General features: G+C 45.5%; 1 long non-coding RNA gene and 1 pseudogene across 1 annotated transcript in view; one reads left to right on the forward strand and one right to left on the reverse strand.

The window, feature by feature from the left end:
* The window catches only part of LOC142767430 (uncharacterized), a 167,993-nt gene extending 147,645 nt beyond the window's left edge, over window positions 1–20,348 (forward strand). The window contains exon 2 of the long non-coding RNA XR_012884874.1: window positions 19,375–20,348. This is a non-coding gene — a long non-coding RNA (uncharacterized LOC142767430). The remainder of the gene's footprint in view (window positions 1–19,374) is intronic.
* A 19,027-nt stretch (window positions 20,349–39,375) lies between these two features.
* On the reverse strand, window positions 39,376–185,046 carry LOC142767753 (glutamate receptor ionotropic, NMDA 2B-like; annotated as a pseudogene).
* Window positions 185,047–288,358: the final 103,312 nt, after the last annotated feature.

Here is a 288,358-nt window from a genome sequence, read left to right on the forward strand (position 1 = left end):
CGCTAGAGTGCCTCGAGCGTGCAGCGGAGGCGAACGCACGCATAAAGTCACATCACACGTAAGACATGAGCGCTATCTGGCAGTTATCTTGGAAAATGAAGTGCGTGGCGTGTTCCCTTTCTGAGGCGATAAGGTGTAGAATGCAAGCTGACGGGCAGGTGCCACCACCATGTCATCTTCGAAAACCGTCGGAAACACTTGCCTTTTTGTGCAACGTTACAGGGTCAAACGCTATGGTCCTTAGAATTACTTATGTATGCCTTTTCTAGCAAGAGGCACTCACACGGAACATTGACGTGTTGTTAAGGTGCCTCAGATATGCACAATAGTTGTTTTTAATTGACAATCACAAAAATATGAATGCTAAATCTTGAGCAATGTTGGTGGGGGCTGCGAATGGGGTTGGCCGTTTGGAGTATAGTTTGGTGCCGTTAAGGGTATCGTTAAGGGCGAACAAACGGACCAATGTACAGACAGACAGACAGACAGACAGACAGACAGACAGACAGACAGACAGACAGACAGACAGACAGACAGACAGACCAAAATATTTGTGTCGAAGGTCGGCAAGAAAGACTATTGTCTTTCAAAAAGAGAAGCGTACGTCAGGGGATTGGTCTCTTTTCATGTCATCATCATCAGCCTGACTACACCCACTGCAGATGAAAAGCCACTCCGATGATTCGCCGATGAACGGGCTTTTGTACTGTCTGCTGCCACGTTATACCAGAGAACTTTTCATTCTTGTCGACACACCTAACTTTCTGTATACTCTGCTTCGGTTTGCCTTTTCTCGGTATCCAGTCAGTTACCCTCAATGGCCAGCGGTTGTCCTGCCTGGGTGCTTCGTTCCCAGCCCATGTTCATTTCTTCTCCTTGATTTGAACTATGATATCCTTAACCTTGGTTTGTTCCTTGAGCCACTTTGCTCTCTTCTTGTCTCTGAAGGTTACACCCATCATTTTTTTTTCCATTAATAGCTGCGTCATCTTCGACTCAGGCCGAACCCTCTTTGTAAGCCTGGCAAGATTCAGCTGCTAGGTAAGGACTGGCAAGATTCTGCTGGTATATATATACCCTCTTCTTGAGGGTTAGTGGTAAATTACCATTTACGATTTAAAAACTCTTGCCTTTTGTGAGCTACCCCATCCTTATTTATATAATTTCTCTCCCATCATTCGGCTCCGCGGCTACTACCTGTCCTAAAGAGACACACTCCTTTACAACTTCCCGCGTCTCTCCACCTATTACAAAGTTGTGCTGATGGCCCAGACTATTATACAATACATCAGTTTTGTGGATATTGATTTTCACGCCTATATTTCTTCTTTACACGTCCAGTTCAGTAATCATGAGCTGTAATTCTTCCCTTGCGTTAGTCATCTAGGAATGTCATCTGTGAATCGCAGTTTACTAAGCTAGCCTCCATAAACTTTTATGCCTAGCTCTTCCCACTATAGGGTTCTTCCCACTATAGAGAGATCGTGTCTCCCTGCCTTAGATCCTTCTTTATTGTGATTTTGTGGCTTTATTTATGAAGAACTGTGGTGGCCGTCGGTTTACTGTAGGTTTCTTCCGGTGTGTTCATGTAGAGTTCGTTGATGGCCTGATTCTTAGTGCCTGCATAACTGCTGAAGTTTAATCTTAGTCAAACACCTTCTCGTATTATAGGAAATCTATCTATAGGGGTTGGTTGTAGTCCGCAAATTTTTCTACTATTTGATTGATAGTATGATTGTGGTATATTGTGGAATAAACTGTACGAAAATCTGCTTGGTTCTTTGGTTCATAGAACTCTAATGTCGTCCTCATTCTATTAATAATTACTTTGTAAATATTTGTAGAGAACAGACAATAAGCTAATTTGCATGTAGTTTTTAAGTCCTTGACATCTCCTCTCTTATGAATTCAAATGATGTTGGCATTGTACTTAGATTCTGGTACCCTTCCCGTCAAGAGACACTTTGTATATAAGTTGGCCAGTTTTTCAAACACAATTGCTATACCATCTCTCAGCAGGTCTATAGTTATCTTATTCTTACCAGTGGCTTTGCCTCTTTGCATTTTTTCTAGATTTTTCTTTACTTCCTCTGTCTTTACTCGTAGGTCGTCTAATTGCTCTTTGCTATTACGATACCATCCTGGTTGTTTCGGCTTTTGTACTCCGCCACCGTAACTATCTTGTCCATGTTGGTTATGACATTGCCTTCCTTGTACCTGAATGCATAAATCTGGTTTTCGTCTTTGTACGAGTTTACCTTCGCAGCTTTTAGGATTCTGCTGCTTTTTACAGCCTGCTCAATTCTCTCCAAGTTGTACCTTCAGGTGTCGGTTACCTTGCGTCAATTGATTACCTTCAAGAGCTCCACTAGCTCTATATAGTCGGCTGCATTTTAGGCTTTCCTGGTTTGTCGTCTATTAATGACATTTCTCGTCTCCTATGATAGTTTGCCAGTGTCTTGTCTAGTTGCTGTACCCCCGACTTTTATTGCACATTTTGAATGATAGTAGTAAGATTGTCGTTCATCAACTTCAATTAACTAGTTTAGAGCCTCGAATCTATTCCGAAATGAAACTCTGAATTTCTGTACTTTGCCTCTCACCGCTAGCTCAATAGTTAAATTCTTCCTTATCACTTTCTGCATTTCTTTTTAAAATCTAGGTGAACACGACCTCTTACCATTCTATACTCACTGCATCGGCTCTGGCAATCTACTTCTACACTCGGTACAATGCCTAGGTGTGGAAACACAATGAAATCAATTACAGTTTTAGTTTCGCCATTGGGACTTCTTCACGTCCACTTATGGTTAGCCCGTTTTCTGAAGAAGGTTCTCAAGATCAGTAACTATTAAGTTCTGCGAACTCTACTAATAACTCCCCTCTGGCTTTAGTAAACCGGATGCCATACTCCTCCACTGCATGAGCTCTGGCCTGTTTATTGCCTACCTTGTCGTTAAAGTACACCAGCAGCATAGTTTACTGTGTCTTTACCTAATTAAAGACTGACTCTTCATCTTCATGGAAGCATTCAACCGAATTATCATCAAGACTCGATGTAAGCGTACAGGCCTGTACCACCTTCACCTTGTACCTTTTGTTCAATCTCCTATATGACCACAGCAAACAACCTTAGAGGTAATTTATGGCAAATGTTTTCTTCGATATCCGTTTTCCCATGAAAACGTTTCTGTAACTTTATTTTCACTTCTTCTCACGGACCACTTATGCTAAACACGCGTGGCGTACTGATAACGCACTTTGTCTGATCGTCCTCAAAAATGCATAAATAATTCGGAAGCCGCGACAAATGGAGAGAAGGGAATGTGTGAAAGAGAAGGTTAATTACGTAAAAAGAAAAGGTGATCATCACTGTACATACTGAAATAAATCTCAGTGAGTAAGTGCAAAGGTTACAACCACCAGCAGGCCAAATTGATAATGAGTGGTCAAATATATTTAAAATGGGAAAACACGTGCCGTGAAAGGGTTTTTCTCAGGTGCTTTTGTAGAGCTAAATAGGCATTCTTTACTTAAATGGCCTATTTTTTTCTGCGATATTTAACAATGCATAACGTCACAGTTGTGCACTCAACGATGTCTTGGGGACAGTTTCTGGTTCAGTTCGCTTTCTATACAATAAAAGTCAGTCAATACTAGCTCAGTTTTACGCCTGATTTTCTCAATAAATTATGACCTTAATGAGCGCGCTGCCTTTGTTTAGTGCTAAGCTCGCTGCATACGTATTAGTCATAAATGCATATTTTAAGTAATTTAAGTAAGCCTAACTTTACTTAATCAAGCGTTTCCACGACGCTGTTTTTTTTCACTTTTACTTTATCACATTCAGAGCTTCTTTTGTCTGTCTACAGTAAGAATATTTTTACTCAATCAGGTAAAGATAGGAGCATGAAAAGAACAAATGTTACCTAGAACGTAAAGTGAACGACATGTTAAATAAGCTAATTAATCACCTTAATGCAGTAGCAGTTTAGTTCGCCTTGGTGCCGGGTACAGCGCAGATAATATTAAAAAATCAATTGACCAATGACATCAGGGTAACTTCATCGATGACGTGAGTGGATAGGTTTCGTTTCACCTGTGCTCTGTTTAGCATTACACTTTAGGAACATGCAAGCATCTCTAAATGTTCCCCCCGTGATGGTCTAGTGGCTAAGATACTGAGATGCTGGCCCGCCAGTCGCGGGATTGAAGCCCGGCTGCGGCTGCTGCATTTTTGATGCAGTTTAAAATGCTATAGGATCGTGTGCTCAGATTTGGGTGCATGTTACAGAACCCCAGGTGGTCGAAATCACCGGAACCCTTCACTACGGCGTCTCTTGTAACATATGGTGGTTTTAGAATGGTAAAACTCACTTATAAAACAATCTCATGAATGTTATTTGTTTATCTTTGGATTGCGGCATATGACTCAACTCTCATTAACGCGAAACTTGAACTTTCTTTCTGTGGAGATTACTTTGCTCCATTTGAAGAGTCGTGCGAAGCAGGTATCTTTAAAAGGAGGGTGAACTGCTTTCTTTACAGAAAGTTATACGTGGGTCCAATCAATACCGAAAAAAAAAGAGTTACAAAACCCTTTTCTCTCCTCAGTGTCTGGCTAAGGAGACTGCACATCCTTCTGTCGGCAGTCCGGTATGCCCTGGAAGCGTCGCCTTTATACAGTCGTGAAAGTGGGTGCAGGATTTATATATTTGACAAGAAAAAAAACAACACTTCCATGACACGCAAGAAAGCCTTCACAGGAAGGGGCTCGAGAATGTGTACAGAGAGCACGACACTGTTATAGAGCGAATGTACTCAGGCTTGAGCAGCTGTTTTTTTTTTTCAGTAATGGAAGGCGATGCGAAAACTAGGTCACTGGACCCGGACACCCGGGCACTCGCTAATAGCGTGCTTTATTTCACTGTCCGAATTATTGCTTCCAGACATACTGGAATGACTGGAATGCAGGCTCATTACGTACGACGATGGCGTTCACGCCAGATCTCTCTGGTTAGAAACTGAGTGGTTCCAGAAGAGTCCCCGCGTCTTGCCCATCTTTCCCGCTGAAGCTGATCTCTCTCACCACCTGACTATCTTTTATGACCTTACCATATCCTCATTCCTAGGCTGACGCGAGATTGCTGGTGGACTTCATTTTCCATTGAGCGCCCAATTTTACTACGGTCGTCTCCCTCTCATTGTTCTTCTTGGTCTTAGGGCCTTTAACGAACAAGACTTCGCTGATATCATCTTGTTACTCTAGGCATGATAAAAAACACATCCTACAAGATGCCTTACGCGCCCAGAAGGTTAATTTGTTTTTTTTCATTTGAACACTATGCAGATTTTTGTGTTCCTGATGTATCAGAGTTTGCCTCAGACCAAATCATAAAGCTAAATTATTTTAGGTTGGGCAACAGCAGCTCTGCATCCTCTTTCTATATATCTAGGCAGCAAACGAAACCCAAAAACATCGTAAGCTTGGGTCTGCGGTATAGGCTAGGCATTTTAACTGAAGTTCAACAAACCAGGATCTGCATATTTTTTGGGGGGCACATGTACTGTGCGCTAGAGTCTATCTGATGTCCTCATGGCTTGTGCAATTAGGAAGTGGTGCATGGTACAAAACAAAGCAAGAATGAACACAATATAAATAAACGAGAGAATAACTGGTGTGCTGCTCAGTCGTGTTTTAGTTGCTTTGTCTGGCTGCAGCCGCTGCTTCATGGACCCATTATGACTACGTCTTGGCGTTTTCAGATATTATTATTATTATTTTTATTATTATTTTTATATTGAGCTTGTTCTGCGGAGTTCTAATTTTGGGAGAAAAAATTTGGCTTTTATAGTAGTTTATTTCTCAATATTTTCCAGTTCCCTGAAATTCGGTGCTTGATTTTGCACTATTAGCTCTTACATTGCGTTACTATGACTGTTATGTCTAAAGAAAAGACGTTGCATTGTTGCTTATATGCTGATTGCTTCATCCTTCCAGCTTGTTTTTACTTACTGTTTGTTTACTCAGTTATTAAAACGGCTGATATATGTACTATTGTAAATTCACTGACCTGCACTTTCGGGAGGAGGGAGTGATGAAGAGTAGGAATTAGTCAAGCTGCTTATGAACTTTTTCTCCTGCTTTCCTCACCTTCTTGATGTAAAAAAAGGACGCGTAATTATTTTTTATTATTTTTGATGCATCGAAATGCTACATGAAATGATATCTGTATACAATAACTTGCGAAGAATCAACGCTCATTTTGAGTCTCATTTGGTCATGCAGTGACTCCGTAACATTTTCGCTTCAAATTGCACCATCTTCGAACAAGAGAAGTTGTCTACAATGATGTCACCATATGAAATTACATAATGTGGCGTCTTAGTGACATCTAGATAGTTAAATGATGGCGCCCTGTATTTCGACAACCTATGACGTCATGGTGACATCATGGGGACGCCATCACATGACAGCTCTTTGCATCACTCGTGTTGAGGCCACCGAAACTGGAAATCACTTTCCACGTTTTAACAGGCATCTAAGGCTTTCGCTTAAATAAGAAATCCTTGTACAGGAGATATGGTGCTCGTGTATACGCTCTCATGGGGTACTTGCTAACATCACGAAGATAAATCATCTTGCAGGAACGTCGGCTCCGGTCACATTCCCCATAAAATACTTCATTTCCTTTCACTTTGCCTCCCCGGTGGCTGTGCACTAAGTTTGTTTCCAGGAGTCACCACCAACCCGGCAAGAGCGAAGTGCAGCATGGTTTGAACAAGCGAAAAACGCCTCTTACGGAAAATAAGAAGGTCTGTATCGATGCCAGTAAAATGAAGCGCAAAGCTTCCCGCTGTAAGAAGAGAACATTTGTCCATGCTTTGAGAACGAGAACGCTGAAATTCTAGTGCGCTGTTGTTGGGACCCATGCCCGAAGGCTTCATGCAGTGGTTTCGGCTTACGCAAGGTTCGCCGAAACAGGACGTCATAGAGGCTTTGATCTAGGGACCACCAAAAGGAATCAAACAGGGAGAGGCAGTCCCTTCCTTTTCTTTGTTTAATGGCTAGTTCTTATTACATGTACACAAGCTCGACGCGGTTATAGGATGAGTAAAAAAAAAATGAAAATAAACGTGTGGCAATAAAAGACACGAATGTTTTGTCAGCCTTTGTGCGTTTTCATTCTTCAACTGTATTCTTCGTTAATGATTTGAGCAAGCATGCGCTATCAAAATATCTTTGCTCGTTCTTAACAGTGTCATATAGAGCTAATCCTGTGATGATCATTTTGAAATAGCACCATTCCCACGCAATAATATTACTTTTTTGAAAAAATACCAACAAAGTGTACCTGCTGGCACAACCGTATACGAGTGCACGGCAAACACTTTATCATCGTCCCTTTCACAGTTTTTCTCTCTCTTAGTTAACCTGCTAATCAACTTCGATCCTAATATGGTCACCGTGAGCAGTCTAACACCCGCATGTTCCTCGAATTTAACGCTTTTCGTGCTGAACAGGCATCTTGGCGAAAAAATTTACACCTGCTAAAGTAATCAACGAATACTGGAGAATATAACATTCAATCACACGTGCTAACGTAATATTTAAAATTATGACGACCATGGAAAGCCCTATTTTACGCTGTTCAGACTATGGCACGGAGCAGCCACAAAAAAACTCAATCCTGTCAATTCAGTCATAAATGACACCATCTCCCGCTAACGGGAACGATCTGTGGATGCGAAGCAGCCGGCGCTAACTCTTACAGTGGTGGTGACGTCGGTAATGGCGTTGCGTAGGAAAGAAACCTGATGAGGCCCAAAGAACGCAGTGTCGAACTGGTGTTTCCTATTGAAACATGCCAAACACTGCTAATAGGCAATTAGAGACAGACTACACTGATTGGACGTATACAGACCCACAGTCCACTTTTAGTTAACGCACAAACGGTGAGAATTTATTGATCAAAACAACGCACAGCAAAAATCTCCCAAGGCCACTGCTTTCGATGTCAAGAGCAAATAATTTTTATGAAATCGCCAGTGGTGTATTATATATATATATATATATATATATATATATATATATATATATATATATATATATATATATACGCTTTTCTTATATATATATAAGGAAAGCAGTGTATACCTAAGGTCTCGTTTTTCCGTGTTTTGACACAATATTATTGGCCCCGCCGTGGTGGTCTAGTGGCTAAGGTACTCGGCTGCTAACCCGCAGGGCGCGGGTTCGAATCCCGGCTGCGGCGGTTGCATTTTCGATGGAGGCGGAATTGTTGTAGGCCCATGTGCTCAGATTTGGGTGCACGTTAAAGAAACCCAGGTAGTCTAAATTACCAGAGCTCTCCACTACGGCGTCTCTCATAATCATATAGTGGTTTTGGGACGTTAAACCCCACATGTCAAATCACAATATTATTGAGAACTTGGACCGGGTTAACTGGCAAAACATGGGAGAGGCCTTTGTCCTGCAGTGGACGTAGTCAGGCTGATGATGATAATAATGATGAATGAGATCTTACAGACAATAATACCAAGGAATGTATAGGGGAAGCTATTAGAACCAACGTAAGTTATATAAGAAGAAAGAAAATTGGCTAAAAAATAACTTGCCATGAGCAGGAATCGCACCTACGACTTTCGAATAACCCGTTCGATGCTCGAAAGCCATATGACAGCCACTATTCTCAACGTCATACCCATTTGTTGAAAAATGACCTTACTCGGGAACTTTCATCCGTGTAATGATTTGATGTGGACATGTTGTGACATAACTGGGACTAGAGCTTAATAGGTTTACACCAAAAAACGTACCACTTACAAGTGTATTATTATGCATGCATATAGCCTGAACGCGTATGGGTCGTGCACTCCGAACACACACACAAACACACACACGCACGTTTGCCCAGAAACTGATGCAAAAGTCGCACAAGAGAAAACGGCACCTTAGAGGGAAGGCGATCACACACCGCTTACGTCGTAATAGCTCCCAGAACGCCAAAACTAATGAGTCGGGCCAACTGCTGGCCGGGAAAGACGAGCGCACTTTGCGTGTAACTGATACCAAAACATCCGGCACATTGTTAACGCATCAACTCAGTGCAGACAAGGAAAAAATAGGTAACACACACAAAAAAAGAATCGAACAGGAAGAGATTCAAGATGGCGTGGAACGTTTGAACTGCTTAGGGATAAAGGAAGCTTTGAGTGAGCATTGCGGGTGTTGTTTGCGATGGAAACATGGGAATGGGACATCGGACGTCGGTTGACAAGGCAAGCCGGAAGTGACTGTTTTCAGTCTGGGATGAAAAGAACCTCGAAAGGAAAAGATACGAAAAAGTTCGTATGCATGTTGTTGTAAAACATATGATGGGGGGGGAGGGGGCGGGTTACTGAACTAGTACGGGGTTGCCTTCTACACACTCTCACAAAGTGCATGTATTATAATGTCGTATTGCTATAGCGCAGCGTATACGAGCATGAAAGAAAGAGTCAAGAGCAAAGAGATTGAGAACAAGAGCATTAGTGCTCACCATGTTAGCTCTGATTCCCTTTCTTTTCCTTTTGCCTCTGTCCTTCGTGCTCAAACTGAGAAGCTCCATAGAAATATGACTTTATAACGTACCATTTTACCAGATATGCAGTACCTAACTGCGTTCAATAAAGCCGGAGCTCCGGTAATTATTGCCCCACCTCTACATATAACGATAGTCAGGAGATAGTTTACGTTTTCTGGCAACTAATATTTATTTATGTATTTATGTATTTATTTGTTTTATTCCACTCCTCGACACTTGCTCAGTTCATTGCTACTCGCGCAGGTTTTTTAGAGCGAACGGGTGGGATAGTGGTACCGACCCTCTACACTCTCAATCAGGTCGTGCTTAAGATGCTGAATATAGCCAGGAAACCACACATTCTTCGTGTGGTGTCCTGAATGTAGCCTGAATCAAACCAGGACCTGACTTGGAGTGCACGGAAGCAAATCTTTTGGAGCCTGGCTTCACAGCTAATAGGCCCGGAAAGCCACGCGAGTTCTCATGTGTTTTTGGAAAACAGCAACAGAATTGAACGATATCCCGTGCTACCTAACGTAGTGCGCGGGCGTATTGAAATGCGCGAAAAATGAAAAAAAAGTTGGCCCTGTATATGCATGTTCCACTGCAAATGTCGTCGAAAGACGACAGTCTTGCGTGTGGAGAAAGTGAACAAAACGTTTATTTAATGTTCTGCGCGAGAAAATCACGGAATTTTATTGTGGAAGCGCTGCGTTAGAGAGTCTCGATCCGTGCAGCGAAGGTGAACGAGTGTATCAAGGCACGTTAGACACGAGCACTATCTCGCAGTTATCTTCGAAAACGAAGGAAGGTGTGTGAGCCCACAAAGATGCGCACCTGTCTCGGAGGCGATAAGAAGAAGAACGCAAAGAGACGGGCAGGTGCCACCACCGTGTCGTCTTAGCAAAGCGTTGCCTTTTTGAGCGTCGCGTTGCACGGTCAGCGCAACGTGATAAACGGTATGGTCCTTAGAATTACTTGTGTGTGCCTACTCTAGTGTAAAGACACACATACAAATTATATACGTGTTGTTATGGTGCCTCAGATATGCGCAATAATTGCTTTTTGATTGACAATCGCACAAGTATGAACGCTTAACCTTGAGCAATATTGATGGGCGCTGCGGATGGGGTTGGCCGTTAGAGGTATCGTTTGGTGCCGTTAGGGGTACCGTTACCACGGACAAACAGACCAATGTACAGACAGACAGACAGAAAGCCCGACAGACCGATCTTTTGGCGTCGAAGGTCTCCAAGGAAGACTATCGTCTGTAAAACTGTGATGGTGGTTTGCGATGAAGGTGAAATAAATGAAGCGGTCCACAGTCTTATTAATTTACGCGACCATCAAAATTCCACCACTACAATGAGGATTGAACTCGTGTTTTTCAGTTTCCCAGCACGGCACCATATCCACTGCACCACAGTGCCGCCGAGGCAGCAGCTCTTTACATGTCACACATTTAATTTCATAGCTCAGTTTCCAATTGCTAACCCCAATTAACGGTGCGCGAGTTTTATCGAACCATTACAACTAAATCATGACATGGAAGACTTGCTTGCGGCTCTGCAATGTGCCTTCAATGCTATAAGAAATAAGCTGCAATGAACTAAGATATAATAATTTTCTTTATAGGTTGGTTTCAATTGTTTTAGAAGCGTGAGTCTTACGAAGATTATATATGTGAAACTATAAAAATGGCATTACTGTTGCAAAGAAAAAAAAAACCTGCCGCGCCGTTGTAAAAGGAGACTGCCGAGTATAGCGACTGACGGTAAACCCACTAGTTGTGTCGTTCTTTGGCAGTTTAACGCCATGGGTGCAAAGAAATAGAGAATAACGCACGCAGATAGAACATGCTAGTATCGCCCCTAGGCTGCCATGACAGTCATGACTGATGCTTGCGTCATTTATTGCAATCTTTCTCATTTTGGGGTGCGAAGCTCCTTAAGCCGTGGGTCGTGCGTTCGCGATGTAATTACTAGTAGCAGTAGTAGTAGTTGTACGTATAGCAACCTCCGCGGCCGGACTAGAGAAGCGGCACGTGCGCACTCTTTCGTATTGAGGAGGAAACCCGCGCGCGTTAATCATAGATAAGAAGACAGTTCTTTCTGATGAAATAACCTACAGAGACGAGTATTGGTGACTTAATCTTCAATATAATTTGGCTTGAATTTGATGCTTCCTAAAAAATACTGGTTACAGAAGGACGCACTTTGAGCACTATCTGACCAGGAAAAGACGCAACGATAAACTCGGTGGGCGTAACCTCCTTGGTTTTAGCAAGGTTTAGCGAGGGTAGGGCCACAGTGCCATGAACTAGCGGCGGTCACAGGTGGGGACTAGACACGAAGCACAGGCAGTTGGAGAGTGCGCGCATGCTGCTTCTCTAGTCCGGCCGTGCCACCTCTCGTTTAGTCCTTGGAATGTCCGCTGGATGGCAGTACATCTAAACATTGAATACATGATGAAAAAATGCATGTGAGATGGCGGTACTTGGAGTGTTCACTAAATGAACGGACGGATAGACAGACGCACAGACTGACTGGTGGACGGACTAATGGACGCACGGACGGTCGCACAGACGGACGCGCGGACGGTCACATAGATGGACGCAGAGACCGATGGAAGCAAGAACGAACTAATGGATGCTCCGCCCCACGCATCATGATGCAATCAGTGGATATGCTGTGATCTTTTTTTTTTTTCTTATTTTCGGTCGGGTTCATGAGCTTACATTATTTACGATGAGCAATTTATATGAATTGCTCTTAAAACAAAAGTAACAAGGAAGATTAACACGGGACAAGCTGAAAATTATTTGCCCAAAAAGAAATGAACAAGAATGGTGCCATTGTCGCCCGGATGGGGTCGTTTCGAGAAGAAAGGCGATAACTGCGTCGGGGTGTTACGATTGAAACATATATCTTTGTGAAGAGCTGAAGAAAACAAAAACATGTTCAATGCGTTGAATCTCAAAAAAGAAAGTAAAGTGGGTCTTGAATGTTGTGTGAAAACGAGACAATCAAAGCGGGCGTTGTTTGGGGACCCGGGTGCGAGATGAAATGGCGATATGAATACAAAAGAATTGAAGTGCCCCTTGGAAGGCTACTTTCGTTCCCTTTCAGCCGGATTTCCGTTGTAAACAATGAAAACAGAGCCTACGTGAAGGTGGAAGCGTATAAGTCAGGCTTTAAAACGTAGATATCTGTGTAACCCATGCACAGAAAGTTTTCGCAGCACGCTATTGGTTTCCATAAACACTACAAAGATATAGGAAGTGACATATTTCAACACACTGAACAAACTCACTAGTTCAGAAAGGATGTTACGAAAAAAAATTTTATCCTGCAAACTTCCATGTCATGATAGTGTTTTAAAGGTGCTTGTGCCTACATTTTACAAAAGATGGTGCGCATTTTCTTGTCTAATATGCTTACACTCACATTTCACGGTATGATGTCATAATGATTCTGGTTTAATTTATTGCACACGGGTACCGATGTCCTCCTAAGATCCCTCACCTGCCTGCTATCAACCCCGTTGAAGAACGTTTGATAGCTCCACGTCTGCCATTTATGACCGTGAGGCGTTTCAGTCATGGTAGCGGCCAGAACGGCATAAAGAGGCACGCGGTTAACGTGCCAACCGACGTGGCCAAGGCTGTGTAGTTCCTGCCCGGCAACGCCGCCACTGACGTACACATCAAGCGCTACTCTTTAACAAGCCTTCCTACGGGAAAGGTCTCGTCAAGAAACGCCACTTGCACCTCCTAGCAAGCTCGTCTAAGATCCTTTACATTGCGGATATGACGGTGATATATTTTTTTTTTTGGTACTAAACTTCCTCGACTTTCTTTTGTTCTTTCCGTTCAACCAACAGTACTTACCTTGTTTCAGTACTGTAAAATAAAAACAAATGTGGAGTGAATAGGTTCCGGAGAGCAACTCAAAAGCAGCGCGATAAGAGCCCATTCCAAAGTGCGCTCGTCACCGCACTGCCATTCCCTACCCGATGCTTCCTTCCTACACTTGGCGAGTCGCTCTGCCGCGCAAGACCACTTCTTTCCATTACAATTCTTTCAAGTGCTGTGTTCTTTTCAGTTACCTCTTTTCCGTGACTCCCACGAAACGTTGTTGGTCTTTACTGGCATGACCCCGAGGAAAGGCCAACGACTTTCGTTTTATTTCTTCGATCAGTCCTTTTCTTTTTATCGGCGATTTCGCTCAGAAAACGATGTCATCGGTTATTGTTGTGTCCGTGCTCTTTCTTGGCCACGGGGCCGCTGGCGTGTTGGCGTCGTAGGAAACCACTAAGGTCCTTGCCCTTTCGGTTCTTCCTTTGCCTTCCTCGTGCTACCACGCGAAGAGACATGACCAGAAAAAAAGAAAGATACAAAACGGGTTAAGGACAGGAGAAAACTGCGCAGGAACTTCTGATCCCTTTTGGCCGTGGCGGCCTCGTGTGCGCGAAGCAAATTGGGCTGGCGGCGTTGAGTGCTTTCTCCTCCCTTGGCCTTCAAGCACGTGTCTTTTCCTACCTTCCTCTCTTTACCTCCTCTCCTTATTCCTCCGCGAAGAGACCATCAGGCAAGAGCATAAACGAAAGAGCACTTTGCTTGAACCAATTGTCTATTTATGCTGCCCCAACAGCTTTTCGCTCTGTGGAGTCCTTAGAGAGTTGCTAGAGTGGAACTATGGGCTTGTTTGGGCTTCCTGGCTGAATGCGTGTCAGTACCTGTGTGCCTGCTTTGGGCTTACACTGATACTTGTGTGTTTCGCTCTCTCGACCATCTTCCGATTAAGAGACTGCACACTCGTTTCGTATACTTGTTCTCCCCCCCCCCCATGTCCCTTCTGACACATGATTCTTCATTTCCTCCATAACTTCTCGGCACAATAGCAGATAAAACAAAATATCTTACAACCACTGTTTGAGGTATTGACAGCGTTGAGGGATAGGCCTGTTTAGCTGCGGTACCTATCTTCACCACGTCGTCGACGGCACCATTTCGTTTTCTAAATAGTATGAGAAAAATTTCTTATAGTGTTACGCGCAAAACTATTTTCTCTTGCTAGAAAGATGGCGCACGAACTGAAAGTAGCGTACTGTGACAAAAGTGGCTTTATGGTTGCTCAAATAATAAGCCCTTACCATAGCGTGTTCGATTGTACTTGCGTGCCTGCTGCTACATTTGTTTGTTCTGTGTTTTTTTATCTTTTACCAATTACATTTCATGCACTGTTTCGAAACCTGTTTATGCCCCGTTCGCGTTCGAAACTCGGCCCTTAAACTGTAATAAATTATATATATTGACACAGTTAATTGTGTCCGGGTTCCGCAGCAGTGCTTAAAAGTGCTTTTAGAAGTACGTAAATTTATATTACATAGAAATAGTCTTTTATACCTCCCAAAACGTCAGAAGAGACTATTGGTGTGCGCGTCGTGTGACATCAGTGTCAATACGAACTATAGAAAATGACATCATCCCGTGATGAACTCTCCTTGAACGACAGTAACAGTGTACAAAAGGTGGTGGAGCAATTCACTTCGATGTCTCCGCTGAAACAAGCGAAGCATTCCCTCGACTGTTATTCCCCCTTTTGTCTTGCGCTCCGCTGGGCACTGCTTTCCTCCGCTGGGCCCGCTGGCCCGCTCAGCCGCATAGCTATAATAATCGCTTCATTACAAGAAGCTCGGAATCCGTTCATGCTTGACTCTCCTGGTTAGGAGAGCATTAGCTCTACTTAGTTTACAGAGAGTTGTATATTTTGTTTGCATTTGTAAACGCTTGAGCCTAGCATCACAAAAAGGTCACAGCTTTGCCGCAAAGGCGAAGCCATAAACGCGTTAGCAACAAATTGGAAGGTCACTCGCAGAATGGAAAGCCGACTGAAACGTGCTCCGCGTTTCTCACGCACAAATGACGCACGAAACGTACTCACAGGTACAGATGCGCGCGAATGGAAGTCCGAGTTGTTACTTCACTGTGTCTAAAAAGCGCGCGTTTTCGGCAAACGTAGATTTCAATGATTGCAGAGACCTTCGTGCCCACGGTAACAACAGCGAAATTGTTCCAGAAAAAGCCCGAAGCCAGCGAAGACGCACGCTACTCCCCGCGAGATAAGGGCGCGCATCTGTGCTCTGTTCGAAGCATGGCAAAGTACGCGCGGGAGATGAGAGCGCGTGGCGCCATGCGATATGGCGACACGTGCTCATTGCGCCATCTTGCTGGTAATGCTGAAAACACGGTAATTCCACCCGAACCCCGTCAGCAAAAGTAATTGGTAAATATAAATAGCTTGCCGTTTCATTGTTGAAGGACGTGTTCTTCGGTAGCTGAGCGGTTAACACCTCGCATTGACGAGGCAGAGGTACCACGTTCGATTCAAATATATATATATATATATATATATATATATATATATATATATATATATATATATATATATATATATATATATATATATATAATATATATATATATATATATACATATATATATATTGTGTGTGTGTGCGTGTGTATACGTGTACAATTACGGCGAGTGCCAGCCGAGAGTATCCAATAAAAACGCCAGGGTAGGACAGTCACTGCGAAAGCTAGAAGAGCAGCTTTTCAGAGCCTTTTCTAAGAACTCATTGAGTAACTGCTGGAAGCACACTTCTTTGATGCCCACTGCAGCATTATTATTAATTTTGTTTTTGTTAGTAGGCCGGCATTTGCTGTACTATTTTTCGTCATCCTTGTGTCTCTTCATAGAACGCTTCTGCTTTCGGCTCCGAGCATTGTTATCAAGTTTTTCGCTTTTTACGGGAGACGCTGCTCCCTGCCCCAAGGCGACGGACGCGGAGTCATCCACTGGTCCGCCCAGCCAGAGGTCTGCTATGGCGAGCTCCTCGGTAAATCAGCGCGCCTGGCCCAGAACCAGTGAGGCCAACGGTGATAGTCACTGCATCATGGCTGTGGACGTGGAGCCTTCTGCGGCTCTGTCCGACCATAGACCACCTTTGGCAAGCTCGTCGCGGAAACGAAGCACCTGTTCGAGCACCAGCGAGGACACGGAACTGTACTCGGCCACTGGCGACGACTCGTCGGATGACGACTTCGAGACCGTGAGAAGCAGGAAGGCCAAAAGAAGAAGTACCAAGTCGTCTTCACCAGCAGGGACATTAACGTCTCATTCAAAAGGAGAATGCTGGCCGCACACCATCCTCTTCATGCCCGAGGACTCCACCATCAGCCTTCGAGCAGTAAACAGGCAAGCTCTCTCTATGTACTTTGAGGGGGTAGCACCAAACGACATTAAGGATATCCGGGTGAACACGCGGAAGAATATTCTAGCTGTGGACACAATGACTGCCAGCGCCATAGACAAGCTTCGCAGAGTATCAGATTTGGGAGGCATCAAAGTTCGACCGGTTATTCCAATGGACGGTGCCTGCACGGCGGGAGTAATCTACGACATTGATTTGGCCATAGCAAATTCGGACCTCCCAACTCTCATAAAACCAGCGAACGAAGGAGTTCTCATCGCGAATGTACTTCGCCTCGGAAACACCCGATGTGTAAAGATAATGTTCAAAGGAGATTCCATTCCGTCGCATGTCAAAGTGGGACACTTCCGACATCCTGTTCGACCATTTGTCCCTAAACCACTCCAGTGCCATAACTGCATGAAAATTGGTCACATCAAGAGTGTATGTACAAACACCACAGTATGCCCCCGATGCGCTGAGCCGCACACTGCAGACGCATGTCGGGCAACAAGTCTGAAGTGCAGAAACTGTGATGGTCCGCATGATGCTGCATCCAAGGAATGCCCTCGGATTAAGAAGGAAATCGCCATTATCAAACAAATGGTTAGGGACAATTCAACCCACAGAGAGGCTGCTGAAAGGGTACGGCGGCGACGTAGTCGCCGACGGAGGCGTGTAGGACAGAGTGTTTCGCATAACCCATTTCCTCCGAGCACGAGAGAAGTAGTAAACACGAAGCGAAATGAAGTGGAGAAGCTCACAGCTGCGGATGAGTGGCCTACGCTTCCGCGTACGCAGCCGGCAAAGGAGCCTCCTGCGAGGCCTCGCCGCCCTACACCTTCCACCGAGTCTACTTCCGTTGAGGATGTGTCAAGGGTCGATCGACAGATCATCCCGATGTTACGATCCCTCGTCGCTGTCATGGCAGACATACTAAGAAGCCTGGGAACTCCAACCGCTCGAAGCGGGTTACAGGTGTTGGACGCGCTGAGCCCAGTCCTCGCCTCCCTCGCGTAGAGTCATGGCAGGAGATCAACAATCGTTCCGCAAAGACGTCAGAGAAGCATCAGTCATCCAGTGGAACGCAAGAGGACTTAGATCACGGATTTCCGATTTTCGTCAGTACGTGTTTTCTAACCGTTTCCCAATCATCGTAATATGTGAACCGAAATTATCAAACCCGATCAGGCTATCCGGCTACGAATCAATCCCGTCCAAAACCCGAAACGAAAGCAGCAAGGTCATTGTGTATATTCGTCGGGAGCTTACCTACATCATTCAACCTGTGTCGCCTCATGATGAGAACCAATATATTTGCCTGACTGTGAAGCAGAAAACCCTCACCTTCACATTAATAGGTGTCTACTTATCTCCCTCAGCCCGTTTTGATTGCCAAAGACTGGATGACATTCTTTCGAGCGTCCCGGATCCGTGGATAATTATAGGGGACTTCAACGCCCACCACCCAATCTGGGGAAGTTCAAAAGTCAATACCACGGGCCGGAGGCTGGCTTCATTTGTATCGACTCATGAACTGTCTCTACTTAATGATGGGAGCCCTACATTTCTGCGAGGATTAACGTACAGCAGCTGTTTGGACTTGACGTTCGTGTCACGTCGCTTCGCCACAAGCGTTAAGTGGTTTTTAGACATCGAGACACATGGTAGCGATCACATCCCCAGTTATCTCACCATCGAAGGCTTTGCTAGAGACCACCCGCCGAAAACCGTACGGAGGATCGATCTTTCAGCATTCACAACCAACATTGAACACGCTTGTGAAAAAGGCTTAACCTCTGGCATTGAGCAAGCGATCAAACAAGCAGCGCAGAGTGCGATGCGCACGCTGGCATATTCTTCAAGGCCCTCAGAAACGGACATGGAGTTAGAGCGACTCCGTGCGATTCGTCGGCGTGCGGAGCGTAGATATCGACGCACAAAATCCATTCAAGATCTACGGATGGCCAGGCGCATGCAAAAGAAGATCCAGCGTCGTATAGACAAACTGGAGTTTCAACGGTGGGCGAAATTTTGCGCGAGTCTAGACCCTCGCAAACCGCTTTCTCAAATATGGCGAACCGTGCGAGGCCTACGCATATTTCCTCAACAACGTTTTCCGTTTAAAGCCTTGGCCCTTTTCCAAAATAGAAGGGATATCGAGGTAGCGGAAGACTTTTGTAGGAAGATTGCGGGCCCGCCAAATTGCACAGAAGCCCTTACTGCTGATTACACGCCACATTCACTGGACCCGCACCTGGACCTGCCTTTTTCAATGGAAGAACTGAATATGGCTCTTGCTTCATGCAATCGATCGTCATCGCCTGGGCCGGATGGCATATCATACCGCCTATTATGCAATCTCGGTGATCGAGCACGAAGTGCTTTGCTGGAAGTATTCAATGAGTCTTGGAGAGATGGAACGGTCCCCAGAGAGTGGAAAACAAGCCGGTTGGTTGCACTTCTCAAACCTGGAAAATCGCCTCTAGAGCTGACATCATACCGCCCAATAGCGCTGGCTAGTTGCGTAGGGAAGCTGATGGAGCGAATGATCCTTGCCAGACTCGAGTGGTTCCTAGAACGCCATAGAATATATCCAGACGCCATGGCCGGTTTTCGTCGTCTTCGGAGCTCCATTGACAATGTCATTGACCTGGTGACCTACGTACAACACCAGAAAATGAGCAGACGGTTATCTGTCGCACTATTTTTAGATGTCAAAGGAGCATATGACAATGTTTCTCATGAAGCCATACTTGACGCCCTCGAGTCAGTTGGTTTGGGTGGGCGAGTGTACCGCTGGATCCAATGCTACCTACAAATGAGATCATTGTTTATGCAAACTGATGATGGGCCGACTTCTGAACATTATACACACCGTGGTGTTCCTCAAGGTGGTGTATTGAGCCCCACACTGTTCAACCTGGTTCTGATCGGTCTCGTTGAACGCATACCAGATTCCGTGCAGATATCTCTCTATGCAGATGATATTTGTGCCTGGACATCAGGTGTAACACGTCCTCAGGTACGTGCGAGACTCCAGAAAGCAGCGAATTCAATATCGGCGTACCTTAGAGAACAAGGCCTCGAGATTTCTCCTGAGAAATCGGCGCTGGTCGCGTTCACGCGGAAGGCAATGACGTCATTTCCCATCACCATCGATGGACACAGTGTCTGCTACGCCAGGACCCACAGGTTTTTGGGGGTCACGATCGATCGAAATCTCTGCTGGAGTCCCCATGTGGCCACTCTAAAGAAGCGCCTAACGGCCATCGCACAACTTTTCAAGTTCCTCGGAGGCAAAACGTGGGGCACATCAGTGCACGCGATGTTGCATTTGTACAAAACGCTGTTTCTGGGGTACCTGCGGTATAGCTTGCCGGTTCTGACGAACGCTTGCAAAAGCAGTATACGCACAATAGAAAACGCCCAGGGCCAGGCACTCAGAGTTTGTCTTGGATTACCACGCTGTACATCAACAGCGGAAACCATCGCAATCGCCAAAGATCATCCGGCCACAGTGCACATTACTTTGGAGGTGGTTAGAGCTCATATTAGACACCTTGCTCGCGCCCCTGCCCACCACCTAGCTTCGCTTCCAGAAGATCGACCGAGTGCCTCCTTCTGTAAGAGAGTATTGACTTTCCGTGAGTGCCTTCCAACAGTCTACACGCCTCCGGAACGGATACTAACACCTCCTTGGTGCTTGGACCGACCAAAACTGCGCTTGACAGTGCCGGGGATTCGCAAGAAGGCGGAGCTCTCGGCGCCAGCTTTAAAGCAGATGATTCTACTCATGCTACACGAAGAATACAAAGATCATGTCAAACTTTACACGGATGGCTCGACAACTGTTGGAGGATCTGCAGGAGCTGTGATCTTCCCAGCAAGAGCCGAAACCATCCAGTTCAGAACGTCACACAAGACGACATCGACAGCCGTGGAGCTCGCGGCACTCCGCAGCGCACTCCGCAGGATTGACAAAGAGACACCACAAAAATGGAGCATTTTTACTGATTCGAAACCAGCTCTCCAATGTCTACACAATGCTCTACGTCGTGGACCTCAAGACCAATTGGCGCTCGAAATACGACAACTGTACCATCACCTAATAGACGAAGGACATGACATATCTTTTCAGTGGTTACCAGGCCATTGCGGCATCATCGGTAACGAACATGCCGACAATGCAGCTAAGAATGCTCACGAAAATGGAGTGATGGAACCTATTCCACTATCAAGAAGCGACGCAGCAGCAAAGATTAATACGCTTGCGCAGGATGTCGCAAGGTCTATGCGGAATACGCCCGGTTTTCTCCACACCCGTCTTCACCGCCTGGACCCATGCCTACGACTTACTATTCCATCTGGCCTACCCCGATCCGAGACGACCCTTCTCTGCCGTATGTGGCTTGGGGTGTCTTTCACGAACGCTTTTGCCTGCCGCATCGGAATGAGAGACAGCGCTACATGCGACCATTGCGACAATGACGAAACAATTGAACATATTTTATGTCAGTGCCCCCAGTACAGCTCTCAGCGACAGTCCCTCTCAGCAGTGTTTGCTCGCCTCGACGACCAGCCATTTTCTGAGCAGTCAATCTTGGAATGTCGGAAAGATCGAGCCTCACGCCAGAAAGCAACGAAGGCGCTGATGAAGTTTCTGCGAGCGACCCGCCTCGTTGAACGATTGTGACACTACTGTGTGCGAGTGTGTGTGTGTGTGTTTGTGCTTCTCTTCCTCCCTTTCTCCTTTTTTTTTTCCCCTTACCCCTTCCCCAGTGCAGGGTAGCAAACCGGATATGTTTTCTGGTTAACCTCCCTGCCTTTCCGCATTAAATTTTCTCTCTCTCTCTCTCTCTCTTCGTCATCCTTCAGAGAAGCGGGGTGTCAGTTAAGCATGTACATGCAAGGAACTTTGTGCCAATTGTTCATGCAGTATAGCTGGCGACGATGAGGAGTTATGCCTGAAGTGGGTATGCACCACAGTTGATAGGTAATCAAGAGCAAGCTTTTGTGATGGGTTGGAGTATTGAACGACCCACTCGTTACGCTATTCACATTGTAGGACGACTGGTTCTTCGTTGGCTGCTCCAAAATCTTTATAGGTCGTATATTAGCGCAATTCCTTTCCCGAAATCAAGCTTGTCTAAGGTGAATTTGCCAACAAGTCCCGAGCAACGGAGTGGCTCAGTGGTGTAATACGGGCCTGGCACGCAGCAGACCCAGGCTCTCGCCCCACTATGTCATGTGGTTACGGGCACCGGCAGCGGACAACGACGGCGCTGCGCGTTACCCGATTCCTGATCTCACAACAGCTGTCGCTTTAAAACGCCAAGTCTGCGCTGAACGCGCCGCACAGTCACAGCGAAAGAATGAAGAGCGACGTTTCAGAGCGTTTTCAAAACACTGTTTGGGATGCTATGCACGCTGTTGGGTACCCACTACGCCATAAATAATAATAATTTATGTGTAGTAGGTCAGCATTTACTATGTTTTCTTTCGTCATTTTTTGGAGAAACGGGGTATCCAGTACGCATTTGTTAGGAATTTCGTGCAATTTCTTTATGCAGTGGCTGATTACGATGAAGAAATATGCCTGAAGTTGGTATACGCCACAGTTATTAGGGGATCGAGAGCAAGTTTACTAATATGTTCGAGCAATGGACGACCTACTCGTTACGCAATTCGCACTGTGTGACGCCTAGCTGTTTCTTTGATGATCCAAAACGCTTCATTAATCATGTAAACGAGCTTCCTTTCCCGATATCAAGCCTGGCCAAGGCCAGTTTAGATAGGAGTTTCGAACACTGGTGTGGCTGAGTGGTACACAGAATACTGGGCTAGCACGCAGCAGACCAAGGTTGGAATCGCATGGTGTCAATAAAGTTTTTTTTTTATTTACAAGGTTTTATTTCGTTTCATACTAGTTACGGACAAGAGTGGTGGTGGTGGCGGCGGCGGCGGCGGCGAACAACTACGGCACCGCGCGTGACTAGTGTTGTGATCTCATAACAGCTTTCGCTGTAAAAGAGTGCGCACACAGAAGCAAACGCCAGTTCTCAGGCACTCGTACTTTAAGGAAAGAAATGGCTCGAGATACTGCGTTTCTACTTATGCTTGTTCGTACAACAGTGTTGAAAAAAATAGCGTACGATAAAAATACCGCGAGATGAACAGCGACAAGAGAAGAGAACGCCTGCATTGGGTGTCATCGTCTAGTGTCGCTGTTTCGCATGCGCTATTTTTGTCGAGCAGATTCGTTAAACACAGCCGCTACTCCTGCAGTGAAGTGACAGATTTCGTTTTGGAGCTTTGGAGCAGTCAAAGTGTTTCGCGACTACTAAATATAACCTAGCAAAAGAACCAGTACTGAGAATCGGAGCAGGATAGCGGTTCAGAAAGGGATGTGCATGAGGTCCGCTCTTACTGTCGCGATCTGCTGCGAAGGCGAAACACAAACGTCCTCCAATTTTTCTAGGTGCTACAGAAATGGTACAAATTCTCATTTCAAATCTGAAATAAGTATATTTCCTTTACAGGCTTTTAGTTGTAATGTTGTCAGGATTCACCACTAGCTCGATGATCAAAACAAACCGCAAATCGCACCCATTGTAGCGAAATGGTGTCAGGGCAGCATTGGACGGTCTTAAGTGGAAAATGGACATCTCGAAACGCGGTTAGAATCCTATTCTTCGCGAAACAATTATCGTACGGGAAAATGTTCCCAGAATTATAGTTACCCTTTAGTGCACATGAGTGCACTACAGCAGAGAGTATTTTATTTAAAGCACGTAGCTTGGACGTGACGGAAGGCAAGCAGACGATTTGTGATTCAGTCGGCATACAAGCACGAAGAGTGTTAGTGCTGCTGAATGTCCCTGCAAATGACGATTGATAGATATGTGGGTTTTAACGTCCCAAAACCACTATATGATTATGAGAGACGCCGTAGTGGAGGGCTCCGGAAATTCAGACCACCTGGGGTTCTTTAACGTGCACCCAAATCTGAGCACACGGGCCTACAACATTTCTGCCTCCATCGGAAATGCAGCCGCCGCAGCCGGGGTTCGAACCCGCGCCCTGCGGGTGAGCATCCGAGTACCTTAGCTACTAGACCACTGCGGTGGGGCTCCCTGCAAATGAATCAATCAATCAATAAGTTCAGTCATTCATACACGCGATAGATTGAAATAAGTAATCGGTGCAAGAAAAATAATTGCTGCTTTAGTGCAGGCTGACTGAGCCCCTGCAACCCCAATTCAGCTACGGTGCAACCACATTTGAAGGGCGGAGCTCCATAGGGCTAAGCCAGTCCCTTGTATATAGTACCCTGTCCATTCACGTGACACGATATGGATATTCATGTCCGTATGAATGTCCAAATGTATGCACATGTGACCCATATGGACACCCACACAAATAGGAATATCTATATGAATATTAATATGGACATTCACATACGTAGATACCCATACACATAAGGGTATCCATAATACTACATGAGTATTCATATGGATACCCACATAGGTATCCATATGATTATTCATATGGACCCCTCAACAACACCACATGCCCATTGTGATTAATCAACAATTTTGTATATACTGCAAACACTTGTTGTCACGTCTTGGCATGATCGAAGTGGGCATTGTACAGGAGATAACAACCTCCCAGAGCTTCGCCTACTCGTCATCATTCACTTCAAAAATACGCTGCAATTTTTTTTTCTCTATTTTTTCGCTAATTTACAGCTTGTAATTTCATTGAGCCATCTCGCAGCACGTATTTGTGATGGTGGACGTATTTGTGACGTAGTTTTACTTCTTTAATCATTAATTCACTCCACACATGAGTCGATTGTGTTACAAATTCGATACAAGGTGGAAAAGTTATCTGCCATTGCGGTCTAAAACGGCGATATCAGATATCGTCAGGAATTTAGGCTGTCCATATGAATGTCTCGCTGCTCTGTTCCATCAAAGTCTCATTTTAGTACATGCAAAAGGTACGGGACGGTCTTCTTATTATCTCGTACTTCTACAAAGCATACACTGAATACAAACGTCCAGCCCTAAGACGGGAATCAACGAATACGTGCCACTGATATACACGGGTAATGGGCTGAATTATCCACTTTGGCTGATAGCGCCCCTTACGTTCCCTGCATCAGCGCATTTACACTTAGAAGGAGCTAATTTGAAATGCAGCCCCAGACATTCATTAGTAAAGGAGAAAGAAACGGTGTTAATGGCAATTTCATGAAGAAGGATTGGTGACGTCGGAAAGTAGGTCATGGTTCTTATTATATTTACGGAAACATAGCCTTGTCAGGAAGCTAGGAAAGGAGGTGATATGCCCTATATTTATACCTATTCATCTGAATTCATTCTATCACTCGTCACAGAAACTGAACGAAATGATTTGTCTACGTTGGGTGATTAATAAAACTCCCGTAACGACTAAACACGTAGGTAGCGTAGGTGCAGCTACTTTTGTTGTTACTTCGCTTGAGAAAATGTGGTACTGTGGGAAAAGTGTGAAATATACTCTAGCCGTGGAATCTCCATTAGATGTAATTATGAACACTAAAATCCGTCAATTTAGGAGATATAACTTGCGGACAGATGCGCTACAAAAGAACTGTGTGATTCAGCATGTCCGTCAATTTTTTTTCTTTACTAGTTTCAGACCTTGCGCGTTTGTTTGTAAACGTGCTTATTTGTATCTGGTGACCGTGGGCCTGTACAATGAAAAAAATAACAATTACCCTCCATGTAAAAAATGCTGACGTCACTGATTTCAACCATTTCACGACTTCACTCGCTCGACTGAAAATCCGGGCAGCAAGCGACTAGCCAAAGCAGTCTCTTGCAAACAATGCGACCGTTTGCGATCGGTCGCTAAACGACAACTTGGTCGCGTGACCGGTGCTAGCCGTCGGTGTGAACCAGCCTTTACAATCGCATTCGTCGCCATGTGTTGAAGCCACGCCAAGCAACACTCTTTCAAGTGCCAGCTGCAAGGACAAACGGAACGGCTGTCAACGGCAGTCACAAGACGTCACTAACGCCGTCACCGCTACGAGGGGAGGAGGGTAGTGGTTTATATAGGAGAAAAGTGATCCCCACAACTGTATGCAGCTAAGTGCGATACCTCAGCTGTAGCTCACGAAGATATGGGATCGGGAGGGATTGAAAGGAATAGAGGGACCACTAAAAATTAAGAACCAAGAGTATTGGCACACAGTCGAAGGAGTTCGAGGACTGGGCATCACTTGGCGAGAGCTTCACGGCGTCAGGAGATGGCGGACGGCGGGCCGATCAGTGAGAGCTACGCTGGCGTCGGAGATCGCGGGGGCACAATCGTTCAGCACGGAATCCAGCAAGCGAGTCGCCTCACCGTTACTTTAATGTCGCCTCTCCGGTGAAAACATAGATTTGCGCGATTCAAAGCTCACTTTTGTCTAAATGTATTTGTAGTTTCATTATTTCATTTCCCGTTTTGTTGTGTCTTTCTGTATTTTATTTCCTTCACATCTCTGATATCACCCTTTTTATAATTGTTGAGAATCTTCTCGCTAAAGTCTTTTTCACACAAAACAACGCTACTAATTTCACTATAGATAATTGGCAAAAGTAACCTAACGTCCTCATATTCACATAGAATGCCGTGTTAAGCAACGTCACATTTTTTGATCACCAAAACGGCTGATTGGCGCTACAAAGTGAGGAGCTTGCCAACTCAATTTAGTGATGCAAGGCACCCTAGTTGTCGACGAAGCTTTCTCGATCTTGAGGACAAGCCTTGCAATCAAAACATAGAAAATAATAAATGTAGCAATAAAAACACAATTATCAGCGGCTGATTGCACAGGATCCGACAAGTTTCAACACTGTACTCTTTTGCCAGACATATTGATGAAAGGCGATTAGGCTTAGCGACATGCTTTTGACTCATTAGAGCGTAACGACCCATGAAGCTGCGATCACGCAATCAAATAATGACGCTAATGACGCCGTTTATCGTTGCTGTCGTAATCAGTAAATGTGAAGTCAATGCACCGCTAATTTGCCAAGCAGAGTATGTTATTTATGAGGCCACTCCATCCTTCACTGTTAGCGCTCGAGTGGTTAAACGACGAAGTAGCCATTGCTCATTACTTGATGGCTCAATTAGGAGACTGCGAGTTTATGAAGACAAACGTGTTCAAGAGACGCATAGCGCTGCAAACTCGCAGTTATACACGAGTCCCGAAATACTTCTGTACTGCTCATTGAAAGCCTGCGTTTCGCTAAGGGACAGCATCAAACACCGCACTGTGACACAGCATGTCACCGTAATGCAGCGCTGCCTAGCTAGAATATTGACGCTATAGTTGCGGACAATATTGCTTGGCAACGAATGAAAAGGTACGTGGTCGGAGCTTCAGAACTTGTAGCCCTGCGCAAAGCAACCCGGTTTGGAGCGCTTCCTGTACCACTGTGGGAAGTGGTGGCCGCGCGCCATCAAAGTTTTATACCGACGCGGACGCGCAGCTATATAAGCGTTCGAGGTACACGAAGAAGGCGGGACTTTCTCATGCACCCACAAACGCAATGTGACAACACTTAAAGTTAAATAAATAAAGCTATCTCACAGGGGTGCACCGCGTCCTGTCGCAAATAGTTTCGTGTAGAAAATTAAGGAGCACTGTCAAAAAAAAATTGCCCGCAGCTTCCCTCGGGGGAACACTGAGGAGGATGCGGAGCATATAATTGGTTAACGGGGTGTTAAAGTGCGACTTACTTGGGTCGATGGCTAAATTGGTTAACGTGGTTGTGAAATAAGGTGTTAAATTGCGACTTACTTGGGTCGCTGGCTAAATTGGTTAACGTGGTTGTAGGAGGGGTGTTAAATGAGTGAACACGTACGACACGTATCCCGTTTTCGAAAGTCCGGGTCCTCTTGTTGACGCTTACGTTTCAAAGCGGCCGAATCCGGTGCTGCTGCTCAACGCTGACGTCTCTCAGCGGCTTCACGTTCTCTAAGTTGAGCATCTTCCGCTCGACGCCGACGTTTACGTTCGGCGTCGCGAGCTCTTCTCCGCGCTGCCTTGTCTTCGGACGACGACTTGGTTGCGGTTCCGCCAACACTTTGGCCGGCGCTGGTCGAAGGGACGTCGATCATTGCGACCTCGGACGTCGACGCGCCGTACAAACCAACCGACGAGCGGCAACTTAGCGAGCGAGCACCGACCTTGAGTATATATACAGCGCGACGGCGCATGCACTGTCAGCTGTCGAATGTTCGAGAAGGGGGAGAAGCGCAACGGCACATGCGCGCGCGTCAGCTGCCGATGTTCTCGAAGCGTGACGGCGCATGCGCACTACATTATACAGCTAGCGAATGTTCGTGAAGAGGAGAAGCGCACGCGGTTTGTAGAGGAGGAAGGGTGCACAGATGGTGGAGGAGTGAAGCGCGCGCGGTGTGTAGAGGAGGAAGGGATGCACAGATGGTGGAAGAAGGAGGAGGAAGCTTGCGGACGGCGCCGCACTACAAGCCTCGAGTATTAGATGCTCCGCATCTAAAAAAAATAGGCAGCATATCCACGGAGTGAATGATGCAGAGTGGAGCGAAGCATTTGTCCATTCATACGTTCTTGCTTCCGTCCGTCCATGCGTCCGTCTGTGTGACAGATGGACGTGCCTCTGTTCATGCGTCCGCCCGTCCATCTGTGCGTGCGTCCCTGCATCCGCCCCTGCGTCCGTCCATGCGTTCATTCGTCAATGCAGCCATCCGTGCGTCCTTCCATGCATCCGTCTGTGTGTCCATTCGTCTATATATAAAACACTCCAAGTACCACCAACTCGCATCTTTTCATCATGTATTCCCCATATAAAAGCACCACCATCCAACGGACATTCCAAGGACTCAACGAGAGGTGGCACACGCACTTTCTTACGGCTCGCGCTTCGTGTCTACTTCCCACCTTTGACCACCTCGAGATCAAAATATATACTAGTTCACTGTATTCATGGCGGTGCGGCCCAACGCTCGCTAAACCTTTCTAAAACCAAGGAGGTTACACCCAGTGAGTATAACGTAGCAACTCTTTCTTGTCAGATAGTGCTCAATATACATGTGAAAGGCTGCTAATGGCTGCATGTCAAATTGCCACACGCAGAACCCCTCCGCTTGGACGCAGCCAATCGGAACGCCATGTGGTTGTGGCGCTGGTGTATTTTTGGACAAAACAGCGCCACGCGACTGCGTTGCGTTCAGAAAAGTCCGAGATACCCTCCCTCTTCGATGACGCTGGCACGCAAGTGAGCTGTGCGGTCTAAATAAGTACTAGCATTCGCTGCCTGACTGCTTTGAAAAGTCCTCTTGACAGATTGACGGCGCCACCTTCGGTGAAGGTAAGCCTTTACTCTTCTTCGTGAACAGCCCTACCAACCCCTTGTACCTTAAATTTATATATTTGCGAATAAATGCGAACAGCTTAGGACTCTTCAATAGAAGTGTAGGCAAGACTATAATAAATGCGATCTTGTTCATGAACAATTTAATGAACACAACGATGAATTATAGCAACGGAGTAGACACATAAGACTGCAACATTGGCGTTATAATACGGTGCACAAATCGTTTCCTGCTGGTCATGAAACACGTACGTAAAAAGCACAAAGTGCCTCAAGTGTAGCGTTTCTTTGCATGATGGAGGGCTGGTATGGAGCAAGAAGGTTTTCAAAAATTGCTGGAGTGGAAAATATTGCCCATGAGGGAAGCCGCGCGAATCGTTTGATAGCGGCTGTGGCAGCCTTCTTACTAGATGCATGATGAACTGTTGGCGTTCGGTGATTGAGAAGGAGCGTTTTCCTCGCACGCCCAACGAGTTTAACGTGGCAACATTTTCGGGTCAGATAGTGCTCAAACTGCGCCCTTGTATTACCAGTGTTTTTAATAAGCCTTGAATTCAAGAGAAATTTTATTGGAGATTAAGCACCGGTTCTGGTCTCCATGATTTATTTTTTCGGAAACAACTACACTCTAATTCATAATTACGTTGTTTTGAGACTAACAAATGAAAGCCGCTTGATTTCTGAGTAGGCACCACCAGAAAATAGCATGTTTCTGAGATTCTTGGAGGGCAAAAGCCGGCTTCACTACTGCTGACAAAGCATTACGGGAGCTTCCACTCGAGCCATTTTTGTTAAACCTCCTTGGTATGAAGGCGTCCTACAAAGGCGACGCTGGTAGCGTTCAAGACTCTAGGAAGGTCACGAGTTACCAGGTGTGATCGTATTTTTCAAACTAGCCTTCTTTGAGGCGACATCAATGTTTCTGTCCGAGAATCCACAAGAACGTTCGGTAGCATAGGGTTAAATTTGTTGGTTTGAATCGGAGGCTGCAACAGCGGCCAGCGGGTCGCAGGCTGCTCGTAGACGTTCCAACAGTGGCCCGCGGCTTCACAAGTAATGACAGATAGATGCAAAAGAGGACTTTGGGTATCCATCCATCCATCCATCCATCCATCCATCCATCCATCCATCCATCCATCCATCCATCCGTCCGTCCGTCCGTCCGTCCGTCCGTCCGTCCGTCCGTCCGTCCGTCCGTCCGTCCGTCCATCCATCCATCCATCCATCCATCCATCCATCCATCCATCCATCCATCCATCCATCCATCCATCCATCCATCGGGTCAGATAGTGCTCAAACTGCGCCCTTGTGTTACTAGTGTTTTTAATAAGCCTTGAATTCAAGAGAAATTTTATTGGAGAATAAGCACCGGTTCTGGTCTCCATGATTTATTTTTTCGGAAACAACTAAACTCTAATTCATAATTACGTTGTTTTGAGACTAACAAATGAAAGCCGCTTGATTTCTGAGTAGGCACCACCAGAAAATAGCATGTTTCTGAGATTCTTGGAGGGCAAAAGCCGGCTTCACTACTGCTGACAAAGCATTACGGGAGCTTCCACTCGAGCCATTTTTGTTAAACCTCCTTGGTATGAAGGCGTCCTACAAAGGCGACGCTGGTAGCGTTCAAGACTCTAGGAAGGTCACGAGTTACCAGGTGTGATCGTATTTTTCAAACTGGCCTTCTTTGAGGCGACATCAATGTTTCTGTCCGAGAATCCACAAGAACGTTCGGTAGCATAGGATTAAATTTGTTGGTTTGAATTGGAGGCTGCAACAGCGGCCAGCGGGTCGCAGGCTGCTCGTAGACGTTCCAACAGTGGCCCGCGGCTTCACAAGTAATGACAGATAGATGCAAAAGAGGACTTTGGGCATCCATCCATCCATCCATCCATCCATCCATCGATCCATCCATCCATCCATCCATCCATCCATCCATCCATCCATCCATCCATCCATCCATCCATCCATCCATCCATCCATCCATCCATCCATCCATCCATCCATCCATCCAGCTAGCTATCTATCTATCTATCTCTCCATCTACGTCTGGGTGCTCTGCTGGTCGGATCCTTAACTTTACAAATATAAACGTATTCACGAGGGGGTGGGGCATTAGTGTAAACGCACACAATTAGCAGGTCATTACAACAACTGACAGATATCGTTGACGCGTACGTCATGCAATACTTTCCTTCAGTCACATGTTCCTATACCCGCATACCATGGCGCACGGAGTGCGCACATAAGCCACAACTGGGCTATAGCGCAGTCTATCTAAGCAGAATATTCACGCGGAAGTGACAAAGCCAAGCGATTCTACTCCTGTGTTTAGTCCTCCTGGTCTCCTTTGTGAGCTATAGGTGACGTCGTTTGGTGCAAAAAGCGTTCGGAGATCAGTGGGGGATGATCAATACATCTACTGAAAAGCAAGACATGGCTCTTGCTTTCAAGTCATGCAAGGCCTACGGATAACGAATCCAGTGAAGGTTTTTCTTTCTTTCTTTTTTTGATACGACGCGCAGTTCTTCGCAGTACTCTGTGCGAAAAAGTGCTTGTCCGCATGCAAGCGCCATACTTCACAAGTAAACCTATCAATAAATCTCAGAGCGCTGCCTCTCTGTGATTGCCTGGACTAAACGAGTCACACGAATGCCTAATACACGAGAAAGAAATGTTTCTGAATTTCGTACGTACTGCGGACGTGACCCACATTTCTTCTTTCACTGAAGGTCATTAGTGCAAGGGTCCGTATGTGACTGTCATTAGCTCCTCAAGGTCGCACACTCCTGCTTGTAGCTGTGGTCCCGCCAGCTACAACGCCACACCAGAACATGACCCCCTATTCACCATCAGTGCAAGCAACACCCGTTCCCTTTTGGCCGCCATGGCGAAACACCATACCTTGCCGGATACATGGTGCAAAAGAAAACCCGCGTCAGCCGAAGGCAGGAAGAAAGAAATCGAGCACAAAATTTCCAGACAGCACCGCTGAATTCACTGAGACTAGCTTTGTTGATGCCGTTGGATAGATAAGGCCGTCTCGCTCCCACCGTCATGTGACTTCCTATGCTACGTTCGCGAAACCTGCGCTGGTAAACACACATTCATAGGGGCCACCACCCGCATGTGAAGTCATGAGTAGATACTTGATTAGAGCGGCGCACTGTGTGCGGTACATATGTGGAAGCCAGCCAAGCAGCGTCGCGATGTTCAAGAAGCCTGATTGATTGATTGATATGTGGGGTTTAACGTCCCAAAACCACCATATGATTATGAGAGACGCCGTAGTGGAAGAATCCGGAAATTTTGACCACCTTGGGTTCTTTAACGTGCTTCAAGAAGCCTGTAGCACTCCGGAATACAGAATATTATTCCATTTGCTTCATGTGATCACGTTTGGCACTACTGCCGTTGCCCATGCGGGGAGGCCTGACCGATTTTCAAATGGGGCAATCAGGGAGGACTCGTATGGGAGAGTATTCTGCATGCCGTGGTGGTGCACCCAAACAGGCTAACTACGTCAATATTCTAAAATACGTCAATCTGAGAATGCAGTTACAGTGAAAGGAGACAAAACCGCTGTACCATGATGCACACAAAAAATATCTGTTGTGTAGCTTGTAGTTCAGCTGAGCCTATCGCAACGACCGCGCTTTCAAAACGTCTACTATCAAGATAAACTGAGATCAATTCGCTGACACCAATTCTTTCGAAGTGGTATGTGCGACCGCATGCTAAAACAGCGATAACGACGCGAAGGAACGTTTGCGCGAAACATTTCGAAGTGGCTCGACAAAATATGTCGTCCCTGGGTGCCGATGCTTGCAAGAAAAAACTACATATTAAAAATCAGATTGATTCACTGTACTCTACAATATTTGGAGCACTGCTGAAAGTGTTGTGCTTATAACGATGCGACACACAGCGCTTGTAATTTAAATTCCCATCTTCGTCCGTTTTTTGCCCGCGACAATTTACAGAATCCGCTCATACATGTTAAAGTTCGTATGGTTGACGGACAAAAGCTAACGGCAGTAGTAAAGCAGCCTCAACGTTTTCTTTTATGCCTATATGCGACCCGACTGAATTTTCAATGCCTGCCTTAGGAAGACTTTTCCCTCGTCTCCACGTCGCTACTAAACGGGTTCACTTTGCTAACGCAGTACGGCTGCTGCACCATAATAGGCTGCGATCCCATTCTCCTTGTGAACGGCACAGAGTATTGGTTTTTGTTTTTTACGGTAGAGCATTTTCCTGTGTTGTGCAGTTGAAACAGGAAGCCATCATGAAACGACAGGCGCTCTCATGAATGTGATGGTTATTATACCTCAACTATGGCTCCTACTAAATCAGGGGGGTTGGCCAACAAGTGGTTATATGAGTTATTGGGCCTTGCAAGTATTACATAATCCTAAGAAAAAGGGGAAAGAACCTACTTAAAACAGAAAGAGTACAGTGGCCTTTTACACCCTCGTCCTCTTTTTTGTCTCTCTCTTCCCTCCCAGAAGACATGTGCTGATTTGACCGACGTGCAATGAAAAAAAAAAAAACAGGTGAAAAATGAGCACACACAGAGACAAGTAAAGCGACAGAAAAGAGGATAAAGAGGGAAGTAAAGAGAAATTGAAGAACAAAATACAGCAAAAACGAATCGACAGAGAGAAACAGAAAAACAAAAATGGTATATATAAAAAGTATCGGTGTTTTTCAGGACGACATACTCGCACAAAATTTAATGAAATCTTTGGGGCGTGCCTCAGCTTCGTCTTTACGGGCAGATCGCAATAACATAAGGGGCCGCAAGCTCGAAAAACTTCTTTATTAGTATTCAGGCTTCTTTTTTTGGCAAATACCTCCACCACGCGCCAAAAAAAAAGATCTGTGCGCGTAACAGAAGACATTTGAAATTAGCGTAGAGAATCTAGTGCGAACACAGTTGTAAAGTGTCATAAATACTCTGATTCTACCTTTTGAGAATGAGTGAATGACCCGTTACGGCTCCATAAGGCAACATGCCATCCTATGCAATTGATTACTCCACTGATCATTTTACTGCTGATGATGAATAAACATGTGTGAGTACTTACCTTGTAATGGGTTCACCTTTTAAGCGATCTTTTGTTGTTCAATTCACGCGTTTTGGCACATGGCGTCGTATCACATTTCCACTACCCAACATTACATAAGAGAAGGAGACTATTCCCACTACATGGTATTCAAAAGTGTTGTTTTTTTTTCTTCTGTTTTTTTAGAAAGACGTTTCAAGCAACGGCACGTCTCTGTGGCCAAGCAGCTGCTTTGCATGTCGAAGGCCTAAGTTCGATGTTTCAATATTTTCCATTATAGATTTTTCTCCTAGGGAAAACGCCTATTTGCCGCACGCAGAGCATGACACCGACGGTGATGCTGATGCTAGAATTACAGCAAAGCTAGCTTTTTCGTGCCATTACGTTATTAACTATATCATGTGTCTGCATGACTGCGTGTGTTTTACCTGTACACGTGACCATTGTATATACAATAGTGAAGACACTAGTAAATAAAACAATTCACTCCATACGTACTCTCAGGTTGTTTTTGTCTCACTTTTATTTCGTCCTCCAAACATCAACACAGTTCATACGGGCAGTATGCAGCTCTAGACACGAACAAGCCGTCAGCAGTCGCATCTAAACGTGGCCGCCATTATTAACGCCGAGGGCGTGACCTATGGGCTACAAGCCACAAACATCAACAACAAATCTCGTAAACATTTTTTTTTACATATCCTTTATCACACTTTAATGTGTCCTCCTGCGCATGTACAGCGTAACATATAATTACTGATGTTTATATGCGTGTTACATGTAAACGTAAGACACATGATATGTACACAATAGATTTCTCTCGGATTGCAATGACAATGTGTGAACATATTCGGTGACATGCTAAGAACAAACATAAACTCTACTCACCCAACGCCGCTGCGCCTCTACTTCAACTTTGTAAGAAAGCCAGGCGAAGGTGGTGTGCCTTCGAAGCATAACTATTTTCTTCAGACAGCGAATTGTTAAAAATAAACACAATGTCACTCCATTATCAAATATTGTGTTAGGCTTTTTGCCGTTATCAAAATATCTCGTACACATTGCCATAGCGTTTAGGTTTCTGGCCGATAACCAACGATACAAACTTGATTTTTCCATCAAGATGGAAAAATCAATTAACCTAAGCGATCGAGGTCACAAGATGGATCGAACATAATTTGATGGTGCCTCTATACACATTATGTCTGGACTTCAAAGCGATTAATGAGAGTGGAATTGATGCTTTTCTCTTAGATTGTAACCGACTATTGTTATTTTTTTGAGCCTGTCTTTCTCTTCATCTGTGCCGTTTATTAGACAAGACTAAGCAGTAGATTGCTAATCTTGTCGTGTCAGAATATCAGGAAGTGCCGCGAAGTGTCACTTTTTAGAGTCATTTTGTATTTGGAGTTGTCTTCACGGCAAATTTATCTGGCAAGTTAGCAACGACCCACGACGAAAGGTAGCACAACATTTAACGGAGCACGAATACCGAGCGGACAAACCACTGACGGACAGTAGAAGCGCAAACTGCTAGGATTGTTGTTGAGACATGTGCGTTTTTGAAGAGTGAGAGCTTGATGATGAAAATACATGCTATACTTGTCTAGCTTTCGTGAGTGTACCATCATCGTCAAGTGTTCGCCTTTCAAATTCGCACACTCAAGTTCAAACTTCTGGCTGGTTGTTTTTGTATCCGTCCTTAAAGTGGTTACAGGTAGATAAACGACCATCGGAAAAACGCACTAACCACTAGTGGGCAGCCACAATTGGTTTGTTCATTGTGTATTAGTTCTTCGTTAAAATTTACGCTACCCACATTGCTGGAATGGCCACCTACGGACACGCGGGCTCATTGTTTATGCAACGCCAATATCTTCGTAACTGGCATATCTTCGCGCGTTATGTGCTTCGAATTTCGGATGGGAGTTTTTTATTTATTAACGTATACATTCTTTCCAGCTACGTTTTACTCTTCGAATTGTGATGCTTTTGTGCGCTATGAAAAATGTAACCGGACGAGTGGCCGTGCTCCTAATGTCTTTCTGACCCTAATCAGGCTGAAGAATCTGCGCTGTGTTGCAGCGACAATTTATACATTAATAACACGACTAAATCGACTAATCTTCATGTTCCTTGACGAGTTTTGCAGTAATTCAGATAATTTGTCAGCCCTCTAAACATTATTGTTTGGCTCACGAATAATATCGTAGTATTATTAGGCTTTGTGTACTCTTATGTAAGTTAACCTCAAACAAAAGCAGACTTAAAATTAGAGCACTTTTTTTGTCCGATATACTTCTGTAATAATAGGCGAAGCTCCTTAAAGACATTCGCGGGGCGTCATTGCCATTTCGCTTCATTTTAGGCTGCAATACGCAAGAAATTATTCAATAGAATACTGTCGATGAGCATTGCATTCAGCCGGATACAGCAATCACAGAAAAAACTGTCTCCTGTGCAATTTGTTTCTCATGAAGCAACTCTTATAGCAATGTATGAAAGTGAACCGATGCGATTCTGAAACCAACCTCGATTTTTTTTCTAAAATTGAGCATGCTAATAGGTACCTAACTTGTCAAGGCCACTAATTACGATAGTAGTCTATACATACTTGGTTCGGTGCTGTTTTCAGCGTTTATTTCTCTATTTAAGTAACTCTATCTCTGTGTTCTTGAAAATTGAAGGTAGTTAGGCATTATGCGGAAAGAGCTGTAAACAATTTTCAAGAAACCATGACATGTCAAAAGACATTCAGTTATGACGAAACATCACTTTTTTTGTGAATAAAGCACCCGTTAAAAGAGGATAACGTCTTATTTTTTACACTACCCCTACACTTTTTCGAGCATGCACAAAACGTATTTTTAGCAACAACACCAAATAACGGTTATTCGCGGAACACTGATATATTTCTTGGCTCTTGTTTAAATAATAATAATTTACTGAGTGATGTATGATAAGCTCTAGCCATTTAATTCTACGTCAATGCTTATACGCGCGCAGTTTGAGCAGTCACAAGCACCAGCCTACGTTCATGATTTCACTTGAAACAGTTTACCATACGATACCTGCTGGTGAGCGGTATCCGCCGTCTCCCAGTTGTAGATGGCGTCATACTTTCTTTCAAACGTGTAAACTATAACTGCCTCTCCATAACAACGTGAATATTGTCTGTGCTCTTCATTCACCAGCGCCTTCTAACGGTATTCCTACCTACACCGAAAATATTACGGATAACAGTTTAACGATAATGTAAAGGTTATAGTGCGACAGTATCTTGACCACTCGAGCCGTAAAACTAACGTCTCTCCATGCGAAAACACGCGGAAAAAAATATTCATCAATTAATGGTATTCCGGAGCAGTTTTCTGCGTTACTTCATTGACCCCGTAGCAAGAGGTTCAGTTCCGTCACTTTCACTAATATTTTATCTCTTTGGTATTTCTAGCAACAGTCAACATAATTAAAATGTAACATTACACATGAATAAATTATGAGCCCAGGTACTCGCGTCTCGTATCTGCTAATAGAAAAAACTGCCTTGGCCCTTCAAAATAAACCCCTAAATTATGTTCTTATCCCTTCGAACCACCTCAACCGGAGTTTATTTTTTTCGTCCTGAATGCTTACGTCACCCGGAAACACCACTGGAGTATCTCAACGTGTACTTTGAAGGCATCACTGTTGGCGAAATTCGTGAACACACCAAAGCTGTCACGGTAAGTACAATAGTGAGCAGCCGCCAGCACACCAAGGCATGCGAACGCACGGTTTCAATCCTTCAGCCAAGACCAAAAGGTTTAAGATTCGGTAACTCGTTGCTCTCGTCATTACCCACACCTGCAGCGCATGAAGTATCATAAAAAATGTAATCTCCATCATGCATGCTGATCGAATCACTGACCAGGAGAACAACACTGAATAAAGTTGCAGTGAGGGCTGCCGTTAGATAGAGCTGAAAATGAGGCGAAACTCCAGCTAAAAGCAGCCAAAGTTGTCATAGAGTTTGATTTACCGCAAAACTTGTAACGAAATAGAAAAACAAAAGCAGTGTTACGCATAGACTTGTTAGTGTTCAACAGTACATGAGATCTTGAATAAGCAAAAACGCAGTGTAATGAGCACAATATCGTCCCTATGGCTCGGCCCTCAAGCCACAGGTGAATTAAAAATAAGTTAATAAGTTAGTATACTTTTGGGGCGTCCGCACAGGGTTTGTCAAACTTAGATAGAATTCCTGCAAAAGTAATTGTAGGTTAACAAGTCAGCAGGAAGATTAAACAATAAGTTTTTCTTTCTTGAAGCCGTGTACTGAGATTGGTTGGTGCAAACTTTTAGTAATAACAGTCAAGATTCATGCAGCGAAATTCGGTAGAAAATGAGAAGTTCGATTTCCTCTTGCTGCCGATACTTCTTGACGCGATGCGTTCCAGCATTTTTAATTTTCGTCAGCACTGCGTTGTATAGCCACACACGTTCTTACAAACGCGCATACCTCTGTCGTCTGAGATCGAGGGACGCCCTTGAGTGTTCCTCGATGCACACTATAGCTCGCTGGAGGCGACACATGCCAACACGACAGAAAAGCTTGCCAATACTGCTTATTCTTTACACTTGGTCTTTATTTTGTCTTCGAATATTATGTCAAAATTTCCAGTAAATGCGTCAAATACAAGTTAATAGTAGCCAGAAAGTAGCCATATGGCACCAACCTGAAACTTTTGTAGCCAGATATTGCCGGAAAGTAGCGAATTTGACGCAAAGTATCCAGCAACGGCAACCCTGACTACAGAGTTCAAGCGTCTGCTTCAATAAGAATAAACGCACACAACAGCAACTTATATTAAAATTTTTGTCAATATTACACGATGCAAATTTATTTGGGCATTTTGCGAATATATGCCATTTTTTTTAACTTTTCTGAAGCAAGCTTTCGCACGTAACAGCCGATCCCGCAGTAGTACTCACTCAGCGTTATTAAACTGATCTTGACTGCATAATGCTATGAAACTATTTTCTTTTCGTGAAAAATGCGCAATTATCTTCTGAACTGACGACCAACAAATCTCTGTACACTGTTTTCAATCATGGATGCTTACATTTGTGGGTAATCGAAGGCAGTGTAACGAATTCCCAGTCACTTGACCACGTGGTCTTTTCCCATTTTAGACACACCGAAACAAAACACTGGTCGTACTCCTCACCAGCTAACTACCATCAACGGCATGACGAACGTAACAGGTGCGACAGCTCATGGTGGCGCTGGTGTCGCATCGTGAGGCGATGACAATGGTTTGCGGTGGCAGCCGCCAGAGGTCGTCGATTACCATGCCGCATCGCTACTGATGCAGCGACACTCGTGTGTATGTGGGCGTGTGTTCTTCCACTGCCAGTTCGTCTGTCTCTACGCAAATATAGATGGTTGTTGGAAAGCGGGGCCCCGTGTCACGAGTTTCTTGAGCGACATCATAAAACGGTCTCTTTCTCGGTGATCTCCCGCTGGATGAGGGCCACGGGTCCGCCCCTCGAATCCGAGGGTGTCACCCGGTTGTTGGTCCCTTCCCGAGACCGCAGGAGCTCTTGCACTGTCGATGGTGGCCTGCGTCGCCAAGCACGGGCACATACGAATATGTCGGCACGTTGATTCACTGAATGGTTTCACATATGCACTATTGCGATGAAAAAATTAAAGCATATCAACGAAGTGAATGATGACGAGTGGCCGCAGCTTCTGGGGATCATTAAGCCCCGCACATTGCCCACTCGGTCATGCAAAGACATGAAAACACGGGGGTAAAGTATCATCATCATCAGCCTGACTACGTTCACTGCAGGACAACGGCCTCTCCCATGTTCCCCCAGTTAACCCGGTCCTGTGCTTGCTATCGCCAATTTATACGCGCAAACTTCTTAATCTCATCTGCCCACCTAACCTTCTGTCTCCCCCTAACCCGCTTGCCTTCTTTGGGAATCCAGTTAGTTACCCTTAACGACCAGCGGTTATCCTGTCTACGCGCTACATGCCCGGCCCATGTCCATTTATTCTTCTTGATATCAGCTATGATATCCTAAACCCCCGTTTTTTCCTAAATCCACCCTGCTCTCTTCTTGTCTCTTAAGGTTACACCTATCATTTTTCTTTCCATTGCTCGCTGCGTCGTCCTCAATTTAAGCTGAACCCTCTTTGTAAGTCTCCAGGTTTCTGCTCCGTAGCTAAGTACCGGCAAGATAAAGCTGTTATATACCTTCCTCTTGAGGCATAGTGGCAATCTACCTGTCCTAATTTGAGAGTGCTTGCCAAATGTGCTCTACCCCATCCTTATTCTTCTAGTTACTTCAAACTCGTGGTTGGGCTCCGCGGTTATTACCTGCCCTAAGTAGACATAGTCTTTTACAACTTGAAGTGCACTATTACCTATCTCGAAGCGCTGCTCTTTTTCGAGGTTGTTGTACATTACTTTCGTTTTCTGCAGATTTATTTTAAGACCCACCTTTCAGCTCTCCTTGTCTAACTCCGTAATCATGAGTTGCAATTCGTCCCCTTAGTTACTCAGCAATGCAATGTCATCGGCAAAGCGCAGGTTACTAAGGTACTCTCTATTAACTCTTATCCTTGACTGTTCCCATTCTAGGCTTCTGAAAACCTCCTGTAAGCAGGCGGTAAATAGCATTGGGGAGATTGTGTCCCCCTTCCTTACACCCTTCTTGATTACTATTCTGTTGCTTTCTTTATGAAGCACTATGGTAGCAGTTGATCCCCGGTAGATTTCTTCCAGGATGTTTATATATACTTCATCGACACCCTGATTCCACAGTGTCTGCATGATGGCTGATATTTCTAGTGAATCAAACGCCTTCTCGTAATCTATATCTAATTATAGTGGTTGGTTATATTCTGAGCATTTCTCTATTACGTGATTGATAGTATGAATGTGGTTGATTGTTGAGTAGCCTGTTTGAAATCCTGCTTGTTCGTTTGGTTGATTGAATTGTAATGCTTTCTTTACTCTGTTAGCAATTACCTTTGTAAATAGCTTGTTTACTACAGAGAGCAAGCTAATCGGCCTGTAATTCTTCAAGTCCTTGTCTTCTCCTTTCTTATGTATTAGGATGATGTTAGCGTTCTTCCAAGACTCTGGTACTCTTTCCGTCAGGAGACACCTTATAAACTATATGCAAAGTTTATTATTCTGAATGTGTATATGGTATTGAGAGGTCCATATGGATATGCATACGGCATACATACTGATACTACATGAGTGTCCATATTGATATGGATATTCATAGGGTGTCACGCCGAGGGACGTGGGACATGGCTCAACCATAAGGAGCTTCCCCCTAACAAAATGCGAACAGCGGTAAGCACCGCATTTGGCGCAGCGCAACTCCCCCGTGCAGTGGCTGTCGCTTGGCGACTATGTAATTCCAAACGGTGTCACCACGGTGCTAGAACTTTCTAATGGCTGGCGCTATCGCACTGTGCGTGCGTATTATCTGTGAGTCATTCATGGCATTCGGATAGTGCAGGCAGTATGGTAGCGCCAGCCGTTCCAGGATTCTACCGCTTTAGTGGCACCGGCTGAAAGTACATACCTAGTCACAGGCACGTCCCAGATGGACAGTTCCGGAGGCCACGCGTTCCGCTTCATCGCACTGTTACAGTGCTCGGTAATTGAAACGTGACTCTCGGAGCGCAATGCTGCTGGCGGTGAGGGTAACAGTAAATTAGAAGTGTGGCAGCTTGGGCTAGTTGGTATGACATGACGATAGTTAGAGCGTGAGAACAGAACGACGACACAGACAAGAAGTGTCCTTCGTGTCCTTCTTGTCAGTGTCGTCATTCTGTTCTCGTGCTATAACTATCGTCTTGGTAACAGTAAAGACGAGAGGACTCGGTACACATGGTGACTGCAGTTGGTCGAGAGTGATTCAGTCTGTAGTTCTCATTGGAGCCAGTGGAGCGCTGCCTGCCATCACTTCAAAGCTCTGCGTTCCCGTGCCTCACCACTTGCAGCGGCTGGAGATGGCACGAGCACGATACGAAGTTTCGCAGCGCTACGCCATGGTCATAGAGAACTACAGAATGTTGACCTATGGCCTCCGAGATGGCGCACCGGGTCGCAATATCGGAGGGCATGGTTCACCAAATGCAGTCGCCCACGCTCTCGTGCCCGCTCTAGCTCTCAATATTATAGAATCATGCTTCCAGTAACACGTTGCAACTGCCACTACTGTAACTCGAAAAGCACTGGTGAGGTAATTAAATGTCAGTAGAAATAATTGATGGTGTAATAAATTGACTGTCAATTTGGGTAATGTGAAGGAGAGTGCAGCTGATATCTAATGCCTTCACGTTTGATTCTCAATTATTTCATGCTTTCTTCCATGCGATTCGCATTTGATTCACCCTAAGCATTTTATTATCGCTTCCAATCGTTTGACGCACTCTCACAATGTTAATTCGCTTCAATAAACATCTATACCAATATTATATTGGATTTCACGTGCCCTAATTCACAAATGAATATGAAGTGTGGCGTAGTAGAGAGCTCTGAAAATTTCGTCCATCTGATCTTCAAAACGTGCACCAACATCGCACAAAACACGGCCCTCAACCGTTTTCCTTCCATCAAAATGCGACTGACGTGGCTGGCATCGAGACCACGACCTTGGGGTGAGTATTCGAGTACAATAACCACTACACCACCATGATAGACTTAAAAAACTTCAATGTCAATTGAGTGAGATACTTACTAACACGGCATATGCAGGTTTCGGCCCCATATGACTGTTATGACTATTTGTGAGGTGGCCACCCACACGGAATTCAGCTTATGACAGAAGTTTTTGCTTTATCTTTGTACATCTAATCACTTTGCTAGGCAAATGCAAACTATGTTGACTACAAAGGGCTGCTGGGCTTTCAAAAAATGTTTAAAATTTGCCGTCACGAGTGTCATCTGTCGTTTAGCCACTTTGCAGTTCAGCCAGTTTGCAGTGTTCGCTATGCGGTGGCCATTCTAGTACCAGAGCTCTTTCAAAAAGGGACACCTTATTACAAGAGGACGAGCCTTGCTCAACTGTTTACAATTTATTTTCACTGTGTTTTTTAAAGAACACTATGAAAACTCAAATCAGTATCAGTCCTTTAAGTCATTTAAAAATTTAAAAGAAAAATCGGTTTACAAATGCTGTTCTACTGAACTATACATCGTTCTCCCCACATACACATTACATCGCTTGCCTTCTTGCTCTATAAGACGTGTCTGCTTCAAGAGGAAAATGTGGGTGGCCCTGACCGTAAAACTCCTTTATTCAAAGAACCCAAACATGGCAAACCTGCCATTATAGTATGTGCTTTTAAGATAATAATAATAATAATAATAATAATAATAATAATAATAATAATAATAATAATAATAATATTAATAATAATAATAATAATAATAATAATAATAATAATAATAATAATAATAATAATAATAATAATAATAATAATAATAATAATAATAATAATAATAACAGGTATTACTATTATTATTATTATTATTTATATTTACTATTATTATTTGGGGTTTGACGTCCAAAAAAACTAAGATTTGATTATGAGAGACGCCGTAGTAGAAATCTTCAGAAATTTCGCCAACCTGGGTTTTTAACGTGCAGTTAAATTTTATTCCACTAGTCTAAACATTTTAGCCTCTATAGATAATTTAGCCACCGCAGCCAGGATTCGATCCCGCGACCATCGGCTTAGCAGTCAAGGGCCCTAACCACAGACCACTGCAGCAGTGCTCTGCAATAACCAGGTCTCTAGTGGTTGATAATTAGGGCAGTGAAATCAGTATTATCCTGACAAAGCACGAGCTTGGGTACATCTCAACAGTAAAACAAATACAGTGTCGAAGACAAATCCACGCATGGTACTCCCTACAAAGCCCAGTGTGTGTACCTTTATTCGTGCATCAATCTCACTGTTTCAATGCATTGCAGAAAACAAAACAGCATTCACAACTTTCGGCATGAATCCACTCGCCTGCGTATTCCGAGCTGTGCCTCCAACTGGCTGACCCGCATGCGAGCCAGGTCCAGTTCGTGGCGGACCTTCCACAGCTGAGTGTCGCATACGGGGTCCCTGCAGCGGTGTCGCATTCGAGCCTCGTACATGGCGTCGCGGAAGCTCAGCGACTTTCCCATACTCTGCATTTCAAGATACGGCAAAAAAAGAAGAAAAGATGAATAATCAGCCAATACAGCTTCGCTTCTAGCACAAACAAGGACTTAAAACAAGAAGTCTGTCGGCCGCTTGGAACTCGTGGACCTCTCGTTATTGGCTCGGACTGTGCATGAATATCTCTCATTTTTTAGCAAGTGCCATTGGAAACTGTGCAGACGTGACTGGCCTTAACAATTTGCTACCTGTGGCACTGCATCAAGCCGTGCTATGTTAAATATAAACGAAACTAAAGCTTTTTATTATAATTTCAATAACTAGACTTTCAGATTTCTGTCAATCTGAAGGCCGGTATCAATATTTTTTTCGTAGCCTGAAGACAATTTTATTCAAAAAAGGACCTACGTTTGATATATGCGACCATCTTTACTTAATTTGGCAATATTAGCCTGCACTGCACTGCAACCTTTTCCACCATCCTGGCGCATCAGAGACTCAATTTCTTGACTTTGCTCTGCTAGCAGAGGTGAGTTTTAGACATCGGCATATAATTATCACTACAGAAATATGCGATTGTAAATGAGGAAATAAACAATAGATAAGTGAGTGTATTAGGGTATTCCGGTTGCTTTACAACGCATGCATGTATGTCCACTTTATAGGTGACTATGTCGTCAGAACTTCCCATTCTCTTGTTACAGGCAACGTCTACACAGATTCAAGGCTGTCTCCGAGCATGTGTTAAAACAACATTCCATCATTAAAAGCACTCAAGCAGCACACGTTGTATCCTCATAGACAAGTGCAAGCCGAACGTATGGAGTACGTCTCCGGCGAACTCACCAGAGAGATGAGGGCCAGCCATCGACCCGAGGGACCCCGGCTTTCGAGGCCACCCGGGCGCGGAGGTATCAAAAGTATAGGTGCTCCAGCAGTAGCAGTAGCAAGGTGAGCAACACTCCACAGCCCAGCAAGAGAAATGCACTCATGAACTGGTTCACGTCCAGAGGGTTGCTCGCGTTGCGTTTAGCCTTGTCCGGCTTGCAGGCGCCCTGAAGCCAGAACCTCTGGAGGCGCTCCAGGTCTCCGCGTTCTCTAGGGTAAAGTAAAAGGGAAAAAGTTTTTTATTTAGGAGCCAGGTGGACCTTAGGTACAACCTCTCGCTAGCAACACTTCACTGAGAGAGGAAAAAAGGGGGGAAAAAGAAGGAGGAGGGCAGATGGCAATAGCTACAGAGAGGTGATGCGAAGTTTCCTCAAGGCCTATTTAACAAAAAGGCGCACGTAGTGCTTTGTTATAATGGCAACAAAGGCTTCGCGACATCTGATAGTCCGGGGATGTAACAAGAAAGCATATCGTCATAATTGTTCATTTAGGGTTTACTGACAGTGATTTCGGTAGAAATACTTTTGACCGAAATACGGCAGAAGGTAGACACCCGACGACCCAGTTTTATCTGAGCCTTCAAAGAATTCGTGCTAAGAAGACGTGATATCTGTAATACGTTTACCCAACTTTACGTAATATTCGCATTAGAGCCAAAGAACGCACCTGCGGTTGCGTTAATTTATTGATTGATTATCAGGTAAGTTGATAGATTATTTATCAATGAATTGCTTTGTTCAACTAATTACATTTTCGATTGCTTTTAGTGTAGGTACAGTTTCGGCCATATGTTGCCAGCAGAGCGCTTCAAAGTACCCCTCCATTCCTAACTGCTACTGCCACGATCAGCGTCCAATGCGCAGATCATGCTGGCCATTTTATCAACTATGCTCAAGGATGCTCTCACAGTCAGTTGCTACTTTTTTTCCCCAGAGTCAGCTCCTACTTGCACACGCCATAGCCTTAAAGTTCATGACTCAGTTGGGCTGGCACACGAGGGAGTTTGTACGCATGTACTATTATAAAAACGGTGCTATTAAAAGGCACGAAAATACTGGAACCACTCAGATGTTAGCACTGTGGCAGTCTTTTTGCGCCTTCGCATGATTGCGGGCAATAACTCGTTTGCGCAGGAATGATGGGTGCACTGCAGCTGCATCTACGTACGCGGGCCGGTGCTGGCCAAATCAGACAGAAAATTTTCGCCGCTTTTGTTATGTGTACCTGGCTTTTCACCACTGGCTCCCTCTCTCCTGGAAATTGAGGGCACAGCCTTTATATAGAGTGCTGCACTGAACCAATCCCTTAACTCCTTCATAGCTCCTATCATAGTGCATAGTTTTCAGACTGTGGACGAATTACCTGGGCTGCCATGTACGACCAGTAGCGATAACTACCTAGGCTACCTGGGCTGCCATGTTAACTACCTGGGCTGCCATGTCCGACCGGTAGCGATACTCACCGATGCTACCTACCGACGCTACCTTCACGTCACGTCATTTACGTAACAATAAGCCCACGACTCACCGGTATTCGATCATCTGTCGGTTGAACATCTGCAGGTACTTGGACTTTTTGGGGAGCGCGAATCCGTATCCCGTCATGGCGTACCACGAGCCCACAGTGAGCAGGCGGCACACGTCGTCCTGACCGACCAGGTAGTCCAGCACAGTGGCGTCGTACACGAAGGCATCCAGCTCTCCGCGTTTGACGGCCCGGATGCCTTCGAGGACCGTGGACCGGTTGAATTGCCGCATGTACGAGTACATCTTGGGCTTGTTCTGCTTAAGCACGGCCTCCGTGTTTCCGTGTGGTATGGTCCCGAAGCGGAACGGAGGCTCCACCTGCTGAGGGTTTTGCAGCTGGACAAGATACGAGAGGAAAATTACTTGGCAGACATGTACCATTGGTTCATTTCGACAGCATTTTATGGACGCCTAAAGCGTACTTATGAAATATGTCACAATATACAGAAAAGTTGCGTGTACCTTGTGGTTCCTGATGTGTTCTACCTTTCTAATTAGCACAAAGTTGTTCGGAACAATAAGCTCAAAAGGAAAAAAATGCAGATATGATCAAATGATGAAGTAAATGCAAGAGTTCTGTCACAGAGTTGCTCATAACAGTCAGCTCGAAACGAAAAATTTGCAGATATGATATAGGGGTGAGGTAAATGAAAAAGTTTGGAAAGCAACAGCGGCCGGGGAAGTGCAGTCGATCTTTTATTTACATTATGTCTGTTGCACTCCATTTCGTTGAACCGTTTCCAAAGAAATTTCTCACTGCCTCGATAAATTACCTCACAGAATCAATCGTTAGTTGCAATACTGCTGAAGCATTTTTAACCATAGTTTGAGCCGTTGATTTATGTTCATGGCTGACTTTTTATCTCTGTTTACAATCGTTCAAGAGCTGTACTGCGAGCTAAAATAAGCCGAGATGGCAATAAAAGACTGCTCTCTTGAGTACACCCTGATGGGAGTTTTATATAATCTGCACAGGCGGAGCGAAAAACTTTCTCCCCTGAATAACGGCGCTTCTGGATGGACTGAGGGAAGTATTTACTTAGGTCCATTGGAGAGCGTTTTCAGGCAAGTAAGGCACGTAATTTTTCAGGCAAGTACATTACTTTAGTGCCATACTTGCTTTTTCAGGCAAGTATGACACTAAACATGAAAGCCCTTCAAAGTCCTACCAATGATTGTTTATTAATTTGGAAACTAAGCACCCAAAAGTTAATACACGTAGACAAACGTGCACACAGGTATAGTTCTCTAGACATACAACGTTCTCACAGTATGATTACACTGGAGAAATAAGTAATTAGCACAAATAAACAAAATACAAAGTGACGACAATAATAATACTCTTTATTCTGGCATGTGTAAAAAACAGTTCTGCTGGTATGCGCGTATGTGCCAGAGGTGATTGACACTTAGTATCTGCCCAGGAACGACGAGAACGCATATGGGCAATTTTAACACGTTTGCGCTAAGAGATGCCCAACACCAGGGCCGTCGACACGACAAATGCAATGAATAAATGTCAGGGTTCCAGCTGGAATTGAACGCAAGCATTTTACCCCAGAGCTACACTAGGTCTCAGAACTACTTTTCAAGAAGACGCTAATCTTCGTGAAACGTCAATAGTGGTTGCAGTGCTGTATGCCCAATTTTATGAATAATACATATGTACTCCTGTGATACAGGCGTCACGTCGGGTTAACGTCAAATTTGGTTAGTGTCCATGCGCTGAAGTTGATTTATGTAGCAGTGTCCAGGGCCAACATCTTCGCGAGCGCTTCATATCAGCTTCCGTTGTTGCTAACACGCATGTTTCACTTGACATCATTGCGCAAATGCAAACAACTGGTTATATAAACATCTGCAACTCTTGAACATATGTCTGTGCGTGCAAAATTTGTACATATATTTAGCGTCGTTTCATGACGTGCTTCTCAATAAAAAAATTTCAACACGGTCACCTTTCCTCCGCATGGTTCGCATAACGTCGACTTCCAGGTAATAGGATCTGCCGAATTTTCAAAAAATAATATACAGATCTGCTTCTCGTTGATAACTCAACAATAGAAGGAAGACTGTTCCATATACGCACAAGGCGGAATAGACAAGACAATGCCATAAAAGTATCTGCAGTATTATAACAGCTACACTGACAACTGCACATCACTCGCGCTTTTTTTTTCTTTACAAAAATACTAATACGTTGTGTTCATGTACAAATGTGCCTCGCATCACCCACCAGCATGTGCAAGGCTGGCTCCATAAATTTGCACACCCTTATTTGTTTCAGTGTATCTAATATACAAAGCATTTCGTCACATTTCTCACGGTGCTCGAGCACTTCTCTGAACGTCGTCACGTTTTCAACTTAACAGACGTTCACTTATCGTTCCTGGGGCTCAGTATTTTGTATATCGACACGTGATCTTCGTAGGCATGTGTGTTTAGAAAAAGTGGTAAATGCTTTCGAGTACATTGTACTCTACAATGGGAGAGGTGAAAGCCGTCCCAGAGATTTACACAGGACAAGAGCAGTGTGTGTTCAAAAAAAGTGGGTAACGATTTAGAGTACTAGGTATTCTACGATGGGAGAGCATGGAATCGTCCCTGATACTATACCGAACATTCACCCATTCCCAATGGAGCCGCACTGAGGCAATCTTTAGCGCATTGCTTGCACCGCACGAACGCAGTTTGATCGCCATGTGTGCATAGGCAACAAACCTTGACCACCCATGTAGTTCTGGTGGGACGCTTACTTTTTGAGTAATTAAACAAAAAACATTCAATGGGTGCATATAAACTTTCCACGGCCTGATAGACACCCCTGTTTACAACCATATTTTACTTTAGACCCACCTTAAAGGGGCCCTCCAACACTATTGAAGCACGTGTTTTTTATTTGTGGTTGGCGTAGACTTATAGTTAGAGGTAATTTTAGCATTGGTCTAAGGCCAGATATTGTATGATTCAGTATATTTAACGCAATAAAGTCACTACAACGATGCCGACCACAACACCACGTAGTGGCCCTTGTCAGAACTATGCGGTCGGAGATGAAGTCGGAAGGTTGCCGCCATATGAATGGATAAATGTAACGTTTGAAGCTATCATGGTGTAAAATCAAAACTGAGGTTACTAATCTGTTTCATCTTTCGTCTCTGGGCTTTTTCATCGAACCCTGAACAGACGCGGCCACAACAAAAAGCATCACAGCGACTACAAACAACGACAGAGACGCTGGCTGCCATTTCGCCACTGGATTTTTGGCTTGCCCGGGTTAAACTTCTAATACACTGTACCCGGTTGGTGGGATATCCATACGATAGACGTCTCTCTCTTTCTTCCCTCTTCTTGCTTTTGGGAGTTCTCTAGCTGTCTCTTTCCACACGTGCGCTGTTAAAGGGTTACAGTGCACTATTGTTGCGCGTCGGGCAGATCACCGAACAACGCGCAAAGGGTCAACAGTACTTTGCTGTACTGGTCGTTCCACAAGTTCCTTTCTCAGAATAAGAGGAGGGAGTGACTCGGAATAATAAAAAAAAAACAGCTGAAAATACCTCGCTTCGACACAGTAGCTCCCGCTTACGTTCCGGCAAGCCAGGCATCAGGCACGAGTTCAACATAGCTTAAAAAAACAAGAATGGAGTGGGAGCATCCCCTATGTAGACACATCGAGCACATTTCATTGGGGCAGTCTTCCGACGTCATGGGCGAGTGAAATGTGGTCAAATGACCCCACAAAATCGAGTTGAGGGTCGAATTTCTTTTTTCTTGTAATTAAAATTTTTAAGTCGAATAACTTAACACTGCGTGCCTTTATCACTGACGTTTTTTGCTGCATTGGTCTGTCTGTACTTCACTCTACATAACCCACGAATAAAAAACGGTGAGTTAATTAGTGTCGAAGAGCCCCTTTAAGTTCAACGTTTTTCTTTTTTTTTTTCATTTGCGAATTTCAATTTTCAGCTGGCATCAGTCGCGTGGGCAGAATTCGCAATCGCAGTACTGTGCGTGAGTCTGTAGAATGCACCGAATTCTATACAAAGCACGAACGGCCGTAAATGAACGCCTCAGCGTCACACATTCGGCAACGTTGACGGAAAACCGCAACATCGCCATACATAGCGAAACTAGATCTTGGACCATATCTACTTGTTCTACACCTGTCTCAGATGAAAAGGCTGTCCCGCACCCACGAAAAATTGTGGTGGACAATCTCCTCGAAGGGAATCTTCATGGAATGCGAAGGAGCAGTGGTTCGCACGACATTGACCCGGTTGCAACGGGCGTCGACGCGGGTGCTGGAAGAACAGTTTGCAGCGAACTAGGTGTAGCGTTTACTCGAGTAAACGAGTCTTTGAATTGTGAAAGCACGGGAAAGGGGTTGGGTTTCATGTAAGTCTAATTGCAGATAAACGAGCCGAAAGACTTTCTACTTGAGATGCGGTTGAGCGCTGCGGGCGGTGGAGAGGGTGAAGCGAGAAATAAGTATGTTGCGAGCGAGCGGAGGAGGCGGCCGATGCGGGCGCTGCAGCGAGCGTGCTGCGGGATAGAGAGAGAGTGACGTCAGCGCGTACCTGCCAGCGAAGCGTGTGGAAGGAGCGTGACGTCAACGCGCAGCTGAGGCGTGACGTGCTCGGACAGCTCCAACAGCTGCGGCGAGGGGAACGCGCTGCGTTCGTACGGACGCACGTTCTTACGGCGTTACACACGTGAGTCAAAGAGCTGCTTTGCAGCCGAAAACATTGTGACTGCGTCCTTAACTTTTATGCGTTACACAGGCCAGTGACTCCTTTAAAACTGATTCATAGCAAAGGCAATGGCTAAACAGACACGGGCACGCATACCCGTACGCACGCACGTCTTTGCCGAAATTTTTTTACACTCCCTTGCGGATTTTGTAACCACGTGAGCACACGCCTTTCGGTGAGTATGACAAGGCAATGTCGTTTATATACTCAGTCACTTATCAATGGGAGCATAATGGCATGTGCCGTATAACGGAGTAAGCGTTATAAAGAAGTAAATGCTTCAGGGGTGGCAGTTTTTTGGACTGGATAGTTTATGCAATTTTTATCTTGACCAATTCTTTCTTACAGTGTGTTTGAGCCTGTAGTTTGTTTCAATGATTGAAATGAAGTGCATGGCTCAGCAGTTATTTCCTGTAAGCATTGTGAATATTAAGCAGCAACAGGAATATAAATTGTGTACACTCACACCAACAACTTATCAAGTTATCAAAGCGCTGGGTGATATAGCATCCCGTAGATGGTGCAAAGTTTGTTGCGGATTATGCTTATCTTGCAGAGAAGGCAGATGAAAAACAATCCTATGATACCTTACTCCTTCAACAGAAACACTTGAACGGCTAAGTCCTTCATTAGCTATTATTTATTGTAGTTCAAGGAATTATCCTGCTCTAGAATAGACGTTTTCACCATTGACTTTGATAACATGGAACGATAAATGTGACTTACCCGGTGGTCCTCGATGCCGATGAGGTTGTAGTACTCCTCTCGGGTTATCATGAATGGGGCCAGGTTGGCCGTGTAGATGGCCAGGAAGACGACGGCGAACATGGCCCACACGTTGGACATGAAGCGGGCAGTGTACCCGCGCGGGCAGTCCACGTTCACCGCCGCCCCGAACAGGATGGCCCACACCAGCCAGTAGGTGCGGAACAGTGAGAACCGATGCTCTTCGGATCGCCGACTATTAGGTTCAAGGCAAATTTTGGACCCGTGTCCAACGAAAGGTTTTAAAAAGGGCGCAGTAAGAGCACTGAATGTTTTAGGGGCGAAGCTCCCTATGCCATGGGTCGTGCGTCCGTGATGTATATAGTAATAGTATAGTCGTCGTAGTAGTAGTAGTAGTCGGGGGCACCTCTCGTTTACTTTTCGAAATGTCCGCTGAGTGGCGGTACTTCAATATGGTGAATATATGATGAAAAGATGCCAGATGGCGTTACTCGCAGTGTTCACTAGATGGATGGACGGACGAACGAACAGAGAGACAAGGAGACGTACGGATGGATGGACGCACGGATGGATGGACAGACATGCACGGACGAACGGACGCACAAATGAATGCACGGAGGAATGCACGGATGCATGGACAGACGAAATGACGTGCGGACGGACGGACGCACAAGCAGACGCACGAACAGCCGGCCGCATGCACGGATGCACGGACGGATGGTCGCATGGACGTACTGACGGACGCTTCGTCTAACTCATTATAATTCAGTCTGTGGACACGCTGTGATTTTTCTCTTGAACACAGTGGTCGATATTAGTGCATTCTGGCTTTTTTTGTTTTTTAACGTGACAGCAAATGTGTATACGAGTGTTGACTGTACGCAACGGCTACTTTACTGTTTGTTAACACGACTGTACATGGACATACGTGTATGTGATTGCTGAATGAGTTCTTTTTATAGTCATGTACCTATTGATATGCTAAACTGTATATTAGACGCGCTGTGCACGTGTCAAGATTGGAGACCTGGACCCTACGTGCTCTGTGTTGGACATCTACAAAGGATAAGGAGTAGCCGGTGCCAATTTGTGGCCTATCATCTCCTTATATCACGTCCATAAAAAAGGATCATTGATACATACATTTCGAAAGATAATTCTTGTGGCAAGGTCGAAGAACCCCTCTACCGACAACGCTACATTGCATACGCTTCCTAACAAATCAGATTCAGTGTAAGGGTTTTTTTACTATTTCAATGATTGTGAAATGTTCTAATGATATTGCTCATAATCATATGGTGATTTTGGGACATTAAAACAATCAACAGTACATTTAAATATCGCTTAACAAAATTCACCTAATTTTATTTGGCAGTAAAGAGAACTCGACCCACATGTTCAACACTTACCTTGACAAAGCATACAATGTGTACATTCAAATAATAACTTGGCCGAAGGTTTTCGGTTGGAATTTTCATGAATTAATTTGAAACTGCGTTTTAATTCACAATTCAAATCAATGTAGTCAACAAATTGTGTAGGCAATAAACCCACATAAACTCAATCTTATATTACATCATTGTCCGGGTATCATTACGTCAACCATTGGTTTCTCACATAGACAGTATTTCTCACATGTTTTCTTTTCCTTCTATTGCACGGTGAGTTTTATTTATTTTTTGATGCCCCTGTATGTGACGCATTACGATAAAAAACATAAACAGTTTTGCAGTAGTTCTACGCTATCAGCCCCTTTCTAACGTTCTATGTGGGCTTTAGAATGCTCAACACGTCCGCGGACCCTTCTCAGCGGCACGCCAGATAAATTCCGGAGTACGCCTTCCCGCTGCTACTAACCCCCTTCCTTTTTCACCCCCTTTCTTCATCCCAACTAGAGAGGCTTGGGTGGAGTAGCTTCTCGGATGCTCGACCTTGGATGCTCAATGTTCCTTGGTGATGCGCGCTCGAGCAGCGGCCAACTCCATTGGCCTCCCGGAATGGGGTCTTGCCACTCAATCATGCAATATGCCGCAACTCTCTGGTACATTTTCTGCGATAAAATGCTTCTACGACCACCACCACCGCCTTCCCGCTGCTGTTAGTTAGTCTTTTGTGATTAGATTAGAACACACTATACCATTACACAGTTGTTGCATTTAGATTAAAAGCACTTAACCATGACTTGTCTCACCTCTGGGAGGAGTGATCCGCATGTCGTAGCAGGAGGGGCTCATCCACTCGAAGACAAAGATGGAGAACGCGGCCACTTGGATGCTCACCAGCAGAATGAGCAGCCACGATACCGTGTCGAATGGTTCTACAGAGGAAAATATCACGAACAAAAAAAAAAAACAGTGCGATATTTGGTGGACTGCTATTGATACTGCGACCGATATACCTATAGCACCTAGAGCTGCTACAAAACATCCTGGCAAGCTCTGCTTATAGCACGCAATCAGTTCACACATCAATCCAGCAGTTGTGCTTAAGGGCAGGAAACTTCTTAAATGCCCCTTTAAGTACCTAAACGATAATACTACTGATGAATTCTTTCATTTTTTATACAGACACATACGCTTACTTTGTTAATACTCATACATCTTGTCGACGTATGGAGCCTTCCTCCAATGAGTAATAGTGTGATTCAAATCACCAAACATACCGCTTGGTTTCTATTCTTTCATTTTTTATACAGATACATACGCTTACTTTGTTAATACTCATACATCTTGTCGACGTATGGAGCCTTCCTCCAATGAGTAATAGTGTGATTCAAATCACCAAACATACCGCTTGGTTTCTACCGGGGCACTGGTTAATCTACAATTTTGAATCTGGTTTAAATTACCGTTTGCATGAATGTAACAACCTTTGACGTGCTTTCACTTAACTTACCTTCCGTCCAATGCCCACGTCAAAGCTTTGCGTGTTTGGCTCACAACGTATGTACATGTTGCTAAGTCATGTCACTCAAAACTGAGTATCGCCTTCGAGATAACATTCTTTCTAAGAAATAGGTTTACTTTATAAATTGAATTTTTTTAAAGGTAAATGCGTCTTTCTTTCTTAAAAACATTAAACTTGGTAGCGAACTCCGCAAAGAGGGTCTCTATAGTAGAGAGAGAATCTTTTGAGATTTGGTGAATGCTTTCTTGATTTTTTATCGCTTGACATGCCAAGAAACAAGAGTCCTCACCGAGAAAGGCCTTAGGTGAGATGATGCCAGTCCGCTTTGCTACCACGATGGCGATTCCAGTCTCGAGGAATGGCACCGTAAAGTCAACCGCCATTTGACGGTCAGAGTTGATCTTGATGGAAGTGACCAGAATGTCAACCTGTCCCTCGAGGAGCTCTGCTATTAATCCATTCCACGTACCATTCTGCCAAGCAAAATAAAATGGGAATTCTCGCTGATAACAACCTAATGAATATTACTGCTTGATTCAGCAGCATATGTTAATTGTTAAAACCAGATTAGGCTAAAAGTTCCAAAGGTTGCCAACTTCGGTCATACATTTTTACATGGCACGTCCTCCTTGTATATTCAATGCGATAGTTTAGCTTCATGAGGATGAGTTAGTGCGCCAGTTGGTTTCGCCACTTTGAAGCCTAGGAACGCACACAGATGCAATACCGGCCGGCTAAATTGTTTCCAAGATCCAAAACTTGCCAACCAAGCCATCCTCACGAACTACATTTCCGCGTCTTTGGGCTCTTTCTATTGTAAAATAAACTAGCAGTTGTAGTTCACCGCAGTGCATTGAACTTCATTCTTTTATTGCCGACTACGTGTGTTCTGACCCCTAAATAGTCTTCAATTTCTACGATATAATTCTGGGGTGACTGTAGCATATGAAGTTTTTATTAGTCAACAACTAATACGCAACATTGCAATGCATTAGAGTCGTAATGATTGTAGCCTACCAATGTCAGGTTCCAGCCTTAACAATTTCAAATTGGTTACTCTGAATAATGTTAACAAAAATGACGTGTACAGTTGGCTCTTCTGCGAATATGAACCAACTAGTGCAAAAGTACATCTTGCCAAGTTTACAAGACACACTGCTGAAAACTGGCCAATGAGAAAGGTACAAATTTTGCCCTCTCTATTTCTCTCCCACTCACTCACTTACTTACTCACTCACTCACTTACTTACTCACTCACTCACTCACTCACTCACTCTCACTATGGCGCTGCTCTATATGAGTCGATTCTGATCTTGAATACAAGCTTTTTAAGCTGGATGTCGAAAGCAATGAAATCGAACTCACGTCCTTCACACCCCAATATGCCATCTTCCACACGGTGTATGTCATACGTAAAACCCAAATCCTGGGCGAACTTTTGCAGGAGGTCTATGCAGAATCCAAGGCAGCATTTGTAGAATGTGGAGTTTTTGCGAGTAGCCGTATCGTTGATTCTGGACACATGGACGAGCCACATTGAAAGAAATCAATAAGTTGATTAAAATTCTCGAAAGTTATGTTAAGGGGACAAAATTAGAAACATCTTGTAGTTGAGAATATGGTTCCTAACATTAAGTAAATCAAGCCAGAGGATACAGATAACGCACACTGAGAAACCCAGTGGCACAAGCACACTTGCACCCTTGTACATTTGCTGTACAACTGTGGCGTGTACGTCACTTGAATAGGTAAGTTTTCTAATAGGACACAGTTAAAATTATTCAAAGCTAGCTAACTGATGAAACTTGCAACTTAGAAACATCTTGTTTCGTTATTAAACATAGGAAGCGTCCTCAATCACATGTGATGCATGAGATACGACAAAACTTCAGAAGCTTGGGGCGATCAGTTTCATCGAATCAGCTTCATCAGTTTCACCTCTTATATAGTTTTGAATGGCAAAATGCTTTCAGTGACACACATGCCAAATATGGTCGTACAAAGCCATTGAATATTATGTATATTGTGTTACTGTGATAACACCTGTATATTGTGCATAATGAACATTCATTTTACCTTTCAGATCTCAAATATCCAGGGAATCAATATGAACAGTGACGAACTATTTAGAAAATGCACTTAACTACTTAAAAATACTTTGTATCAAACAATCAAGCGAGCAATAGTACCAACAAAGGGCACATATGCACAACAAATGAACATCTCGAAGCATGTGCTTCACAACAGTGGATGAAATTGCAGCCACAAACACGAAAGCGTTTCACGCACAATGCTCATCGACCTGGTGGAAATTATTTGACTGAAATGAAAACCACGCTGCAGACCAGCGACGAGGAAGAGCACTTCACTCAAGGAGTGTGCCAGTTCCGTTGAAAGTTTTAAGCAGGAAACATGTTTAAGCCAGCTGTGAACACTTTGGTTCGAACAGTGTCTAAAATCACAATTATCATCACAAGGCAGCGCGCGTTCTCTTCGTTATTTTTACAGTGAAGCCGTCTAAGTTGCCGGTAACTTGTGTTGTGTCGTGCAGAGCTCCTCAGGTGGGCATGCGCCAAAGGAATCGGGCATAGTCTACTGCCGAGTAGAGCAGTTGCGAGCGCTAAACGAGAACTCTGCTCGGCGACGATGCAGAGCTCGTGAAGCATGACGAAGAGAAATAGAGAACAAATGAAATATAGGGAGAGGGGAAATATAAAGAGAGAGAGAGTGAGACACAAAGAGACAAAGAAAAAACACAAGAGAAAGAAATAGAAAGAAAACGCGGAAAAGAAAAAAAAGCGTTGGGACATCCCGCGTACGGTGGCAATGAACGATATGCGAAGCATGCATGAAGAAGTTTGCGATGTCGCACCTCCGAAATGAGCATAACAGTGAAAAAATGTGTGAAAATATTTTACAAAGTATCTTTCTGTGCCCACGGGACTTCTCAATATTTTAACGGCGCACGGGACGGCTTATGCTCTTCTATAGTAGATAGAGTACCTCGTGCTCTAAGTCGTTAATTACTTTTTCTAAACACACAAAGTGGCGTACTAAAAAAAAAACATGTCAATGTGAAAACTGGTTGTTCATCTTTGCATTACGATTCCACAACTAACATGTGCGCTGCAAACACCAGAGGTGGTAGGCTCACATGTTGTTCTTGTATTGCTTCATGATTCTGGTTACGCGAAGTGTAATGCTGAAGCGTAGGCTGTTTTTATTTTTCATGAGGAAGGTGTTGCGAGTTGGGTTAGGTTAATAGATGAGTAGTCATGTGCTCACCATGTACCCTAGCAGAAAGGTACACTACACTGGTAACTACAATAAGTAAATTAAGGACTGACACATTTAATGTTTATAAAGATTAGATAGGCACAACTGCAACCATACTTTCAATCGCATTGGCCTTACGCCTGCATAGTGTCATCTCTTTAAAAGCGAGTTCAAGACCTGGCATGGGTATGTCGTGCAATACTTGACTGCCAAGCACAGCGCTCAGGTTCAATTTCTGCTGAAACCCACATTTTTAAAATTTTTGTATTTCCCGGGCCTAAGCTGCAAATATCATTTTGTTAACATTCTCACATTTAAGTAACTCAAGTACGTTCTCGGAGATATACACTTGCTATCACATGTGGCACGCACTTGCGGACCTTGGGCCGGTGGTATACGGCGATGTGCCACAAGTTTTAACGACGAACGCGACAGAATTTTCCCGTTGTCTATAGCCTGACTATGATCTTCACACCCTGTTATTTTCCCATAATAATTTTGGCCGTCACCATGTTTAGGAGGCGACCATGAGAGCACCCAGGCGTAGGCGGCTCGACAGACAGACAGACAGACAGACAGACAGACAGACAGACAGACAGACAGACAGACAGACAGACAGACAGACAGACAGACAGACAGACAGACAGACAGACAGACAGACAGACAGACAGACAGACAGACAGACAGACAGACAGACAGACAGACAGACAGACAGACAGACAGATAGATAGATAGATAGATAGATAGATAGATAGATAGATAGATAGATAGATAGATAGATAGATAGATAGATAGATAGATAGATAGATAGATAGATAGATAGATAGATAGATAGATAGATAGATAGATAGATAGATAGATAGATAGATAGATAGATAGATAGATAGATAGATAAAACGTTCAAAGTGTTTGCAGTATGGCATGAAATAATTTCCATTTACAATGTCGAAGCTTGCAATAAGTTGCGCGATGTGTGAAACAAGGAGGCTGAATTAGTATAAAGTCGAACCATACAGCAAATAACTAAAACAACCTAACAAGTAGCCAGAGCTCAGAACGACTTAGACAAAGTGTAGAAAAAAGCGTAGCTTAGACCCTAGCAGCAACCTAGAAGCAACATAGCATCACCGAGCTAAAAAGCTGGCAACTGCATAGTAACAACCAGACATATCACCTAGCTAAAGCTAAAATCTTCCGAAAGAAACCGACGTATCCACGGCATAGCAGCGACCTAGCAACAATTTTCAAACAAGCCGACATAACCTGTCCAAATTCAAGCAACAACCTCGAACCAACCTGTAAACCACCTAGCATCACCTAGTTAAAGCCCGAAGACATCCTAGATTAATCTAGAAGCAATCCACATTACGTAGCTAAAACATAGCAACGACCTACAAGCAACCTTATTAAATAATTGTGTAGCTTCGCTGTTTCAAGCCTCGTGAGACATACTGAAACATTTGCCATTCGGATCGGGTTTAATAGGATGCAATATTAAAACAAGTAAGAGCAATTGACTATGCTTATTCTTTGTACAGGCGTGGCGTCAAAAAAGAAAAGAGAGTACATCTTTATGATATATTATAGCAGCGGGAACGGTTCAGTATGAATGAGGAATCCGGATGTCGTATAGAAGAAGCTAAACAACGTCTTATAGAAAAGTAAAGCATTGGTATGCATTAGCGAGCTTTGGCGGCGTAACGCAAACTTCGTTTGAAATTATGACTTGAATGGATAGCTTCGTCAACGATATTAGAAAAATAAATGAGATATCCGTTGCTGGTTAAACAAACGGGACGGCTGCACCTAAATAACGGAAACGCAATCGAGAACGTTGCAAAACTGTGTGGGTTTCATGCTTCATAGAAACGCTATATATATATATGGATAAAAACCAAGATAGCCAATAAATAATAGCGTCGAGGAAACTAATGTAGAATCGCCAAGATGTGAACGTTATACGAATACTCTTTGCAGTGAACGTTGTCAAAAGGCGTAGAATTTATGAAGTGGGCGGAAGACGTAAGGGGGCTTGTTTACTAGAACAGGAAACGAAGATCTAATCCGCAAGGTTAGCAATTTCTATATTACTACCTGAATGGAGTAGGCTAATGCAAGTATAGAACGCAAAGAAAATAGGTGACTGGACACAGCCAACGGCCGAAAAGAACCACCTTCAAGATACAGCTAATCACCGCGAAAACTAGCGTTATGGCCACACCATTAGCTCTAAGTGACCAAACAAGTCCAATGCTATAACCACGTTTACTTATTTTGTCATAGGCCGAATAGGGCATCTCTTCCCTGCGGTCGTGTTCACTTTGCTTGCCTCCGCCGCGACGCGGAAAAAACGCGGTGTGCCGTAATGGGTCTTTGCTTTACTGAAGATGAAATATGTCTCTCGTTTCGAGACCATCTTGGCGCTACGTTGCCATGACGTAGTTTGTAGAAGGGAGTACAAAAAAAACATAATTTGCCAGAACCCAACTTAGGATCATTGGTTTAATGCCACGGCCGACGATCACTGACAGCCACAGATGGGGCACCGCGTAGCTGCGCTATTCTGTTGGAGCAGCAAAAGTTCGCTCAACTCCTTGAGCTCCCTTCGCTGTCGGGGTTCTTCGTGTGGAATTGCTGCGGTACGCTTGCAGCGTTCACTTAGTCTGTTGCAGCATAACCTCTAAGGAAGGCACTGAAGGAGGGGACGTTATTCTGATGATGTCATGAATTGATAACGTGCAGTAACATACTCAAAGTGCTCCGTGTAGAGTTTTGCTGAGCCCACTGTGGTTTAGTGGCTCTGGCGCAATGCAGCTGTACTTCAATCTTCTGGATCGGATTCTGGCCACGGCGACCGCATTTTCGATTAAGAGAAAAATGTTCGTGGCCTGGTGCATTTAGGTGCAGGTGAAAGCGCCCCAAGAGGTCGAAATTTGCGCAGCCGTGCACAAAGGCATCTCCGATAATCATATCCTAGTTATGGTGAATTAAATCACATAAATAACTATTGCGACGCGTAGCTTTTAATTCAAAATATTCAATACAAAATAAAGGTAATGCTAATTTATTTTGGCATGTCTCGTTTCCAGCATTATTTTGTTTTCACAATTCACAAAATCTCGCTAAGATATATGATAGTCATAAGGCAGAAAAAGCATACCACCATTGGGTACACTTTTTTTCCTCCCCACCTACAAACGCAAGAAACCACGGCGGCACACAAATACTCAAAATTGTGTTTTGGAATACATATATGTGCACTAGAACCCTATATAAGATACAGATATTGGGATTGATGTTTCTTAGAAGTTATACGGGATATTTCTGAAATACTTTTTTCAGAAACAACAAGAAAATCATTGCAGAATGCAAATACACGAACACAAGTGCCGCATTGCGTTTATTGTTTTGCGGGAATGCTGCTGCTTGGCTAAATTATTCATTATGTGGATCATAGTATTGTGGTGTGGTTAATATTTCACCGCATGAAAACTTAGAAGTGAAGCTAGAATCCCCAATGATTACCAGTTAATTATTATTGTACACTTATTCTGGACAAAAGTATTGTGTTGCTGCGATATTTGTTGCATTAAATGCGCTCTGCAACAGCAGCTTCTCAAATAGGATGTCATTCACTGCGTATTCAGTTGGAAGATTACGTGTGCTCTGGAGCACTCTTGAGCGCTCCAGAGCACACGTTGTTGGTTCCATTTGAGAGCTCAGACTACCTTCAGTTTGTCCTTTGAGAGCGCCAAATTCTGATTCAGAGCACTTCCAACCGGTCTGACTTCGAAATGAGAACGCGGTGCGATCTGGCCGGGAGGAAGGGTCACGTGACACAAGCAAACGGCGTGAGTTTCGTAAGGGGACACCACTGGACGCGTTATATTTTGTGCACTTGTGCTGTTCTGCTGTTTGTGGCGTTCTTGGGCGAGTATGTGGCGAGTTCACGTCTACGTGGCCATAAATCTACCATGTCAAAAAGAAGGCAGCTAGTGAAGGAGGAAACGTCAATGCTGTTGTTACAGACGCTCGCTGACGAATGCCTTAAAGCTATCGAAGCCCGGATGATGACAACGAACATCACCAGATTTATGTGCAGGGCTCAGAAGACTATCGTTGCGTGCAGACATGTCGGAGATGGCTGCTTAACAGATCCGCGCCACTTGCTAATGCAGCCAAGAAATATTTACCCGGTGTCTTCCCGCACTGGTTGCCCAGTGGCGCTACGGATGCACTGCTCCGAGATTAAAGATGTATTCGGTTGGTAGGCTGCCTCTCGCGCTCGGATTGCGAGCGGATTCAACATCTGGAGACACCGAACGAGAGGACCGGAGCGGTCAACCGAATACGCCTATAGGAAACATCACTCTAAACTGGAGCCGCGAAATGACTTGCAGCCCTAAAACAGATTAGAGGTATAGTACCTGCCTTCAAAGATCTGCAGGGACTTTACCTGCTGCGGTGGTCTAGTGGCTAAGGTACTCGGCTGCTGACCCGCCGCTCGCGGGATCGAATCCCGGCTGCGGCGGCTGCATTTTCGATGCAGGCGGAAATGCTGAGGCCCGTGTGCTCAGATTTGAGTTCACGTTAAAGAACACCAGGTGGTCGAAATTGTCGGAGCCCTCCACTACGGCGTCTTTCATAATGACATGGTGGTTTTGGGACGTTAAACACCATATATCAATCAATCAATCTACAGGGACTTTAGTCGAGAAAGCATGGTAGTACTGCCTGCGATTCTGCCGTTATGGTGCCGGGCGTTGGGAGAAGTTTTCGCCACAACCTCCGAGTCCACGACTAGCGCGGTGCATTTGCTTGGCATAGCCCAAAAAACTTGCATTCCGCCTTAGAAACACGTGCGATAATTTCCGACAAAAACAAAGTAACAAGACACCCTATTCGGCAAGGTGTCACAACAGAATCGATATATTATAAAAGTATTTCAGTACTGAGATGCAAATACACTTTTTTTTTCAAATATATGCCGACACAGAAATACGGATACCTAAAAGTATCTCCGAGATATTATTGCGATACTCTTGTATCGCAATATTGCTTAACTTGGTAAAACCAAAAAGGGACATTATCTTGAGTCGCATCAACAGCCATATGGTAAAAACAAAAAAAAAAAAACAAGCAAATCCTTAGCAAATTGGCCCACTCGTTGAACACGTTCCCGGTATAAAAGTCTGCGATTGGCCTATCGTCGACGAAGCTGACATGCATGTGATGGCGTGCTCCCTCGATATTATGTCACTACGACGTAATATTGACGTCAAAACATTTGACAATCTCTAATGCAATACAGCCCCGCCGCGGTGGTCCAGTGGCCAAGGTACTCGGCTGCTGACCCGCAGGTCGCGGGATCGAATCCCGGCTGCGGTGGCTGCATTTACGATGCAGGCGGAAGTGTTGTAGGCCCGTGTACTCAGATTTGGGTGCACGTTAACGAACCCCAGGTGGTCGAAATTTCCGGAGCCCTCCACTACAGCATCTCTCATAATCATATGGTGGTTTTGGGACGTTAAGCCCACCATATATATCAATTATTCAATCAATCAAACACTCATTCAATGATGGCCAACAATAGCTGCACCCAGGCAAATAGCTGCACCCTCGGTTATGTCATACTGAAGAGATTTGTTTACTCGCGTAGTAAGCAGCAAAAAAAGGAAGCTTGCTCTCCGCCACGTAGGGCTTCAAACAATGAGCATGGATGATTTTGGGAACTAATTTGGTTTCTCCTAAATTGTTTCCGTGCCATGCCTAGGTGATGCCGGTTTCAGGTCGCTTCTAGGTTGTATCTAGGCTTTGTGTAAATGATGCCAGGTTGTCACTATGCTGAGTCTCACCGTAGGAAGGTCCGACTTACACCATAGAGAGTCACAGACACGACCCAGTTTTCCAAACTGCGGAGAAAGAAACTCACCCTGAAACCAAGCCTTTGCAACGGTATTTTCTTCTTTTTGTTTTCTTATGTGATTCTTGAAGAGAAAATGCCAAAAAAATGAGCCCGTAACTGTCTGCATCAGAGTGCGACACCTCGAAAGTAGCTCACGAGGGATGGGGGTAAGGAGGAATTAAAAGGGTACGATTAAAGGGTAAAGAGATATAGAGGGGAAGGAGAGAACGAGGCGCAGGGACAGCGAACGACAGAAAACGACGGAAGTGAAAAGGGGATGGGAAAGACGGACACGGTCGCAGGAGTGCGAGGACGGGGCGCCACTCGGCGAGAGCTCTTGTCGGCGGCAGGAGATGGCGTAGGGCGAACCAGTCAGCCAGAGCTGCGCTGTTGTCGGACATCGCGGGGTCACAACCGGTTGGCACGAAATCCAGAGTGCGAGTCCCACACCGGTAAGAAGACTACGGACATGCACTTGTTGGTGTAGGCCTTCCATCACTTAGGGATCTTCTCGCTGCCGCAATTGCCTTTTCCGTTCTCCACTATTCTACCACAGTACCTACTCGGGGTCCTTAGGCTACCATTTCTTCGTAGCCGTTTCTTGGACTAACTACAGCCTTCTTCACCTTCGCTGGGCAGGTGGTGAGGAGGAGGTCTTACGCAATTTTCGCGGCACGTAACCGCTAAGATGATGGAAGTTTTCTGCGATCGACTTCCGAGAAACCGTGCTTTGCAACTTGCATATTAAAAAAAATGAACGCTCATAGCTCGCAGAACTTGCACAATCTATATGCCGTCCTTTACAAATGTGTTGAGATTTATAGGAATTTATTCCAGAATCCTTATTGGTGAAACGAAAGCAACAGTACGTAAAGTTCACGGCACCGTACACAACGACAGCCAGAAAATTATTTTCTAGTTTCCAGCGTGTTTCACGTCGCTCTTCATCTCGTGAAACAAAGCTCGGCAGAAAGAGCTCGCCTTTTGTGAGAAACCGCTGAAAGCATTAAAACGACGCGCAATGACAGTTACCGAAAGAGCTTCCTCGGAGGAGAACTAAAGTTCATGAATATTTCATGAGAGCGCACGGAAAGGACAAAGTGTTGGGCGAGAGCATCGCTCCGCGATCAGGGGATCTAAAGACCGCGACAGACGACTGCTGTTGGCCCGCCTCTTTGGGCGGTCTGGCATTCCGTTTTCGGATCGCTTTTGAATGAGTACTTGAACCTTTTATAGATAAATCCGCCACCAGGAAAGTCATGCAGCATTAAAGTATCCGAATCGTTGTTAAAGCCAACGCCGTTATTAGTTGATTGCTTTGTTGTGTAATAATTTTTAGCCGCATCGCTATTATGACGGACACCACTGCTGTGATTGCACTACGCTGACAGACCCCATCACCGTAATCCCGAGTAAACTTTGGTACTGCTGAACTAGCTTTGGCAGTGCTGAACAACAGTGGTGAAACATAGTATAGTTCTAATTATAAAATATTCTTGGACAATGTTTGGTTGCACAAAAAAGCGCTGACTCACCCTTGCAACATGGCCTCTGGCACGACACGGCACTTGACGGCCCGCCCACTCTCGCATTCACCCGTCTCGTTGTCCGGTTGACCGATGTTCAGGAATGGACGCTCCACCATGAACGTTACCTGTGACATCATTGTCCTGACGATGACAGCAGCTTCTCTGGTTTTAACCACGCTTACCTTTAAAGTTATAAAAGCTGTAACTTTTCCAACTATAAAATAATAAATGCGCGCGCATCTGCGACATATTGCAGTTGGTCTCTAAGCAGATTGCGCCTCTTCATGTAGAGAGTCATCATATAACTGTATAGACTCGTTATTAATAATTATTTTTATAGTTCTGCCAGAAGTTTACTAATAGAATCGAGTTTTCAGCACACGTCACAATGTTTCAACCTCCTCGCTTTAATTTGTGCTAAAATAAAATGCCAGGCCTGCGCTGAACGCGCAGAACAGCCACAGCGAGAACTATGAAAGAGCGGCCTTTCAGAGTTTTTTTATAAACACTCTTTGCGATGCTAAAAGCACACTGCTGGGTACCTACTACGCCATAAATTATCATAAATGTTGTGTAGTTGGGCAGCATTCAGTTTTCTATCTTTCGTCTTTCTATGGAGAAGCGTGGTATCTGCTACACACTTGTTAGGAATTTTGAGCAATTTTTTATGCAGCGGCTGACGACAATCCAGAAACATGCCTGAAGTGGGTACGCGCCACAGTTAATAGGTGGTCAAGAAGAAGTTTTCTAATGGGTTGGAGCATTGGACAACCCGCTCGTTACGCGATTCCGCATTGTGTGACGCCTGGTTGTTCCTTTGGTGTTCTAAAATGCTTTACTACTCATATAAACGCGATTCTTTTCCTCGACATCAAGCCTGCCCAAGGCAAGTTTAGAAACGAGTTCTAAGCACTGGCGTGTCGCAGTGGTAGAATAACGGGCTGGCACACAGCGTGCCCGGGTTTAAATCTCATTGTGTGAATGATGACTTATCCTTACTGAGGTTTTTTTTTGTTTGATGCTGATTTCGGACACCGGCGGCAGCGGCGGACCACTACGGCGCCGCGCGCGAGCCGTGTTCTGATCTCATAACTGCTTTCGCAGTAAAAACTCAAATGAATAAGTAACAAGAGAGTTCGCGTTGTTCGGTAAGTCTTGCCGCTGGACGAGTTGATTTACAATTGGAGGTAAACTGGCGTGCGCAAATAAAAAGGAGGACGCAGAAAAGATGGAACAGGGACAAGCGCTTGTCCCTATCCCGTTTGATTTCTGCGAGCTTGTCTTCATTTGCGCGCACCAATTTACTTTCAATTCATCTGCTTCACTATAGAGACCTGCATAAAATAAACGGAGAGCTTTATATTTAAACTACTCTTTCGGTTTATCTTAACAAATATTGATATTTCGATTTTTTCCAAAGCGAAGATTGTAACCCGCATATCCAAAACAATATAACGAAAACATTCGAAATTATTCAGTATACCTTAAAAAAATATGTTGGTAAATTTGCAGCCACTGTTTTTGCTCACGTGGTGTCTCCTCTTTTATAAAATCAAAACTTCATCCACTTGAGCAGCGATAACACCAAATTATTTACTGCAAAACCTTCTCTACTCTCTGCGCCGATTTTTCTTTCTAGTCATGATGCATGCTTCGTTCCGATGCAACAGAAGGTTGGACACGCAAAAAAACAAAAATTGTGACGTTTTATCACGTGCTTGAACACTCGGTCAGTCTATTGTTCTATTGTGCTGGGAAATACAGTAATCATCAGCAGAACACACGACCGGGTGAGCCGCAGTTATTGTGAAAATGTCAGGAACTTTTCTAAACGTTTGATCCCTTCTACATCAGATGTCAAACATGAAGTCCGGACTTCGTTCATAAAGAACTATTACGCCAAGTTCTAACTGGTATTTCAGGGTTGTAAGTCAATATCTCCTTGGGTTTCAATGCTCTGCGATAACTCAACGAGAAAAAAGTTGAAGTTTTCATATGGTAACCAACCTAAAGCAAGCCTTAAAACCATTCGTAACAATTTGCAATCTAAAACCTACTACAAGAACACGCACACACGTTTTACTGGCGTCAGGTTACAGCAACGAGTTCACTTAAACAACGTGAAACGCGAAACTGGGGCGCTTAACTACGAAAGTTAAATATTCGCTTCATAACCAAAAGCCCATCCGCAATTAATAGATAACAAAAATACACAGCATCGTACAAAAGAACGGCAAATAACCTCGCGACACATTTAAGTTTTCGAAGTTTCTTCCCAGATAAATGCATTTCGACTGACAAAGCTGTCGCTTATCTGTGTATTTCGAAATTGTCGACTTCACCGAAAAACGACAAGACTGAAATGCCTTGCAATTCAACGAACAAAAAAACATTTCGACACTTCTTTTGACTTCTCCAGCTTGTTTCACATTCCTACTTTTTTCTATTATTTTGTATATATGAACCAGTACGTGTGCCACTGTGAAACTCGATTTACAGCAACGGCCCTAACAAATCGCATCCAGCCGGCTTTCGGCAGCATCTGACCATCTTCAATTTTTTTTACATTTTCAAGAAAGAAACTCAGAATCCGGACATACTTTGAGATTAAATTTCTCTGGAACCCCTTTCGGCGGGACCAGTTCTTCTCCAGGCCAAACGATGTCTTTGATGTCGATACCCTTTTGCGTCCAGCCTCCGATCTGTGGGCAGTGAAGACTCGTTTATCCGTTTTGAGAAACGAACAACAACAACAACAACAACAACAACAACAACAACAAAGACAACCAAAACAACATAGAAGACCTCACGACGTTCAATTTTACTTTCTCCGTGTTCTTGGTCGCAAACTGCTTTCAAAGTTGTAAACACTTAAAACGTTCATGAAGCGTAACGGTAATATAATTTGATCTGGCACAGTGTAACAATAATATAATTTGATCTGGCGCGTCAGTTCTGCAAGGGCAGCCATAAAGGAAATGCAACTGTAAAAATATTGAAGAACACGTAACGAATCAGCACTTAAACGAAAACACTTAAAAAAAGTATTGATTGGATTTATGTCAGAATGCATTGTCGTTAGCCACACACAATATACAGGCATCTCTTACTTTATTTCCCCACTGTGTTTGGTTTTACGTTGTTCAATGACGTGCAACATCCCGTTTCTAATAAATGGCAATATGCAGCTCACTGTTGGCAATAGTAGAACCGCAAAATGCTAACGAATTGTAATAAACACCCAAGCGTAAGCTTTAGAGTTACCATTCTGTCACACTCTATATGGCAGTATTTTTTTAGATGTTTGCAATGATTCGTTCATCATTTTACTTTCTCTATTTCATTGAATGCACTGCTGCCATATTGCATGGAACCACTTTCCCAATTAACTGGGCATTCTAATCTCAAGTGAAGACTATTTGAAACGCTGTACGCATTTTAATCTTTTGTTATAACAAATCTGAGGTTTTCTCTGGTGTGTAAAAACCATATGAGGACGCATTCAGTAAGGACATGCAATGAGCCGCAGATTTCCAAAATTAACGTTAACTTTTATGGTGAATTATCTTGGTGGCTTTAAACTCAACTGAATTTGAGAAGCTTTGCACAAAATTTAGGGTGCATAAACAGTACCATCCGTCCCCAGCAAGAAGTGCCAATCACAACTTCTGTGCACACATCGGTAGCGATAAATGTTGCGTAATAAAGCCAATAGCCGAAACAAAACTAGCCGATAGCATTGTTTTTGCATGAAACATTTTCCCCGCCTATATTATCTAACATATCATGCAAAAATTGTAGGACCCATGAGCTTCTCCTTTAGGAGTTGAATAAGATAGCGATATTCACGCGCACGCACGCACGCACACGCTGGTTTGCCTTCCTTTTCATTTTTCGTTTGCGGTGAAGACCTGAAGGGTGCCGCAAGAAAAAGGCCTAGTGCAGATGCCTTCCAGCTTTTATTTTTACTTGCATCTACTGAAACGGGTTGTTGAACAAGCAGAAGTTGCCTCGGTGAAGGAGAGCTTTATTTAGCGCAAGGGCTAACTGAACGCAAGCCTGCGATCACAGCAAGTCTTCTTCCTTTTCTATACTCGAGCTCCATGCCCACTGCCCTCATTACAATCACCCCCGGCCGATGAGGGAGCCATCCTGGCGACCTAAGGACAGGTGTACACAGAAGGGTCGTGGTATGGCTTGAGCCGAGAGATGTGTACGATTTCTTTTCCCCGACGGCGCTTGTCCGGAGATGCATCCAGCGGCTCGACAAAGTAGTTGACAGGGGATGTTTGGCGTACAACTCGATAAGGGCCATGGTACCTGGACGAAAGCTTGTGGGAGAGTCCTGGAGGAGTAGAAGGAATCCATAACCACACCAGTGAGTTCGGAGTAAAGCTCATATGCGTGGTTGACGCGTCGTGGCGATGTTTTTGGCGCGTCTGGTCATGTGACGTGAACGCATGAGCAAGCTTCCGACATTCTTCAGCGTGTGCTGCTGCTCGAGAAACGGTAGTCATCTCTGAAGGGTCCGGTCGATAAGGAAGAATGGTATCTATCCATTGTTGATGATGGCTCGCGTCCATAAAAGAGGAAGAAAGGCGAAAATCCAGTGGTGCTTTGCGTTGCAGTGTTGTAAGAATATGTCACAAAAGGGAGTATGCTATCCCAATTTGACTGGTCAGATGAAGCGTACTTGGCCAGCATATCCCCAAGTGTAGGATTAAAACGCTCTGTCATCCCATTAGTTTGCGGGTGATAGGCTGTGGCAGTGCGGTGTATGATGCGACACTCGCTCAACAACGCTTTGATGGCATCGGAGAGAAAAACGCGGCCGCGGTTGCTCAGTAACTTCCGAGGTGCTCCATGCCTTAAAACCAGGTTTTGCAGTATAAAACATGCAACGTCTTTTGCGGTAGCAGAAGGTAACGCAGCTGTTTCAGCGTACCGCGTTAGGTGGTCGATAGCGACAATGACCCAGCGGTTGCTACACAAAGTGTAGGGAAGCGGACCGTAAAGGTCGATTCCGACACGATCGAAAGCTCGTGCTGGACATGACAACGGCTGCAAGAGACCTGTGGCACGTTGAGTGGGCATTTTGCGTCGCTGGCACGTAAGTCAAGACCTTACGTAACGGCGAACGAAACGGTACATACCGCGCCAGTAGTACCGCATCTGCAAGCAGGTGTATGTTTTTAACACACCAGCGTGGCCACATTGCGGATCATCGTGGAACGTGGCACAGATGTCAGAGTGCAGATGTCAGGGGATGACGAGCAACCACTTACGGCCGATCGAGCTGTAGTTTCGGCGATAAAGCAGGTTATCCCGAATAGCGAAGTGTCCTGCTTGACGGCGAAGCGTCCTGGAAACTGGAGCGGGCGTCCGGTTTGAGAGAAAGTCCAAAAGAGAAGAAATCCAAGCGTCTTTGCGTTGCTCGAAAGGCATGTCCGAAATGCTGATGACCAAGGCAGCACTAGTGGAGATAGGCGAGCCGACAGGCTCTGAAGCCAATGGCGAACGTGACAGGGCATCGGCGTCGGAATGCTTCCGGCCAGAACGGTAGATAACACGGATATCGAACTCCTGTAACCGCAATGCCCAACGAACGAGCCGACCATTAGGATCTTTTAGTGAAGATAACCAGCAAAGCGCATGGTGGTCTGTTACAATATCAAACGGACGTCCATATAAATAAGGCCGAAATTTTCCATTTGCCCAAATAATGGCGAGGCACTTCTTTTCAGTTACACTGTAATTCTTCTCGGCTTCACTGAGGATGCAGCTGGCATAGGCAACGACGTACTCGTCAAAGCCCTCCTTGCGTTGGGCCAGTATGGCCCCTAGCCCGACACCACTAGCGTCCGTATGAAGCGCCGTTGGAGCAGACGGATCGAAATGTCGGAGTATGGGAGGCGTGGTGAGGAGCCGTCGGAGTTCCTGAAATGCATCATCACACGCCTGCGACCACGCTGACAAATCAGAACTTCCGGCAAGAAGATTGGTCAAGGGGGCGATAATGGAGGCGAAATTGTGGACGTAGCGGCGGAAGTAAGAACATAGGCCGATGAAGCTTCGAAGCTCTTTGATGGTGGTCGGCTTTGGGAACGCCGTGACTGCATTAAGTTTCGTAGGGTCCGGGAGAATGCCGTCCTTAGAAACCACATGTTCGAGAATTACAAGCTAGCGAGCGCCAAAGTGGCATTTCTTCAAGTTAAGTTGATGTCTCGCCGTGGAAAGGCACGTAAAAACTTGCTCGAGGCGGCTGAGGTGGGTCGCGAAATTGCTTGAAAATACCACAATGTCATCCAAATAACAGAGGCACGTTTTCTATTTCAGACCTCGCAAGACGGTATCCATCATCCTTTCGAAAGTGGCAGGTGCATTGCAGAGGCCAAAGGGCATAACGGTGAATTCATATAGTCCATCCGGTGTTACAAAGGCTGTCTTCGGGCGGTCACCCTCTGCCATGGGCACCTGCCAGTAGCCGGAGCGTAAATCTATCGAAGAATAGAACTCTGCTCCTTGTAGGCAGTCCAAAGCGTCATCGATGCGCGGCAGAGGGTATACGTCTTTGCGCGTTATCTTGTTGAGTCGGCGGTAGTCAACGCGGAACTGGATGGATCCGTCTTTTTTCTTGACGAGAACAACCGGTGAAGCCCAGGGACTGTTGGAGGGCTCGATGATGCCACGTTTCAACATGTTCGTCGATGACACGGCGTTCAGCAGATGACACACGGTACGGACACTGCCTCAGCGGGGCTTGTTGACCGGTGTCAATATGGTGAACGACCACAGAGGTTCGGCCTAAGCCTGACTGGTCACGATCGAATGAAGAACGAAAGCGGAGAAGAAGATTTATAATCTCTTGGCGCTGAGTTGGTGCGAGCTCAGAGTCGATGGCATCCGAGAATACGTCCAGAGCATCATTAGGCGCGTTGGTAGGAGTGACAGCACAAATTGGGAGCGAAACCGTTGAATCGGGTATAGTAGCCGGAAGAATGCACTCGCAAGGTTCGTAGCTTCCCAGGCATTCTCCACGTAGAAGGGATGACGGACTGTCCGAGGGATTGCACACATAAATGGCAGCGTGACCATTGCGAAAAATGACCACGGCAAACGGAAGCATGATATTTCGACGGCACGCAGATGGGACTAATGGCATAAACAACACAGGCGATTTCGGAGGGGAGGCACGCGACACCGAGACAACAACAGCTGAGAAAGGCGCCATGTCAACGTCAGAAGCAGCAAACACTCTACACGAAGCACCATCGTCGGGGTCATAGCATGGCACAGATAACGCGAGTTCGGAACGAGCACAGTCGACCAAAGCAGAATTTTACGAAAGAAAGTCCCACCCAAGGATAACGTCATGCGAAGAACGGAATAAAACTACACATGTGACGACGTGCATCGCACCTTGAATGACGACTCGTGCAGTGCACAAAGCTGAAGGCTGAATATGATGGGACGTAGCTGTCTGCAAAGATAGGTCGGTAAGTTGCGTGGTCACTTTCTTCAAGTTTCGGCACAGTTTCTCGCTAACTACAGATACGGCAGCTCTAGTGTCAACAAGTCCGCGCACCTTAATGCCATCAATATAGAGTTCGATTTCGTTCGGGGGACAGCAGTTAGGTCTTGAAATTTTCGCTGCCAATGCAGTTCTTGCCTCCGGAACTGCGCCCGTCAGTTTTCCCCTCGCGGTGGGCTGTTGCGACGTAACATCGGAGAAATAGATCGACGACGAGGAGAAGGTGAACGCCTTGAGCCGGATGGTCGGCGACCGGGACGTACGTCTAGAGGTGGATCGGCAGGAACGGGATATCGCGGCTGAGTGGGCATGGTGGGCATGTAATGTGAGGCCCCTGCAATGTCGTGAGAAGTGACGAGCTACGTGGCCTGAGATGCCACATGAAAAACAGATCGGCCGATTATCTGGAGTGCGCCATTGGCTGACGATAGGGGCACTGTTCGCTGAATAAGGTACCGTAAATGGTCGTGCAGGCGGCGGCGTCATATAAACGTTCTGACCTGTTTCATATACAGCCGGAGACGGGACGGTCAGCGAGCGGGCAGGTGGCGTCGACGAATAAACGTGGCGAGTAGCTTCGTAGATTGACGGAGACGCTGGCGCACGTGGCCGAGCAACTGCGGCTTCATACGTTAGTGGTGCGGTAACAGTTGGTGGAGCCTGAGCTGGCGGCAATGCTTCGGCAACTTGCGATTGAATAACCTGGCGAAGCGAAGGCGACAAGGGTGCCATCGGCTCGGTAGTTCTTGTGATTATAGATAGCTGCCGGGCGACCTCCTCGCGTATGAATTGCTTTATGACTGGCATCAACGCAGAGTGGTCGGCGGTGTCATAGCGATAGTCCAGGGATGAGATGTCCGCGGTGTCTTGAGCAGCCAGCGTGTAGAAGCGCGCTGCCTACGCAGCTCATCATAGCTTTGGCAGAGCTGAATCACCTCGGCGACCGTCTGGGGACTCTTCGCAGCCAGCATTTGGAATGCACCGTTGTCGATTCCTTTCATGATGTTCTTGATCTTGCCTGCCTCGTCCAGAGTCGAATCGACGAGCTTGCAGAGAAATAGCACATCTTCGATGTAGCTCGTGAAAGTTTCATCTGCTCTCTGTACTCTGCCCCGCAAGCGCTGTTCAGCACGAAGGCGGCGGACAGCAGGACGGCCAAAGACTTCCGCGAGGGTTTTTGCCAATTCCGACCAGGTACTAAAATCACTTTGATGATTTCTGTAGTATAGTTTGGCCACGTCGGTCAGGTAAAAACTCACATTCGTGAGCTTATCGGCTGCGTTCCACTTATTGACGGCGCTCACCAGTTCATACTCGGCAATCCAGTTGTCTACATCTTGGTCCTCTGTGCCACCAAATATGGGGGGGTCGCACTGCTGGAGAGCGCCAGCGCAGAAGACAGGCACAGGTGCGAGATCTGGAGTAGCAGCATGAGATGGCCCCGGATCAGTCATTGTAGGAAATCGTTGGAGTGTGCGGCTGCGAAGTTCCAGGGTGAGGATCAGATGTACCCAGCACTTCCACCACTTGAAACGGGTTGTTGAACAAGCAGGAGTTGCCTCGTCGAAGGAGAGCTTTATTTAGCGCAAGGGCTAACTGAACGCAAGCCTGCGATCACAGCAAGTCTTCTTCCTTTTCTATACTCGAGCTCCATGCCCACTGCCCTCGTTACACTACCTTGAATTTCAGCTAACTGCTAACGGGGCTTTTTTTTTTCTCACAGTTACAGATGCCCCCACCACCACGAACCACATACACTGGAATTTCTAAGAAACAAGCCCTTTAGTTTATCGGGTTGAAAGACAACAATGTCAAGCAAGTACTCACTCTGCCCCAATAACCTTTGTTGAGATTGAGGATGTCCAGCTCGACGTACTTCAGGGTACCGTCAGGCAGGAACTCGATGTTAGGACTACTCTTGGTCTCGATCGACACGTTACGCAGGTAGCTGTAATATTTCCACATTACCCATATAAATGTACCTGTTATTTTACGATACCGTTTACTTTCACGAAGTCGATTACTCTATATTAGAGTCTGCTTAACGGATCACTGAAACAAAAATTTTGCACCTTCTTCTTTTTGATATAGGTAGCCTATGACCCAGTTGTCACGGCTGGAAACTTCGTTTGCCCGAGTGCTTGACACATATTTATTTATATTGAAACTCTTCAAGAGCGCCCAGTCAGAGTTTCAGTTTCAAAGACCACTGAACTAGGCAGGAACCGCTCCGGTAGCAAGGTAACCACAACTGGCCATGTGACTACGCAAAACCATGACGTCAAGACGCATGCGAGAGCGTGTGTGAATGGGTGCCGCAATGGCAGCCAGCATACGCTAAGTCGTAGGCACGGATGAAATCGCAAGTAGTGCAAACGTAAGGCACATGCCAGACACCAGTCCACACAAACTCGTGACGTAGGTTTGTTTACAGAGCCCCCGCGTTGATGTCGACCTCGCGCAGCGCTACGCTATTCACTAAGTCGCAGGCGGCATGCACTTTAAAATTGATTTGAAATACTTTCTAGGCTATACATGCCCTTTGTATCTCGTAGATTTTGCGTATGTCTCTAGATAAATCCATCTCGCCGATTATCTCGCCTTCGTAAATTTGTGCCACTGCTCCTTTAAGTGGAAGGCACACTTCCAGAACCTTTTATTACAGGTCAAGTATAAGTTCGCGGATGTAGGAGTTTATAGTAAAGCAGTTATGACAATTCAAATTTGCAGGCTCTCGACGAATTTTTTTTACTAGAAGCACGTAGAGATTATTATTGCCCGAGAAATTTATACCCACAAACTCTGCGCGTTTGATGTGAAACCTAACACATGGCCTCCATAATCTTTCACGTCACTGATCTTCATACAATCAATGATGTTATGCCGAGCGTCAGTGATAGTTCTCATTATCTAGCTTTTTGTGTGCGATACCAGCAACGATCATTCTTTTTCTGTACCAGTATAAATATTTATAAATATTATAACTCGAGAGAAATAGAAAAATATACCGAGAAGACAGGGAGGTTAACCAGGGTAAATTCACGTTTTGCTATCCTGTGCTTAAGAAAGAGAAATATGTTTGTAAAAGATTAAAAGAGATGACGACGAGTTTGTGATAATATTAAAAGAATTCTATAAATTATACAGCGCTTTCTCTAAGGCTAGTTGACTGATTCTTTAGGAAAAATAGATATGAGGCAGAAAAGGTGCAGACGAAGTGAATTAGGCACTCACTGAAAAACACAACAATGCTACTTTCTTCTTGAAATATTTCAATTTTTCATACGCAAAGCTTTATTGAAGTGTCCTTTCAATAGACCAACCTGAAATTATAGGTGTTTAAAGCGTTCAGTTACGCTGGATAGGGATTACCCATGTATTGTTATTGAAGTAGCGCAAGTTCATTAGTATCAAGCTTTTGAACAGTAAAGGGACGAGCAACCACTTGAACGTAGTCTCCGTCATGGGTCCTTCGCATTTCAGCAGCGGGCAAAAGTTTCTACATGAAAGGAAAAAAATGAACCAGCCTAAACCAGCCAGTGAGACCACACAAGGCAAATGCTCTGTAATCACGACATCTACAAAATACGAAACAACTAAAACAGCTCATGGCTTTCGATAGCGTTTGTGTATTACCGGCTTACTGGAAAAGATTACCGCAGTGACAACTTTGACAACGACTTCTGACGATGCGGAGTTTCAACCTATACAGGCATAAAAATATCAATACGACAGTAACTTAAGCATTTCGTACTCAAGTACTGGTCTATATAGGGCTGCTCATTAAAGTAAATGTTAGCCAGGAGAGTACCTGATGCTTCCCATCAAAAAGAACAAAAACACACGAAGCGATAAATTTCAGATTCATTGTAGTTGCACAAAATCTCCTGAGAGGTCGTTACCAGCGGTTCCACTGCCACGCACGGCTCTGAAAACTGGGTAATCTCTAAACCGTAACTACGGTAAGAAGCTTACGGACGAATTACTCCTCTATGCGGAAGTTCCTGCGAGCGGACGCATCTGTCGTGCACGTGAGTCAAGCGTGCTGTTTTAGTAATGCTCCACTGACCGGAAGAACGTGTCCCCCTGCTCCCAGTGTGCCCTTCCGGGTTCGTAGCAGCGCAGTCCGGGAGCGAGGGTGACGTTGACGTTGGCCGGCTCGTTGACGAAGAGCTCGAGCCCGTGTCCGAGGACGAGCACAGCACGCTCTATTTCGTCGTGCAGCTTGGCCAACGACGTGTTGTAATGAATGCCTGGGCAGGGAATAAAATAAGGAGAAGCTTTTTATGCATGCCCCGCAGTGATTTACAAATAATGGTCTATCCCGCGCCATTAAAGGGACACTAAGGAGGCCAAAACAATTTCGCACGTATTGGTAAAGTACAGCTTCAAAATTAAAAAAAAAAACCTCTCACCATGACACGATGCTTGGTGAGTTAAAAAACGTACAAAAAGGAAATGCGGTAGGGCACGCCCACAACACCATCACGTCATAGATTTTGAAGGCATCTACTGGGTCCTACGTCAATAGCCGATAAAAATGAAGTAGATTGTCATTCGTGGTTGCCATAGATATATCACACAACGTTTGAGAAAATTTCATCGAGCGCATGTCGCCAAAGTACGCAAATTATAGTTTGAAAATTTGACGTCACGGGATGCGATTTTGGCGCTAAATTTCAAATTGAAACTTAAAACTTAATTTTTTTCTCTAGTAATCACCTTATTATGATGGAACTTCCAGCATTACAGATCTCAGAGTACATACGGTCAATCTAAACTAAGTCTGTTCTCTGAAAATGCTTTTTTAAAGGCAAGCTCATGAGGTTGAACTTCGGTAAAACGCCAAAGTAGAAAGAACCAGCACCGTTGCGGACAATTTCATAATATTTTTGATGTTTCTTGCAGCGGGAGCTCTTAAATACGTGAAAGAAATGTTCGTCTGACTGCGCTAACGTGAGCGCAGTCAGACGGAGTGTGCTCATGAAAATGAACCACTTCATCTTTCGCACCCTTAATCCAGCCGGGCCGCATTCCGACTATGTCATATTTCGTACCGTTGGTGGAGCCGGGAAACTTTCCGACAGGAGGTTCTCACCGCTCACTAATTTGAACTGCGAGAGTGCTACACATTTGAGTACCCGAGGCTCAAGTAAGTACATAGATCGTGAAAGTTCTGCGGCTGCATTAGAATATCTTCTATGACGACAAACTGCCGAAAACGAATGTGAAGAGGCGTCTCGTATATTATACCGTGGCTTCCGTGACTAACTACGCGTGCACGCCGTAAGTGAAGGGTACGCTCTAACAATGCTGCTTTAGCGTAAGACGCGTCATGGGGAAGACGCCGTCATGCCAAAGATGCCATTTGCTCAATCTTTCAAGAATCTTCATGGCCTAGCTGCTGTTTTTGCCCCGAGAAATGCTAGTCGTATTCAATTCGGTGAACTCGCATCTGTTTTCTAATTAGGCAAGGATCAAACTATTAATAACAACTCCGAAGGTTTTATCTTAAAAAAATGCTTTAGCTTCCGTTTAGAGGTGCATGTATTCAGGCCTTTCATTTGTTACATCGTTGCTCTCGGACGAAAACCTTCAATGCATCGTAAAACACGAAAGTTGACCGTCGGTGGTCGCGTTAACGTGAGTAATTAAAACAATTATCAACACGCGTTCACGTCATCATGACTGCAATGAAGTCACATGATATTAACACATGACATCATCTATTTGCCAAAGGTAGGCCGATCTCGAGAGCAGTGCGAAATCAAGTAAATTGCGAAAAGGTTGCAGTGCCTCCAATGCGGGAAGCAACGCCAGAAAACGTTAGGCGCAGAAGTCTCATGAAGTGGGAGAGAGGAGATCAATACATCGACTGTCATCACGTGATTCTAATTTGTCGCTATCTCAGTCATTTATTCGCCGTTGCGGTGAAACCAATTTTTTTGTGCAGAGTTGCAAACGACAAAGAGGTTAAGCGTATATATGATGCAGTCTTGAAGGATCAGAAGTCGTTTTAATTGAAATGTCGATGGAGCTTACACTCAGGCATCGACCGACCTTTGGCTGGCTTGTTGGCTAGCTGACTACTCAAGATGTCACCTCATGGGCATGTGGTTTCAGACATATATTTGGTCTTTGGACCGGAGATGTAGATAGGGCTCATATTCTGACAAGGCACTTTTCTTCGACAGGTGAATATTGATTTCACTGGTTGAGCCCTGGCTTAGGATGCTTAAGAGACACGTCGACACAAATAATCACCTAGGCTGGTTACTGTGGTTTTGTTTTCATGTTTACAGTCGTAATTCTTGCTGTCTAATATCTGAGAAGCCGTTTTGGCTGCACAAACATACCAAAAGGATAAATATCGAATACCATTGGTATTTATACACGCACAAAAATCAACCTAGGCGAAACAGACTTTCACCTTGATCACTGATGGATCTTGAACCTGATGCGAAGGAAAAGCGCTCGAAATTAATCTACTTCTGGCTCCATTTTTCAATGTTCTGGTTCTGTATTAATAATGGTGCCTTCATAAAGAGCAAACGCGACAACTAATTTCACCGATACTTGCTCAACGTCTTAAGCAAAAAGCTTCTCATGCTTCACAGCAGTTATTGACACCTGAACGCAGAGTTTTTTATGCGATCTTGAAGTTGGACGGAGGGCAGCTGCGGCCGCCGATATTCACTTTTTTGGTAGGGTCCTGGTGTAGCGAAATTAAAAGCTGTCGGTCAATCATTATTCAAATTTCTAGCTTCAAACGAAAATTCGGCCATTGCTTTGTTTCTATATCTATCTGGCAGATGGTTCCCAAACCCATTGCTTCGCTAAGGTATCATCATTATAGTGCATCATCTGACGTTTTCAGGTGTATCTATGAACGAAGACGTACTCCAGTTAGTACCTTTTCTTTTAACTACCTTGCCCATTGGCCTGAGCCTATAGCTTCCTACACGCAATGACTCGAGAACACTTCATGCAACACCACAAAAGGGAACGCAAACAGCAAATAATAGGAATACAAAAATTGATGTACATTAGCCAACCCCTTTGCACCAGTGGTGGGCCAAAGTATAAATTAAAAAAAGGAAGCCAAACAAGTACTTGTGCTGCCATGCACCTTAGTGTTATCCCATCAAATGATCGTAATAAAGAGTTTCGCGAGAATTTCATTTGGTTAGCAGACGCTAATTTATTTTTGAACCTAACAGCAGCTCTGGTTAACGGTATGCTTCATCTGTGTAGACTTACAAAACTTTTACGATTCAAGAAACTGTTCTCTGGTGTTATAACCTATAATATTTATTGGAGAATGACGTCCCGTGTCCACGACATGAATATGAGAGACGCCGTAGTGAAATGCTCCGGAAACACCGACCCCTTGGGTTTCTTTACCATGCGCCTAAATCTGAGTGCACGGGCCTCAATCATTCTCGCTTCCCTTGAAAAGGTGGCCGCCATGGCTGGGACTCGGTACAGTAAGCCTGCGGAACTGATGACGGCTAGACTTCAGCATTACTTCAGCCTATGTCCGTTCGCCCTCGTAGTCACGTCTACTCAAACATGATTGAACGAACTAGCATCTGAGGACACCAGCCTGTCATTCATTAAAGGCGTGAGTTACAGGTGGATGGCTTTGACCAACCCACCCCCCAAAATTACTCTGGTGAAAAGTTCTTGACAAAAATATGTCTGAGCTATCTCTGCCATAAAAAAATGTCATCAGTGTATTGCAACTACTGATAACTTGTATTTTAAAACGTCTAGATCAAAGTGTACGAAGCAGAGCACCGAGCGTTGTTAACAGCTAAATATACGCTAATAACATCATGAGCCGACTCATGCAGACTCAATCAGACTCAGATCAAGCCGAGAGTTGAGTGAGTCCAAGTGAGCAGTAAAGATAAATAGCACTTCACGAATGAGGCTAATCCAGCGTATTAATCATATCACATCGGGATGTAGAGCCCATCATACTCAGTGATATTAAATATGAATCAGACACCGTGCGTGCATATTAGGTCATCCACAATTACTTCTGCAACGCACAAAGAATACGCACGCTTAGAGGAACGCGGAACAGCATGCCCGAAGGGCAAAGCCGAGGGGGGCAGCATGCACCGCCTGCCGTCGCCAGAGGCAAGCCGCGCAGGCCATGTTTACTCTCAGGACAGTCGCTAGGAAGCTCTTCTAGCTCGCATTATCGCATCTGTTTTCATTAACGCGCCTACCGATAGTTTGCCGGGAAGACGACAGTCGGACAAAGGTAAACCGAAGCAAGACGATCGCGGTTCCCAGAGTTATCGGCAGTTTTTGGCTTTCCGTCGCTGTCACCACACATAAGACGAATGCGCTCTACACGCCGCCGTATACAAGATCGATATCCGCATTTGCCGGAACTCGGCTACTACAAATGCTCGGCAGCTACTGCGTCGTCGTCAAGGGCAACCCTCAAGTTTCTCACGCTTTCTCACAGCTTCGTCTACCAGGAAGGGGCAGTGCTGGTTCAATCCGCGTTTATTTGGGCCATGTGATCCCCTTTCATATTCTACAGTAAGGGCACTTCAAATGACTCGAATATTGTCCCCACCATCCGGCAGTGAGGGCGACATTCCACAGTTGGTGAGAACGATAATCCACAGTCATGCTTTCAGGTCCTTAAAGCATGGTTGGTTGAACGCTGAGTGTTGAGAAGAGCAACCAAAAAAGAAAATACACAATGCTGCCAGCTGCAAAATGAAAGCAATGAAAGTGACCGCGAAAAAAATTGAGAAAGAAATGCTAGTATTCCATTAGCAAATGCGGCGTCCACTGCAGCTAGAGAAGTTACCTTCTAGCCTTCTATGGCTATCACGCAAGTCTTGCAATGAGTGCACAACATGTACAAAACTGACGATACTTTGTACAAAGCTGTGAGTTACATCTTGATCTACCCTCTATAGCAATAGCCGCACACAGGTGACCTGTTCCTGTAGATTACAGGTGGCAGCGTACAGCCCGATTCCGGCAGCGATTCAACGTGTACTGGACGACCGTATTTAAAACGGCCGTATTGTACTTCGCCATCTCACTGGCGAAAGTGAACAAGTCACTGCCACGCTGAAGTCCTTGAGTGATCTGCGATACTACCAACGGCAAATGGCGGACACAAGGAGCTCGTAGTTAGAATGCAAGAGGGTGTATGAGGTTGTGATTTAAACTGTCGTGCCACGGAGTAACGTATGGGAGGTTCAAATACCTGGACGCACGTTATATATTGTTACGCACAAGGAGGACCAGGACGTATACTGCTGAAGGGGGCCGTTTATTTTGGTCGCGAAGAGAAGCGCCGGAGCGGCCAACAGGTCGATGATCGCAGTGTCGTCGTCTTCTTTCTTCCTCCAGCTTGCGGCAGCCAGCATGTTCACCCATCTTCGTTTTCTTCCAAGGCATGCGTAACATTCCTCCCCTCGCAGACGAAGCCCGCCGGGCGAGGTAACCGATTCACCTTGGTGTGTACAGCTTCAGTCGAGCGACATGGACTGCTTGGGTATTAGCGGCTCTTCTACCACTTCTCGTGAGGTGAGCTATTGTGTATGTGACTTCCGTGATTTTGTCGAGAACTACAAACGGTTCGTCGTATGTGGCCAAGAACTTTTGGCATAACCCGCGTCTTCGTACCGGAGTCCACAGCCACACTAAGTTGCCTCGATGGTAAGTTACAGGCCGGTGGCGGACGTTATAGCGTACCTTCGATTTTTCCTGTGATGCCAAAGTGCGTAGACGAGCAATACGACGCGCCTCTTCTGCGAGGCAGAGGATTTCGGTGACTGAGAGGTTCTCGTGCGCCGAGAATGGCAAAACTGTGTCGAGTGTGTGGCGTGGCGGTCGTGTGTACATCAAGAAAAAGGGGCTATAGCCTGTTGTCTCGTGCTTAGCGGTGTTGAACGCGTACGTTATAAATGGTAGCACGTCATCCCAGTTCTTGTGGTCGGATGCCACATACATAGAGAGCATGTTTACAATTGTTCGGTTGGTGTGCTCTGTGAGCCTATTTGTTTGCGGATGGTATGGCGACGAGTGACGAAGGCGGGACTCACTCAATCGAAGCAGCTCTTCTACTATATCTGCCGTAAATTGTCGCCCACGATCACTGATGATCACGTGAGGTGGGCCATGTCGGAGGATAACGTGCTGCAGCAGGAACACAGAGACGTCGCTGGCAGTTGCGGTTGGTATGGCCGCAGTCTCGCAGTAGCGCGTGAGGTAATCGACACATACAATTATCCAGCGATTGCCCTTAGCCGACTTTGGAAAAGGGCCCATGAAGTCAATGCCCACCTGTTGGAAAGGTGTGCTTGGAGGTGGCAAGGGCTGTAGAAGACCAGCCGGAGCAGTAGGCGGGCGTTTGTGGCGTTGACAATGTGTGCAGCTGGCCACATACGCCTCGACTGACTGTCGCATTCCTGGCCAATAAAAGCGTTCCTTAGCACGGTAAAGCGTCCGCGCAGAACCTAAATGTCCGGACGTAGGATCGTCGTGCATAGCATCTAAAATCGCTGTCCGAAGGGTTTCTGGCACTACCAGGAGGAAACTTGCGCCAGTGCTGGAAACGTTCTTCATATATAGGAGTCCGTTGCGTACACAGAAATGGCATGCCGTAGGAGCTGTGCAAAGCGATGATAGCCTGGTGTCCTCTCACTGTTCATCTTTGAAAGTACTGAGGTCGGCAAACTTTGGTGGCACAGAAGCTACGAGGTGATCGAGGTCATCGGCGTCACACTCTGTAGTGCTCAGTGGCATGCGCGAAAGGCAATCTGCGTCGGCGTGTCGTCGACCACTTTTGTACGAGACTATGAAGTTATACTCTTGGAGCCGAAGGGCCCAGCGCGCTAGACGGCCGCAAGGATCCCGAAGGTTGACGAGCCAACAAAATGAGTGGTGGTCGGTGACGACTGTAAAAGGGCGTCCGTATAAGTAAGACCGAAACCGCTGAATCGCAAATACTACCGCGAGGCATTCTTGTTCTGTGACAGTGTAATTCTGCTCGGGCCTACTCAAGAAGCGACTTGCGTATGCAATCACGTGCTCGCGGTTACCATAGCGTTGAACTAGGACGGCACCAATTTCTATGCCGCTGGCATCTGTGTGCAGTTCGGTTGGAGTTGATGGGTTGAAGTGTTGAAGAACAGGCCGCGACATCAGGAGGAACTTCAATTGACGAAAAGAGGAGTCCCACTCCGGAGTCCGCTCGAAGGGAGTATTCTTCCGTAGCAAACATGTCAGCGGATACGCGACCTCGGCCAATTTAGGTATAAAGCGGCGAAAATAGGAGCAAAGCACCAAAAAACTGCGGAGCTCCTTCACAGAGCGCGGCACATTGAATGTTTCAACGGCTGCTGCCTTCTGGGGATTTGGACGGATGCCCTCCTGATCGACTAGGTGCCCGAGAACAAGGGTTTGTCGGTCTCCGAAGTGGCATTTATTTGAGTTAAGAACAAGGCCAGCGTTTCTTATGCAAGTCAGTACAGTATTCAGACGTGAATTGTGTTCGCTGAAGGTGTGGCCAAAGATGACGACGTCGTCGAGATAGCACATGCAAATGCTCCACTTCAAGCCACGAAGAACAGCGTTCATAAATCGCTCGAACGTCGCCGGCGCGTTGCGCAGTCCAAATGGCATCACGTTGAATTCAAAAAGGCCGTCAGGGGTTACAAAGGCTGTCTTTTTTTTTATCATCAGGATGCATGGGAATTTGCCAGTAGCCCGATCTTAAGTCTACAGAGGAAAAGTAAGAGGCCGAATGCAGACAGTCTATGGCATCATCAATACGTGGAAGTGGGCACACGTCTTTTTTTGTTACAGCATTCAATCGGCGATAATCGACGCAAAATCTCCAGGATCCGTCTTTCTTTTTAACGAGAATTACTGGAGCTGCCCATGGACTTACCGACTCTTGAATGATACCGTTTTCAATCATTTCGTTCACCTGCTCATTAATAATCTGCCGCTCGGATGGCGAAACACGGTATGGCTTTTGTCTAATCGGATTGGCCAAACCCGTGTTGATAGTGTGACATGTCCGAGAAGCAGGGATTAGGGGCACTTTGTCTTTCTGCGCAAAGTCGAATGCAGAGACGTGCTTCGAAAGTACATTGACCAATGTTCGGCGTTCACTTGTGCTCAGCGACTTATTCACTATTGACAGAAGAGCCGTTTGAAAGTTACTACGATGCTCTTCCGGCGCATCTCTAAGCTCGGTCACCAGTAAGGCCTCGTGTTGTCCACTGACGACGGCAAACTTTAGACCATCTGGTAACATCACGGGTTCTGTAGAGCAATTGACAGTCCATAAACCAGCGCGTCCACGTCTGATCGACACCACACAATGTGGGATCAACACATTCTTTTTCATGCAGTTGGTGTACACTGGTTCAACGTTGGCATCAAAGTTGGTGGAATAGCTGTCGCTGCAACCAACAGGTACATGAACGGTTGATAACGATGGTATGATAGTGTCGCCACAGACACACAATGCCGTCTCACCATCCACAGGGTTTTCCAAGAGTGCTGGCGGAACGTGATCACTCAAGACTATTGTCCCTGTGCGGCAGTCGACAGTCGCACCACACTCCCTCAAAAAGTCCATACCCAAAATATCATCATGTGTCGCCTGTGGAATAATCACGAACTCCGTTGGGATAACGCGGCCTCCGAGAAATACATCAGCTTTACACACACCAACAGGATGCAGTGCCTCACCACTCACTCCGCAAAACTTCGCAGCTTGATTTCACCTAAATAAAACCTTCCGCCCCAAGGTATCTTTAAAACACGCCCTCATGACCGAAATGGTTGCCCCCGTATCCACCAAAGCCATCACAGGCACACCGTCAACAAAAACACGTACTTTGTTCTTGAGCATCAACCCAGGAGGTATTTCTGGTATTAGCACGTCTCCGGCGACCTCACCTCCATCGGCCGCGCTTGCTAGTTTTCCTGTGGCAAAGGAGACGTGTTGCGACGCCGTGGTGAAGGAGAACGGGGAACACGAGGCGGTGGAGGCGTCAAGCTCCTGTCAGATGTAGGTGAGTGGTTCCGGAAGCTGCGTGTCCAGTAGTCGTCGCGAGGCAGCAGGTGTGTTACCTTAGGGTCGTCGTACAGTCGATCAGACGATCGTGTGAAGTGTTGTGGTGGGCCATAGTACGTTGCTCGCGGGTCATCGCGAAGTCATTCGGAAGGCCGTGCAAAGTGTGGTGAGTAGCCATACCATGGGGCTACACGTCGACGGTTGCAAAATTGCGAAATATGTCCTGGTACACCACAGGAGTAGCAAACCGTGAGAGATCGAAACTCTCTTTGTTCGTCGATGAATTGAACATCGTCTTCCCTGGCGTAGTGGGTCGGTTAGTTCCGTATATCATAGGGATAGACCGGGCATCGCGAAGAAGGCGGACGCTGGGGGCATCGGTCATGGCGAAGAGCTGGCAAGCGCGGTGCTCTCCTTGGCTGTGGGGGTGCGCTGTACTCAACAGCTGCTGCACTAACCATCGATTGCCAAGGGGTCGTAGAAGGCGGCGGCGCAGTCACAGCCTCACGTGGCACATATACCGAACGTTGGTCGTTTACAGAATGGTGATCAACTGCTGAATGCGTCTGTTCTCTATAGAGAAAAAGTTCTTCGCGAACAATCTCTCGAATCGTCGAGGACAGGTGTGGGCAGGTGCTCGTGTCGATGCTGGCAACCGTTGTATCATTTGTGAGCCGGCCGAACTTTGGAGAAATCCTGCGCATTTTCAGCTGTTCGAAAGTTCGGCAATGCCGAATCACGTCGGACACCTAGCTCAGGTGCTCTTTTCCGATGAGAAAATATTTACATCTTCGGCTATGCCTTTCAGCAAATGCCCTACTTTGTCGTCTTCTGACATCTGATCACTGATCACCATGCAGAGCTTCAGCACATCCTCTATATACGTGGTACATGTCTCACCTGGAAGCTGCGTGCGTTGAGACAATGTCTGCTCTGCCCGCTTCCTTTTGACGCTCGAGTCGCCGAAACACGCTTTCAGCTCTGCAACAAAAACGTCCCACGTCGTCAGTGTGTCCTCGTGGTTTTCGTACCACACAAGCGCAGTATCCGTAAGGCAAAAGACCGCATTGCTGAGCTGAGCGGCGGCATCCCAGCCGTTGGACTTGCTGACTCGCTTGTACTGGACGAGCCACGCGTCGACATCCTCTCCCAATTTTCCTCCAAAGGTTGGCGGGACTCGGTAGTAGGGCACGGAACCCATTGGAGTTGGTTTTGAAGCGTTAGATGGCTGATCTTGGGCCATTACGATCGGCGCAGGCTGGAGTCCGGCAAGGCGGCGGCTGCGGCGTAGTACAGGTAGTGAAGCTCCCGTCGTTGGGCTTGTCTTACCCAGCACGCTTCTACCAATCTGTTACGCACAAGGAGGACCAGGACGTATACTGCTGAAGGGGGCCGTTTATTTTGGTCGCAAAGAGAAGCGCCGGAGCGGCCAACAGGTCGATGATCGCAGTGTCGTCGTCTTCTTTCTTCCTCCAGCTTGGGGCAGCCAGCATGTTCACCCATCTTCGTTTTCTTCCAAGGCATGCGTAACAATATTATTTCACGATTATTTCTTTCGCGTAATAGAAAAAACATGAAAAAAACATGGTTGATCCCTCCGTCAACAATCGGTGTAACAATAAGTAAAACGTCTCTTTATAAAAAAAGTTCAGTGCTTACTGTATGTACATTTGTATGTGATTCTTAAAAAGAAAAGAAGAGAAAAGTGAGCCCCGTAACTGTCTGCATCTGAGTACGACACCTCAACAGTAGCTCGCGAGGGGTGGGGGTAAATGGGGGATTAAAAGGATAGGATTAAAAGGCAAAGAGATAGAGAGGATGGAGTGAGGCGCAGGGACAGCGAACGACAGAGAACGACGGAAGTAAAGAGGAGATAGGAAAGATGGACACGGTCGCAGGAGTCCGAGGGCAGGGCACCACTCGGCGAGAGCTCTTGTCGGCATCAGGACGAGGAATGTGGCCCGTACGTTATGGGAACACGGGGTACCCCACAGGGAGCAGTGTTATCACCGCTCCTTTTCAACATTGCTATGATGCGCCTTCCAAGCGAATTGGCTAGGGTGGAAGGCACACAACACGCAGTATATGCCGATGATAATACAATCTGGACCACTGAAGGGAGCCTTGGTGAAATGCAGGAATGCCTTCAGCAGGCCACGTCCATAGTCGAGGCGTATGCCAACGATTGTGGACTCCAATGTGCTCCAAACAAATCAGAGCTTCTGCACGTTAGAGCGAAGCCAAGAGATAAGTCAGCCATACACATCTCCCTGTCTGGGGTTCCCATCAGAGAGGTGGAGGAGCTCCGGATTCTGGATCTGTTCATTCACCACAGACTCAGACCGGACTCCACTATAGCGAAACTCAAGAGAATAGGCGAACAGGTAGGGCGCATGATCCACCGCGTTTCCAACAAGCGGGGTGGTCTGCGGGGCAGGGACGCGCTTCGGCTCGCCCATGCTTTCATGACTAGCCGGATCCTCTGCGCCGTCCCATACCTTCGCACTAACAAGCAAGAAGACGAAAGAATAGGTGCCATCATTCGTAAGGCTACTAAACGAGCTCTGGATCTCCCGGTGGCCACTTCCAACGCCAAACTGAGGGCGTTAGGTGTGCTCAACTCCTACCAGGAGTTGCGGGAGGCCCACCTTATGAATCAATATACACGGCTCGTGCCGCGAATCAATATACGCGGCTCCCGGGCGCCGCCTGCTCAACCGCTTACATATACAGCACACTTGCACTGCAGAGGAGGCGGAGCGTATTCCGGAACTGTGGCGGCATATGCTCTCGGTCTCTCCACTCCCCAGTAACATGGATAAGCACACGCACGAAAGCAGAAGACAGGCGCGGGCTCGGACGCTTGAGAGGCAACACGGCTCCCGACCTGGTGTATTCTACGTAGATATAGCAGGGCCTTCGCCCACGGGATTTTACACGGCCTGTGTAGTTCACCGGGAAAAGCATGTCAATGGGCTCTCGTTCCGAGCACAAAATCCAGAGCGCGCTGAGCAAGTCGCGATAGCGCTTGCTGCTGGGGACCCCAACTCGAAAGTTATCATCACGGACTCCCGGAAAGCATGTGCTCATTACTTGGTAGGAGAGATATCCCCCCTAGCCAGCCAAATTCTAAAACGGGCTCTCGCTGATCCAGCACCGAAACGCATCGTATGGGCTCCTGGCCATCAGGGCTTACGAGGTAATGAGGCCGCTGACGCGGCCGCCCGAGCGCTTACCCACCGGGCTCCTCACCTTGGCTGTTATGACGAGGCCAATACACCGCTGCCGCGGTTCAAAGAAATTCTGACCTAGTATCGCGACACTCACCGCTTTTACCCGGCTCCTGCAAAGGGGCTGAGTAAGGCGGAAGAGCGAACTCTAAAGCCTGTTTCACATGCGAGCGATTTTGCTCCAAGAGCGGGGCGGCAGCCGCCGCGGGAGGCTAAAACAGGGTTTTACCGCGGCGACTAGACACCCTTGTGAAATTCGCCCGAGTTGGAAAAATTCGCTAGCGGCACAAGCGGCAGAGCGACCAGTGATGTCGTTTGACACGTGATGACGGGGGTGGAGTCGAGAAGTTGACGCGCGCGCTGCGAGGAACTGGTTCCACAGAACAACTCGCTCCGACTGAGTAGCAGACGACATCCGTCCCCTCCCCGGCTCACAAATGTTTCGCACTGCTTTCAACAAGTCGCTGATAGAAGTGTTGAAACGATCTCTTCTTTCGAACGTCAAAATGAAGGATTTCCGCAAGAACCATAAGAAGAGCATTCTTTGGGAAGAAATTGCCGAGCTCGCATACTTCCATAAAGTAAACGTCGCGGCTTGAACTGGCCATGTTCACTGGTGAGGTCGGAGTGCAGCTGTTTTGCTTTCGTTGCTCTCGACGATGCTTTCGCCGTAGTGACAATCGCGTGCGGTGCCTTCTTTTATTTCGATAACATTACTATAACATTATTTTTATTTCAATAACATTATTATGTCGCAGGAATAGTTGCTGGTTTAACAAATGATGACATTTGGTGTAGTGGTGCATAGATGAAAGGCTTCACACGAACGAGAGAGCAAGGACGGCTTCTACGGTAGTGGACTTGAGAAATAGCATTCCACGCAGGTGACTGAAAAGGAATTTCGGGATGTGACTCAACAAAGAAGGGGCGCGAAGCTTGCTGTCATGGTTCGGGGAAATAAGGCACTCATCAGGGGCCTTTATTTTTGTTCTCCCCTTCAACAACACCTTGAATTCTCACTAAAACCCTGGCTGACTTGTCCGCGTCCTCTGCGACGCTTTTCTCGCAATGAGCAATTGCACCGCAGAGCACTCAAGTTTGCACGCTGTCGTCAGGTCCTGCCACACTGACCAGCTTCTCTCCGTGACATTCAGTGCAGGAATGGGTGGCTGGCTAGGCGAAAATAGATGTTCGGCCGCGAGCACAACATACACTGCGTAGATAACGAAGAACAGCCGTTGATTTCAGGCACCAGGGCAGCAACTCATGCCTAGAAACATGCATCTAAATTACACGGTCGAATGCTACCAATTGAATGTCACTATGTCCCGACGGCAAAGGTGTGTTGTGTGAAATGATGTGATACTTCGGCTTTCCTGCTCACCACCGCAGCACTTATGGACGCAAATGCAAGCTAAAGCAAGAATGGCTGCGTAGTCCCTTACAGCAGCCAAAGAACCGGGACAATGAGCGTATCACGTATATTATGCTACCTGCCGTTGATGAAACTCTTCATCCTGGAGTGCCTTACTGAATTAGTGAAAAATCTAAGCGGCTTACTCTCTAGGGTGGAAGCATACGAATCCGAGCGCCAGAACATAACATATGTAGACCATTCAGAAAATCCCAATGAAGGCTGTGTTTGCATGAGCCACAGGGTGACCACAAACACTGCCGAAGCTTACTACTTAAAGTTTTTATAAAGACCCTTGTTTTGAGTCGAGGGAACAGGTACAAAAATTTAGGTATAAAATTTTCGAGCTGTGTATAATGGGCTGACAGAAACCTCGTTCAGTGTCCCAATGTTAAATCACTGAAAGCAAAAGCAGTGAATTGGAGAAACATGGGAAGTGCTGCGCAAAACGCGCTCGCAGTTATTAAGCATTCACCTAGCTGGAACAGCTGTGTAAAAAAACCATACAAGCAAACTCTTTTTTTTTTGCTTCTCCATGGTCAGTTATATCAGTTATATGAGCGCGCAACAAGAATCATACGTGAAAAAGCCAGGACAAAACAAAAAGCAACTACAAACGTTGCTTATTTGTTGGAAGATACTTCTTAAAACTAGTTCAGTTTACAGACGCGTAAAAGTCGAGCGGCTATTGATGATGAACCTCGTAGCACAGGGGCGCCAAATGAAGGACACTTGGAGGAGATCACGGCTTTCAGATACCACTGAAAACAGTGGTTGACCGGCGCCTTCCGCGGACAACACTGCCCGCTAGAGCGGCGGGCGTAGCACAACAGCAGCGGTAGCAGCGGCGCATGTGAAACGAACGCGCGTCCGCGCGTCCTCCCGCCGCTCATCGCCGCGACCGCCGCCGCTCGTTCGCTCGCATGTGAAACAGGCTTAAGGCGCCTGCAGACAGGTACTCTACTCTGTCCTGCAATCCTAAAACATTTCGATGCGAACACAAATGGGCGGTGCCCACACTGTGGCGAGGCGTGTGATATCTTCCACATGGTATGGGCATGTCCGAAAAATCCCCACCTACCCCCTTCCCCTACCCCTTCCCGAGAGTCATGGGAGACTGCCCTCCTCAACTGCTGATCACTAGAGTCTCAACGGGCTCTGGTGAGACGGGCGCGAGTAGGGGCCTCGTCATGCGGTGTCCCGGACTAAGGACGCCGACCCTGTAGCGGGGTCATGCTTTGACCCCGTACCTCTCTCTTTTATAATAAATGTTTTTCATCATCATCATCATCAGAAGATGGCGTAGGGCGAGCCAGTCAGCCAGAGCTGCGCTGTTGTCGGAGATCGCGGGGGCACAACCAGTTGGCACGAAATCCAGAGAGCGAGTCGTGCATTAGTATAAAAGAGCTTATGCAATGGATGCTCGTGTTCGACAGCTAAAGCACCGTTTTTCGCGAATACATCCACGTTGACGCTCAGTAGAGCTGTAGCAGTTAAAAGTGAAAGCAGAACCAAAGAAAGCGGTGTGATAGCCAGAGGAGCACGCCTGATTGCACGCCAGGTAGGCAGTTAGACAACTTTATTGATTACTTCGACTAGGGCCGCCTACTTGCATCGTGTTAGAGCTATTGAACTTCACTGCTTGATTAGAGAAAAAAATCAACGCGCGTCATGTCTTCTCTGTTTGTCGGCAACAACTTTTCGCGTAGCGAGCGTAAGCGGGAAACGGTATAAGGAAACGCGGCAATACTTACAGGAGAAGCGGACGCATTGCTCAATGCTTCATTTTCGGTATGGATGGATGCTATGAGCCACGCAGACGGACTCGCTCGCTGGATTTCGTGCCGACCGGTTGGGCCCCCGCGATCTCCGTCGAGAGCGAAGCTCTGGCCGATTGGCTCGCCCTATGCAAGCTCCTGACGACCACAAGAGCTCTCGCTGAGTGGTGCCCCGTCCTCGGTCTTCAGCGACCGTGTCCATCTTTTCTATTTTCCCCTCGCCTCTGGGTGTCGCTCTCTCTGCACTACGCTCTTTCCTTCCTCCTATCTCTACTTCTATAACGTTTAATCTTATCCTTTCAATCTCTCCTTACCCCCCCCCCTCCCTTGTGAGCTACTGTTGAGGTGTCGCACATGATGCAGACAGTTACGGGGCTCACTTTTATCTTCTTTTGTTTCTTTCAAGAATCACTTACTTACACGCAGACTTTATGGTAAGGTTTTCCCCTGGCAGGGTGATGAGGCCACGGTGTAAGAAAAATTTAGGCATTGGTCCCTCCCCCTCTCCCACCTCGCAACGCAGGCAGCTCTAACCAACGCTCGCTCCCTTCTCTCTCTTCCCTAGGCATCTCTCCGCGCGTCGTTTAAATGCCCATTGCTCATGGGCCCTCGCCTTCTGTCCACCTCTCGTCTGATATCTCGCCTTGCAACGCCGAAGCAGGCAGTATCTGCTAGCGGATTTCTGAATTGAAAACACCGACTTGAAAGTAATGCCGGCCGGAGATTTGTCCTGCGCGTTATTGAACAATAATAAAATCGCAGCGTGCGAGTTAACAGCGGCATACAGTTTCCTAAATATACACTGGGAGAAACTCTGGCGATAGTGTCTGTGGGAGCTGCAGCACATGGTGCTTCAGGGAGCGTAGGAATGATGGCTAGTACACAGATTTGTCTAATCTTCGCACTTCTGGTTCCATGTATGTTCTTGTGATTTGGGGATGCTTTCTCACAAAACGAAAATCAGAAAATGTTCAGTTGTTGTGCTTCACCACCTTATTCTTTGAAGCTTAGCTTTTCAAATCAGGTCACGAAGTTCAAAAGGGCTCGTTTTTTTCCCTCGAAAAAAAAAAAGAACCAGAAACACAGCAATAAACAATGCCACAAATGCGAATCGCCGCCCGCAAGTAAGAACACTAGGCAAATCGGTGTACAACCCATCATTCCCACGGTCGCTGAACGATCGCAGAGCCAGAACCCCTCTAGTTCATTTGAGGAAACTCTATTGACTGCGGGTCTCTGTGTCCAATCAGAGCCTTCCATTTCTTATTGCCCATTAGCCGCAGTCGGAGGAAACACCGGTTCATCACTGCCTGCCCTGCGCCTTCCCAGGTTTATCTTCTGCGCAACGCCGCGGTGAACACTCATTAACACCACCACCTGTGTCAGCATTAGCGTCCGCTGCTTCGTATGTATACACATGGTTCTCTTTAGACATACATAGTTTTCTAAAATTAACAAGAGGGGACTCTGGTACTTCGATTGTTCAGCGATTATGGTAATTATGGGTTGCACACGGATTTACCTAGCCTTCGTACTTGCAGGGGGCGAATCGTACTTGTGGCTTCGTTTATAGCTGTGTTTCGGTTTCGTTGCGAAGGAAAAAAAAAACGAAATCTTTCGAACTTGGTGACACGATTTGAAATGGTAAGCTTAAAAGTATGAGTTGGTGAAGCGGAACCGCTGAAAGTTTGCTGGTCATAGAGTTACCCTGTATTTGTTTCGTGAGAAAACAGCTTCAAGCCGCACGAACGCACATGGAGCCAGATGTACGAAGATTAGACAAATATGTGTGATTAGACAAATATGTATCATTCCCATGCTCACTGCAGCTTAAAACCTCCTTGGCTGAAGCGCCGTGCGTTGGAGCTCCTATAGACACCGACGCCAGAGTTCCCTGTAGTGTATATTTAGGAAACTCTATACCTTTACCAGGAAATGGTGTAATTTCTAAATGCGAAACATGTGATACACCTTTTCATAGGAAGGAAAAAAAAACACTGCCATGCTGGGCTGTGCGCCGGACTACAAAGGCTAAGGGCGCAGCGTTTCCAGTGCATTTTCGAGGGGACGCGCCAATTTGCACAGCCCAAGGAGGGCTATGGCGGCGCCCAGGGAGGTGTTTATGAAAAGGTGAATAGTCGCACCTACTTGAACATCTAGCCTTGTAGGTGGCATCGGCACCCCCACTGCGCAAGCTCCCACTGCGCATGCTCGTGCCTCGTACCGCATGCTCGCGTCACGCACCAACTGTCGCTACCCCTCTTTCCCTCTCTCGCCTCGCAAGGCCGACGCAAGCAGCGCCTGGTAGTGAAAACCAACTGCTCGCGCTGCCCAACCGTTCACTGGTTCGCACATCACCGTCCCACCACTCGTTGAATGCAACGCTTCTTCATGCAATAAATAGGAGTAATAAAGGCAAAAAAAATGGCAGCATATCCACGGAGTGAATGATGGAGAGTGGGGCGAAGAATTTGTCCGTCCATTCGTTCTTGGTTCCGTCCGTCCATGCGTCCATCAGTGTGACCGTCCATGCGTCCATCAGCCCGTCCATGCGTGCGTCTGTTCGTGCGTCCGTCCCTGCATTCGTCCATGCAGCCGCTCCTGCGTCCGTTCATGCGTCCATCTATGCATCTGTCTATGTGTCCGTTCGTCCATCTATTCAACACTCCAAGTACCACCATCTCGCATCTTTTCATCATATATTCCCCATGTATAAGCACCGCCATCCAGCGGACATTCCAAGGACTAAACGAGAGGTGGCACACGCACACTTTCTTACGGCTTGCGCTTCGGGTCCACTTCCAACCTTTAACCACCTGGAGGTCATGGTATATACTAGTTCACTGTATTCATGGCACTGCGGCAGAACGCTCGCTAAACCTTTCGAAAACCAAGGAAGTTACGCCCAGCGAGTATGACGTAGCAAACTTTTTCAGTCAGATAGTGCTCAATGTACATGCCAATGGTTGCTAATGGGAAATGAGAGGCGGAGAATTCGGCTTTTACTTTCTTACGGCTTGCGCTTCGTATCTATTTCCCATTTTTAACCACCTCGAGTTCATTCATGGTATATACAAGTTCATTGTATTCATGGCCCTGCGGCTCAACGCTCACTAAACCTTTCTAAAGCTAAGGAGGTTACACCCAGCGAGTATAACGTAGCAACCCTTTCTTGTCAGATAGTGCTCCATGTACATGCCAATGGCTGCTAATGGTGATCGCAGCCTGCGCGTTAACTAAAAGCCGAATGCTCCTTTCTCTCATTCCCCATTAGCAGCCATTGACATGTACATTGAGCACTATTATTTATTGTTCAACAACGCACAGAAGAAGTCTCTCGCCGGCACCACCTTGGAGGTCAAAATGTTATACTTCTTACATACTACGGGGGACGAACGGGTGCCGCTATAAGGAGCTTCGCCCCTAATAACAATTAAGCATTCCCAAACCATGCCCGATTACGCAACATTCACGCGGTAACTCCCCTCCCCCCTGCGACGCACTTACTCTAGTTCTCCCGTCAGAAAATGCGGGGGCCTTTTTATTGTTTGGTTTTCTTTAGGCATTTTGTGCGCGTGGGTTTCAAACACTTGCGCACTTTTCAATGACTGTTAACAAAGCTTCAATTTTATTTATAATCTGTCATTTCTTGTTCTCTGCTCCATGTATACCTTCTTTTATTCCCGAGGGAAGAAGCCTTGTTGAAAGTTCCAAGTTGCCAAACGTTACACCTAGAACACATTCACGTTCGCTCTTTTATATGAGTACGACAGCTCACTCACCTAGCAGGCCTGCTGGGTACTCTGGTGGCGCCACCCCCGGGTGTGCTCCGATGACGGATTGGGTGACAATCCAGACGTAGTTCTTTCCCGTCATTCCTAGCTGTGAGGCGGCGGCGAAAAGCTCCCGCGAGTCGTCCTTGCTGGCGAAGAGGAGGATCACGCGGGCTTCCCCGGCAGCGACTGGTTCGAGCTGCCGGCGAAACTCTTGGCGAGTACGGCCACGGAATGTGCGAACCTCCAGGACTGAATACCTGCATGGTCGAAAGGTAAACAGAGATCGTAGTGTTTGATCATGTGCAGTGATAGTAACATAATATCTTTCGTTCGAGTACAAGTGCAATTTCTTTATTAAAATAAGGAATAAAAAAGAAAACTGATTAAGTGACGAACATTGAGTAAAGTTTAATCACATTTAATAAATACAGAAAACTGCACTTCTGCTGATGCCTGAGAGCCTATACTTATTATTTTATATGTTTCATTATTTTGCTAATCGAAATCACATAGAAGCAGAATGTTGGTATATCGTTAAGTGGAACAAAGATAGATTTGACCACTTAACAAACAACTGTTAGAGCACTGAAGCAATCGAGTGGACTCTGCCGCCACCATAGAGTTTCCCTGTATGACACACTATGAATGCCACAGACGCCGCTGGTCCCTTTTAGTGTTTGATGGGTCATCTAAAGCTATCGGCTTGTCACAAAACGCTTACGTATACATTGACAACTTGAGTACACTTTCTGTTCATTCAGTAAGTATAACTTCTTTTTAGACCAACAGATAATCGCAATGTACGACATACCTTGCCCTGAGACTGCTGCTCTCCAACTGCCGATCCCGGACTGCGCGGACAAAGTCCTCGTGTCCTCCGAGATTTGTGGTGATGACGGCAAACTGGAACCACGAGTAGCGCTCCAGGATGGCGAAGATGGCCGCCACTTGGTGAACAACAGATGGCGCCAGCTGCAAGACTCGCGCCTGGGACGCCCTCTGTCGCCACGCGGCAGAGACAGAAACACGGGAGGAGGAGGAAGAATATGCGCGGCTGTGAGATGTAGTGAGTTGGGATGAAGCAAATTACGTTACTATGGTTTTTAATGACAGTGCTTGTTTCAGCATTGTTTATTAAAGTAATTGAGCTGTATTTGACATATCATAAAGCAGTTTCATTCCGACGGCTCGTCGGAGAGCAAGACCCATGTGTTCATGCAATCTATCACTTTATTTAAATTCCCATGTTCGTGCATTATTCTTAGGAAAACTTGTCTTTTTCAAGCATGCAGACTCATGAAATACGAGTTGATCAGAGCCAGGAGTAATATTTCATTTATTTTAAAAGCGTCCAAGATCTGACCGCAATTCAATTTAGGTAGAGTGTGGTTCAACTCAGTGCTACATTCAACCACCTTCAATGAGAAACGCAAATTTGTGATATCCAATTTGGCCATCAAACTTCCACACTGTTGTTGGTTTTCGGAAGCCGTTCTGGTGAAATGGAGATATAGAGACAGAGAAATTACTGTTGTTCTTAGCGTTCAGACCTTGATGTCAACATTTGTTGCTACAGAGATTATACCATGAGTGTTCAATAGACACTCCATACGTGATTTTATTATTTAGTCTGCGGAATTCGGAAACAATCTTTACATCCAGGAGTGAAACAATGTTCATACTATCAGCCTCTCATCAGTAATCACCAGAATGGGACACTGAGAGACTTCATGAGATGCACACTTTGGTCATGCCAGCTACATGCATTGCAATATCTTCGACATATCTGTTACGTTTTGCTTTGCGCTCATGCATCGACACCCACTCAGTCTCCTTCGTGCTTCGTACCGAACGGTCAAGAAAGTTACGGCCCGAGCCGCATTATGATGTAGCCAAGACAAGCCCCGTACGAAGCCAGGCGTAACGCATGTAGTACCTGCGTCTGGACGGAGGCGAGCCAAGCCAGAATTCATGATCAGCAGCAGCGGCGGCAGTCCATAGCGGGTAGCATGAAAAACAGCTCACTTAAGCCACAAGCAAGGCAAGCCCACTTAGCAGCATCGCGTGCAGTCGCGGCTACGGCTACGACTACGCAAAAAAAAGCAGGCCCACTATGTGTTTCTTAAGCCATGGCGACAACCCGCACCCAAAAATGAGCGAAGCAGGCATAGCTTTTAGTTGATTCGGTTTTGACGAAACGTCCAGGAAAATGCTCTCTAGATGTTTAATATAAAGCGCTGTTAAAAAACTTCAGTTTGTGAGCTCATATTTTATACTTTACGTTTTTGCGTCTTACAGTATCCTTCGATGGTGGTGACGAAGCTGATCGTGACAACTTGCGGAACTTGGTGAAACAACAATACCAATGCAAAAACTGTTAGTCACATAGGTGTGGTCATCAAAACAAAATAAGTAGAGTACTATGACCTACTTATGAGCTAACGGGCATTGCTTTACGCCGACATTAAAATTTAAAACGTCTATGGTTCGCTGAAATATTCACTTTGTGATCCAGGGGTTTCGTTCTCGATGAGCAGGTGTTGCAGCCGTTTTTCCCCTCACAAACAATCTTCAGTAACCCATCAAAACGTAAGTCACGGTTTGTAAACAAAGTGCCCCAGCTGTCTTTATAGCCAGAATTTAAAATAAGCCGACACACAAAACGACGACTTTACCAAATGCATGTTGCTGACCAATGCCAGGAGCGAGTCGGACTATTGTTTGTGTTCCGATTAGTTGTTTATTAAGGTACTTTAACTAACGTTCGAAGGAAGAAAGATGGGTGAATAATTGTAATGAGAAAGTTTAGATCGGTTCGCAAAACTTACAATTACAGTTTCAAACGTTATATCTGTTCTTTGTTATTGTTTATCTGATAACTACCCATGCCCACAAGATACAAAAAAGTGCGTGGCAACACTGGGGCTCTTCACACGCGACCGAGTTTTCAGGAAAAGAGCGTCTACGCCGTGCGCTTTTTGAAGCGTCAACAGTGTTATTACAAAAAAAGCCCATTTATTTATTCATTGGTTAATACTTCTTATTAAAAAAACAGAAAGCACAAACAGTCAAAGGGGCCTTCCATTTGTACTGGTACAAAAAGGTGTAATAAATAGCACGAAAACAACGTAAAAACAATTCTCTTAATAGTGGTAAAAAAATGACAGCATATCCACGGATTGAATGATGGAGAGTGGGGCGAAGCATTCATCCATCCATCCGTATAGGTGCACACCTATACGCGTGCCGTGATTCTGGTGCTTCCTAACGTTCCGCGTACGAATTATACGCTTCTCTCGCAACGATTCATGACAGCGATAAGCAGTCGCAGCAAGTTTCGCTTTTCTGGCCGATAGCGAAACGTGTTCATTAAAAAGCTACCACAATCATCGCGGCCTTGTCGAGACATCACAACCGGGCAAATGCTATCGTCGTTCGCACGAGGAACTTTAGGAAGCACGAGAGTCATCGTGCGCACTGACCCGCAGGTTGGCTTGTAGTGTGCGAAGTTCTTGCACTTCGTGGAATTTGTGGTTAGCAAAAAAACACCGGAAATTAACACATATAAAGCTTCAATTCGTTTAACCGGACGTTTCGCAAACCGATAAAAAAACTGTCTCATCAGAATTTATGGCCCACTATTGTTGCTTAAAAAGTCATAAATGTAACCTAACTAGGCAATCAATCAAAACACAAAATATAGTCTGACCCTCTGCAGGTAACAGTCAGCAACGTGCATTTCATCGCTTCGTCATTGCGTGTGTCGGCATATATCTTAAATCTCTGGCTAAAGATGACTAGGGCACCCTGCGCAGTCAAACTAAAATTCTCGAAAGAAGGCTTACGCAAAAGTACTGTACCGTTGACCACGGAAAGGTAGTAGTACGGTGTCTCAATCAGCTACCACAAAGTTCGGCTTACTCGATTGAAATCTCAATAACAATAACAAAACTATTCCTATCTACTATCAAGGGCCCGCCTGACTGTCCAGACGTGGGAGTGGCCCACTGCGCGTTGAGTAGTGCGCCACAGGACTTACAATAATGTTTTGCATCCAGCCATCCATCCCACACAGCCTGAGTATGGGCTGGCGTCACGAAAAATAGAAAGAAAGCAAAGAAACTTCCGCGGGTTCGCATCATGTGAATAAGGACGGGTTATGCGCATTATTTCCGAAAATCATAGGGTCCGCTACTTGACCTGTTGGATTTTTTGGCAATTTATAGTTCGACAAAGAATGAAGCTACTAGCACCGAAGTGAAGCAAAGTGAACTGAACAATCATACATCAACCATATTTTCGGCATATTGTAACAGTGCTTTAACATAGAGATTTCCGGCACATTTTTTGTGTGTTTGCATAAAAAAAACCCTTCGGGGAAAGTGCAGGGCATTGTTGGTCAGTTTGTAGCGGAAATTCATTCAACAAAAAACCCCTTGAAATTCCACAAGTGTTTGTAACATACTACGGCTGGCCGCTAAGGGAAGCCTCCCTTTCAGTTTCCTCTTAGGTCAACGTTTATACGTGGTGCACGAACAGGAAAAGAAATTCTGTATTCGTAAAAGTATGCCTAATTATTTGCGCCTGGGGCTTTTACGGGAAAGGCTACAAAAATTGTTCACTTATAGTACTTCTATACATGACCCCTCTATCCTGCAACAGTAGCCCGGACTCTATTTGTTGCATGCTTCAAAAACATAAACGATCTGAGAATGTTTTCCGTGTTTTCAAGAAGAACAGAAAACACGTAACAAATCCAAAACACCGCAAACTATCCCTCCCCCTTGTTTACAAGTATTTGTGCTCTGAATTCTTATCATAAGAGTCTCACTGGTAAAAGGGGTGAGAGGACGAGGCTACTGCGGTGAAACTGGTTCCCTTATTGGAAAGCGCTGCGCCACGACGGGTATGTTCGCATGAACAATGGACTCGCCCGACTGCTCCCCACGGAATGTTCCTAAATAATAATTACCAACTTCCCGGGCGCCCGTCCCGAACTCCTGCCGAGAGAAATTGATACTCCGTCGGGGTTTTCTCAGGCCCCGCTAACTCCACCATTAGCGAGGCCGCCGAGCGCCATCTAACGGTTTTCAGTAACGACAACACTGGGGCTGTTCACACGAGACCGAGTTTTCAGGAAAAGAGCGTCAGCGCCGTGCGCTTTTCGAAGCGTCAGCACTGGTGTTCCAACAATAGCACATTTAATTATTCATTGTTTAATACTTCTTACCATTAAAACAGAAAGTACAAACAGTCAGTGGGCCCCCTTTTGTACTGGTACAAACAAGTGTAATAAATATTGTGAAAAAAAGAACGTAAAAACAATTCTCCAAATAGTGGTAAAACTATATAGGAAGAGGCTTCAGCTTCACATGCAAGGATGGAACGTCATAGCTCATTGCCTTCCGAATAGAAAGACTTGTTTGAGTTGTCAGTGCGTGCCTCGACCGTGCCGTAGGGAAACGAACGACCAAGAGCGTAACATTGGCCGTTTCAAGCTATACCAAATTCCTACTGCAAGTACAATCGTTGAATGCCCACGACGCCACATTTCGTCATTTTCGTAATAGGCTAATGTCTCCCTCCCTCCGCGGCTGTAAGACAACACGTGAACCGGCGCATCTGCTGACTATGGTGATGGTCTTGCAGCTGATGATGAGTAAATGAGAGTATCATAATAGGTGGGACATTTACAAAGTGTGAATGGCTCGCGACAACGCTCACATGTTTTGACGGCTGGAACAATTTCTACGCTGCCGCAGTGCGGTATTACATGATTTGGGTAGGCTTCTTCAACTACGTGATAAACATTATTTTTTTTACGAAGCAGTTTCAAGCAGTACAACAACTCTGAGGTAGAACACCTGCTTACCATGCAGATGACATTGCTTTGATTTTTCGTCAAACAGAATGTTTTATTATGTATTTTATTTGAAAGTTTTGGTGTTTTAGCTACGTTCAAGAGGACTATCTTTTGGTACCTTTAGCACCCAACATTTAATAATACGTGAGCTGTATACCAGCAAAGTAGGCCACTTACTCGGGCTCTAAAGGCACACACAAGAATTTTTCACTTTTCTTCCTTCCACTGAATAATCAATAAATCTAACGTATTCTTATCCAAATGCTTGAAGCGCACGCATTCCCGACAACTCTTTCACACCTCTTCTTAAATTCTTTTTATAGGAACTGCGTTTAATGCCAAGCCTAAGTGGTCGACCCCACCAATCTTGAATCTCCACCAACTATACTGAATTTAACCTAAACTTGCTGTGCAAACAGACAAGACAAACAGGGGAGTCATGATACACCGACTAAGCTCCATCCTGACTGCCTTCTTTCTTATTTTTTTTACCTCGTGCAGCGATACTGGTTTGTATGAACCGAGCAGTACGCAAAGAAGTATTCCTGAAACTTGGTTAAACATGGTAAATACCATCATCTGATACGCACAATTATACACTTATACTGTTGCACTCGTAATTATTGTGATTTTCTTGGCATGCTCACTTAAAACACCACTGTGCATGTTCCACAGACACAATATGCAACATGCCGATAACCGAGCACGATCCAGGCAAAACCAACAATGCCATGCTCTCTAAAATTAGTACATAGTTCACACAGCGTCTGTCTTTTAAAGAGTATTTGTGTATTTACAACTGAATGAAGCGTCTCGTCATACTTTAACTGTGGTGTTTCTTTAAGTTAAGCAATTCATTCTGTTTTGTAACATTAGTTTTAATTCGTGTTTCTTTATTTTACTACAGTAATCAGCCAAAACCTATCACTACAATGGATGATACAGTCAGCTGTCTTTAGGTATTTAAGCACTAACACCTTTTTTAGTTGTCCGATGCGCATGGTGTCACCAACTAGTACAATAATTGTTTTTCTCATCGAAGTAAAATGTAAGTTGCCCTAAATCTTTCGAGAGAGTCTCAGTAGTGTTATTTGTCACTATCATCCGCCAGCGGAGCTATGAGCGTCACCTCTATCATAGATCCTGCGCGAATTTGCGCAAATTTATCCTGTAAGAAATAGAAAGAGTATGTTTCATTGTTTTTCTGCATTCTATTCACGTTAAAGCACGCCAAACTGTGAATCAGCAAAACAAGCAGAAGGAATTAGGATACGACGTGTCTAGATAAAATAATACACCTGATGCACTTTTGCGGCAACATTGCTGACCATTGGTTTGTATCCGTAACTTCTTAAGTGAAATAATTATTGTTTTAGGGGAAAAGTTAGCTTCTAAAGCCGTGGGTCTGTCCATCCCTTGTATGTATGTATGTATGTATGTATGTATGTATGTATGTATGTATGTATGTATGTATGTATGTATGTATGTATGTATGTATGTATGTATGTATGTATGTATGTATGTATGTATGTATGTATGTATGTATGTATGTATGTATGTATGTATGTATGTATGTATGTATGTATGTATGTATGTATGCATGTATGCATGTATGTATGCATGCATGTATGCATGTATGTATGTATGTATGTATGTATGTATGCATGTATGTATGTATGTATGCATGTATGTATGCACGTGACCGCCTATAGTACCACCTTCGCCCAACTGCCCACTACTTCATCCTGGCAAACATCCCACTACGGCCCATCACCGATCCACCAGTTCACCGACCATGAAGCAAATACTATTGAGAGGTTGCCAATATGAAATGCAAGAGTACCATAAAGCAAATACTGTTGAGAAGTAGCGAATACGAAATGTACTTATATCCAGGTGTGCGTAAAAGAACCATAGATTGTCCCACTGTGTCGATCTCTTGTTTGTACGTGACCGCCTATTGTTCAACCTTTGCAAACTGCCCCCTACTTCGTACTTGTAAACACTTCACTACGCTCCATCGCTCAACCACCACTTCACCGACCATAAATCCGTTATAATGAAGCGAGAACGGAAGCGACGTAGAGCTACCACTTAGAAATAATAAAATTTCTTTTATAAATATGTACAGTGTTTGTCACGTCTTCGATGATGTAGTGGGCGCAATCGCAGATGGTTCATGGTTTATCGATGAAATCCTCCAACGTTTCACCCCACCCATCATCATTCACCTCGTGGATATGCATTGATTTTTTAGCCTTAATCACGCGTGGAAGCGATGCCATGAAAGGTTTACATATATCTAATCTTGAGCTTCCTTCTATGGAACAAAAATATCTGTAAACACGTCCACGCGCTTTTCACAAACTAAACCTGGCACCGAAGTCATCCATTTTCGTCTCTGGGCAAAATTTGTTCTCCTTGCAAATATGGAAGCTAATACCGATGTTCCACCATGAAGTCCAGCAACCCAGGGTAAATCCGTCCATTTATGCCACAAGTTCACCTTTTCCAATCCAAGTTTGGGACATCTGGTTCACTCTATATCTAGTCAAGTGCTAAAGATCAAAGAAGTCATGTGAATCAGGTTAGTTAAAAAAATCCCAGCTTCTTCTTTCACAATCGGTCGCAAAATCGCCACAGCGGGCGCTCGCAAGCACTTAGTGAAGACACTACGCCGAACCATTCATTCTACCGTCTACTGAGAGCCTGCGTGCATGCCGAGTCGTAAAGCCGTAGCCGAGCATACTAGGAAGCCACTGTGCGCAAGCTTCCAGCGTGAGAGACAGACATACCTGGTCCAGAGCAATGTTGTCGGCGTTCCAGGCAATGACTGGAACGCCAAGATAACCCAACAGTTGGAGCACGTACTGCACAGAGGCCGCATTGCTTCCGAACACAGCCGAGTTGGTCAAGTACAGCACCGCCACAACATCATCCGGAAGCAGGTCTTCGCACAACAGCCGTAAACTATCTCTACGGCAAAAAGAAAAAAACGAAAAAAAACGTGATACGCTTAATATAAAGAGAGCTCTGGAGATCATAAGTGTTCTTTGTCAAGTTCCTTTTACCTTCTGGGCATTATACGATGAATAGGCATTATCTAATTGAAGTATTTATTATTTTCACACTAGCAGGGATGTCGTATTAGACAATGTAGAATTTCCATATGTTGTTCAATTCCTTAATGACGGCACTTTAACCCTATCACAGAGACTGTAACAGCTCTAAGCCAACTGTCGTCAATGTGAGGCGAATCCGACAATATCCGGAAAAGTACCCCATCAATGCTTAAACGTGACAAACTAACAAGACTAAAAGATAGGGCTACTAGCAAGTTTTCTCATCGCGCGAACATACAAAAAAATAACAGAGCAGGCAGAAAGAGTGTTCACATCCAACTATCTTTATTTTGCCGAGTGGCAAAGTATTTGTGTTAAAAAAGACGATAAAGTTACGAAGATAAGAGACAAGCCAGCCATCGAGGGCTCGTAACACGTGCTTTGACTACTGATACATCATTTCGCTTGTGTTTTAACTTTATGTTTTTTATTGTCCTTTAAAACAAATCAATTTTAACACTCAAGTTAGTTGGTAGTCGGGCCTCCTTCTCTCTTCCTTGTCCTTTTTTCCTATGTTCACGCGCTAAAATAACTTGCCGGTGTGAAATATTCAGACTCTCGTCTCTCTCGCGCCAGTTTTAACAGTCCCGTGTGCTAAGATTTGGGTGCACGTTAAAGAACACCAGGTGGTCCGAATTTCCGGAGCCCTCCACTACGGCATCTCTCATAATCATATGGTGGTTTTGGGACGTTAAACCCCACATATCAATCAATCAATCAATCAATCAGTTTTAACAGTCACCTATAATAGAAGAGGATGGGGATGGAGAGAGGGGATGCATCTTGTATGCTGGCGCATACTGGCACTAGTTGACACATGTTAATGCTCCTCAGTGCTGCATAAATTATGACTGGAATCCTCAAGAACTGAATTACTCTGAACACCATGTTGGCTAATCACTGTCAGCAGCTTTTTTTATGCCCGCTGTAGGACGACCTTACCTCACAACGATCTCTTCTTTAAGCTCCGCATGTGGGAACACAGTCGATTTCATTCTCACAGACTTTTTCATTTCACCACGCCACCTCCCTGTCTGCGGGCCTTGACTGCACATTGCACCCCTTTGCTAGCCATTCTGTTGATACGACTGAGAGTTAGTGTTCTACTCTTCGCATCAATTGCACCCCCACCCCGTCCACTTTTTCGCTTAACGAAAACAAGTATATCAGACACGACTATTTTTTTTTCAGCCAGGCTGATCTCTACGCATCTTTCTCTTTCACATCATATGGTATCATTTCTGCTCCTTTGGCAAAAATGCCATCTGCCCCCCCCCCCCCCCTCCCAGCCCCCATTATTTATTTCCAGTAGTTGATATCTCCACTGCATCCGCACACACTTGCCCGCGGACAGCACTCACTTGGGCGTAGGTTGAAGCGGCATGCGGACGGCCTTGGCTTGCACCGAGAAGAGCTGCATGAAACGCAGTCCCCCGCGGCCGCCACGGGTCATGGAGGTGACTCCGTCGCGCAGCTTCTGTTGGTACTTGCGCTGCTGGCTGAGCAGCGAGGTGTCCGGAAAGATGGCGCCAAATGTGAGGTTCTGCGAATAGAAAACGTCATTTCTTTTATTGCTCTTTCTGCTAATCCTCCCGATTTAAGTGACACCACTTGGTCGTGCAGTTCACTATCGACGTGACACCAGGCGAGGCCGAAACATTAGAAAAAATGGATAAATAATATATGGTAGAGACGTCGGTGACGTCAAATGACGACGCCATCACATGGCATTGTCAGTTCCTACAAGGTGGGCTGGTCTCGGAGGCCCTGCAAAACCACGTGAGGTGCAGAGCACTTTCAGAGAGACACGGAGGTGTGAATAAGTTGCAATTACGATCGCATGACAAAGAAAAAAAGAAAAGGGGCAATCGCCGTCGAAACGTTTTAGGAGAATGCCTAAGAGGCCATTCGACCGTCTACCTGGGATTAATCAGAAGCAGTGGCGTCCGAAATTTGCAAGCTATTATCTATTAGCTGAGTCGTAATAGGCGGAGCCTGAGTTAGCAGCGTTCTCGAATGCGTTTATGGTCCCACCTTTTCAATCCACCCTCTTCACTTCGGGCAACAGAAACTCCTAGAGACACTTACTTGTATAGCACGACAGTGGGCAGTTCTATAGCCTAGAGAAGCAGCTGGTGCAACGACACAGCGTCAAACTCTTGTTAGACCCTTTCTATAAGAAGCTAAAAGAGTTACAACGTCAGTGAAGGCAAAATCGTGTGTCCCTGCGAAAACACAGGCATTCGGTCTTGATGTCGAAATACAAAAGGCTTCTCGGTGAATCGATCATGCCATTTCGGCGTCCAAGTGCATGTTCGAAAAGAAGGAATATACAGACTACTCGAAAGAAAAAAGATGGAAGAAAGCTCAATGAGGCTAAAGCGAGTTTGATTTCTCGCCTAGACGACACTTCGAACACGTCACGCCTTTTACATTGCTTTTGATAAAAAAGAAAAACAGGACTTTAAAAGTGTATCTCTGAAGGTGGCACTGCGAATGCTTCCCCTCTGCTATCATTCACCCTTCGCTTTCCTTTTCAAGACGTCATGTGTTTTCGCGTAGACGTTTACACAAAAACAGGCAACCACCCATCCATCCAACACCCTCTCCTCACATGCACACAAACACGCATACGTCTTCCAATGCACACAGAAGATCAAGTAGGGGACAGTCGGCCTTGTTAAGAACAACACCGCTCTTTTTAGAAGAAAAAGCGCATCATTCGTCTTGCTTTTGCACGTTTGCTTTCGAATCACACACCTCTCGAAAAAAAAAGTCTTACAATCTTCTATCTAGTGTGTTCGTGTATGAAAAGCAGTGATGCCTTCCACTACCACTCCCAAAGAGATTCTCCTTCTGAACCTTAGTGGTGTCACCTTCACGACCACCAATAAAAAGAAAAGTATAGAAAGAAACGTGTTTTTTATTTTGCTACGGGTTGGCGCTTTCCGCATTTCCGATTCCTGACACTCCTGCCTCCTCTTCTTACAACGCTTTTCTGTACAAGCAGCACCACACGCGCGAAATTCATTGCTCTCCGTACGGCTCGCTTTCTCTTCGGGAAACAAATGAAGCTGCGTCCGTCGCATCCTTTCAATGAATCGCGATGAACACAGAATGAAAGCAAGGAAGAAAAAAAAAGGGTGAATCAAGCACGGGCTTCAAGGAGAGAGTAAATTAGGAAATTGTGCTATTCCCGCTACACCTTCTGGTCTCTCTTTCATCTTGAAATTTTGTGTGGTTCTAACTTCCTTTTTATTTCATTCTGTGGCCACAAAAAAAATACAGTTTTAGAGCGAAAGTCCAGTTGCTTAAGCTGATTCTTTATTATTTCTCTCGAAAGCTCACTTCTCTATCAGGAACGAGGCTTTATAAAGCAGGGTTTGCGAACATTTTCCGTTTGGTTCATCTAAACTAGGGCGGAAACGCAAGCGTTTGTTTTCATATTACTCGTCCTACTTCCGTACGCGTTCTGAAGAGGAGCCGTGATCTAAAAGTCTGAGAATAAACCGGTTAGCACATAATTCATGCTGAGAAATCTCGCTTATGAGGGCACTTTGTCAAATTTAAAGCATATCTTGACATTTTACCACAAAGCATAATTCGCCTTTTTTGTTTTTTCAGTTGTCCTAAAGTCACCGCTTTGTTTTTCGATATGAGAAACAGCTTTTTCGAACCGCATAAAGTACAGACGCCGGAAGCAGGAACTAGAAGTCATTTAAGAGCATGTAAAAAAGTAGGCTGAGCATACCACCGGAAGTAAACAAGTACTTTTTTCCCACTTTCCTCTAATATTTTTTTCATTTGGTCATATTTAGGTTATAAATTGGGCAACAGACAGGGCACGTTTCGCAGAGTGAAGTGTGCGTGAAAGAGATTGTCTTCAATTCGATTCCACCTCATTCAAACCCCTTTAGTTCTATAAAAATGACAAAAATTCCCCCAAAAGAAGTAATTGTTTCATTAAGCGGGGATTCCTTTACAATCATCGAACTGCGTGAGTGACAGTTTCGGATTTTCTCGTATATAAATCAGTGGATCGTTCCCACTCTCACCCACTGCCACAAGTTACTGTACATATAGAGTGCAACAGGGCCTCCTTCATCTAGATGCAGCGGTCCTGTCCCGCTTCATTCCTCACAAAGCCCACCGACAGCTTATGATACGACGACACGTCTACACGTCTATCACGCCCCTGCAAAGCCGAGACTACTCCTAATGCAACCAATGCACAAACAACACTCGCAATCTGACATTCACGTATGAAAAGAATCACCGCACGCAACGTTGACACATAAACCCTGCTGAACATTTACAGATGGCTCACAAAGACACTCCCGCCAAATGATAAAGTGTTAGTTGTTCTCTTGTACCCCAAGTGGGACCATCTTTTTCTCGTAGCTTGGGCGTCACTCTTCGACGCCAACCCACCCACGGAACAACCCACACACGTACGCACAGAAACAAGCTTCTCGCTCTCCGAACAAGTCGTAAGAGGTAGCCGGCGAATTCCCCCCGGAAACGCTCCTAGATGCCGGCCACCGAAGATGGGACAAGCGCATCAACATCCGTTAGAACGACCACCAGGCTGGGAGGCGGGACGTGGCGAGGCATTCGACCGTGAACGCTGACGCCGTGTCTGCCCGAACGACTGTGTCCACGCTCGCGTAAAGTAACCGATACACCACCGTAAGGGAACACACAAGCTGTGTCTGCAACCAAAACGCAGTGGCACGGAAGAATGGGGCACCATCTGCTGAAGACGTCGTGAGGCGGCGATGCGGAAGACAGCGTTCGAACCATTGACTTGACGAAGCGCTCCAACCTCGTTGTGGCAAGACTCGACTACAAGGACAACAACAAAGAACGATAGATAAAGATTCACGCCGACCGGCCCATGGGGAAAAGAAGGTAAATGCCTCCGTCCGACGTCTGGTCACTTAGCAAGGCTGGCGGAATATTCAAGACAGTATCTCTCTTTCTGTTATTTTTTTGTTTCTTTTTCTCCTGTTACCCGCCCTTCTTGGTGATGTGCGCAAATAGCACAGGGGAAAACGATAGCGACACCGCCTGTGTCCACACTCACGCTTATACACGCTCGATGTGCAACCGTATCGTCGCTGGATGAGTGTTTATCACCACCGCTTTCGCTGCATTTAGCTAATGTACTTGATGCACCTTGTTACGACTACTTCTTTTGTTACGTCATTGAGAATTTATTTTCTTCTTTCTTGCCCCTCGTTCTTACCTTGCTATTTAGTATTCCCTTTCTTACAGCAACGGGAACTTGGAGGTTTATTCCAATATGACACCTCCTATTCTCATCTTTCGTTTGTCTCAGTTCTATCTATCTATCTATCTATCTATCTATCTATCTATCTATCTATCTATCTATCTAATGTTTAACAGTTCTTATTGCGCTGCAGCATAATGAGTCAGTCCTAACTATACAAGGCCAGTTCACCACGCTCCTTTACAGCAAGTAAAACTAAACAATATTCAAAGAAGCGGTTGTCGGGGGGGCCAACGTTTCGGACAGGTTTTTTTAGCTTTGTTCAAGTTACTGTCGTGAAGAAGAGAAGACAACATCTAGAAGCATTGCCGTCAGCGACTGCCCGCTGATAATGTATCTTTCGACTGTTCAAGCCAGCGCTTTTTCTTAAACTTTAGCTTTGAGTGAAACTGTGGAATATGATGTGAAAGAATGCTAAAGACTTAAGGTCATGAGACTTGCTTACACCACCAAGAACTCGCAAAGTGGATTTCCCATAATTTATAATAACGTCTTCGTGTGCCGCGACGAGTGCAGAGGCCATTCAGGATGCCGTATGAACACAGCTCCTGATGCTGTCTTTGGTGGAGCGCTTGGCCAGTTTGCACGTTCGTGGCCCCTGAGACAGATCACGTACTGCGCCTCGCTAATTTATGCCGGAAGGTGGAAAGGAGATGAAAAATTGCCCGCAGCTTCCCTCGGGGGAACACTGAGGAGGATGCGGACCATATAATTGGTTAACGGGGTGTTAAAGTGCGACTTACTTGGGTCGATGGCTACATTGGTTAACGTGGTTGTGAAATGGGGTGTTAAATTGCGACTTACTTGGGTCGATGGCTAAATTGGTTAACGTGGTTGTAGGAGGGGGTGTTAAATGAGTGAACACGTACACACGTATGCGAAAGGGCGGCGCTGGTCGAAGGGACGTCGATCATTGTGTTTGTGGATTCGTTGGAATTCATTTCACCGCGACCTTGGACGTCGACGCGCCGTACAAACCAACCGACGAGCGGCAACTGAGCGAGCGAGCGCCGACCTTGAGTATATATACAGCACGACGGCGCATGCACTGTCAGCTGTTGAATGTTCTCGAAGCGCGACGACACATGCGCGTCCACTGGAGAATCAGGAGAATTGTAGATGTCGAACGCGGTGTGTAGAGGAGGAAGGGTGCACAGATGGTGGAGGAGTGAAGCGCGCGCGGTGTGTAGAGGAGGAAGGGATGCACAGATGGTGGAAGAGTGGGCGACGGCGCGACGGCGCATGCGCGCGCGTCAGCTGTCGAATGTTCGAGAAGCGGTGCGGACGGCGCGGACGGCGCACTACAAGGCGCGAGTATAAGATGCTCCGCATCTAAAAAATTTAGAGGAGCGGAGTCCTACAAAACAGCGCGGTACAACATAGGAAGGCCGTATTTTTTCATTAGTGCCAAACCATTTCGAAGCGAGTGTTTGCTCATGGGACGCATAGCACGATGTGTTATCCGGCAGTGCGCTGCTTCTCTGTTAAAAAGAAAACACTCACTAAACAGAGCGAGCGCAATAATCGATAAAGGCAGATAACGAGGTGCACCGAGAAAGCGAGTCGGGAAGCGACACGAGTACACGAGTAGTAACTGAGAAATCGAGACAAAGCCGATATAAATGCCAGCCTGGTGCGGCATGCACATCGCTTTTTTTTAAGTGTCTCCGGAGAACAGGACTGCACAGTGAATTACCTAGCGAATGCGTTTGCGCGTGATTTGATGCGTATTCATTAAGAGAAAGTTAATAAGATTATAATAAAAGCAGAGAGGTTATTCAGGGGCTCAGCCCCGTGGGATGCCCTACGCGGGGAAGTGGGAAAGAAACTTACAGAGGAGGAGAGAAACGTCGCTGTTTGAGCCGACGTGACAGTTTCACGTTTGACATCCCAAACAACGAATCAGACCGGTGTCTGAGAAAAAAAAAGTCACAGCTTTGCCGGAAAGGCAAAGCAATGAACGCAATAGCAACAAGTTGAAAGGTCATGCGCAGAATGGAAAGCAGATGAAAACATGCCCCGCGGTCTTCACGCACAAATGACGCACAAAACGTACTCACAGGTACGGATGCACGGTAATAAGCGTCTCATTTGTTACTTCGCTGTGCCTGAAAAGCGCGCACTTTTCGCAAAGGAACACTGCAATGTTTGCAGTGACCTTTGTGCACCTGGCAACTACAGCAGATTCGTTCCAGGTAAAGCCCGAGGCCAGCCAAGGCGTACGACCTTCCCCTCTTCTCCGCCGCGAGATAAGGGCGCGTGAGGGAACGTCGCTCCCCTTCTCTAGGCCTGGCAAAGTACGCGTAGGAGATTAGAGCGGGCGCCGCCGCGCGATGTGGCGACGCGCGCTCATTGCGCCATCATGCTTGTAATGCTGAAAAGACAACCCCCCCCCCCCTCCCTTGAGATGCTCGTGAGCAGCAGTAAGTGGTAGATATAAGTAGCTCTCCGTTTGAACAGCGAAGTTTGTGCTCCGGGTGGTTCAGTGGTTGACGCCTCGCTTTTACTATGCAGAGGTCCCACGTTCAATTCCACGCGCTCTAATGTTTTTCCTGGATTTTTTTTTTCTTTCTTGTGTTTTCATATAGAGATACGTATACGGTGCATGACGCCGACGCCAACGCAGGCGGCAAAATCCAGCCGAGAGTGTCCATATAATTGCTATCACAATGAAAAATGTAACAGCGCTTTCATTGCCTTATGGAAGAAGCCTCGTGGACTCCATCCCATCTCGACAGTGAAATCGCTTCCGTTCCCTTAATGTAGAACTGCGCTGATGTTAAGCCACTCCTTCGCGTATGACGGGCCATAACCCAAAATGCGTTCAATAATTTCATCGATGGCACACTCCTTGCCCTCGGTGTTGTCGGCCATCTTGACTATAAAAAAAGTATGCCATGGTGAAGGCTGCGCCCATACGCAGATGACACAACACTGTTCCTTCTTCTTGCGAAAGGCCAGGGAATAGCCGTAGTCGTAGAGATAGGCCGCGAGAATACAGTCTATCATGTGTGAACTGTGACTATTGCCCCATTTGTGGTGTCAAGATCAGTGCCAATCAGGTGCAGGCATACAGCATAAAAACGCGATAGGAGAGTGTGTTATAGCAAGTACGATACTGGAAGGATATGGGGAGTTACAGTTATCTGGACCCCAAGGTTGTTTCGACGTGCCACATGCAGGGGCATGTTTCTTTCTTTTCGTTCGTTATTTAAAGGATTACTGACACAATTCTGAAATATGTTCAGATCATAGCTTTAAGTAAAAGAAGTCACAGCTTTGCCGCAAAGGTGAAGCAATAAACGCGATATCAACGTATTGGAAGGTCACGCGCAGAATAGCAAGTAGATTGAAACATGCCCCACGATTCTCACGCACAAATAACGCGCGAAACGTACTCACACGTACAGATGAATGCTAATAAGCGTCTCAGTTGTTGCTTTGCTGTGTCTGAAAAGCGCGCTCTTTTCGCCAACGGACACTGTGCAACGATTGCAGTGACCTTTGTGCGCCCGGTAGCTACAACACAATCGTTCCGGCGAAACCCAAATGCTAGCGGAAATGTACGATCCTCCCCACTGCAAGACAAGGGTGCGCTCAAGCGTTCATGTCCTTATTCTCTACGCGGGGCAAAGTAAGCGTGGGAGATGAGCGCGCGCCGCCGCGTCGTGACTATGTGATGATGTGCGCTCATTGCGCCATCTTGCTGGTAATGCTGAAAACACGATAGCTGCCCCCTCACCCCTAGATACCCGGCCCCAGAGGTAAGTGGTAGATACAAATAGCTTGCCATTTGAACGGTCAGGGGCGTGCTCTTCCGTAACTCAGTGGCTAACGGCTCGCACTCACGTTTCGGTGACGGCAAGTTCGATTCCGCGAACTGGAGTTTCATAAATAGAGACACATATACACATACGGTGAGCGACGCCGACGCCGGCGGCAAAATCCAGCCGAGAGTGTTCATATAATTGTCTCGCTATTATATATGGGTGTTGAGAGCCCTAAAAAGAGTGCCGTGGTGGTCGGCAAGTCACTGAGTATATATTTATAGCCACTACATTAAAACAACAACTTCAGTGTCGGCATCAAAAGGGTGACCTAGCAGTGACATGTTAAAGGAGCGTCTCAGTTGTTGCTTTGCTGTGTCGGAAAAGCGCGCTCTCTTGGCGCTTCACAGACACACGGGAAGACTGTAACTCGAGACATTTTAGCGACAAACTGGTTTATGTCAGGCGCACGTTGTTGACGTAAATACTCACGTGAGAATTAGAGTCGAGGGGTCCTGACAACAATTTCTGCGATTTATGCTGCACGCAGGACGAAAATTTCTTAAACTCAATGCGCTGTGTTGACTTGTCGTGATAAAGTCCACTGCGGTGGTGCTGGATTTCCAATGCTGAGCGGCAAACTTTAAAATCAAAGTAAAAAAAAATAGCCAGTTCCCACGCACCTTGGGAATTGACGTTATGGGAAGCATGCGGAGGGAACGTGACCATGTAATTTTTTTCTTGAAGGACACGTTAATAAATGACGCGAAATATGTGTACGAATGTTGCACCCACAGACATATGTTGAACAGTAGAAGATGTTTATAAGAGCAGTTCTTTGCAATTGCGCACGGATTCCAACATAAATATGAGTAGTAGCAACACCAGAAGCGATAAGCTGATATGAAGCACTCGTGCTCGCGAGGATGGTAGCCCTGCACACTGCTACATAAATCAAGTTGAGTGGATGGCAGCTAACTATAATTGACGTGAGGACAGTATCATAAGGTTACATATGTAATGTTTATAAAATTAAATAGCCAGCATTGCATCCACAATTCACGTTGCTTAACATCAGGGTTTATTTGAAAAGTAGTTATTCCGAGACCTGGCGTGGCTTCATGGTAGAATACTCGGTTTGCCATACAGAATGCTGGGGTTTGATTCCCGCTGGGACCCTTACATTTATTCATTGCATCCATCAGGTCGAGGCTGCAGATGTCAGCTTTTTCTAAACGCTTTCACGTTGATATTACCCATGTGTGTTCTCGCTGTTCCTGCGTAGATACTGCGTTGTTCACCTGTGGCACGTAGCCGCATGTACACCAGTAGCGTATACCCAACTGCGGGTATGTGCCACTGCCTGGCGGAAAGTGTTTGAGGACGTACCCGACAGGATTGTGATAATGTTCATGCGCTGACTAGCGCGTCATGTTCGTCAAACCATCTTACCTCTCATACTAATTTTGGTTCACGCCAAGTTGAGGAAGTGACTATGAAGGCGCACACACTTTAGTGGCTAGATTGCTAGATAGGTAAATAGATAGATAGATATATTGCGCCGAGCAGTTCAGTATTTCCAATCGGTAAAAAAGAAATTACAGCATATCCACTAGGTGAATGATGACGAGTGGGGCGAAGCTGAAGCACGGCCGGACAGACACGTGGACGGACGCACTGAAGCACGGAAGCACGGGTGGACCAACGTAAGCTTCCCCCCACTCATGGTCATTCGCTCCGTGCATATGCAGTGACACCATTTTTATCGACATGCAATGCAATGCAACCGGCTACTACTACGACTACGACGACATGGATGTACGACCCATAGGTGTAATAACTTCACCCCAAAAAACTTGCCTGCTGCACAAAACTCGCCGATGCCTGCGTCGCGGCCGGTAGCAGCAGCGTCGTCTGCAAAAGCAGCGCAGACGACAGCACGGTGAAGAGCGCCGCCGCCCGCAGGGCGGCAGCACGCATCCCGCCGTCTCGTACACCTCCGCGTCCAGGGCACTGCGACACAGACAGGCAATTTGCATTTCTAACGAGTAAGGGTAGCACGTTGGTTATGCGGATTTCACGCTCTCATTATGATACTAATTACAAAAAAAGATGACACCTTATCCCGCTATAACGAAGGAACCCGAGCTACAGACGTGACCAATTACGCGTTAACAAAGCCTCGTGTTGTGAAACATGCCTATGTTCTGCTCGAATACAAAGTCACCTCCCCATTCTACGGTTCGTTTAAGGTGCCCCCACCCCCTTGCATTTCAGACAGCGACAACTTTTAACTGGCTACGAAATGTTGGTCTTGTTTGCTTGTCCTTGTTGTCACATGCTTACTTCACAAAGTCGCATTTCACTTTCATGCAAAAATAACGTAGTTGCTACTTATTCCTTGATGTCGCCGTCACACGATTCCCTCAAGAGGCTCCAAAGTAGTTGAATCTCCTGCCTTGCGCCAAAGCCATGGGTCTGTGTACCCAGTGGAACAGCTGTTATGCGACCACACGTTCTCGTTATGAGACTGTAACAAATTCGTACTGCTTTCAGGAGCGACCATTACATCATCACGAGCTTATTCACCTTTGGTGATGAGCAGTATGCACTTACACACTCGTGTGGTCTAGTCTCTTGAGTAGCTCATTTTAACTCTCACATAGCCACCTTCCAGTGTCGTGCGACCGTAGCATCGTCATGCTCGCTCCTGATGCAAGAGTTACCTGTTCACAGGGTTTTCCCAAGTGGTCAGGAAGCGTCCCTATCTGGCCATCTGGAAGCAACAAGCCACGTGCCAAGTGTCACGTGACCCCGGTGACAAAACACCTGTGACGTTGCACCATGTTGACGCCTCGCCACGTTGTTCTAAGGTAACATACGAGGTCGTATGCGCGTTTTACTATGGTCACGCCTGGCCACGTTGTCTCTAGGTCACATACGGGGTCACGTGACGGGTGTCACGTGACTTTGTATGTGACCACGGGACAACGTGGCCACGACGCATTCCGTGTGACCACGTTAATATCACACATGGCGGCGAAGAACGCATGCTGCTGTCTACTTTGTCCCTCCCCCATAGTGTGCGCTGCTTCCATAATAGTAGCATGTTTGAGTAATTAGGCGGCTGATGAGGGCTGTTTTGTTACTCGCTTTGTGGCACACAGTCTTTATATGCGCGAGTAAAGGCAGGTCGCAGTAAGCAACGTAGAACAGTCACTAAATGTATGGCAAAAACATACCGTCTCGAAACAAATACCACTGTTATCCGCTCAAATAGGAAAATAGTAAGAATAACGAAACGTCGTTAAGGAAATGTCGTCTGATATCCAGCTGCCGAAAACGAAATCATCATGCACGGGTCATTAGGCACTTTTCCGCCCTTACCCACCGTGATATGTAGCACTAGTTAACGCAACTTTTCAAACTCTGGTCGCCCTTCGAGCGCTCAATAAACGATCCTGTTAGGATCATTCATGTCGTCTTGAACACGCTGTGTTACTCCGCTTTTGAAGAAGAAAAATTGCTAAAAGAAAACCCGCCCCTGCATATTACTTGTAATCGCTCCTCTCTGCTGTACTAGCTTTATATGTTTTAAATAGAGGCGTACCAGACACTCGATCCGACGCCCTTTATTACGCTGCAATAAAAGAACTGCCCCAATTGCGGCACGATAACGGTTGCACGCCGAACAACACCACCACCACAAATTGCAAGTAGCCCCTTCTTTCTTCTAATGAATCTACGCTGGAATCCTATTCGCTGAGTATTTCTACCCTCGACTTGAGTTTTAGCGTGTGTTTCGGAATACAGCGCTCCATTAACGAAGCATCCGCTCGTTAAACCGTGTCACGTACGCAACAAACTCCCAAATACACCAGACAAATGAGAGGAAGAAAAAGTGAGACGTTCAAGTAGTATGTTGTTGCAGGCTATCTGCATAATTTGCCAAAGTGGATCGTTCGATTCGCCAATTATGCGTCTTCCATCAATACCCGCTAGTTAGACATAATGGTTCCTCATATTTCTCAAACAGTAGCGCCCATGCTCGCGTGGCATTAGAAATCAGTATTCATCTACTCTGAAATTCATTCTGCCCTTCCTCTAGTTCATTTTGACGTTTACAGCATGTGCACATATACAAAAAAAACATTCAGGGGAAAGGTGGAAATTAATCTGCGCCCACCTCTCTCTCTCTTTGGCTCGTTCCTTTCATGTACCATAAACGTCAAATTAGATTACGAGCACGCCGAATTTTATGAGCTTTCAATATTTCCTTTCATGATTTTCGTAACTCACTTTCCCCTCGCATTCGTTAGCCATTGACTCTGTGCTATCTCATCTTCCCGGAAAATCACTAAGCGATCACTGTCAAAAGAAGGCAGCCCTTACTCTGTGTTGATAATATTTATTTTTATTCACTCGTTATATTTTCCTTCTTCTTTGTTTCAGTACCAGAAAGTACAAATGCGGTTGGTGTCATCCATTAATACGTGCTGAAACAGAGGACGGTTTTCTTTTTCATTTTTAAGGCTTTTCTTTTGTGTGTGTGTTGACCTGTGAAGCGAATATATCCAATAAGCTGTCAGTGCCTAGGGTGAGAGTGGCAACGGCCCCTCTTGGGTCGAGTATGCACGGCCGTTCCGTAAACACAAAGGAGAATTAGTTTCTAAGGGTGTTCTCTCCCCACCCCTACCCCGAGTCATCCATCTTCTTCCGGAACGGAGGCCAAGGCAGGACTCGGGAATGCCAGTCTTCCATAAATGCCACCATATTTCTCACCCTTCTCTCCCCATTCTCAAGTATGAGGAAGCAAAAGCCGCCGTTACAGCCTTTCGACCTATAACCGAACAAAAAGAATAGCCCCATCGTGAAATGCAACCACCTACAAACGTGGCGACCAAATATCATCAAACAGTCGCGGTCATAAAGCGAGCATCCGCTCATTGCCTGGCACCCTGGAGCGCTGATGGCGACGGAAATTGGGAGAATAGGGATATAGAAAGAAGGAGAGAGTAAGAATGAAGGCAGAGAGGGAGATGTAGGTCTTGTGGTGTGTGGGGGAGGGGGAGGAGGGGCTGGCGTCTGCACAAACGCTACACGGCTACAACGAAGACGGCGCTCTCTCAAAGAAGAGATGACTCAAGCGATGCGAAAGTGAGAAAGAGGTTGCTCCTGTCGCAGCCAGATCGAGCGGGAGGCATATAGAGAGGGAGAGAGTCGGAGAGGAAGAAAAAGAGAGACGGCGCCGAGTTTTATGATGGCAATCGGAGCACGCGCAGCGTCTTGCTGTAGGCGCTGCCGGCCTTTACCGCTAGGGCTCACCCCTGCTCCTCCCTAAGGCATTCGTCGCTTCCTCAACTGGCTTCCCGATTGAGTGCTCCTTCCTTGCCCCGACTCACGAATCGGCTCTCAGGACCCAGCTATACCTAACTCTGCCTCATTTCTCACTTCAGCTATGCGTTTTCTCGGTCGTCGGACTTTTCCATTTTCAGTCGTCTTGCTCTTATTTTGAGTTCGTGGAGTCTTCATGATGGCAACCTGAAAGCATTTCTCATTTTTACCCAATTCCTAAGTGTGCTCAAATATTCAACGCTGTTGCGATTGAAGAGCCAGATATGGTCATGAGCACGCGATCACCATTAGCGCAGCACGACAGAGGAAGAAAGCCGCGAGAAGAGCACTGCGAGGTGAGTGTTCTTAAGAACATCATAAACGCGGAGGTAAAAGAAAAAAATGATAGGGAATAGTAATAATATTTATATAATCGTAAATTATTAATAATTAATAAAAATAAAAATAAAGTTATTGAATAATAAATGAAGGATGTTTGCCGAAATTAAAGCGTAATTCACTTCATCAACTTCCCTCTCCCGTACAGATGAACAGAAAGGCACAAAAAATACCGTTTGATGCATATGTACAAGAATGGCGTGCAATTAATGTCACAACAAAAATAAATGATACAGATACATACATATCAGCATATATACAAAATGGCTTACATAAAGAGGCATTCATAGAAATAAAAACCAAAACAGAATAAAATTGACAGCTGTTAGAGGATGTGAGTAGTTGAGGAATGGTATTGGTTTGTTTGAGAGAGAAATTTATGTTTTTTCCGAATAAAAGAAGCCTAAACATTCGAAAACAAAGTAGAAGAAAAATGACAACATATCCACGGGGTGAATTATGGTGCGTAAAGCGAAGCTGGCTCCGCACGCTACTGCCGTGCCGCTTCGATCTCCCGTTCTCGTACGGGGGGACTTTGTCGGCGCCGCCACACAACTTCAGGGCACGCTTCTGCATCGCGCGCTCGCACATCGGGGTTCTGTCTTCGAGCGCGAGCAGCCGCCGCCTTGCGCGTACATACATTTTATCGGCAAACAGTGAATCATCCGCTGGCCGCATCCATCCGTCCTCTGTCTGTCTGTCTGTCTGTCTGTCTGTCTGTCTGCCTGTCTGTCTGTCTGTCTGTCTGTCTGTCTGTCTGTCTGTCTGTATGTTTGACACACGGACGGACGGACAGATGGATGTATGGACGGACGCAAGCACGAACGGATGGACGCACGGATAGACAAATGGATGGACACGTGGACGGACGGACACACCGATGGACGCACAGATGGACGCACGAGTGGACGAAGGAACGGGCGCATGGACGAACGCAGGAACGGAGGGACGGACGCACAGATGGGGGCACAAATGGAAGCACGAGAGGGCGGACGGGTGGACGCATGAACGGATGCACGAATGAACTGCCGCATGGACGGACGGACGGATGAATGGAAGCAAAAACGAACGAACGGCCGGAAGTGCGGACGGAATGACGGTGGTGGTGGTAGGCGGTGGTAAAAAACATTTATTTCAGAAAAAGTCTACTAGAGAGTGCCGACGTGGCCCATCGGCGTGCTAGAGTGGCGACACCTTATTCCGGGATGCCAGTGGAGCTGGAAGCTGCCTGTGCGCGCTCCACCAAGGAGCGTTGTGCAGCCAAGGTAGAGCAGCCGAGCAGGTGCTCCTCCCAAGCCTCTCTAGTTGGGATAGGAAAAGGGGGTGAGAAAGGGACGGAATTAACTGGGCACGATGCTACGACGTGATACGTGTCGGCGAGGAGATGACAGGTCGAGCAGGTGCCATTGATTTCCGGCAAAAAGTGTCTGATGACCGCCGGACTGAAAAAGGTGTTCGTCTGCAGGCGGCGTAGCAGTCGTTCGTCCGTTTTCTCCAAACCGCGTGCGGGGTCCGGGTAGCGCCGGCGCGAAGCCCGGTAATAAGCCAAAATTTCGCGAAAGCGCGTCAGGTTGGTATTGCCAGATTCCGTCTCGGGACATGGAAGGGCAACAGCCCGGAAAGGAGAAGCGCGGGCAGCGGCATTTGCCGCCTCGTTGCCGGGCAGGCCCGAGTGGCCTGGGGTCCAGACTATACGAATGGGATGAGGGTTAAAGCGCCAAGAGGCTGCCTGTAGTAGGCTAGCCGCCAGCGGGGCAATGGAACGCTGAAGGTACTGAGACCAGGCCGAGCGCGAGTCCGTCAGGATGGTGCGTGAGGCAGGGTGAGAGGCGGCCAGAGCTACGGCAACCTCTTCAGCGTGCGTTACTGTGTCTGCTCGAAAGGAGAGGCCATCGACGTGTTTGCCCTCTGTAATCACGGCAGCCGTGAAGTGACCCGAAGGGGAGAGACCCAAAACGTCCACGTAGAAAACACCAGGACGATCGGAGTGTCGCGTATGAAGGGCCGCGGCGCGTGCTAGTCTACGGCCAGAATGGAGGTCGGGGTTCATATTACGGGGTAGAGGTTCCACCCATAGCTTTTGACGCCAGAGCTCTGGTACCGGCTGCAGAGGGTCTTGGTCAGATATCGGGTTAAGGCCAAGTCTGTGTAGAAGACGGCGCCCTGAAGGTGTCTGCGACAGTCGATTGATTTGGTTAACGCGATGAGGTTCGCGCATCTCGGCAAAAGTGTTGTGTACCCCCAGAGCCGCGAATCGGCTGTTGGAAGTTGCAATAGGTAGGTCCAGAGCGCGTTTGTATACTGAACGAAGAAGGACGTCCAGCTGGTGCTCGTGTCGACGACGCAGGCGAAGGTAAGGCAAGGCGTAGAGGACGCGACTGGTCACAAACGCGTGGGCCAATCGGAGGGACTGAGACCTGCGGAGGCCACCGCGTTTGGTGGAAACTCGCCGTATCATGCGGCTCACCTGTTTGCTGGTGCGTCTGAGGCCTGCTATTGTGCCCTTTGGATCCAAGGACGATGTGAGGTGAAGGCCAACAACCCGAATATATTGCACTGACAGGACGGGCCCGGACGGAAGAAGAATTTGAGGCGGCGGTAGCGGAGAGACTGAAAGAAGAGCCGATTTAGCTGGAGAGCACTCCAGGCCGCATGAACCAGCGTAGGTGTCCACCAGAAGGGCAGCCTTTTGCAAGCGTTCTTTGATTTGCGCTAAGGAGCCGGTGTTGGTCCAGATTGTGATATCGTCCGCATATAGTGCGTGTTGTATCCCCTCGACCTCGCTTAGAAGAGAGGGAGGTTCATCATCGCCAGGTTAAAAAGCAGAGGAGACAGGACTGCCCCTTGAGGTGTACCCCGCGTGCCTAATAAGTACCGGCCGTGTTCGGTAGAATTAAGGCGAATGAAGGCGGTGCGATGTGATAGAAAGGCGCGAATCTAGTTGAAAGTCTTCTGCCCGCAGTTTGTAGTAGGCAAGTTAGTGAGTATAGTGCTGTGTTTGACGTTGTCGAACGCCCCGCGGAGATCGAGAGCGAGCACGGCTTTATCGTTATGGCGCAGAGTAGTCGGCTCTATGATATCGTCTTGAAGCTGGAGCAGGACGTCCTGCGCCGACAGATGCGGGCGAAAGCCAAACATCGTGTCGGCAAAGGTCCTCCTGACCTCCAAGTAGGCGGAAAGGCGTTCGCGAACCATGGTTTCCATGAGTTTGCCTGCGTAAGACGTAAGTGAGATGGGTCTCAGTGTCTCAATACTAACGGACTTTGCCGATTTGGGAATGAATGTCACGACCGATGTGGTCCATTCCGTTGGAAGCGGAGAGCCGGCCCATATCGAATTTATAAGGTGGAGTAGCGAGAGGTGTGCTTGGTCGGGAAGATTTATCAGGAGCGATACTGTGATTCCGTCGCGTCCAGGGGCCGTGCCCCGTCGCATTTTCGTTAGTGCAAATTGTAAATCGGAAAGCGTGTATGGGGCGTCGAGGTCGGTGTTAGGGGCGCCGGAATACGTATATGCTGTGCCTGCGGGATCAATTGTGCGGCAGATGTAGCGGTCACAAAATTCTCGCGCGAGTTCATCCGTAGTGCCCTGGAAGGCATGCAGAGCACGGTGGAGCTGGCGTTGCGTTTCTCCCCTGGTGGTGTAGGGATCGAGAAGGCTTCTAAAGAGTCGCCACGCACTCTTAGAGCTCATCTGGTTTGCAGCCTTCAAACAGGTGTCTGCCCATTTAGCATCGGAAAGTCGTGCAGAGTATGCGGCCGCCTCTGCAGTGAGCGCCTCAATGCGAGCGCGAAGTTTCCGATTAAGTTTGTTGCGTTTACAGCGCCTTACGAGCCCGCGGCGAGCGTGCCAAAGATGTAGGAGGTGTGGATCGATTGCAAGAGTCATATTAGAGGTTCAAAGGGTGCGAGTGTTCGCTTGTTTCATATGGAGGGCGTATGATGCCCACGCTGCATATTCGGTCGAGGAGAGGACGGTGGGGAATGGTTGCATTCTGAACTGAGTCCAATCAGTGAGACGGGCTTGGCTACAGTGTTGGCGCATTTTCTGCCGTGGTGTGAACGAAATTCGGAGTAAAAAGTGATCGCTGCCTAGGGTTTCGCCTAAATTTTCCCATGTAGCATCGCGGATGTGACAGGTGAGGGAGAGGTCGGGGCATGTGTCTCGCGTGACCGAGTTGCCGGAACGTGTGGGTTGTGCCGGATCGGTAAGAAGCGTCAGGCTCAGCGAGGAAATGAGCTCCTTGAGCTCTCTGCCCCGGGCCTTCTCGTAGTGGTAACCCCAGTGAGGGCTGGGGTCATTAAAGTCCCCGACAATCACCAGTGGTTGTCGGGCCGCTATACGCAGCGCCCGATGGAAGAGATGCGCAAATGAAGCCCTCGCAAGGCGAGGGGGACAGTACACGTTTAAGATATGTATTGATGGTTGGCCCCTCCGCTGAGACAGCACTGATATCATGCAGTAGTCGTAAGATCCAGATCGAGGTCAATCTGTATCGCCGTGTAAGCTTTATGCACGAGGAGGCATGTGGTGGTGCTGCCTACATAGGAGCAGTATCCAGAAAGGGATGGAGCCGGGCAAGATTCTTGGAGCGCCAATACGGCCGGCTGAGAGCCAAGTGAGCTGAAGAAAAGGGAAAGATGTGAACGCTTTCGCCTGTTCCCGAAGCCACCAGGGTTCCACTGTATGGTCTCGAATTTAGACGCGTTTGAACGGGACGTACGATTGGTAGCCATCGTGGCTCTCGTAGGTTTTATATTTGGTCCTCCATGTCCCGTTCGGAATCCTCAGAGGCAGGGAGGGGCATGGAGGCTGGATTGCCCGACGGCGGGGTGGTGGTAGCCACCTTACGACGACACCGTGGAGCTGTACCCTCACTGCTCACCGAGCAGGAGCGGGAACGCGATGCCTTGGGTTGAAACTGGGTGACTGCCCAGGCTTTAATAGCCTGGGTAACCTCTACTACCATGCGTTGGACCGAGAAGCTGGTGAGGAGGTGATTATTCGAAGCTTCGACGCGCGTGAGGCGTTCCTCTATGCGCGGGGCGCGCTCTTCGCTAGGGAGAGTTTGGTTAGCGGGCAAGAGAACCTGAGGTGCCCCAGGAGCCTCAAGAGCTTCTGGAGTAGATGCGGCACCGGTTCCGAGTGCTGGAGTACACATGGCTGCTTGAACCATCGGCTTAATGGAAGTGGACTTAGCGCGAGGACTAAGCTTGGACGTAGCTGGCGTAGCCGCCTGGACAGAGGATGCAATATCGGATGGCCTTGCAGTACACTGTTGTTGGGGTTGAAGTCGCTTATTTAAATGTTCGAGTTGTTTAGTTAAAAGAGAATTTTGCTTTTGAAGTGCCGCAACTTGTGTGCGAAGGGCCGCAAGTTCGGGAGAAGGAGGATCGACAGAAGGGGGTGAGAGAGGCTTAGAAGCAGCATGCCTTGCCCAACTGCTCACCTGAGGTACCGCCGCTGGTGCTTCGAGCGGTAGGAATGCCTGAGTGTCGGCGTGGAGTGGTGGAGCCGAATTATGCAGGTTGGTGCCGCTGTCTGGCTGTGACGAACATGAGGTGGTCCCTCGAGGAGATGTTGAGGGCTGCTTGCGTTTCTGATATTTTCGATATTTTGACGTGCAGCCACTGGTCCCAGTCTCATGGGCGCCGTGGCAATGGAGGCACTTGGGGTGGCAGTCGTGGGTATTGAGACCTGCAGGTGCGGGGGTTCCACATTTGGCACACTGGGTTGGAGCGAGGTGAGGACACTGAGGTGGTCGATGACCGATGGTACCGCACTTGGTGCAAACAGGGACCGTTTTCTTGTAGGCGCGGATATACGTCGCCACGCAGTGGTAGAAGAGGAAGCGGGGTAACTTAGTGCCCTAGAAAGTCACCACTGCCGTCGCGGAATGTCCGAGTTTTCGGACCGCGAGAATAGTACCTCGAGGCCAATGCAGTTCTGACTTTATCTTCTCCGGGCTTTCAGCAGGGTTTATGTTGATGACGCCCTTGCATGTATCCCCTGGTGCCTTGGCGTGGCCCCGAACGGCAGCTGCTGATCCCGCACTTGCAGCTGGAAGTCCCCGAGGAGTCGCTGTAGGAGTCGCAATGCCGTAGAACCACCTTACCATCGGTTTTTACTAATCAACAGCCTGACAGAGATTTGGGGCTCATCTGTGTCAAGTTTTAGTTACAAAATAAACTACTTCACGTAGCTCTTTGCGAAGCACGATATGCCGGGATAAAAACAAGAACAAAGTAACAATGAAGCTTTTACAGAGCCTCCGGGAGAGGCTAATCGAAATGTAGCTGTTGTCAAAAACCAAGCAAAACACAAGCAAATATGTAGTTGGTACTAAAGCAACACCGTGATCATTATTAGAGTATAGAGTGCGCCATTGAAGTGCTACTCGAGCTATACATCTGAGCTGCTATAAACTCGTAAAAATGTATTAGACAGGGCAGGTTGCGTTCCTAATTGAATGAGAGATTCCAGTACTGGAGTGCATTCCCAAACGCAATTCATTGCTAGATGACATCGAAGAATCCTGGCCAAGAACAGCTCTGAAGATATTTTTTCGTCTCATGATTTCTTTTTTATAATGCCTCATGACGCCTTGAACAAACATTCCGGACCTTCTAACCAAAGATGACACGCAAGAAAAATTGGATGGCCGTTTTAGGAAGTGCACAAACAATGTGAAATGACAGCGAAGCGAAGATATACTGACTATGACTGGCTGACCAGTCACTGTAGAAGATAACGCAACCTTGAAACACTTTAAGTCGGTGACAGTCTAAGAATGAATATAGTGTCCACCCACGAGGCCCCATATCTCTCATTTTTAGTGTTTCCTCCCTGTTCCTACATCACGCTGCAGAAACACCGTAACGCAATGAAGCATTGCAAAACACACCGAGCCGCTGGCTCGTTGGTGCCCGTCAAAGGCGGCACAATTCCAAACTTTCAACTGCATCGAACGACGATGGACGAGAATGATGCTGTGTACGTGTGAACAAGAGTTGAATTTTTATAGGTACATCTTTGCCATGATCTCATAGCAAAGGGCCTTACTAGTTGAACGGCGTAACACTCACAGACAGGCCTAAGGTCGCTTTCTTATTCTGAGCTTGTCAACGACTATAGCGCCACTCACACGTAGTGGGTTGACTGCAAGAGCGGCTCTCAATCTGGAGGAAAAAAAAAGAAGATCGCATGCTTCTTTTCCGCTCGAGAGCCAGCCATACTGACGCATCGTCCTAGAGCTAGCTATTCGGTGGTTTATTACTCCCCACCTCACTCGTGGTTCATCGTGACAATAGTAACACTAAAAACAACCTGCATGTGCTATTCAGCACCGAAATTTATAAGTGTCTACGTAAACATATGTATGTCTCTTTCCCAGTTAAGGCTCAGGTTCTCTTAGTGCATCAAAGACAGGAACATTTGAATGATGCTTGATTTCGTTCAAGTGCACAATGACCAATATTCACTTTCAAAAGGCGACCGAATAAAGCAGACATGTACGCTACCAGATCTCAACTAGCGAAACAAGTTGAACAACTGCAAGCATGTCTCACAAAGAAAAATATGCTTGCAAGCGTCATCATTATCATCGCCATAATGATCATCACCATTTGTTGAATTTTCGGTAGTTCAAATAATAAATTAATCTGATCACGTTCGCACTGCACATTTATGAAAATACAGTAAAAAAATAGGAAAAAAAAAATTTTCGTTCGAAAATTCTTGAACATATATGTGGTTTTTGCAGTGTAGTACCCGTTACCAGAAAGAACCAACTAAATATGTTACTCGTTACTCCAACAAAAAAGCGACGCGTTACCTACAAAAAAAAGGTAACGCGTTACCGTTACCCTTACCGAAAGAAAAGTAACGCATACTTCTGCCGTTACTGCACAATCATAAACTTTAACCAATGTGTCGTTGTTGCAGGTACTCGCAATCAGCATTTTTTATGTGTCAAATATACGTTTGAAGTAAAACTTCTAACCCCCTAAAAAGAATTATATATTTATTATGCTCATCTAACGAGTAATGTTTTTACAACTGTACCAAACCTTAGTAATGTTATAGTGGCGTAAAGTTGCTTGCTATGTGTGATGGCTTGTGACTCTGTGGCACATGAAGGAGCATTTTTTCTCAATGGGACAATAAACACAATATCACACTCAATAGTCTACGCTGGCAGAAAGGAAACTAACACTGAACTCTCAAGAAATTTACAGTAGTCGGCTTTTTCCCGTTATCGTAAATTTTTTTACGATACCTACAGTGCAGATCGTCGAAATCGGTACTAATAGTCTTTGGGCACTGATTTTGCCCATCACACGCCAGTCGCGGGAACCTGCAATGGCGCTTTTTTTTTTACTGGAAGGGGTGAGGGGGTGCACGGTTGCGACACCAGATGTCCTTTGGTCCACTCCTGTCGTCTCGTTTAGGCCACCAAAACTTATGGCGAGTGTCTCATTGATGCCGGCGCGTATGCGCGGACGACTTACACAGAAAAGGCCTATACTTACGGTGCACTGAGGAGAGGTTTTATGGCTTAGGCACGGAAAAAAAGATCAGTGCTTCAACTTTTCTTGATAGATAGATAGATAGATAGATAGATAGATAGATAGATAGATAGATAGATAGATAGATAGATAGATAGATAGATAGATAGATAGATAGATAGATAGATAGATAGATAGATAGATAGATAGATAGATAGATAGATAGATAGATAGATAGATAGATAGATAGATACACTCAAAGTCACCGAAGTTCGCTAAGAAATGCTTCGCACTTAAAAACGATTCCTCCCTCACTTTTCTAGTCAAAGCCTTTAAGCGGACAGCTGTCCGACGCTGCGGCAAACAATCCATTTAGGGGCCTCAGAAAATTCTGCCTAGAAGATGAAACGTAACCAGTAACGTAACACCGCATGTTAGTCAAAACTTGTAACCCGCTGCAGTTCTAGAACTGTAGCAAGTACCTTACTAAGGTACCAAAAAAAGTAATGCGTTACCGGTAACGACGTTACATGTAACGCGTTACCGCCAAAACTCGGGTTTTGTGATCAAAACTGCAAATGCACATGCGGCAAACAAATCATGTAGAGTAAATAATGAAATAAATCGTGGTTAATTCGCTCTAACAAGCGTCACTTTCTAACCACTAACTCCGAGGCACCAGAACAATGGCATTAATGTTCTTTTGATCGAGCAACGTCCTTCACGTAGCCGAAGAAATAGCAAGAAAGTGTCGCTAGATTTTCGAACACTTTTTGGAAGTTACTGAAGGTATTTCCGCGCATAATTGATACACCCGCCAAAGTTAGAGATCGGCGAGTATGAAAAGTGGTGTCGGGAACCACATAAATCAGTCCAGCACTTATCGTGGCACACGTATGCTTGCACCAGCGAAAGTATAACGCGCGGTTTCTTCCACGCAGTACTTGCGCTGCATCATTTCGTATCCCTTATCACACGTTGTACCCTCGCGGTGATATCACGTCTGCAGTACTACAGTTCTGTGACCCAAATATCGATCGCCAGTACTGCAGCCGCAGCGCTCCGCCCTCTTCAATTGCTGCGCCAGTCTTCGCAGCGATTTATTTATAGCAGTTGTTGCATTTTCATATCTACCCGAAAATTACGTTTATCTACCATATACCAGTGGCGTGTTCGTGCAGGCACGTATACAGTGTATCGCCGCATTTTCGTACACTTTTCATAAGCGTACCAGCATTCATAAATCACAGCACAGCGGACGTGTGGTTCAGGTCTATTCTTGTTACCATTTTTATGCATACGTATTGCTAGACACTTTTTTTTTGTCTGAGCACCAAACTGGAATGCGAGCATCGGGCACCGGAGTGCAAGCGGCAATTCCCAGAAAGTGCCCGTAACTTGTCTGTTCTGCCTTGAGGTATGGGCTTGCGGTCTGAAGCCCGGCGTGAAAAACGTTCAGTGCGCCGACTGATGCAATCGACTGCCCGTGAAAAACCACGTCCCGTGAATGGAGAACGTGGCCGCTCTATCCAACACTGAGTAAGATGTAAGAAAGTGTCCTCGGTGACAGAAACTGACGACTCTGGGAAGGAAAGCAGGTGAAATACTTAGCCCTAAAGCTTTGCGTTTCAATCCGTGAGTACTGTACGTTGAACAATATACACGCTGAGTGAGTGGCTACATTACGCTGTTATTCAGCGGTTTGAACGCATGTATTACTATTTTTTCGCCGAAAGGTATTTGACGGCGTATAGTTGTCCGGCCGACGCAACCACCCATTATGGAGCGCGTTTTCTTCGGCCTAGACTGCGCACACTCAGCGCCAACGAAACACCGGGATCGTATACTTTCTCTCATATATATTTTCACGTAACGATGCACCTAGGAAAATTGTGGCACCCTCGTGGTTTAGTAAGACAAGCGGGATTCACGCAAAGTAACGTATTTGTCTAATATTTCTTTTTTTTATGTGAGTAGCTTTTATGAGAGCTATGTATTATTCACCAGCTTCCTTATTCACAAAAGTGAATGCCATATTTCGGTGCAAAGGAAGGAAATGAGACCTGGCGTTTGACTGATTGACGGAAATTGCCGCACTTCGAAAACGAAGTATTCTGAGTTTGGGGAAACGTCACGGGCAATCGAGGAGTTAATCAGTGGCAGACAAGAACAGGAACTGATGTGAGAGTTTTCTGGGTGATGAATACAGTTTTGCATACGCGAATAATGATTGCCAATGTTTTAACTCTCATAACTGCGATTAGAAGCGACGTGGAGGCTGCAAGAAATTTTTGTAGCCTAGTGTTTCTGTGCGCGCGCCTAAAGCTACCCAGACCGGCCTCAAGCACTTTGCCTCCTTGGAATTTGGCCGCTGTGGCAAGCAGATTGGTATCACATTCGTTAGCTGAAGGTTTAAACACGAAACTACCAAACAACTATGATTTTTCTTCTCTATACGCAGATTCGCCATGGCCAGCAAGCAACAATGGGTGGCGTGAGGAAATAAATAGTGAGGCGAGCAGTTTTAAAGAAGATCACCGCACTTCCATAAAAGTGAATCATGGCGAGTGGCGAAGTATACCCGGTATCGTATACCGGTACGTCATCGCATACGTCACCCGAGCGTTGTCACTGCGAATGTAAAGTGGGTGACAAAGTGCGTATAGATGAAAGTGTATTTGCTTGGTTCGTCTTTAAAGCTCCTTTACTTTCACCGTCTGGTTATAATTCCTATATCACCTTGAGTTCTGGCCCCGCCGCGGTGGTCTAGTGGCTAAGGTATTCGGCTGCTGACCCAAAGGTCGCAGGATCGAATCACGGCTGCGGCGGCTGTATTTCCGATGGAGGCGGAAACGTTGTAGGCCCGTGTGCTCAGATTTTAGTGCACGTTAAAGAACCCCAGGTGGTCGAATTTTCCGGAGCCCTTCACTACGGCGTCTCTCATAATCATATGGTGGTTTCGGGACGTTGAACCCCACATATCAATGAACCTTGAGTTCTGGATTCCGTTTTCCATTCATCATTGCTGTCTGGTGTTTCTGAAAAGAAGAGCCAATAGTTATTCAAGAGGATGCACTCAAAAGTTAGCAGAGACTATGTCTTTGCAAGGTGCTCGGGTGGTCTGAGACAGACCTTAGTGTCTTATACTCTTTGATGTTGCGTTTCCTCTGTCGCATTTTTTTTAGTAATTTCTCTCTCTCTTTGCAACATTTCTTTTTAACGTCTTTTATTCCCCTCACCCCTTTCCCAAGCACAGGGTAGCCAGCCGGTATACGAACTGGCTAACCTCCTCGTCTTTCCGCTTAAATTTTCTTCCTCCTCCTCCTCGAATAGTAGTGGGTTTTTCGCAGTCATAAAAAGTGGTATAGAGTGTATCGAGGCATCATATTCTGCATAATCCAGTTACTGCTCAGGACGTCTACGTTGGAGTCACTGACTATAGTATAGAGGGTTCGTTTTTGTAGGTGCTTCGTATTGCTTTGTCACAGTTATGACTGATGTTCGTCTATTGTAAGCTCATGGGCTTCGACTGTATTAACCGTTTTCTGTATACCGTGACAGCACACTGTGAGAGTACACGACAAAGTTTCGCTCTATCTTCACCCTTAAAAACGAAAAACCCTCGGTGGATCTCTCCTTCAGGTGCTTTGGTACAACACTAAAGTAAAACGTGTTCTTACTAAAGTGTTTTAATGTTTACCCATACATCCATACAAGACAACTTGCGCAGTGTCTACTGATATACGGCAGTGTGGCCCCATTTGACACGGAAGCACGGACATTTACGCTTGTTGCATCCGCGCTACCACAAAACAAACACTTGTGGTAGTTGCAGTATAGTCACCGATAAGAGCGTAATCAGTGAAAGTGGTGTTGCTGCCAGAAAAGCGTCGCTGGCTGGACGCAGAACTTTAGCTAAGGCCACCATCCCGCAACGTGTTAAAGAACAGACGGATGAACGCTTTGCCGCACTCATCATCAATAACCCAGTGGATATGCCATGAAAACAACTAACGCCATCTAGCATTTTAACATGCATGAATGCTATCAGAGAGACTGAGGCTTGCGCTAAGCTCGCCACTTCACGTTCGTGTTAAGAAGTTCAGAGAATATCACTTACCGTATTTCAAACGCGTCGTAGGGTATGGACGTGTAACCACGACAGTGTTAGAGAATATAACCGCGAAGCAGTGGTCTGGATGCCTTATTTCACTTTACCAATGCGACAATTTTCCGCCGAAATAAGGGCATCGTGACATTGAAGTGCATAAACCTAAAAGGTGCGTTTCCATCATCTGCGGAGTTTAAGACCATGGAGCAGTGAATAGCGTATCCGGCAGTGGTTCTTGCGGACCGGGTGCAGTGGGTTCGACTCCAGTTGAAGGGCGCATTTTTTTTGCCTGCCGATTGTGCGCATTTCGTCGGTGTTCTTTCCGGGACGGAAATACGTCCCTGACGTCTTGGCGGAACCCGGCATGAAACACTTTCGTCTTAAAATAAACAAAAACAAAAGAGTCAATAAGTGACCTTCTGGACAGTAGTCACTTTTGCGTACGCAGTTCATACCCTTTTTCAAGCCTGCAGCTTTCCATACAGTTTTCCTGTAAAGCTGCAGCAACAACGCTTTCTTCTCAGTCATGTGCAAATAATACGCACTGATAGAGCTTGCGGCGGGTCGGCTAAAGAAATGTTTTGCCACAGCGCGAACTGGCGACGATGATAACTCCGATGATTTATGCTCATTCGCATAACGATGAAATGCCGCCGTGTCAGCCACTTACAGCCACGAAATGCTTAGAAGAGTTGTTTTTTTCCACTGAGATGTTAGAGGATCGTAAGTACAGCACTCGAAACAGCTTCTCCGGTTCAGTTGCCGTGGTACCTCTACAGCTTTGACGCGCCATTGAGCATCGCAATCTTGATTAGCAGAAATTCCCTTTCGAATATACGGCGTCGGTCTACAGTGCAGTTATGAACTGCTAATATGAGACACACGTAGTGCATTGTTTGGGCTTTGTGGTGCATTCGAAGCGGAGTGCAGAAACAGCTCGTGTACGAAGGAGTGCGCACTGAAAAGGAAGGGGGGGGGGGGCTAGATGGGGTCGCACAGTCCGCCCCATACATTAGCAAGATAAGGATAGAGTCGCTGCGACGAACCTTCAACCCACTTCCCTTGAGGGGAAAGCCTGCACACGTTTATGCTCGTGTACATACATTTAAATCCACGTTTAAAGAAATCCAACATGATTATCGTTGCGCTGTAGCCCTCGCAGTCTATGACATGTCCCGTAATTATATAGTGGCCTTAGTGCTTTTGCCAAGAACACCTAGAATTTACAGTTCTCGTTTTAAAATTTATAGCATGCAGACTCCGGATGTAGCAAAAGCTTCTCTAAACGTGTGTTCTACCACGAAGTATTAACGTGAAATCCCCAAAAGTTTCACTAAAGCCCAAAATCAACCGTTGGCTTCAGCGGCTTTGGCTACAACACGAGTGACGCAAAAAGATCATCATCGTGTCATCACGTCTACTAAGGGCATCATGACGTCATTAAATGAGGGGTGACGCACGTTAACACGTCATTACTTGAAATCGTCATTTCTTCAAACGCGCACCGATCCCGAAGACACGGCATAATTTCGATAGCATGCCGAAAGCGTATAGGGGGAGGGGGGCTGAGTATGTCATCAATACAATCAACCAAGAAGAGGGGATAGATGGCTTGCGCCATTAAGTCGCCTAATGCGAATGCATCAGAGTCAGTGGCTTATCAAGTTCTCAAGTGCAGCGTGCTTTCTCAAATCAAGGCATTGTTAGGCATTTCAAGCCAAATAATTTATGTTAGTTCGCTGTAAGTGCGCTTATAGGTCATACGTCAGCGATCTGCGCCTCTTCATTGCAACGCTGGTGGGCCGCGACGCGCAAACGCTTTACCCATTCGCATTAACGCATAACTCAACAACATATAGGGAGCGTAACACGAAATACGAGTGACGTCATTGCGAAAAACGTTGGCAACCATACAAGCTCTGCGAAGACAGTCGGCACAGCTAAACAGCTATCGCAAATGCAGAGTGCGAAATCAGACATACGGATGAATGGCTAATGCACCAGGAGCAAATGTGCTGAAAAGTAAATAGAGAAGTAGCGAATACGAATCCATTTCGCTCCTGACATTTTCGCTGTGCGAGGCTGAAAGAACTGTCTACGCAGTTTCGCCTGGGGAAGCGGAAGCAAACGCGACTTCGCAAACGACATCGCCCTCGTAATTTGTTCTTCGCATCGTGCCTCTCGTCGGATTTCTCCATCACATGTCCTCAAGCTTGAATGAAGCAAGATGTTGGGATGATGTGGGTGGCGAAATGACACAGCAGCCTTTAATCTTAGCCACCCGTCTGCGCTCGTCTGCACATGCATGTTCGGTGAACTCAAATGGGTCTCGCTTTTTTTTTGTTCTCTGTAGATGATTTCGTTAGTACGAAAGCAATAAATCTGTCAGTCCAAAGCTGAGGCTGCGGGGAAAGGTACCCGAACTCCAGCAAAGAGCGTCCTTTAGATTGATCAAGCCAGAGTTAAAGAAACCTCATTACGACCTCAATATAAAAAAATAAAAAGGAGGGCGCGTGTGTGGCATTCGTTTTATGGCTGATTCAACGCGAAAATTGCTCGAGCTACGCAAGTGTTTCAAACCCTTCGCAGCTTTTCCTACCCCTTCAAGCAATTACTACTTAAATCACCCAATTTCTTCTACTCGGCTGCCAACGACTCCTCGATCCATGCTGTGCTGCGGAGGCTGTAGAACTTTTGTTGGAAAGTCAAGGAAGACAGCGCGCTGCACGGCTGATGTAGAAGGAAGAAGCTTCACGTGACAGGTAGGCAACTAATATATCTGTCAGGCTTCAGTCTCACCAAATTCAGGCAGGCAAGCATGCGCGGTAAGGAAGATGCCGGAACGCGTGTATGTCCCAAATATCATTCTTCATAGAGAAAGATTATTTGCCTAACTCTATGTACCCTGCTGACAGGTACGAGTTCCCGTTTTGCCTTACTGCAAACATCTCATACAAGAAAAACTGTGCGGCTACTTCACCCGTTTGACACATGTCGATTGCTAATTAGAAGAGTCGCTTTGTATTGACACAACTATATATATTTCACGGGCTCGGGACCAGGTGCAATGAGGAAGCTAGAGCCTTCTAAATTTTCTCAGGACACGCACATAATTTGCATGAAACTGCTATACTCATTTCGGCTTTCTAGTACCTTCATAAAGAGCACTGCATATTTACAGAGTGAATGATAATGAGTGGGGCGAAGCGTGCGTCAATCTGTCTGTCTGTCTGTCTGTCTGTCTGTCTGTCTGTCTGTCTGTCTGTCTGTCTGTCTGTCTGTCTGTCTGTCTGTCCGTCCGTCCGTCCGTCCGTCCGTCCGTCCGTCCGTCTGTCTATGGCTATGCTGTGCTGGCTATGCCGGAGGGATGGACGGCTGTAGACCATGAGGAGCTTCGCCACTAAAAAAGGTAGTCATATGATGTGAGAAGGTGTTGGTGAACAACTTTATACGAACCAGCGAATGGACAGTTTGCAATAATCTGCGAGACAACTTTCCTGTAAGACTTGTTTTCCAACAAAAAAACACTCGTTCACAGACTGCTTTTTTCGCTCATTGTGCAGCGAAGGCACGCGAGCACGCGAGTACAAGAAAATGTCACCTCTTCAAATTCCAGCGATGGAACGCGAGCACGCGAGTACAACACAATGAGCGAGAAAAGCAGTCGGTGAACGACAGTTTTTGGTTGGAAAACAGACCTTACATGAAAGCCGCCTTGCAGATTATTGGAAACTGTTCAGTGAGGCATGAGCCTATGCCGCGCCAAGCGAGGCAGCGAGACCCTTTCTCCCAGCCACCTTCCTTGCCCGCTGGATGGTCCATATTTGATCTTCCCGATCTGATCTCATCAGCGCGGCTGTCCTCGGCACCACAAGCTGTTCTCAAAGGCACTTAGTCTTGCAACCAATAAGGAAGCACGGCTCTGTATCATTCGGGACGGGGGTGGGAGGGGGTGGAATAGGGAGCGCAAAATAATGAAACTGAAAAGAGAAGCCACTTTCTCGATAGATGAGCAACCTCATCACCAGGCGCGAGGCCACCGCGCCTCTGTTTTAATCAGATCAGCCGCCGGGAGCCCGGTGGCACAGAAAATGGGATCCAGTGCTTCCCGCTGTGTTCAGAGATTCTTTGTTCTTGTATACGAAAAGGGCAAAGCGGTTCAAAAGAGTGCGAGAAAATAAACGCCTTCACAAACTCTTGTCTCTCATTCTTCTTCACACCCTCTCCAATCAGAATAAGAAACAGCCGAAATCCGTCTTTCACGTAGCTTCTTCTCCCTCTGCAGTGTTGACAACTGGAAACCCACTCCCACGGTTTGCCTCCGGAAAGCTTGATCGATATAGTAAGTGCCACCTTGCGTGATTTTTGGTCTTCGTAGTATCATGCTAATGATTAAATCTCATGGCTGACTAGGACTGACGTATTGATGCACGGGAGGCTTCCAGTAAGGGTGGCCTTTACTATAGCACTCATATGAACGTGAAACTGGCCGAACTTGTCTATGGGCGTTGCACGTTTGTACCGCCTATTCAAGTGAGACAAGCAGCTGCACGCTACGTTATGAAACATGCCAGAGGTTACATTCGCAACACTTCTGTCGCCTCCTGCCAGCCGGTCTTCGCCACAGTGACACGGGCACTCGTGACCACTGGATACATTGAAACTGATTACTCAAGATATTGGTCAGTTCATATTGAACACCGGCCTATCGGCGCACATGTAATACCCATATACACAAAAAATTATACCTCAAGAGTCGCGATTTTAAAAAATGCTGATAGAGACCTTTCACAACCGCCCCGTTGTTTCTATCTATCTATCTATTTATCTATCTATCTATCTATCTATCTATCTATCTATCTATCTATCTATCTATCTATCTATCTATCTATCTATCTATCTATCTATCTATCTATCTATCTATCTATCTATCTATCTATCTATCTATCTATCTATCTCATTTTGGACTACAGCTAACACTTGCTCTAATCTGTGTGACGTGGTGCAGGTTCAGTGCGAGAAAGAAACAAAGCAAAAATAAAAGGTACACGAAGCAACCAAGTTGTGCAGGGTTTGCTACACAGCATTGGGTGGGCGATAAGAGGGCAGAAAAAGTATTGTGAATTAGGAAAGGAAAACGTGTATGATACAATTCTACCCAGAGTTGTCTGAATGTTTTAAAAATGCAGTAAACAAGGATGTATTACCTGCAACGTTGAACGTAGGTAGCCAGCAGCGATGATATCCAGTCAGCAGAACTCAAATCGCCGCCGCTTTCGTGTTATATGCATCGTACCAGGATACTGGAGTTGAAGAAAAAAAAAATAGAAAAGATGTAACTACAAAAGGGATGTTATAGCGCTCATGCAGGAAGTACTAAGAACGTTGGTGATACTGAACAGGCCTAATTACGAGCTGAAAACTCCTAAGTGTATTTCATATATGTGATGCATGCTCTGTGATCGCCAGGAACTCCACCATTAGCAGCCTAAGCAATATTTATAGGGCCTTGTCAACTACACAGCACTTACACGAAATATAATACTATCTGATGTATAGTGTCCAGAAATCACCCACTTATACGATCTTTTCATTGACCTGCTTATGAGAACATAAAATGAACTTTGCGGGCTGTCTTACACGACTTTTGTATGCGAAAAATAGTTGTCCCAAATGGAATAACTACTACAAGATACTTCCTCGCAGTAGCCTGTATTGATGTAGAGCAAGAGTTTTACTCGATACAAAATCCAGCAAACGACATTGTGCATGCGTTCGAGCCTATTATATTCAGCCAACACTAACGCCCTCCTCTTTTTCCTCGCATGCGTGCAATCATAGCAACTGACACGCGCTGGGTCGGTTTCTCCTCATCTTCTGCGCACCCTTCGCCACGAGCCCGCGCGCACGCTCGCCTCTGGACCAGAGGTCCTGTAACCTGACTGCGCCCCAGCGAAACTGAGAGACGTGAAGACGTCGACGTCGTGGCGGTGCTTGCCACGCAGAACACCAATGCGGCATGCTTTCCGCGTTAGTTGGTTTTACCGCTCGACGAGCCCCACCACGGTGGTCTAGTGGCTAAGGTGGCTAAGGCTGCTCTCCCGCAGGTCGCGGGATCGAATCCCGGCTGCGGCGGCTGCATTTCCGATGGAGGCGGAAATGTTGTAGGCGCATGCGCTCAGATTTCAGTGCACGTTAAAGAACCCCAGGTGGTTGATATTTCTGGAGCCCTCCACTACGGTGTCTCTCATAACGATATGGTGGTGTTGGGACGTCAAACCCCCCCATATCAAAGCAATTACCGCTCGACGACATGCTTCGTTCAATGGCTTTGCACCCCGGCATTTTTCGGAAACAGCGAAGCTGTTAGTCGAGGCTTCCCCGTCCGTTGGCGTAGCGCTGGTTATGGGGCTTTGCGGCGCGGCGAGAGAGTGGGACTCGGTAGGAGAGGAAGTGCGGCGCCATTTCAGGCGGGGTGAGGGCGGGGCTCGGTGGAGAGGCCCAACCAATGAGAGGCACGTTGATGTGGGTAAGAACGAAGCTTACGAAGAGCGAGCATCAGCTTCAGTGTTTTGAATGTTTTCGCGAAGTGGAGCTTGTGAACACTTTTTTTTTTCTAATAACTGCCAGGGTTGCGCATGTGCTCGCGCGTATAATTTTACTGCTTGTTAGAAGGTTCAGGCGTTATGATAAATAAATCAACAAAACTGGTTGTCATAGGAGTCTATATGAAGCGAGTGTGTTTAGTATGTTCAGTGCATACTGCAGCAGGACAGACTGTTAAGCGGCTGCCCTTCTCTACCGCATCTTTTTGTTTGTCTTTATTTGCAATAACTGGGCCTGGTTGACAAAACAGTATATTAGGAATTATCAATTTCGAATATTCAGTATTATAAATATGTTTATTCAGAATACGAGATCATGCTTTTCTCTCTTCAGCTCTTTTTCTTTGTGGTTCACGTCTTTTACACAGGTAATGTGGAAGTATCAAGTTGGTATACTGGCACTATAGCTTGAGAGACTAGCGCGAGTTGTTGCGACAAGATGAGCTCTCGTAAGGTTCCCTGAACGTGTCACGTTACTCTGTGAAAGCGATGATGGGTCATCCCGGTATTTTTCTATGACGTCATCATGACGTAATAGTCCAACAAAGTTTGTGATGCGATAATGAAATCATCCCACGACATAGTCAGTTGGTGGAAGGCGGGGAGACCATGGTGTGTTTGCAAAATGACCAGGTGCGCGAAGCTTAAGCGGGGGTAGCGTATGAATACGATGGACTGAGCATAAGAAGACAGCCCTCTTATTGAGTCAGCATAAGGGGCCACGCAACTTGGCTACGATTCCTGTTCGAGGTCTTCTCGGTACACGTTCACATCAAACTTACCACAACAATAATCGGCGGAGACAGCAACCAATCAAATGCCAGTGACCCCACAGCGAGTGCCTCGGGCAAGAACGCGTGTTCAGAAGCGAAGCATTCATTAGACCGCACGTGTCTTACCTTTTCTAATCTGCAGCTGGATGCACGTACATCCGGATAACCATGTCATATAAACAGCGACCACTTTATTTAGATTTTTTTTTTCTTCGAGCACGAACTTTCGGAAAAGCTGATACATCACTCACAACCAAAGACGACAACACCGACACCAAAATAATTGCGAAACGAGCGCTTTGACGCTATGCAAGTATATTGTAGGCTAGTTTTTTCTCTTATTGACCATAGATAGATAATGTTGTAGGCCCGTGTGCTCAGATTTGGGTGCACGTTAGAGAACCCCAGGTGGTCTAAATTTCCGGAGCCCTCCACTACGGCGTCTTTCATAATCATATGGTGGTTTTGGGACGTTAAACCCCACAAATCAATCAATCAACAATAGATAGATAGATAGATAGATGGATAGATAAATAGATAGAGAGATAGATAGATAAATAGATAGATAGGTAGATAGATAGATAGATAGATAGATAGATAGACAGATAGATAGATAGATAGATAGATAGATAGATAGATAGATAGATAGATAGATAGATAGATAGATAGATAGATAGATAGATAGATAGATAGATAGATAGATAGATAGATAGATAGATAGATAGATAGATAGATAGATAGATAGATAAGCAGCTGGGCAGACAGTGATTTGGCTTTGCTAAGGTTATATGTTATACTGTTATAAAGGAGTAGCATTGGTTAAATATTCTGCAAATAACGAAAATATAGAAAAGCCAGCAATAACCCATGACAGAAACAAACGTCCCACAATTCTCAAGTCGAGCGCTCTTCCGGTCAGTTGCGTACATACATAGTCCACTACCATGATAGCTTGCGGTTCCTTCAGTGAACTCTCTATCTGAGACAGAGCTTGCGTCAGGCTTGCATCTTCCACAGCCTTCGTCTTAGATTCTGATGCTGTTAGTTGCAACGAACTGGTAGAAACATGCCCACTGCTATACCCTCCTTGCATACACCATATTCTGTCTGCTCCTTTATTTCTTTTGTAGACGTCGCGATCCCTGGCGCAGTCAGCGCAAAGTGGCAATACGAGGGAATACAGTCTGTAGCGCCTTTAGGACCGAGTACGCAGCACGAACCACTAGGGACCGCAGCCGTCTTTTTATGTATAAGCGACGCATCGTCTCCAGCTTTCCTCGCTTCGTGTAACTCGCCCCATGTCCTATAAAGAGTGGCCCGACCAACGTTGCGAGACGTGTCGCACCCTCTTCGCCGACGCGAAGCAACAGTGCAGTAACAAAGGCACAAAGAAAACATAGCGAGGCAAGTGCGCAGTATCACCAGCAAACATCACGCCTCAGATAAATCGCGACACGGCCTCAAAGGGGCACCCAAGGTCTTCACGCAGTGTCTGAATCTATCTGTCCTTTTTTCACTCTTTCTCTCCACGTCTCTCCCAACCAGCCTTCCCTTCAGTTTTCCTTTATAATTTGTCCCTCTGCATTCATTCATTTTTTATACCAGTCTCTCAGGATCTCTCTCTTTCTCTCTGTCTCCGTTGTATTTTGTACTTAGCTATCTCTGTCTGTCTGTCTAGTTTTATACACTCTTCTCCGATTACGCCATTCACTCTCTCTGTTTTTTTTCCCTCTACATTTATATACCTACATCTGTCCATAATGCTGTTTCTATGTCTCGTGCTATAATTTCCCTTCTTTTCTTAACTCTTCAGCTCTATGTCACTGTCCTTTTATCTACACTGAGTTTCTTTCCTCTCTGTCTTGATGTATCTTCTCATCTCTGCCACCATTTCCCAGTTTTTAATTTTTTCGGTTTTTATATACCTATCAATATATTTAAAAAAAGCGTAAACTTTGGGTATCCACTCGAGGCGACGTTTGGACAAGTAGAGTTGTTTTTCTCATGGCTCAGTTAACCAAGTGGCAGTCAGGTACAGCCTTGAAGAAGAGAAGTCCACTTTACAAAATGGCGGTGTGAAAACACACACAGCCTGTTCATGAATTTTTATCGCGTTTCCATACTACCAATCATAGAGTTTTTGGATCCCGCAATTTGGGTTGATTTCTCTTTCTTTCTATCAAGGCATATCTCTACTTCTCACTCCTTTCTCTCATTACCCTTTTTCCTTTCTCTCTCCATTTATCTCTCTAGGTTTCTTTATTCAATATTCATATGCTTTCCTCCCTCTCACTCGATCTCTTCATCTCTGTATCTGACTATTTTTCTTCCTCTAGTCGCCAGGTCATCCCTCTGCATGCCTCTCCTTTCCCTCTGTAGAGCCACCACTTTCCAAAATGAATAGATTCCGTTCACTTGTGTCGATGCCTGTATCGTTCATCTTTCCCCTCCTTGTTCTGTTAAAAACCCTTGCTATTCTTCGATTTGTGTTGTTGCTAATGGCTTTTCGTGTATAGGAAAAAATGGAGGGGAGACTCAGGAGAGTAGGGAACGCTTCGCATCTTAGGTGTTTACGTCTCTTGAAACTCATGCAGCTTTTTTTGTGCGCATTCTTTAGCTATGAAGCTCGCCATCGACACCATGTGAATACCTTTCCATGTCGCTTGTGGTGAAAAATGTGATTACGGTAATGCAGACGAAATCTAGAGCTTGATTGCTAACGAGTTTACAATCATTAACCCCGTTCTTCAGCAGTAATTTGAGCAAGGTAGTGTGGATACCTACCAAATCACTCGGAGGCACATCTTCAATGCCATTAACAATGAGAAAATAAGGCATGATTCAGCATTTTTCTGCATAGTCGTAACTTCCTAGATTTATTTTATCTCAACCCCTAGAAATGTTAGCAGCTAAAACGAAGGCATGTTGTTAATTAACATGCAGTGTATGATCTATATGATTGATTGATTGATTGATTGATTAATTGATTGATTGATTGATTGATTGATTGAGTTAGTGAGTGAGTGAACACGTTTGAGGAGGTATTTTCATTCTGGGGAAGACAGTGCTGCCTCCTAGTGGCTGTGTTAAAGGTGTGAGTTGCGATAGGCTTGCGTAAGGCTATGCGACAAGAATCACGGCTGTGTATTTCTCGCACATGAACACACTGTGCGGTTGATCACGTGGCGATGGTTTAAATGGGGATGCGAAAATGTTTAACATCCGAAGACCATCATGACAAGGACCCACTGAACGATCTGCCATAAATTGGATTTTAATATTTTTGGATCTCGCGTGTCCTCCCCAGAAAGTCCTTCGAGCTTTGCTACAGTAACTAAAGGTCAATGGACCGAAATAAGTCACTGTAGGCCGGCGTTCATTTGTCCTGGGTAATGGAACCAACCAAACAACTATTTCTTTCTGTTTCTCTTGTTAACGACACCTTCTCCGGAGCAGGAGCGTAGTTGATGAAGGAGCCTGCAGCGTGCCTTGACAACGCTGCTCCATTATGATTCGTTGTGTGAAGTTTCAAGACACTATCCTCCTTGTCTTCTATTCGACTATTTCCCACTATGACCCTTACGACACCAATGCAGTGCGAAGACAATGTATTGGTGTTGGGAAGAGGGGCAATTTCCCAGGATGAATTTCTATGCGTGGGGGTCCGTAAAGACGGTTCTTTCTGCAACCTTTGAGGCGCAGCGTCGCCGAGTGTGTGAATGAAATGTAAAAAAGAGCGGGAAGGAGATATTGAGTCCGCTCAATTAACCTGCACCAATCGGATCTGGTTTCGGATTGTGCACGAGAAGTTTAGAAATTCTTCAGCGCAAGTTCAGCAATGCAGGCGCGTCGCAACACCCGAAACGAATGACGAGGAGCCGACAAGATGCAGGCCTTATTTTCGTTCGCTTAATTTACAACGCTCAACCAATACTAACCGATGGCAAACTGCACGTGTGGGCAGTTTATGAGGTGCAAACATGTTGGCAAAACATATCGCGTTAGTAGAGCCGGCTACGGCTCCTGCGCCTAAGAGCAGCGTCGTCTGCTCAAGAAGCACGCGCGGCTGCACCAAGCCGGCACCGTCAGCGCAGGTGGTGCAAGTGAATCGTGACAACGCTGCACCTCTCCTGCACCTTTGTAAACGATCGGCATGGTTCAGCGGTCATCATTGCTGCCCCGCTGAAAAGTATGGCAAAACGCAGCATTCCGTGAACTGGTTTCTTTGTTGCAAACGAATCGAACGGTTCCGCTACTTTTTTGAGGTGGCTACTCCCCACGATAGCCATCCATGGGTCGAGGTATTCGCCTTGTCTTCAGAAAATCTCGTGGATGAGAGATGATCACTCGGAATATTTAAAAAAGATTGTGCTGCTATTTTTTTATAATTCTTGCAAACATTTAAAAAGCCTGGAGGCAGCATGGGAGCAGCAGCTCCAAGCGAGCATTTAGGCGGTCCCGGGCCAGGGCCTTTCATTCGCCAGATTTTAAATGAAGTTATTTCATTAATTTTGTCCTTCTCCTGTTGGAGCTTCAGCTAGAACATGTAGATGAAAAATGCCTCATGGCAGAAAGAGTTGCGCCGGAATGTTCACTCACCATTGCTAGCTGCCGAGCTAATATAAGTTGCAAGGTCTAAGCCTTCGGGGAGAGAAACGTTCAGCGCATCCATTTTTTTTTTTTTAGACTAGAGGACATTGAAGCGCACACACCGATAAGAGCTGATGGCGGAAAAGGGGTGACAGCGAGAAAATACTAAGCTGCAGAAAACGCTACGTGTAGAACACAGCGGCAGTTTTGAGAGCCCAGAGGTGGTGAAACTCTCCTGGGGGCCAACATAGAAGGACAATTGGTTTTCCTCGTCTTATCATCGTCACCACTTCGCTGGCCTACTCTCCCCGAAGCCATTTTTTTTAAGCCGTCGAAAGCCCGCTGGGAAACCCGGAGGAAAAAAAAGGCTAATAAAGGAAGACGGCTTTAGATTGGCTGCACTTTCGCTTTGGACAAGAGTAAAGTAAAACTGAAGGAAGATGGTGCGGAGCGCTTTTGCGAAGCCCTCTTACGCTTCGCACCGCATCAAAAGAAGCCGACGAAATGCGTGGGGAGCCCTTGCTGTGCGTATGGCATGTTTTTTTGCGTTTTTTATCTACGTGCATCATTTGTGTATAGATATGGAAGCACAGCTTTCCAGTCTCTCTTGTTTCTTTTCTAATTCTTCAAAAATGTTTACAGTGTGCGCCTTCACTTCATGTAAACATATACGTGGTAATTTTTGGTGACGTAGTGCTTTACGCTTGGACAGTCAACTCTATTTCAATTTTTTTCTTTTTAATCTTGAATACTTTATGCAAGCACGTGGACATTTCGTCACACTCAGTACTACATTTCGCGCTTATTTATTTAAATAATTCATTTTTTTTAACTTTGAGTAGTTGATAGCAGATGAAGAAGAAGAAGGAGCAGGAATTCAGCTATACCCAATTAAACAGGTGGGCACTTGCACATAATAGATTCATGTATGCAATACGCTTATGATGATGTTTTCGACACTTGCATCATGCTTTACATATGGTTTCACACCTGTTGAGCAATATCACATGTCATTAGCAAAGCCCTTAAGAGTGAGTGTTTCATGTATTTTCTTGTGTCTGTATGCTATTATTAAAAAAAAACGGTTAGGGTTGCTTAGTCTAACGCTAAAAACGACTGTGAGACGTGAGTCGTCTTCTCTTCCGTCTCAGTGGATGCATTGATCATTCCTTTCCTATAGACTTCATCGCCTTACGCGGTTTTCTATAGCCTCCATAATAGGAGACGTTGCAAGCTGTCTGCAGCCAACCTGGCTTAGCACTACCTCTCAGATCAACCCAACAGGCGACGATGTGAAGCGTTTTGAAGTCATATAATGCTGTCACAATACATGGTGTCACAGTGCCGTCATGACGATGTCATGTCGACTTCACAAATTCTGGCGTAGCGCTGCGTCCTAATGATGCCATATGGTGACGACACCACTTGATTTTTCGGCACCATTCGCGTTTACGCCGACAGCTCGAGGCGCCGACAGCCCAGAGGGTCCACTTCCACGTTTGATGGGGCACGTAAGTCTTCCTTCTAGCAATGTGACCTTGTTCCGTCTTGGGAGGAATGGCAACTAACTGCACATACATCTTCAGGCACACCGAGCTGTGGCATTTTTTTTTTGTTCACCACAAACAATAGTATAAGTTAAGTGGGCTGACACAACCCTCTGATCATTTTTGGAGACTAAGATGCGGATCTGTCGAAGCCAGACTGGATGACTGAATTCCTGGTAGAGCCAGTACACAGTGGGATGATAGCGGACAACGAGAGACCACTCCTCAGAGACATAGCAGACAAAATAGTAGGGCAAAGGACATATGAGACATGGAAGAAAAAGGAGGCACAGTGCGCAGGCGCAGCACAGTGTGCCTGCGAGAAATTCGTCCGCACCCAAGGTGCTCACTACGATGTTCCCTTTCCAAGTGATTTGCAGCGCATACCCATGTGCAACCCTGAGTGATGCGCTAAAGCTGTCAGGTTATCTACATTAACAGAATGTAGTGGCTCACCAATGTTTTTCGTACGGAGCACTTCAAGTGGGCAACAGTCATATGCTCTCGGCGTCGCTTGTAGTAACGCGTGAAAACTGGGTATAGCATAGCCAGTTGCAGCATTGAGCGCGTGCCTGCGCCAAAAAACAGTATTCCTCCTCTTGTATTCAGAAAACATTGAAGATGATAATAACTGCAGAAGTTACTATTGTGCATGGTTAGCAGAAAGCAACAAGGAGTAGAAACAGAAAGAAAAAAAGATAGATTCGGGAATATAAGTAGATAGGAATGGCAAAAAAAATGGGAACGAGACAATGGTAATAAAAAAAAGAAAAGAAAAAAAGCAGAACAAATGAAGAGAAACAAAGAACGAGCCCTGCTCTCCACTTCCATCGCACTATAAGAATGACTATAGGGTGAAAAAAGCTCTATTTTTTTTGTTGCGATAGCATTATATGGACAGCCTCAGCGTGTTTTTGCCGTCATCGTCACCATTGTGGGAGCGCGAGCCCAGTCATATCCCGAACAAAGTCCAAGTCGATAAGATTCCCCAGCGCATCGTACGTTCCACGCGCAGGTAGTTAGCTGGCCAGCGGGACAACGAACACGGTTGAAGCGAAGATCAAACAAGCCGATCCATCTCCGCCGCTCGAAGGACGCATGTGATAAGGTACCCCCCCCCCCCCTTCTCGTGTTAAATTCCCCATTGAATGCTCATGCACCTTTAAACACCCGAACGTCTTTAACGAGAGTAGGCTTCTCGAGTAGCAATTGCGAACTTTGATAATAGCGACCTTAAACACTATACCCTTTTACGTGCTGCGCTCTGAAGGCGAAGATACTGCGGCTGTATTGCCTTACACCACCATTTCACAGAGTTGTGGGAAATCTAAAAGAGTTGCCACGGAATTCATTGCTTTACCTTTGCAATGAAGCTCACTCTTTTGTTTAATATTAGAGCGACAGCCTCTGATAACTTATCGAACATGAAAATCGACCACCAGCTTCAATGCGATTCATGCAAGAACGTGATCCAATACTGACGTCACCCTGGAGGTCATGATGACATGAGAAATTGCTAGAATGTGTCACGTCACATTATGCCGCTATCACGTGACATCGTCTTTTGATGAAAGGCAGCCGGATCACTGCGGCAGTGCAAGATCAAAAGATGTGCAGCGTGGTTTCAATGAATCCGTTCCGTGAGGCACTGCATCACCACGTTAGGGTGCTGAACAATCTCAGAGGAAGAGCAGGGATCGATACACAGACGAAGACAAACGCGACGTCATTTTTCTTCCTCTTGGACGACTACATAAAAGACCCTGTGAGTTTTTGCTTCATTTCGCTGTGTACGCTAAGGAAGGAATAGTGCTGGGTACCAACAATAATCGCTAAGATCTACGGTGTCGGGATTGCAATAAAAAATACAACTGATGGCATCGTTCAACAAATGACCCCCCCCCCCCTTCATTTCCAATATTGAAAAAAAAAGGAGTACAGAAAATAATTGCAAGTCCTGACCTGGAGAGAAAGGATCTTGTTGATTCCGAGACAAAAGCCAAGATTGCTACAAGGTAATAGCTGGGCGAACTCGAGTGCACAACAATCATCGACCATGCTTGCTCCGCACAATTATCGGAAGGAAGCGAGATGCGACGTGGATAAAAGGAATATCGATCCACGCTCTCCTTTTTACAACCGGCCGGTGAACCCCTTGCACGGCAGCAACACTAAAAAAAAGAAAAAGAAAGATAAATGTAAATGAAGAGATTCGTCTCTGAATGCCTAACGCGGAAATGGAAAAAAAAAGCAATGTTGTTTCGTCAAGCGTCCACAATGTGAGAAAATTTGGCACTTTACATGATTTCAGCCGTGAGAGACAGTTTTGTGCTGCTGTGTTGTGGTTGCGCATAGAGCCACTTTTTTCGGGCGCCGATCATTAATACTGCAAGGTGAAAAAAGAAAAAAAATGAAACGAATGCAGTCAAGAAAAGATTCCGGAGCCCTTTCCTTCATCGAAAAGGTTTACATTTTTTCTTTGTTTTTTTCTTTTTTGCTTTCTTTCTATTCTTAATTTTTTCTTCTCTTCTTTATTTTATTGTTTTTATTTATTTATTTTTATTGCATTGCGCGATGCTCCCACCGAACCATTTCTTTCCTCTATGCTGGGAAATCAACATTCAATCCCTTGCTACAGGCAACAACAACGGACATTGATTGAGGCAACAAAAAAATGTCGAAACATCAAATTACAAGTCACCTCTGTAAATTACCCGATTGCGATACCAGAAACCGCCATGGATGCCGGATAAGCTTCCGACTGAGAGATCATTCATTATCGGCAAACGGTGCACCTCCGTGAGCCCAGCAACGTCCCCACAAGAACGATGTGCTGTACAAACTGTCTGCAAGGGTGTTAGTTCCACGGTCAGGCATTATGCGTGTAGTCTCAACAAGTTTTCGTGTCAAGTAAAAATAAACAAGAAAACATTTTTTAATGCCGAAACTAGAATGTAAGACAAAACACGACGAATTCATAGTGATCAAATAATGAAAATGTAAACTAATACTGGTTAATGAATAAATTAAGAAATATGCCCTATATGATATCACTTGAAAACATAAATGGAAACACCTGACACACCTATCGCACCACAGCTCGAAGCTCAGGGGATCTGAATAGAAAGAAAGGCGGGGCTTTCAAAAGTGTCGGAACCAGCGCGTTCGGCTGACCACTTCTTCTCGCGTGAAATGATCGGTTCTTTCCTTCGTGCCTGCGTTTAAAAATAGCTCGGAGGTAGACACGACCAAACTACCGACGATCTTCTTAGGCGTACCGTGGGCCTCGTTTTTCTTTCAGCGCTGCTGCTTTCTACATACATCCATATTTAACTTTTTGTTGTTGTTGTTGTTCTCTCACGGCAATGCTGTTCCGGTCAGCGCTTGCATTTTTACGTTTCCACGTACCTATATACGTTGCTTACCCTTTCATTTTCCATAGGGCTCCAAACGCTATCCGTCAAGACTTTCTATCTTCTTTAAGCTGTTTGTGTGAATTTGGCATGCCGACCGATTCTAGACTTCTTTTGAAATACTTAACGCTGTTTACACCGCATAGTGGGCTATACTATCAGCCCTGCTTGTAAGTGTTGCTTGCGAACGTAAGGGCGCGATGAATTTGAATTTCATAAAAGCCTGTCACGAACACTTTACAAACGTAGTGCAGACAGACATTGGCGTCTATTATTCGGGTGCCTCTCAAAGCAGCTGTTTCATGAGGCTGCTTACTGCTTTTATATTTTGTAACCGTATTCACTGCTATTGGGGCACGTAATACAACAGTGTGAGCGATACAGCGCCAGCTCTCTGTGGTAGTGTTGTGCCGTGCGTTTTTTTCCTCAGTTTTTTAAGCTGTCTATATAATCGGCTGTTCGTTACTCCGTGTACACCTGACTACCATACATACATACATACATACATACATACATACATACATACATACATACATACATACATACATACATACATACATACATACATACATACATACATACATACATACATACATACATACATACATACATAAACATACATACATACATACATACATACATACATACATACATACATACATACATACATACATACATACATACATAAACATACATACTTACTTACATACATACATAAACATACATACATACATACATACATACATACATACATACATACATACATACATACATACATACATACATACATACATACATACTTTTATCACACGTGTTCTTCTCTTGACGTACCGCAAACCTTCATATTACAGATTTTGGACCCAGATAGTAGTCATGGATATAAGTAGTGATATCCTGTTCCCAAGAGACAAGAAGAGAGCAGAGTGGATTAGGGAACAAACGGGGGTTAAGGATATCATAGCTGAAACCAAGAAGAAGAAATGGACATGGGCCGGGCATGTAGCGCGTAGACAGGATAACCGCTGGTCGTTAAGGGTAACTAACTGGATTTCCAGAGAAGGGAAGCGGGTTAGGGGGAGACAGTAGGTTAGGTGGGCAGATGAGATTAAGAAGTTTGCGGGTATAAATTAGCAGCAGCAAGGACAGGACCGGGTTAACTGGCGGAACACGGGAGAGGCCTTTGTCCTGCAGTGGACGTAGTCAAGCTGATGATGATGATGATGAACCTGTTCCCATTCCCTGACGTCCAATTCCCTTTAGAGGTAACTTACATATTAGACAGCGCAAAGACCAAGTTTCACTCAAATGTCAACGTCAGCTGAATCCTTGTTACAACCCCATCCTCTTCTGCTTCCTCCAGTCTTCATCGCTGTGCCGGTCTTAGCGATATTAAATTCCGTGGAGGCGACACGACTTCTAAGGCGAATATGATATCTCTGATCTAGAAACATTTTTTTTGTTATACCTTCATGCTCGATACCACTCCCTGCGCCTTTCTTTAGAAACAATACCAAACCAATTACACTGCACTGAAGCAGAACAATATAATAATCAGCCGAATCAGCTTTTCGCTTCTTCTATTGGTTCCCGGACTCGTTTCCTGATATCCTGTGTATCTGTAATGGCCACATACAGATTGTGGTCAATTTTATTCAACCACGTTATACTACTGCGCCTAAGTGAGGCGCGAATCAACTTGAAAACATTTATTCTGGCCAGGCAGGCTTTTTTGAAAGTTAGCATGCCCGAGCTCAGCATTGGTTAACACCCCCACTCCCCTCATTTCTCCTTATTCTTTCTCTCTCTGTCTCTAGAACGGTATCAGAGGGGGAAGTTATAAAGATTTCCATTCAAAAGAACTTGATGCATCGTGTTCTCAACGAGTGATACGGTTCCTCCGCATTTTGTGCAGACAGAGTTACTCCTAATCAGAGTATTTCGAGGGTGCATATCAACCTACGCGAAGCCATTGCCTCCACTGGTAACATTTTGCCCTTGCGGTGACGAGTGACAAGGGCCAACCTTACTTGCTGAAGTGCTCATACGAGTGCTCCCGGTTTACGTTGTGTCGCCTTCAAATTAAACTTTGTTTTGATTGATATGTGTCGTGTAACGTCCCGAAACCATCATATTATTATGAGAGACGCAAAGCCTTGCTTCCTAAACACCTTCTTTGATTTGTCGACGCTACAACACATCCTGCGCTTCTGTCCGTTGTATGACATCCAGAGACAGTCACTGGCGTCCGTTCTTGCGCGCATCGACAACAGCCAAATGTCTCGAGACACTTTTCTGTCATGTGACCGAGAGAATACATTACAACAGATGGCGACAAAAGCTCTGTTGAAATTTCTACGCGACACGGACTTGAATAAGTGGCTGTAACAGCAATGTCACACGCCGCGAAAGACAAAACTGGACTACGACTGAGTGTGCGCGCGTGTGCTGCCGAATGTGCTGTGTTTATCTCCCTTTCCTCTCTCCTCTCTATCTTTCATATCCCCCATTTCCTCCCTTGCACAGGGTAGCATACCAGCTGCCAATATGCTGGTTAACATCCCTGCAGTTCGTTTCCTCTTATTTTTCCTTCCTTCCTTCTTTGATTTGTCAACGCAAGAATATCTTTTGCCGTCGCACTAAAATAAATACAGGTTCAACTAATTTCAAAACAAATCTTCAAAAGCACGTCTCCGTGTGCGTCTCGCAGACACAAGGCAAGAGAACTAAGTGAGTGCAGCTTGTGTCGGAAAAAACTTTTTTCGTGAGCTTTTAGGTAGACACTATTCTTTTTTTAACCTGCTAACCTAATGGAAACAAGTTTTTCCGATATATTTTTTTTTAAGTTGCCTTCAAACGGGAAGCTAAGGTCACGATCCGCCTGAGAAAAGGGGGCTCGGTTCGTCATTCGTTGCTCTCGAAAACCCAGATTGGTCCTTTTCGATCAATCGATGCGCACAAAAATGTATGGGGCACTGGATGTTGTTAAGAAAAGCGTAATCGCGTTATCACTGCATGAAAAACAATAACCTAATTCACGTTGACGGTTTTGCTCAAGCACACGGGGGCAAAGATGAGAAACACAAGCGGGCGCCGTTTTGATTCAAAGAATATTTTCCGATTTCTTTTGAAAATTTCATCTTGCCCTGCGTTGTCAGATAAACATGATATAAGGGTAAGGCTGGTTTGTGAACATGGACCCAAGGAAAGTATGTGGAAACATCAACTCGTCTCCTGCGACGAAATGAGTTGCCGATAGTGATTCATGGCTCGAAAATAAGAATCCTGCCACCTCAGCTCCGCGGTCTCTTGACTCGTGACAACACAAAACGCACACGTGTGACACAAATGACTTGTCAGCAGATGTTCTACCTTTTTATCTCAGCATTTGAATGCAATGGCGTTACTTGCGGGCGCGTGAGGAAAGAAAAAAAAGAAGAAAAACGGAGGAAACGTTCTTTTTCGCAAGCAGAACACCGCGAAATGCGGCCCGCTGTACGCACGCTATAATTAGACGAACAAACTCGGCCGTGGTCGAGACGAGGGCAGCGACTCGCATCAGTCAGAGCGTTGGAGGAAACGTCTTTCAGCTTCCGGATTCGTTTCTGTTCTCTTCCGTCCCGCCTCACCAAGTTCATACCGTTTACTTCAGGAGTATCGAACTCACCCTAGGTGACGGGCCGCGATCGCGAACATTTACTGCCGCATATGCCAGAATACTGACGGTCATAAGGTGTGTAGAGCATTGTTGAAGTAACCTTGTATTTGTTCACCGTTTTCTGCTCACGAGGATACTGTACACAATAAAAAAACTTCTCGTGATTTTGCCGCAGCGGTGATTTAATCCTATCTAAGTTCAATATACTTTAAATACAGTTGGCGTCACCATTTCTTCTTCGCGAGCACACAAAGGTATACGTTTACGTGCGTCCGTAGATGTTGACGTATGCGGAGTTAAAACATTGAAATGCATGCGTACCGGTAAGACGGTAAGCGCAAACCGTTATTCAGTATCACGTTTACGTATAAATAAGTATACGTACAAGCTAAGAGCCCGTAATATTGCGTGCATGCTACGTTGGCATTAAAAACACCTTTTCGTTAATCCACATATGGATCGATTCTATGGGGGGTTTAACTCGTGTTCCAAAAAAACACATTACCACTGACTTCCAAAACAAGTAAACTATATATGTCGATTTCATAATATAGACTATTCGTTCAAAGCTGATGTTTGGACTCATTAGGACCACATGGGGTGCCTAGAGAGGAAAAAAAAACAATACTTCAGGTTCTAGCCTTCTTACCCAGAAAAACTCTTTTAAAATGCTGTAGTCTTAATGCGGGCCGTATTTGTCATGTTCATAGCACTTAAATGCATGAGAAACCACGGTTCGGCAGTGAAACACGAGTGTGAGACCACTCATTTAAATTATACGAGGATGCGATAACCTGTATAGTCTGTGGGAGTCCATGAGAGAGATGCCAAGTGAAATGAAGCTTGATACATGACCGATGAGATTTTCGTGGCGTAATGAAATAGGGCATTTCGTGGGCGTTACATTGGGAATCAGTTCTCAAAAGAGGGATATTTGAAACTTTGCAAGGTAGTGAGTGATCAAAGCAGCACACACTTTGCAACACCTGTAAGTTGGCTTTTCTGCAAGAATAATTTGGGCACCAAAACCTCTCGATACTAGACCACATTTCCTGCTATAAGCTTGTTGGCTCCTCCATATTCCACTACAGTGAAACTTGAGAAATTGCGTCGCACGGGCGCCCACTGATTCTCGTCCGTAAAGTTCCCACAGCTCTGGTTGGTTTCCAAAGCTTCTATAACGTCTTGTTTCAGGTAAACATGTACGGTTTTCCCACCAGGAGAAGAATCTGGCAAGGCAGATTGACGTACTCGTGTGCGATATGTGCCCCACAGTTGGCTGCACTGTATTGAATTCTGTCGGGTTGTTTCTGCCGTCGAATGTAGTCACGTAGCGATGCACCGCTGCACCAGCGCACCGACCCAGGGGCGGTGCTTGGGACGCCGCGCTCGCTCGATCGGCGAGACAATGACGCCCCCTCACGCACCCCGTAAGAGGCAGCCTTATGTTCGCGAAACGTTTTAGCGAACGTGAGTTAGATATAGACCCTTTTCATAGGTACGCCACCTGACGGCGAGCTTTTCTTCAATTTCGCTTCGCAAAGGTGCGCGGGATAGCTAGCGCCATCATGAGGGCATGAAAAGCGAGCAGTCAAGTCCGTGATTACAGTGATGTGTGTGCTGGCGGCTAGTTCTCCGTATCATCCGCTGCAATGGCAAAGCTTTCTAGCTCGAACGAGCTCCTAGTACTCTCCGATAAGCTTTCTGAGCTGCTCCCGCTGCACATATTGTACCCTTTAACGTGTGACGAGCAGTTCGGCTTGTTACGACAGGCAATGCATGGATCTGGCCAGCAAGAGACTCTCATCAGCGTGCCCTCCCGACGCGGTCCGCGTCCTGCAGGAACGCAAGAGGTGTCTGTCTGCGCTGCAAGAAACGCGCATCAGCGTCGCTGGGACACAGAGCCTGCGTCGTCTGCTGCGGTGCCCTCACAATGGCGGCACACTGTAGTTCACGTCCACGGCGTCCTTTTTCGAAAAGGGTCTATTGCGATTACTTCTTGAATATTTCTGGTAACTACATAATTCTAGTACTCGTTCATCCATTTGAACCCATGTTCGGGCACTGCTAGCCCTGGTATGGCCTGTTGTGAATAATCAGATAAGATCGAGCATAAGATCGAGCAAAGAGGGCGTTTGTTTCTCAGAAACTATCGTCATCTATCTTGCGTTCTTTTTCTTGTACTATAGCCGCGCGCCCGGCACTTTCAGGGTCACCAACGACATCCGTGTTATCAGCGTGACATGGCTTTCTTGGCAGGAATCTGACCAGCGCTGAGTTTTCAAGAAAACAGGTGCAAGCTAGCCGGGTGTGATAATCATCATTGTGGAAAAAAAAAAGACGCCTCTATTCCTTGAATTTATCAGAGTGAACGTTTTATAGTGAGCGTGATCACGTCGCGTGAAATGCATGAATGATAAACAAGGCAGGTGAAGTGCTCCGCACTCAAAATCACAGCAGGTATCACACGCTTCATATATGAAGCTCCCTAGTATGAGAGAAGTGAGGGCCAAATCAAAGAAGGGAAAATAGTGGGCCAGTGTTGGAGAGAAAAAATTGTTCAGCGTCAGTCAGAAGTCAAAGCTGTTCGTATAGAAAAGAAATTTCTAATAGCATGCCCACTAACTGTTCTCCAAGTTGTCGAATTGTAGTCGCAGGAAGAGAGTATCCCACGGGGTGTTAAGGAGGAGGAGGATTGAAAGAGGACGGGTGTTAACATCCTGCAGGGTGATTATGTTGACAATGGAGGCGTGGACAATACGCCACCTCGAGATATCAGTGAAATGCCAGACAATAAAAATATCTGGGAAGCATCCGGTTTTTTAGATGCGGAGCATCTAATACTCGAGGCTTGTAGTGCGGCGCCGTCCGCTAGCTTCCTCCTCCTTCTTCCACCATCTGTGCATCCCTTCCTCCTCTACACACCGCGCGCGCTTCACTCCTCCACCATCTCTGCACCCTTCCTCCTCTACACACCGCGTGCCGGCAGCTGACGCGCGCGCATGCGCCGTCGCGCTTCAAGAACATCGGCAGCTGACGCGCGCGCATGCGCCGTTGCGCTTCTCCCCCTTCTCGAACATTTGACAGCTGACAGTGCATGCGCCGTCGCTCTGTATATATACTCAAGGTCGGTGCTCGCTCGCTCAGTTGCCGCTCGTCGGTTGGTTGGTACGGCGCGTCGATGTCCGAGGTCGCAATGATCGACGTCCCTTCGACCAGCGCCGGCCAAAGTGTTGGCGGAACCGCAACCAAGTCGTCGTCCGAAGACAAGGCAGCGCGGAGAAGAGCTCGCGACGCCGAACGTAAACGTCGGCGTCGAGCGGAAGATGCTCAACTTAGAGAACGTGAAGCCGCTGAGAGACGTCAGCGTCGAGCAGCAGCACCGGATTCGGCCGCTCTGAAACGTAAGCGTCGACAAGAGGACCCGGACTTTCGAAAACGGGAAGCCGAGTGCAAGCGTCGGCGACGAGAGGCCGATCCCGATGCTGCCCGCGAGCGCAAGCGCGCCGAGGTAGCGGCGTGGCGCGCCAAGCAGTATGCCACGCCCAACGCTCGCTTCAAGCGCGACTTCCTCGACCGAAGCTTCGGCCACACCTGCAAGGTGTGTGATCGTCTTTGGTTCGATAACAACTTAACTCGGATCGGCAACATTCAGAACAACTCCAAAGCGTTGTCGGTTCTTTGCGATACGTTTGGAAAGGGCACCGACTATGCCGACTACGTCGTGTGTGCTACGTGCAAGCAGTCGTTGATTGCCGGTCGAGTTCCCTCGGCTAGCGTGAGTTACGCTCCGCATCCTCCTCAGTGTTCCCCCGAGGGAAGCTGCGGGCAATTTTTTTTTCATGTGAGATATTAGGCTGCGCAAAAAAAAGTTTTTCAAATATTGCTGACGTTTTTCCGTAAATCGTAATGGGTGTTGGCCGCCCATGTGTTGGCTGCCTACATTGAGGGCCAAGGCATAGTAGCGGTATTTCTCCATTTTCGGTAGTGCATACGTACTTGCCCGAGGAACCTTCGATTTGGTTGACAAGTGCTGAGTAGTGCGGCTTGCCTAATTTCTGTGGTCCAAGCATGCTGGGAGATCTTGCGCACATATGACAGAGATCTTGCGCACATATGTAATTTCTCCAAAACACAGCTTAGCAGCAGCAAACGGACGTATTGCGGAGTACTGAAGAATCTTCGCTCATACCTAATTACCCCTTAGGTGTTCTCGAATGTCCTACAGTGACACACAATAATTCAATGCAGCAGGAACCCTGACTTTCTATTTGCGAGGATAAACACGCAGCTCTCAATAAAACAATGCAGCGCGGATGTGCTCGTTCGGAGATTGTATGCAATGCCCCGCTTCCTGACATGCACTGCCGGGAGAAATAAAACACGCTTCTTTATTCTGCTTCCTCGGCCGTTGGCTCTAAACTCGCCAAACTAGGCCTAGACATGTGGACATTCTCTTGGTCACTTTCTGTCGCGTATGAGCAATACTAAAAAAAACTTTCATTCGGAGCGTTCATTCGCTGTCAATACTCAAGACTTCAAAGTACATTATTCGCTTCCAGAAAAAAAAAACACACTGGTAGAGAAAATTTTGATTTCAACATTTTGAAAGAAATGCGGTGTCGCTAAGGTATTCGGGAAGAGCAGATGAGAGAGCAAAACTTGCCCGCGAGAGCGCCGACGCTAAACTGAAAAGAAAAAAGAGGTATAGTAGAATCATCGCAATAACTTTGCAATATCAATTTTGCTTTTTTCAGAAAGCTATGACAACAAGTCACACGGATGCCGATGCATTTGCCTATGGCTGTTGGAAGATGAAACTCTATTCTTCTCAGCATATTGCTTAAGGTATCCTATAAATACATTAGAGGGAACTACTTCGCCAGTGTCTAAGGGAGCTGAAACGAACGGAGCTTCAGCGAGCATAGGAACGATGGGTAGTTCACAGATTTGTCTAATAATCGTACCTCTAGCTCCGTGTGGGTTCGCGTGGCTTTAAGCAGTTTTGTCGCGAAACGAAAATCAGCAAACATTCAGCATTTGCGTTACACCGCTTTGATACTTTTACGCCTACCATTTCAAATTGGGTCACGAAGTTCAAAAGGGTACGTTCTTTCTTTCAAAACAATACCAAAACACAGCAATAAACGAAGCTGGAAGTGTGATTAGAGGCCCACAAGTACGAAGACTAGGCAAATGTGTGTGTGTACTACCCATCATTCCCGTGATCACTGAACGATCGCCACACTAGAGTCCTCTCTAGTTCACTTTAGAAACCAACAACTTTAGCAACGAACAGCTTTTTCACAGCCTTCTTGGCGGAAGGCACTTGAAGCTTTCTGCTTCTTACATTGTTTTGCAAAGCCGCCAGGATCGGACCATCTTCGACCATGTCACGACGCACTGTCATGAAGTAGTCAGGTGACGTCACGTTATAAGACTTCACGGATAGTTCATTGGGTGGATTTTACACGATAATTCTTTTTTGCACCAGTCATGTTGGCGCCGACACTCTCTCTTTGCATTTAATGAGGTGGCTAAGGTTGCGTGCTTCAAAAGACAACAATCTCTTGTAAGATCCCTTCCCCTAAGTTGTCATCAGAGGTGACAACAAAAACTAAGTGGCTCGTGCCGTCCTTCTGTGTAGCGGGCTGTAGAGCAAATGGACCCTTGCCCCCGCAATCAACCACAGGGTCACCCCTTCGCGGGTGAGCCAGATTTTTCACAAAGAGAACAGCGGCAACAGAAGGCGAAAGCATAAACAGGATGTAGCTGTGTAAAAACAATCTTTATCTGCGAACAGGAACACAAGGTGCAAAAAGAGCTGCGAGGAAATATATGATGGTCGTTTCCACGATCTAAACTTTCCATGAAACCTTCACCATGCGAAGGTCGTACCATCTATCTTGTAGAGGGAAGGAAGCTTTAGGGCCTGGAATTTTACATAGTTGTTCGCTATGGCCCACCATTACTATGTTATTTCCACGAATAAATATAAAAAAATGGCACGACAAAGTATACAAGTGGTCATGAAACCTGAAAACAAGAGGATTCTTTTATTCTCAAGTCTCCCGAGAGGCACAGCCCTGCATCTTTCACTCCGAAGGCCCCGTACCTTTTGTAGTATGAAACGCTCTTCTTTGAAAAAAAAAAAACAGCCGGCAAAGTTTTCCGAATATTGAATGAATAAAAGCGATATATACTAAACTATTTCAGTGCTTTATTGTATCTCAAAATTTATGTCTTCGAAGTGAAATCAGTTTTGGGTCCATATCACTGTCCTATTTTTTTTTCATTGCTGTCGTCACTGATATTCTTTCAAGTGGTAGAAGCCATACTCATAGCGTATACTAGAAAAATGTGGAGTGAATCAGCCTTGCCCTTTGTATTCGTACTAGAGTTTTAATAAAAAAGTATAGAAAATGATGAATGCTGAATTCAAGGTGACATACTAAGAGCTCGCAGGGACTTTCACTCTTCACTGGAAAAAATACCGCAATATAGACTATCGAATGTAACTACTAAAACAAAAATAATAAAGTAATAAACTAAAATCCTGTCCATCAGCCCGAAGAAAAAACAGATTCCGGAAAAGTTCATTGGCGAACTGTTGTAGTACACTCCTTCTTCAGAGGGCAAAGTCAAGCTTTCAGATAACAGGAGTTGCGCCAGAGTGGACAAGTTTAAAGCATAAAGGAATATTCAGCAATATCCAATTACGTAAATATCCAACAGTATGAAAATAGGCAAATATCCAGAAATGGTCTTTCTGTTTGTTTTTTTTCTTCTCAAATGCCTCTTGGTTCGGTCGTTCTAGCTATCACGACAATCACGAAAAAGACATAAGTCTGGAACACAATGAGTTCCTATTCTCGTTAAAAAAAAAACGAAACTTCAGCAGCCGTTAGTTCCAACTGGATACGCTCTCATGTACGCGAACTTGACCCACTTGTACGCATGCGCGAACTGCACTTGCGAAGGCCTTTGCACGGTTCTACAGTAACTGCCCGGAAGTCCGCTGGGCTCACAGACACTCACAACCACGCAGATAGATCAGTTATCAATCACACAAAAAAAGAAATAGCAGCAGTTGCTCCGTGTACGAATCAACCGATGAGCGAAGCGCCTCAGACGTTTGATGTCAATGACTATGTGACTGATCTCGCTGCAAGCCTGCATGAAAGCGGGAGAGTGGGGAGCGGGTCGGGAGAGCGTTTGCTGCGCTCGGCGGCGGGAACGACTGAGCGAGTGAGTGTGCGGGGTGCGAAGCCGCAGCGCGCCGCGAGTCATGTGCCGCCGCGCCCGCGCTTCCGCTGCGCCGAGAGGGCGCACCTGTTGTTTTGCTCGGCGCACTTGATCGACGCAGGGAGCTCCGATGACGACGGCGTTGACGGTGACGGCTGGGTGCGGGCCTAAGCAGCTAGCTTCAATCCTAAAAAAAAAAACAACAACCGTAACACCGTCTACAATGAAGTGCAACGAAACAGCCTTTGAAACGATGCTCTTGGTATTATTGGTGCGGACGCGTACATCTCCACACACTTATACCTATTTCTTTCTTATCGAAGAGGTGGCAGGAGGGAAGTAGTGCGACTCAGCTACTTATCGAAACGGACGAAAATGGAAAATGAATTGGCGTATCGCCTGCTCCGTCATTCTGCGAGCCGTGTCTTAATAGACGACATTAAATAAATATGTATTATTATAGAACTTTAGTTTATTTTTGTTTTCTCCGTGATTATCCGATTACCTTCCATCTTTAGTGGCCGAAAGATATAGAAAGAGAAATTTAGTAGCTTCAAACTCCAAATTTTGTTCTTAATTTTTTTTTCTTTTGACGTGATTGTTCTTAATTGAAGCCAGTTTCACTGAGCTCACAAATAATAGCACTCTATTGAAGAGCTTTCCAGCCCACGTCCTATCTATCTATCCATCTATCTATCTATCTATCTATCTATCTATCTATCTATCTATCTATCTATCTATCTATCTATCTATCTATCTATCTATCTATCTATCTATCTATCTATCTATCTATCTATCTATCTATCTATCTGTCTATATATCTATTTATCTATCTATCTATCTATCTATCTATCTATCTATCTATCTATCTATCTATCTATCTATCTATCTATCTATCTCTTTTTTCGTCAAGGTTGCTAGTGCGGTCAGTTTGAGAGCACAAAATTGAATTTCCAAACCACCACATGAGCGCGCAGACGGGATACTTACACCTTCTATATCTACTCTTCCTTTCACGCCTTTTATTATTTTCCACGCTATCAATTAATAGTCGTTCATTAGCGTGAGCCCTTTTTATGGCCACACTTGCTGCATCGAACAAAGAACAAATAAAAAGACGACGAACGGATGAACAAAAAGCAGACAAACTCTGAAAAAGAGTGCGAGAGTCTTAAGCCTTGAAGGCAATATGTCGCAATGGAGAAAGGCCATCTCTATTGTGCGCCACTCATCAATGACGCGTTGACAGTGACCCCCCAGAAGGAAGTGAAAGAGGGGGGGGGGGGTATGAAGATCGGGCGAGTCCTGCTTGACAGCTACTGCTTTGTGCTGTCCCTGGATTATATATCCTCTCATACTCTCACTCACTCTTTTTTTGTGTGGGCAATTTTTTTTGACACTGGAATGGTCTTGCTTTGGACTATAGGTGATGAGGAAAACCGGGCGTATAGTTCGACGCGTATATTTTGTAGGCTCACCTCCTTTTGCTCTCCCAGCCGGGTATATATAGTTTACTAGCCGTTGCGCTTGAATAAAAACGGGAGAAAGGGAGGATAAAAGCGAAGGAGCCTTTCGTGCGATCGACTTTTAAACCTGCGTGGAAGACTACGTGCGCTAAAGGTAATCGAACGTGTAGTACAAATAACGTAATCGAACGTGTAGTACAAATAACGAAGCAAAGACAGATAGCAAGCCTAGCTAGCTAAATAGATAGATAGATAGATAGATAGATAGATAGATAGATAGATAGATAGATAGATAGATAGATAGATAGATAGATAGATAGATAGATAGATAGATAGATAGATAGATAGATAGATAGATAGATAGATAGATAGATAGATAGATAACCGAACGCACACACGGATGGACGTATGGATGGATGGATGGATGGATGGATGGATGGATGGATGGATGGATGGATGAATGGATGGATGGATGGATGGATGGACGGACGGACGGACGGACGGACGGACGGATGGATGGATCACGTGCCGTAAAAGTTTACTTTATGGACCAACTCAAACTCGCTATTTGAGTATTCGATTGCTTTGGAAACAGCAATTAAGGCTCATGATATTTTGTGAAGCCTGCACTATCACACGCTATCTGTAGTTTCATTTTATGCAATTATCATTGACGCATTGTTTGTTATTTCAGCTTTAGCATGAAAACTACAGGTATTTGAAGCTGCAGCAATAGTGGCACAATGTTGGCTAAATATTTCGTCAAAACAGAGTCAATAAAATTGACTCAGGCTCCCGATTTCTTCCAATAGCCAGGAAAGTCTTAATTGTAACCGAACTAAGCAAAAAGTTCGGGAAAATTCAGTTTGTCTGGCTATTCATTCTATTGAACTTGCTACGCATAATCGACCTAACCAGCTGAACAATAGTAATTGCGTTTGAAGTCATCTAACTTAGTTTAAAAAAAGTCTCATAAAAAACTAAGAAGTGCTGCGCTAACATTCGAAGCTAGACATAGTTTAATTTAAGTTCGAGAATCATCTGAGCAATGATGAATGCGTTTAATAGATCTTTAAGCTGCAAGAAGAAAACAACAGTTCAGTATGTTTTTTAGTAAAAACATGTGAAGCATCAGGCAATCAGCATTGATTGATAGGAATACACTATCGCCTTCTCCCCAAAGATTGCCATTCGCAAACTCCGACCTCGACTCTTCAGCAGATACGAGGCAGGACTTAAAATGTAACGTAAATAAATGAAAAAAAAAATAAAAGGAATAACGCTTTTTGGAGCCCTCTTCTATTTCAAATGTAGAAAAGAAAAGACAAAAATAAAGGATTGAAGAAACAGTGGGATCGGTTTTCGTTACTCCGGAGGACACATTAGGAAGAGAAAAAAATCTCACTTCGATGACTTCGGTTTGCGCTGGAAATCTCTCGAATCAGCGTTTCAGCCACTCTGTGATCTCTCTCTCTCTCTCTCTCTCTCTCTTTGTGACGTCAAAGGAAGGGCGATTGAAGGGACTTGCCATTAGAGTGTACGGGATGGCGTCGTTAGCTCTATATCTGGGAGGTGGCAGGAGAAATGTCATTCCTCGCGTTAACGAAAATGTCAAGATCGGGCTCAAAATGGAGAATTCCTTTTTTTTCAGTAACCTTCATGTTTTTTCGCTTCTGTAGAATCACGAGTTACTATCATTAGTTTCATTTGTCTTAATATTGGTAATTGATTTCTTTGTTACATTTGGTATAACTTCATTTTTTTTTCATTGGGTATCACTTTTACAGTTTGTGCCCCGTGTCATATATTGAATCCAACTCGCGACTGGCAAGTTGCTCCCGCCGAATACACACGAATAACTAGCTGGCCTTATGTAGACTTTCCAGGATATTCTCCTGCGAGCCCATTGATGAGTTCCCATGCTGCGACACCAGCCGACTCTTGAACGCACAGCGGGTATACCAGTGCACAGGGTTTCCAGCACACATAATATCACCGACGATTGAAGAGAAACCCATTAATTGGGAGTGAGAGGTGCGACTATCCAGAGCAGTTTCAGGAAGCTATATGATTGAGCTAGCACCGGCTCGGTGAGGTGCAAGAGCAAGTTTGGCGCATCTTGGACCAACGAGCCAAGTCAATATAAAAACCAACCATTATTACTTAAACGTTTTTATTAACCAACGAGTATTATTAACGAATTATTACAAAGCAGAAACATTACCGAATATAACCAACAAGCGTTATTAAGGTGCAAGCCTCACACGCCTAGAAGCCTGAAAAACGCAAAGAGTACCATTGAGTGGTGTTGGCGTCAGCACGAGTGATTATAGTGAGATTACGCCGTCGGACGGTGTCCTGACGTCTGAGGTCGCCAGAATGTCTCCCTTCACCAAAGCGACAGACAACGACGTCATTATATAACCTCGTCACTTAGTAAAACGTACTATAGTTTCGGCAGAACCGCGTGGCGTGCATGAAGCTTCAAATTCCTCTGATCCCTGAGGCAGTGTGAAAACAAAGTTGAGTACAGGACTTCAGAATAGTAGAAGATGATTAATGCATACAACTGAGCAAAGAAGAAAGGGTGGTTTTTGCCTTCGAGCCATCTAAGGCATATGCATACGAAACTGCGTGAACTTTTTTTTTTATCATAAGGCTATATATTTCCATTCGTTCATATGAATAGTTTAATTACCATGGTAATTCTCAAATAGGTAAAAAAGAGTGGCCCTTTATTTGAAACGCCCGCTTCAATCCAAATTCTCAAACATCATTTCGAGAAACTAGCTTTTGGCAGATTTACATTGTAACGCTAATCCAGACCAAATCTTTACCCGTACAAATTACAGCAGGACAGCCAAACTGTCCTTTATGAGTGATCAATTTTGGGGGCAACGTAAGAGGCTTATAAAAAATAGGCTACATTCAACCGAAAGGGCCGATTATTCAAAAAGAAGCCCTGCCGTGGTTTGATGGGTCCCGCTTGATTCAATTATCTAGCACGCTACGGCAGATACGCGGAATGTAAGAAGAAATACCTGTTATTTATTTAACGTTTGAGAGGAGTTTACGTTGTGATTTGCTGCCTCTGCAGTCAATTGTCGGTTGTCCTGCAAGAGTGGCGATGGCTTAAGACAACGAGTTGGACTATTGGCCGCTCAGTTGAATGGATAAACGGCTGGTATACGTAATTGTGTGCCACTGAAAAGGCACCGAAAACGAACAGTGAATAAAAGCACACTTACGGAGACTATACCAAACTTCAGAACACATTGACCGTTGTCTTCATATTTAAATATATGAGACTGTGCATATATAAAACTAAACCTAGCCGTTTTTCACATGGTTTGTACTTTTGGTGATGACGCACGAACGGCTTCAACGTAAGCTGCTGAAAGCTACGACAGCTGTTTTTCGCAGTGATATGTTCATCGAAATAAATTATTGTTGCAGGCTATCTTTAGTGCGAGCTTTGCTTTGCAGAATGAGTGTAGCGTTTGAAACGCCGCAAGTAATATGTATACCTATATATATATATATATATATATATATATAGGGTGCATATATATATATATATATATATATATATATATATATATATATATATATATATATATATATATATATATATATATATATGTATGTATATATATATATATATATATATATATATATATATATAGAGAGAGAGAGAGAGAGAGAGAGAAAGATAGAGAGAGAGAGCATTTTGGCTGGGACTGCGTCTGGCAGGCCCTCAAAACGCGGCATTCAACACCGACAACAACATACGCTGATATATTGCCCCTACATATCCTGCGAAAAAGAAAGAAAGTCCTACGTTTCGCTAAAGCCATTCACTGAAGCAGAGGAGATCCGACAAGGCATGTGCCGAACCATATCGTACGATAGCTCGGCTATGGTCGTAAAAACTTACCCAAAACAGTTGAGCGAAATGTGCAAATTCTGTGGCCTCCGTGATGTCATGTTTCACATCATTTGGTCCTGCCAGTCTATTCGCTCAAGTTACGCAGAGTACGTATGAAGAGTACCAGGCGGTGTCGTCCCCCACACCTCTCGAGAATCAACAGATCATGGCTGAGCGTGTGTGGGTTGAAGCTCAGTTCAAGAGATTCTCCAATTAAGAAATTGCACTATCTTCTCAGCATCAGCTGCAGTAGAGGATACCGATTCCAAAATAAAAGTTTCATTCATTCATTCATTCATTCATTCATTCATTCATTCATTCATTCATTCATTAGGAAGCTGCGGGTTTCTTCGTAATCAATCAGATAGTTGGCGAATTTTTTCTGCCGTTGATGACACGGGATTTCTTGCCCCGTCGCAATGTTCTAGTGGCTGAGGTACTCGGCTGCTGATTCACAGATAGCCGGATCGAATCGCGGCAGCTGCGGCTGCATTATCGATGGAAGCGAAAATGTTGTAGGTCCATGTGCTCCGATTTGGGTTCGCGTTAAATAACCCCAGGTGGTCGAGATTTTCGTAAACCTTCACTACGGCGTATCTCATAATTATGTATGATTTTGGGACGTTAAACCACACAGATGAGATCATCAGAGGCTTCGCCGTGTGAACACACAATTCACCTGCTAAGATACGATGTCATGCCATAATGCGCAACTTCACAAACGCACACAATAGACTACCTAGTTTCGCAAATTTTTTTGTTACCGTTACCAAAAAAAAAAAACCAAACATATTACGAAAATGGTTACAGAAGAATATCACGTTCTCCAGCCACCTTTCCTTCTCGCTACTACTGTTGCTCTGAGAAGAAAAAAAGTGACAAAGCTTCAGTTTGGCATCGTTGGCCAAGTAACATGAATACAGGAGGCCGCAATAAAGAACCCGAAGAACAAGAAAAAGAAAGTTTTTTACCTGTAGTCTGGGAGAACACAGGTTCCCCAATCACGTGCCACGACACGAACCGAAAGTGCTGAGGCAGTTTCTCAAGACACGCGGCTTCCACGAAGGACAAAGAACTACTCTTGTGTCTCATGTACAAGCTCTTCTCGTTAGTAATTAAGACGTGCGACTCAGCGAAGAGAACCATAGGGTTAGGCAACAACAAAAGCTGGGTATAGCCCACGTGGAGATTGCACACGGCGAAAGTGCTTCAAAAAATCCTTTGTTTTTCTTTAGGTGGATCTGTTTTAAAAAAAAGTGAATAAAACGACACGAACAGGCGGTTCTCTTGACATATAAAACACTTCGGCAATATCGCTTATGCTCCGGTAGACTAAACAAGTCATTTTTTTACACAATGTTCTAAAAAATAAAGGAACCGCAGAAGAAGCCACATAAAGAAAGTACAAAGGCAAAATACGCCATAGAAAAAGGAATGGTTGGAGTGGTACGAGAGATAAAGCAAAAAGTCTGACTACACGTCACAAGAACATGGACACATTAGCGACCGACCTAACCAACGTGTTGCCACACTCTCAGGGAACAAGAACGACTGCTCCCCACCCTACCTCAGAGAATGTAATGAGCAGGCAAGCGTTGCATGGGAAGGACATGCGACACAAACGTGACGCGGTACGAAGCCACCAAGACAAGACAAGCCTATCGCGGAGCGATACCCCAATGACCGTGCTAGACGACCCCGCGAAGCCGCAAAGAAACTATAGATATAACTACAGAAGAACAATAAGTCGATCTTAGAGAAAACAGTGGTGGGTAAGTACAGGTAAACGTGAAGAATGTGGCGGAAAAGGAGTACAGGTTGTTTGCTCAAGCTCCACCTCTATATACGAGGGAACAGAGTGGAGAGGACCGGGAGGGGGGCTTCCTGGAGAATTAGGGACAGTTGGCTGAGGATCGTTGAGCCAGGTTACCGGATACGTGTGTGCTCTGAGACGGTAAAGCAAGCAGCAAAAATGGGAGTGGTAAGAAGAGAGGCCCATTGCGAAAGAGAAAAAAAATGAATAGAGTATAAAGTAAAGTGGAGAGCGTGGACAGAGTAGACTTTTGAGAAGGCAAGGTTTGAGGCTCAAGAAAAAAAAGGAGCCCTGAAGGTCAACGTGAAGACAGATCAGGAAGTGAAAGATGACAAAAAAAATAGGAGGACTAATAGAAGACAGCTTGCCTTGAAGTGAAAGAAACGGACAGTCGTTGATATTATTACAAATCGGAGACGAAAAGCAATGATGATGCAGAAGGGCATGGCGAGAAATGACCTTCAAATATAAGCACACTGAATAAAGCTTTGGCTTAGAATTATTTGTTGAGCCCAAATTATCTCTTTTGAAAAATTCGTGTAAGTATCCTAGTCATTACGCCATGTTTAATCCCTTTCTTTTCTTCGTCGCTATGACGAAGTCATCTATTGGAATGCTTCGGCATAGAAAAGCAATCTCGCCAATGTGGCAGAGCCTTCTACGATTAGCAAAGGCGTTCTTGACGCGGATATCAAGCGAAGTGTCCTTTCTGTGAACAAAGTAGCTTGGGCGTGGATGAAATCGATACTAAAAAAAGGAGTCAAATACAGAAACGCACACAAAAGAAACAGCAACGCACACAAACAGATAAAGTAAGTGATGCGAGCTCGCTGTGGTTATATGTGCAGATTCTGCAAAGTGGTGAGGCAATCTCCCTAAGAACTTGAATAAAATGTATACATGCTTCGTTGAGGTACTAAACATGCGCTTTTTTTTGGACCCTACGTGACGCGCACGTACATAAGCAGCCTTCGTGAAAATTTCAACAGCAGGCTTTATTTCTCTCTACGTGTCAGTCTGTCTGATACATTTACAACGTGATGTAGCTGTCTGCTTCGAAAAACTTTATTTTTTTTTGGTGACTGAAAAAACATGGCAGCTTATCCATGGAGTGAATGATGAAGAGTGAGGCGAAGCATTCGTCCGTCCATTCGTTCTTGCTTCCGTCCGCCCATGCCTCCGTCAGTGTGACCGTCTATGCGTCAATCCGCCCGTCCGTGCGTGCGTCTGTTCGTGCGTTCGTCCCTGCGTTCGTCCATGCATCCGCCCCTGCGTCCCTTCATGCGTCAGTCCATGCATCTGTCTGTGTGTCCGTTCGTCCATCTACTCAACACTTCAAGTACCACCATTTCGCATCTTTTTATAATATATTCCCCATTAAGAAGCACCGCCATCCAGCGGACATTCCAAGGACTAAGCGAGAGGTGGCCCACGCACACTTTCTTACGGCTTGCGCTTTGGGTCTACTACCCACCTATAACCACCTCGAGTTCATGGTACATACTAGTTCTTTGTGTTCATGGCGCTGCGGCCCAACGCTCCTTAAACCTTTCTAAAACCGAGGAGGTTATGCCCGGCGAATATAACGTAGCAACATTTTCCTGTCAGATAGCGCTTAATGTAACATACGAGCACACACCGACGGCAATGATCATCGGCAACTACAAACCTGTATTGATAAGGTTTTGAGTATAAAACCATTGCTTTAGAAAACACTTGACGTCTTTCGTTAAGCAGCTGGTGTCTTCTTTTTGTTTTGCTTTAGAAACATCTGGCGTATTTTCGTTTTGCTTTTAGAAAACATCTGGCATCTTTAGTTAGTTCATTTCATCAATTAACGGCGTTTTGAACAAAAAACATTTGTTGTTTAGTCACGCACAAAAGAAATCTCACCATTGCTTACCTTGAAGGTAAACAATGGCTGCTACTGGGAATGAGAGACAGCAGAAGTCGGCTTTTAACACTTCTACTTCTACTAACGTTTCTTACTGAAAAATGTCAATGGCTGCTAATGGGGAATGAGACACAGGAGCATTCGGCTTTTAGTTAACGCGCACGCCGCGAGCTTTTTATTGTTCAACAAAGCACAGGAGAAATTTCCTACCGGCACCACCTTGCAGGTCAAAATGTAACACTTGTTAAACACTATGACTACGACTACGAGAGACTAATAGGTGCCGCTTTAAAAAGCTTCGAGCCTAAAAAAATGTATATTTATTAGTACAATGGACTATGGACATCCTACGGACTTGGACACTTTTGTTTAAATGTGTAATGTACGTTGTGCTTTGTCTTTTGTTTGTTATTGTGCCTGTAATACAGACGCTTGTCCCTTAGGTTTGTTGCGTCCCATGAGAGAATAAACTTTTTCTAAACACACCAAAAAACAATAGCGGAGCCAACGTTGTCTTCAATCCAGCGAAATAAGCTCTGCTGCATACCCAAGTGTACCTTTTTTCGAAATTGTATACGGCATTATTTTCATCGAGTACAAGGAGAAACATTCATGCATTCGCAGGAACTACTGGCACAGGTATATGCTCCAGCAATTGGACAAACATCACTACTTGCATAGCTCAGGTTAAAAATAGCAAGTTCTTTTAGGGCAAAGATTACCTGCGATGAAAGATTGGACAAACCACACTATGCTCCAGTAGTTTACTAAGGCCAACAAGCGGATCGGGGAAAAAAAAGAAGTGCGTTATGCTCAAATGGCTCCTCAATATCATGCTCTAAACATCAAGCACACATGGCAAGCCACACAAGACAACGCTTATCAAGGAAACAAGACCCGTGCTACTCAAGTGAACAATCTCAAAGGTCATACGCCAAATTCAGAATGATCCTTCCGCATTGTTCTATATCTCACTTCAAAACGTATGGCTTTAAGCTTTCCCATAGTCGAGTACCTTGTACTCTAAATCGTTACCCCCTTTTTCTAACCCCCTCTCTTTCCCACACCCCTTATCGAAATTCAGTGAAATGTCTGTGTTGCATGCTACACAACTTCACTGTTCATCAATTTTCACAGTTTAAAATGGCTCATGCATTTTCTATATCTGAATGTCTGTCTATTGGCTAGCGCTCGAGACTGCGAGCTTGCGGATGATTCACCAAGGGTTGTGACGTCACAAGTGAGTGGCGCTCGATGGTAGGTGATGGGCTCCTAAATGCATTGCCCCAGCATTCGCTAATTTTACCTGTGCTACTGGTTGCTCTTTGATAATGCTCGTTAGCGCTGCTTGTGCGCGGGCATGAGTTCAGTAATAGACATGAAAAGTGAATAGTTGCCTTCACAAAAATGCACCAGATGTTTGGTTCAGAAACAAAATTATTGACATCTTCTGAGTTTCCATTATATTTTTTTTCATTTCAGGGAGGAAATTCAATGAAAAATTAAAGCCTAAAAAGTATGAATAATCTCTGGACCATGAGTGTCGCAGGAGCAACCATTTCGGCTAGTGCATGTTTCGAAAACTAGCGTACTTTCAAAACTTCGAGCCCCGGAACGGTGGTCTAGTGGCTAATGTACTCGGCTGCTGATCTATTGGTCGCGGGATCGAATCCCGGCAGTGGCGGCTACATTTCTATTGGAGGCGGAAATGTTGTAGGCTTGTGTACTCAGATTTGGGTGCACGGTAAAGAACCCCAGGTGGTCGAAATTTCCGGAACCCTTCACTATACGGCGTCTCTCATAATCATATGGTGGTTATGGGACGTTAAGCCTCACCTATCAATCAATCAATCAATCAATCAATCAATCGAAAATTCGAGTCTTGTTGTCGATAAGCTCGGCTCCAGCGACATTTCAGGCTCAAGTCGATTTGTTTTAAATGTCATTTCCGTTGACACGTGTGCAATAACACGTTTATGCTGCAGCCTGTTCCTATACACAAGTACTTCATTCACTACGTCGCCCCTCCAAACTCTCCGCTCGCATCCAATGTGACGTGTGAGCGCCCAATAGTTCTCGTGTCGCATTCACGAAGCATATCTAGCGTAAGACATCTCTACTACAGAGGCCGGTAGCTTCACTATTAGGTCCTGACTATGTGTTTGTCGATATATTGTTACAGAGATTTTATAAATTTGAGCCACACTTCCAGCTGCAAGATCGGGATCAATGGTAATGACATTAATGTGTCCTTGATAGGACAGTTTTATTGTGATGAGAAACACATTTACACTGTGCGTGTGCTCTTGCCATCGAGTATATATTGCATATTGAGTCGAAATCTGTAAGATCACCCTGCATATGGAACATTGCATGTTCTACTCGTGAATTGATGTGCGTGAGAACTGAGGATGAACTCGGTTGAAGCAGAGATAAAATAGGCCGGTCATCTGGGTCGCACGAATGGTGTGACCGATAACATCACCCCACGTGTGAGGCCCGTTTTCGATAGCTTGTAATGGAGAGATTAAACGCCCCGCCCCGTCCGTCTTCCGTGTGCTGCAGGAGTAACAAAGGGCGCCGCTGGGGGAGGGAGGGAACTGCCTCCCTTGATCGGAAAATGCGAGTATTTACCATAACGACTCGGTCAATGGTGCTGGTGCACGCGCTATCTCGACATATATTAGTAGGTCACGTGTGACCATTACCAAGTGCATGTACTGCTGTCACAGCTTACTTCACGTAAGATAAGTGCCAATACAAAAATTGTTTCGCTCCATCCGGGGGCCATGTTCTCTTAAGCCAGACGTGTTAAATAGCAGTGAAAGGCCTCATCTAAATTAGTTAGCTGCTATTCATACTTCTTATAGCATTGGGATTTGTTGCTATCTCGCTCATTGCGTCACTAACGCTGTGAAAGCAATTTTTTAATGTTGACCATTTTCTTTGGAATTTATCTCCTCCATTTACAAGTCTAGCCCGACTGGTGTAGTCGGAACTCCCAGGTTATACTTCCTATATCAACTACCATCCAAATAACAAAATGTCACTTTTTTGCGCTAATCAATATAAGTGCCATTTCGTTTCCTATGTATATCTTCACCGCGTAAACTAATCTCATATTTCTCTTCCATCATTTTTTTGGTCTCAAAAAGATGGTAGTAACTAGGCGCATCAATAATGAGAAATATTAAAACGTACACGTTCTTCTAAACAGCATACATCATTACGACGAACTACAACGACGAACAAGGGTTGCCGAACCTTGGCCTCAATAAAGAATAATTTTCATTACAATGGAAAAAAGGAATGATCTATTTGCACAAATTGGATCTTCACATAATAAGTATCAATACACTCCACAGAATCGCATGTTTTATTCCACGAAACACAATCACTTGTACATACGCTGAACAAGCGCAATTATAGCTTCTATGGCAAGTTGCGAAAATTTCGAAGCAGCGTGTTTGGAGATGTTACATTTCGCTTATCTAAAGAAAGATTGCGTTCTTGTGACAAGAGCAGCAGTAATCGAAAATCAAGCGGGATAAAAGCAGCAGTTCTTAAACAAGGGCTGACACTCAAGCATGCTAGCAAAATGAATTACTGCGAAGGGAGAAAAATAATTAAGGGATACAAAAGATTCTGTGAAGAACGCAGGAGCCCCATTAAGATAGGACTGCAACGAAGTCGAGACGTGACGTGTGGGCCCTGCTTCCTGAGTTCAATAAAGCACCGACAAGCATGCTCCCTAAAGGACACGCAGCTGTTTGAGCTTACACGGGCATACCTCCTTTATAAATTACTCTATTAGCAAACTCCACAGGTCAAGCCCAACCTTCCTTCATCTTGTACGAGAAAACTCTCGCGATCGTTAGCAGCCCCTGGCCATCGCCGTCAACGCCAGCCTCAGCCGCTGTAGTACATCCCTTCTGGCTTGAGTTTATTTAGTTTATTCTTGTTTTCCTTGTAAATGAGAGGCTCTAACACCTCTGCGTTACCCAGGCAGAAGAGCCTCTACTAGATGTACACCATCAATAGAAAATGCAGGTGAGAGGGCTTAATTCATGGGCATGCGATGCCAGCAGCCACCGGCTCCTTCGCCATGTACGTACCTCACCGTAATTAGCTCAAGCCACGGTCATTTGGCATTATTCTAGACCACTTGCTTCTTTTCTCTTTCTCTTTGTCTATTTTTGGTCTCCTTATTTCTCTGCAAAAACACTCTTTGTTACAAAATGGCGTCTTCAATTTGTTAGTAATAACACAACGGTCCCTGGTGCTTCCGGAGCAGGAATCTTTGACATACGCTAATACCATTACTGCACATTTTGACAACTTAAATTTTCATGGAGGACATCAACAGAATTTCGGTAGAGGGGAAACCTATCAGAAAATGGTAACCAGTGCTTCAGTAGAACGTTGTCGAAGTCTTAAAGGAGCACGCACATAAGGTGCACTCGTAACTAGCACTGCAGTCGAACTTTGCTTGGATTAGGTAGAAGAGCGAAAAATTAAAAAAAAAACACACACAACGGTTGAACTAGACAAAGAGAGATAACCGACACAGGCGATAGCTTCAAGTATGTTGAACCACTAGTTTTATTTATTTTAGCGATAATATACGAACAAGCCCAAATTGCAATACTTATGTTCAAGAGAACTACCTACCAAGTAGCTTATGTGTTTTTTGTATTATATTTGCCTGTGTGCTTGCCTGCTTCTCTACTCATTAGTCACTGAAGCTGCGAGGTACTCCTATTGTTCAACCAAAAACTCCCGGGTGGGCGTTTGCTTCCGGTTTTTCGAATATTCAAAAAAATCTTCCTAAAAATGAAACTGTTAGGCGCTTCGATCGTTCTAATCGAAGTTGAGTTATAATGGCTACACAATATATCAGAAGATATTTTTTCTAAAATTTAGCCAGGTTAAAGTGTGGAGATAATTGATGGTTTTAAATTGAAGTGATCCTTTAAAAGAGCATATGAGTTTCTTGTGAGCAACTCAAATAATTGTGGCCTCTGGCGGAGCATATCTGAACGACGCACTTATTTCTACGTGGCCTGCGAGATACGCTATGGCAGCGGGAACAAGCTTAATGATAACCCTTGGAATACAGGCAGGAAACACAATCACTTACCTGAGCATTTCAGTACAAAACACTTTAGTCAAAATTAGGGCCCCCTCATATATTTATTAGGTTTTTGATTTTTTTAATGCAAGAATTGCAACCAGATCGAAACGTGTCTCTCGTTTATCACGCACAAATGGCGCACGAAACGTACTCACAGGTACAGATCAACGCGAATCAGCGTCTCAGTTGTTACTTCACTGTGCCTGAAAAGCGCATACTTTTCGCAAACAGAGACTGCAACGAATACATCGACCTTTGTGCGCCCGGTAACCACAACAAAATCTTTCCGGTGAAAGTCCAAGGCGTACGATTGTACCCACCGCAAGATAAGCAAGTGCACACGTCAAAGTCCACCCTGCACCCTCTTCGCGGAGCAAAGTAAGGGTGGGTGATGAGAGCGCGCGCCACCGCGTCATGACGATGCGGAGACGCACGCTGTTAGCGCCATCTCGCTGGTAATGCTGAAAACACAATAGTTCCCCCCTAGATGCCCATAACGAGCGGTAAGTGGTAGATATAAATGGTTTGCCGTTTGAACGTTGAAGGGGATGCTCCTTCGTGGCTCAGTGGCTAACACCTTGCACTGACGATTGCAGAGGTCCGACGTTGTATTCCGCGCACCGGAGTTCTTTTCTGGATTATTTTTTCTTGCGTATACATAGATACGTATACATATATGGATATATAGATGCGTATAGATACATATACGGCGAATTACAGCGATGCCAGAGGCAAAAACAAGTCGAGAGTGTCTATATAATTGCTGTCGCAATAAAAGTCTTGAATCAGAATGTGTATTGAATGCGGGTCGTTTGCGTGGCAGCCGGATGTTTTACCACACTTTCTCTATAAGAAAATGCAGTGAAAATAAAACACTCATCATTTACAAACGCACGTTTCCTGAACACATGCATCACTATACAACCTCAAATAGGGCAGTAATAATGGCTCGCACATGCGCTCGTTGCCACCGGGCGTCAGAACGTACGATTATCATAATGACTTCGAGGTTTAAAGCCGGTCAGCCCCAACAGAACGCACACACGCTACGGCAACTATTTCCTTAAGAACACGTTGTGGGTGCATAGCAAACTAGAAAAGCTTTGATGAACGAGGTGTTTGAAGAACGTATTAGAAACAGGATATCGCCATCTCGTTCACCTCTTAAAGGCGAAGCTTGAGGGTCCCCTACTTTTTATTTTAATCTATATAATCTGCACTGGTTTGATGAAATAGATTAGAATGCTTACCAATTATTTGCGAAGTCCCTTGGAACATATGAAATATATTGTGTTAAGTTATTGAGGTTATGTGAGATGGCGTATACCCACCAGGTGCGATGTGTCACCTACTCATCTTCTTTTATTCACAATAAAAAATAGGAAGTAGTCGGGGGGTACAAAACATTACAAACGCACTGATAGGTTAGAGAAAGTAGCTTTAATTGAGGGATGAAAACTATTTGAAAAAAGCGAAATTAAAAATCTCGAACAATGAATCGTAGAGAAAGAGAGAGAGACCAAGGTTAAGGGGAAGGCAGCCAGATGAATTAAGAAAGTTTATTTTATTTATAGAGAGTGAAAATAAAATTCACCCACAATTGCATTGTTGTCAAATACAAAATTTTCAGTAAAGTTGGGGGAAAGGTATCGACTATCTCATCAACCACAATATTGTTGAAGCAGGACAGCACCTACTACGCTATTGCTCGTCTTTCTGCGGTTGAGCGAGGTATGCACTCTACACATCTGTAAGGCGTTATGTATACTTTGTCGACATTGCATGTGGCCGATGACGATGAATAATTACGGCTGAGCAAGTGCAGTGCATGGGAAGCATTAAATAACTCAATGCTCGATTGCCGTTCTGTGACGACTGGTTGTTCTTTTACTCCTCAACATTGCATAGGGTAACGCGATTCCGTGCGTGGCATGACGCCTGCGTAGGGTCTCTTTGCTGAAGAATTTAAGACACGAGTATGACTCTTTGTATAATACTGAACCACCACACAGTAGGTCAGCGTTCAATTCCTAATAAAGGGTGCTCATATTATTTCTAATTTTAGTTTTTATTGCCTAACGGTTGCTTTTTTATGTCCATAGGTTATGCCAGAACGTGATATGGCGACAGAGATGGCGTTGGCCACGACGACCGTTACATGAGAAACAGTAAAACATGGGTATAAGAAAAGGCAGTAAGCCAGCTTTTATTTTTTTAACAGGTACCAGACACACTGTACCATTTTTTTTTGTTCTTTTTTAACGTGAAGCATTTCTTGGAGAACTTCGGCGACTTTGAGCGTATCTATCTATCTATCTATCTATCTATCTATCTATCTATCTATCTATCTATCTATCTATCTATCTATCTATCTATCTATCTATCTATCTATCTATCTATCTATCTATCTATCTATCTATCTATCTATCTATATATCTATCTATCTATCTATCTATCTATCCATATATCTATCTATCTATCCATCTATCTATATCTATCTATCCATCTATCTGTCTATCTATCTATCTATCTATCTATCTATCTATCTATCTATTATCTATCTATCTATCTATCTATCTATCTATCTATCTATCTATCTAGCCGCCTACGACTTATAGCTCTACTGGCCGTTTGCATATTGGTATCGATGCCAAACTTGGTATGATATAACATTACTGTATGACGAACATAACTGACTAGACCCAACATAAAAATATTGATAAGTATGTCATAAATGTCATGTTTTACATATCACGGTCTTGCTGCTCATGCGGTGGTTTCATTCACATTCATTGCCAAACTGGTATTGTATGACATGACTGCATGACGAACACAAGCGACAGACCCTAACATAAAAATCGTGACATGCATGTCATGTAACAACATGACTACATGCCACACTCCTGATGTGCTCATGGCCGTTTCGCTAGCTTTGTATATACCAAATTGGGCATTACGGGACGTGAATGGATGACGAAGGTATGTGACTGGTGCAAACATGATAATCATGAGATGCGTGTCATGTAACAACATGACTATGCCACGCCCATTATGCGCTGGCGGCCGTTTCGCTAGCTTCACTTATACCAACTTCGGTATTACGAAATGTGAATGGATGACGACGGTTTGATACTGGTGCAAACATAATAAACATGAGATGCTTGTCATGTAACAACATGACTACCTGCTATGCTCATGGTGCGCTCACGGCCATTTCGCTACCTTCACATGTACCAAATAAGTATTACGTGAGGCGAACGAACGACATAGGTATATGACACGTCCAAACATGATGATCATGACATGCGTACCATGTAACAACATAACTACGTCCCACACTCACGATGCGCTCACGGCCGTTTCACTACCTTCACATATGCCAAAGTTTGGTATTACATCACTAGAGTGAATGACGAAGGTATGTGACTGGTGCAAACAGGATAATCATTAGATGCGTGTCATGTAAGAAGATTAATACACGCCAAACTCAAGGCGCCAATACACTTCGACGTGAGCCGGCACGCGTGCGCGCCGGCGTTCGTTCTATCGCGTCACGCCGGCGATGCCACGCCAGGCGCCGGTATTCTCTCTTTCCTAGTAGAGATCAGTGGATCTGCCCAATGACCTTCATTGTGGATCTGCATGCGATATACTCGCAGGCGCGCGCCGCGCTGCGTTGCTTTGACGCATGCGCGTTCAAGCGCGCACTGCGTCCCTCCGTCACGAAGAGAGGGAGGCAAACGCGGTGCGTTCTAAGTAACGTCGTCGGCGCGAAATGCAGCATGTCACATTTCGCGCCCGTTGCCACTAGGCCGCGCGCCGATAAACGCTAGCAGCGTCGGTCGCACCCGGCGTCACACTATAGAGTGCTCGCGTTTTGCTAGCGTGCCGTCGCTGCACCCAGCCGACGTATGCGTCAACGATCCGTTGGAGTATATTGGGCTGCACCGCCGTTGCGCTAGCTGCACATGTACCAAATTTGGTATCACGGAAAGTGAATAGACGACGAAGGTAAATGCCACGTTCAAACCTGGTAATCATAATATGCGTTTTATGTAACACATGACTACATGCTACGCTCATAGTTCTCGAGGTCGTTTCACTACTTCCGCATATACCAAATTTGGTATTACGTGACGTAAATGGACAATGAATGTAAATGACAGATCCAAATGTGATAACCATGATATGGATTTCATGTAAAACATGCTACGCTCATAGCACGCTCTCAGCCGTTTCGCTAGCTTCATATATACCAAAGTTAGTATCACGTTGCGGTAATAGATGACGAAGGTAAATGAAACTTCCAAACAATAAAATGATGACATGAAAGAGGTGTACGACATTATTTACCTCCGCCTCTTAAGGTTGTGCGGATTTTAAAGTGACCTATCACCCTTCCGAGTTTGTGTTTCACATATCATTGATTCCCACAGTACGTTGGATCTGCCTTTTTTTTTTGAAGTGTTCGTTAGTAGTAGTCGAGTGCCATTTAGACACGCAACGCAACGTGCCCCACCTTCAGTTTTTTTCCCTCGAGTTGTACTTCATGAAGTGGAAGGGAAGGCAGAGTGGGCAAATAGATTAGTAGATTGAGTGATTGCCGCTTGCAGGAGCAACTTCGACAAATGAGAAGCCCGATCAGAAAGATGGATGGGATGACAGAGATTGAAGGAAACGATGTGGCTCGGTTGCCCGAAAGGTCAAACGTGCTGCGCGCAACGTAAGAAACATGCTTGTGCTCGATGGCCCACTGCAGTAAGTCCCTAAACAACTGTGTATAATGTTGTTTGTGCACGTGGAAAGATTAGATAGTGGGGAAGCGGCCGTAGGTCGAGTTCACAGGCATCAATATAAAATACGGGAGAAGCCGAGTTGATATTTTTTGTGGATACTGTTGTGTTCATACATCATTATGTCGTCTTAAAAGCCAGCCCCTTAGCGCAAAATATTTTATCACTTCAGGATGGCAGTACACGTTGTCAATCCTTCAAGTCATGCCGATGCATCTCACTAGGAAAAAACTCCCAAGCACTTCCCCGAGGGTGAACATGGTTAAATGCGAATCCACGGGGTCATGCTATGAGGGGTAATTATTAATTCGCACTACTATATTTAATAATCACACTTTGGTGCCTTTATGGTGTAATGGTTCCTGGGAATCGCAATTTAATCACACGGGGGAGTTTACGTTAACTCACTGGCGAATGCCAACGGATTTTAACTTTACTCCCCCTCATAGCATCACCCCGTGCATTCGCACTTAACCATGTTCATCCTCGGGGAAATGCTTGGGAGTTTTTCATGAGCGATTCTCACGGAGGAGTGAGCGAAGGGGGAGGGGGACGCGCGAAGCGGCGTTAAAGATATAAGGCGCGTTACTGACACCGATATCAGCGTCGCGTCCGTGGCTTATTCGGTAGAGCGTCGCGCTGCGGCCCGCCAAGTCCTCTTTCTTTTAAACATAGAGAGAAGACTGCGGACGCCGCCGACGGCGGTGGATGGTTTGGGGTCGCTTATAAAGTGTATTCACACTGAAAATGCTATAGGACTTGCAGACAACACTTTGGCTAGGTTGTTCACTAGTCAAGGGGAAACACCTTTTCTAGCGTATGGCCTAGTCATAGCGCTGCTTGTAACCAGGGAACTGACTATGGCATGTTGACTAGCACAAACATTGCCAGAATGTTTTTTCATTCATGTTCAGGCCTACGCTATGTATGATTGTGCGTGTGTTCGTACGTGTGTGCATAGATATACATATGCTAAACATAAAAAGTTCAGGGACACGATGTTGAACTCTGTCTGCCCTCAGACCACTGGCCACGCCACTGAGCACTAGCCATTACTGGGGGAACGATAATTACTAGTCAATTTTCGAGCAATGCATTGTCTGGAACAATACTTGAAAGTTTCTTCCCGAGTTATTACATGACACTCCTGCATGCATGAAATCACACCGTCAAAACGGACGGTAAAAGAAAACGTAGGATACGATGCACGCAAGGCCAAGTACGCGTTAGGCGACAAAGCGCTATTTTCAGTGTAACGGTATCAATGTCTGACGGGTCCACTAGCCTTGAACCCAGCGAGATCATACGACCATTGCTTGAAACCCCTGCTACGTCCGGTGGCTTTTAGAACCCTTGCAGCAGTACTTCCACCAGGAAGATGCAGTCGAAGTGGCGGTTCTTGGTGTCTACAATATTTCTGCGCTGTTCTTCGACTGACCCACTTCAAGTCATGCCTGCTTTCCTCTTCACTCCAAGGCCCTCTTCTATCCTCCCTTTTCCTATTCCCCATGTTTATCTTCCTCAACGTTTCCCCTCGGGTCACGTTCCGTATCTTCTATTTTCCCACCAACGACGCCTGCAATCTCCGTGTTATCGTCTTCCTTATCCAGGACGTCAACGTCAGCTGCTCCTTGCCGGTTCCGATGGCATCTTCGAATGTTGTGTCTTTCTCACCTCCATCATCCTCAACAACCTCCTCTTTGCTATGCTTGGTTTCTGCAGCATTTTAGTCACCATGCTGCGACTCCCCGACCTGTTATTCGCAATGCCGACCACCCCGGCAACGCGTTCACTGACCTGGCAGTCTCCAGCCTCGTCTTCAACAAGACCCTCGACCACTTCAGCATATTCTACATCACTCACATTCTCCGTTTCCCCGACGTCGCCAAGCTGCTCGTCGCATGCGCTTTCTGATACTCTTGCGCCCTCCACATTCTCGACGTATTCCTCAGTGGTCTCGGCAGTCTCAGCCAGGGCAGGGATGAAATCTCCATATCGTGGTTCACACTGTCCACCCTCTGCTCATCACCAGGCGCCGGCGTGGGCGGTTGCCCACTCAGCCGCGGCTCGCCGCCACCTCCTCGAGGTCACCGCGTAGAACCATTTCAGTGTTTCGAGCACTACACCTGCCTCGATCTCCTAGGTACATGATTACAATATCTGTAGGTTCACGCGCAGGAACCATGTTACGATTACAAGAAACTTTGGTGGAAGACTAGAGTAATTTCTACCACCCGAAGGTTCATTGACAAGCACTCTGCATCTGAGTAAACTGGTCATCGAACACGCAAACTTCTAGTCAATAGCCATGCACCGCATCCCCGTGCCACCACGGCAGCTCACAGCACAGAATCACTCATCGCAAGACAGGCGCGAATGTTTAACAGTCTGCCAGTTTTACTTGGATAATTCCGGGAAAACAAGAAGCATATGCATACAGCGACAGAAGAGAAATGAACTGCGTAGTGTAAGATCACAGAGTACATTCACAACAACACAGTCAGTCTCATATTGCAGTGGGCATTCGACTCGGGTTACGTTCGCATGAAATTTCATCCATATTTTTTGCTTATCGCTATATCGGCACCGAGAATAAAAATAATTTCGTCTCGCCAAGACAGAATGACACACGCTTTAAAGAGGGGGCATTTGATTCCTTGCAGACTTTTTTTTGTTAGACATTTCCTTGTTTTACGCTTTGCGCAGAACGAAACACATTTGGAGCCTAATCCTAATAATTAAGCACGTAAGAGTTTGCTACTTTTGCCTGCATCTTTTTGATGATAGATAGATAGATAGCTAGCTAGATAGATAGATAGACAGACAGACAGACAGACAGACAGACAGACAGACAGACAGACAGACAGACAGACAGACAGACAGACAGACAGATAGATAGATAGATAGATAGATAGATAGATAGATAGATAGATAGATAGATAGATAGATAGATAGATAGATAGATAGATAGATAGATAGATAGATAGACAGACAGACAGACAGATAGATGGATAGATAGATAGATAAATAGATAGATAGATAGATAGATAGACAGATAGATAGATAGATAGAATTACTTATTGAGTGATTTTTCACTGTTATAGTGTCAAACATACAAACATATTGCCACGAATGATAACATGACAAAAGACGAGCTACATGTGATATCGCAAGTGCAGAGATTCGCAAGAAAGAAGGCAGTTCAAATGTTTCGAAGCTCGCACAAGCTGTAATTAAGAGGAACGTTTAACGTGTGGCGTCTTTTACTTTTTGAATATTGTCTTCAAAATCTCATACGAATTTTTTTTTCTGCGAATCTGCATTGGGGCATCATATATTCAGCGAAACTGTGAGCGAACGCGAGAAGCCAGACCCATTCATTTTCAGACCTGCACGGCGTTTTCGGCGCACGACAACGCCATAGTTACACCTGTAGCTCAAACCAAGTGGTTTTAAAAGTAATAAAAAAAACAAAGAACAAAGGGTCATCGCGCTCCAACCTGTGCACATACGAGCACAGGGATGCGTCGCCTGCTCGTACGTCATGTCATTTTATGAATTACTGCAAATTTTCTTTCATGCTGTTTTGTTCCCCATAACATCACTCATTACTGAAGATCCCACAATTTTCCATGCCATAATCCATGCTGCTTTTACATAGATCGAATCCGAGTAATGCAAGCATCTGCGAAAGAAGTAGATCCACGCGAGACTTCTTTTACCAAGTACACTTAATCCAAAACGCAGACGCCATTTTTTTATTTTTTAATATTACTGGAAAAGCTTTCTAATAGAAGTCAATGCGACATCCAAGAATACCGAGTCATTTCACGTGAGAGCCCACCATCTCATGACACTCGCCCGAAAAAACCTTAATCCGCTTAGCGTAAGCGCTGTCCTTCCCAGGTAGAAGCTAGTATTATCTAATAAAGGTAAAAAGCCATGGTGAGACGAGACACTCCCCATAGTCCGGTAAGCCGATGTTCAAGGACAAACCTGTTGGTTCACCGAGAAAGACGAAAAAAAGTCACAGCTTTGCCGCAAAAGCGAATCAATGAATGCGGTAGCAGCAAATTAAAAGGTCACGCGCAGAATAGAAAGTCGATCAAAACGTGCCCCGCGTTTCTCACGCGCAAATGACGCACAAAACCTATTCATGGGTACAGATGCACGCGAATAAGTGTCTCAGTTGTAACTTTACTGCGTCTGATGAGCGCGTGCTTTTCGCAAACGAATACTGCAATAATTGCAGTGACATTCGTGCACCCGGTATCTACAACAGAATCGTTCCAGGTAAAGCCCGAGGCCAGCCAAGGCGTACGATCCACCCCGTGAGAAAAAGGCGCGCGAGGGAGCGTCGTCCTCCTCCTCAAAGTGCGACAAAGTGTGCGTGGGAGATTAGAACGCGCGCTGCTGGTAATGCAGAAAACACAACGATCCCCCCCCCCCCGATTCCCGTCAGCAGAGGTAAGTGATAGATATAAATAGCTGCTGTTTGAACGTTGAATGATGTGCTCTTCGGTGGCACAGTCATAGATAAACATACTTACATAGTATATTTCTATGTGGTGTATTGGTTAACACTTGGCATTCACGACGCAGAGGTCGCACGTTCAGTTTCGCGCGCCGGAGTCTTTTTCTAAATTTTTTTCGTTCTTGCGTTTTCATATATGCGTATACATATACGGTGAGCGATACCATCGGCAAAACCCAGCCGAGAGTGTCCTTATTGTTGCTATCGCAACAAAAATAGGAGGCTGAACTTCTGCCTCAGTACAGCCTCCTATTTTTATTGCGGTAGCAATAAAAATGCCTCAGTATCATAATCATATGGGGGTTTTTGGACATTATGCCCCACAAATCAATCAATTATGCCTCAGTAATTGACTTACGTTTCATGCGCACCTTGTCTGCCTTCATGAGCACACGAGATAATCCTTCACAATTTTGTGAAGGCGTGTCTTTCAAGGAACCGGCCATGCGAAACATGTATCACTAAACTTCGTAAGCCCAGGCTGTTTCAAATTGATAAATGGTATATTGACACACGTGACGTATAATTCCCACCATCGTCATGTTCCGTATCAAGCCAAAATTGTTAACTTCACCATGCACGACAAACTTCCTAACTTTCTATGTTTGAATGAAAGCTTGCGAGAGGCTCAGACGGGTGTGGCTGAAGAAGCGATGAAACGCACTGGTCGAGTAAAAAAACGCCAAGCCGTGCAGAATGGGGTAGGGGTGGGGGAGCTGCGTTGCTTGGGAAGGAACTGCGAATTTTCACCGAAAGCGCAGGGTTCCGCGTCATGCGATGACCCTGTTTCGACTGGGATCATTCTAGGGCTCATACACATGTTTCGTTCTTGTTGGATTTCGAAACTCGCTCGGTTGAAACAAATTGGTCAATCTTTATGTATGAAACGCAATGTTTGATTGCAAAATACATACCTACAAAAACGATAACAGAGCGGATCGCATCCCCATGGTTCAGCGTTACTTTAAAACGGCTCAAAAGAAAAAGAAATAGGCAATTTAGAGCGGCGAAAACATCCACCGACCCACGCACATGGGATAAATATCGAGCAACATCGAAAAAGTTCGATTCACTCCTGTCTAAATCCAAACGCACCTTCTTCTCGTCGACACTGCCTGCTCTGATTCGCACTACCCTAAGCAGTTCTGGAGGACCATTAACCCCAAACACGTAAACCCTACAGTTTCCTTGCTTGACTCCTCAGGAACTGCTATTCCTGACTGCAAGGTTGCCGAGTCCCTTAACTCCACATTCTGCTCAGTATTCACCCGCGAGCCAGACGACGGCCCTGTGTCCCTTTCTACTAAATTGCACTCCATCATGCCCAGCATTACATTCCAACCACACCGTATGTCAAACGTCATTGACTCCCTGAAGCTATCTTCGGCCTCAGGCGTCGACGACATAAATGCAAAAATTCTTAAAAACACCAAACACCTCTCTAGCATCATTCTTAGCCATATCTTCCAGCAGTCCCTCTCAACAGGTTCTGTTCCCCAAGATTGGAAAACAGGAAAAGTGGTACCTGTCCCCAAGAAAGCCTCAGATAACGCGTTTCGTCCAATCTCTCTTACATGTGTTTGCTCTAAAATAATGGAACATATCATTTACACGCACATAGCTAGCTTTCTGAAATCCGCAAAGTTCTTTCATCCCAGTCAACATTGCTTCCAAAAATGTCTCTCCTGCGACACTCAATTGGCACTCTTCCTAAGTGACATTAATTCTAAATTAGACACTAACGTCCCCGTCGATGCTATTTTCATAGATTTCGAGAAGGCCTTCGACAAAGTTCCCCACAAGCGTTTGCTATCTAAACTTTCACATTTAAACCTTGACGAACATGTATTTGCATGGCTTTCAAACTTTTTAACTAACCGGCAGCAGTTTGTCTACGCTAACAACAGTTCTTCATCCTTATCTCCTGTCCTATGAGGTGTTCCTCAAGGGACGGTCCTCGGGCCCTTACTTTTCCTCATATACATTAACGACCTACCAGACAATATTTCTTCAAGCATTCGGTTGTTCGTGGACCACTGCGTCATTTATCGCCCCATTATCGATCCCAGTGATAACGCAGCACTCCAGCAAGGCCTAAGGAAGATAGACGAATGGTGCAACAAATGGCTCATGGTGCTAAACGTTCACAAAACATCCATCATGTCATTCCAAAGGCGTCACTCCTATTCCACGTACAAATAATTTTTAAGTGGCTCCGCTATATTTCCTGTCTCGTCCACTAAATATCTAGGTCTTCTTATTTCTCATGACCTTACATGGTCATCCCACATAAATCGCATTACCAGTGACGCGAATCGCGCGCTGGGCTTCCTCCGACGTAACATTAACCTGGCTCCGCCCACAGTTTAATTATTGGCCTACGAAACGCTTGTTCGCCCAAAGCTGGAATTCGCGTGTGCAGTCTGGGACTTACCACAAGCTAACTCAAGTACCATCCTTGAATACGTTCAAAACCGTGCGGCCAAATTCATCTTTTCCGATTATTCATACCACACAAGCGTAACACTTCTTAAACGTAAAGCTAAATTGCCAAGTCTCAAAACACGACGTACAGTAGCACAATTTTGCCTCTTCCACAAATTCTACAACTCGTTATCATGCGGAAGCCTCCACATAAAAATTGCTCACCACCCATCGAATCGCCTCAACCACTCAAAAGCAGTATATCCACCTCGTGCACGCACGACCGCCTATCTAAATTCATTTCCTGTTCTGACAGCCACCGAATGGAACAGCCTTCCTGAAAGTGTCGTCACCAAAACGAACCCGACTCTGTTGAAAGCTGCCGTTGAAAAACTTCTGTACTGATTATTTTTGTGTCATGTATGCGATTATCCTTAGTGGTGTTATCTGCTTCGCTGGTTGGCATTGTATGCTTTTTATGATTCGTTGGTATGCTTCGTTGGTTGGCATTGTATGCTTTTTATTAACAGAGCGTGCTTGATACCCTTTCGTGACACGCTCGTGCAGTTTTTGCAGTTTTTGTTTTCTTTGTTTTCTTTTTTTGTTATCTTTTTTTGTGTTTGTTGATCAGTTGTGTAATTTTTGTGCTTCAACACCCCCCACGTAAAACCCCACTCATTGGGGTCTTTGAGGTACCTGTAAATAAATAAATAAATAAATAAATTAGTGATGTACTCTTTACTCTTACTTCGCGTTGAAGTACCATCCTGCACGAACATAGCTTTTAGGGGCGAAACTCCTTATAGCGGCACCCGTTCGTCTCGTAGTCGTAGTAGTAGTGTGTAACCAGTCTTACATTTTGACCTCCAAGGTGGTGCCGGTGGGAGATATCTGTGCGCTGTTGAACAATAAAAAATTCACAGCGTGCGCGTTAATTAAAGCCGAATTATCTTGTCTCTCATTCCCTCTTAGCAGCCATTGGCATGTACATTAAGCACTATCTAACAAGAAAAGGTTGCCACGTTATACTCGCTGGGCGTAACCTCCTTGGTTTTAGAAAGGTTCAGCGAGCGTTGGGCCGCAGTGCATACCATGATTGCAGTGAACTAGTATATACCATGAACTGGAGGTGGTTAAAGGTGGGAAGTAGACACAAAGCGCAAGCCGTAGTAAAGTGTGCGTGTGCCTCCTCTCGTTCAGTCCTTGGAATGTCCGCTGGATGGCGGTGCTTCTATATGGAGAATATATGAAGAAAAGATGCGAGGTGGTGGTACTTGGAGTGTTGGATAGGTGGACGAACGGACACACAGACAGATGCATGGACGGACGCACGGATGGCTGCACGGACGGATGGACGCAGGAGCGGATGCATGGACGAACGCAAAAACGGACGCACAAATGGACGTGCGGACGCACGCACGGACGGGCGGATGGACGCACGGGCAGCCACACAGACGCACGCATGGACGGACGGAAGCAAGAACGAATGGACAGATGAATGCTTCGCCCCGCTCTCCATTATTCACTCCGTGAATATGCTGCCATTTTTAGATGCGGAGCATCTTATACTCGCGCCTTGTAGTGCGCCGTCCGCACCGCTTCTCGAACATTCGACAGCTGACGCGCGCGCATGCGCCGTCGCGCCGTCGCCCACTCTTCCACCATCTGTGCATCCCTTCCTCCTCTACACACCGCGCGCGCTTCACTCCTCCACCATCTGTGCACCCTTCCTCCTCTACACACCGCGTTCGACATCTACAATTCTCCTGATTCTCCAGTGGACGCGCATGTGGCGTCGCGCTTCGAGAACATTCAACAGCTGACAGTGCATGCGCCATCGTGCTGTATAATATACTCAAGGTCGGCGCTCGCTCGCTCAGTTGCCGCTCGTCGGTTGGTTTGTACGGCGCGTCGACGTCCAAGGTCGCGGTGAAATGAATTCCAACGAATCCACAAACACAATGATCGACGTCCCTTCAACCAGCGCCGCCCTTTCGCATACGTGTGTACGTGTTCACTCATTTAACACCCCCTCCTACAACCACGTTAACCAATTTAGCCATCGACCCAAGTAAGTCGCAATTTAACACCCCATTTCACAACCACGTTAACCAATTTAGCCATCGACCCAAGTAAGTCGCACTTTAACACCCCGTTAACCAATTATATGGTCCGCATCCTCCTCAGTGTTCCCCCGAGGGAAGCTGCGGGCAATTTTTTTCTTCTTGAAGCGGCCATATTTGCTTGTGCCCGCGTTGTGTACAGTTATGCGAAATTCAATTCTAAGGCAGTGATTCCCACATACGACTCCAGTTTGTAGAGTGCTTAACAGCGCATACGACTGGAGGGGATAGAAGAGACGAGGCAGAGCGCTGAACTGCGAACAAATTATTTCTTGTGAAAGTTTTCGCTTTTATAAATTAGGCAAATTAGACATACGTCTGATCTGCCTAAAAAGGGTCACTGACAATGGGAGAGATGCGAGAACCGATAAAAATTGGCTTTTTGAATTGATTGATTTGTGGAGTTTAACGTCCCAAAACCACGATATGATTATGAGAGACGCCCTAGTGGAGGGCTCCGGAAATTTCGACCACCTGGGGCGTCTTTTTGAAGGTGAGGTTTTTGACCCCATAGGATGCACGTCGACTGAAAATAAAACTTAAGAAGCTCTAAAAACCCACTAATGCTGACGACAGACTGAGTCTGGAATTTAGAGGCACCAAACTCGTGTATATATACTTCAAGACATTGTAACAATAAATCATGTGACATATTAGAATTAGACAGATTCATTTCAGAAGTTTTCACTAACACTAATGGGGCGCACGTTTTCAGATACGTAGATGATTTTTTTTATTTTTATGAACACTGACGTTGCATTGTATAAAACTGACGCTCTTGCTGTCTCAGACCTGATGCGAAGGGGTTTCAAACATTTTGAGCATACCCATGAACTTTCTGAGAATTGTGAAATCAGGTTCCTTGATGTTAAGCTATTGCTAAATAATGGCCGCACTTGCTGGATGTATCAACGACGTCAAGATAAGCCTGTTTTACCATTTCACTCCGCGCATTCTAAATTAGTTAAGCAAGGCATCGCAAAATTTTGCTTCATGAATGCCTTGCGAGAATCCTGGGTGCACAAGATTACCGAAAGCTTTGTTGAGCAATCTTCAAGGCTGATGCCGGCTGGTTACCTCAACCAAGTGCAAGTTTCCGTTGCTGAAGGCATTCTGCGTTCTGTTTGGCCTGCGTGAACTTCAGTCTAAACAGAAAGATAGCGTAGACAGGCTTTTGCGGTGGTTCCTTATATGCACAAGATAGCGCACAATCTTTGGCACAGCGAGTTATTTTGGAGATGGTCTTTACGGCCCCTAAAAAATTGAGTCGCTTGTGCAAACTGTCCATTCCTCCGTCTAGACCCACCCTCGGTATCACTAAAAAACACGCAAATAAATTTAGAGATTGTATCTGTGATGTGGCGTATCAGCCGCTGTTATCGTGTGTGAGGTATTACGTCGGTCAAACAGGTCGTTGTATAAAATAGAGGCTGAAAAAACATATGTACAATGTGGATTATTATAAAACAAGGATGGCTGTCCGTTCACTGCAGCACGTGTGGCTTCCGGCCAATAATTTCAGAGTGTACTATTGTTGCAACAAGTTCACATTGCACCACACGAGTGATCATAGAGGAAGAAAAGATATCCTCTTTAAAAAATGCTTGTGTTAGCACCACTTTTGTCATGCTCTATGATAAAGAACAGTTGTCTCTTTCCTTGTCGGTGTGATGTACTTATGCATTATCATTGTGCTTCGTCCATGACTTTTGCAACCGGCAACTGTATAAAAGCGAAGACCTTCGCAAAAATAATGTGTTCGCAGTTCAGCGCCCTGTCTCGTCTCTTCTATCCCCTCCTGTCGTTAGCACCGTTAAGCACTCTTTATCACGTGATACCAACACGCCCAATACTACTGCCAACAAATTGTAGCTACTACGTCCGTTGCATCACCTCAGCGGCGAAACTGTCTTGCTTTTATAATTATTCATTTCGTTCTCTCTTGCACACAACTCAATATTTCCCACCACAAAGCTGATTGGGACAGTACGTATCGACAGAATGTGATAAACGTCAGGTGGTACAGCAATTATCGGCTAATTGACTTAAGGCGCAATAAAGTTTAATGTTGGGCGAGTTGCCCTGCCTCCGTGTGCTGCTGCACCCTTTAGCATGGGCTGAAGGCCCACAGGCTCAGGCGTTTCACACAATCACTCTGAAAAGCACCGAACTTTTCATATTAAACATCTACCTTTGACATTATGAACTTCTGTAAAGTCACAGATAATTTAAAAGAATGGCGTATACATACACCTACAGTATTGCCTAAAGAAGAGGTGTTCTTATCGTACTCGCATTGCACAGTGCACCTGAAATGGGCTGCACGGCATCACAATACCAAACTTCAAATGCATACAGGACAGTCTTTAAGTCTAACTAGTTTAAATATTCTATTCCCGTTAGATCACAGACACCTTTAGCCCTTGTACCAAGGTACACACAAACGTGCCCAGAGAGTTCAGTCCGTTAGGGCTGACTGCGAGACAAATGAAAATCTATACGCCGCTGCTTGGCAATCTAACCATTCCGGGTTCCACAAAGGCACGCTCTTCCGTGCCACCCATTCATCCAATCGCAACGTGACAGAAAGGAAGGTGGTGTAGTGGAGAGGAGGGTGTAAAGGATGAGGGAGAGAGAGAAGGCGACGAGAGATATACGCTCCCTGGAGGAGACGCTGAACAAGCGGTGTTTCCGACGCTCACCCTGTCAGGCGCGCTAATGAACGGCGCTTATAACACACCAGCCGACGCCGGTTAGGGGCACCAAACACCAGCCAGCATCGCTAGCCAAACGCCGACCCAGCTACCGCATTAACTCCCTATCGCCAATGTATGCTCCACGTGTGGAACACGTGAACCCGCACAAGGACACGCGTGTACCCCTAAGTGCGTGATATGTGGTGAGGACCATATGACAGGTGACAAAATGTGCAAGAAGAAGCTTAAACACGTTCCGCCTAGGAGGTCCCGAGTGGATCAGCCAAAACGGAGGCACCATCCACGCTGGTTCAGCTCCGAGCGGGACTCGTCAGTGGAATCACGCTCACGTTCAAGATCCAAGTCACGGGCTTCCTCAAAGGGTCGAGCCCAGTCTGCGTCCAGAAAACGACTCAACAAACAGCCGCATCAGCAGCAGCACCAACAGCAGCAACAGCAGCAGCAACAACAACAGCAGCAGCAGCAGCAACAGCAGCAACAGCAACAGCAACAGCAGCAGCAGCAACAGCAGCAGCATCAGCAGCAGAAGAAGACAGCGCTGGTACAAATCTTGACGCCGCCCAAAGAGGGGACGGAGGCAGCCGCCTGCCAGCCAGCAAACACGGTGAGCTGGGCGAGGATTGTGTCTCCATCTGCTCCCTTAATTGAGAATCCCGAATATCAGAAAATGGTTGCCGAGAATAAGCAGCTTGCTTTAGAAAACGAGAAACTTCGATGCCAGATTAAGGAGGAACGCCGGGAGTTCCACAAAATCATATCATCTTTAGAAACCAAACTTGAAGCCAGGCTTAACGCCTTAGAGGCGAACAACAACGCCACTCATGCTATCTCCAGGGCAACAGTAGCCCACTCTTTGGAGGGAGGAACGGCGAAAGTAGACATACCTCAGAGGTTTAGCGAGGAGGCCCACGTTAGCCAGTTACAGATGGGGGAACAGTTGCAGAGCTTGCGGAACTTAATGCGAGAACTCCAATCACAACAGCAACGAGCAGCGTCTGAACTCCGAGAGCAGATGATGCAGCAAATGCATCAAATGTTTTCGGAGTACAGGAAAGAGTTTGCAGCAGAAACGGAACAACAAAGACGATACGTTAATGACTCAGTTGTAGGCATTCAGCGTGCCATCAACAAGCGGGTCAGTGTTACCTCCGCGAGCAGTCCACTACCGAAGGACCGTCGAATCACGGAGAAAGCAGACACCCCCCAATAAAGGCAGTAGTCACCATGGCGCGAACTAATTCCACGCAAAACTCCGACCACCTAGAAATCTGGCAGTGGAATTGTCGCACGTTCCACAAACGAGCGGCGGCATTGCAGAATTACATCCATTCGGCACTAATCCCACCTGATGTAATATGCCTGCAAGAAGTTGGGAACCGTCCCGTCAAATTGCAGGGATATTACACATTATACGATCCAAAATACCCCCGCGTTGCAGCGCTGGTGAGTAACTTCATGACAGTCGCGCTAGACCATTACGATCAGACTGACATTAATCACCAAATTATCGATGTCTTCCCACAAAAACGAGGAAAAGTACGAACGAAAATTTTAAACATATACAGTCCTCCCAAAAACCGGAAAGACGACTTCGGCCCACTCCTAAACGAGGCAGTTCGAGCCGTTGGCACCAGAGATCAATTAGTGGTGGTGGGCGACTTTAATGCTCCGAGCACCGCTTGGGGCTACGTCCGGGATTCACCCAAGGGAGTGTTATTAGAGAACACCACGTCTAAATTAGGTTTTACCCTTATCACTCTGCCAACAGCACCCACCAGGCTTGGTAATAGCATTAGCAGGGACACGTACCCTGATTTGACCTTCACCTTCAACATTAAAAATGCCACGTGGTCAAACCTCGATGAAAACCTTGGTAGTGACCATTATATTCTTAGCACCTCTATAGCATCACCAAAAGTTCGTCGTGTCGCTGGTGACGTTGTGATGACAGACTGGGTGACCTTTCGAAAGCGCCCTCTGCCGGAGCAAACGCCCTGTGATGTCAGTGGGTGGGTTGCTTTCATTCGAGAAACGCATGATGCCACCTCTAAGAAAATAGCGCGCACAGTTGAGGCGCCTGCGATAGACCGGCACCTATTGCACATGTGGGATAGTAGGCGACGCCTGATCAAGAGATGGAAAAAACAACGCCTCAACCGCTGCCTCTACAGGCGAATCGCTGCTCTGTCGGAGGAAGCGAATGAATACGCAACGAAACTTGCCACCGATGGTTGGGTGCAGTTTTGCGGTTCTCTCCGCGGTACACTAGGGACTAGCCAGACGTGGGCGATACTGAGGTCCATGCTGGAGCCGGACAAATCTAAGTCCTCCATGAACCGCATTCTTCAAAGAATAGTACACAGCTACCCCGGCACCGACGGAGAGTTGATCCAGGCGCTTAAAGACCGTTATATCGGTACTGATGTGGTTCCGCCATGTACATTAGAGTACATCGGCAGCGAGAATGCCACATTAGACGCCGCAATCACGAAAGAAGAGGTTTTCGCGGCAGCCCAGGCAGCCAATCGGAACTCTGCGCCGGGGTCGGATGGTATAACAAACGCTATGATAAGAAACCTCAGCACTGAGGTTCTTGAGCAGATAACGCAATTTCTTAACGACCACTGCTGGTCCCAAGGTCACGTTCCTCCGGAGTGGAAGGAAGCCAAAATAATAACTATACCAAAGCCCGGTAAAGCACCATCGCTCGGAGCCCTGCGGCCCATTTCGCTTACTTCGTGCATGGGCAAGCTCTACGAGCGAGTAGTACAGACACGGCTTCAAAATTACATTGAAAAAGAAAATCTGTTTCCCGCTACCATGATTGGTTTTCGCTCCGGACTCTCAACCCAGGATGCCTTCCTCCTTTTAAAAGAAGAGGTCATGAGTTGCGTACCCAGGGGAGGCGAACATTTGATCTTGGCCCTCGACCTCAAAGGGGCCTTTGATAATGTTTCGCACGAGGCCATTCTCTCTGAACTCAACACAATCGGCTGCGGAAAGCGTACATTTAACTACATTAAATCCTTCCTCTCTGGGCGGACGGCAACTATTGGGATAGGCGACACGAGGTCGGTGCCGTTCTCGATGCCAAATAAAGGCACACCGCAAGGGGCAGTCATCTCCCCCTTGCTCTTTAACATAGCTATGCGCAGACTTGCTCACGAGCTCGAAGCAATCCCGCACCTTGGATATACATTGTATGCGGACGACATCACACTCTGGGCTACGAAGGGTTCACTGGCGCTGAAAGAGCAGACCCTCCAGGCTGCTGCGACAGCTGTGGCAGAGTTCGCAAGAAAAAGTGGGCTGAGCTGTGCGCCTGAAAAATCTGAACTCATAAGAATACACAGTAAGTATTACAAAAGTAACGGTGACATAAACTTACAGGTAGACGGCCAAGCCATAGCCGAGGTTACTCAGGCCCGTATACTTGGCTTCTGGGTCCAAAGCAATGGCAAAGCCAGTCACACGATAACCACCTTAAAGACTACGGTTAAACAGATAGCTAGAATGATCCGTCGCATCACTTATCATAAAAAAGGCATGAAAGAAAAGGATACTCTCCGGCTTGTCCAGGCCTTAGTTTTGAGCAGAGTGACGTATGGCCTACCGTACCACTCACTCGACAGAAGTGAGGAGAGCCAGGTGGATGTGCTCATTAGAAGCGCTTTTAAGGCAGCACTTGGTCTACCCACCAGCACACCGACCGAGCGGCTCCTAGCTCTCGGTATACATAACACTTATGCTGAGCTCAGTGCCGCAGTCCTCATGTCTCAGAGGAATCGTCTAAGTGAAACTTCAGCAGGCAGGGCGATACTCACTAGAATAGGAATTTCGCCCCACCCACAGCACATTGATGAGGAGCTGGTCGACGTAGCCCAAGAGGTCCGCAGGCGAATCTCAATCGCACCGGTGCCCAAAAATATGCATCACGACTTTCACGCTGAGCGACGTACTGCGAGGGTAAACTGGCTTCGAAAGCAATTCGGCTCAGCTTCAAATGTCGCGTACGTCGATGCGGCCAGTTTCGATTGGCAGAGACACATAATTACTGTTGTCGACAACAACATGACGCTGCTAACGAGTGCCTCCGTACGCACGACCTCGGCTACAAAGGCGGAGACGATGGCCATAGCCTTAGCCTTAAGGTTTCAGGAGCGTAGAGGGGAGCCATCAGTTATTTTATCCGACTCCCAGGAAGCCTGCCGGCTCTTTTTAAGGGGCCGCCTTCCAGCAATGGGGCTGAGGCTGCTAGGATCCAAACTCACTCACCACCATCGCTTGATCTGGTGCCCGGGACACGCAGGTCTCGAAGGCAATGAAAGGGCGGACGCTCTAGCTCGTGCGTTTTGTAACCGAGCGGAGAATCCATCTCTTTCATTGACCATGCCAATTTTACCTAGGGAGATTCTAGCTCACCAGCGCTTCACGCGTCAAAAATGTGGAACACCTCACAGATCCCTTAATGGGGAAGAGGCCACTGACCTTAGAAAAATTCAAACGGATGTATTTCCGCACCTACTGAAGTTACACGCGATACATCCAACTCTTTACCCGGCTGTATGTCCGTGGTGCGGCGGAAGACCGACTCTCTACCACATATCGTGGGGGTGCGATCGTAAACCAAGCGACATAACCAATTTTCTCGGCGAACCTTTAACACCTAGTATGGAGCAGTGGGAGGCACACCTCGCTAGCTCGGACCCAGGAGTGCAGCTCGCACTACTGGATCAAGTCCGGCGGGCGGCTAAGGCCAGTGGAGCCCTGGACGTAGGGCCCCAACCATAAAGGCTCTAAAACGCCCCTCTCCCTTTCCCCTTCAATAAAGTTTTACTCTCTCTCTCTCTCTCCCTATCGGCGCTGCCGCTGCCGAGCTAATAGAGCTACGGCTGGTTGGACGACGTGAGCAGGACACACACGTACGACCGGTTTTTTCCTGCGTGAAACAACCGAGCAAGTGGAGACAGCTGGAAACTAGAGAAGAAGCCTGAATCGTTCACTTGTTTTATGAGATTTCTTTAATTGTGTTATTTCTTGCTTTTCTTTTTTTTTGTTTGTTTCAGGAGAGAGAACGTGCGCTACTTCCCGGGCGCTACGCAGGAGGCATTGTTCTAGCTACCCGGCGGTCAATATGCACAGAACTAAAGCAGGGATACTTGGAATATTCATTCGAATAGGAGGCGATTGGTTGCACTAAGAGTGCGTGGAACTCTTGTTTTCTATTCCATGCATATCCATTTTGAACACTTATTTTTTAACAATGGTCATAAACAATAGAAATATGTGCGTCTGGTTCAATTCAGAGCAATATTGGGTAGATAAGATATCAGAGCTTAACTTACCATGAGATGTGGGTGGTATAGTACCGTGTTTTCGAAAAGTTTGCTTATATAGTTAACAAGATTTAAGGACACTAAAAAATTCGAGAACAGGCATCGACCCTTCAATTCATCTTTCCGCTTAAGTCACCCGTGCAAATAGGTCTGTCTATAATAACCACCACCGGCTTCAAGACAAATTGGACAGTCTGTTTTGGACACGCTGTGCTGAGGAAAATAAATGTGAAATATTGACTTTTAGGATATCCGATATCAATTACGGGTGACTTCGCAATCTTTACAGACTCACGAGAGGGTAGTCTGGCTACGTGTTAAAGTAGGGTGCGTACTCACCGGTCATTCAATGCTCGCTTGTTGTTTTTCAAGCAATGATATGAAATTACAAGAATAATTAAAATGAAAATTTTAATTATTCTTGTAATTAAAACGTATACGCCAGTAGACGCCGTAGACGCCAGTTCACCACAGACGTAGTGAAAGAGTTGCTACGCTTGTGTCATTCCCCCTACGTCCTTCAACATCCTACCATCTTAAAACAAATGAATTTATCGAGCGTGCTAATCGGACTCTTACATACATGCTTTCAGTGTACGTGGCGTCCGTTCAGAAGAACTGGGACGAGAGTTTGTCGTTTATGACAGACGCATTCCACACAGAAAGACCCAAAACGACAGGCTATACCCAATCTTTCTTTTCTACGTACGCCCACCTCGATATACTTTGGATATCGTTAAACTTTAACGACCTCTGAGAACCTATCTGAGACTCTTTGTCGGGCCCATTGATCTCGTTGGCTAGCGCGTCTTCAAACACTGGCTTCCAAGATAACGTCAAAGGCCCGATACGACAGTAAGTAACATCCCGTGAGCTATGTCCCTGGTGATTTTCGGTGGTTGTGGACCATAGTACGGAAACGTGGTCTGTGCACCAAGTTCTTGGCATGCTACGATGGCCCGTATGTCATCATCGACAGTTTGAATGAGGTCAACTATACGATCGCGCGCCTCACAACCAGCGCCCGATGTTTTGGAAGAACTCAAATCACGCACGTCGCCTGGCTAAAAGCTTGTCCACATTGACATAATGCCTGACTCACCCGGCGGGCTTCGTCTGCACGAGGACAACTGTAAAAACGCCCACATAGCGAGAAAGAGAAGCTGTCGCAGAAGAAGACAAGAGCTTTGTTATCGTTTCCGTAGCCTCACCCAATCTAATGCACCGTCGCCGAGCGTTCTTAATAAATGGTTCCTAAGTCGTAACACTGTAGCGCGCCCAAGAGAGTATAACACTAAGTCACTCAAGCTCAAAAGCTATGAAGGTTGCGTATCCAGCCGCTTGACCAGTCACAACACTGGCAACAGTTGCCGTTGCGAAGCTGATAGGACAATGGTCCTCCCAGCATCCTTAAAGAAAACGAGCAGATAATAAGTCAAGGGAGGTACTGAGGTCATTAATTTTACTGGCATTAAGTGTATTGTTATAATTCTGACATAGACGTGAAGAAAGCAAAGTTGACGAAAAGACAACTTGCCGCTAACAGGAATCCAACCGGCGACGTTAGCTTAACATGCTCTAAGGTGTAACGAACTGAGCTACTACGCCGGTCGTCTCCTCGTCCACCTATCCATTCTTTTACGTGGATAAAAATCTGCACGTGTCGGTCATTGAAGACTACAGAATCGGGCTTATGAGTGCAAACCAGCGCTACCAACAGCATGGGACAGAAGAGAGGACACAGATCGCTGAACTTCCAACAGTGTATTACTTTGCAAAGCATTCGCTTTTATACAAGTTACACTCTCTTGCAACATCCATGCGTGGAACACAGTGATGTTGCAGTTATTCCTCATGTGGACAAACCTAAATACATCTTTTCTAGTAATAGCGACAGAGGGTATACAAACACAATCATCTTTTATAGAAAACACCTTGCCAGTATTCATAATAAAAAATGTGTATGTGAATATATTGACTGATGAAGAAAAGGTGTATTTAGGTTTGTCTACCTGATCAATTTCTGCAACATCCCTGTACTGTACGCATGGCTGTTGTAACTATGCGTAACTGCAAGAAAAGCGAAGGGTTTCTAAAGAAAAATTATTTTGTACTCATAATCCAATCTGCCCTCAAATAAACTGATTTGCACTCGTAATCATGCCAGTCATCGTCGCTCTTAGCCACAATGATGTGTTTGGAACTGTCGTTCTGTTTTGGCGGAAGTTACCACGTAGCACAGTAACGTTCAAAGAGCCTGCAGTTCACAGCTAAGCTCCCGTACACCACCTGAAGCCATCAAGTCTGCCAGAACGAGACTCTTTTGATGAATGAATGAAGAAAATGAATTTCGATGACTCATTTTTTGCCACAACTTCAGTATAAATGGTAGTGTGAAACAAAGAAGCCCTCAAAGTTTCGTTCCTCAAATTCTTCCCTTAAATCAAGGTACTTTCATGGTGGACATCTCAGGAGAACGGCTTACTTATGCCGAGCTCATTTCGTCCAGTCGTTTTCTATACTCTCGTTAAGCTTTGGGCAACTGACGTTTCACCACAATGCGTTTTTGGAGCGCACTGCATGTCTTTAGAAAGAGCGCTTTGCCCCGATGAATGTGTAAGGAGCCTGAACCCAATATGCGTGTGTCTAAGTAATTGTTGAGGTAATATAAATAGTTTCTTAAGGGAGCTCGTAGAATAATAATAGCTAACCGCCACCGAATGCGACTTCAACAGTAACTCTACAGATTAAGCTTAATTGTCAAGTAGCTTTATTGCCCTGCCGCGAAGATCTACTGGCTAAGGTACTTGACTGCTGACCCGCTGGTCGCGGGATCGAATCCCGGCTGTGGCGGTTGCATGCATTTTCGATTGAGGAGAAAATACTGTAGGCCCATGTGCTCATATTTGGGTGCACGTTGAAAAACCAAAGGTGGTAAAAATTTCTGGAACCCTCCACTACGGCGTCTCGCATCATCATATGGTGGTTTTGGAATTTTATACTCACCATATCTATCTATCATCAATTGGAAATTTTAGTTACTTTGCGTAATACAATAAGTTCTCACCAATATATTTTAACACCAGTTATTGTAATAACTTTGAATTAATGTACAGTAAGTTCAACAGCAACCTTACAAAGAAGTGTTAACTTCTCACCAAAGTAAGCATAACGCAAACTTTAAGCAGCAAAGTTTGCGTTATGCTTACTTTGGTGAGAAGTTAACACTTCTTTGTAAGGTTGCTGTTGAACTTACTGTACATTAATTCAAAGTTATTACAATAACTGGTGTTAAAATATATTGGTGAGAACTTATTGTATTACGCAAAGTAACTAATATTTCCAATTGATGATAGATAGATATGGTGAGTATAAAATTCCAAAACCACCATATGATTTTGCGAGACGCCGTAGTAGAGGGCTCCAGAAATTTCGACCACCTTTGGTTTTTCAACGTGCACCCAAATATGAGCACACGGGCCTACAGTATTTTTGCCTCCATCGAAAATGCATGCAGCCGCCACAGCCGGGATTCGATCCCGCGACCAGCGGGTCAGCAGTCAAGTACCTTAGCCAGTAGATCTTCGCGGCAGGGCAATAATGCTACTTGACAACTAAGCTTAATCTGTAGAGTTACTGTTGAAGTCGCATTCAGGTGGCGGTTAGCTATTATTATTCTACGAGCTCCCTTAAGAAACTATTTATATTACCTCAACAATTACTTAGACACACGCATATTGGGTTCAGGCTCCTTACACATTCATCGAGGCAAAGCGCTCTTTCTAAAGACAGGCAGTGCGCTCCAAAAACGCATTGTGGTGAAACGTCAGTTGCCCAAAGCTTAACGAGAGTATAGAAAATGACTGGGCGAAATGAGGTCGGCATAAGTAAGCCGTTCTCCTGAGATGTCCACCATGAAAGTACCTTGATTTAAGGGAAGAATTTGAGAAACGAAACTTTGAGGGCTTCTTTGTTTCACACTACCATTTATACTGAAGTTGTGGCAAAAAATAAGTCATAGAAATTCATTTTCTTCATTCATTCATCACAAGAGTCTCGTTCTGGCAGACTTGATGGCTTCAGGTGGTGTACGGGAGCTTAGCTGTGCTTAGTGTGAAGAAAGCCGTGCAAGCGCTACTGGGCTTCTTACGAACTACTGGCCTGTCGGAACACCTATGAGTGGACTGATTTTGTGTGTGTGTGTGTGTCGGTGTTTTTCTCTTATTTATTTTTTTTAACTCTCCCTTTCTCTTTCAACCCCCTATTCCCCAACCCCAGTGTAGCGTAGCATACCGGATACTAGCATCTGGTTAACCTCCCTGCCTTCCTCTTTTCTCGTTTCTCTCTCTCTCTCTTTCTTTAAGCAGCAAGATTAACTTATCACCAAAACTAAATAGGACTAGTGAAAAATCGCTCATCGGGCACTGTGAGCCGAAAATAATTTCTCTTTTATCGTCCATTCGTCCTCGAAGTGATGAAATACTCATCTCTCCAGGCGCTCTCTTTCCTTCCTTTGTGACGCTCATTCGACAACGCTCTAGCCACTCACATTCATCAAAACGCTTCTCGCCATCTCTCGCTGTCTCTTTCGACGCACTTCGCCAAACTCCCTGACGAAAAGTGAAGTGGGCCGAGAAAAATCCCCACAGATTACAGGCGGCTGCTAGGCGTAAACGTTAGCTAAAGGTCGTCGCGGCAGGCGAGAGCCGCTCGCGAGAATCGGGACGCTCGAGATTCTTTAATCCCACACGTTGCGAAGAAGAAAGTAGCGTAGAGGCCCCGTGTAAATCCGTGAAAACTGGTATTGCTCCGATAGAGCTCAACCGGTGGCGACGTGAACCTTGGGATTTCGGCCAGCCTTCACTCCACCAGCCCAAAGCAATTTCTTTCGTTTTAACGCGATAGAGCTCATTTCCCAGAAATTCTAACGTCGTCAACGGCGTGGGCGTAGCTCATCCTAAGCGAAAAAAAATCTTGTCCGTGCCGATAGAGTCGACCACTATTGAACATAGACCGTCTGCGTGGCAAGGAGGTGTTCTATTAGAGAGTCACATTACTTCTTGAAACTTTTTTTGACAAAAAAAAACAGTATGTACGTAAATTTTATGCAGTGGAGTCAAGAAGGGTATACTGAAGGGCGAGTTTTCTTCGATAGACGCAATGCTAGTGAGGACTGACAATGATGCCAAGAGAAGTATAGAGAATGTTATTACAAATAACTGCAATGTAAATGTAAAGTGCACAAAGAGGTAACTTGCCACCCGCAGGAGCCGAACCTGAGACCCTCGAGTAATGCGTCCGATGCTCTGTTATTGATCTATATGGCGGCAGTCATCCCTCCACTCACTTCGTTGGGTATATATGTGCATTTAAACGCGGAAGAAACAATCAGGCGCCGCCTATTGACACTGCAGCGAGTGCCCAACACTCTTTCCTGTTCGGCGTCGCCTATCGCGTGACCTAATTAAGAGCCGACAGCTTACCAATAATCCCTCGCATACTACCTGAGGGCTTCAAGTCTGTCAGATGGAGACCCTCGCTATGAATGAAGGAAAGAAGTGTAAATCTAAGGGCTGTGATTTAACGTGCTGCCCCGCCGCGGTGGTCTAGTGGCTAAGGTACTTTGTTGCTGACCTGCAGGTCGCGGGTTCGTATCCCGGCTGCAGCGGCTGCATTTACGATGGAGGCGGAAATGTTGTAGGCCCGTGTGCTCAGATTTGGGTGCACGTTAAAGAACCCCAGGTGGTCGAAATTTCCGGAGCCCTCCACTACAGCGTCTCTCATAATCATATGGTGGTTTTGGGACGTTAAACACCACATATCGATCGATCGACATTCACGTGCTACGGTACGCTAACAGGCAAGAATAGCGTTCGGCACTCACCGCAACGGCAACGAACGGTGCTGAATGATTATTCTACTTTTAAATGCTCATATATACTTGATAAAGTGCACAGGCCCGATTACGCTATCGCGATCTATTCTTGAAAGCGATGCTAGAGCGCCTTCAATTTATTTTATTTTCTGTCATGCACAGCATTTTTTTTTCGGTAGCGCAGGCGGTATATAAGGAAACTTGGGTCCCGAATCCACTTCTTCTTTTGTACAGTCTTCATATATCCATTTTGCATCATGTGCTGTATGCGTATTGCGAGGGGAGCTTTTCTGTTTCCCGTTGCGCGTTTGCCTTCTCTAGGAGAGAGAGAGAAAGAAAGAACATAGGAAAGGTGTAAAGGTTAGCTAGACCAATTGTCGTTCGCTACCCTACACGGGAGAGATGAGAATGAGGGAGAAAGGACGAGATAGACATTGCACACAACACATACATCACCCACACAGTGCAGGGTTTCACAGGCGGTCGCTCAGTGATGTTGCCCTCAGGAATTGTGGAAGGGCTCATGTGGATTTCTGGGCTTACGTACTTGAAGGCCACCCATCCAAGATCATCTCCAGAGTAAGGGATCGATCACACAGTCACCTTAAAGTACAGTGGAAATCGAGTCCGGCGATGTTCTTTATTATCAGGGTAATGACACAGGACACGGTCGAGAGTTTCTATGCAATTGCAGTTATCATAGTTAGGGGAGTCAGCCATACTAATGCGACAATTGAATGAATGGGTAAAGGCTACGCCGACCCACAACCGACACAGCACAACAGTCTCATATCGGAAAGTCTTTGATGGCAGCTGTAAATGCAGAAATGAATCAACGTTCTATGGGCACTGAGTAGAGTTCAGTGGAAGAGTCCAATGCATAAGTGTGGAATTATGGTCCTTCTCTTGGCATGCAGTCAGTGGCCATTACGGGAACTGACTGCATTGCAAGAGAAGACCAAACGCGTGAGGGGCAGTGAGAAAGTTTGATGGCCAAATGGCATTAAGTAATTTGCATGTATAACGTGGCAACAGCAAACACAGGACCACTTTGAATGGTTGAATATGGCAGAGACTTTTCCTGCGCTGAACATAGTCAGAGAGAGAGAGAGAGAGATAAAGATGCAAGGAAAGGCAGGGAGGTTAACCAGACGCACATCCGGTTTGCTACCCTGCAATGGGGAATGGATTAAGGGGAGAAAAGAGGTTGCAGAGGCTACTGCTGCTGCTGCTGCTGCTGCTGATGATGATGATGATGATGACGATGACGATGAAGATGATGTAGTGGAGATCTGGCACACTTGGATAGCGTCCACCGACCAGTGTTCGCTTTTGGTCTCTCCGTGTCTTGTCCTTTGTAGGGCGCCAGCAGGCGATTCCGCGACTGCGTTCAACACAATATATGGGACACGCCCAGAGCCGCAAGAGCGTAGAGCATATTGTATGTCCTGTAATCGATCTTTAGTATTCTTATGATGTCTGCCGCTCACAAAAAGTAGTTAGGAAGGCGGCGAGCGGATATTTCATGTTCAATAATTAGGACGTTATCTTCGAACAATGTTAACGCGAAAGCGTTAAGAAATCCATTTAGGAGAAATACCAGTGAAGGGTCAGAGTCCGTGGATGTGAGAAAAAAAAATGGACCCTTTCTGTCAGAAAAAACTGGAGACAAACGTGATTAAATTGATAGAAATCTTCATTTCAAGTGAGCATCGAACACGGGCCTTCTTCGAAGTAAAGAGGTTATCTTCCATTGAGGCTCGCAGGATCATGCAGCTGCTTTGAAAAAAAAAAGAAACGCTGTGTGTGAGGCATGCACTCGTAGGAGTCCAATTAAGGCATATGATATTGTGTGCATGGAAGAGTCGTGGAATGGCACCAGGCGTCAAACGATTCCAATTACTTTACGACCAGGTGGTTTAAAGCTTCGCAGTGTGTAGCAGCACAGGTTATTCGTGTGGCGCTTTACGACACGTAGTCCATACTTCGCCAATTTGCGAAAGGCGAGAATGGTGACCAAGCTGGCAGTTCGCAGCTATTCTTGTAGTAGGCATTCTAGGATAGTTTGAAACGGTGAATTTTAAACGCTTATATATTTATGGCCTTATGGCACGAAATAATGAGAAGCTTCAAGCTTCATGACGTTTGGGCGCTCTCCTCCATTACGCAAAGCTTAAGTATTCTCTAGATTTTTCTTGTAACACCCTATAAGGACGCTACCCACGGCTTTAAGAGCAAAAATGTTTATGATTTTGTTACATGGTACACTCAATGCTTACTTGCCCATTGTGACTAAAGAATCTTTGTTCGGGTAAGGAGAGGACTGGCCTCAAGTTTACAATATTTTCTTGAGGCCACCTGTCTGGTTACGATGTCTTAAAGTGAGACGGCTCATGTTTCTTTGTTTTCCAGCTTCAGACATGCTTCGTACATTCGAAAAGAACATGTTCTCGAATCATCACACGAACGAAGACGGAGATCATTCAAGCGCTTAGACTTGAAATTCCACGAAAAAAAATTAATTTACACTCGTTGGAAATAAAAATAAACATGATGTGCCAACTGAAAGGGGTTAGTGTAAAACAAGTTTTTTTTTTTTTTTCATTTCTCTCTTGCGACTTTTCATTTGTACTTTCTTTGTTAATCGAATATCGTGTTAAAATGCTTATACTCTTTCACTGATAAAATGACGTCACAAATTTGACGAGGCCGGCATATCACCTTTGATTAATGCCTCTCCAACACTACCTCTATTTTCTCCTCGCGAAATGTGCTGCGGTATTCCTCACCTAAATCATATTAAACGTTACTGCTCACGGAAGCTGACCGACCCTTGACACATTTCTCGGGTGTGTAATTTCGTGCAACTGCCCTTCCTCCCCATTTATGCGTGTAAGAATGCGTCGCGTAAACTCTCATTTACGCACCGAGGCGTCAAACGAACTCCCATCAACGATGCGCACTGCTGTCACTCTCAGCCGTCTCTTCCCGTCAAAGAAAGAGAAGAGAGGAAAGACCAGCGTGGCGAATGTTATCCTTGCTTTGGCTATATATATAAGCACGGGGAAACGCGACGCCCATCAAAGACGCCGCAGCTGCACTCAGACGGCATTGAATATATTGATCGACCGAAACTACCGGATGATAGCCCCTGTTCCGGCCGAGCCCCCGCCTCCGGTATAGAACCTTGCCAGCTGAGACGTAAAGATACTCGTCGTCAGACTCTCTCTCTTCAAATCCATTCCATCTTGCGCCGACCGCGTTTTCAACACGTTTTCTGCCGGCTGACAATCATCGCGGTCCCGCCCCGACCGTATCACGCAGAGCCGACTTGCAGGGGTAATAATATAGGCCGAAAGAACTGTATACGCCGTGCTTTTACATTACTATGCTTTACTGCACCACACTTTGCTACACTATATTATATTATACTATACATCACTACACTACAACTTTACCATGACATATTACTCAGTAAAATTGAAACGTATGGCATCCGGGGCATAGGTAGTTTGTGTTGTTTACAAGTCTGGTTCCTGGTTGATTAAGTGTCATATCCCTCAAGGTAGCATTCTCGGAGCGTTCCTCTTTAACGCCGATGTATATCACATAGTGAACATAGCCCCCCCCCCCCAAAAAAAAAAGATTTTTGATGTATACTCATGACACAACGCATTCCTTTAGTGGCTGCTCTCCAGGTGAAATAGTCTGCAACACATATGCTCATTCATACTCTCCACATGTGATGGCCATCCTATCCCTCTGGTACCACGAATTCGCATTTTCGGCCTCTACCTTCAGTCCGACGGCAAGGCCTCACACACTACGCACCTTCTGGCTAAGCAGATAACTCAAATTACACACATGATCCAACGCATCACTAATCGCAGGAGAGGCCTCTGTGAGAAGCATGTCCTCCGCTTAGTACAAGCACTCATAGTTAGTCGGCTCACCTATCATCTCCCCTTTCACAATCTCACTCTAGCTCAAATAAAAAAGATGGACATCCTTCTACGAACAGCTGTGAAGGCGGCTATCGGCTTGCCTCCACACGCATCTACACAACGCCTCCTTCAATTAGGAGTCCACAACACCATAACCGAACTCATCGAGGCCCAGCACAACAGTCAGCTCCAACGGCTCAGGCAGGCCCGTCAGGCTGCGCCATCCTGTCTCGTCTTGGCTACCCGATTCCTCGAAAACCCGCACAAGTACCGCGACATAAACGTGCTTCTACTGTCCGCGCACTCATCAAAGTGCCTCCGATTCCACGCAATATGAATCCCTCCCGCCACGCCGGTCGTCGACGTGCCTGAGTTCAGGCTATGACACGCGTCTTTGGTGATGGTACATCAGACTTGCAAGTACTTTACACTGATGCAGCACGCTACCCAGAGAAGTCAGCCATGTGTTTAGCCTTGACAGATGACACAGACGCCCTTGTGGCGTCTGCCACACTTCGCACTACAGACAGTGGTCTGGCAGAGGAGGGAGCTCTCGCTCTGGCAATTGTTCACGCTACGACACTGTCACATGACTCCCCTGTCACTATTGTAATAGATTCACAAGCTGCTTGCCGTGCTTTCGCTCAAGGACTTGTGGCTGCACATACACACAATATCCTCTCTTCTGTCTCACCATCCGCATTACGTCCTGTGCGTATCGTCGGGACTCCTGGACACGCCTCTCTCCATGGTAATGAACGCGTTCATGCGATTGCCCGAGAGCTGACTGGCCGGGCTCCATTGGAAGAGCTGTCCAATCCAGACGACGCATCGACAGAACCACTAAACTACAACGCTACGCTAGAGTACTATCGACAGAGCCGTTATACGTATCCTCCCCCCATCCTTCACTTAACAGAGCAGATGCTGTCGCTTGGCGGCAACTACAGACCAATTCGTTTCCTTGCCTTTATATGCTGAATCGCTTTCATCCGACTCTCTACCCCTCCTACTGCATCCGACTCTCTACCCCTCCTACTGCCCCTTGTGTGGATCCATACCGATGGTGTACCACTCCACGTGGGAATGCTCTGCCCCATAGGGTGTGCCTCCCATTCCCAATCCCACCGCTTCCTCTTGAGAATCTGCACTGCTCAGCTTACGCCGGCAGGAACAGCAGCAGCTGGTCCAGCGGGCTCGCAGGGTCGTGCAAGGCAATGGAGCCCTGGACTGAGGGCCCCACCCAAAGAAGGCTCAGTGTGCATTTGTTATTATTAAATGTTTATTCTCTCTCTCCACATGTGATCCAAAGCTAATAGTCCAATGGTTAACTTTAGCAAAACCAAACGGCTGTAACAGGAATGTCACACACCACAAAAGACAAGACTGGACAATGAATGGGTGTGGGCGCGTGTGCTGCTTCATGTGCTGTGTTTATCTCTCTTTCCTCTCTGCTCTCTATCTTTCATCTCACCCCCCCCATGCGCAGGGTAGCAAACCGGCTGCCAATAGGATGGTTAACCTCCCTGCCGTTCTTTTCCTTCTATTTTTCTTCCTTTCTTTAGCAAAACCAAATCAGCTTTTTTTTCGCTGTGTTGTTCTCGGCCCCAGAGCCTGGATACAACGGTAAGTAATCACCTGAAGATATACCGTAAGATTAGTGATACAGCGGATAGATTTAGATCTCTGCGTTGTTTTTGACTGTCCATCAAAAATACCGGATTATAATCTGCAGGGGTCAGCCGTGCACCTTGGCCCGCAGGCCACATGCGGCCCCCCGTGAGGCAGTGTCACACGACCCGTGACATGGCGTCAGAACCCCTTCTCTCTCTCCTTGTCGCATCCAATTCGAAGGCCACCATGAAATTTTTGACCTCGAACGGTGTTAAGACTTGTAACCTATGTTTATAAATTGCGATTTCGTGACATGCGCGCAGAAAATAGACATGATTTATACTGCACGTTTGTACAGTATCGTCAATATGCCGAATATTTGTCTGCCGTCAACAACTTCCTAAACCACTTTCAGTTTTGCGTCCAGCCACCGCTCTGTCGGCTTCATGCAAAGTGGCCTTTTGTCTAACAAGGATGCTGACCCCTGCTGTAATGCATATTGAAAAAGAGCTTCCTAGGTCCGTGAGCCTCCCCTGTTGATTACGTAATAAACAATTCGGCAGATCCCACGCACATGGGATTCGACGTTATGCGAAACAAGCGCAGGGAAGGTGACCATGTTGCTATTTTTTTTATTGAGCGACACGTCATGAAGTGACGCTAATTACATATTCAAATCTTGCACGCACAGAAATGTGTTGAAGATTAGCAGATGTTTGTATTACCAGTTGTTGCACTTGTGCAACAATGTCAACTGGAACATGCGTAGTATTAGCAACACCAGAAGCTGATACGAAGCGCGGATGCTCGCGAGGATGCTGGTCAGGACACTGCTACATAAATCAGCTTCAGTGCATGGCAACTAACCAGAATTGACGTTAACCCGACGTGACGGCTTATCAAAAGAGTACATATGTAATGCTTGTAAAATTAGGTAGGCAGAACTGCAACCACATTTGACGTTTCCTGATGATTAGCGTCTGCTTGAAAAGCAGTTCCGGTACCTGGCGTAGCTCTGTCGTAAAATGCTTTATTGCCAAACAGAATTCTTCGGTTCGACTCCATCTGGGACCCTGACATTTATTCCTTGCATTTGTCGGATCGACACTACCGATGACGGTATTTCTTAACGCTCGCGCGTTCAAATTGACCATGTAGTGGTGATGGTAAACTTTGTATTCTGAAATGAACTAAAGAGTTACTCTGTGCCCGAGTGACAGTCCCCATAGTCCGGGACGCCACTGGAGATCGCCGCTGCCTAGGCGCACGCCACACGTTGCGCATCCAGGGTAGAGCAGCCGAGCAGGTACTCCTCCCAAGCCTCTCAAGATAGGATGGGGAAGGTTGATGAGAAAGGAAGTGGAGTGGAAGGACACGAAGCCACAACGTGAAAAGTGTCGGCTAACACTTGACAAGTTGGACACGCGCCAGAGATTTCCGATATGAATTGCTGGGAGACCGCAGGACTAAAAAAAGTGTTAGTGTGAAGGCGGCGCAGCAGTCGTTTGTCCGCTTTCGCCCGACCGCGTGCAGGACAAGGGCAAAGTCGGAGCGAAGTGCGATAACAATCTAGAGTGCGTTCTCGTCTTTCCTGGGTAGATACCAAGTGTCAACCACCTGCGGCACATACCCGCACACCCGCGGCATATACATGCCCGTCAGATAGATAGATAGATAGATAGATAGATAGATAGATAGATAGATAGATAGATAGATAGATAGATAGATAGATAGATAGATAGATAGATTGATACCCTCAAAGTCGGCGAAGTTCGCTAATGAATGCTTCGCATTCATTATTCAAAGTCAAGTAGCACAAGAAAAGCGGCTAGAAAAAATGCAACCTCTTAAAGTACACTTAGGACAGTAAGCCAACTCGTGCTTACATTGCACATCCTCATGTATTTTTTTTTTTTGAAAATCTAGAACACGCAGTTTCTAAGCCTAATCTTTGTCTTCCGCATGCCTAGAGCAGCGTTAGAGTTCATAACTTTTTCGAAGGTACATCTTCTTTAGTGAATGCACAATAAACATACCATGCATGAATCATGTTTACGATGAGCGGTATAACTCGAAGAGCCCCTCCTTCTCCATCCCTATTACATAGCCATGCAAACAGCTAAGCCTAAATTGCATCTTTGTATGCCCACAGTTTTAGGTGTTGCCGTTCAACACGGTTCACACTTTCCCGCACAACCTGAAACAGGAGAGAAAAGAAAAACGAGCAGTCCTACGACAGAATTTCTGAGCGCACGGAGTGCGAAGAGGAAATTAATACTCCGCTGAGTGGAGGGACGATCTAAGAAAAATATTTGGCGGGGAGTTTGAACAATTTCTGAAGAGGTTTCACGGCTTTCGACAAGGAGGAAAAGAAAAACGGAAGGACCAGGAGGTAACCTTGGAGAAGAAAATGTACATCGATTAAAAAGATTACAGCGTGGAGCCGCTTCGTCCCATAAACGTATCGTCTAAAAAGGTTATATCACATCCCTTTCAACAATTATCGAATCGGGGCGCGTGCCACGTTCCTAAATATAATACAAAATGTCTAAAGCTGAATAATAACCAGCAATCGCAGAGGTGAGCTGCTCGGCAGATGACACTGTCAGATGATTCCAAAGAATGCACATAAACACCGCATATGGCATCTTCGCACCCTTTATATTTTGCTCTCACATGTATATTGCCACGCACGTAATACTATATACACAGTGTTGTCTCACATTACTCTCCTTCATTATTCAATGGCCCTTTTCCACTATCGAAACGCCGGTAACCAACCGCAAATATTCGATTAGTCTCCCATTTTTTCTTACCGTTTTCTCCTCTTAAATTCTAAGCACTTCAGGGGCCCGGCTCGTTACCCGCGCATCTCATGCAGTGTAATCATTCACGCTCTAAGTAAAGCGCTGAATACAGGAAAAACAAGCCATTACACAACTATAGAGGGGCCCGAACCAAGGTTCGGGCACCTCTATAGATATAAAATTGTATATTTAACAAAAGAACCCCGAAGTAATTGAACTTGATAAGTTTAAATTGCTAACACGTCTCTGACGCGTGGGGCTGACACGAACGGGCCGCAAAAGAACACGAAGACCCCACAGAGCGGGCGAAGGTCCCTCTCCCTGCACCGCCTCTGCGTCGGCGCTGCGTCGCCTCGTCCTTACACTTCATGGGGGAAACAACCTGACAGAACTCGCTGCTGACGGCGCGTATCTCCACTCCCGTAACAATCAAAAAGTCGATAAAGCGCCGCAACAGGTGGCGCACATGTCACACACTCAGCTAGCGAGTGTATCTAAGAAGCGTCTACTCGCGCAGGTGCAAAGCCTATGGATGTTATCCGAAAACATTGGCGTCATTCATGGTGTGGCGAACGGAGCAGTGGTAACTCAACGGATGGGAATCGTTTGGTGCGCGGGCACGCCGTTCCTCAGCTCTTACAGAGGTGGTACTGTTTTCAGGAGTGAAGCTCCATAGACCCGCACTCCGCCGTCACCATAGAATCACTGCGCAGGGCAAGCGCACCGCGCAAAACAAGTGCGCTCCCGCTGCGCGGCGTCAGATGGCTCTCACCGCGCTGCGCGCACCGCACACTCACTCGCTCAGTCGTTTTCGCCACTGAGGGCCGTTCCACGCGCTTCCCGCACAGCCGCAACGCACGTGCAGGGACCCCTATCACCCGCAAGCGGGGCACAAATAATCCGATTGGCGACGCTACAGAGGGTGAAAGAGCGTCACCAATTGGCTTATTTGCCCCCCCCCCTCACTTGCGTGCGGTAGGGGTCCGGGCACATGCGTTGCGGCTGTGCGGGAAGCGCGTGGAATGGCCCTGAGCGCAACAGACGCTCACCCTACCCACTCCCCACCCTGCCGCCTTCATGAAAGCCAGTCTTGAGATAAGACACATAGTCGTTAGCGTCCCATTTTTAAGGTGCTTCGCTCATCTATTGTTTTTGCCCACGGAACTGCTAGATTTAGTAAATGAAGCTCCGAGTGACGCCCCTGCTTTGCTTCGAATCATTCCCGGTTAAGCAGTTACTTGCAGTTGACCAAGTATTCAGAAAAAACCTCTCGCGTAAAATCAAAGTAGTAGTGAATTGATGGTTATGGTCCCAGTTGGAAGTTCTATTGGACGGGTATGAAATCGTACCGGAGTATAGGTTTGCTTAAAGGGACACCATAGTAAAACGATAAACACGTTCATGTTGCTAAACTGAACGCTGAAACCAATGATGACGTTGATCCTGCCATCATAAGTTGGTATTTACAGGGAGAAATGAAGGCCTAAGCTTCATTTCTACATTTCGCGGAGCAGTCTTCATGCGTGACGCCACAAACTCTGCGCCATGTGATGCTAGCATAAATATCAAATTGATATAGGATCACACAAAAACAGTAGTGACGTCATACGGCCAACAATATGTTTATTGAATGTATAAAAGGCCAGTATATACCACGCTAATATCTGGGAGCCGGCTTCTGATTGTCTCTCGAGCGGTAGCAGCCGCATCCGAGTAGCAAAGAGCACAAAAGTGTGCAAGTGGGCAGGCGACTGAATGCTCACACACTCAGCCCTTGTTCTTAGTACAACGAGGTGTACAGTCGACAAAAAAATCACATAGTACAATGTTCTCTCTAAAAAAAAAAACTCCATAATAAAAGCTGATCAGTTTGTAAGAGGCGATCATTCAGCATTCGCAAACTGCATGCCTCTGAAATTGACACGTCCAGACGGCTGAAGTTGTGTAATTATTTTAGTTCTGAAGGGACTGAGGCAGTGAAGAACGTAGGAGCAGGTAGAATATGAGGTTGGTGAGGATGGCTTGTAAAATTATAATTCTCAAACTTTTGCATTTGAAAGGAAACCTTTTCCAGTTTGATTTACAGGTCACTTTCAACGTAAGATTTATTACAGGATTCCAACAAAGTGTCGACAGCAGCTTTCATAACGGACTAGTGAACATTGCAGGCTATATGAAAAAAAAAGAAGGCGCTTATTTCGTCCAATTTTCAATACGTGGTGACTACGCGAAGGATGCTTCGCGAAAACAATGCTTTGAACCGGTCACGCTTGTGTAGCCTATGAAAAAACCTTCTAATAAATAATAAAACAACATTTGGAACAAAGACACTCAATTTTAAACAGTTATTTATTTATTTATTTTATTTTCCTCAATGGTCCCTAACAGAAGCGACATTACATGAGGGGTGGGCATACAAGAAGAGGGGGGGGGGCGGTAACAGGTACATTTGTTTGAGGAGTCTGGATGAAAACATTTTTCAGTGACAAAAGGTACCACCTAAAAGGTTTCGAAACATTGCCAAGTACACAAAATATACATACATGCCATACTAGGGAGATGACACTAGAAACCATTACACAAGAAATAGCATCGCAGGTCACAGTTCAGTTAGCTATTAAAGTTCAGTGATGGTTGTCAGGGAATTTTTAAAGGCTTCTGCATCCTGAATGCTAACAATGGTTTCCGGTAGGGTGTTTCATTCTTTAGCTGTCCGAATGAAGAAAGATTCTGCAAATGTGGTAGTTTTGGGACGAGGGTAATGTACTTGCATAGTGTTGCAACAACGATCAGTGAAATGGGGGCGTTGGGTGACGTAAATGCTGGATGGGGATGCGTGATAGAATTTGTGGAATAATGCGAGCCGCGCAGTTTTTCGGCGTTGACTAAGGGGAATGAATGCGGCACGTTTCTTTAAGTCTGTTACACTGGTGAACGATGAGTAATCGGAAAAGGCGAATCTGGCAGCGCGGTTTTGGATGGCTTCTAGGTTTTGGATGAGATAATGCTGGTGTGGGTCCCAAATTGCTGCGGCGTACTCCAGTTTGGGGCGTATTATTGTGGTGAAAGCTAATTTTTTTAAGTGGCTGGGAGCAAACTTCAGGGTTCTTTGGATATAACCTAAAGATCTACGAGCTGTTGAAATGACGTGATTGATGTGGAGGGTCCATGATAGATCACTTGAGATATGTATTCCAAGGTATTTATACGAGCTAGTCAGTTGTAGAAAACTGTTATGTAGGGTGTAGTTGTACACTAACGGATTAGTACGTCTGTGAAAAGACACTGATCTACATTTGGAAATGGCTAAACTCATCTGCCACTTGCGGCACCAATTTCGAACGGCTGTTAGGTCTGTTTGTAAAGCTATTTGATCTTCATGACTAGAGATTGTTGCGTAAATAACGCAATCGTCGGCGAATAATCTTATATTGTTAGTAATACAGTGTGGAAGGTCGTTGATGTAAATCAGGAAAAGCAGGGGGCCAAGTACTGTTCCCTGGGGAGCGCCGGAGAGGACGGGAGAGATTTGAGACCTGGCTGTATTTATGACGACGAACTGTTTTCTGTCAGTGAGAAAGTTGTTAATCCAGGACAAGACGAATGGGTTGAGGTTAAGCAAAGAAAGTTTGGTCATAAGGTGGTGGTGAGGAACTTTATCGAAAGCCTTCTCAAAGTCAAGAAATATGGCGTCAGTTTGAATGTCCCGGTCAAGATTTGTGTGCAAGTCATGGATGAAGGCAGCAAGTTGTGTTTCGCACGACAGGCCTTTACGAAAACCATGTCGGGAAGGGTGAATGAAGTTGTGCTGTTCGAGGTGATTATTGATGTTGGTAAATAAAATGTGCTCCATAATTTTGGATAGGACACTTGTAAGCGATATGGGCCGGTAGTTATATGGGGATGCTTTGTTGCCAATTTTGAACAATGGAGTGATTTTACCGAGTTTCCAATCACTCGGTACCTGTCCCTGTGAAAGTGATTGAGAGGAGAGTAGAACATTACTATGAGAGAAGAACATTAGAGAAGAACATTACTTTGAGAGAAGAACATTACTATGGTTTCAAGCGAGTGGCTCGAGGCAACACGTGGGCCACGTGTGGAGACGTCTCGCGTCGACCTATGCCTCGCAAAACAAGGACATCTCACCCTTGTCTCAGAAGTGCCGGAAAAAAAAATCGGACGAGGCATTCGCATATTTAGTGGGATATTTTGCATCACATTTTCTGCCAACCGGCTTACCACGACACAAGAAAGGAAGATATACTGCGCTTTCTATATATCTAGATCCTTCAAAAACGGGTGTACACTTTTATTCCGATCACATCATAAAACAAGTAAAAATGAAATTATTGCCTTTTTTTTTAGAAAAACCAAGGAAGCGCTCTCAAGGTGCAACAAGACAGCATTGTTATCATTTTGAAAGTTTTGAATTGCTCATCCTACGAGCAGATATTCTGGTACGAAATTCCTAGGTCAGAACAGAAGGACGCCGAGTCAAAGTCACATCTGGAGGTTTTGTCGCTTCAGTGCATCTTATTACGAAGACGACAGATGGAGCTGGCGAAGCCCTGCTTGCTGCTCCAGCTTTTTTTGTTGTTTAATTTTTTTAGCATTCACGTTCTGCCATTCCAGCTTTTCTTAGTTTTTTTGCGAAAAAAGAAAATATGCTTCACAAGGCTGCATTTAAAACACGCTACATATTCCTAAAGAAATATTGTAAGCTGCAAACTCAAGAAGGAGTTCATGAATTCAAGCTTGATTCAGGTTAATTTTAACGCGACAGCGTTAAAGAGCTCGTTTCACAAAAATTGCAGCGCCAGCGTTGTTGGTTGTGAGCAAATAATCATTATCTTGTGCGTGACCGAAAAAATCGAGAACGATGCAAATAGAACAAATAATAAAAAATAATCCTACGTCACAGTGGGAATTGAATCCGGGTCGTTTGCGTGGCAATCGTTTGTTCTGACACGCAGCCAGGCCGTTGATGCTTAAGAATACAACGAAAATAAGTTCTTCTGCTTGAATGCACAATGAAGGTAACTTTCATGCTTTACGAACACATCCGTTCTGTATACATTAGCCACAATGCAGCATGAAATGTTCCAGTAATAATGCATGATACAAGCGTACATTGCCATCGGGCATCCGAGCATGTGACTATCATCATGACTTCATCGTTTAAATCCGGTCACCCACTACAAAATGCACACACCTTCATGCGTTTTTTTAAATGAAGACCACGTAGATGGGGCGTAGCAATTCAGAAAAAAAATTGATGCACTTAGTGTTTGAAATACTGACTAAGAACAAGATATTGCTATCACATTCAACTCCTAAAGGCGAACCTTAAGAGTCCCGCAATTTTCGAACTACTTCAGCTACCACAACGGTGAAGTCACCATCACGGACGCTAGCCGCAAGGATGAAGATGCGTTGCTAAGCGCCAACGAACGTGCATCGACATCAAACTCTTATTATAACTGCCAAGCACCAACAGATGTTCTTCAAGCTCAGATACATCAGTAATAATAAACGCTCATTGCTTGGTTCAACGTTCGCTTCCGTGTTATATCGATTCGTTTGATGAAGTAATCAAGCGACTTTTTATCTCTTCAGTGTAAGCCCCAGCATTGAAAATTGGGCTGGATTGCAAATTACCTCCTCGTTTTTTTTCTTACTCTTCATTTCATAAAAGATGCATGAATGAACTGAGCTGTCCGAAGCAGATGCTAGAAGAGCCCGGGCTATCTGCTGGGACACATCAAGTTTTCTGCTGCGGCCAGTACTGGTAAGGCAAATTGATCGTTTAATAAAAGAAGTAAGGGACGGTTGGACTGTCGGAGGCTTAACGGCGGAAAACTACATGCAGTAGAAGCCGGAATAAATAGATTTAAAAATAAATTTGATCTTCCGTGAAGCGCAGATGTTGAGCTGTGAAAATATCCGCTTTCATAGTAAGATATTTTCACCTTGTGCATACATTGCATTCTCCTGAATCGAGAACTTACGGTAAAGTATATTTAGAGCTCAGTGCCGCTTGGTTCACGGCTCCTTGAAAGAATACGCTTATAGCATGCATCCATCCATCCATTCAGCCGCCCACTCATCCATTCATTACGTCCTTAGGGGTTGCGAAGTGTCGCTTTTTTTTGTTAAAATGCTGCGTTTGTACGTCAATATCAAAAAGATTTGCTAAAGACTAGCGCATTATTGTTGATTATCCACAGACAGAAACATTCGTAAAGATGGCTTTAAAGACTAAAAGCTAGAAATTTGTGTTCTGTTTTTCTCATTAATAATATATTTACTACTGCTACAACAGCTACTACTACTACTACTACTACTACTACTACTACTACTACTACTGTGCAAAGCGGGCTTACTGCTTAATTTTGATAAGTTCTGGTTAGCGGCCGCGGCCAACGCTCGAATGTTCCATGATACATGTATAAATGCCGACGCACCTTTCATTCCGAACATGTCATTGCCTATGTTTACTGCCTATGTTCATGGGCTATGTTTCGTGGTCTGTGTTAACCCATCAGCTCGTCGTCCCCTAAATATTGGGAATGCTTGGGTTCCCTTCAAGTGACAAACGTTCATTTCTTCCCGAGATTGCCCTCATCCTTAAGAATAAATAAAACTGCATTGAAAATTCAGCTGAAAATTTATTTTAAACTGCAGATGATATTACCTCGACGGCCAATTACTGTTCACGCCACTACTAGTGCACAGAGGGCACTGCTTGTAGTTCGTATAGTGTCATTTGCTTGGCACAGGTTCACCCAACTGAAAAATTTAGGCATGAACTCGCCGCGTGCTTCCATGGTCAACGTTAAAGCCTATTGACAATAATATTATTATTCTTATTATTATTCTTATTATTATTATTATTAGTAGTAGTAGTCGTAGTAGTAACATCAATAGCAGTAGTTGTATAGAAGTAGCATATTCGTTTCTATGCTGATATCGATGTGACAAAGTGCTGCATGTACTCTTTTTTTTTGCGACACCCTCTTCGTAAATTGTATTACCAACTGCACTGTTCTGCTTTCTTACAAAGTTTTACTTGCAACTTGAGGATGAGGGCCTATAGTATATTCATGTTTATTTTTAGTGCACCAATTTCTTTTCGCGTTACACCGAAGGCGGCGCGGCAAAGTGCATGCATCAGTTTACGCCATAAGCCTCCTTGGCTCCGCCGCGGTGGTCTAGTGAATAGGGTACTCAGCTGCTGACCCGCAGGTCGCAGGATCAAATCCTAGCTACAGCGGCTCCATTTTCGATGGAGGCGAAAATGCTGTAGGCCCGTGTGCTCAGATTTGAGCGCATGTTAAGGAACCCCAGGTGGTCGAAATTTTCGGAGTCCTCCACTACGGCGTATCTCATAATCATACGGTGGTTCTGGGACGTTAAACTCCACGTATCAATCACACGCCTCCTTTGGCTGGCCCCCGCGCAGCAGAGGAGGTGGGCATCTCATGCTTTTGTGCACGCTTCGCTATCACGTGACAACGCTTTTCCCAAAGGAACACCAGTGCCACCACCGATCCTCGGTCACGTGGTGTTCTGATTGGCTGCGGCAAAGTGCTAAACCTCAGAGGTTGGCAAAGAATTGCTCCGGTATATTCGCGGACAACTTTTCTTGGCAATTAAGAGAAGGCTACACAGACAAATCGGGCGTGTGTCATTACTGAAGAGTAGAGTCCCACTTTACGGCCATGTTTGTTTTTGTTTCGTATGAAACTAATAAAAAACAGCATTACTTTATTTTCTAGGAGAGGCTGTTTATAAAGAGGTGCCATATGCACCAAAAATATATTCATATTAATTGCAAAGGCTTTCTTTTCGTATTGTTAGCACTTTGAGCGTCTATATGCGTATCTATCTATCTATCTATCTATCTATCTATCTATCTATCTATCTATCTATCTATCTATCTATCTATCTATCTATCTATCTATCTATCTATCTATCTATCTATCTATCTATCTATCTATCTATCTATCTATCTATCTATCTATCTATCTATCTATCTATCTAATCGCCTACGTCTTGATGTTCTCTTTGATCACCCCCCATAACTTGGTGTAAACAAAAATCAAAATGGCAGGGTAAAATGGTTGCAAGAATATCACTCACTGGTCATGACATGAATAATTTCACCATCGCTTCGCGTACGTCGTCAAGCACCTTCCAAAAACAGTGGCACATATCCGGGCTCGGTTATGTGCCGCTGGTATGCGGGTATCTGCCGCAGGTGTTTGACAGTATATGTCTACCCAGGAACGCCGAGAACACACGTGGAAAATCTTAACGCTCAATTGTTAAGAGAAAGCGGAGACCGGCAGATGTCCCTAGCATACCGTGTGGTAATCTGGTAATCTACCACAATGACTGATTAATTGATATGCGGGGTTTAACGTCCTAAAAGCACCTTATGATTATCAGAGACGGCGTAGTAGAGAGCACATGAAATTCCGTCAACCTGGGGTTCTTTAACGGGCACCCAAGTCTGAGCATATGGGCCTGCAGCATTTTCTCTTCCATCGAAATTGTAGCCGCTGCAAGTATTCTGCCGAAGGACCACGCAATGTTTCGGAACTACCTTTGAAATAGACTCTAATGTCCGGGAAACGCCAATTGTGGTTTCAGTGCTGTCTTTCAAATTTCATAGGCATTACATATCTACTCCTACAATACAGCCGTCACGTCGGGTTAACATTAATTGTAGTCAGGTGTCACCCGCTTAAGTTTATTTAGCAGTGTCCAAGGCTACGATTCTCGTGAAAAGTAGCACTTTATGCATCAGCTTAAGATTTCTGGTGTTGCTAATATCCATGTTGCTCTTGGCATAGTTAAGCAACTGTAAACAACTGATTAAACAAAGCAGAAGCTGCGTTTTAACGTATGTCTGTGCGTGTATTCGTAGATATCTTTAGCGCAACTTCGTAACGTTTAACTCAATAAAAAAATTACAACACAGTCAGCTCTCACGAGCATGCTTCGCATAACATCGATTCCCCAGGTACGTGGGATCTGCAGTTTTTTTTGTTTTTATTTATGCAGTGTCATTTCGCCTTTTTTTGGACTTGCGAAAACGTGGCACGCTTTACCTGCACCTCACAGTCAAAATGGCGTCTTAGTCTTGAGGTGAGCGCTCATCACCCGCCGTCTATTCCGACGACTCGCCCAAGGAACTTGCGACAAATATTCCTCATTATTGGCTGTCTAATAAACTAAAGCAAATAGAATGTATTATTATTATTATTATTATTCGAACACAGCCGTCATTCGAAGAGCGGGCCGCGCCGCACTACTTCACGAAGAAGTGCACGTGCAGTCGCTACCCTCCCGTAGCTTTCCCTTCATTGCCACGAAGAGTTGTTCGCGACTATAACAATCGTGCTTTCCGCCTCGTTTTTTTTTTGTCCATTTCCACCCCCTGGAGAGGAGCTCTTGCCCGCTTTCGGCTTTGCCGCCTTGCGACTTTGGCCACCATGCCTTCGGTGTGAAGTACGAGCCTTTACACTGCGGCTCCTACGAGGCCTGTAGATGTGCTTGAGTACATACAGAAAATACGTTTTCGGCGACCCAGCTCATCATGAGTAGGCTCAAACGTGGCGCTAAGAAAATGTATTATCGTTATTGTTAACCGTTATGTTTCAAAACAATATTTTTTTTAGTTTCACTACGATATCTTTGGGAAAATCTTTCTAAATAGAGTTCAGTAATTAAGAGACAAGATCACCTTAGACATTTTATTGAATTTTCATGAACTTTCAAGTTTTGTATTTTTTTTCTCTCTCTCTCAATCTACCGCTACTTACCCCCTCTTTTTGCTCCTATTTACCCACCCCCAGTGCTGAGTAGCAAACCAGACGCCAATATCTGGTTAACCTCCCGACCTTCCTTTCTCTCTATCTCTCTCTCTCATGTTTTGCGTGAACACTTAAACTGGCGTGGTTAGTTGTGTTTTTACAAACTCTGTGTGGTGTGGATACTCAGTCTTGAAAAAACGTGGACTCATTGCGTAAGCGTTGTGCTATGCACATTTGTATAGCGATGTCGACTTTTGCAATATACAATGTCGACTTCCGTGCAAGAGAAGAGGACTAGCCAGCGCCGCGCATTGGCGCCAACCTATCCTTATATACATTTATTTAAAGAAAAGGCGCGCTGAATCAATAAAAACTTGATAAATATGAAGAAACGAAAAAGAGGAGCATGCTCTCGGATATGGAATTCGCCCCTTGATTTCGTCCCCGTTGAAGTAAACAGATGTCACGCCATAGGAAGTTTCAAAAGCGTGGTAAACAATTTTTAAACTGGATACGTTCCCCACCGAGAAAGAAAGATTGTTTTCGACATTTCCGAGAGTTCCAGAACATTGAGACCCTGAGGAGCTGCCCGCTGTCACCTATAAGGAAGAAATATTTGTACCCACTGCACCTCTGACACAAATGGCATGTCTGATGGTGAAGTACAAGGGGACAGTGCGGAAAAAAGGTGGAATCGAGGTTGTGTAGTACATGCGTCGAAAAGGTCGAAGCATACTTTTTTCGTCTGGTCGGTGAAAGGAACGGATGAAAAAATTTATTCTTCGGTATGCGATGAAGAGGCTCAAAGTAAAGAATAAAACGTGTATACGCACGCGCTGAAGAAGCGAAAATACGACGTTTTATCACGGGGGTTAACAGATGGAAGGTTGAAAGAAAGAGGTTTTCATTTTTGCAACAACTCGCGCCGAATGACGTCTGTCGCACTGCTGGAAGAGCCGAAACATCGGAATTTTTATCGGAAAGAAAAAAAAAACTCTCAGAGTTTTAGCGTTCGCCTAATGGTACACTGCCACAAAAATTTCTAGTAGTGCCTTTTTTCTTTATGAATTATTATATTATTATTATTATTATTATTATTATTATTATTATTATTATTATTATTATTATTATTATTATTATTATTATTATTATTATTATTATTATCGTCGTTTTGGTTGTTTTTGTGGCAAGATGACGATTGAACAGAATCAGTTCCAGCACGATACAACGCAGACTGAAGCACGAGAGAAAGACTTAAAGTTCGTCATTGCCGGCCAGTCTCTGTTTAGACATTGAGGAGTCTGTGAACGACCAGCCACCGTGTGCAGCTAACGCCATCTAGAGTGCGAAAGAGCATATGACACTGATTAGACTGCGATGCTTCTTAGTCCTGCCTGCAACGCCTCTTCTAGTTCTTTTTCACGCGGTTTGTGCGCATTGCTATGTTGTTGCTATTGTAATATTCGTCAGCTGGTGGCTTTCACACGTTCACCACAGACGCGGTCTCGCGAGCAGCTGCCGAATAGTCACCCGATGGTGAGTTATGGTGACTATGACGTCACATTTTGCGGGACAGCTCAGCTTTAATGGTGATGCTGCGGAAATGCGGGATCACCCTAAGACCACTTTTTAACATAATGGCGAGAGGCGAAGCGCATAGCACTGGATCGGATACGTGAAAGTCAGAAGTCATATGAATGTTCTTTGATATCTTATTTGCTGTACAGACGATATGCGCATGTTCACGAGAATCGAACCAGCACGCTATCTGTTCTTAAAATTATTGTGTCAGTGGCCCTTGAAATGACCTAAAGGTAGTTTTTTTTTCTTTTTGCATTATGCCTATTGAAGTCATTCCCACTCCTCTAACAGATTTCTTCACCTAGAGAGCTTTGGTGCTGTTTCCAGATCAAGGGCATTGCAAGCTTTAGGAGCTTAAGCTTCTTGTGCTCACGCTTTGTCCGGTGGCGGCAGCGTGTGTAGTCACTTTTAAGTGATTTCAAAAATGCTCACTGGATGGCACGCCACCACTCAAGGCATCAAAGTGGCACCAGTATCTAAGATAGGTAGAGTCTGGGGCAGAAATAGACGTAGTCACGAGCGCCGAGCCAATTCAGACATAGGGTATATTAACATGCAGGGTGGCAGGAACATGCTGAAGTGGGAAGAGATAGAAGAACAGCTAAGGGAGGAGAGGCCGACGGTATACGGCTTTGTAGAAACACATCTCAGGGACATAGACCAACCTCCTAACAATCCAGACTACGCCTGGGAATATTGTAATAGAACAGAAGGCAGCAGAAAGGGGGGTGGTATTGGGGCATTCATTCATAACAGTACAGACTGGAAAAAGATCAAACAGGAGTGCAAGGAACATTTATGGCTAAAAGGGAAAGTGGCAGGGCAAAGGACACTCCTTGGTTTGGTGTATTTATGGATGGGATGAAAGTCCGGAGAGGAAAACCAGGCAATGGTGCAGTGTATATAAAAGGATATTGAGCAATTAGGAGGAGAGTGCGAGATAATTATACTAGAAGGTATGAATGCACACATAGAAGATATAGATGGGTATACCAACCAAACAGGCAAAATAATCATGGATATTTGTGAAAGGCATGATTTGATCAATTGCAACAGTACTGAGAAGTGCGAACGGCAAATAACATTGGAGGTAGGAAGGCTGCAGTCGACGATGCGTTACGCACTGATGTCACAAAGGATGTGTAATAGGCTCGGTGGAATGCACATAGATGAATGTGGCTCCAGAAGTCTGGGTAGTGATCACAAACGTATCAAGCTAAGTTTTAGAAGAGCAGTGAAAGTGGGAAAGAGACAAGATGAGCAACTAGAGAAAAATTTTTATTCAGAAAGGCAAATTGAAATAGCCACTAAACAAATTGAGAAAGTAATGACTGAGGATATTAAAACAGTGTGGACACACACGAATCTAATTAGACTGTTTGAGCTAGAGCTTGCTAATGCACGTGACAAGTCACCCCGGAAAAGAAGACACAAACCCAATAGTTGGTGGGATGAGGAAATTAGGAGAGCCATAGCGAAACGTCAAGAGGCCTCTAGGGAAGACAGACATGCTAAGCAGCGGGGTGAACCGACAGATGATGTTGAAAGAAAATGGGAAATCTTTCTAAGCTGTAGAAGGGATGTATCCTTTCTGATCGATGAAAAGATTAGAAGAAAGGAAGCTCAGTGGCTGGCAGAAGTATATAAAAAAGATAGAAAGGCAGCTGCGAAATTTCGTAACCATCTAAACTCCCTAAGAAATGAGACGAGCCTAGAGCAAAGGATTACAACTGCAGCTCAAGGTGCTAGGCTAGAAGGGGACGGAGCTATTGATTTTATAAGAACAAGGGTGACAAAAAAAAATTCAACAAAGAAGTGTTTATGCACCACAATAGACAAGGATGAATCAAGTGGCGCAATGGCTCCATTTTCACAACGAAAGTGGGAAAGGGCTGAGAAAAGGGTTCCTAGTAGTACATCAACAGGCCCAGATAGCATTCCAATTACGCTGATAAAGACACAAGGTCCGAAGTCTAAGCAGGCTTTGAGAGAGGGAGTGAGCAAAATAATAACCGATGGTGAAGTTCCCAATGGATGGAAACTTAGCAAGATGAGCATGATCTATTAGGGAAAGGGGGACAAAGCTGACATAAACAACTACCGTCTTATAACAGTGACATCAGTGGTCTACAGGCTGGCGATGCAGATTATAATGGAAAGACTGCAGGCATGGATAGAAGATGAGGGTGGGCTTGGAGAACTGCAGAATGGGTTTCGGAAATACGGGAGGTTGGAAGACAATCTGTTCTCTCTGACGCAGTGCATCGAAATAGCAGAAACGGAACACAGGCCCTTGTGGCTAGCATTTTTGGATATCAATGAAGCATACGATAGCGTGGTTCAAGAGGAATTGTGAGGAATACTGGACACACTAGGCAGAGAAGATGTAGTCACTAATTTTTTAAAGGATATCTATAAAGATAAGAAGGTAGTTATAAAGTGGGAAAAACAGGTATCCAAGCCTGCAGAGGTAAAACGGGGGCTTAGGCAGGGGTGTCACCTGTCACCCTTATTATTCATGATGTACCAACAAGGATTAGAGGCCAAATTAGAGGGAAGTGGACTGGGCTTCAACCTTTCTTTCGTCAAACAAGGAAAACTCATTGAGCAGGCACTACCACCATTGATGTACGCAGATGATATAGTGCTAATGGTCGACAACAAGGAAGATTTGCAGATTGGTGGACATCTGCGGTAATGAGGGAGATAAGTTAGATTTCAGATTGAGTAAGGAAAAATCAGCAGCCATGATTTTTATTGACAGTGAAGGTAGTGAGCTTAGAATACAGGAGGTCACGCTAGAGATAACAGATAAATACAAATATCTGGGCGTATGTATAAGAAATGGGGCCGAGTACCTAAGGGAACACGAAATATACGTGACGACTAAAGGTAACAGGAATGCAGCGGTAATGAAAAACAGGGCACTGGGGAATTACAATAGGCATGATGTGAGAGGAAGATGGAAAGGGGTCATGGTACTTGGTCTGACGTTCGGCAATGCGGTCTTCTGCATGAGATCAGAAGTTCAAGCAAGATTAGAATCTAAGCAACATGGAATAGGTAGGCTTGCCTTGGGAGCTCACGCGAATACACCAAATCAGGGAGTACAAGGTGATAAGGGATGGACATCATTTGAGGGCAGGGAAGCTAGCAGCAAGATAAATTTGAAAAAGAAGCGATTGAGAGAAATGGGGGAGAAGCGTTGGGCTAGGAAGGTATTCAGCTACTTGTACATAAAGAACGTCGATGCAAAAAGGAGGAAGCGAGCCAGAAAATTGACTGGTAAATACTTAAAAAACAGCAGGGGGCCAAACCAAAAAGAATTATTGGTTAAGAAGAAGGTGAAAGAAGCTGAGACCGATATGTGGAGAATTGGCGTGATTAAGAAGTCCGCACTAGAGATCTATCGAACTTTCAAGCAGGAAATTGTCAAAGAAAGGATGTATGATAATACTCGGGGTAGTTCTCTACTGTTTGAGGCCAGGACGGCAGTATTTCGTACCAAGACATATCGGGCCAAATACGGAAGGGTAGACACGGCATGCAGTGCGTGTGCCTAAAGGAGGTTATCTGATTGGTGGCTAAAGTCAGGGCACGAGTGAAAATTGAATCCTTCACTGCAAAGTACGAATCCTCAATCTCACTATTTAAAGGAGAAACAATTAATTTTTTGGTTCACTAAGTATTACGGCTTGGTGGCGCTAGCCACCACCCGATCTAAAGGGTACAGCCATATCCATTCATCCATCCATCCATCGGCTCTCCAGTGATTCTTAAAATGCTCACTAGACGGTGAGCCGCTGCTCAAGGCGTCGTTGCTCAAAGCATTGGGGTTTGGGAACAGTGAAGGTAAAATAGACTTTAAATGGGTACAAATAACCAGGCAGAGGCTTACTGATTGGTGGATACAATCAAGGCGCGAGAGAAATTTAATCCTAAACACAGTGATAGTACTCAATTTTATGGCTAGGTGGCATGAGCCACCGCCCAATAGAAAGGGCACAGGCGGATACATCCAAGGCGGTTTAAAAAAACATTCTGAAGTGGAAGCTCCTGAACTGCTTTGCCAGCAATAGTGAAGCCAGATTTTGCCCTCCAAAGGTCTCACAAACATGCTATTTTTCGGCGGAGCCCATTTAGACATAAAAAGGCTTAGACATGTTATACTAAAGGCTACGTTATATTTAAATTGAAAGGTTGTTGTTTCTGATAGATTAACTAACGCCGACATGTACTGGTGACTTAATCCCCAACAAAATTTGCCTTGAATCGGAGGCTTACCAAAGAAAACTACTTACATAAGGACGCACTTTGAGCACTATCTGACAGAGAAGGTTGCCACAATGAACTCGTTGGGCGTGCGAGCAAAACGCTCCATCTCAATCGCCGAACACGAACAGCTCATCAGGCCCCTACTAAGAAGGCTGCCACAGCCACGATCTTACGGTGAGTACGGTTTCACTCATAGGTGATAATTTAAACTCCAGCAATTTTTAAAAGCTTCCTTGAATACATCCATCCATCTGTCCACTTTCTGGTGATTTTAAGAACGTTCACTAGATGGCACACAATCCCTCAAAGCAGCACGCTCTACTCTACGCACGTGCGCTTTCTTTCTCTTCGCTGTGAGCTCACGTAGTGATCACTCTTCATTACGGCTCGGCCACACGAACACCTCAAAAGCCAAGACAGCACAGCGGTGGCCTCGCAACGCAGCAGCAGCTTCGACTCGCCACCATGACCCTGTGGTGAGGAGAGCCTCACCCAAAATATGTGTCATTATAGTCGATTGCGTTGAGTCCTATGGGTTCTAACTGCGCCATTCCTAACCTGAGAATGGCTGAGGCTTGGCTCGTCGTCGGACGTGAGGCTTGGGATGCGTGATTGTTTTGAAGCTCAAAGCAAATATTTGACATGAACGTGGCAATCTTCTCGTCATACTTGTTCACGCCAATCGTCTCTGTTTTGATCAGGTCGTCTGGTGTCTCTTTTGCTATGCTCTCACCAATTTTAGTTATTTGCGGGTATATTACGTTAACTCGGTATAGTAAAACGCTGATCTATTGCGCTGAGAGCTCTCGTTCCCGTGGGAGGGCGACCGCCAAGTGTACGATACCCTCCATATGCTTGCGTAAGCACAAGCTCAATTGCAGTAGCCGATCCATAGGTCTGCTGGCAGCCGAGAACTTCTCGCCGAGGGTTTAGGGTGCACGGCACGACACTTGGAATTGATGAGGTTGACGTCGGTCAGAAGAAGATCGCGGATCTCCAGACCATGTGGCGATCCTCAATATCTGCGAGCTACCACACTGTTTTGTGGGTCAAGAGACGACATATCCAAAAAGATCACTCTTCTTTTATGAAACGGTGTAGACATAAATGGCCCAGTGAGCTCGAGCGCGCGGAGCTAGAGAGGACCAATGATGAGAATGATAAATGAAGTATGCCATGCAAATGAAACCCAAGTTCTATCAGATGGCACCAATAGGACAGAAAGCTCGTCTAGTTTGTAGATATTCGCCATTAAAGAAGGTACGTCGCACAAAAGCGTTAGTAGTCCACGTTAGTAGTCAGCGTTTGTGCTTTTTTCATTTTTATTAAATGTCGCGGCCATGTGTGAAGGCCGCCTACCTTCATTTAATATGATGCATGCCTCTCGAAGGCACAGAACAGGTTTCATCACGACGACGAACGCACCAAATTCACATGTTGACAAACTCAACTGGCGCATGGCAAACGGGCGTGGAGTTTGGTAGCGCCAAGCGCGGTAACTCGAGCCGACATGATGGATTGATGTTTGGCGGCAGAGCCAGGGACGCACCGCATGCTCCTTCAATTTGTCCGCGACTAGAAACAAACATAGCCCCGGCGGCGGCTTGCGAACGTAAACTGAAGTGGAGGAGTGATGAGTTTCCCGCCAAGAAGTCTGTTTATCGAAACAGAAGGCAAGGAAAAATGCATTGTAGCGTTGCACCCGAGCAGTGAACTCATTAAGTTAAGCATCATAGACTTTTCTGGAAGGAGAGATGCCGTGTTTTCCAAAGTGTATCTGGACTCGAAAAAAAAAACATGTAAAAAAACACGATTGAAGCTTTGACGCGGCACTGAGCAGCCCTCACTGCAAAATTGAGCAACAGACGCATCCCTGCGTCGTATGTGCGAAAACAGTAGCGATATATACGAAATTTAGAAGCTGACGTTACACCTAAGGCTCTATATGTAACCAGTCGTGTGCGAAACTTGGGCCGAAACGTTGCAGTCTATAGTCAGGGTATCAACAATTAGGTGCCGTTCATCACCTTGCACACAGGCGAGTTTTAAACGAAGCAGACAGCTTCATGATTGCTGCTTTAGGTAGACCAATAAATAAGAAACTCTGGCTGCGACATCGCAAAACAGCTGAAGGATGAATTACGGAACCGCGATAGTACAAAAAACGCGGCAGGCGTTCTGTTTATAGAAGCATTTTGGGATATGGTGAACGTGCAACTCACTATACTCTTCTGTTCGCTATTTTTACCTGACTGGGCCAAATATATGAACATCTGTAATGAGCCGGAAATACGGGTATGGCGAAAGGCAGCAACTACATACGAAAAGATTGCACTGCTATGGATTTAGCACCGTTGAACAGAGTATAGTTCTGCTGAATTGTACCATTCTACATGCGCAATAATTTTGAGCCAATCAGAGGAGTTACATTCAATCATTTAGTTTATTACCTCAAAGACCCTCGAGAGGGTAATGCATAAAGCATGAGTTAACCTACAACTGATAGTGTTGTCACAATTATCAATGTGAAGTTACATTTTAAATGCAAAACATGTAGCTAGATGGGCATGTGATTGTAGTGATATCGTGGAAAAGGTGGTGCCAGTCTTTCGCTGCTCTGGGAAGAAAGATGTAGACAATGTTTTTATTACGTGCACCTCTAATCAGAAGCGACCAGACGGCGAATTCGATCACGCGATGCGCCACGATCGAAAACAAGTTGGATAGCTCAATCTGGCAACGTCGAAACTGACATTGAGCACGCGTTGATGCGCGTGTGTGTCAAATTGGTGCCAAAAAATTTTTCAAGGTGCCCTTAACAATGTTGATGCCCGTCGCCTTGCTTTTCATACGTGTCTAAAGTCATGAAAGTTTCCTGGTTTGTTTCTATTACCAACTGTCACACATTTCGATACCAGTGAGGCTGATAAACCTAGCGGTAATTATTGCAGCCTACAGCAGGAAACTTTCATCTCCATAAACAAGTTTGGGGCACAAAAATGGGGTGAATTCCGCTACTCACCGTAGGTGCACTACACATGAATGAGGCACTAGTTGACCGAATAAATGGCTTCCAGGCAGCGGCGGTAAGCCAAAGATCGCGATTACGTACAACGAGAGCATGCCAGAAAACAGGACCGGCAACAGCGGCTGAGAGAAGTACCCGAAACGATGGATGGCCTATGCCTAACGACGACGTGGTCGTTGATCTACGAGAGCTGTGAACGCTTGCTCTAAGCGCGAGTTTTAAAGACGATATTTTTTCTTAGGATAGTTCGACGCAAATATCTCGGTCTGTCTGTCTATCTGTCTTTCTGCCAGTCGACTTGGTTGTCTGTTAACCGGAATGGCTAAAGTTCGACCACTTCCTCAACACCCACCAATCTTGGTCTGGTTCCCGCGGTTCATACGTGTGCGCGTTGCAATTAGGAAGCAAAAATTGCGCATATACGAGGCAGAATATCAACAAGTCAATATTCTGCGGTGTCTCTCTTTATACTGGAAACGTCATCCATAAAGTAATGCTAAGGGCTTGAAGCGTTTATTATGCTGTGCTGTAAATGCGACGCTATGCACCAAGAGGTGGGAGTTTCCTGCGCCTTCCTACGCCTTGCTAAGACTGTACGGTGCTGCCACCTACCCGTGGCTTTGCATTCTACAAATTATGGCCTCCGAGTTGGCGCGCGCACCCCGCGAGCTCGCTATAGACACAAATTTCACTGTTTACAAACACAGAACCTTGTTGACATCCCGTTTCGTCCACTGATGTGCCTGGGATAGCATCGATGGGCATGAAGGGCGTTAGAAAGAAGCCCGCTTATTGTCTACACTTCTTTTCCCCAATTTGGCAAAATATATTCAAATAAATATTCGTTTGAGTTACACAAAAACTACATGAAATCGCCTTGAATATTACACACTTTCTTTTCACCTGAAAAACTAATAAGAGACTTCACTTACCCTTGAAAAGACGTGAGAACAACCTTTAAGTTTTGACGTTACTAACTGGTAAAGGAGGTGACCGACAGTTTTTTTTTTGGGGGGGGGAGGGGGACACAACGCTTGCAATCTTGGAACTGTCTATATTGGAGGCCATTACTTCGTTTGTTTGCTTGTAAGATTGCTGTCTGATGGTGCTCATGACGTACGCAGCGCCTCACTAAAACAGCCACCCTGTACCGCATGGTATGGGAATGCCCACGCAATCCACGTCTACAACCCAGAGCACAGCGCAACACTGTAGGGTGGGAGGCAGCTCTGTCCATCTCGGATCCCAAGACCCAAGAGGCCCTCGTGAGACGAGCGAGGACAGCGGCCCGCGCCAATGGGATCCCGGACTATGGAGCCCACTCACCGACACTCCTTATTCGGTCGCCAATAAATGTTTTACTCTCTCTCCCTCTAGAATCCCATTCACCGATTTTCTCGCGCAGAAAATAAAATACACGTTTTGTTCTCTCTCTCCAGACGGAAGACAATCGTCTTTCAACGACATTTGCAGTGAAACATCCAGATACGGTACCAATTTCTTTTCTCTCGAGTTTTGACTTAATTGTGTCTGAATCTTGGTGGATTAACCACAACCTCGCCATGCTCATATTTCACTTAGGAGCCACAACATCAGCCAGGGACGTAGCCAGAAATTTTCTCGTAGAGGTAGGGGGGTAGGCACTACCTTAATTTTGGTGAGGGCACCCCCTTCAAATGGTGATTTCTTGCTCTGTATGCCATGGTGAGAAAAATAATTTCGGGGCCGGGGCATGGGGGCTCGAGCCCAGTGTGCCATTCTCTGGCTACGCCCCTCGTATGAGATAGCTAAAGTCTAGCAAAGACCTGGAAGCAAGCTTGATATAACCAGCCTCCGCTAGCTAAACATCGAAACAACTTAAAAGAAGCTTTACTAGTCTTCATAATCATTCAAATTCAGTATGTAAAGCATCGCTGAGTGCAAGTTTCACCTTTTAATGCTCATTTTCATCGAAATACTGCAGGACGTGTATAGATAGATACCCTTATGAGAAACGAATATTTGGAATTTCATTGAAATGAGGTGTTTCAAAGTAACGAGTTCTTTTTTTTCTGCTTGCATCCTGACCAAAAATTTTGTTTCGAGTATTACACATGCGTGCTCTCGCACCGGATGTTTATGTCGAACAATAAAAAAAAACAATTGTAAAATTGCAGCATTTCCCCCAAATTGTACACTGCTGATTTAAAAATATACTGCTTTTTTCGGTAGTGAATCAAAGCGTTGAAATAAATAAATTTCGCTTGGAGTGCGTTTTTCTCTTCGCAAAGAGAAGAGAAACTATGCGAATAAGCTAGCTCCAAGCAAACACATTATTTCTTCTAGGTTTCATTAGCACAATGTTGTTTCACTAAAAAATCACTTCAGGCAAATCAAACGCCACTATTTACAGAAAATATCGAAGTTGATATCTTTTTCTTCCGGTAAATGTACGCCCAAAAGAACGAACGAAAAGCGCGTGCCTTCGGGCAAGGTTCTCGTAATCAGTGAACAGTTTTAATTATAAAGCGACTTACAAACTCTGACTATGCAACCACTTCAAACTCTCCATTTCAACAGCACCCTCAGCATGCACGCAAAAATCGTTAATGGCAAAATCAATACTGCGAACTAGAAAGCTCTTCGATAAATTCATGAGCGTTGCCTTTTCAGCATCTGGCTAAAATCTAGCGCATGCCTGTTCTTTCCCTTCCCGACATATATATGCGGACAAAAAATACTAGAATGTCGCATATGTTTAGTTTTTAAGCGAGTATAGAATTATTCACACAGTGATGCAGTGCTATGCAGGCAACGATGTTCAACAGGCTTTTGTAGATGGTCTCAAGCACTTTACTGTTCTGACAAATCAAAAAAGCAAGCAAGCTCCCAGTTTACTGAATGAAACAGGCACTGATGGAAGGTCACAGTAATTCAAGGAGTACTGACACGAATTTCAGAAACTTTATGTATTGCTGCCCTATATATTAGCACTCACGTAGGGGACACAAACCCCCGTGATCGCCAACGCTCCTTGATTGAATTTGATATTGCGACCGACGTCAATGCAGTGCGTTTCAAACACGTTTGTGCGTTTGTGCTGCCTTGGCACCGCAAAAATACAGCGCATTCGAGACGCTTTTTGCATTGAAGGTGGTGGCAAATCAAGTTCAAGTTAAGAAGCGTTTCTGAATTCGGGGGTAAACAGAATATTGTGCTGCCTCAGAGCAATGTGAGTATATTTTAAAGACAATAGTCTTTCTTGGGATACATCCACACGAACATGTTTGTTTGTATGCCCCTGATGCCTGTGTGTGTGTCTGTCTTCATATATATATATATATATATATATATATATATATATATATATATATATATATATATATATATGTGTGTGTGTGTGTGTGTGTGTGTGTGTGTGTGTGTGTGTGTGTGTGTATGAAAAACGCACCGGGCAAAAAGTACCTGTCCGTGTCGTAATTCCTTGAATCCTTTTCAAATATTTACTCCAGCACTATTTCACACAACATGAAGTGTTTGCCATTCAGCTGTGCCTTAACAAACAATTCGCTCAGCTTGGTACGAAACCATACTGCGATATTTAGACCATAAGTTATTGCATCAGATTTTAACGGTGAAGTTCCGAACAGTAAAGTGCGCGGCAGCGACACCTCTGCTTCGGTTTTGTATATTTTTTTCACTTGAGTCGCCTATATCATTACGAGGTGGAGGTCGTTTTCTTTCTTAATGTCTGGCCCATTTCAAATGCCGAGTAAGAGGATAACTATGGCTATGATAACGATGAAGTGAAATCCGTATCCAAGCATTAGCCCCTCTCTATATTATTGCTTCAATTTATGAGTCTACATAGAAGAACTTTTTTCGTTTATGTGTTGGTTCTTTCTTTGACCTTATACTAAACGAAAAAAAGCTTGAAGCCGCGTTGCTAAAGTTTCGATTAAATGCCACAGGCAAGAGAAGGTGTGGAAAGGAGCTTAATTTTCCTAACGTGATATTTGTCTCCTTATCATAGCAAAAGGAAAACAACAAATATACGGGTAAATGAGGTACAAGCAATCACCACTCAATTAGCCAGATAATGTCCCTTAAATCATCTTCAATTATCGCCGATATGACTCTAGAGGTAGGCGTGCCGCCTCATTAGCAGCACGTCAGTCAGTTCCATTAGCGACAGCAACACGGGAAAAGATGAGATTCGTTCGCGTCACCACTGATGACCCGTGGGAAGCCATTTATTTGCATATTTTCGTGGTTGTTTTTTCGCGGATCTAATTAAAATCTGCCGTGCCTGCTCTTCTTGCAAATGATTATGCCGAACGAACCGTAAGGCAGTGGGAAGACTGCCGCGCACTCCTACTTTTTAGCGAAATCGGATGATTACACTGGAGAGTATAAGAAGTGAACCACCCACCTTCCTGCCTCCACTGCTGCAGTGCCACTTTAAAAACTGCGGAGGGTATCGCAAGAATAAAACGGCCACATCACTCTAAAGAGTGTTCTACTCTCGCCAAGCATCAGATAGAGTGAAATTCATTTTCACTCTGCATGAAATGAGAGAGTGAAACTACTTTCTACTCCACCTCTTTTCGAGAGAGTGAAATGTCCATACACTCTTCAGGTATGACAGATCAAAACGCGGTTTTACTCCTGTTCCTGATCAGTTTTAGATGCGTCGGCAAACCGCGACTGATAAGCCCTACTTGTTAATCACACATATAGGCAACGAAGCGTACTGCATTTGCTTGTTGAAGCGTTAGAGATGATTAACAAAGAGAGCAGCGTTTGGAACGCGCGCCAGTGACTTTCAGCGTGCTGCAAGGTACTTGAAACGCTTAATATCCACGTTTTTAGCGAATACTGCCTTGTTTAATCGGTCACGATCGGGACTCGACGCAAACGGCTATGACGTTTTCCTTATAATATTATTCATGTTTTTCGCTACGACCATTGCAGACGCGGTATGCTGCCGTAAGCCTATGGTATGGTATGCCCAAGCACCCTTGGCCGACTGCCGACGATTGCCGGATGGCTGGCACGTAGTCGGCAGCTCGCATCACTAGTCCAGAGACATTCGAAAAGGGTCGGCCCGAGGTGCGCTGCCGGCTACGTCGGCACTTGGTCGGCGGCGTGGTTCGGGCCAGCGTCGGTGGACGAGTGAATGCCGAGCGCGCCAAACGCCATGGTCGGGCATGGTCAACCCACGTGCGGCACGCACTCGGACTCATCGGCGAAAGCGACCGGACCTACGTAGTGCGGCGACGTCGGCCGGCGTGAGGCCATTGTCAATCTCCAAGACCCGCCCTACCTTGGTTGCCATAATTGTGCCAAACACTTCGCTGTCAGTCTCAGACTTTTCGCCGACCTCTTGCCGAGGACAAATTGCTGCTTGGGTACAGTAAAGTATTGTGGCTTTAGTCGTAAAACGTCAACAAGACCTGAACAAGATTGACCGCAAAATATGTCAAAGTAGGTTAAAAGAAAACTAAATTGCTTAGTGTACAAATCAAAAGCGCAATGTTTCGTACGCATTAATGACTAACCACTTAGAGAGTCAGTGAAAATGTAGTTCATAATTTCGGCTGCGCTATTTATGTTTCTTCTGCTGTAAAGAACGTGTCGGATAGACGTTTTTATCTCGCAAAGCACAAAACAAACACATTAAACACGTTAGCTACAGCCCGGCTGGTTTTGAGAAGCGCGGATACACTGACATCTACACTTCTTAACACAAGAAAGCAGACAGATCATAAACATTACTTATAACATGAAAAATGATACACCAATATACCATTTTTCAGTGTGGTGTAGCGGTTGCCGTGGCGGGCGCGCAATGTGAAGCGTGTCTAAAAGACGAAGGTTCGAGTCCTACTGACACAGTTTTTTTCACCTTTTTCTATCTTTCTTTTTTGTCTTAGTGCTCGTATTTGACCACCCTTACGATCGGCGCGCGAAGGAATCCATCAAAACAATTAAACATACAAATACCGGCCCAAATTATGCTTTTTTTTTTCGTGAGGTGTACTGCTACTGTCTTCGGTGGGGTCATGATACTCTGCTGCAGGCAGCGTTGTGTTACTCTGTTGAGAGGGCATACATTGACTCGTTCTGAGGGAATCATTCTACTTTGCCTCAACAAGACATGATTTACTCTCAAAATGAGAGTGAAATATGGGACAAGAAAGTATACTCTCCCAAAAAGAGTGCCCAGCGCTCTTTTAGTTTTTAGAGTGTGTTTATAATATGGTTGGTTACGTGGCAAAATCGCAATATAACAAAGAATGTTGTAGAGGAGCACACAGGAAATTTTGAACATGTGGTGTTTTTCAACACTACACAGTACAAGGGGACGACGACGAAGTTACTTAGTGATAGAACGTGTCTGTCACTACTAACTGTTTTTCTTTATATTTTCCACAATTCTTGGGACGCTCTCTGCGTCCCGCCTTGTGGCGAGGGCAGCGGCGACTTCTACAGGCCCACGTGGTCAAATGTCAGCGCCCTCAAGCTCTTCTGTGGCTCAAGGCTCATGGTTCATCACCAGCGACGGCTTAAGAGATGCTCCTGCTCTCGTGCCCATGGACGAAGAATGAACTGCTGGCCCGTCTGGCTACAGCTCAACATTTGTAAGCTCCGCAAGGAAACGGGGCTCTTGGTGCAGCTCCAGTGAAGACACGGACATCTACTCAGTCGACGGCGATGACTCATCAGATGGCAGCTTCGTGTCTGTGATGAGCCGCAAGGCCAAAAGGAGGCTCATCAATACGTCATCACCAGCAAACACGTCAACCGTGAAGGCAAGGAGTGAACGCTGGCCGCATACCATTCTCTTCATGCCCGTGGGTCCTTCATCCAGCCTTCGAAAATTGAACAGGCAAGACATTTCCAATGTTCTTGAGGGAATAGCATAGAATGAAATCAAAGAGGTCCCGCTAAACACACGTAAGAACGTTTTAGTGGTTGACACAACACATACAGACACGCTGGAGAAGCTTTGAATGATGACAGTTTGGAGATGTCAAAGTACGAGCGGTCGTACCGATGACTGGGACCTGCACTGCAGGTGTCATTTACGACATTTACTTGGCAATCCCAAACACGGATCTACCCATTCTGATAAAACCGGCGTATGAAGGAGTGGTCATTAAGCATATAAGCCGCCTCGGGAAAAGCCGCTGAGTTAAGATAGTCTTTAAGGGCGACTCAGTCCCTACGCACGTCAAGGTGGGACATTTCCGGCATGGGGTATGGCATTTTGTCCCAAAGCCGCTTCAGTGCCACAAGTGTTTCAAGATCGGCCACGTCAAGGGCGTCTGTGCGAACTCTACCGTATGCCCCCGGTGCGCGGAGGCGCACACGGTAGACACCTGTTGTGCAACAACTTATAGGTGCGGCAATTGTCGAGGTACGCATGAAGCCACGTCTAAGGAATGCCCAAGACTCAAGAAAGAAATGAGTATCCTGAAAGAAATGGTCAGGGATAACTCCACCCTTAGAGAAGCTTCACAGAAAATCCGGCGTCGACTTCGCCACCGACGGAAGTGCTCCAGTCATGGTGATATTCATGCACCACTTCGGTCTACACCACCATCAACATCCAGTAGAAAGCCAGAGAATACAAGAATACCTCCACCGGCGAAGCCTCTCTCCCCTGAATACTGGCCGGTGCTTGCGAACGCACGGCCTTCCGAGCAGCCTTCCCGCTCTCTGCTCCCAGTGAAAGCCAATGCTGCTGATGACAAGGCTCCAACAGCAGATTGTCATATTATTCCTATGCTGCGATCCATTGTGAGTGTCATCAGAAGTCTTCTGACAAGCATCAATACGCCAACTGCTAGGAGCGGCCTACAGGTGCTGGACGTGTTGAGTCCAGTCCTTGGAAGCCTCCAGTAAAGCCATGGCCGACAATCACAAGTCGTTCCGTCAGGAGGTCAGAGAAGCGTCGATTTTTAAGTGGAACGCAAGAGGTCTGAGATCTCGCATATCTGATTTTCACCAGTTTGTTCATCTGTACCGATTTCCTCTCATGATTATATGTGAACCGAAATTATCGCACCCAATCAGATTATCCGGCTACGAGTCATTTTTCTCTTCAAGTGACATCGAAAGTAGCAAGGTTGTTGTATTTATTCGCCGGGAGCTTACTTACGTCGTCCAGCCAGTGCAACCTCACGACGGCAATCAGTATGTGTGCTTGTCTGTAAAAAATTAAAGGTGACATTCGCACTTCTAGGCGTGTATATATCCCCATCAAGTCATTTCGACGCCAACAAACTAGACGGCATATTAAGGGCACGTCCGGGTCCGTGGGTTATCAGCGGGTATTTCAATGCGCATCATCCCATCTGGGGAAGCTCAAGGCTTAATTCAACAGGATGACGTCTAGCATCATTGGTTTCCAGCCATGGTCTCGTCCTTCTGAATGACGCCAGTCCTACGTTTTTACGAGGCACTACATATAGCAGCTGCCTTGATTTGTCCTTTGTTTCACGCCAATTTGCTACACGGGTAAAGTGGTTTTTGCACATTAAAACACACGGAAGTGACCACATCCCCACTTATCTGAAGATTTAAGGTATTTCGAACACGTACTCCTCTACCACAACACAAATAATAGATTGGAGTGTGTTCAAAACTCAACTTGAGGATGCTTGTGAAGAAGGCCTGTCCAGTGGTCTTCAGCAAGCTATTAAGGAAACTGCACATGCGTCTATGCGCACAATAATATGCTCTTCAAAGTACTCTGAATGTGACCTCGAGCTGGAGCGACTTCGTGCGATCCGCCGTCGTGCCGAAAGACGATACCGACGCACCAATTCCACAGACAATCTACGGACAGCCCGGCGCATCCAAAAGAAGATACAACGGCGCCTTGACAAATTAGACACCCAACGATGGAGGAAATTTTGTGCGTCGCTAGATCCTCATAAACCACTTTCTCAGATATAGAGAATTGTGCGAGGCCTACGTTCTGTTCCAGAGCAGCGTTTTCCCTTCAAAGCCCTTGCACTTTTTCATCGCCGGCATGAAATTGAGGTAGCAGAAGATTTCTGCGCTATGACCGTGGGCCAGACAGCGTACACAAGCCTACATATAGTGAATCATATCCCTCACTCACGGGACCCACGCATGGATCTACCGTTTACATCACAGGAGCTCGATGCGGAGCTCGTCTTATGTAATAAGTTGTCGTCAACTGGCCCGGATGACATCTCATACAGGATGCTGTGCAACCTTGGTAAACGGGCACGAGAAGCACTCCTTAACATCTTTAACGATTCCTGGCAAGCTGGCGTCGTTCCGCAAGATTTGAAGATTAGCCGCTTGGTACCGATTCTTAAGCCTGGCGAATCTCCCCTGGACATTGCCTCTTACTGACCGATCACACTCTCAAATTGCGTAGAAAAAGTAATGGAGAGAATGATCTTGGCCAGGGTTGAATGGTACCCGGAATACTATGAGATATATCCGAACGCCATGGCTGGTTTTCGCCGTCACCGATGTTCGATCGACAATGTTATAGGTCTCGTCACATACGTACAGCAACAAAAGGCAGGTAAACGACTATCTGCAGCCATAATCCTTGACCTAAAAGGAGCATACGACAACGTTCTACATGACGCCATCCTCGAAGTCGTTGAGTCAGTGGGCCTAGGCGGGCAACTGTATTGTTGGACACGAAGCTATTTACAAGGGCGGACCTTCTTTGTGAACACTGCAGATGGTCCAACCTCCCGACACCCAACGCATCGTGGAGTCCCGCAAGGTGGCGTCTTGAGTCTAACCCTCTTCAACCTCGTTTTCATTGGTCTTGTAGAACGACTACCAAGTGTGGTCAATTTATCCATGTACGCTGACGACATCTGCGTCTGGACATCTGGCGTGACAAGACCTCAGGTACGCGCAAGACTTCAGAAACCTGTGACGTTGGTATCAGTGTACCTCAAGGACCAGAGTCTGAAAATCTCGCCAGCGAAATGAGCATTGATTGCTTTTAGTCGAAAGCCAATGAGACCATACGCTATATAAATCGATGGCCAAGTCACACCATATGCCAGGACGCACAGATTTCTTGGCGTATTCATTGATAGAGACCTCTGCTGGGGCCCACATGTGGCCCACTTGAAAAATAGGCTGACAGAAATTGCTTACTTATTCAAGTATCTCGGAGGAAAAACCTGGGGGACTTCAGTACATGCAATGATGCAATTGTACAAGACGCTTTTTCTTGGCTATTTGCGCTACAGTTTGCCTGTGTTGACCAACACCTGTGGAACAAACATTCGGACTCTCGAAAGCATCCAGGCTATGGCTCTGCGAGTTTGTCTGGGGCTACCGCGATGTTCATCAACAGCTGAGACAATCGAGATCGCTAATGACTACCCGCTAAAGACGCATATCATGATGGAAGTGCTCAGAGCACACGTGAGGCATCTTACTCGTGCTCTGCCCATCATCTAGCTTCACTGCCAGAAGCCCGACCTCGTGCCTCATTTTGCCAGACAGTCTTGTCATATCGCACACGCATTCCTACGGGATATACAACTCCATCGAGGATTTCAACTCCCCCATGGAGTATGACCTATGCACATGTTGAACTCACGGTTCCAGGCATAGGGTCAAAAGCCCGGCTCTCGTCTCCAGCGCTAAAGCAGCTTTCTCTTCTCTTGTTATATGAGAAATACAGTGAGCATACTCATCTATATACTGACACTTCAACTAAAGTGGATGGGTCTGCAGGGTCGGTGATCTTTCCTGCAACAGCGACAACGGTGAAGTTTCGTTTATCCCACCAGACATCATCGACAGCTGCGGAACTTGCTGCTCTACGTAGCACAGTTCAAGTCATTAAACACAAAGAAGCCAAGAAATGGAGCGTGTTCACGGACTCTAAGGCAGCACTACAATGTTTGATATTCGCCTTACGCCGGGGACCTCATGAACAACTAGTGCTGGAAATTAGAGAGCTGCTTCACCACCTCTTCGACGAAGGACACAGAATCACGTTTCAGTGGCTTCCAAGTCACTGCGGCATATTGGGCAACGAACATGCCGATGCAGCGGCCCGATCAGCACAGGAAGATGGGGAAGAAAAATCTATACCGTTTTCACGGACTGATGCTGCAATGACCATCCGAAAAATCGCTAATGCAGAATTATTATCCCTGTGGAACACCGAGTTCTTACGGCACACGCGACTGCGTAGACTGGCCACGTCTCGACGACTCCGGCCTCCGTCTGGACTCTCTCGACTCGAGACAACGGTGCTTTGCCGACTATGGCTTGGTGTCGCCTTCACCAAAGCTTTCGCCTTCCGAATCGGCATGGAAGACAGTGCTGCTTGCGGTCATTTCGGCAGCGATGAAACTATAGAGCACGTTCTCTGTCACTGCCCTCGTTACAGCGTGCAAAAACGGAAACTAGCTTCTGCGTTAGCCCGCCTTGACGACAGACCTTTGTCTGAACAATCAGTGCTGGAAAGACGACATGATTTGTGTGCTCACAGAAAATCAGTGAAGGCCTTACTGAACTTTTTCCGTGGCAGTGGCCTATTGTATAGACTGTAGCACCCCCCCTACCCCCCCCCCCCCTTTTTTTTTTCGCGCACGTCTATTTCCCTCTTCGCTTTCTTTCCAATCTTTCTTCCCCATTCCCCCTTCCCCTAGTGCAGGGTAGCAAACCGGATGCTTCATTTTCTGGTTAACTTTCCTGCCTTTCCCTCATTTTGTTCTATCTCTCTCTACACAGTACAAGGACTCGCCGCATTCGCCGGTACGGAATGGGACGCACGTTCCAATATGGTACCGGTTACAAAGACCAAATAACGAAGTCTGTCGCACTGACTATTGCACACAACTATCACGTGTTGTGATGTTGCGACAAGTACGTATTTCACCTCGGCTATTGCGCATTGTGTAGGCATCGAATGCTGTTCCAGTTTTTATATACGATATATAAAGAAATGTTAGCGCTTAAGTCAAGCGCCGGTTACTCCTTAGGCCTTGAGTGAATGTTTAGCATATGTATTAAGGGCTTAAGAAGTCTCCTTTAGCCGTATCTCAGTACATACAAATGAGTCCACCAATACAATATATATATGTCGTCTGTTCATATGCCTCTCACCTTTAATGAGAGCAGACGTAAAACAGAGTGCGCAAGTATCCGCAGTGCGAATGCAAAACTAAAGCATAGTACGTTAAAATGAATTTTGCAATGTTTTTGACGATAAAATTACGGGAGGCGTAATCTTTGTCCCTACTTTGAACCATATGATCTAAAGCATTGCCTCCTAGATGCGGCACACAGCAATTCATCTGTAGAGCAGACGACGGATGACAACTTACCCTAAAGCGTGTTCTTAAGTCAAATGCGGCAGTCTTCATGCCTCAAATGATAAAAATTTGTTATGAATCGTTCATGAACTCATTCAACATTCAATTCTTTTACCCAACGTGTTGCAAACACATGGCCGTCACAGCATCTCCATCTGTGTGTCAGTAATGGAGAGGCACCACCTATTAGAAGTCTCAGTGCTCTACGTATAAGAGTGAATTCAGATACTGTAGAATATCGTGTTCAAAATAGTTACTCCTATCAGCTGAAACAGCCTTTCTTCACCAAATGCGGTCACCGTTACTCGCGTTTGAAGCTCATTGTCGCTTTTCCGTTCAGATTTCTAGATTTCTCAACTTATCAGCGCATTCTCGAAAAGCTCTGATTCGTACCACGAATATTGTCGCTAAATCAAAATAATGCAACATATTTTTCTATATTACTGTATGGTGGCCTCCAGTTGTCTATTTACGAGATTTTATGAAAAATCAAAGATGGGGTTTTTTTATTATTCAAATTTCATACCCCTGTCACACGGGTACTTAAAAGTCTTTTAAGTAAGCGGTCTTTTTCCGAAAAGGAGTTTCTGACAGCAGACACACGGCACAGAGCAAACTCCTTTTCAGAAGCGGTGTTTTTCGTAAACGGCGTTCGTCGATTTCTTTTACGGCTCCGAATGAGTAGCCTCGAAACCAGTGGGCGCCAGCAATTTTCGAGTGGTGGGAAAAAAAGAGCGAATGCTTATTTTTTTGTCACCAAAACTCTTTGTAAAAACAAATTTCATATCCCGCAGAAGGCGTAATGAACTCTTTTAATGGTTATTTCCTTTTCTACTCTCGTAAGCAGCTACAACGCGTCGGCAATATCACGTGGTGACGCTCGGTCTTGCGCTGCTTTATCCTCTCCTCGGCGGCTTTTGCAGCGTCTGCCTCGCTTTCCAGAGCGAGAAGGCAGGCCATGAGGCTTGCGATCCTCGCTTTTTCTCCCGCATTGTCGCCCATAACGTGTCGAGAGCAGCGAAAAACAAATACGGTAAATAAAAGCACAGTGGTGCCAGACGGACTTGTGCACGTCGCTAGTTATCTGAATGCTTCCTTATCTAGTTCAAAAAACTTTCACATTGGTGTTTCTTCATCTCTTATTCTTAAATTTATTTGAAGAAACGAGCAGTGCAACAAGCCGTTAATTTGTACATCGTGATACATCGTTTATTTTCATTGCTTCTCTTTTAACTGCTAGCGCCACGCTTTCGCTAGCGTCTTCGAATGAAAACAATAAAAGGAGATCGTTGCTACCGTGTGTCTGCGCCGCAAACACCTCTTTGTTAAAAGTCTTTCAACTTCGTAAAAGACCGCCTACTTAAAAGACTTTTTGCGCGCCAGTGTGACACAGGTATCAGTGGAGTGCACTTTTGACAAGATGAAAACTTTGAGGCAATATAAAAAAATTTACATTTGCCCTGCGGCAGCAATAATTTATGTACCTAATGAACACACTATATCTTTAAAACGAATCAAGTTTGCAAACGTTGCTTGCATTACTTTCGGAGGAAAAAAAGGGGGGGGGGGAATACGTAACCTATTTTAAACTGTCGGAATATAGACATCTTTAAAAGCTATTTTTTTCAAAGTCTACAAACTTGACAACGTATGAATTTCTTCTTCATTAGACATGTATTTCAAGTAAAAAATATTTTCCTTGAAACAAAAATATTTGTCTTTTTATAGCATCTGCAATTTTCGAAAATGACAGGTGACGAAATTGATGCCTCCGTGTTGGTGAAGTTTGATATTTTTTTTCTTCTCGTAAGTTATGCCGTTATACATAAAACGATGTTGACCTTCGGGCTACCTGGTGAGAGGTGCACGAAATATAAAATACTCAATGAAATCTAAAATATCAACTTTTGGACCCGTGTCGATCTTTCGTAGAATCACCCAGAGGAGAAATCTCTCACCGGCACCACCTTGCAGGTCAAAATGTAATACCCCTGTCAAACGGCCACCACCAAACTCCGTTGAACGCCGTCAACGTAAATCTTCCCTAGGAGGTTCGACGGAGAAGGAGTTGTGGTAGTGTCACACGGCAATGACAAGGTTGTAACAGTCGCCGCGAGGGGGCTCAGCTGGCGCTGTTTGATTTTCGGGAAAGTATTTTCATTCCATGTCTATTGATTTTTTTGTAAATCCTCGTTATGTGGTTTTTACAAAAAGCTCTATTGAGTAGGTGTGCGACTAACAAAACATTAAAAATAATTTCAAATAAAAACGCATTTGCTAAATGTAGCGATGCTGCTAGTGACGCTGGCCACATTGTGCTTTTAGTTGTTTTGTTGCTTGTGAACACAGAGAAAGGTGCCCGTGTACATGCCCGGTACGAAAATTCTTGTGCTTCCTTGCCTCGTGAGCGCAAATTTTGTGTTCTTCAGCCATGAGTGACACAGCGAACGACGTGGGGAAGTGGTACGATATTGCGCTGGTAATGACGCTGATCGCCTCTATTGATATTGAGATTGAGGCTCCTAGAGCCCGTGTGCGTGCTATAAGGCACCGTCTCGTCGCGAACAGCCTGACGCTGAATGCGATGGCGTTGTCATCGAGGCGTGCGTCAAGGCGAGTTTGGGCATATCCACGATTCTCTCGCTAATTTAAAGACACGCTTCCAAACCTAGGCGGGCAGAACTTCCGGCAGTCGTTCAGGGTTTCACGTACTACGTTCAAATATCTTGTAGACGTATGTACGCCAGTAATGCAACGACAGACTACAAACATGCGGGAAGCGGTGTCTGTGCAAAAAGGGTCGCTGTTGCTCTCTACAAGCTTTGTTCCTCTGCTGAAGATAGAACAGTCGCCAAGTCGTTTGACCTGGGCAGGTCGACGGTGAACACGGTATATAGAGAATTCTGTGACATCGTCGTGGAAGCCCTAGAAGATCAGTGGGTCAGGATGCTTGTAGCTGATGAAATGACCCACCACATATGTAAATTTTATGCTGTACTGGCTTCCCTCAGGCAGTTGGAACACTGGATGGCTGTCATTTCCCTGTCTCGCCTCCCAAAGAAAATGCAATCGACTACTACAATTACAAGGGCTGGTAAGTGTGTAAAACTTACATCAAAGTTGAAAGCTGGGCTGCTTGGTACATTATTGTAAACGAAAACTTGGTGAACACACAATGAACACGGAAATATCAGCCCATGGGTATAAAAAGATAAACTCCTAAGTGAATAAATTATGAATTCGTTAATGAAAGCGTCACGTCATAAAAACTCATATCAAATGCATGATGCCTGTTTTGGATAAGCTTTAGTATGCACTAAACAATATTTCAGATGTTAATCATCATCTGTATTACGGTGTCTCATTCCAGCACACAGCTCAAGAACAGTTTTGTTCAAGCATGGCCACACATACATGCCACATCTCGCCTCATAATGCATGTGTACACGACATCGGCATGTTTCTATTACAATTGTATACAATGTGACTGTGAAGTTGTTTGTTCACTGTCATCTCCTTATTGAGATGGTAATATACTTGCAGGTACAGTGTGATCTTACTGGCTTTGGTGGACCACAAATACCGCCTTCGATTCATCAACGTCGGTTCCCCAGGCAGGTACCACGACGCCCATGTCTACCACAGTTCAAGCTTGCCAAGCATTGTGACAGGACCAACATTTCGGAGTCCTACAATTTCTGTCAACAGTTCTGTTGTGCCACCATTATTATTATGTGACCAAGCATTCCCGCTGACGCCCACTTTAATAAGGCCTTTCCCTGGTTCAAGTAAAACCTCTGCCGAAAAAGAATTCAATTACCAGCTGTGAAGTTCTAGGCGAACTGTGGAGAATGCCTTTGGAAAACTGAAGGCCCGTTTTAGATTTGTCATGAAGCGTATGGAGTGCGATGTCACGAATGTTGCTGTTACAATAAGAGCATGCTGTGTGCTGAACAACATTTGTGAACACTTCAATGACTGTATCCCAGCAATGCATAAATGAGGCAGACATGCAGAACGCACTGTACGAGCAACCACACCACACCACAGCCGTGCAAGTTGGATGTGGCAGAGATGTTAGGGATGCACTCGTGCAAAATTTTCAGCAGCACAGAGACAGCTAGATTTAAGTTGAATTGGGTATGAAACAAAAAATAATTCTTTGCTATAAAAAGAGACCAAGAAGCTTCAGCTTAAAGTTAGTAGGTTTACCAGTCTGCTTTGAAGGTGTAATTGAGCCTGCTGTATTGCTGCTTTTAAAAACATCCCGTGAGCTTCTTGGGATGTGCCTTGGAGTTGATATTGCTATAATTTGTGTGTGCGCGAGCAGTTTCCTTTTTTTAAGTATCCATGTTGAATCCTTGTTGTGTAATCCCCTTTCCCCACCTAGTACCACACCTATGTATGTTTTCTTTTTATTTTTGAAGTCTATAAAAATTTCTAAGTGTGCATATTTCACACATTTTTTGCTTATATATGCACATTTTTATCTCCATTGTTATGTTCCTTTTTGGACCTTGTAAAGTATGTTAACCAGGTCTGAAAAGCGAACGTTCGCTGTCATCTTTTGAAATTGGGAAGGACTGGAGATCATATTTTGAAAAGTATGGCTTGTCGTTAATTGGATATCATGTTTACTTTGGACTTTATGTTATAAATGTGTCTGTATTAATAAAAGCATGATGTGCCCTTAATAATTGTCTGCAGTTCAACCAGTGAAAACATCAGTATGTATACTACTCAAGCAATAGGGGCCTGAAAGAAACAAATGCTTATTGAAGTAATTAGAGAAACCTATTTATTGAAATATGTCGAAAACAGGTCCACAAGTTTTTCTTGTGTTGCCACCTGCCGTTCACGCAGACCCTGCTCAATTTGCGTGGCAGTCTCCAGGGCTGCAATAAGCTTCGCTTGCTGTTCAAGCAGCGCACTTTGAAATTTTTCATTGGCGGACATCCGCTTTCTCTTTTGTGCTCGACGCTTCCCATGTGGCTGGCTCGTGCTGGTGCCAGGCTGGCTCGTGCTGGTGCTAGGCTGGGGTTTCTGCTGGAGGTCCGAGGCACTGCTGCAGGCATTTGTCACGGAGCAACCTTCAGTAGCCCCGTCTTCATCTGAGGACAGACTTGACCCAGTCTCCATGCCCCGAATAATCTGAAAGACAAAAATCTGTTAGTGCGTGCCACAACATCAAGCTGCTTTCAGCCTAATGTGGCATTTATGATATTGCACATTCTTGAAGTATTGCAAGAATGAAGCATGCAAAAAGATTAACTAATCATATGGATTAGCTACAGAAGGACGTACTCCAAACTTTAGTTGCGACAAAAAGCTTGTTCTTTGGGGGCACATTAGTGCAATAGTTTCATCTCATGCTGTGTTTTTATTGTTTCCATTGCTTGTAGATATCAAATGCCCTTAAGTGAAGTCTATGCTGGTGGTGCCACCGTGTCTGACTGGGCACGGTGGCACCACCAGCATGCGGCTGCTTGACAATCCGCTTGTGTTCTTCACGCAGTTTCTCCTGAGCATCGTACTTCCTGCGGACGGCGAGTGCACCGGCCGGCCCGGATTAATCACGGATGATCAACTTTGGAATGCAACTGACAGCAACGTTGGACCTGCTCCTCGGTGGTTGCTGAATACAAGCCACGCATCGACGACATGCGCAATTGAGTGCGCAGGGAACATTCGGGCGGCGCCACCCCTAGAATGGGATATAAAAGGGCCTACCTCGTTGACGGCGTTCACTGGGCACGGTGACACCACCAGCATGCGGCTGCTTGACAATCCGCTTGTGTTCTTCACGCAGTTTCTCCTGAGCATCGTACTTCCTGCGGATGGCGAGTGCACCGGCCGGCCCGGATTAATCACGGATGATCAACTTTGGAATGCAACTGACAGCAACGTTGGACCTGCTCCTCGGTGGTTGCTGAATAGAAGCCACGCATCGACGACATGCGCAAATGAGTGCGCAGGGAACATTCGGGCGGCGCCACCCCTGGAATGGGATATAAAAGGGCCTACCTCGTCGACGGCGTTCACTGGGCACGGTGGCACCACCAGCATGCGGCTGCTTGACAATCCGCTTGTGTTCTTCACGCAGGTGAGACGCTACGGAAAGTGCTTCCGCTCCGATAGCCCATTTTTGTTGGTGCTGCCGTGCCCTCGGCCATGTGAGGTGCTTTGTGAGCTTGCTTCGTTCTTGAGGAAGTTGCTGTTATTGGCGGGTGACATTGAAGTCAATCCTGGTCCTGACCTTGCAAAAATAGCAAAACAACTAAACTAAATTGCCGCTGACATTAAAGAAATCAAGGAAAAACGACTGAGTGATATTGACAAGAAATTAGAGGCTCTGACTAGACTAGAAAATAGCGTTTCTAGCTGCCAGAATGAAATAGGAATGTTGAATTCCGTAATCAAAACGCTCGAAAGGCGAATTGATGACCTGGAGAACCACAGCAGGCGATACAATCTGATAGTTTACTGACTACCTGAAGAAAAGGACGAAAATAGCGAAAGCCTTGAAGAAGCCGTTAATAGCAAAGTCATTGCAAATATCCTGGAGCTCGATCCAGTAGCAATCGAACGTATTCATCGCTTGGGTAAACCGGCACCAAATAAGATGAGGCCTATCATTTTCAAGCTTCTTGACTTCAGGAACAAAGCACAGATACTGAAAAGGGGAGCTAAGCTTAAGAACACAGGAATTTCTATTGGCGAAGACTTCTCACGGAAAATAAGGGATGTCAGAAAGAAGCTCTGGGACAGTGCAAAACAGAACCGATTGAATAAGGAAAAAGTGTCATTGGCTTTTGATAAACTCTACATTAATAAGCAATGTTATATGTGGGATGATGTCAAGAATGAAAGAGTACTGATAAAAAAAAACGACCCAGATCTAAGCTGCCCCATGGCGAGGCAGCGCGCCCAGTCGCTGTTGACGCCAGACTCTTGAACGATGCCCCTTTTCATGTACCTAACGAGTATGATGACAGGAACGATCAACTCCTATTCAGCAGTAGAAACAAAAACCTACGCCTTGTTAATGTAAATGCGCAAAGTATTGTAAATAAAACCGACCTCCTTGAAATAGCTTTACTCCAGCATGATCCGCACGTTACAGTAATTACTGAAACATGGCTACGCAACGAAATAAGTGATGATACAATATTCCCACCGAACTACAAAGTCTTTCGCAAAGACCGCGCCTCTAGGGGTGGTGGTGTGGCGGTTTTAATCAAACAGATTGAAGCCATATTGCTGGACGATATTGCTGACTTGGAGTGCTTGTGCATTAAATTATCTTGTTGGGGTCAGCATTTTATTTTATACGCGCTTTACCGCCCTCCAGACACGCCCCCTGAATACTTAAGCAAACTTGAGCAACATATGTCTCAATATCACAAACATAAAATTATTCTTGTAGGTGACTTCAATCTACCAACTATTAATTGGGAGTTAATGCACGCTGGTCACCAGAATGTTGAGCATGCTAACATTATGTTTAGTATTATGTTCACTCATGATTTGGCCCAGCTGGTTCACGACCCAACGCGCGTCCAAGGGTCTTGCAGTTCAGCTTTAGATCTGATATTTTTCAATCGTGCGTTCAGCGAATATACCGCGTCTATCGAATCCGGATTATCTGATCACTATCTTGTGGGCCTTTCCGTCCCACTGTTGAAACGTGGTGATAAGAAACGCTGTCAAGTAAGGTCTTTCAAAGACTACTCCCGCGCAGGCGACGCGTCCATAGTTGATTATCTGGAGACCGGTCTTGTTGACTTTGACAGTGATGACGTATGCGCTCTCTGGGCCCAGTTTAAAAAAATGTGTGAACACTGTTTAGCTAAATTTGTCTCGAGCCGAAAAAATAAAACTCGCAAACAGACCCCCTGGATAACGCGTAGTATTATTCACTTGAAACGTAAAATTAAACGTCTAAAAAAGAAGCGTGCGGATTTGACTAAAATCGAACCATTACAGTCTAGCCTCGCGCAAGCTGTGCGTTCTTCTAAGGATTATTATTTCCAAACAACTCTCCCAAACTTCATAAAAAATGACCCTGAAAAATTTTGGTACCACTTGACGGATAAAAAAAAAGACTGTATCCGAAATGTTAGTAAATGAATCTATTGTTACGGACAAAGAGACTATAGCTGAGCATTTCAATATATACTTCCATAGCGTGTTTACTACCGCAAGTGTATATCCATCTGATGTTCCATCGTTTCACACGACAGAGGCTGACTTTGTTTCGTACCCGGGTGTATTTTCCATGGTATTAAAACTGAAAACTAAGAAATCAAGTGGACCTGATAATATTCCAAACACCTTTCTTTGCCGATATGCTGAAGTTATAGCAAAATATCTTGTGATTATATTCCGTGTATCTTTGATATCTTCAAAGCTCCCTAGTGACTGGAAGGCAGCCCGAGTTGCACCGGTATTTAAAAAAGGTAACCGCTTGCTTTTTTAAAATTATCGCCCAATATCCTTAACATCAGCATGCTGTAAATTAATTGAGCATATAATCGCGCATCATATCACCGAATATCTTGAAAAAAATGCTGTCTTAACTGATTCTCAACATGGTTTCAGAAAAGGGTTTTCAACTGTGACTCAACTGCTCACTATATGTCATTTCTTTGCATCTACTCTAGATAAGAACGGTCAAACTGATGCGATATTCTTGGATTTTAGTAAAGCGTTTGATAGGGTTCCTCATGACAGACTAATACAAAAATTGAACAATATTGGTCTTCCTCGCATCTTTGTTTTCTGGGTTATTGATTATTTAAAAAACCGAATTCAGTACGTAGAAATTGGGGATCAGCGATCGGGTTGTCTTCCTGTCGCCTCTGGAATACCGCAGGGGAGTGTCTTGGGACCCCTACTGTTCTTGCTGTATATAAATGACATTGTAAGTGTGGTATGTTCATCTGTGCAAATTCGTCTGTTCGCAGACGATTCTGTCATATATAATGAAATTACTTGCCCGGAAAATCAACATGACCTTAATCACAGTTTGTTTAATGTTTTTCAATGGTGCAATCGCTGGGGGATGGCTTTGAACTTAGATAAAACTGTATGCGTGCGTATAATCCGGAAGAAAAATCCACTTCAGTATACTTATACATTAAATGAGTCACCTCTACAGCAAGTTTCTGAGTTCAAATATTTAGGAGTAACACTCACAAGTAATTTATCTTGGAATCAACATATTGACAATATCTCCGCTTCCGCCTTCCGTAAACTGTCTTTCTTACGACACAAATTAAAAAACGCTCCTCCTGATGTCAAACTCCTGGCCTACCAATCAATAGTCAGACCAAAGTTAGAATATGCATGCATAATATGGGACCCGTTCACACAGAAAACGTCAACAAACTAGAAAAAATCCAAAGGAAAGCTGTAAGGTATATATACTCTAAGTTTCGTCACACTGATTCACCTTCTGAGTTAATTAGAGCTAATGGCATTGAGCTCCTTGAGTCACGACGGAAGACATTTAGGCTTAATTTTCTTTCCCAACTTCTTCAAAGACAAACAGCACTAGACCCTACACAGTACCTGACACCCATATCGACAAGGCATACGAAACACCATCACCCCGGAACCCTAACACCTTATTTTGCACGGACAGATGTATTTAAATTTTCTTTTTTTCCACGAACAGTGGAAGAATAGAACCTTCTAAACTCTGTATAAAGATTCAATTTGGTTGATTTACTGTGTGTAAACTGTGTGTTGTGTGTGTAAACCTGTATTTGTATGTTGAATTTTTTTCTTTTTCCTTTTGTATGTGACTTGAGTGCCTAACATGTACTTACTACTTGTACCGTGCCCACCTGCTTGGAACTGTGATGGTCTGCAGTATGCATTAAATAAATAAAATAAAAATAAAAATATAATCCCAATTGACATTACAATTTAGAGTTCAGTTTGTTTGGAGTGTCGCATTCTTAGGTTGCATTCTGCAATCACCAATAGGTCGTGGCACCGAAATTTTTTAGTTGTTATCGTAACGGCATTACCTTATACAAATGATTTACATACCTCATCGACATTTCCCCTTGGCGAAGGGCAACTCTCTTGCACGAGAGAGTGGTCGTTTATGGGCAGTGTGCCCAGACACCTGTGTAGTTCGACGAAAAACGGCCAGGCACTAGGTGCAAATCCGGTAGTATTCTCCCTGGCTTCTTTCCTAATAATACAATTCACCATTAGAAAAGCAGTGATGTAATGTATAACCACATTCTCTCTGGACTTGCCACATGACTTTCGGTTAGTTTTCTAGCAGGTGAGTGCGCTGCATTATACCACGTCACGGTTAGCAAGCTCCACGTCACGGTTCACAACGTTTGTTTCTTATTTTCTTGTGTAGACGCGCAAGCCTGTGCTGTTGCATCATGCTAAAAATGAAAACGGTGAACAATCTATGCAAGGCAACCGCAAGCTATTTTTGATGTTTCAGAATGAAGACCTAAATAAAGACTAGTGGCTCGTGCACGCAATTTTACTCAATCATGTAGCTCATTTCGTAGGTTGCTTACCAATGATCACAAATACTGGGAGTCCTAAAAGATAAGATAGGATGCGTACGCAAGTAATCAGTTGAATACTTCAATGTTCATGGTGACCCAAATGCACGTTTTTTTTAAAGCCAGATAACGCGCACGAGCTGCCTCATTCCTATAACAAAGCCTAACAATTGCCTCATTCTAAATAAACAAAGTTGAACGTTGAGTTGACACGCAGAAATAACGCAACGGCAGAATATCTACATAGAATTAGCCCCTCAAAATAACTCCTTGTAACGAAATGTGCTTCGTGCAATAGCACCAACTGGAAGTGCCAACAAAAACTTACACGGGCTAGCACACGACTACACACCAGCTGTTAGGAACACACGTGCTTTTCTGCTGTATGCATTCAACAGTCTGCGAACTCACCTGTACTTCTGCGTGAGGTTGTCAATTTTGTTTCGCACTTGTCGGCGCGTCCTCAAAATACTCATCTTTGCAAGAGCGGCGACAATGGCGTCATACACTCTGGCGTTATGTTTTTTCCTCGGAGCTCAGGAAGGTGGTCCTCCAAGATTCTAATCAACACCCAAGTGTCATTTTCACTCCATGTTACTCTTGGATTTGGTGGGGTCCCATTAATCGTTTCTGCAGCCGTCGAGGCAGGTGATGATGTTGCAGCGTTGTCAGTCATTTCTTTCAAACGTCAACACGGCGACGACCACAACCACAGACGTGCACGAAATATTTCTCAATGGCGCCGGCACGCGCGACTCCCGAGGCACGGTGTGTAGGGCATCGGTGTTGAGAGTAAGTGAACTCTGGCGGGCGTAAATACATGTAAACAAACACGCGTTTCGAACGAGTACTGCAACAAAAAAACTTTTAATATCGCCAAAATGTATTATTCTTTCACTGTGGCCACTTTAGTGCTCGAAAATTTTCTCTGACCTCTAGACTGCTGGGAACGAGAGTACCTCGTTTCGCAGCGAAAGTAGATCGTTGAACGTCCTTCGCGAAATGCTCCGTTCACCTTCGTTTGCGTAAGGGTGGCCGTGTGACACCACCGCATCTTCGTTCTCGTAAAAACGAGGGAGTTAAACGGTCTTCACGGGTGCCCGTGTTACAGGGGTATAACACTGGTTACACACTAAGACTACGACTACGACTACGAGGGACGAATGGGTGCCGCTTGAAGGAGCTTTGCCCCTAAAAGTGCGCGCGTGCCGCTTCTCTAGTCCAGCCGTGGAGTTAGCTACTTATTACTACGATTCCTACTACATACATCGCGGATGCACAAGCAACGGCTTAAGGAGCTTCGCCCCTAAAATTACGCTATCCATCGCTAAAGGGGTTTGTGAGCTGATGCAAAGCAGCAAGGGGGGTACACCCCACGTTCGCAAAGCTTGCAGAGCCACTCATGCAGGCACCAACGCACTAGCGCGTGCCAGCGCTTTCACTATACAACGCGCTGGTTCATCACGCGTCTGCAGAATCTCGTTCCCCGACGCCATCACATGACTGCTGAGAGAGCGTAACGGGCAGAGGCCACGGCGTCTTACCCAGCCCTTCAAACCGGCCCGAAAACGCTATCGTTTGAGCGCGTTCTGGCAGTGTTTGGGTAAGCTGTTGTGCATGCGCAGTAAAGATGGGTACCCGCACCAGATTGAGCTCACATGTACTTACCGGGTGCTTCACATGTAAAAATTACAGAAAGAATGTGTCTCCGTGCTACATGAAGCGTTATTTTACCTGTGATAGAGGGCATCTTGAAATATGTACAAGCAATAATAAATATTACTTCCACACATACAATAATTCATAAAATAGTTATAGAAATAACTACAATTACTTTTTAACCGATTGAAACGAGCCCTTGAAACAAATGAATATGCCCCGCCGTGGTGGTATAGTGGCTAAGGTACTCGGCTGCTGACCCGCAGGTCGCGGGTTCGAATCCCGGCTGCGGCGGCTGCATTTCCGATGGAGGCGGAAATGTTGTAGGCCCGTGTGCTCAGATTTGGGTGCACGTTAAAGAACCCCAGGTGGTCAAAATTTCCGGAGCCCTCCACTACGGCGTCTCTCATAATAATATGGTGGTTTTGGGACGTTAAACCCCACAAATCAATCAAACAAATGAATGGATGCAAGTCCTTGCTGCGAATAGTTCATAGCCACTTTGGAAAATCTGAAAGGCAGCCCCCGGTAATCACCGCAGACTAATGATATCAGGCTAATTTAGCAGGTACACTGAACCCAACGCACTAAACAGTGCATCCACTATTCACTCCGCAAAAGCCCTTTATGACAGTTGCCAACTTCAACAAATCTCTAAGTTTTACTTAGGGTGACAATAACGTTTGCCGTTTAACATTTATACGCCACTTTCATTTTTCCAAACAGCACCTGCAGGAAATAAACATAATAAAAATCTTCAGATAATGAAGCAAAAGGTTGGAAAAAGAACAAGTGAGCTTCCGGCAAAAGACGCATCAATTGCTTCTTCCAGTGATATTGCAAAGAGTTTCACATTGAGGCAGCAACGTCGATGCACGGCAAAGTACGTGCTCGGAAAGCAAAAAAAAAGGCTCTGCAGATTTTTTGAAAACAAAATATAGAAAAGTAAGAACGCAACGAAGAAGCGCGAGTCACATATGTAACTTGGATGACAGATTGAACAACGAACGCAATGCTTCGCGGACTTTTCGACAAAAAGCAAATAAACTAAAACAAACTATAAAAACTTGCCCTCCCTCAAATACCTAACATGAGACAACTGCCACACACACACACACACACGCGCGCGCACACACACACACACACACACACACACACACATATATATATTGCAAGCTTTCTGTTCACGTAGTTGGACGACAAAGTGGCAGCCTTTTTGACAGCGATGCCAGTTGTGGTTGCATAAAAATAATACGGAATCACTCTCTACGTCTTGCACGCAGAGGTCTGCTTTTGAATCACCGACTTCTGAAAAGAAATGTCGGGCAAATTTTACCCGTTCATGTATAGAAAGCGAAGGCAGTGGTGCCTCGAACCTTCGCTTCCCAAAGCATTCTCTCTTCGTACTTAGGCTCAGTACGAAGAGTTTTAGGGATCTGCGATTACTAAAGCTTTTTTCCTTACTGCCTAATAGACTCTCCCATAGGGTTCCAACGCACGCCGAATTCCAATGCGGTGCATTCGGCTTACTTTGTATTCGGCAACCAAATCAGAGCCTGCGGCTACAACGCTTAAAGCAAACCACGAAGAGGAAAAGAAAGAAAGAAAGAAGGGAAGAAAGAAAGAAAGAAAGAAAGAAAGAAAGAAAGAAAGAAAGAAAGAAAGAAAGAAAGAAAGAAAGAAGGAAAGAAAGGAGCCATGCAACGTGCTGCCCCCGCGAACGTCGAGCACTGAGTGGATCCGGAAACCGTGCCAATTCTGCGAAAACCTTATCTCTTTATTTTTGTGTAAATTATATGCCTGATTTAAAGTGCATTTTGCTCTTCTTTTGCCGACAGAGAAAATTAGTATCAGAAGGAAAGGCACACTCAGTATGGTTACCTTTTGGTGCCCCTCTTAACAAGGGAGGAAGGCTATTTAAAACGGAGTTTGAAAATTTGTTTAAACCTTTATTTTCTCAAGAGAGGGAAGAGAAAAGTAATTTTTCATATGCATGTAACGATTTCCACTTTTGTACGTAATGTAAAAAACAGCCATGACCTGAACATTAGGGCACAAATATTGCGGTATTGAAGCTCGCGATGACAACAAACCCAGCGACGCTCCCTACTGAACGAGGTTGAAAACGTAGTCGGTAAGCGCATGTTTTGAGTTACTAAAATGAGCTTTGAAAGGAACATATCTGGAGCGATGTCATATATTAACTATATAAAGTAAAACAATGAGCCATGGCACTGTTCCGTCTTGTTGAAGTTGCAGCGTCATAGTTCAGTATGAAATTCTGAACGGAAAGCTGTTGCTGAGCCAGGAATTGAGAACTGGATCCTATTCAAAAAGCCTATATTAAAAAGTATATAAAATATACAATGCACTTAAATTCGACAATTATTGAGTTTTTTGCTTCTCGCTTTGCTGTGCTCCTTTGCTCGTCTGGCGGTTGATTTAGCTTCAATATTACACATAGAAAAGGCACATTATATAGCTTTACCAAATACTTACGGTGAGTAGGTTTTCAAGCAATGTAATTCTATTACATTGAATTCCATTTATTTCAATTGAGTTTTGAACAACAATGAAGTTATGGCGCATACAAAAGGCGTTTCAGCTTAACCTTCAAATATGCCCCGAAGAAGGGAACATCATCTGTGCGCGTAACATGAGCCATTTCAAGCTTTGCTGGAACGTTTACTGAATATACAGTTCCTACGGATCTACTACGACATACGTATTGGTTTTGAAGGTTGGCGGAGCGCCCACCAGTCGTCCGTAAGCTGCCACGTGTACTGGCCCTGCTGCACACTTACACTCTAAACCAAAAGGGAGTGTAGTGCCATCATCACCATCATCATTTTTTCCATCACCGCGCCGCGTCTCTCGCGCAGCTGGCGCGAGCTCGAGCTGCGCGAGAATGAGAACGAGCTGACATGCCTGGCGTGGCGGACGCTGGTAGCCGACGTGGCTCCGCTTCAGGCCTGCAATAAAGTGGCGAGATCGGCACGGCCCCATCGGCCGCCTTCGACGTCATCTCACGTCTATCTTCTCTCGCCGCTACATTGGTGACCCGGAGAACACGCCCTTCGCTGAGCGGCCCGCAGCCATGTTCCCGCAACTCTGCCCACCAGTGCCGCCGTACCAATCAACTTACCCCAAGGTATGGTTTATGCAGCTCGACGCCATTCTTGCGGTGAATGGCATCACGGACCAGCTGCTGATGCACGCCATTCTTCTCGACGCCCTACCGGTAGAGTTGCGCCATCTCGCTGCCACTTCAAGCACCAGCCCGCAGCCTGACGATGCCCTCTGCACTGCAGTGCTCGCCCGCAGCGGCAACACATACCGTCCGCTTCCGTTTACCCGCACCAGGCAGGTTTCCCCGGCGTCGCAGAGCAAGGTACGCACGCAAGCGCACGCAGAGCAAGCGACGGCACGCGACACCGTGGCCCTCGCCGTTTCCGCGACCACCAGCTCAGACGTCTCGGCCTCCTCCTCGCCGCAGCTGCTGGTCAGCTCCTCGACGGTGCCCCCTGCCGCTCCGCCACCTGCCACTGGTGCCAGCAATGGCCTGCCGGGTGCCTCGCCACATTCCACTCGCACTTCCCCGGCCAGCAGCCGACCACCCTCGGCGTCCCCGCTCCCCGCCCCTGTCCCTGTCTCTGTTTCGTGGTCTACGACGGGCCCCAGCGCCGTGCCTTCGCGGAGCCAGAGCCTGCCCTCATCGTCGGCGTCGACACCGGCAACCACCAAAGCAACTGCCACCGTCGCCCCCCAGCCCGTGGCACCGCAGCAGGCACCTACGTCGAGACCCGGCGTCGCACAGGTGGTTTCGGCTAGCCCCAGTCCTCGCACCTCTGGTGCTCCCCGGCTCATCCAGCCGAAACAGCCACAGATCCTGCCCAAGCTGTCGAGCGGCAGCGCGAACATGACGACGCCTTCGGCAGCGGCGACCACCCGGTCCCAGTCTCCCCGGGCAGCCCAGCACAAGGCCACACCGCGGCCCGCGCCTGTACTGGCGCCGCAGCCTGCGACCACGGTGCAGCGCGGAGCCGCGATGGGGCTCAACACGGGGAGTCCGCTGCTCATCGGGAACCCCGCGACAGCGCAGCCGGGTATGTTTCCGGCTGGACCTGCGCACGACACTTTCCTGCTGAACCAGTACATTCCGGGCCTGGACCACAGCCCGATTCTGATACAAGGCGCACTGGGGCAGACCCAGAGCTCTCTGGGACAGACACAGGGGGTCCAGCTGGCCCTGCGGCCACCCCATGCCACGGGCCTGACCCTGGGACCTCAGACGGGGCCCAGGCCCCATGGGGAACATCCAGGACCGCCTGGCACCCCGACGCTTGTCATTCCACAGAACCTGGGGCCAAGGCCCAACATCTTTCTGGCACTGCCACGCACGATGTCGCCCCCCTCGTTTGCCATAGTCTCGGGACAGCCACTGACGCTGCAACAGCTGCAGGCCATGCTGCTCACGCAGACCACGCTGGCCCAGCCCACACTGGGTGCGTTCCAGACAGACCAGCACCAATCCCTGGTGCAGATACCGACGTTCACCCAGCCGCAGATACTGGCGCATGCCCACCATCACCGCCACCACCACCACCACCACCACCATCATAGGGCCCTGTCGGGACCTCTAATCTCGACAGGCGGCAGTATAGCGTCCTCTGCACCCAGCGCCAACATTGTCACCCACCATCCTGTCATGACCTCGCGACACACGGTCCACTCTCGGCCTGTCCGACCAGGTCACCGTGAGACCCGCTTGTCGGCTACCACAGCGACCCGGCACTTCCTCCTGCGTCCTCTGCGCAACTCCCAGAGTCGCCCACCAGAGACCCGCTGCTTACTGATGGTAACTACACGTTGACAAACTGGACTTGCCAAAGGAACTTTTTATGGACTGCCGTTCATGTACATAGCATTTGTCGCCCTCTCTTTTTTTCATATGCGTTCAAATCGCGCAAAGCGCTAGGGGGGGAGCCCTGTAGTGCCATCATCACCATCATCATTTTTTCCATCACCGCGCCGCGTCTCTCGCGCAGCTGGCGCGAGCTCGAGCTGCGCGAGAATGAGAACGAGCTGACATGCCTGGCGTGGCGGACGCTGGTAGCCGACGTGGCTCCGCTTCAGGCCTGCAATAAAGTGGCGAGATCGGCACGGCCCCATCGGCCGCCTTCGACCTCATCTCACGTCTCTCTTCTCTCGCCGCTACAGGAGCAACAGGGGTATAGGGGTTGCTCCTTTCAGGGAGCAATTGCTTTGCCACTCCCATTACTCCCCTAAAAGGAGTAACTGCAGAGGGATGAACCGTTGCTCTCCTTTCAGTTTCTCCTTCGGGGGATGAACAGTTACTCCCTCCAGTTTCTCCCTGCGGACCAACCATTACTCCCACCAGTTGCTCTTCTAAGAGCAATAGTTACTCTTTACCGTTCCTCCCACGTGTTCGCAGTTACTCTCTGAAAATGAACTGCACCTGCTTCCAGTTACTCTTTTGGGAAATGACTATTTATCTCGAGTATGCTTGTCACATGCTTAACACATGGCGAGAGCTCCTTGGAAGAGCACTGCTTGGGTGCTTCTAACACAAAAAGTGGACAATATTGAAAGGAAAATAAATGCTTTATTGTTTTTTTATGAGGCGACGTGGGAGCACACGTAAAAGTAGACTTCGCCACACCACAGCCAGCCCTAAACAAGCACCATAATACATCAGAGGTTTTCTGCGTCATCCGGGGAAAAACAATCTTGAATTTCTAGCATAGGGCAGTCTGTGTCATCATTGGTGAGAGAAGGGCAACTTCTCCAATGCTGAAGGACTCAAGTTTCGCAGCTGGTGTTTCCATCAGGCTAGCGCAGCGGAATGTCACCACAGGCATATGTGAAGCATCTCATTGCTGCAAGAAAAAAAATAGAAGCGTGAGGTTAAACATGCCACAATCAATACATAACAATGAGTCACACACACTGCAGCAGCGCTTACATTCTAGGATGTCTACTGCAAAACGAAATGTGAAAAAAAGGAAGGTTCGGCCAAATGTTACTTGGCAAGCCATATAAATTCTGATGTGGTAGACGCTTTTCACATGATGTCTCAGACAGCAATATTCTGGAAGAAAATGTGCAGCACCTCAACAAGGCATATTTGTAGCAGTTAAAGATACCCTTAGGTTAAGTTAACTTGATTCCTATACACAGCTGAGTGACATTCCTATGAGCCCATTCACCAATGGGCATTCTAAGTGAGATCATGTGTGGCAAATAACGTTATATCGACTGGAGGAAATTGTGCATGCTAGTCACGCTATAGACCTTTTCACTGAAGGCTCCCTGGGCGTTGCCATAGTCCTCTCTGGGCTGTTGTTAGTGCCCGTGACACCCGAGAAGATGCACTGCCGAGGCTGTGACATCGGCTTATGAACTCTCGTGCAACAGACCAGAAAGAAGGAAATCCTGCTCTCCGAAAGAGGTCCATATAGCGTGGTATAAATTGGCATGTAATAATACGTGGGGTTTTACGTTCCAAAACTAAGATATGTTTATGGGAGTCACCGCAGTGGAGGGTTGCGAAAATTTTAGCTATCTGGTGTTGTGTAGCGTGCTCTGACAACACACAGTAAAGAGGCTCCTACCTATTTGTTCCCGTCGAAATGTGACCGCCCCGACCTGCAGCCAAGCACCGCAGCCACTAATTCACCAAGGCTGACTTACGTGCATGTCTTTTCGAAGCTTTTGCCTCAGCCAGTCGCAAAATCAAGACATCCAATCAATGGCGCAACTAATTGGTAATACTCACTATCGTATTGGGAGTAGTTTTTTTTTTGCTTAGTTTAAAGCTAAGTGTGGTCGTTGCAAAATGCCAGTAAGGTAAATGGCGTGAAATGCGGTATATCGCAGTTCCGCGACTTTAGATGGCAGTCAGAGCATTGCCAAGCGCAGCGTTGAGCGAGAGTCGAATGATTTGAATGTAAATGAGCGGCCACGGCCAACCAGCTTCAACCTCAGAGGCGCCAATTTAGGTGAAAGGTCTCGGTGAAGCGGCCTCCTATTCCATTTAGATTCTCACTTGAAGAGCAACGCCATCTTTCACTGCTGCCCCGCAGGTCACGTGACCACATCCCGTTCTCGACTGCAGCATCTTCCATGAAGGCAAAAATGTTTGAGGCCCGTGTGCCTATAGATTAAGGTGCACGTTAAAAAATCACCGGTGGCCGAAATTTCAGGGGCGCTACACTACTGCGTCTCTCATAATCATATAATTCTTTTGAGACGTTAAACCCCAACAATTCTATTACTATTATCAGAATGCATTACAGAGCCGTTCTTAGACATGAGAAGAAAAATACAAAACAAGTGATGGGTTGGCATTGAAGTGAGAATCGCCGAGTGAGTGAAACAATGCTAGGTCCGCTCAGAAACAATTCAGACCTGTGGTTTCAACAAACGTTATTCGAGACGCTATACAACACCTGTAGTTTTCGCTCTAATAACATTTTTAGTATTCGAATGAAATTATGTGTTATTATCCTATGCTTACTACATATGCAAAGACTCCGGTCTTCGTTTAATGAAGCTGTTAATTGTATTCGCGGAGAGTGCCTTCTCTGGGCATATAGTAGACGTGGTAGAGTTGGTGAACACATAAGAAGATTAAACAAGCTGAGTAGTCTGATGCATCACCTCAGCTCCTGAGGGAACAAGTTGCATTCGGCTGATCGTCACAAAGACATCCCAGCAGCAAAGAATGAAACCCATCACATCACGTTAATTCCAGAAGCTATTGCTCACAGTAACAGCACGTTCCTTAGCCCCTCTTGGATGAAATGAATTCTGCTATAAAGCATTCCCATCTGTTCGTTTTCTTTCATTTTTTAGTGTTTTTCTTCCAGGGAAAAAGTTCAGGGTGTTGATCCTAGCATCAGAAAAATGTATCCTTCTTTTAGATGCTAGGATCAACATCCCGAGCTTTGGTGCACTCAGTACACACTAGACAATGAGCGCCCTTTACTTTAAACAGCCATGTAGGAGTGCAAGCCAATTGTGTTTTTACTCCAAACAATAGAATTAGGTTGATGTAATTAAATCCTCTGGCTACACATTGCTAGTGTGGCGAATTTTTCAAAGACAAAAAAAAAATTGGCATCCAAATATTGTCTCTTACGATATTTGCGACCTATAGAAAAAAAGCTCCAACTCGCAAACGTCTTCACCAATGCAGCCAAGACATTTGCTTTTTGAAATATGCGTGAATGATTACGAAGGAATCAGTTCACATTGCTTTACATTCTTCACGAGATATCCATGTGAGTCATACGGGTTGAGACAGGTGGAACGATTTCCGCTGAGGTCTTCCATGCTACCCTGACTGCTGCAATATCATTACCATCAACACTACCTTAATGCTCCTGGTTAAATGGTTGGCCATTGTGTGCTAGATCACGCGTTCACACTGTTTCTTTTTTCCTAATCTGGTTGCTCTTTTTCAATGCTGATCTCCATTGGCTGGTACTAATACAACAAAATGGTGTTCCTTTCTTCCTGTCATTAAAGCCAGGCCCTCTCCCACATGCGTGGTCGAAAGTTGAAAAGTGAATAATAATAATAATAATAATAATAATAATAATAATAATAATAATAATAATAATAATAATAATAATAATAATAATAATAATAATAATAATATAATAATAATAATAATATAATAATCAGCAAGAGAACCACCTAGAACATTTGCCTTGCGAACTTAATACCAAAATTTGTAGTCATGGGCATCATTTTAGCGTTTGCTGCCAACGTTGTCTTAAAGGACGTGAAAGATTCAGAGAGTTGCGCGAAAAGCGTGTGGCAGCAGCGGTCGCACCGCTGCACGATGTTCGCATATCAACGTAAATAAATGACATTGCCCTGTAATGTGAGGGCAGTGAGAGCGGGTGTGACGCCTCGTAAGATGCTGCGTCATGTAACTGTCAAGCAGCAATATCTGCTGGTCATGTGGCCGTGACGTAGCCACACATCATTATCACGCGAGGAAGCCGTTGTTAGTTGTTTTTACCAAGCACGCATTGGCCGCTGTCAATTGAAAGCATGCATTTGCATGCTCCTTTGACTTACTAGCTTACACCGCTCCCGTGACTGTCACATGACCACATTTTCTTCTCATGAGCCTTTGAAGTAGTCAACGTCTTTTCGACGTAAGCATCACGCCATAACATGCTCTCGCCAAGCACTGCCAATGAACATTATACAGCCACGTGCTGTGACGCAATCGCGTACGTCTCTAAATTTATTGTCACTAGTTACTCGCTCTTGTCATACAGCTGTAGCGTTGTGACATACCTACCCTATGATGTGACGCTAAAGCAGTCACATGCTTTTGCTCAGTGTTACAGGGGCCCTGTTATGCTGCCCTCACGCACAACGACGTCCAGACTGACGCGGTCACAAGGCGTAGTCTGCTTAGTCGCGAACATATCGTTTTCGGATTGCCCCATAGTTGGATGTTGTTATCATTAGGGGACTGAACTTCACTACGTGGTTATTGGCTCTTTGGTTCGTTGTCTTTAACACGCCTATTAGTACGGGTTGCAACAAGAAGCAAAGAAAATATATACCAAAAGCTTGTAATATCTTCTCTAGCGATGTGCTATCTATGTATGATGCAAATTTTTATGCGCGCAAAAGATGGTCTATGCGCTGGCCTTCATTACGCTATATTGAAAAACAGCAACATTTTGACGACCATCACGAGTGCCTGCCGAGTTTCACCTTTACCGAAAACATGTGTATTTACGCTTTTTCTGTAAAGTTTTGCATGGACCCAAAGTTCGAAGTCGCCGTGCATCTCTTCGGATGTCTCCTCAAAATAGGCGCCTTTCAACAATTGACTGTGACATGCTATACAGAGATTTCGCAACATCGTGATTATTCCACACTCCGCCTTGTATTCATCCTTTCCATCTGATATATTTGACGCGTGGGTAACGCCCAAGGTCATTCTTCGTTCTCTCAACCCTGGATCTCGAAACATGTACTAATAGAACAATGTATACGCAGCAGAACAGTATACATTTCGAGATACAACACTCATTGAACGAAGCATGCACTCGTATGCTATACACGGCTCAAATATATCAAACAGGTAAAGGTAAATAAAAGGTGGGCATTGAATGATGACATTGTTGAGAGGTGTCTGTATAACTTGTTACAACATATCGTTGGAATGCACGTTTTGTGAGTCTTCCACCAACATTGGCAATACTTCAGTGTTATGCAACCTCTTATCGCTCCAACTGTAGTACAACCACTCGCGATGTATGAGCCAACTAAAGTGATACACACTGCAGTTTACTGTGTCTTTCGTTCATTCTCTTCAGAGTTTTATTCAACGTTTACAGCACGCTGAAGGAGCAGAACACAAGAGAGAGAGAGAGATAAAAATGCAAGGAAAGGCAGGGAGGTTAACCAGACGTACATCCGGTTTGCTACCCTGCAATGGGAAAGGGATGAAGGGGAGAAAAAAGGTTGCAGAGGAAAAACGTTTCCAGCCGAACACTAGAGACGTGGGCATGGCGCTGGCCTTCTTTGTGACGCTCCCTTTGTGCTCTATAAACAGTAAGCTGGTTACCAAAATATCCACGATTACGGTCCTTCAATCTTTCTTTGTTTCATAGATCCTGTGTCACAATTCCCCCTGACGTTCATTCTCTATCGAACGTTGTGTCGGCCCACGTTCTCGTTACAATCACAAAGCAAACTCTTTGAAAACAAGGCTTCTTTGTTATTTCTTGCTTATATTTCTTTTCGGTCACCTGTTATAGATGCCTTCTTTACCTATCCATGGAAAGAAAGTAAAATTATGGTCCCGGTCATCTAATAATCGGTGCTCCATCACCAAGAGTTCGTTCCTTTTTTTTACAGTTTCTTTCTGTGTACCTCAGTGAAGCTTAAATTTCCAACAAGCTGTAACGCCTCGTGTGAGAATGGGAAGGGTCTGTCAAAGTATCCACTGCCGTTCCACAAATACAAGAATGGATTGATTTCTCAAAACCCCAACCCTTCTTTTGGGTCATCAATCATCTTCTCGAATGATGACCAGCACATGGAAGTTCTAGTTTCAACTAAATGCCATCTGGCATCACACTCTCTTCTTTGAATGCTTTATACCAGCAACAAAAAGCTTTGTTAGAGCCTCTCAACTCACTGTCTAATAAGAAAATTACAGCATATGCATAGAGTGATTGAGGGTGAGTGCGGCGAAGCGTCCGTCAGTCTGTTCGCGCTTCCATCCGTCCATGCATTCATACGTGCATCCATCCATGCATCCGGCTGTGCGCCCGTCCATTCATCCACGTGTCTGCCCATCTGCTTGTCTGTCTGTCCATCCATGCGTCCATTTGTCCGTCCACCTAGAGAACACCCTAAGTAGCGCCATCTCGCATCTTCTCATCGCGACCATAGTCGCGCGATCGTCTCTCTCCTTCCCCTGGGCACATACCCGCCTATCCCCTGTGACACGTACCCGCTCTCTCAGATATGTGCCACTGGCGGTTGCCTACAACGACAACAGAGGACGCACAAGCCACTCCTAAGGAGCTTCGCCCATAAAAGTCACAGCTTTTCCGCAAGGGCAAAGTGGTGCAATAAATGCGATAGCAACAAATTGCAAGGCCACGCGAAGATTGGAAAGCAGACCGAAACGTGTCCCGCGTTTTTCATGCAGCAATGATGCACAAAATGTACTCACAGGTACAGATGCACGCGAATACGCGTCTCAGGCGTTACTTCACTGTGTATGAAAAGCACACGCTTTTCGCAAATGGAGACTGCAATGGTTTCAGTGACCTTTGTGCGCCCGGTAACTACAACAAAAATGCTCCAGGTAAAGCCTGAGGCCAGCAAAGACGTACAATGCTCTTTACCACTTGATAAGGGCGCACGAGGGAGCGTCGCTCCCCTCGTCTAAGCGGGGCAAAGTACACGTGGGAGATAAGAGCACGCGCCACCATGTAATGTGATGACGCGCGCTGATTGTGCCATCTGGATGGTGATGCTGAAAACAAAATAGTTCCCCTCCCCCGGAGATGCCCGGACCAGCGGTAAGTGTTAGTTATGAATAGCTTGCCGTTTGAACGTTCAAGGAGGTGCGTCTCGATGGCTCCGTGGTTAACGCCTCACGTTCACTACTCAGAGGCTCCACGTTCAATTCCGCATGGCAGAGTCTTTTTTTCTGGATTATTTTCTTTGTTACGTTTTTATATATATATATATATATATATATATATATATATATATATATATATATATATATATATATATATATAGAGAGAGAGAGAGAGAGAGAGAGAGATACGTATGCATATACGGTGAGTGACGGCGACGCCGGTGCAGAATCCAACAGAGAGTGTCCATATAATCGCTATAGTAATAAAAGACCGCCAAACCACAAAATCTAACTACTAGACGATTAAGCGGTCGCAATCATGAAGAGAGATCCACTCATTGGCTCAGCGTCTTTGTAGGTGGATGGGGATGGAAACTGGGAGAATAGGGAAAGTGAAATAGGGAGCGGAAAAATGAAAGAAGATAGGGAGAGGTCGGCCTTGTGGTGCGCAAGCGTGTCGTGGGCAGCATGGGAGCTGCAGGACTGTCGTTAAGACCGCATTCTCTTAAACAAAGCAAGGCCGAAGCGATGTGCGAGCGGGAATAGCCTTTCTTCCGTCGCCACCAGAACGATGGTGAGAAAGAGAAAATGAGGAAGGCAGAAGACAAGAAACGGGGCTGAGATTTATAATGGCAACTCAGCACGAGCAGGACCATGCTTCGAGCGTTGTTAGTTCTTATGGCTAAGGGTCACCCCTGTTATGGCCTATAGGCATGTGTCATTTCCACAGTTTGCTTCCCGACCAAGTATTTTTCCTTTCCTTCGAGTGATGAGTTTTCTTTGAGGCCACAACCGCCTTTGCTTTCTCCTTTCTCACCGCAGTCAATGGTGTTGGTGTTGCTTGTCGCGAGAGCATTAGATTTCTTTTGTTCATAACGTTGCTGGTTTTTGTCTTTCCCATAATGACAACATCAACACATTCTTTTATTACTCCACATTTCGTAAGTTCGCTTAAGTATTGAGCGCTGTTGATAAGAGCGCTATTCCGTTCAGGGGCGGGCGCTCAGTTTTAGAGCAAATAACTACGAGTCGCGCTAAAATGCGACGACAAAAAAGAAACACACAACATGACCTGTGCTCTAGTGCCAACTTAACGTTTAGACAAAATTCGCCCTTTATACATATGTCACCAAAAACGCCTTGTCAAAAAAAAAAAAACGCCAATGATAATCATACATTGCGGACATGTGTATTCCTATCCTATCAGGTGTTCATCGATAAAACATATCTTCTCAGTGACCTAAACAAAGAGACAACGCGCTGACATACTTATCTCGCTCTAGTCATCTAATGAACTTCCACAATTTTTCTTGCTTTTTTTTAATTTTTCCTTTGTAAAAAAATGGCAGCATATCCACAGAGTGAATGATGGAGAGTGGGGCGAAGAATTCGTCCGTCCATTCGTTCTTGCTTCCGTTCGTCCATGCATCCGTCAGTGTGACCGTCCATGCGTCCATCAGCCTGTCCGTGCGTGCGTCTGTTCGTGCGTCCGTCCCTGCGTTCGTCCATGCAGCCGCCCCTGCGTCCGTTCATGCGTCCATCCATGCATCTGTCGATGTGTCCGTTCGTCCATCTATTCAACACTCCAAGTACCACCATCTCGCATCTTTTCATCATATATTCCCCATATAGAAGCAACGCCATCCAGCGAACATTCCAAGAACTAAACGAGAGGTGGCACACGCACACTTTCTTATGGCTTTCGCTTCGGGTCCACTTCCCACCTTTGACCTCCTCGCGTTCATGGTATATAGTAGTTCACTGTATTCATGGCACTACGGCCGAACGCTTGCTAAACCTTTCGAAAACCAAGGAGGTTACGCCCAGCGAGTATGACGTAGCAAACTTTTTCAGTCAGATAGTGCTCAATGTACATGCCAATGGCTGCTAATGGGAAATGAGAGGCGGAGAATTCGGCTTTTTACTTTCTTACGGCTTGCGCTTCGTGTGTACTTCCCATTTTTAACCACCTCGTGTTCATTCATGGTATATACAAGTTCATTGTATTCATGGCACTGCGGCTCAACGCTCGCTAAACCTTTCTAGAGCTAAGGAGGTTACACCCAGCGAGTATACCGTAGCAACCCTTTCTTGTCAGATAGTGCTCAATGTACATGCCAATGGCTGCCAATAGTGATCGCAGCCTGCGCGTTAACTAAAAGCTGAATGCTCCTGTCTCTCATTCCCCATTGGCAGCCATTGACATGTACATAAAGCACTATTTTTTATTGTTCAACAACGCACGGAAGTCTCTCACCGGCGCCACCATGGGGGTCAAAATGTTATACTTGTTATATACTACGGGGGACGAATGGGTGCCGCTATAAAGAGTTTCGCCCCTAAAAAATCTGCTGTCTCCAAACTTGGCTGCAAAGGTGGCCAGGCAGCCAACGCGAAGCAGTGCTCCCTGACGCTCGGCGCACTCTGGCTCAGTGGGATTCATGTGCAGTGTGAAATAGTGGAGATGGAGGAGCGTAAAACGGCTTATAATGGAACCACGCAGATGTGTATTGCCACACGGCACGCTCATTGAGCACAGATGAAGATCCGGTGTAAGGGGCAGTTCCACACTCTCCGAGGGGATGGCGCCCTCTCTCACGTGACACAAATGTCAGCCGCATACTACAAAGCGTGTTTAACAATTTTTTATTATTTATAGCTACGAATTCTTGGTAATTTTTGTCTTCTATAATATTTTAAACTCCGTTTGCTCAGCTTTGTTCAATTTCAAGCAGTGCAAGCCATCTTGTAGGTCTGTATTCTCCCCTAGATCTTTATCTTGACCATGCCGCATGAGATGTTTGAGATCTTTGACAAGATCTTTGATCATGTTATGAAACCTGTGATATATTTTCTTAAAAATCACTGCATATCCACGGAGTGAATGATGACTGGTGGAGAGAAGCGTTCCTCAATCCGTCCGTACTTTCTTCCACACATTTTTTCCTGCTTCCGTCCATCCATTCGTCCGTCCACGCGTCCACCCTTATGTCCATCCTTCCGTGTGACCGTCGGTGCATCCCCATCCATCCGTGTGACCATCAGTGCATCCTTCCATCCGTGCGTCCCTCCTCCATGCGTCCGTCCGTACACCTGTTCTTCCGTCTGTCCATCGATCCGTCCGTCTATGCGTTTGTTCATGCGCCGTCCCTTGGTCTGTCTGTCCATCCATCCATCTATGCGTGCTCGCTCCTCTGTCTGTCTGTGCGTCCATCAGTTCGTCCGTCTATCTGTATGTCCATCCGTCCGTCCATCTATCTAGCGAACACTCCAAGTACAGCCATCTCACATCTTGTCATCATGTATTCATCATGGACGAGTTCCACCATCCAGCTGACATTCTAAGGACCGCTCTTTCGGGTATGTGCCACTGATGGCAACATACACCATCGGAGGATGGACATACGCACACCCTAAGGAGCTTCGTCCCTGAAACAATGAAAGTTTTGGAATGTTGAGCAGCAATGGTTTCATTCACTGGTGGACATTGATCTCAAGCAAGGTGAACAAAACAGCCCAAATGTGACCCTGTTGAAGTAGCTATAAGTCTATAAAACACACTTGCCCAGTTTTACTTCAATAACACAGCGACATATGCGTTGCTTGAAGAGGCTCATTTTCGACAGCTACCATACGCTGTCGCTGCCATAGCTTATGTGAGCATTAAATCAAAGAAAGCTACGCTGATAAGTCCAAGAACTCTGTAGTGAGTTAGCTGATTCAGACTCACTTTGAGGCCCTGAGTATGTGTCCGAAGGAGCAAGGGTAAGTGATATCTTATCGAGTTTCAGTTCAATTGAGTCCGATTGAGAACATTTTTGGGGGGTCTGAATCTCTTTACAAAAATGTTTGGTAAGCTTGAGTCCGAGTGTATACTAAAGAAGCGTTTGTTGAGTAAGCCTAACTAAGATCCCATTTTCTTGCCGATCTTTCGTCCTATCTGCTCCGCGTCAAAATTTCTAGCAGCCTCATTTCGGCTGACTTTAGTACCTACGTTTACTTACATATAGTTCAATGCACTAGCGCTCGTACGCCAGCTCAGCCTTGATTGTTCAGCGGCTTGAGTTTCGCAAATACACTGATTGCCCCTTTTTTTGTCGTCCCTTTTCAGTGAACACACACACGGAGAGTTCTTCATAACAGTATCGCGTGTTAGTCTCATGTCTTCGAATGAAATATCTTTACTGGATTGTAACATTGGATAACTTGTATTTCAAAGTACCAAATCAAAACGCGTCACCAAGATGACCGATTATAGAAGATGTGGGAGATTATGCCTGAAGGAGTGCGACCGATCAACGAGCGCCCCAGGCGCGTGTTTGAAAGCGAAGCGCTAAGTAGATGACACGAGCATCGCAACATTCAGTGAACAGCTGTATACATCCACATGCAGATCACCACGCCACCATACACAAGGAATCTCTTTGGCTGCTTTTTCCTTTCGTCTCACTTTAAACTTACACCAATTCAGAGACAGAGAGATTGACCACGTTCTCTGTCTTTTCTTCCCAAGTAAAAGAGAACAATGTAAAATTTAGATGCCTGAATGAGAGTGGAAATGAAGACAAAAAAATTGGCAGATCCCACGTACCTGGAAATCGACGTCATGCGAAGCATGCGGAGGGAAAGTGACCGTGTTGCATTTTTTATGAAGCGACACGTCATGAAATGACGCTAAATATATGTAAAAATGTTGCACGCACAGACATATGTCGAAGAGTTGCAAATGTTGATGAAACAAGCTGGTCGCACATGCGCAACAAGTTCAACCGAAACATGCGTATTATGAACACCAGAAGCTGATATGAAGCGCTGATGCTTGCGAGTACGCTGCTTTTTGACACTGCTACATAAATCAACTTCAGTGCATGGCACTTAATCACAATTCACGTTAACTCGATGTGACGGCTGCATCAAAGGAGCACATATGTAATGTTTACAAAATTGGGTAGGTAGCACTGCAACCACTATTGACATTTCATGAAGATTAGCGTCTATTTGAAAAGTAGCTGCGAGACCTGGCCTAGCTCTGTGGTAAATTGCTTCATGGTCATGCAGAGTGCTTGGGTTCGATTACAGCTGGGAGCCTGGCGTTTATTCTTTGCATTCATCGGGTCAACGCTACTTATGTCGGGTATTTCTTAACGCTCGCACATTAAAATTGTCCACGTGTGTTCTCGTCGTTCCTGGGTAGATGCTAAGTGTCAATCACCTGTGGCACATACTCGCATAGAAGCGGCACATGCCGGCCCGTAGGTATGTGCCACTGTCTGGCGGGAAGTGTTTGACGACGTACGCGACGAGATTGTGACTATTCATGTCTTGACCAGGGCTTCATGTTCGCCCATTTTACCCTCCCATGCAAATTTTGGTTCGCGCCAAGTTAAGGGGGTAACCACGAGGGCACCCAAACGTAAGTGGCTAGATAGATAGATAGATAGATAGATAGATAGATAGATAGATAGATAGATAGATAGATAGATAGATAGATAGATAGATAGATAGATAGATAGATTGATACGTTCATTGTCGCCGAAGTTCGCCAAGAAATGCTTCGCATTTAGAAATCCACATAACTTACACAGCGAATCAGGCGGTGATCGGGGCTACGATACCTCTTGATGCTCTCGATGCGCTGCAGGGTATGAAAAACGAGAGACGCGCAGATTGCGCGTCACCTTGTATTGTCTCTCGTTTTTTATGCCTTGCAGCTCATCGCAAGCACCACATCACGAAGAAAAAAAAACCTTTCCCCGTCATTACTCCTTTCACTCTTGCGCGAGCAATGCGCTGCGCACGCCTGAATGAAACTCATCACGGCCGGAGCTTCCGTGCAGCGCCAGCTGTTTGCACGTTTGCACAAAGGTATTAGATTGCGCACTCACGTGCACTCACGTACACAGCCGTGACAGACGGAGCGAGAGGCCCGTTATTGCCTCGGCCCCCGCAAAAGGCTAAAGGAGGGCGAGATTCTGAAAAAAGTAAAGAAACTTTAGAGCGAGGGATGAAAATTTGAAGGAGGCAAGATACCACATGATCCGGCTCTCCTTAGAGACGGAGAAGAGCGATGAACGTAGAGGGGGGTATATTGAAGGCGGACATCAAGTTTAATTAGATTTATTTCTGACTTCCTCGCCCTGTGCATCTTTTTGGCGTAATTGAAGTTTATTGGCGATGTGCGCGATGCTAGAAAAGTCGAGAAAGCAGCACAGTGTGTGCATAACCGGGCAGGTCAATCACTGTCCCTCTGAACAGCTGCCTCTGCTCTGCTGACGTGATTTGTGATGTGCCGGATGACAAACGGTGTGCCGGAAAGAGGAAACGGAGATGCGTTGGAGAGGTCGGGACAAATACTTGTTGTGCCAGCGCAGGTGGATCAGCCTAATGGGGAGTGGCTGTGAATCCGCTTTGTGTGTTATACCGGTAGCAGTTAAACAGGCATTTGTGCAACGCGACATTGTGCGCTACGAGCATATCGTCGCCTTGTCACGTGGTATCACAGCGGGTAAGGCTCCCAAGCAGAGAACGCTGCTGCGTCACATAAACGTTTTGGATGTCGTGACATGACGTCACGCCTGCCAAACTTACGCTCCACATTCTCCAAGAGTTTGCGAATTCTTTATTCATCTTGGTAGACGTAGCGCAGCAGAGACGTTGCGTAGCAGGACAAATTAGACGCACAAGCAAGTGCAGTGAACTAGCTTTTAGGGGATTGATTGATTGATTGGTTTGTGGGGTTTCACGTCCGAAAACTACCATATGATTATGAGAGATGCCGTAGTGGAGGGCTCCTAAAATTTCTACCACCTGGGGTTCTTTGACGTGCACGCAAATCTGAGCACACGGGCCTACAACATTTCGCCTCCATCACAAATGCAGCCGCCGCAGCCGGGATTCGATCCCGCAACCTGCGGGTCAGCAGCTGAGTACCTCAGCCACAAAACCACCGCGTCGGGGCAAGCTTTTAGAAGCGAAGCTCCTAAAGCCATGTGTCTGTCCGTGCATGCCTCGTGACCGGTTCGTGACCACCTAGTTGTATGACTCACTGAGCATGTGGCTTTTGGGTGAGTGACAGCCAGCCAGCCAGCCAGCCATACAGACAGACAGACAGACAGACAGACAGACAGACAGACAGACAGACAGACAGACAGACAGACAGACAGACAGACAGACAGACAGACAGACAGACAGACAGACAGACAGACAGATGGACGGACGAACGGATGAACGGAAGCACGGAAGGAAGGACGAACGGGTGAAAGGACAGATGCATGCACGGACCGTTTGACACAAGGATGGCCGAATGAACGTTTCGCCACACTCGATATGCTGTGTTTTTTTACTTGTAAATGTTTCCTTTTTTCTCAAGTTAAAATAAAGTGTACAGTTTGCGCTTATCTTTTCTCATTTTTGTTCGTCTTTCCATTATGATTTCTCTTTGTGCACTGCCACTTCTTTTAAGTTTGCTGCACAACTCGTTCCCATCAAGTCTTCTTATACTTTCGCCATGGCTATTCTCAAACGTGTAGTTATAGTCTACAAGGCAGAATAGCACCTAACGGCAATTTGCTGAGATCGGCCATGCACTAAATCAAACTATAAAAGGATAAGAAAAAACAAATGGTGAGTCCTAACTACTTTCGAACACCACTAAGTTCCAGCTGGTGTTCTTCGATTATGCAACGTAACCTTGTGTTGGTCATCTATACAGAAAAAAGGGGGAAAGGAGGCCTTCTCGGCAGCGTTACGAAACTACCATACCGTAAAATGTGTTGGAAGAGAGGGAAGCGCGTCAACGGTAGTACTGGAGCCCCCCGTATGCACAGGCTGGCGGAGGTCATTTGTTTGGAGTAAGGAAAAAAAAAGATGAAGTAGAGAGCAATTTTCAGAAAAGTGTATTGCTTTAAACTGCCCGAAATCGAAGTGCACCAAGGAATAAGAACGGAAGTCTGAAAAAAGAAGTGTAAGAAAATAGAAAGGCTGACTAACGTAGAAGAAAAAGCAGCAACATGGAGTCACTGGAAATTTAAGCGCGCCTATTCTCGTTAAACGCTTAAACGCCTGCGCTGTGTCCATTGTAGGCTTTTACTAAAATGGGGCTGGTCCGGCAGGATTTTACGATAAGGAGACCAGCGATGTCGACTGCGTTGAGTACGCGAAACGTCAGCTTGGATCTCTACGATCGTTAACCATCGAACGTTCTCTTCTTTTTTATCTGCGTTTATATCTATAGCCATTTCTCACAAAGAAGATGCACGTCTATTTTTCTCGATGGAGTGCCTTTCGAATCAAAAGTATGAGCTTGTGCGAATACTAGAACAAGCATAAAATTTTCAAAGAAGACAGCATAGAATGGGATTTTGGCCGTTTATTCGAACGTTCATTCCACCGATTTTCAAAATCCCAATCAGAACAGTGTGGCCTTGCCCATGATGCCCAAATGAGACAGACAGACAGACAGACAGACAGACAGACAGACAGACAGACAGACAGACAGACAGACAGACAGACAGACAGACAGACAGACAGACAGACAGACAGACAGACAGACAGACAGATAGACAGACAGACAGACAGACAGACAGACAGACAGACAATGAACTTTAAGGTAACCTGATTTTTTACAGATATCTGTACAGTAGCCAGGACAACCACGACCCTAATACTATAAGAACTTGGAGAAACTCAGATGACACCCAACAAGTAATGATAGAAGAAGTCAAAAAACCCTTAATTTGCATGCAAAGAGGCAAAGCAGCTGGTGAGGATCAGGTAACATCATATCTCCTGAAAAATGGAGGACACATCGTGTTAGAAAAACTAGCCACCCTATTTACAAGGTGTCTCCTGACGAGAAGAGTACTAGAGCATTGGCAGAACGCTAACATCATCTTAATACATAAGAAATGAGATGACAAGGACTTCAAGAATTACAGGTCAATCAGCTTGCTCTCTGTAGTATACAAGGTATCTACAAAGGAAATTGCTAACAGAGTTAGGAAAACATTATATTTAATCAACGAAAGGAACAAGCAGGACTTCTAACAGGCAACTTAACAATCAACCACATTCATACTATCAATCAGGTAATAGAGGAATGCTCAGAATACAGCCAAACACTATACATAGCCTTCATTGATTACTAGAAGGCGTTTGACTCAGTCGAAATATCAGCAGTCATGCAGACATTGCGGAATCAGGGCGTCGATGAAGCATATATAAACATCCTGGAAGAAATTTACAAGGGATCAACTGCTACCACAGTGCTTCATAAAGAAAGCAACAGAATACCAATCAAGACGGCTGAAAGGCAGGGGGATACAATCTCCCCAATGCTATTTACCGCGTGCTTACAGGAGGTTTTCAGAGGCCTAGATTGGGAACAGTTCGGGATAAGAGTTAATGAAGTAACCTTATATCTTATCCTTAGTGACCTGCTTTTCACCGATTACATTGTATTGCTGAGTAACTCGGGGACGAATTGGAACTCATAATAACGGAGTTAGAAAAGGAGAGCAAAAAAGTGAATCTTAAAATTATTTTACAGAAAACGAAAGTAATGTACAACAACCTCGGATGAGAGTGGCGCTTAGAGATAGGTAATAGTGGACTTCAAGTTGTAAAATACTATGTCTACTCAGGGCAGGTAATAACCGCGGAGCCAAACCACAAGAATGAAGTAACTAGAATAAGAATGGGGGTGGGGCACATTTGGCAAGCACTCTCAAATTATTACAGGTAGATTGCCACTGTCTTTCAAGAGGAAGGTATATAACAGCCGTATCTTGCCGGTACTTAGCTACGGTGCAGAAACCTGGAGACTTACAAAGAGGGCTCTGCTGAAATTGAGGAAGACGAAGCGAGCAATGGAAAGAAAAATGGTAGGTGTAAATAAGAGACAAAAAGAGAGCAGAGTGGATCAGGGAACAAACGGGGGCTAAGGATATCATAGTTGAAATCAAGAAGAAGAAATGGACATGCGCCGCGCATGTAGCGCGTAGACGAGATCACCGCTGGTCATTAAGGGTAGCTAACTGGATTCCTAGAGAAGACAAGCGGGTTAGGGGGAGACAGAACGTTAGGTGGGCCGATGAGATTAAGAAGTTTGCGGGTATAAATTGGCAGCAGCAAGCACATGACCAAGTTGACTGGCGGAACATGGGAGAGGCCTTTGTCCTGCAGTAGACGTAGTCAGGCTGGTGATGATGATGATGATGATGACGACGACGATGATGATGATGACGATTTTTTTCCGTGTACTGAACGAATATCTCGAAATTTCGCCAACACTGAAACAAATGCGGGCTTAAAGTCAAATAAACGCAGCACTAAGGCAGCTTTCAGTGTGCAGATAACTTGTGATATCTTGTTTATTAAAGACGACTACGTAGCTCGTACAAAAAAACGTTATACTGCCTATACAACGATGCCTTTAGCATTTTAAAAAGTGATGCGCGCAATGAATGTGCTTATTTGTCTCCGATACTGCATTTTTTCTAGCTTCACAGATATGGATACTGTTACAGTTGATGTTACGGTTACTTTAATTCACCTGCCCGTGACACTGGAGGTGTTAATGTCATTAGGTTCAAATGTCATTCGGAGCAATGAATGCCATTCAATCTGTGGTGGTATTACACAGAAAAATGTAATGCCACGTGTTCGCGCATAGCTGGTTTGTGATATCGATGTCGGTGATTCAGAAAAGAAATGGCCGGTCAAAGTGAGCGTAGTACATGTGGAGTGATGAAAACGTGGAGTCCTTCATTTTGAAAGACACGTGGGAAGTCGCTTCGATAAAATGAATGTGCATAGAAATGGTATATCGCACAAGTATAGGGCCACCAAAAGCCAAGACGATCCGCTCATCTGATAGAATGAACACAAGCACCATGACATGCGCGGCAAGGCAAGAAAAAGAAATACGAGTGAAGAAGCGTGGCACCATATTTGGGATCTCTAAAACACGAAGTAAAGGCGGAAATGTTGTAGGCCCGTGTGCTCAGATTTGGGTGCACGTTAAAGAACCCCAGGTGGTCTAAATTTCCGGAGCCCTCCACTACGGCGTCTCTCATAATCATAGAGTGGTTTTGGGACGTTAAACCCCACATATCAATCAATCATTAAAACACGAAGTAACATATGCACACGTGATATAGTTCGCGGTCCTACCACACACTTGAAAGACCCGAGCATTCCGAGTTCGTTCGCTTTAAAACACGGTATCAGATGCGTCCGCGCAAGCGAACAGCTTGCAACGGTACTGCCTTATGAGAGCTAGCGTCAACACCTGGGTTCATTGTGCTCATGCTACTGATTTTATCGCTTGCTACGAAGCGCGCCTCCGACGACGTTACGAAGGGCGCCTCGAAATCTCACCGCTGCAACCACTGTTTCGAAAAACGGCGACGCCAACACGGTCCCGGAGGCGCCACTGCTTCGAACTCCGCCGGGAAGGTCACCAGCCGCTTGGTAGCGTAGGTTTCTCAGCTCGCGACTGCTTCTGCTCAGAGCTGATAGACGAGCGGACGAGGCGACGGTGAATTAAACAAGGTTTATGTACAGCATATATACAGAGGCGTTACAAATTCGGCACTGGGGCCGACAGAGACTCGAAGAGCCGAGCTCGCTTTTCTGACACACATGTCTACTGCTCGCGACGCGCCGCAGGGCTTTTTTTATATGCTCCGGGTGGATTCTTTGAGTAACCAAATGTCCAACCAGAAGCGCCCCTGGTCGTGAGGCCAGAATCTTCCAATAGGGTCGCCGCTGGGCCGTGTCATTCTCGTCGAATCTGGAGCCGCTGCGCTACACGTGGCTGCACCCAAGGACGAGTGACGTCGCCACGCATTGCGTCAGACTCGCCAGACAGGAAGGCGCCGATTGCTTCGACGGGCTCGTGGTGAGAGGTGACTCACTGTGCGTGCGCGGCAGAAAGGCACCGCCGCGTGATGACGCCGTTGAGTCGTTCGCATCAGGCGGGCTCGCGTACTGGCCTTCACACAGATTGCCTTTATCCGAGACATGGACGTTCGATGTGGACTCGCAGGCATAACACGCTGCAAACACGCGCATACGTGCCCAAACAGGCGCCTATTTGTTTACATAATGACCGACAGCGGCGGCGCCCAGATGCCGCTGAGGTATAAGGGAAGGTTATTTTACGACAAGCTTTCGTGCTGCTGTCCTCATTAAAATTATAGATGCCTTTAAGAAAGTTACATTATTCGCGTGTTTTCATCACTGTGGGTCCAATTAAGTATGCCAAATGAGAGCTTCTACGTGGCCTCAAGAGTGGAAAGTATTCTGTTTGAATGTGACTGTGAAAGTGTTTCTCAAACTAGTTCAATTGCTGAAGTCCCTCTATTCTAATGACATTATATGACGTTGTCTAGCAGCGACATAATGTCATTAGATGCGAATCTCATTACATGCCAAGGACAATAAACCGGCTAATGCAAAAGGGATGTAAGACAGGATGCTGTGTATTCAGACAGCCTATTAAGTACTATATTCGATCAAATATGCACCTTAAATGATGATGGATGGTAGCGCAGACAACGAACACGGACAAGAGTAGGCACATAGACACAACACAGCGCTGTGTTGTGTCTATGTGCCTACTCTTGTCCGTGTTCGTTGTCTGCGCTACCATCCATCATCATGCAACCATACCAACAAGCCCAAATCGCCACCCTCATGCACCTTAAAGTTTTCTGAATCTATTTGATGCCACAAATGATAAATAATTGTTCTTACATCCTCAGTTTTCACGAAGCTTTCGACAGGTAACTTACACGAAAATATTTATGAACCTTAGCTCACTGTTTACGAAAATAACAGAACGAAATTCGGCAACATACCTGAAGTTGTGGCTACTCAATCTTACGAAGTGCAAACATAAAATATAAGCAATAACACCGGACACACATACCCCTCACACGTTTATAATTTGAGCACTGTGCCTCTGAGTCGTCTACACATGTAGGTCATGCACCCATTAGCTTGCGATGCCTTAATACCGTTTCATTAGCTCGTCGTAACTCGTGTCATGCCTATGTCTTTAGTGTCTACCTCCTTCGACCAAGCTTCTGTTTGTTAGAGCTAACCATTGGAAACGTGTCCAGTTCCACATTTTCGTCAGATGCAGACGCTACAACTCATGTTTGTTTGGATCACACATGTCGTTATCGCTTGCACAGCTTGCGCATCGCGATACAAGCGGAATAGAGCCTATAATGCCTTCCAGGCCAGATATGAAGCATTTAGCCACCGGGGACCAGAGCTGTATCTCTGTCTACCTAAGCAATCTATCACCTCCAGCGTTCTACGCTTCGTATAACTCACTGCAAGCTCCAAAACAGGGACCCGACCAACAAAGCGACACATGTCAGGATATCGCTCACCGACGCGAGGTAGCACTGGCGTGTTAGACATAAGAATACCGCCAACAACGAGAACAAGAAGTGCCAAGAGTTTAGCTGCAAACGCACTGATGCAGAATCCAAGCCAAGTGTTAGACGGAAGAAAAATTGGCACATAATCTCAAAGCACCCCGCATGTACTTCAGACAGAGTATGAATCTCTCGGAGTATTTCTTTCTCTCTTTCATCCTTGTATCCATTGAATGCCCCCTTTTTTTTACCGAACACGCATTCGGCGTTCCTTCAGCCCTCCTTTTTTTTCTATATTATTGAAAGACTTTATCGACCTTTCCTTACGTCTTTATATCTGTGTCTATCTCTCCATCTAGGGGCCTTTTTTTTCTCTCTTTTGGTATCGTTGTCTCTCTCTTAGTGTGTCGTCCTCACTTTCTATCTATGTATTATTCACGACGGTACTCTCTCTCCTCATATTTCTTTCTTTTTCTCTTATTGCTCAATATCCCTACAGCTACATTGGCCTCTTCTTTCCTCCTACTTAAATCTAACCCTCTCTGTACCAACGTCCATCCATCTATTTGTCGTCTACATCATCCTCTTTCTCCCTTTACGCACTCTTTGCGCCAATTTCTTTTTACCTCTCTGCCTTTTTGGCTCACTCGTTCGCTTTTTGTCTTTTGACAAATCTATATGCAGTCCATATTAAAGGCGAAGTATTTCTCAGCGCACTTCGGCGACTTCGAGAGTATCTATCTATCTATCTATCTATCTATCTATCTATCTATCTATCTATCTATCTATCTATCTATCTATCTATCTATCTATCTATCTATCTATCTATCTATCTATCTATCTATCTATCTATCTATCTATCTATCTATCTATCCGCCTACGAGCTTTACCTCTCCTGGCCGTTTCGATAATGGTATCGATACCACAGTCGGTATGACATACCATGGCTGCATGAAGAAAATATTCGAAGGGTCATAACATGAATATTATGACATGTATGCCATGGATCTCATGACTTACAATTCATGGTCCTGCAGCTCTTGCGATGGTTTCTTCACATGACATGATGCAAAACTGGTATGATATAGGCATGATTGCATGTCGAACACAAGCGGCAAACCCTAACATGAAAATCATGACATACGTGTAATATAACAACATGACTAAATGCCACGCTCATGATGCGTTGGCGGCCGTTTCGGTCGCTTTACTTATACCAAATTTGGTAATACGGGACGTGAATGCATGATGAATCTATCATACTGGTGCAAACAAGATAAACATGATATGCATGTCATGTTACGACATGACTACATGCTACGCTCAAGATGCGCTCGTACCCGTTTCGCTAGCTTCACATGTGCCAAACTCGATATTACGCAACGCAAACGGACGGCATAGCTAAATGACATATTGAGACTTGATAATCACGACATGCGTGTCTTGTAACAACATGACTACATGAAACACTGATGATGCACTCGCGGCCGTTTCGCTAGCTATACATATGCCAAATCTGGTATTACGTGACCACAATGAATGTCGAAAATATGTGACAGGTGCAAGCTTGAGACTCATGAGATGCGTGTCATGTGAGAACATGACTACATGCCAGTGTCAAGGCGCCAAAAAATTTCAACGTGACGTGGTGCGCGTGCTCGCCCGCCTTCATTTCGTCGCGGCACGCCGGCGTTGCCAATGCAAGCGCCGGTCCTGCCATATACTCGCCGGAGCGCACTGCATTGCTTTGACGCATGCGCGTTTCAGCGCATCCGGCGTCGTTCCGTCACGAAAAGAGCGAAACGCTGTGTTGTCTTGGTAACGCATCGGTGCAAAATGCAGCATCTCGCAATGCGCACCGCCGGATGCCGGTCGCGCCTGGCGTCAGACTATAGAGTGCTCGCGTTTTGCTAACGTCGCTGTGCCCAGCGTGCGAGTACGTCACCACTACATTGGAGTATAACGGGCCCTTTATGGTGCACTCGCGGCCATTTTGCAAGCTCCACGTATACCAAATTTGGTGTTACGTGGCGTCAACGGATGACGAAATATATGACTGGTGCAAACACGATAACCGTGACACGCGTGTCATGTAAGAACATGACAACATACCACGCTCATAGCGTGCTCGCGGCCGTTTCGCTAGCTACACATATGTAAATTTTGTATCACGTGACCTGTATAGATGACGAAGCTAAGCGACACATCCAAACATGATAATCATCACACGGAAGTCATCTATGGCATCATTTAACTCCACCTCGTAACGCTGTGCTCATTTTCAAGTGACAGATCGACATTTCTCATTCTTGCTTCGCATATCGTCGATTCGCACTGTACGTGCACTCTGCCAATTTTTTTCTTCCTTTAGCCTTCGTGTCGTTCCAATGGGTGACACTGTTTCTTTTTTTCGAAAAACTCTCCTACTCTCCGTAATAAATAAATTCCGTTCACTTGTGCCGTTCAGAGCATCGCGTATATTTTCCTTTCCTCTTTTTCCGTAAATCCTTCGTCTCCTCAATTGTTAATGTCGCCTACTGTTGTTACAGTCAAAAGCAGAGAATAAGGAATGCCCCAGAGAAAGTAAGAAATGTTTCGTGTGAAAAATATTTTCTACTTTTGCACCTAGTTTGTATCTAAATTTGTCACTCATTTTTAAGAGATGGACTTTTGCGTCAGCACTAATTCAAACCCCTCATAATACTGATAATAATGACAATAATGATGAAGTGATAGTGATAATTGGTAGTGTTTTACGCCCGAAAACCTTGATTTGATGATAAGAAAAACCGTAGTTAAAGGCTCCGCAACAGAAGAACACCTTGGGTGGCTTAACGTGCCAAATAAATATAAGCGCACAAACCTAGAACACGTCACCTACATTCAAGCGCTCACGACGTGGCCAGGACTTGACACGGCTACCTTCGGGTCAGCAGTGAAGCACCAGAGCCGCCGAATCTACCTCGGTGTTTCAAAGTCCATATTTTTTTCGAGTGAACGTTTATGAGAAATCGTAGCTCATTGTCTATTTGCTCATAATTAAGGAACGCTCGTCATTGAGGAGTGATCATTACACCGCATTTCTGATAAAAAAAACGAAGACATTTAATTAGGAATTTTTCACTGTAGCTGTAGGGTAGGAGCGTGAGAGAAGAGCGCGCAGCTTGTAATTGTTCGCAGGGGTGACTCCAGAAGTGGAGCAAGTATTCAAGTTGCCAAGTTAGAGATGCTAACTTTTTTTCAACTAGAACTAAGTAAAGCTAGATTTGTCTACACATGTCACGTGACCCCCTGCTTCGTGAAAGGTCTAACCAAATCCAGCCCTGTTTAGCCCTACTAGCAAAAACTTAGCCCCAGCCTGTTACGTGTTATGGTTTTAGCTTCGCGACAAGCTGTTACGTGGTTTTGCGATAACATGTTATGAGACTATCTGCTGTGTGGTTATCACATACTGCGGGACTACCTATCACGTTTTCGGGCAACGTTTAGTCACGTGCCTAGATGTTAAGTTATGCTGCGTCAAATTTAGACTCCTAGCAGACTCGCCTATCTTAGTTCTTCAATTCCACGAAAGACAAGCTGGTGCGTCTGCCGTGAGAGCTAAGTCCAAGTTCAAGTGAACACGATGATATGTTGAGTTTTAACGTCTCTAAACCATCATATGATTATGAGAGTCGCCGTAGTGGAGGGCTGGGGTAATTAGGACCACCTGGGGTTCTTTGACGAGCACCCCAATTGGAGAACAAGGGCCTACAGCACTTTCGCTTCCATGAAAAATGCACCCACCGTCGCCAGGATTTGATCCCGCGACCTGCGGGTCAGCAGCTGAGTACCTTAACCACTAGACCACTGCGGCGGGGCTTGAAGTGAACACGTAGTGGTGCATAATGACGCTACTTCCTTTTTGCTCTACCGTCATAGCAAAATGATATAAGAGACTTTCCAAAATGCACATGCGGAAAAGCAGTAAGTAAAGTTTACTCATTGTTGCTATAGCTACCGGGCTAACAGATCATCTTACAAGGTGTGAAGACATCGAAGAGGAACTTTCTGCGATCTTATTCTCATTTTGTCTTTACAAGATAGAATATTGCAGCGGCCACTCCAACAGCCACTTACGACAAAAAAAAGAACATTGAGAACAATAGAAAACTGTACCAAACACAGGAGATATGACAAAGGAGATACTGTTTTGAGGGTATCGCGAAGGTGAAAATTCCTGGGGTCAACGTAGATTGAAACTAGGTTGGCGCTGCCTTGTCGTCGTTCCCTTTTTTCGAGCCTGCTTTCTTGTTTTCAATCTGACAAGAGGCCGTCATAGTGGGAATAAAAGAAAGAGAGAAAAACGGACGAAAGGTTACAAAAGTAAGGCGGCTTTAGTTTGGATTCCGTCTCACTTTGAACAAAAGTAATGAAAAATTAAAACGAGGAAGACACTGAGAGGTATTGTGAAGCCCCTCTTCCGGTTCCTGCTGCATCACAGCAAGCTGACGAGACGCGTGAAAAGCGCTCACTGTTGTGATCACGCCCTTCGCTGCATGAATTTCTTTTTTTTCCATGTCCATTTCTCACTTTCATGTCTATGTTGTTTCCGCTCTTCTTTTGCTCTTTATGAATGGTCGCACGAAATCCCAACTTTTCTTTCTTTGTCTTGATTTTCGCACATATTTCTAAAGCAGGCCTTCGCCATCTGTAGGCACATGTATGATAAAAGGCGGTGACAAAGCGCTTGGTGTTTAGAGAGTCAGCGCATTTTCAATTTTGGTGCTCTCCATCTCCAAGACATGATGGAAAGTAAACTGAAGCTTTTCTGTGCACTGAGTTGTTACGTTTCATGCTCCTTTAATTTATTTTTATTCTCTTGTACTTTGTCATTCGAGCCGTCCAATTGTGTAAAAAAGAGCCCCACTTTCACCGCTAGGGCGAAGCCACGAACGCGGTAGCAAGATATTCGAATGCCACACGAAGTACTACTAATGGCAAGCTGCAAGTATCAACATTACAGACATTAAATACGGGTTAGTTGACAGGAGGAGGGGCTAGGGAGCAGCAAGACGATGGCCTCTCAGGCAGCTCTAGGTGGCCTAAAGTCCTTGCGCTTCGGCGACCCCTTGGCCCCGCCCACTATCCGCAGTTCATCTTACGGTCGTGAGCTGCGCACAACAGCCTCCCAACGCTCCTGTCACTCGGCCCTGCAAAGGGACTTGGGGCTTAAGCCAGTGAAATGGGCTCGCGGACTCGAGCATACTCAGCAATGGAGTGAGGGGTCAGTCTAGTGACTTCGAAGATTGATAAAGTTTGAAACTAAGGAGCCAGCACGCGTCACGGATGAGGAAATCGAGGTTAGAGGCTGTAGTGGCTCGTGATATCCCGATACTCCACGTTCACCTGTTGTTCAGACTCTATTTGCTCTATCGGTATCGCTGACGCCAGCCGACAACGTCAACGGTGCTTAACGCTAAAACAGACCCAACAAAGCTGGGGTTTAAAGTTTTTTTCCCCAGGAGTGACCAGTCGAAAAAACGGCGAACTTGTTTCGAGAGAAAGACAAAGACTCAGACGGGCCACTGGCCAAAGGATACACGAGTGCATAAAAATCTTCGATCATGCTTGTTCCACGCACATATTCGACCGAACAATATAGAGGCATTGCGGTTAAAACGAAGATCGATCCCTCTTTTTACTACCAACCACTCAAACACGGGCAAGGCGTAGAGAAAGTTGAGAATACATATGCAAAAAATGATGTAACAAACAACTCAGTGACCAAAAGGATCGGTGAATAAATGATAACAAAAAAGCTCGTTGAGGAAATGAACAGAAAAGCCATTCAGTCAAGTGTCCACCGATTGACGAAATGGGGCATGGCACTTGGTCTGAGCTGAGGAGAGGGTTTCTCGTCGCGGCAGTAAGGGGTGCCAATATTGACTGCGTTTTTTCGGATGGTTAATTTTCTGGGGCATATATTCTTTTGATGGGTCCCGGCGTATAAAAAACCAATAAACGCAGTAAAAAAAAACAGGAGTCATTGTTCTGTTGGAAAAAGAGGAGCCTGCGCTACCCACTATGTTTGTCTATTCTGAATTTTTCAACCTTTCTTTTGCTCTTCTTTTTTTTTCTTCTTTCCATCGCCTTAACAGTGCTCTCTCCACGCAGGCAATGGGAGCTCTATCGACGTATCTAACAGCGCAACAGTTCAGTTGCATAGCGACGACCTTCATGCTTTCTTGTCTGAAGAAATAATAAATGTAGCGACGTGAATTAAAAAGTTGCCTGGATAAAAGTCATATTGCCACGTCAGAAACAACAGATTGCCGACAAGCCAGTCATACCGAAAGGTCATATTGTCGCTAAACCGCAGACCCAAACCTGCAGACGACCGGTGGCCGTTTGAGGGACCAGATTTGTTTATGTTCAAATGGTGGGGTGAAATCAGAGGGAAACTAGGATGAAAAATCAAATCTGAGCAGTTCTTGTACAACAGTTTCATGAATATTAGATCAATCATGTATTCATTGCAACGTAGTGATGTTTTTCGTGGCACGTAGATCTGCCGAAGTGTATGTCCGTATTGCTAGGACCTTTTTTCCTGTACATAGTGTAAATAATTTTTTTTCTAAACACATCTTTTTGTTGTATTCGTCACGGCTTCTACGGAGCCAATGCCTCGAGACGGCTCTCAGCTCTTCCATAGTAGAGTACCAAGTACTCTATATCGTTGAGCACTTTTTCTAAACACCCTTCTTCATTTGATTTTTCTACGAGGTGACTGAGACAGTTATTTGCTCTCGCACAACATAGTACCAAGTACTCTAAATCATTAATCACCGTTTTCAATGCACAGTTTATAAATAATTACAAATGTAGTTAACACAAGCCAACAAAAATACAAGTGAACTGATCAATAAACAAGCATAACATACACGTTGAATGCATTGTTAAAAGACCAGAAGAAACTCATATGTGGCATACCTGTTCAAAACACAGAGCAAGGCTCAAAGGGCCGGGCTAGCAAAAATGTGTGAGTTTATTCAGGTGCACCTGAAGCAGCACACGCGGCAAACCTCAACAACGCCCATCTAAGTATCAGTTCTTTTCTTTCTGTTCACGCCAGCGAAGGCTCACGTTTACAACAGGGCTGAGCCGCTATCGATCGCTTGTGGTGTGTACCCTAAACCGCGTCTCTTACCGCCCTCCTTCCTGTGACTATTTATTTATAGTTCTTTATTATTGTTGCATTTCGGCACGCCTCTTCTCGTCACTGCTTTTATTTTACCTTTGCACCATTCCTCTAAACGTTGCTTAAGAGACCAATTTCACTGCCATCACCATTGCTGTTTGTCAAGGATTTATTTCTATTTTTCATGTTGCTTCTGTGAACAGAGTATTTGTATCATTTTTCGGCGTGTTTTTTTTTTACTGCTGTTTACACAGCATAGTGCCGTTGTGTGCTGCTGCGTATAACGCATTGGTGAATGCTTTTACAAGATGTAGCGACCACTTTCCACACAGGCAGGTATTCTGATGCAGTTTTAAGCAGCTCTACAGCGCTGCTACTGTGGTTTATTTTTCTTGTTTTCTTTTCTTTGCTATTACGTTCACGGTTGTTCGGCAGGCAGCACACCACTGGGCGAGGTACCTCGCTCGCCCTTTTTATGAGCGCTACTACGGTCGTTCTCAGCCCTATTCTTTACGATGTTTTTATACAGTGAAAGGCAGATACATCGGACTCGGTTAAATCAGATGTTCATTTATGTGATATGGTTTTCTAAGACAACACTTCAGCGTCAGTGCAATAAAAATGTTCGCCTTCGTCGAACGGAAGTAGCCGTAACACTTCATTCATTGAGCATGGCACACACTGCGGAACTCCCCGTAAATTAGTCATTGCCTGACAAGTTATTGACACACACACACACACACACACACACACACACACACACACACACACACACACACACACACACACACACACACACACACACACACACACACACACACACACACACGCACACACACAACCCACTTCGGCTATTTTACCCATACCAGATTGATAGATAGATAGATAGATAGATAGATAGATAGATAGATAGATAGATAGATAGACAGATAGATAGATAGATAGATAGA

This window comes from Rhipicephalus microplus, chromosome 7, assembly GCF_043290135.1.
Source record: "Rhipicephalus microplus isolate Deutch F79 chromosome 7, USDA_Rmic, whole genome shotgun sequence".
Taxonomy (NCBI): Eukaryota; Metazoa; Arthropoda; class Arachnida; order Ixodida; family Ixodidae; genus Rhipicephalus; species Rhipicephalus microplus.